The sequence below is a fragment of the Danio rerio genome, chromosome 6, assembly GCF_052040795.2.
Source record: "Danio rerio strain M-AB ecotype USA chromosome 6, GRCz13ab, whole genome shotgun sequence".
Classification (NCBI taxonomy): domain Eukaryota; kingdom Metazoa; phylum Chordata; class Actinopteri; order Cypriniformes; family Danionidae; genus Danio; species Danio rerio.
This window is the reverse complement of record NC_141026.1, coordinates 47,243,715-47,532,072: the sequence shown is the minus strand read 5'-3', so window position 1 is coordinate 47,532,072 and position 288,358 is coordinate 47,243,715. Positions and strand designations below refer to the sequence as shown.

General features: G+C 35.2%; 3 protein-coding genes and 2 long non-coding RNA genes across 22 annotated transcripts in view; 1 reads left to right on the top strand and 4 right to left on the bottom strand.

The window, feature by feature from the left end:
• The window catches only part of cntn4 (contactin 4), a 430,281-nt gene extending 396,627 nt beyond the window's left edge, over nt 1–33,654 (bottom strand). For all 3 annotated transcript variants that reach the window (XM_087256006.1, XM_087256002.1, XM_087256003.1), the window contains exon 1: nt 33,490–33,654. The gene's annotated coding sequence lies outside the window, so the exon portion shown is untranslated. The remainder of the gene's footprint in view (nt 1–33,489) is intronic.
• Nucleotides 33,655–52,126: 18,472 nt separating this feature from the next.
• cntn6 (contactin 6) lies at nt 52,127–247,471 on the bottom strand. Of its 16 annotated transcripts, XR_015494065.1 has the most exons (26): nt 247,363–247,471; nt 151,723–151,835; nt 146,078–146,225; nt 134,518–134,644; nt 131,986–132,056; nt 131,727–131,902; nt 126,718–126,813; nt 115,926–116,129; nt 108,688–108,790; nt 106,211–106,395; nt 103,506–103,648; nt 100,178–100,307; nt 94,642–94,792; nt 86,683–86,810; nt 84,058–84,230; nt 80,004–80,121; nt 79,484–79,642; nt 79,160–79,309; nt 76,151–76,221; nt 73,487–73,721; nt 71,789–71,904; nt 68,093–68,273; nt 61,627–61,739; nt 55,276–55,444; nt 54,916–55,101; nt 52,591–54,627 (listed from the first exon to the last, which is right to left on the bottom strand). XR_015494065.1 is itself a non-coding variant. In XM_087257909.1 (25 exons), exons 6-25 carry the CDS (start codon nt 131,866–131,868, stop codon nt 55,007–55,009), a joined length of 2,862 nt encoding a protein of 953 aa, XP_087114035.1. In that variant the 5' UTR covers nt 131,869–131,902; nt 131,986–132,056; nt 134,518–134,644; nt 146,078–146,225; nt 151,723–151,835; nt 247,363–247,471; the 3' UTR covers nt 52,412–55,006. The 16 variants fall into 16 exon arrangements, 8 of the variants coding, with proteins under 8 accessions (XP_087114031.1, XP_087114035.1, XP_087114032.1 ...); XM_087257909.1 differs by having other exon boundaries at nt 52,412–55,101; XR_015494064.1 differs by lacking the exon at nt 151,723–151,835 and having other exon boundaries at nt 53,037–54,627; nt 54,818–55,101.
• On the top strand, nt 121,187–143,387 carry LOC147843620 (uncharacterized). Its single transcript, XR_015494149.1, has 4 exons — nt 121,187–121,452; nt 121,795–121,885; nt 123,022–123,121; nt 138,530–143,387. It is a non-coding gene; the product is annotated as an uncharacterized LOC147843620 (long non-coding RNA).
• On the bottom strand, nt 213,485–217,887 carry LOC148679695 (uncharacterized). The gene is made up of 2 exons (XM_088651036.1): nt 217,787–217,887; nt 213,485–217,439 (listed from the first exon to the last, which is right to left on the bottom strand). Exon 2 carries the CDS (start codon nt 217,218–217,220, stop codon nt 213,489–213,491), a length of 3,732 nt encoding a protein of 1,243 aa, XP_088507162.1. The 5' UTR covers nt 217,221–217,439; nt 217,787–217,887; the 3' UTR covers nt 213,485–213,488.
• A 32,022-nt stretch (nt 247,472–279,493) lies between the features above and the next one.
• LOC147836459 (uncharacterized) overlaps nt 279,494–288,358 on the bottom strand; it is a 99,652-nt gene continuing 90,787 nt past the window's right edge. Inside the window, exon 3 of the long non-coding RNA XR_015494129.1 lies at nt 279,494–279,905. This is a non-coding gene — a long non-coding RNA (uncharacterized LOC147836459). The remainder of the gene's footprint in view (nt 279,906–288,358) is intronic.

The window sequence follows — 288,358 nt, the reverse complement described above, 5'->3', positions numbered from 1 at the left end:
TTTCAAACAAAAAATTATCTTTTTATACCCTTTTGTTCAAATCTTTTGTTTGATAATTTGTTTATGAAGACTAGAATGTTCGCACAGGTTTATTCTACCTTTTTATACAGACCATTTCAGCTACATAATTCATTTAAATTATTTATTTTAGTAAACAAGCTATATATTAACTCAAATAAGTCTTACAAACTTGTAATAAAATAATTATCATCGAGTTTGAAAAATTTCCTAAAGTAAAAAATTTTTTTTTTTAAATAAAAAAAATGTGATTATTAAATATTTTCTTTCCTGTCAAGCTGTTTTTGCAGAAATGTTAAAAGTGACATTGATTTTCTACTTAAAGTCTAACTTAGCCCATTTATTTTGGTCCTTTTGTTCAATATCTTTGGATTAAAATGCTTTTTTAAAAATGCTTTTATTATCCAAAACAATTCTAGTCGTAAATATTTTATGTGCCCTCTCGTTTTCCCCTTATTTCTTATGAGTTTGTTATGTAGCCTTGTTAAATTTAGTTTATAATTCCCTTATTGTTTAATATTGAACTATAATTTGTAAAGACTGTATTTTGGTTTTATTTGTACTGTACGTCTGCATATGCAATAAATAAATAAATAAGTGATCACGCCATGTGATCGGTCATGACTGCAGCAACTTTGGGCCCCTAAGTGTCCGGCCTGACGGCTCTGTTTTCTACTCCGTCCCCGCCTGCGCACGGCTAATCTCATGTCGCACGGCCATGCTTCATGTCGAATGCACCTAATAACAGATGTCAAAAAAAGATATATACAAGTAAATAACAGGGTGAGAATGTGGTAAAATCTAAAAATGTGGTGAAGATCTGGCTGCCACTAAGGCTTTTCTTTTGCTGAACTGCTTTTAAAACACTGCCGGTTGGGTTTAGGGAAGTGGGTGGGCAGATCAATCCGCGCTTTTGAAAACACTATTGGTTGGGTTTAGGAAAGGAGGAGGGTTGGTCAGTCAGTCGGAATCGGCCTCTGGTGGATTTAAGTGAGATCAGCAGGCACGCATGTCACTCGCAAGAGAAATTTGAGATCTCTTCTGGTGGATTCATGAAATCAAAACCTGCTAAAAAAATGTACCTCCTGAGATGTTGCTCTCTACTTGGTGCTCTCCGCAAATGTATATAGGGGTATATTTTCAGAATGAGCCTGGGTTGCTTACTGTGTCTATAGGCAGTGAAATACAAAGCAAATTATGACATGCATGCACCCATGTGCACCTATAATGAAGGGTCAGTTCACAAAAAAATGTAATTGTAATTCTTTTTTTTTCCACTGCACAATGACTTTATGTTATATACTGTACATTAATTTTGTTAAGTGACAAGACTTTTGTCCAATCAAAGTAAGACCTTACTGTCCTAATTAAATAATTAAAAATTAAGGCATGATCAAATTTTATTTTGGTAAATAAGTGTAATCTAGAGGCTTTTTCTTTCCATATAAGCCACCTCTGATACCAAATGATCAACTAGAAGTCAAGTTATTATTTGTTGCTCTTAAAACTTGGATAGGTGTCTTTGGATAAGATTTATTGTGTCAGGTAGTGTTCAGTACTTGATATAATAGTTTAAGACATGATAAAGGATAAACATTTTTGCGACATTCATCAGCCATTTGATTTCTGCACGATGTGCACATTTACTAGTGTACTAAAACACTGTTTTAGTCACACTAACCTGCCTCTAAGAAAACTAAATAAAAAATCAAAATAAACCTTTTAGCACTGCTCGCTGGACATTTCAAGTTGACACTGCCATGAAATGTGCAAGAATGAACGTAATGTCAATTCTGCAAAAATGTTGCCACGGCATGTATAATTCATGAGCTTGGCTTGAAAATATCCCATCACATACTGATCCATCCAGGATGCATTCAATCACTATTTCACGTTAAGTTGAAAACACAAAAACCCTCATGTTTTACCACAGAACAACAGCACTCTGCTGTCACCTTTTCTACAACATGAATTGAATTTTGAGCAAAATAACATTTATTTAGTAAAGCTGTACAAGTGAACAGCACATAGCAAGTGCCACCCGGCATAACCACAGATTTCAACAAGTACACCGTGTCACATGCTGTTTTCGAATACCTGCAAAAATAGCAATCTCAAATGTATCCACTTCAGAGAGCATCCTGAAAAAAGCTCACTTCTGCAGTTCTCAAACTGAACAGGGGCCAAAATATAGAGGAAAAATAAGCATTTTCAAATGCATCCGGATTAATGTAGGCGTAACCGAAGTCTCCGTCTCTCTCGTTCTAGAGCTGCTGAGCTTTAAACATTCCAGTCATGGTTGGAAAAGGTGCACACTGTCAGTTTTATTTATAAACCTGGCTGCCCCGGTCTTTTATAAGGACAGCAGGCCTCCACACACCCCACACCAAACCAAAAGAAAGCTAGATACCATTCACCTCTGAAAGACAAGCAAATGCCTCTATGGCCATGCATCCCACCTGATGGTAATGAGACAATGTTAGCAGGGTGTTAAGAAAGCCAATACAATGAGGCTGAAAAGCTCAGTTGCGCGCAGTGTGAACCGGATTCATGCGCCAGCTGCCACCAGCCCACCGGCTTTTCTATAAGAACTTTCTCATGGTGAAAGACACTGAAGCGGTGAATGTTTGAAGGCACCTGAGGCAACAAGTCGGAGCACTGTGACAGTGGGCTTTGATAGGCACAAGCCAAATGAAGATTTTCTCGGCAGGTGGGGGTGTGCAAGCCAACCCCAAAAACTATCACCAGAGAACTCAAACTATGCATTAGCGAGACATAATGGGGACAATGGCACGCTGCCACGTACTCCTTTAAGACTTCTATGGCCTAATCAACGCAGGGCGCATGTTAGTGTCACTCATTAAGGCGATATATTCATCGGTCCGGACGTGCTGTGCGCTCGGCTCCCTAAATTGTGTCAACCTTCACTTCGTGCCACCCATTAATGTGAAAGAATAGGTGTAGCTCATTAAGTAATGTTTGTAGCGCTGGAATGCTAATGATATTAGCTTTAATTAGACCTTTTCATTTGCTGGAGGGTTATAACTCAGCCGGCAGGAACATGAATCATAGTTATTCAAATTTAGAGAGCATTGTTGCCTATCGTAATACGCCGCCGCAGCTGTTTGCAAAACAACAATTAAAATACAAACTCACAAGATGGTTTGCTGAATAAATCGGATTGCGGAATTAGACACTCGTTTTCCTTGCTAACAAAGTCATTTAAGTTCAGTGTGACTTTATGAGCGTAAATGACTTGCTTTTCGGTGAAGTCTAGCCTTTCTGTAAATGTATAGAATACAAATAAGATTAACTGTGTTGCCTAGAGCTCTTTATATACATATTTTACTTTTGTTTTTCCTCCAGAGAAGGTGCATCTGTTACTAATTGTCTGTTTTAATTCCTAAAGAGTTGAGGTAATGTTGTATCAACTGTCTCATTACTATAATTGCAATGCTCAGATGACACAAATGTCAAAGTGTCTCGTGATTAAGATTGTATGGAAGCTTGATATAATTAGCGGAATATATTGTAAGAAAAATAATGATGATTAAGGTAAGATGGGTGACTGTTGGATCCTTAAAAAACAAAGTGCAGTTATGTTTAAAGAAGAAATATCTAGCCATTTTTACGCAATTTTATAACCAATGTGGAAAAAATCATTAATAACTTGTCCAACTTCTGGGTCGTCAGTGAGTATTACATGGACACCTACAATCTACGATAAAGACAATACTCTGATTAAGAGTTTACCATGCAAGCAGCATTTTTTGATTACCTTAAGTCATAACCAAACAGAAATCAAATTAAGACAAGTGGAGTATGCCTATTTTAGTCGCATTATTAAAGTGCAGTACAGACATGTCAACACCGCAATCAAACTACTGCCACCATGTAGGATTTTCACCGTATTTTGCAACAAGATACACACAAGTCTACAAGTCTATACACACATGGCTGTTTGACACTATTCTCTGCACCTACCGAGCCACTTAAGGACACAGACCCCTGCATGACTAAACGCTGAGGTTTTTGTTTATATACATTGGGTCTGCGGTATCAAATTCCATAAAAACATTCATCCGCCAGTCCTCAAAACATACTCGTATCCAATATCTAAATTTGTCATGGTGGCATGAATGAAATGTTCCTGAATGAAAGTAAAACTGCTAAACTGCAGTTAAAGTAAAAAAAAAATTAAATCAAACACACAAAATTACATATAATAACAGATGTACTAAAACATGTAAAACAGGGACAAAAAACAACTCATGTAAAAACCTTAATCGTATTACTGTCTTTTTCAGATTAAGGTAAATAATTTGATTACTGGTGTTGATGTAAACGTAATAAATAAAAACCTGCTGTGATTGATTTTGTATGCACAGACACATGAAATATACGTTTAAACAATGTTCAAGAGCTATTGTTTTCTGTGATGTCAATGTGTAATACAAAAAAATAAATCAAAATATGATCCCATATACCCAGATTTACATATACGTCAAACGATACAAACTACTAATTTTGATGATCTCATCTCTAGAAATGATGCAGATGAACTGCAGAGTTTGTGTAAACTTTTTAATTCATTAATAACTGTAATCAGGTACTTCCTTAACTGCTGTTTTCTCACCAATGTCTTTTTATTTATTTATTTATTCATAAATAGAATATAGCAGAGCACATATTTATGCATATAAACATTGCTGTGGCATCAGAATAAATGAAATGACCCTACTTGTTTTTACTTTTAGTCAAATAATAAAAAAAAAAGATAACAGAAGCATGCAGCATCTGGCACTTTTGCCATAATATCCACGGATTTTTTTTTTCTCTATTTAAAAACACCATATATTTGTAAAAACTATATGTATAATGAGATTCTCTGCCATCTAGGGTGAAGAGAAAAGTGTAACCATGTCCCTTGTTTACTTTTGAAAAACTAGTTGCTACACTGCTGAAGTGTTGCCAGGATGTTGCTACACAATTGCAAGGGTGTTCAGAAGGTGATTGATTACCAGCCGAACTCAAAACAAGCTGCATATTCGAAAAGCATTATTCATGTCTGGAGCAAAATAAGTAAAGCAAGAGTGGCACTGCAAAGTTCAGTAATGAATGCAAAAACATAGAGACAATTCCAAAGTAATAAAATAGTTTTCTACATACCAACGTAAGTGTGTTCAAGATTGCCATTTCTATGCAAGTGTGCACCGTGGGCACCATTAAGGATGCGCAATCCGCAGAATAAAATCTAGGAATGCCGACGCATCCTTACCACGCGCCAACTGCCTTAGGCAAAACAGCCTGCCCAGGTTAGCCCATTTTTGACAGTAGGTCTGTTCAAATCAATCTCTGCTCTGATATAACATACAACTTCATTGTAAAGCATGCTAGGTGCTAGTTTTAAAGATCTACCTTTTGTTTTTAATAATTTGAATATGCAATCTCTCAGCACAATGTGCTCAATGAATATTGAGCTGTTGATTGAAACTATGTGGGCTTAAAAATAAATAAATGGAAGCCAAAGTCATTTCCAGGAATCTCTAGATGATTTGCTTCATGTAATAAATCATTTCGCGAGCAACAAAGTGATGTATCTGTCAGTGGACATCAGTTCCACCAAACGAACACGGCTGTATACAAGTACGTGCAGGAATGGCTGCTGTCAGTCACACACACAAAACAATACAGACAAGCAGGCTTGCTTAAATACACCTGAGAGGTAAGAGGCAAACTACTGATCTAAGCTATACATACTATTTAAAATCTTTGAACCATAATAAATCAGCACAACAAACACATTACATTGTATAACCAACACATAAACGGGTTCAGAAGGCCTCTACAGTATTTACAGCTCTATGTATATATATATAATAGTGCTGTCAATCAATTAAAGAAAAAACTAATTAATTGCACTTTTAAAAAAAAATTAATCGCAATTAATCGCATTTAAAAGACTGAAACTTATAATTTTGTCTATTCGAGTGTAAAATTAACGTAAACGCAAGTTATCAATTATCAAAATATAATTAATTATTAGAATTTTTGTTTACTTATAACACAGATTTCTTCATGTAAACAACATACCCACAATAAACCATTAAGATCCTGGCTTGACAGCCATATTTATTAAAGAAATTAAAACACCGGCATGTTAATGACATTTAAATTTCAAAACAATCAACGCCAATAAAGAAAACATTGATTTCCATATTGGATTTTAAGTGGACTGCAAAAAAATGCCAAAATACAGGCATTGCAGATATGGAAAATTAAAATAATAATAATAAAGTATTGAAAATCTGTGCATGCCCTTGGATAGGTTTACCAACTCTCATTCTTTAAAAGCACAAAAGCCATATATAGGAAATAACGAGAGTTGACAAATTAAAAAAACTACTTTTTTTATTTATTATTAAAATAAAATTATAATCCGCACTGGAAATGTGGGTGCCTGTGTGTTTTGAGGGAGCCTAATAAATAATGAACATAACAAAAACTGCCTGCTGACGCACACAGTTAATGTTGATTAATAAAATAAAGATAAATAATAAAAGCAATGAGTAAGAGATCCTAAAAAATATGTTTAATTCAACAATGAAACATCAAACGTAGCTAACAGCTTTTACATTGTCAATCAAATGAGCTTAAACAATTAAAAAATGCAACAAATATTTGTTTGGGCAGAACTACAAAAATAAATGTAAAAAAATAAGTTGCTTAAGTTGCACACTAGTTTGGTCATGTATAAATATCATTATATTAACCATATTGTTGTCACTATAAGCCTACATCATGCTGACGATCAAAAACACAATGTCATGATATCTCATGCGCTTGTCTTCTGACCGAGTGCTTCTTAAAATACATGACTGACACCCCTCATAGAGCGTGAGAAGCGGACATTCTTTATCATTTGTAAAATAAAGACTTGCAGGTTAAGGAAACAGCATTATAGGAGGAAGTTGCCGCGGCCTTGGTGCAGATTAAAAGTTGAAAAAAAGTATATGTATAAGGACAGATAGGTAACTAGATAGAATAGACAGGAATATATTGATATGTGCCCCGCTGCAGAGTGCAGAGTGCAGAGTGTGTGAAAAACGGGCGTGACTCTCGGCTATTTTGATGAATACACACCTACGTTACACAGAGCCCAACATGGAAGATTGTGATTGGGTCAGCCCAATGTCAATAAAGAAATGAACCAATGGGCTGCAGATTATGTCATACAGGCACTCTGTCTGGAAAAGAAACATCTTACTTTCAGAGTGTGACAGCTCGCAGCACAGTCAATCACTGAGGCAGAAAGACATGACAGTCTGCTGAGTGTTTTATGGGCCGATCAGATCATAAGAAGATGATCAGCCCGGCCCAAAAAGTACATCGAAACAGCGGTAATATATATATATATATATATATATATATATATATATATATATATATATATATATATATATATATATATATATATATATATATATATATATATATATATATATATATATATATATATATATATATATATATATATATATTAAGCTATATGTATAAAAAAGATTAAAATCAAATGTATTGAATTTGTCAAATATATTGACACTATTATGTCTTTTTCAAGGATACAGCTGCTTTATAACTTCAAATATTTGTCATAAATATGAGAACATTAAAGGGTATCTAAATCTCCAACACTATTCTTTAAAACATCACAATGTCCTTTTCTGCAATATTTGAATATATGTTGTTGGAGCCTATTTGTTTGGGTTTAATAACTAATGTCATATGATGCATTTCAATTCTGAATATTTTTGTTTTAAATCATTTCCATTTGAGAACTTAGAATAGTCATAGGAATTGTTCTGATGGATATTCAGTGCATTTGGCATTGAGGATTTGTAGCATGTTAAAAATTGTGTGCGGGCTCTTTAAGAACTGCATCTGTCAAATCTGACGGCAGTGCGTTCTTTAGAAGACAGCGGAGTCACACAGTTTTCTTTACTGCATCCGTGATGGTTGAAATTTGAGGTGATATTTTGTTTACTTTATTTTAATGTTTTTATGTATCTCTGAGTAAAGATTAAAAGTAAACATCTAACAAGAAACAGACTTCTTAGATTTCTTTATTGGATCAGGCTGCATTCTGTTTATGGCGCTGTGAGAAAATAAATAAAAATGGTGTAGCTGCAGTAAAATAATGAATAAAAAGATTAAGATAATGGTCAAGTGAATAAATGAATGAATAAATGCGACTGCTCAGAATGCAGGCAACTAGGGACACCGGCCCCCTGGCCAAAAAAAACGGACCGGCCTACCAAAAATACTTCCAGTCCTCTCGATTAGCCAATCTGGACCTGCGGCTGTTTTACACAGCGCAAAAGCCTGTGCTTGTAGGGCCATAACGTGGTTGATGTGGAGCCAATCTGCGAATCACAGCACTTTATGTTAGCTGACCAATCAGAGCTTCGTGAGAGCGGCCTTTCAGAGGAACTAGGAAATATGACAGTTGTTTTCATGTTAGCCGAGTAGCTGTATAAAATAGAAGTTAGATATATTAAAAAAAATAACAACGTGATTTTCTACAAATGAAGCATAAGCACACATTGCTCTGCATCGTATAAACACAACCAAGCCTTAAAAATATACTCTGGACCACCACTTTAGTCAAACTTAAACAAGAAAGTGTTTTTCATGTGGTCAATGCAAACAAACAGAACAAAACAGAATAAGTAACATATTGTGATATATTGTTATCAGGATATGAGATGACGTTTATCGTGATACGAGCCCTAATTTGGAACTTTAAGTGCTTGGTCTTTTTTGTATGTTTTATTGGTCCCACTTTATATTCGGTGGCCTTAACTAATATGTACTTACACAAAAGTTAATAGTTTGTTACAATGTACTTATTGTGTAAATACATGTATTTACTGTGTGCTTATGCAAATACATGTAAGTAATTACATCTGTAATTAACTTTTGTAATTACATTTGTAAATACACTGTTGACCATCCCTGACACCGTAACCCACCCTTAAACCTACCCATGCCACCAAACCTGTCCATAACCCAACCTCTATCCCAACTCAAAAGCACCACAAGTGTTCTCAAATACATTATAAACACAGTAAGTACATTGTATTTATTTTTTGATGTAAGAACATAGTAGTTAAGGACACAATATAAAGTGGGAACGTTTTATTTTTTATCAAGAACTCACAACATTCAGTCAAAATTCCACATTGTGTGACATCTGGAATCTGATTTTTTAAACATTTCATATTTTTTCACTTTTGGAATCTGATTTTTTTAGCAAAGTAATACCAAAGTTAACTATAACTCACTGTCTACTGAGTTGTTATGTTTTCTTATACTTGAATGGCTGCATTACAGAGCACACGCTTGAAGTATTGCCATATACACTTATTACAAGTGACACTTATTAAGTATGTTTGGGCTATTAAGCGATACAGTTTATGGAGTTAATAAAGTAGCCAGGTGGATGACTTGAATGTAATAACTTGAATAAGTGTTTGGGTTAAAGTTCAAGGCTTTTTCTTGTTTGATGTTTTTCTAGCAAGATCTGGCAACACTACTAGGCCAATACACCAGTCACTTCACATACATAGGAGACAGATAACAAAATGCTTCATACCCACTGGATTCATCCATTTAATTGCAGTGTGAACTTTAACTCTTAAAAATTGTAAGTAGTGTCATAATTTACAGTTTTATTACTATTTTTTTATAATTTATGTATTTATTAAATGATTTAATTAAGCTAAGAATCAGTTTGTTTTTGGGACAGCACTATTAATTCCATTATTAAATAATGTTGGGTTTCCAAATTAAGTCATATGAGAGTTTATTTTTTATTATTAGGGTTTATCCTTTTAGTAGTAGTAGTAATAATAATAATAATAATAATACAAAGAAAAAGAAGACAATTATTTGTTGTTGTTGTTGTTGTTGTTGTTGTTGTTTTTATTATTATTATTATTATTATTATTATTATTATTACTATTATTATTGCTGTTGTTGGTTTTTAATATTAATTTGTTCATTAATTCGTTTAGTTAATTGCAAAAAAAATAAATAAATCTTAAGATAGCGTCTGCTTTTAGGTCATCTCCATATAACTTGTTCTTGCAGATGGTTTCAACACTATAAACAACAAAAATGTCTACCCCGAGACGTCTCTGGCATTGCAAAATACAATTCTGGTTATTCTGATTTCCATTCTGTTATTTGCCAGAGGGCTGCGGATTGTATTTCCTTGAACAAAACAGCTATGACTTGGTTGGATATATTTGCTCAGTGATGCTTAAACAGCATTTACTGCCTCACCAGTCCACACGCCATCGTAGCCAGAGGGAGGATTGCCGCTCCGAGAGCCATCTAAACGTAGCCTATCAAGTTAGCACTTGTTAAATTGGTGCCAGCTATACATTATGAGAGAGAAGAAGAAGAAATGGAATAACTAAGAATGTCTTGCTTTTATTGTGGCAAATACACTGAAGTGGAGGGGAAAGAAATAATAAAATAATCACAAAACAGACTAATTCTGTCTTCCGGCATGTACGAGATGAAAATTCCAATATGACACAGTCTTGATTAAGTTGATGAAAAGACACAGAATTGTATATTTTTTTTTCATCAGCGGTATTTCTTTAGACTTTCATCCCAACAATTCCCACTCCATTTGCACAAATTAGGCGGATGCAAATTGCTTTATGAGCAACTGTATGAATGGTAATGCGGCTCTGAGTGGGTGAGATGAGAAAATGAACATGGAACCATTCAATCAAGTGACACATTTCAGTCAGAGCCATTTGTCAGTGTCACATTTCTTTATATTTGATCCACGAGGTAAGAGTGTTATGCAGAGATCATTTGTCTTCATCAAGTATGAGAGGTGACTTCGCTCTTCTGCCCACTGAGCTGTCAGTCTGCTCGAGCCTCCGACTCCAGAAACAAGAAAACCAGTCAGTTTCACAGTGGATGTGCACTCTCCAGTTTATCTGTGTTATTACGTGAATAATCACAAATCACTAACTGGCAATATGACAAATGGAGAGGGGAAACGTCCTCAGCAGAAAGTACTATGGCTGTAGAAAATGCAGGATGCACACTGTATGTGGAATCGGGATGTTTAAACCCAAAATTAAGTAGAATATGGACAGACCCATTCAGTTTAACTTAATATTTATAGTTTGGTTGAGGTAAGTTGAGATGACTAGAAATGGTAATTTGATGCAACAAATAATAATAATAATAATAAAAAAAATTATATATATATATATATATATATATATATATATATATATATATATATATATATATATATATATAATTTACAGTATAAAAAATACATATTGGCTGAAAAAAAAATATTGGTTAACACAAACATAACAAAATAAAAAAAAATAAAAAAAAATAAATAATAATAATAATAATAATAATAATAATAATAATAATAATAATAATAATAATAATAATAATAATAAAATGCTTCTATCGGTATATTTAAAAACTTAAAATCACAGAAATAAGTCACAAATAAATGTAATATTTTTTCACAAAAATAATTTACATTATTAACAAAGACGTTCTTTTGAACTTTAAATTCATAATCCTACTCTGTAAAGAGTTTAATGACAAAATATAAAAAATATCATGACAGAAAATATTTTTTATGTTGCTTTAACTTGTTTGAAAAGTTAATCAGATTTCAATTAATTTAAGTTATATTAAGTTTAATTAATTAATGTATTTACTTTTTGCATTATGGTTCAATTTTTGTATAGTATATAATAATATTATAGCATCTAGTTTGATTGATGCAAGTTGACATGACCCATTCTCAATATCAGAATATTTAAGTTTATTTTTAACACATGCAGTGGATGGGCTTTTGGAGTTAATGTTGCAATACATTGATTTAAAAAATTACAGTAAAGTTTCTATAAATTTAAATAGTTTCAAAAGAACTATTGTCTGTTTTTTTTTTTTTTTTTACTTTAAATTCACAATCATACACTGTAAAAAAAGTTATTCAAAGTTTACATTAATATGTTTGGTCAGTTTAATGCAAATTAAGATGTATGGAAAAGTTAATTAGATTCAACCAAAAATTAATAAAATTACAGCAACGCTTGTTTTACAGTGTAAAAAAAAAAGTATTGCCATTTAAAAATATACTGGTTAAAAAAACAGAATTATTTTCTAAATTTATTAGCCCCCTGAGATATTAGCCTCCCTGTTTATTTTTCCCCCAATTTCTGGTTAATGGAGAGACGATGTGTTCAACATATTTCTAAAAATAATAGTTTTAATAACTAATGTCTAATAACTGATTTATTTTATCTTTGCCATGATGACAGCAAATAATATTTTACTAGATATTTTTCAAGATACTTCTATACAGCTTAAAGTGATATTTAAAGGTTTAATTGGTTAATTAAGTTAACTAGGCAGGATAGGGTAATTAGGCAAGTTATTGTATAATTATGATTTATTCTGTAGTCTATCGAACTAGACAACTATCGGGTTAGACAGACACTCCTAGCCTATTTAGCTGGTTGAAAATCATTTTTAAATTGTAGTTTTTCTTAAAAGCGGGGTTAACACTAAAGCGAGCAAAATAAAGCAGATAAATACCAAATGAAATGAGGATCATGCATGGTGAGACCTAGGTGATCCTTAAGTATCACGCGCACGGGTGGTTTGACGTACGCGAGTGTTTAAAATCGTGCATTATTATCTTTTACAGTAACATTGCTTTATTCATTCATTCATTCATTTTCTTGTCGGATTAGTCCCTTTATTAATCCGGGGTCGCCATAGCGGAATGAACCGCCAACTTATTCAGCAAGTTTTTTACGCAGCGGATGCCCTTCCAGCCGCAACCCATCTCTGGGAAACTTCCACACACACATTCACACACACACTCATACACTACGGACAATTTAGCCTACCCAATTCACCTGTACCGCATGTCTTTGGACTGTGGGGGAAACCGGAGCACCCGGAGGAAACCCACGCGAAGGGAGAACATGCAAACTCCACACAGAAACGCCAACTGAGCCGCGGGTTTGAACCAGCGACTCAGCGACCTCCTTGCTGTGAGGCGACAGCACTACCTACAGCGCCACTGCCTTGCCAACATTGCTTTAATAGGAGATTAACTTCCTTTTTATATAGTTTAACTGGTGATCTGAGACCTTTATCCAAGACAGAGTTTTAGATGCATCACAATATATATATATTTTAAATGTCAATTGTTTTGTTGTTGTTGTTGTTGTTTTGTTTTAAAGAAAATTATTGAATTTGGATAGTTTTTGAAAATATCATTCAAGAAATTTGTGGCTTTTTTTTTTTTTTTTTTTTTTTAGTGTGGCCAGAGGAAAATTTGGTTTAACGCCTTGAAACTCCTACCAATTTGCTCATGCTCATTGAGCAAAGTCATATACAACATACAAAACAGTGAAATGAAGTCATGTGAACAAGACATAAGATCTAAATCAAGTCATTTTAGCCTGCAAACGTCAATTTATGCATACAAAATTTATTTTCCAAGCAACAAAATTGTGGCAAGTGAAAATGGCGAGTGTTGAAAAACTACTAGCCACAGTGGCTGGTGATCAAAAACGATCAAGCACTGCTTGTAATACTTATATCACATGAATAAGTCATATTTAAATATAATATTATAATAATAATTCATTAAATAAATACAACCTTGATGAACTCGATATACTTCTTTCTAAAGTAAAAAAAAAACCCTCCAAATCGCAATGTTTTAAACAGTAAATGCATATATTATATGATATTTTAATTGTGCATTGACGTCTTTTCTGAAGCTTAAAAATAATCCTATTACCTGTCACTTACAGACCAAGCGAAAGTAGAATACAAGATAAAAACCATCGCTACATAGTTTCAGAGTCTGCTGTAGGCAAGCAATGGAAAAATGCTGAATTGTTTTTCTCTTAATAGGAACCGTCTGAAAAACACATTTGCTCTTTGAAATGTTAAGCTGGGATTTGACAATACCACTATACGCTCTTTCTCTATTCTGTACATTTCTCTGAGTCACACTTCTCTCTCACACAAGCAGAAGGCTATTTCTTCTGTGCTAATGTGTTAAAGCTGTTGACAAGTTGGCTGCTGAACACTCTCGCACACATCTCTGCATTTGCCTCTAAAGAGGATTTGAAGAGATGAATGTTTGCCCGAATTCTGGTTAGTCAGTTGGAAAATTTCAAATGGTGGTCATGGCTTCTTACTATGGCACTAATGTCAGACGTGTTGAGAGTTAGTCATGATTCAGGGCACAAAATAAGAGCCGCAGGCTTAGCGCTTTAAACATGCACATAGAACTAAATGTAGCTATATATTTCCTTCTATACTTTTTTTTTCTTGTAATTCTGAGTTTAAATTTGGACTTTTTTGTCAGAAATGAAACTTTATTTATTTATTTGCAGTTATGGTTTTCAATTCTGAATATACTTCTTCATATTTTTCTTCGCCTAAATTATTCTTTGATTTTAATTATTTAATTTATTTGCTTCTGTCTTTTTCCTATAGTTTGTTTTTATGTGTAATAAGCCACCCACACACACACACACACACACACACACACACACACACACACACACACACACACACACACACACACACACACACACACACACACACACACACACACACACACACACACACACACACACACACACACACAGGAGACTGTTTTATTCCGCTTTTGATTCAAATTTTAAAAGATGGAGTTTGAGTCAGATTTATACATTAAATGGCAACTGCGTTGTACGAAAGACTAATTTAAGATGCCGTTCTTTTATCCCACATGGATGCTATGAGGATAAACAAGAGACAAAAAAAGACCAGGGGTTCGTTCTTCGTACGTGGATTACTCAGTTAGCTGGATTTTTTTTATTGACGATTTGACACGATCCAGGATAGTTTCGTTATATATTTTATTTATGGCTAAGGCATAACTCCTGTTATAGTCTGTCATGTATCGAAAGAAAAAAATAACAAAACTTGAATTATAAAAAACAATGTTGATATAGAACTTTTTTTAATATACATTTTTTTTTACTTTCCATACACTTTTGACAACAGTTTATATGAAAGCTTTTTATGCCAAAAGGTTATCTTTCAATCCTCGATCATGAAATCTGGTTGTGTGTGTGTGTGTGTGTGTGTGTGTGTGTGTGTGTGTGTGTGTGTGTGTGTGTATGTGTGTGTATGTATATAGTAAAAAAAAACCCTCCAAATCGCAATGTTTTAAACAGTAAATGCATATATTATATATATATATATAATATATGCATATATAGTAAATGCATATATTATATATATATATATATATATATATATATATATATATATATATATATATATATATATATATATATATATATATATATATATATATATATATATATATATATATATATAATTATTTTTTTTTTGTTCCTTTGGCTGCTCTGTCTTAGCCATTTAACAGCTCCCATTGAAATGACAGATATATAAATTGACAGATGTCCAATTAGAATAAAGTAGGTGGATTCCAAATTCTGGTGTAAAACACGTTTAAGTTTAACAGTGAAAAAGACAAATAGGAGCAAAATATTTAATACACAACCTGACGATAATTACTTTTTTCAACAGTGTTTGCCTTTTAAATTGTAAATATGTCCCGATAAGAATTTCCATGTTCTTTTTCACTAAACATAAAAAAAAATAATTATAACAATAAACACAGTTTTCCCAGAGATGGGTTGCGCCTGGAAGGGCATCCGCTACGTAAAAACTTGCTGGATTCATTCCGCTGTGGTGACCCTGGATTAATAAAGGGACTAAGCCGACAAGAAAACGAATGAATGAATGAATAAACACAGTTACAGCATTGCAACAGAGCACAAGCAATCCGTCACAGAACTTATGAAATCCATACACAAATAATATTCATAGCACACAACATATATATCATCATCATTAACTCATACTCATATCATTGCAAACATTATATCACTTTTTCTCTATGGTAGAAGATACAGTATAAGAATATGGTTAAAAGTTTTGACTGGTCCACACACACAGAAAACTGTGAAGTGTAAACAGGAAGTTCATCTTTTGCATTTAGCAGAAACATAGAAGTTAAAGGCAACAACAGAAAGAACAGAGTGTCTTTAGGGTGAACTCTCCCTTAAAACCCCACTGGGAATATTCTATAACGGAAAGCAATCAACACTACACAGGATATATATCACAGTCTTCCACCATCTTGAAATGCCTACAGAGACTGATCAACACCCTGGACACCCACAGAGATTGATTTCCCATGTTTCAACAGAACTGTGGCTAACGTTGAGCTGTCCACAGAGCTCTTATAAGTACAGCAAGAAGAAACCCCTAATTTTACAAACATTTACAACAATTGTATTACTATTATACATAGAAACTCTATGGGAATAGAGTCCCATAGAATACTAAACCCTCAGGAATACTAAGATAAACAATAAACTCTCTCTATTTTATGAGCAAATTCACACGAATAGCAGAGCAATATGGCTGTATATCGGCACTAGGGGGAGGCATGCATTGCCTTAGTTTCCCACCAGTGATGATATACAGTCATATTACACTGCTCTATGGGGTATTGTATTTATACAACAGTGGATATAAATGTGGAAATAATAATAAAATAAAAAAAAAAATTATTAATTAAATAAAAATATAAATAAATAAAAAAATCACACACAGAGTCTAAAACTCCTTTTGTATGATGAACTATTTTCTTCCACCATTCACATCTGCAGCTGACGTCAGAACAGCAGAAGGTGTTACTAATTCACCAACGTCACTTAGAGTTAGTATTTGAATGATTCACTAGTGTAATGTCTAAGGTAATGACAAAACAGGTGATTTTGCTCAGATTTTAGGATTATAAGGCTGAACGGCATGACATGCCATCAGTCTACAAATATTTCCCACTATTTGTTTCAATCAGAAGATCACAATACACAAAATGTGGACAGAGTAATACACAAGGGTAAGGAGGCTGTGGAACTCTGATATTGCAGAATATCGCATGGCTATCAGCCAATCAGATTCGAGAACCATACAGAACTGACTAAATAAAGACTAAACTGTCATTTTACTGTAACATGCATAATAACATTGTTATCTGCTGTGAAAATTTTATCAAAATAATGTGACAGTGGCCATATTTAAATGAGATTTCTTTTATGAGATGTTTCTTTCTTTTTTTATTATTATTATTATTATTTGAAGGAAATAAACCAGAGTAATTTTAGAACTTTATCAAATACATACATATATACATATATACATATATACATATATACATATATATATATATATATATATATATATATATATATATATATATATATATATATATATATATATATATATATATATATATATATATGTTTTTGCTCAAGGTATCAAGATTTTGCTCAAGGTATCAGGACAACAGATTACATGTCATATTTGGGCCCATAAAAATTCTGGGCCAATTTTGAACCCATCATTTAATCTATATGCTTCAATAGATATTTATTCAGTTTTATATTAGTATTATATTATTAAAGTATTGTAGTATTATTATTGTTATATTATAAAAATATTAAATAATATGCCAACATTCAGGTTATTTATGAACAATAAAGTTTGTAAAATAATATAAATGCATAGAAATCATTATATTATATTATATTATATTATATTATATTATATTATATTGTATTATATTGTATTATATTGTATTATATTATATTATATTATATTATATTATATTATATTATATTATATTATATTATATTATATTATATTATATTATATTTAGCTGTATGACATTTGTCTGGACCTGTCCATATCTTTATTTTAACATATTTCATTAACCTTTAGTTTTGTAGAAAAAAAAAAAAAAAAAAACTTCTCTGCTCAAGTGACAATTTGCACTAGTCATAGCACATAATGAGACCCCTAAATAATGATAATAATAATAATAATAATTACAATAATAGAAAAATGGTGGCTCAGTGGTTAGCACTGTCGCCTCACAGCAAGAAGGTCGTTGGTTCAATTATTGGCTGGGTCAGTTGGCATTTCTGTGTGGAGTTTGCATGTTCCCCCCATGTTTGCGTGACTTTCCTTCGGATGCTCTGCTTTCCCCCACAGTCCAAAGACATGCACTATACAGTAGGTGAATTAAATAACTAAACTGACCATAATGTATGAGTGTTTGTGTGAATGAGTGTGCAGAATAGGGGTTTCCCAGTACTGGGTTGCAGCTGGAAGGGCATCCGCTGTTTAAACATATACCAGAATAGGTGGAAGTTAAGCTGAAGGAAAATGAATGAATGAACATTGGACACACCAGCAGGTATCATTTTAGAGGTTTACAAATGGAAAATCTTCTTCGCTATTGTGAACGGTGAGATTAAATGGGTTAAGTTTTTTTTTTCTTTTGCCGAAGTTATGATTACGATACGATCCGCCAAAGGTAACAAGACGTAGAACAGATTAAATCCTGCTCGTCGACAGCGGAGGTTGTGCTCTTTTCAGACACTGAGGAGAACGGTATTAATTGAGGTCAAAATGCCGGGCCTCACACTCCATTTAACACAATTTCCCCAAGTAAGACCTGCCCTGAACTGGCCGTGCGCCCTCAGGAACTGGCGAAAAAGCCGCTTGAAATGAGCCTGTCATGCCAGAAAGCTTTCCCTGGGATGCGAGAGCAGGGAGATCGCTATATTGGATTAGAGGAGTGTTAGCACATGCTGTGTGTCTTCGGGTGAGTGTGTGTGCTCGCCCATTTGTGTGTGACGCTCCATGCCTGCTGGCAATAATAAAGACTAAATGCCACGTTGCGAATGTGGTGTCATTAATCTTTAGGCGGGTTCCACCCAATCAATGTCTTTTTCTCAGAGGGGCAAAGATTGATATTACGTTTGTAGCTTTAACAGTGTAATCAGAGTGGCTGCACAACACGCCCTCTTTACATCACATCTTAGTAGGAACAGATGCGCGGATGGACATGTTGCAGGGTTGTTCTTGCCACAGGCATTACAAATGCATTATAGTTTCTTTTTTTTTTTTTTTTTTTTTTGCAACATGGCAAGACAACATTAATTAATGTTATTATTCAATTCAATGTTCCACGCTGGTGGAATTATCTTCCCATTCCCACACAGACTACTAGATTCACTGGTATCATTCAAACAACTAAAACCTTATCTTTTTCAAGATCACCTGATTTCCTGTGAATGAAACCAACCATTGCCCCACCACACCACACAGCATCCCCAAATCATTAATAATTGTGAGTGTGCCTCACACAGTTGAGTGGGCTTGAAAAACCACCTGTAGAAAACACACACTTTTATCTCTCGATAATAAATAATTCCTTACATTTATATAGCGCTTTTCTGGACACTCAAAGCGCTTTACACATTGAGGGGAATCTCCTCATCAACACAATCTCACGGCAATTCGTAACTTTTTCATTTAGTGGCTAATTCGTATGAATTTGTACGATCTAATTCGTACAATTTAGTACGATTTGCTTATCCCCCAATGACGGTTGGGGTTAGGGGTGGGGTCAGGTGCCACGCCTCCTTTTAAAAATCGTACCATTTCGTACGACTGAACTCGTACGAATTAGCCACTAAACTGGCAAAACGTAAAATACTTATGTTTTCTCGTGAGATCAGGCTGTCCTCATCCACCACCAGTGTGCAGCATCTACCTGGATAACGCAACAGCAGCCAATTTGCGGCAGACCGCACATCACATACCAGCTGATAGGTAGAGAGGAGACGGAGTGATAGGGCCAATTATGACATGGGGAGGGTTAAGAGGTCATGATGGACAGAGGCCAGTGGGCAAATTTGGCCAGGATGCCAGGGTGAAACCACTACTCTTTTACAAAGAACAACCTGACCACAGAGAGTCAGGACCTCGGTTTAACGTCACATCCAGAAGACGGCACTCATTGAGCAGTATAGAGTTCCGGTCATTATACTGGGGCATTAGGACCCACACAGACCGCAGGTTGGGCGCCCCCTGCTGGCCTCACTAACACCATTTCTGGCAGCAACCTAGCTTTCCCATGTGGTTATCCAGATACTGACCGGGCACAGCCCTGCTTAGCTTCGGTGAGCGACCATGTGAGAGTTGCAGAAAACAAGACAAATTGATAAAAAAGGCTTGCCTTATTTATAATAATATTATATTATAAAATATATAAATATTTTATTTTTGATAAAATGACTTATTATAACATAAATATGATTCAAATTAAATAAAATGTGCACATTTGGACTTTCAAAAATGTATACATTTTTAACAGTTTTTTTTTTTTTATAGATTTTTCTAAACTAACTTCAGCTTTCAATATATTTTTTAACTATTTAGAAATACAGTGTTTGGAAACCCCGCTAAAAACAGCAGGAAAACATCTCTGAAAGACATCTTATTTACTTTGCTTTGATTGTTCATGAAGATTTTAGAAGGTGTGGACATGCTGCTCTTGCCACAGACATAAAGCCATATTAGTTCCCTATTTACTTATTTATGGCAATAGCTTTACTTTAAAGATTTAAAGAGAGCTTGCAGTTTCTCATTTTTGTTACAAACTTAATGTTAAAAAAAGTTAATGTTACTGCACAAGAGAAGACAGTGAGCATGGGTGCGATAATATTAATAAAAATAGCATTCTATTGTTCACCAGAATACAATTTGTGCTAGTAATGCTGTTTTCCTTGAGGCCCGGACTAGTCCACATCTGTGAAAGACCAAGTGGATATTATTTTCTGCTATTACATGAGGTTGCACTATTATCTGCACAATCAGGTTTAAAACTCAATGTCAAAATGATTGAGAAGACCAACCAGATTAATCTTGTGGGTTTAATTAATGTGTGGGTTATGGATTACAGAAATTAAGCACACAGACCAATGTGAAGGAAATTTGATATCCCATTAAAAATAAATAAACATTTCCATATGAGAATGATATTTTATATTATTTATGTTACAATAGTGCAACTGCTACTGATTGTTTGTTAAATTAGTAAAAAAAAATACTAAAAAGATCAATATAATATACTGTCACCAACCATTTTACAAGGTATATCTCCAACTGCTCGTTAACGCAAATTTCTAATCAGCCAATCGCATGGCAGCAACTCAATCATATCTTATATCTTATATCTTATATCTTATATAAATGATATCTTAAGCAGGTCTTTCCCCCCATTTTTTCCTGGCAAACAATATGCAGATTTCTGCATGTTTTTAATCGTTTAAAACAGCTATGTTCTAAAAGATCCCCCAAACCCTCTTTAGAAGGTGGGATGATAGACATGTTGCAAGGCCGCAGGCATAGCAAAGCCACATTAACTCCTTTTTTTTTAGTGATAACTTTTGTTTAAAAGTGGCCAGATTGCAGTTTATCAACTTTTTGAAAGGTAATTTTATTGCAATGTGAGAAGTCGACAGTAAGCACGGGAGAGAAAACATTAATATTCCATCCTATTGTTTACAAGAAAAAAAGACATTTATGCTTGTAATGCAGTTTCCTTTTAGGCCCAGACTAGTGCACATCTGTGAAAGACCAACTCTTTTCAGCACATGATATAATGAGGTTACACTGTTTGTTAGGACACCAGTAGATTATTTTACTTTTTAGCCAATGTTTTACAGGGTTACACATGAGGATATTCCAACCTCTTAAAGCAGTCAGCCAAATGATTTAATATTTGTTCATCAAATATTAATCTGGTGTTCATAATTTAAGGGATTTGTTGGCATGTGCTAAAACTACAGTGTGTCAAAATTAGAAATCATTCAATTTTATACAGGTAACACATTAAATTAATAAGGAAATTTACATTTTTAGGGTAAATATTTAAAAAAAAATACCTTTAAAGGTGGCGTTTCATGCAAATCTGGCTAGAGGAAAACATAAGAACTTACAATAAAGTAACTATCATGATCACCAGTAAGCTAACATTTGCAGATCGCTAGATAACAACAATTCTGCCACTAAACCGAACTACAACTCCCATCAGTCATTACTCCAATCACTCCTGCCACAGCTGACAGTCTTCTGTCATGTAAGGGTCTGGGACAGAGGTGAAGATCCATGTGCAGTTTATTACAAAGAATAGTCAGGCAGGCAACGATCAAAGCAGGGGTAAACAGAAGCATGCAGGAAATTCAAGAGCGTAGTCAAAAGCAGACAAATGGTCAGGTCTACGTCAAGGTCTGATGTGACGCTGTGCACCGAGGCTTCAAAACATGTATCAATAAAAATGATACATCTCGCAGTGTACCAGAGTTTGATTAGTTTTGCTATAATCATGTGATTAGTGACATTCAAAGCTTCATTTTCATATATAGCGCATTTACTGTGTATGGCCACACACCCAAAGCGCTTCACAATCATGAGGGGGGGTCTCCCACACACCACCACTAGTGTGCAGCATCCACTTGAATGATCCAACGGCAGCCACAGGACATACACCAGGTATAGGTGTAGTGGAGAGACAGTGATAGAGCCAATTTGTTTGATGGGGATGATTGGGAGGTTATGATCGTAAGGGCCAATTGAGGGACTTTGGCCAGGACACCCCTACACTTTACGAGAAGTGCCATGGGATTTTAATGACCACAGAAAGTCAGGACCTCAGTTTACCGTCTCATTCGAAAGATCACTAGATGAATGAGTTGGTCAGTTGTGAACATTTGACACTTTTTGCAACAAAGTGCTTTCCCACATTTTAACTAGCAGAGGTCCTCATCGAGCTCTGATTTGGAAACCTTCAAGTAATGTGCCTTAACTTGATAACTTTACTTGAAAACAGATACTTATGCCACCTCAGGTGACTTCTCTCGATGTGGAGGAGCAGCAGCTCTACTCCGAGGTCCTCCTGGGTGACAGAGTTCCTCCATCTATCTGTAAGGGTGCGCCCTGCCTCCTTGTGTAGGAAATTCCTTTCAGCCACTTGTATTAGAGATCTTGTCCTTTCGGTCATGACTCAAAGCTCATGATCATGGGTGAGAGTAGGAACGTAGATTGACTGGAAAATCCAGAGCTTTGCCTTTCAGCTCAGCTCCTTCTTTACCACAACGGACTGGCATTACTGCTACTCCCTTACTTATGAACAAAGCCCCAAGATACTTGAACTCCTCCACCTGGGATAAGGACTTACCTCCAACCTGGAGATGGCAAACCACTTTTTTCCAGTGCAGCACCATGGCCTCGAACTTGGAGGTGCTGATTCTCATCCCAGCTGCATCACACTCTACAGCAAACCGCCCCAGTGCATGCTAAAGGTCCATGCTCGATTAAGCCAACAGAAAAACATTGTTTGCGATTAATAGAGATGAAATCAGTCCCTGAACCAGACCCCCTCCGGCCTAAGCCTGTGCATAGAAAATCTGTCCATAAACATTATGAACAGAATGGGTGACAAAGGGCAGCCCTGCCGGAGCCCAACATGCACTGGAAACAAGTCTGACTTATTGCCGGCAATCCGAACCAAACTCCTACTCTGACAGCCCATAACAAAGCCTATACTCTCTGACCACATACTCCCAGAGCACCTTCTACAGAATGCCATGAGGGACACGGTCAAATGCACGGTCCACAAAACACATGCAGACTGGTTGGGAGTATGCCCATTTATTTATGTTTTTGAATTGCATTATGGAACATTGATCTTTCTTCCAACAACGTTTAACACAGAAAAGTTTTTTAAAAAATTACTTTTATTAACATTTTTAATAGTTTAAAGTGATATTTTGTCTGGGTTGCAGTAGGGCTGTGCAATTTATCGAAAACCCAATTTCGTTTTAGGCTTCTAACAATTATGAAAAACCATTAATCAAGCTAAACGATTATTCCATCATACACCACCCCTTTTCCAGTTGTACACATTTTTTGTTCTGCAAAGCTCAGTCACATGTGGAAACGACTAAAAGCATGTCCTGTAATGCACGGGATGCACATTATTCATTGATGTACGTTTGAAATCATTCATATTTTTAAAAGTGCGAAAGAGCACATGCTGTTGTGGGTATGTGCTGAGCTAAGCCTGGGCAAAGAATCACCAAGAGGCGGCACTCTAGTGCGATTAGAGAAATAGCCACTAGATGGTGCTGCAGCCATTTTGGAATGAAAATTCCAATAGAACAACAGCATTTTATAAGTCTGTAAAATAAACTATTAAAAGTGCTGATGATTGTGATAGTCAGTGTTGTATTGTTGTCTTTTAAATAAAAAACAAAGCAGCTGCTTGCCATCGTGACAGCAATGAGATCCAATGGACAGCCGATCGCTTTTACTCCAAAATGGTGGAATCCGAAGCTGTTGCTGGGCACTGTTGTTGCAATGGAATGTTCTATTGAGTGTCACCTCTTGGTCATTCTAGGCTCTTTGGCCTCGGACAGGCTCAGAGGCAAGCAGATCACACACATGTCTTACGCCATCTTAATGTGAGTGCTTTAATGGTCCAATACATGCACATTTGTGTCAGAGCACTGTGTTTAGTGATCATTTATATTAACTCTCACTTGTGTAATAAACAAGTTGAAAATAAAATGGAATATCAAAAATGGAACCCATCAAAGTTCCATAATGCAACTCACAATCATAAATATATGGAAAACCCTCGTGCGTCACAAAATACGGAAACTTAATTCGTTTTTAAAGTGTGTGCTGTTTTCAATGTAAGTGATGTAAGGTGATCTTGTTAAATATGATCACATATTAATCTGCGCTGCTGCAGATTTAAAAATTTTTGTCTATATACCAAAATTTATCCGTTAACTGTTAAGTTTACATTTTGAAAGGTTTAGTTTTAAAATTTTATAGATTAATGATTTGGGAATACAATGCATTTAGGTACTGTATGCAGCAAATATTCTTAAAAAAAAAACAACACATTTCTGTAAATGTTTTTGACAAATGATAAACTTTGAGAGCATTGAGACGGCTCAGCATTATCACTCCCCGTCCTTGTCCAGAGATCTGCCAAATTGAAACAGAAGGGCCCATAAGGGAGATGGCACCGTTCACTCATAATTTACTCTCGTTCAATCATGTAGTTGGATGAATCTCCCAGGAGTCAGTCAGTTGACATTCTGACTGTTTGTGGGATGTAGACATGCTACGGAAAGACCCAAAACTTAATCAGATAATTCCTCTGAGAGTCTGTTCTGCCAGGTAAGCCACTCTGGGACCTGGCCATTTTTTACAATTTAAGCAGAGGTGGTGATCAGAGAGGTATACTAGAGGCTGGTGTATGACAAATAGCAGTTGCATGAAGTTACTAATATGGCTAGTACAAATACTAGTCACATTAGGTTATTGATATTTAAGTGACAAACCAAACATTTAAAGGTGCACTTGTTACTGTATGTTATTTTAGAATCCTTTTTTTTTTTTTTTGAAATTGTCTAAATGTGTTTAAGGTTTCATTCCTGGGTTGCAGATGCCCTTTCAGCCGCAAAACAGTACACTCATACATTATGGATAATTTACTGTAGATTATTCAATTCACTTAAAGTGCATGTGTTTGGACTGTGGGGGAAATGGTGCACTTGGAGGAAACCCAAACCAACATGGGAAGAAAATGCAAAATCCACACAGAAATGTCAACTAGCCAAGCCAGTATTCCAACCAGCAACCTTTTACAGTGCTAGCCACATTAGCATGACTTTAACTGTATATAATTTTAGTTAGTTGTCAAGGTGACACCATTTCTTAGTTTTTAAATCTTTTTTCTTAGTATTCCATCTTTGTGTATTCACACACTGTTTTACATTACTCTGATTTTACTATAACATATACTCTGCCCATATCTAAAAAAAAATAATTTAATACTTTTTGTAAGGCCATCTCCTCTGAAATGTGTATGCTTTTCAGAAATAATAATAATTTATTGATTTCTGTCTGTTCCCCTAGTCCTGATTCTACTGTTGTTGGATCCATTTGTTTCTCCACTGAAAAAATCCAATCATAAAATCAGGTCTTCATTTTTAGACCTTGTCATCACAAATCCGTCTTCTATTTCCTATTGGAACAATCTATCTGGTGATTTTAAATGGTTGTATGTTTGGTGCAGAATTTTTTTAACAAATAAAATTAAATAAATATATTTAAAAATTATTCACAGAATTTATCCAGTTAAATAATTTTTACAAAAATTCAAAAATGATATTAACATGTCTTGCTCTTTCTGTGAGACTTCTTCTGAATCTGTTGCTCACTTGCTTTGGGAATGTCCCTTTGTTAAATCTTTCTGGTCTGATGTGAATTCTCTAATTGTCCAAAAGGTTTGTGGTGATTTTTCTTTAAGCTATCGACATATTGTTTTGGGGTTTTATATTAAAGAAAAACAATTCCTTAATTCAGCTCTGGCATAAACCTCATTTTATTTATTGGAAAGTAAGTTTTATACACAGATTCAAATTTTCTCAATGTAAGCCATTTTTTTTTTTATACGAAAATTGGAACTGCATTTAAAAACCATCACAGACTCTCACAACAAGCTATTAAACTTATAAAACATGTGCTTTATGTAATATTCTGCATTTAATTGTTTTATTATTGTCATGTGCCCTCATTTATTTTATTTTTTGTTTCTTTTTCTCTCTCTGTCTTTCTTTTGCTTTACCTTTACTATATTTATTTTAAAATTCTTACATTTCTCTTGTTGGAAAAAAAAGTTATATTTCTATGTCTTGTACTATACTTATATCAGTTTTGTCTTTCTATTTGTTGTAATGGCCCATTGTTATTGCAATAATAAAATAATAATAATAATAATAATAATAATAATAATAATAATAATAATAATATATATATATATATATATATATATATATATATATATATATATATATATATATATATATATATATATATATATTTATATATATATATATATATATATATATATATATATATATATATATATACATATATATATATATATACATATACACATATATATATATATATATATATATATATATATATACATACATATATATATATATATATATATATATATATATATACATACATATATATATATATATATATATATATACATATATATATATATATATATATATATATATATATATATATATATATATATACACATATATATATATATATATATATATATATATATATATATATATATACATATATATATATATATATATATATATATATATACATATATATATATATATATACATATATATACATATATATATATATATATACATATATATATATATATATATATATATATATATATAAACAAAAAAAAACATGCATTCCACATGCATAGCATGGCATCGTTAAACATACAAATGATAAATTTAAAACATAATGTGCCACTTGAAAGCAAGCAGATACGATAAAAGTTTAGTAACCAAGCTGAAATCATTACCCGTTTCCTAACTTTACACAACACAAACCAGCACTCCAGGATTTCAGTAGGCTTTAATATCTGCACCAGCGTCTCTCCTGAATGCAGGCGTCTGAGGGGGGGATGTCGAGCTCCGTGTGAGGAGGCTGCTTCACGGTCTGCTGCCAATGATAAGCCTCATGACTATTATTCATCTTCACCGAGCAATAAGGCAGCAATTAAGCGCTTTAATTTACAGAGCAAAGCAGCTTTGAGAAGCCATACATCACCATGTTTCTCTGTACGCAACACTTGTTTGCTACGACGTCCCTGATTGGTTGAATGATTCCGGACTGTGCTGAAATAATAAAGGTAATTCTTGATCTGGATGTTTCGTGGTATTACTGCGTTAACGGTGATAAAGCTGACAGTTAACTTTTTAAGTGTAACAAACAAGCTAGCGCTAACAACAGGAAGCGTACTGTATAACTTAGCCTGAGCTCATACGTTTCAGCATGAGATGTTCCACAACACTGATCCCATCAATGGGGTCAAGTCAAAAAGTCAGTGACACGAACAGTATTATTCAGTGTTAGGAATTAGTATGGCCATGGTTATGCGATATAAAAAAAATCTTTATTTTTGAGTAATTACATTGGGGCAATTTTGTAACAAGCTGAGTGTATCCACGTAATAAATTACAGGCATACTTCTGGACCCGATTCACAAGATGTAGGAACAGTCATCACAGCATTTTATCCTAGAAGATTTTTATTATTTAGATTTTTTTTTTAATTGTCTGAAGAATTAGATTTGTTTGTAAATACACTCACCCACCACTCTATTAGATGCAACTTACAAGTAACGGTTAGACCCCCGTTTGCCTTCAGAGCTGCCTTGATCTTCGTGGCATAGATTCAACAAGGTACTGGAAATATTCCTCAGAGATTTTGGTCCATAGTGACATGATAGCATCACGCAGTTGCTGCAGATTTGTCGGCAGCAAATCCATGATGCGAATCTCCTGTTCCACCACAACCCAAAGGTGATCTACTAAGATCCCTGTTGAGGCCATTTGAATACAGTCAACTCATTGTCATGCTCATGAAACCAGTCTGAAAATTTTCATGCGTTATGACATGGCACATATCCTGCTGGAAATATAGAAGATGCGTACACTGTGGTCATATTTAATCTAAAACTGCATGGTTGAAAGCAATCTAATGTAGGTGTGTGACATTACCTGTAGGGCTGAACTGCTTGAGCTTAAACAAACATCCACATTGCTAAGTTGCTTTCTTATTTGCGAAGAAATAAGTTGTTAAAACTATTATGTTTAGAAATGTGTTGAAAAAATAGGGGCTCTAATAATTCAGACTTCAACTGTAGATATTTATATACACGTACAGTATATACAATATATGCCTTTTTTTAAGATGAGAGGGGTCTCATCTTCTTTCTTTCTTTTGTCCTCTGCTGATCACATGCCTAGGAGGTTTGCTGAAGGTGCAGCTGATGTGCAGCAGGGGGTGGGGGGGGGGTGGCATAATTAATAAACTATGAGAGTTTGCGTTCATTGAAAAATAAGAATGATTAAAAAAACCCTTAAAAGTGACGTTGGCCCACTTCATCCAAACAGGCCAGCCCCGGCCAACTGGACCCAATTCTGAGCACTCACACTTGTTAAACAAACTGGAAAACGTGCCTGCACAGTTCTGTCAGTATAGCGTGAGTGCACCCAAAGAACATAACAGAAATTGACTTTGAGTGTGTCAGCACCTTAAAAAATGAATAGACATAATCACAATTCAGAAATTCAGAATTTTATAGGATCAGCGAGGGAAGAATGTGATTAAGCCAAACGAAGTGATTTATAACATCTCTGGCATGGAAATGAGCTTTATTCAGTTCCCTTATTAATATGAAAGGCGCACAAATTTCATTTCCCTTTACTAGCTAGGTGTTATTTTGTAAACAATCATTTCCAGTCAAGGACCCGCTGTGCCATAGGTGTCACAACGATGACAAAGTGCCTAAACCACGCTTCATTTCAAATAAATTATTCCACGTTATTGACGCTCAGCGCAATCAGTTTCTTCTCAATAGCGTCTGATTCCGACATAAGACGTGGATTTCGCTGAAGAGCCGGCAGCTGCTTAGAGGAGATAGGGCTCAGACCTTTTCTGTTCTTGTTGCACAAACAGGATTACTTTAATCAAGTGTCGTAGCTGGAATATTTGACTATCTCACCCTCGTCACGTCTCTGCTTTTCCGCTGCCACTTTCGAAATTTACAGATTAGGAGCCATTCTTACAACTTCCATACATTAATCTCCATAAAGAACTAATACACATGCATATGAATACAGATGTGTTAAGGGCTGGAATGTCAAAAAGTATTATTGAGATGATTGGAGTCTTTGGAAATGTGTGAGAATACAAATGACAGAAACTTGCTTCTCTATGCGTTTAGGAGAGAGAGGACTAACAATCTTTCATATTTTAATGAAATCTTATAATCTTGAAAAGACTGGCATCATCACAAATATTACTGCTGCATTAAAAATGTCCTCTTTTAATTATTCTGAAGGAAACTATGATCTAATTTTGATATATTTTATCAAATGCTTTAAATGTAATAAAACAAATTGTTTATGCTGCTATGCAATACATTCCACGAGCCATATTTACTCTGACAGATTTTACAAAGTGCAATATGGAAACACATGGATGTTGTGAAATGCAGTGGGCTAATCTAAACTACACTAAGGTGCTTTATATATCTGTAATACTGTGTCTCTGTCAGTTCCAATCAGGGCTTATGACATGTCCTTTGCAACGCAGTGCAAATCTTTAAAGCCGCTTGATGCCTGATGAGAATTGCCACCAACACTGCATACCGCTTTTTGAAAAATAAGTATAAAAGTTATGTCAGTCAGACTTTTTTGTCTTACGCAATACTGCATGCAAACAATAGGGCTCAGGTTCCCCTACATCAGGTATTACGTAAACAGACAAATAAAAGGCACACTTACATAAACACACGTTCTATGCACATTGGCCTGTATAAATTAAATATGTGTGCATTACTGTATAAAAAAATACCTTAAATTCACAGTAAATTACTGACTAATAATTGCATTACTTAAGGAAATTTACAACAAATTACTTTGAGGTAGTTTACAGTAATTTACTGTGATTTTGTTACATTAAATTATTGAGAAATTACAGTCATATATTGTTTCTTCACAGTAGATAGTAAAGTCCATTACTATGATTTAACAGTATTATCTTGTAAAAATAACTATATTTTATTGTGAAGCAGGGTTTCCTCGGCTAGTCATTCTGCATTTAATCTGACTTGTGGAGATCTGAGATCATTTTGGATATTTGATTACATATTTTGTTCCAGTTTATTATGTTTTTTTGGCTAGGAAAATGGTTTATGTTTATTAAAAATGACTTTATGTTTCCATGTTAACTTTATAAAATTAAATAAATATGCAGTGCAATCAAAAATGAAAATTACTATTCACGTCTTTTCAAAACGAGATAAGTTATTTTTTTAAGATGCCACCAAATTGTTTTTGGGGCTGCAATAACATTCTGTTATTTTTTTATTCATTTTTTTTTTTTATATCAAAAAAGTGTCAATACTAGCATTAAAGTTAATTAATATGAATTTTGAATAAAAATTAGTCTTTGAAAAATAAAAAGAGTTTGAATTCCTATAACTAACATTCAAAAGATGTAACCCTTCTAACAATAATTTGCTGTAATCATGCTAATTTGGTTCATTTCACAACAAAATTCTTAATACAACACATTATACTGTGAATATTTACAGTTAAATCCTGTAAAGTCAAACATTACAGTAACATGTTGTAAAAATCTGGATTCCTAGAACAGGGCTATTTCATTGTTAGGCCGTGGGTCGAACTTGGCCCTGAGGCAGATTGTTCTGGTCCTCCAAATAGTGTTACCAAGACATCAAAAATTAAATTTAGTTCAGTCGAAAAACGGCCCCTAAATTTATGAAACGAAATGCATCTTTTAAATACAGCGCGAGCTGCAGTTAAAGGCTGCGCAGAGCGTGAGTCCCCTGACATCAAGCGAGTGGCAAAACTGCTGCAACTAAACAAAGTTATGCCACCTGTGCGCTAGTTTCGAATTTATACATCAAGTCTAATATGCATGCACACTGAATTAACAATAGCAGCGGGCCATTCACATATTGCATTTTTTTCTGTGTGCAAGTTTGTTATTTCCAATGTAAGAATATATACGCACAGATGCACGCATTAGATAACGACTCACACTGTAGCGTTGATAGTTGTGCGTGGCTTTCGGTGCAATGTAAACAAAAGATATGTTAGACAAATTATTACAATTTATTAAAATGATTATGTATGCATGAATGCAGATGATCACAACAGTTCATTTAACTACCTAACAAATTAAAAGCTTAAATTTAAATTAGATGTGATAACCATGAAACCTCAGACTATATAATCGTACAACCCAAAATCTGAATGTAGAAGAACCTACTTAAGCAATACATTGCTTTTGTTGTGCTTTCAAATACAACATTTGGAAAAAAAAAAAAAAGCCACATTGTACAATGCAGTGATGGTATGTAGTTTCAAAATGCAATATGTTAACATTTTCATGTAGAAAAATCCAATGTAGAGGTCTTAGGGAGTAAAAAAAAAAAAAAAAAAAGAAAAAGAAAAAAAAAACCCTACAATATGGGCTCATATGCTGTGTCACTCTTATTGCAAGTCCTGTCTCTCCAGCCCCTAATTTGGGATGCTTTTTATGAACTGGCCCCCATGACAAGACTGGTGTACAAGATGACAATTGACCAGTGAAAAAAAAAAGAAAATCTATCAAACTTCACACCTTAAACTTAAAACGTACATGAATGTAAAATAAAAATAATAAAAAGAAATGAAAACTACGATGTAATACAAATGATAAGCAGCATTTATTAAATGTTCTACTATGAAAAGAAAACATCTGCTGTGTAAAACATATGCTGGATAAGTTGGCGGTTCATACCGCTGTGGTGACCCCTAATGAGTAAAGGGACTAAGCAGAGGGAAAATGAATGATGAATAAATATTTCTTAAATTATATTATTAGGGAGAAAGTCTGAATGTGTGAATATAAAATCAACTTTACCTCAATGAGAGGACTGTACTGGACAAACAGCTTAAGTTTCTTAAGTTTCTTCCCAAACAAACTGATCACTAAAACAACTCAAGCTTCCAAACAAACCAGATCATTAGACTGAAATAAGACAGATGAGAGATCATTTTTTTATGCTTTTTTTCCAGCGCCACACATATGGTCATTCATGAGGTAAGATAATTGTTTATTCTGTCATTCTGCTCGGTAGTAAAAAAATAAAAAAAAATAGAATACTGGCATATTAAAAACGGCTTAGTCATGTTGCAGGTGCTACATTGGAAAAGGAAAATCTATATACTTTATGTTAATTAAAACAAGTTACTCATCAGCCCAGGTGCAGAATCATATTCAATATGAGGATTTCTAAACAGACCACATCCAATATTTCGATGACAGTTTTTAAATATAAACAGTAATTGACAAAAATAAGCCAATTCATTCCATTTTCAAGTGTATTGATCAAACACAGGACATTCAATTATGAAAAACCAGCCTTATCTATTATTTTCTACCTATTATGAACATTTCTGAGGAAATGAAAATGAAAACAAAGCAACATTAGTTAAGAAAACTTGTTTATACCAAGCATGTCCATGACCTGGAAATACGAATTCAGGCAGCAGAAAACAAACATATCCACTAACATCAGGCTCTTTCATTTATCAGAAGAAAGCAGTCAAATTATGAACTCCAGTGTGTTCATATACAGTTTATGAAGTGGACATTAGATTCTCATATTGGGTTCAAATTGATTTTAAGGCTTGAAGTTGATTTGAGGGGTGTGCTTACCTTAGCAAGATGTACCCAGAGAGGAAATAGCATTCTGAGAGATCCTCTTCAATTTTTAAGATTAGGTTTTATCTTCCTCCTCATTTTATGGTGGGTTGCATCCATTTTATTTTTATTTTTAATTAAAACGTTAGAAACCACTTATTGAGTTTACTTTTCTGTTCTGAAACACTTAGTTGAATGTTTTGGGTTGAACAATAAAAAGAGCCCGCCTACTTTTTTTAAAAACAACCAATAGTCTTTGGCTTTCATTCGGTCATGAACTATGATTTGTTGAACCACTGATAGGCAGGATTTGGATTTAGGGTTTAGGATTGGCTGTTAATCTGGCATAATTTGTATAATTTTAACATATGCTAGCTCACACAACACATTTTAAATATCACAATCACAATTTATGAAAGATAGCAAACATCAAATACAATAAACAAACTTTAATCACAGGAATTTAGCAATTTCATTTCAATAAAGGGTTCCAAAAATAAGTACAAGATTGATTAAATTCAACAAACGTAATACTCTAGTACTAGAATGTTTGCCGTACTTTTAATTGTACTCTTACCTTCCGGGAATGAGTGTACAAGCTGATGACAAATGATCAGATCTATTCTGTTCAAATCCTGAAGGACGACATCCTCAAACATCCTGATCTTTGTGTTGTGTTGCAAATCCTGCCTAGGTGTTCAAGAGTGTTAAGGGTGGGTGAAGTACTTATCCACTGAAGGTTTTCACCTTGGGAAATACAATTTACAGACAGTGTATACAATGCAGTGGATGAAGAGAGCAATTGTTTGTATTATACCCTTGTATTTAATTCATGACAGAACTGATAAAGAACAACCCAGTCATACCTTTAAAACATCTCTAAATAAGATTTTTAATAGCATTTTAAAACTTTAAAAGTGAAATTTAAAATGAAAAGTGATTTTTTTGAGCAGTGCAGCACAGTGGCAGTGTGTAGCACAATCGCCCCACAGCAGAAGGTCGCTGGTTTGAGCCCCGCCTGGGTCAGTTGGCATTTCTGTGTGGAGTTTGCATGCTCTCCCAATGTTAGCGTGGGTTTCCTCTGGGTGCTCCGCTTTCCCCCACAGTCCAATGACTGGCCATAGGTGAACTGAATAAACTAAATTGGTTATAGTGTACATGAATGTGTGTGAATGTAAGAGTGTATGAGTGTTTCATGGTGTTAGGTTGCAGCTGGAAGGGCATCCGCTGCGTAGAACATTTGCTGGTTAAGTTAGCGGTTCATTCCACTGTGGCTAACTCTGATTAATAAAGGGACGAAAAGAAAGTTAAGTAAGCGCAAGTTTAGTAAGCGGTACTGTGCATGTTTTGAACTTGAGAAGCTGATCTCATGAGGAAACTTAACTATTTCATGTATTGTCAGGAAAAGAACTCATATTTATGGATTCACTCACCTTCCTTCAGCTTATTCCCTGCTTTATCAGAGGTCGCCACAGCAGAATGAACCACCTATTACTCTGGCACATGACTTATGCAATGGATGCCCTTCCAGCCATAACCCGGGATTAGACCACAGTGATCCAAATGCTGGGAAACACAACACACTCAATCATTCAAACACACTATGGCAAATCTAATTTATCGCAGAAACTACATTGCTAACAAAAAATAAAACAAATGTTGGGTTCTACACAATCAATTTGTGTTGGGACAACATTAAAGGACTGAAGGTACTGTAACTTAGTTTTTACAAATTTAATTGAATTAAACATGAAACTATTTAGTTGTGCCCAAATAAACTCAAAAACTTAATTTCAGCTTTATTTAAAAAAATAGTTTCAACAAACAGCAAACATTTTTTTTGTCTACACAATAAAAAAAAAGTGAGGTTCCACACAGTTCCTTCATGTTTTTCCAACACAAATAAAGTTAACTTAGTTGTTTTTAACCATTTTAAGTGGATTAAACATAAACAATTTGGTTGCACCACCCTCAATGAAAACAAATAAACCAAAACAAACTCAAGAATTGTGTTGATTTAGTTCATTTTACATAAGTAGTTTGAACAACCAGCAAAAATTATTTTTGAGTGTATTCAGAAACAGGAGAACATGCAAACTTGACACAGAAAGGCCTCTTGATCCAGCCAGGACTCAAATCAGCGACCTCCTAGCAGCGAGTCTTAATGCAACAGTCCTATCTACTTATCCACCTAAACCCAACTGTCAATGCTGAAAAAATATTCAAATATCCTTGGATTTACTCTTTTTTATGTTAAGTGGTTGTAAACAATTAATGTGGGCTGAATTTAAACAAACAAATTAAGTTGAACATTATTAAATTTAATTAGTTTGTTTAAATTTAACACACAAAAAAAATTGCAACAGTTTTGCATGCAGCACTTTTTCAGTGAATGGGAGATGAGCAAAACCATACCAAGATTTACAAATGAGATTATATAAATCCATACAAATTAAGCCGTGGTCACACTGCATTTTTCTCCCCATAGACTTTCATATGCACACAAATGGCACAACAAGTTTTGTAGTTTGCTGCGTTGCAAAGTTCAAGCTTGGTGAACTCTGACCCGGGAAATTACACCAATTGACTGTCAAGACCTCTCTGGACAGAAAGTTAAAATATGGACCAATCGCTCGCTTTTTTTAACATCTAATCATGTTGTTTAATACCGACCCTTTTCACCGCGCCATACAACAGAATTGTTGCAAGCACAAACTCTAATGTGACTGCAGCTTTAGCCACTGAAACAAAATGTTTGGGTGAGATTGCATTGTGAGTACACTTAGCATTGTTTACGCCGATTTCTATGTCAGAATTAGATATCAGGATCTGAACCTTTTTAATTGTCAAGAAACTCAGACTCATTCTGAAAACGTACCACTATTTACATTTCTGGAGAGTGCCAAATACATCTCAGGATGTATGTTGTTTTGCAGTTTTTGTTTTCACAAATCCACCAGAGGCCGCTGTGTACACTTTTTGAGATCTCAAATTTCTTTCACCTGCTGTTCTTGTGTAAATCCACCTGAGACCGCTGTCAACTGACTGACTGACTGACTGACTGACTGATCGACTGACTGGCCCACCCTCTTGGTCCCTAAACCCAACCAAAAGTTTTTTTTCATAAGCATGGCCCAGTAGCACTCGTTGTAAAGACGAAATGCAGCCATAATGTACATACTTCTGACTACATAATTCTGGTTCTCCAGGAATATATATAGGGCTACATTTTCAGAATGAACTTATGTTGGAAATGACAATGATGATGGGAAAATAGAGAAAGCAAGCAGACAGATGCCATGTTTTAACAAAACTCGATGAACAGCTTTCAGATATTCGACTTTGGAAATTCACAAAAGTGGTTAGGACAGTTTTAAAGTGCCAAATGGAGGTGTGTGCGTGAGAGAGAGAGAGAAAGTGAGAGAGATAACCCTGTATACTGTCAGTCATCTTCTCTGGTTCTGTGGAGGGAGAGGAGGCTCCCAGTCTTTTTAATTCTCCGTGAATCTTCTGTCCATCACCACACTTTATCCCTGCTTTAGAGCTCGGCTCAGACTCACGCACTGTCACTTTCCTGACAAACTACACCTATGCACGGAGACACATCATAAACTGTCAGAAAAAGGGGGAAAGAATCCACCCAACTCAAGAAAAAGAGGAAACCTGTACAGATAAACTCCATACATATTTCCCTGCACACTGCCATTGAATAACTCTTAAGACATTTACTTTTAAAACTTCAAACTACCATTAAAACTTTTTTTTTTTTTTTTACAAGTTTAAAGGATTTAAATTACACGGCCAAATGAATAGTAGCTCCAACACACAGGCTTTGAAGCTTTTTGTTATGTTTAACCTCATTTTAGTCTTTTAATAAACCCAGCACATTATTATGGATTAGGCTCTTGGCTAGAAGCTGCAGGTAAGCAATTCAAGTAGAGGTTTTAATTTGACCTAAAATTAACCATGCCCATTTTCTAGAGCTTTGACAGCACCCTACTTGGATTAGCCATTTTAATTATCACAAATGTCAAGCGGGGCTAAGAACCTGCTCACAACAGGCTAAAAACACCAAACAAAAATGACTGAACCACTGATAGCATTTTCTTGGGGTGTATATATCCCTACGATTCAATGAAATCCCAGAATCCCAGAGACACGCTCACGGTCATTAGAATTGCTTCAGTTTTTTATTTTTTTTATTTCTTCTTGATGTCCTAGTATAAAACTGATGATAAAAATACATGTCAAATTATATATGCAAGCGTGTCTAAAATCCAACACATAGACATTAAATAAAAATTGCAATAGAATGCAATAAAGATTTAGGCATATATTAATAAAAATAATGTTAGAGTTAGATTTGCATACACTTAAAAAAATATATAATATACAGCTCACAACTTTAATGCATATAATTAAAAGGTGCATGTTTTGAGTATTCTTTTAATATAAAGAATGTGTATAGTGATTATTTTATTCATCATTATTTAAGGTTAATATACTGACTAGTTATTTTGAATAACGGAATGTTATATTGTAATTTATATAGTTTATATAGTGTATATATATTTATTGTTACACATTGTAATGTCCTGCATATAAATATTCCAAAAATTATTATTAAAATATTACAATTTGAAAAACAAATCTGTTGTTTAACAAGAAGATATTGTTAATCTATTTTTAAGAAACAAAGTGCTCACATACTTACAGATATTAAGAAAATGCATTCAGCATTTTTGTGTTTTTAATGTTGTAAGCCACGAGAATGTTTTTTTTTAGTTTCACATTATGTAAATTTGACTGTTGATTTATATATATATATATATATATATATATATATATATATATATATATATTTATATATATATATATATATATATATATATATATATATATATATATATATATATATATATATATATATATATATATATATATATGAAGGGGGTAAACTTGTCATCAATCCCAGTTGTAAGAGCAACACATAGTAACTTGATTTAGTTGATCATTTGGAAAAGTGGCCAAAGACCCACAATTCTCACAGAAATCAGTCAAGTTTGGTGAAGGAAAAATCATGGTTTGGGGTTACATTCAGTATGGGGGTGGCATTAATAACATCAACAGCCTGAGGTATCAAGACATTTGTGTTGCCCATTTCATTACAAACCACAGGAGGAAGCGAATTCTTCAGCAGGATAGCGCTCCTATCCTGAATCCAAATAAATCTTGATGAACTCTAGGAGTCCTGCAAGAACGCTTTCTTTGCCATTCCAGATGACTATATTAATAAGATAGTTGAATCAATGCAGAGATGTATGGATGCAGTCCTCCAAGCTCATGGCAGTCATACATAATATTAATTATTTTTCCACTGCACCATGACTTTATATTTTATACTGTACATTATTTCTGATAACTGACAAGACTTTTCTCTGAGCAAAGTCAGACCTTACTTTCCTAATTAAATAATTAAAAAAATCAAAGCATGATCAAATTCTGATTTGGTAAAATAAGCGTAATGTAGAGGCCTGCCTTTTATTAATGCCACTTCTGATCCTAAATGATCAACTAGAAGTGTAGTTATTATTTTTTGTTTCTAAAACTTGGATAGGCGACAAGACTTTTGACTTTTTTTCAGTGTATGGATCTACAGTAAGGGGGCTTCCCTTATAATACAACTAAAACACAGATTGACGTTAAAAAAAAAATAATAATAATAAATAAAAGATTAAATAAATAAAAACTCGCTAAGGATGCGTTGTCTCTCAATTGATAAGACATCCACTCATGAGATATCCCTATAATCTAAAATGTTCAAAGTCAGAATATAATGGAAGTTATTGTGATAAACATCCAATTGAAACAGTCCTGAAATCACATTGCATAAATGTTTTGCATAAATGATTTACATGATTTACTTTTTTTTTTTTTTTTTTTTGGGGGGGTGGGGGGGGTTGGGGGGGGGGGGGGGGGTTGGGGGATCATTCCCATCTTCCAATTGGATCATTGGAAGATGGGTGTTACTAAAAAAAAAAAAAACTGAGGAATAGACAAAAAGCAGGGCAGAAACCAAACGCCCCAATAGCCCCTCCCAAAAGGCATTCAATATGACCACAAGTCATTTTAAGGTTGAAGGCAAGGTTATACTATTTGATAAAACAATATATGGTCAAAATAATGATTACAAAATAATGAAGTGCACAGATACATTGTTTATAGCAAGAACAGTACATTTTGATTTCATGACGACTTTTAGCATTTTAAAAGTGAATCACTTAGTCAAAAAACAGGTTAACCTCTTGATAAAACGTATCAACTGTTTACTTCTTGAATCTCACTGTTTTGCTTGCAGTACTTGAAAAGCTGTACACATTAAACGGTACATATAAAAAAAAAAAAACACACACAAGTGTACTTTAGGCTTTAAATTTGCCAATTTTGAGCAGAGTTTCAAAAAATAGGTCATCTATTATTCATTTGGGCAACATTTTTTTGAACACTTCAGAGGATCTTGCCGTGGGCTCTCTACTGCTCATCAGAACAGTACACATAAACAGTCTATGTTGTTTGATCAGCTTTTTGTACACCAGTTCTTAATATTCACCATGGTGTCAGAAGTAAGAGACTCTCTGAGTCTTCTGTTGGGCTGACAGGTGAAGTAATGGCCCATCTTTCCTCCAACTTCTAATCCTGTTTACTCTCCTCCTCGGATGCTGCCTTTCCCGTCGTTTGGAGTCTGGGGAGAAGCTCTGTAAACACACAACCTTCTATATTCATGCCAATTTACAGGCCTAGCAGCCCAAGGCTCTACTTTTGCAGATTATGAATGCTTTAACCTGGCTTTCCACACCTCTTGGTAATTTCTTCGGGTTTATCTTCTCCGGACCACATTTTCTAACGTGTGTCACTTTCGTGTGCATTTACATGTATAAACGCCGTGACCGCATTGGCTCCGTGAAACACATATAGAGCTTTTCTTGATATGCCGCCATGGCATCAAATTCTACTGGTGTGCAATTGTCAAATTAAATGATTAGTTTTGCATACCAAATTAGGTCCGTGATCAGTTTGATTGAAGTGGTTGAACAAATGAAGTGATATTCTAAAGCATGGAGCAGTGGAAAGGCTGATTTCTCTTTGGCATGCGTGTACAGTATGTGTGTGTGCAGTTACGTCTGCCGCATGACATGTGAGTAATGCAGCAAATTAGTAAATGATGGCAGCCTCTCTTTAGATCAGGTGCCACTTACATCTGTGTATTTAATTGATAAGGGAGAGTGTGGGAAATACTCTAAGTGAATACATTAGTGGCATTACAGAGCTGACTGCAGGCATACAGATAATGTGATTAATATGAATCTTAAGGTGAATTTTTATTATAAAATAAGTTAATAAAAAAAATTATATATATATATATATATATATATATATATATATATATATATATATATATATATATATATATATATATATATATATATATATACATACATACATACATACATACATACATACATACATACATACATATATATACACACATATATATATATATATATATATATATATATATATATATATATATATATATATATATATATATATACATACATACATACATACATACATACATACATACATACATACATACATACATACATACATACATACATACACACACACACACACATATATATATATATATATATATATATATATATATATATATATATATATATATATATATATATATATATATATATATATATATATATATATACATTTAATAATTTACCTGCATTTTTTTTGCTGCCAAAATTGAAAGGAATATTCCTTGAAGAAAAAAAAATCATCATAATTTACTTCCTTAACTTCATATTTCTTCCTTTAAACACAAAAAATATATATAATATGTCAATAAATCAACAAATAAATCAATCAGCAAATCAATATATTAATAAAATTAAGATATACATAATGCTTTTACTTTACTCATCCTTGTGTCTTTCAAAATACATTGACTATTTCTCTTTAGGAAAATATGCCAAAGATTTATAGCAGAAATTGAGGATGGTATATTGTCTGAACATTAAAAAAGTGAGTAAACGTTGCTTTGAAAGCAACACCCACAAGGAAAGAACCTATGTGCGCGTATATATGCGCATATATTAAATCTACAGTTAAAGTCAGAATTATTAGCCCCTCTGTTTATTTTTCCCAGTTTCTGTTTAACGAAGAGCAGAATTTTTTCAACACATTTCTAAATTTAATAGTTTTATTAACTCATTTCTAATAACTTATTTATTTTATCTTTGTCATAATGGCAGTAAATAATATTTGACTAGATATTTTTCAAGACACTTCTATACAGCTTAAAGTGACATTTAAAGGCTTAACTAGGTTAATTAGGTCAACAAGGCAGGTTAGGGTAATTGGGCTAGTTATTGTATAATGATGTTTTTTTTTCTTTTGTAGACTGTTAAAAACACATATAGCTTAAAGGGGCTAATAATTGTGAACATAAAATGGCTTTTAAAAAATTAAAAACTGCTTTTATTTTAGCCAAAATAAAACAAGTAATACTTTCTCTAGAATAAAAATAAATAAATAAAAATGAGACATGCTGTGAAATCATTTACTAATTATGAGACATGCTGTGAAATGTTCCTGTTAAATATCATTTGGAAAATATTTTAAAAAGAAAAAATAATTTAAAGGGGGATAAATTTTGACTTCAACTGTATGTGTATTAAAACATATCTACGTATATAGGTTTTTTTCCATTTCGGCAAGCTGACTTCACTTAAAAAAAAGTGAAACCTGGAACTGTTAAGTTTTTTTTTATTTTTTTTTTTTAATTAAGCAAATAATACAGATTTTAAGGCAACATGTTTTCTCACTTGAAATCATCAAATTGCTTTAAAATAAACAGGTAATTTTTAAACAGCGATTAGTTCATTCTATGCAGTATATAAACACTGTAAGTAGTATTTTTATACCCATTGACATGCAAAATAATATATTTACAGTTGTTTTCATGAATTAATATGAACTAATCCTAACTAATATTAACTAATATAAACTAATTAATCTTAAAAATATAATTTTAAGTCATCTGGAATGGCAAAGAAAGCGTTCTCGAAGGACTCCCAGAGTTCAACAAGACTCTTTGGAGTCATCTTCATTGCCTCCTCCTTTATCTTTCCCAGACATGCTCAATAATGTTCATCTCTGGTGACTGGGATGGCCAGTCCTGGAGCACCTTGACCTTCTTTGCTTGCAGGAACTTTGATATGGGGGCTGAAGTAGAAGAAGGAGAGCTATCCTACTGAAGAACTTGCCCTCTTCTGTGCTTTGTAATGTAATGTAAGCACAAATGTCTTAATACCTCAGACTGTTGATGTTGCCATCCACTCAGCAGATATCTTGCATTACCCCATTCTGAATCTAACCCCAAGCCATGATTTTTTTATGACCAAACTTGGTTGAACTGCTAGTCCGTATTATGACTAAAGTATAATAGCACTCATCTCAATTAAGTTCAAATGTACTTCTGTCTCCCAGGTGGTGAATTCAGTTTTATGGCCCTCATCTGCCTGTACTTAAGAACATCTAAATAGGTTGGCAGGTCTCTCAAACCCTCTTCAACACTCCGACCGTCTTCTCAACCTCTGCTTTTAACATGCTGAACTTCTAAACCATTCATTATCTTACCAGTTTTTCCTCCCTGTGCTTCTGCACTACTAACAAGTGAACTATGACAGCCCTATTCTATCATTGAAATGATTAATTTGAATAGCCAAAGGTTTCCTCACAATTATTTCTCCATTTATATATCCGAGGGCCTTTATAAACCGCTATGGCTATCTGCGAGAAATCTGGGCCACATTTTCTCCATTCATTTTTGCATAAGATCCATTACATTGCCGCAGGGAAGAATTTTTAATCTGCCCCACTTCAATAAGCACATCTCTGCCTATACCTTGAAAATAATGTAAAAGTAGTGAGAGGGTTATTATTTATCAGTGCCAATATTGATACGAATACACAGAAATGCACTGGTAAAATGTCTAGAGCAGGATCTAAAAAAGACTGTACTAAAAATAAAAGTAAAACAAAGACATAAACTAACCGGAAACTGATAATACCTATTTTTTTAATGATATGTGCTTAACAATGAAAGGTTTTTGTTAAATGAACGGTTTTGCACCTGCCTTATTTAGTTCGGTTGAATCGCACTACAGTTTGTTTTGCCTCTTGATGCAGTTTGTTTAGCAGGTGGGAACAGGGCCGGAGTGGGACTCCTTTTCAGCCCTGGAGTTTCAAGCCTCAGACCGGCCCACCTCAGTTCACGACTGACTATATTAAAATAAGGTCATTTCCAATTCAGTTTCTAATTACACTATCACGTCTTTTTTTGAGAAAACAGCTGCTTTAGAACTTCAAATGTTCGACAACCCAAACAGTATTATATGTCTCAACAGTAAAAATGAAAATAATAATTTACTCAGGCAAGGATCAAACCCGGATTGTCGACGTTATAATCTAACGTGCTAACCACTGGGCCACAACGGTTGTTTAATGAGAGGTGACTTATAACATTATGAACCTGCAGGCTGGTTATACATGAAAATAGCAGAGAGCTGTATTAAATTAATGAATAAGAAGACTGTGGTCAAGTAAATAAATAAATTAATTTAAAAAGTGTGACTGCTTAGAGCAACAGATTCTGGAGCTAGGGACACCGGCCCTCGTGGCCAAAAAACGGACCGGCCCACCGGGAATTCTCCCGGTCCTCCCGATTAGCCAATCCGGGCCTGGGTGGGAATATAGCAATCACACTCAAAAGCAGACCAAAAACGCATACCGAGACCTCCTTGAATATTGATTCAGGATCCTCCTGACGAGGTGGTCTCGGTACGTTTTCAACGGAACCCTGAAGCGAGTCAGTTGTGATGAGAACATGACCTGAACTAAAACAGACCCAACTGCAAAAAGTACTACAACTTTTTAGACTAATCCAGCTGCAGTAGTCCAGTGCGCTGTGCATCATGGGATGTGGAGGAAAAAATTTTGTTGACAACGCTTTAACAACAAGTTTAAACGGAGAGAGAGAGAGAGGGAAGGAAAAATGTTATCTTATAAATGATGATTTCCAGAAGATAACCATGTCGCAGTTTATCCAAATTAATTCCTGCCTTCTCCTGAAGTGACTTGCAATGCGCCTTTGCCGTTTGCAATGCATTAAAACATTGTTTTAAGCCACAGCCAAGGATCATTCTTGAAATGTATAGCTTGTCTAAAGTGATGTATACACACTATATAGTATACTATGACCAGGGAAACAATCAGCCAGTGCAGTCGTCCCTATAGTAAAAAACAACATTTTTGTATATGCCGGTTTGTTTACTTTCAGGAGTTCCATTGGCATTTTCCCACACGTTAATTTTGACCAATCGAAAAGCAGTTTAGGAAATAACCAGCAGGTACACAACATCATAAGGTTAAATTTAGGTCAAGACGTCAGGTGACTAAAATTTAATGTCTGTCCAGCTTCTAAGGACAACATTATTTTGACATCCAATGATGGCGTCAAATTACATTGATATTTGGTTGATTTTAGGTTGTGTTGGAAAGTGACCATAATCCATTGTCTGATAGATGTCTTAATGGTAACGTCCACCCAACGTCCATTTCCAAACAAAATCCAATGTGCTCACAACGTTGGGTACTTTTGGGTACAACGTCAATATGACATCATGTTGACATTCTGTGCCTGCAGGGTATGTTTGATAACTTTTGGCCAATGAGTCATGTGGATTTTGTCACATGACTGCGTTTTGGTTCTTTTTATAACTGGTTCACACCAAAGTAATCAGTTTTGTGTGAAAAGAATCGAAAAAATGGCACAAAAATGCTACATTGTATCATTTGTTGCCCTTGGTCCAGACCAAATAAACTGAACCACAGATGTGAAGGCACCCAAAGACTTCAACATACTATTGACATTGTCAGAAGAATCAATTCTTCATATATATATATATATATATATATATATATATATATATATATATATATATATATATATATATATATACTATTTATTATAGTTATATATTATATAATATATAACTATATTATATATAGTTATATATTATATAACTACAATATATATATATATATATATATATATATATATATATATATATATATATATATATATATATATATATATATAATAGTTGAGAAAAGGTTTATTTTTTTATCTAGATTGATCTCGGAATTAATCTACATTAAAATGGCACAGGGCTACGGTGCAAAAAAAACCCTCAAAAATAACAACTGCCCCAGTAAAAGTTTTGAGAAACGATTCACGTGTATTAATTCAGAGTGGTCATTACTGAATAAAGCTGTTAGGGGCGATTCACATTTGGCTTCTTTTGCAAGTGACAAGTTTGTTATTCATAGCCGAAACAATGCTGGTGAAAGCAAACCCAGAGCTCCCAGAGTGAATCCCGGTTGGTGCACGCTGATAAAATCTGCAACGCTCATGTGCTGTAAAACCAGAGTAACAGCCTTTTATGCAGACATGTTGGCACGCAATAAGTTTTGCAAGTTGACAAAATGACCAGCTAAAACCAGCTTGACCAGCCTGTTTTAAGCTGGACATAGTTGGTTTGGCTGGGCAACCATGGCAGGGCTGGTCAAGCTGGTTTTAGCTCATTTTTCAGCCTGACCAGCTAAAGGCTGATTTATACTTCTGCGTCAAACGCCTAGCATAGCCCTTCGCCGTGGCCGTCGGTGTCGCTGACATGCACCTCTCAAAAAATGTAACTACACGTCGCAACGACGCGTAGCGCAAGCTCTATGATTGGTCGGCTTGGTAGCGCTGAGTCTGGGCAGGACCGAGAGCTGCGTGAATAGTGCGAGCCTGATGGAGCGATTGTTTACAAGTGTGGAGTCCCGTGAAGGAGCTCTGGATGGAAAGTTTTGTTTTGTGTTTGCCTCATAGTTAAAGTTGTTGCATGTCCGCCGGTTCCTGCCTCAAAATGAGCGAGTTTGAGCCACTTGTACATCCCGGAAGTGTTCAGGAAAAGCAAAACAGCAGCGAAGAAATTCGAAACAGAGGAACATTTACACCTCACTGCCAACTAGCGTTTCGGAAGTGTTAATGCAGACCAACAGAGACAGCGCGCAGAAGTATAAATGCACAGCTACGCGCGTTGCATGCGCCGTGGGTTACACCGGTCACTCAGAAGTATAAACCAGGCTTAAGACCAGGCTAGAAAAGGCTGGAAACCAGCCTGAAAATGGCCAAAACCCCTCTAAAACCAGGCTGGTCGAGCTAAAACCAGCTAACCAGAAGGTTTTTTTTTTTTTTTCAGTAGGGCATTGACTTATATAGTAGGAAAAAAATGCTATAGAGGTTATATCTTCTTTTGTGTTCAACAAAAGGAAGAAACTCAAACATGTTTGGAACAAGTAAATAATGACAATTGTCATTTTTGGGTGAACTATCCCTTTAAAATATTGGTGGCATCGTATTGTGTTCAGTATTGCGATACATAGCCTACTGTTACACCCCTGATGAAAGGTCAAACAAGATAAGGTCAAACTCTGCAATGTGAGCGAGGACTTTATTACAGCCATTTTGTGAGATTACGCAGGCACATTGGCTTGGCAAAAGTAGTGATTAGGAAGCAGCCTTCCCGTGTCCCGCTTCCATATGGGTCTTTACAGCTCCACTGAAGCCATTAATTTAGGAGGATCAGTGCGAGAAATATCAGTACCCACCAAAATTTGCTCGGACTCACAGGCGATATCGAAGGGCACCAAACGACATGCAAGGAAGACTTCCAAAAGACTCCATGACCGTTTTACGACTGCTCCCTTTACAGCCGGACTTGTATTTACGGTTAAATCCCCCGGTAGCCCAGCAAGTCGGAGCAGTTCTCCGGAGATTACATCCATGTTCGCACTCTTACCTGTCAGTGTTCCTGACAAGCTTATACCTCTGAGCTCTCGGAATAAACTCCTACACCTTCGCTGTGAAATCTGCTTTAGCAAACTCCATTTCACACCTCAACTGTAGACCGGTTTCATAACTTAATGTCAAACTGTGGTAAATAAACATGTAGGATGCGGCTTATTGAGTTGATGCTTAAGCCCTTCTGAAGAAAAAAAAAAAGATGAAGATTTGGGGCTGTTTTGGTAAACATGACCATGGTCATACTGTTTTGGCAAGAACTGTTCATGCAGGTAATTATAATATTTGCATCTTAAAGGGTTAAAAAAGGACACTGAAAATTTCAATTCAAGATTATTGCTATTTTTATTGATTATATCATCCGGTGTGGATACCAGTCTGGTTATTATACTAGATAGATATTGTTTTTGACCTGGATGCTCCTATTCACACTTTTTCTAGAGATTTTTTATCAGTTTAGGTACATTAAACCTTTTTTGAATTTAAAACAGGATGTGTGCTATCAAAAATTTATATGTTTTAGGAATTTTAGCACTTTAAATGACAACTTTTTTTACATAAAGGCAATGCTGTTTTATGAGAAAAAAAAAACTAAATGATTTTGAACTGTAATTTCCCTACTAATTTACACTAATTGCTAAGCAGGTTTTATTATTACTTTAAAGGTGCAGTATGTGATCTGCCTAAATCCTATTTGTTTGCATAATATCTTTGAAACATAACTCCTGCTGTCCAAAGCCACGCCTCCCGAACATGAAATTAAATATGACAGCAGACAACCCACTAGTTCATGTCATTCGCCAGTTAGAAAACTTTATAGTACTTTATAATACTACAATTTCAAACAAAAACTGTTTAATATCTAGCACGTTTTCAGTTGTGTAGCAAGCAAACTTGTCATAATGTGCAATATTTCATGCATGCAAGGATCACTGGACTCACTCTCTCACGCATTTTGTCCTAAAGCGACTACTGTATGCTTAGTGGTTGGCTGGCGACATGAAAGAATTACACTTATTACTAAGCCATACTGCCATTTCAGACTGAATATTAAAAGTTGCATGGTAAACAATATAGGAAGCGCTTCACAGGTTGTCAGTCAAAAACGAACCTATGTGATGTGAGGCTATGCAGTATAGCGCTATTTACTGATGTTTTGTTTTAAAACTTAATCAAATCTACATTATTGATTTTGTAAAAGGTCCCTTATGAAATTAAAAATAGTCACATCAAGCTTTCGCCAGTCGATTTCAGTGACTTTGAAAGAAGCTTTCTTAAATATTCCAACTGTTCTTTAATAATAATAATTTTGGCCATCACTATACAAAACAGATTATACTAACACAGCCACATTATTATTTCTAAATACAGAATTTTTATTAATTGGACCTGCGGTACTAAAAAAAGCAGAAAAAAATATTTGCAATTAGTTATTTATTTCACTAGCCAAACCTGACTAAAAAGCAAACATATTACAAATGGTACTTTTTTTTTTTAAGTTACAACAGTAAAAATTTGAATTAGTTTTACTTTGAAGCCTTAAAATCAAAGCCAGGTACAAAGACTATTTGCTTAACCCTGTAAAGCCGCACATCTCATATTTGATATACAAGTTTCTAAGACCTATATAATATTAACCTGATTAATTTTTGCCTTGCAAACCAGCTGTATATAATTGGATACTTGTATTTTGCCCTCTTGTGAATTTTCATGACACTGCAGGCACGGGAAGTTTTTACCTTTTAAAAATGGTGGCTCTCATTGAATTACTCACATGCTTTTTGGATGAAAACTATTTGCTAATTTCAAGTTATTTTAGTAAGAATACAATTTTTATTGTTACTAATTTTACTAAATGAAGGTTTTCTTGACTGAAACAATGCATTATTACATCATAATTAAATCTTAATGTTACAAATAAATTGTGTTGAAAAATGCATGTATCAAATGTGATAAAAGGTACTCCATTCCTAAACAATCATGTCACATTTTTGTAATGTAATTTATATCATACCTAATATTTTAGATGATTTAATTAATCTAATTAGAAACCGAAATGCCATCTTAAAATGCATTGTGTGTATTTTACAATAATTGCACCTTATAAAAAGTCAAGCTGCAGTGTGCCTTTTTATGATAGAAGGCATGACACTGATTATTTTCCAACATGGAGAAACCTGACAGGGATAAAATCACTGATCCAGCAATCACTTTAAATTTCTGTGTACTGTGTAAGTGTAAAGTGAATCTTTGCCTAAACATAATGTGAAACTGATATTACGCCTACCACAAAATTAAATATAACAAGTCTATAAAGTTTTTAATATTAAAAAACAAAGAGAAAAACTGCCTGAAATGTTCTCTGTTGTCAAAATTTGATGGGCATTTTTTTGTAATTAAAATTAACATTGTTATGAGCAAAAAACTGCACAAACACTTGATGCATCAAATGTGATACAACATAAATATGAAAAAAATGTATATGGAAAAAGTTTTTTTAATTTTGCTAGATGGTTTAACAAATATCTCAGTTCCAGAAAATTTTTATTTTCTGCCTATTTTTTTTTTTTTTTCGGTCTTAGGGTTAAATTGCAGTGGCATGAAATGTCACCATATTAATGGGAACATTTCTGTCCTGAAGGCTCTTTGATTTAAATAAATCATAACATACACTCACCGGCCACTTTATTAGGTACACCTGTCCAACTGCTCTTTAATGCAAATTAAGCCAATCACATGGCAGCAACTCAATGCATTCAGTCATATAGACATGGTCAAGATGATCTGCTTCAGTCCAAAATGAGCATCATAGCATTAAAAATGCACAACCATTTACAGAGAATAGTGTGAAAAAGAGAAAACATACATGGAGCGCAAATGCCTTGTTAATGTCAGAGGTCAGAGGAGAATGGCAAGACTGGTTTGAGCTGGTAGAAAGGCAACAGTAACTGTAACAGTGACCATCTAATAATGTGGCCGGTGAGTGTATTTATTTTGATCAATTTCTTTGCTGTTGATTTAGCCAAAAATATATAACAAAAGATTCATTTCATTTCATATTAGCCTGATAATATACATTGTACTTAAAAAGAATGGATTTAATTAGACAAATGCAAACTAGAAGCAGACTACATTACTATAATCAGACTTCTGGATCCACTGTATATTCTTGAGCAATTGAAATACTGTCTGAAAAGTGTGCCTGTCGTCTTTACACTCTCATCCAGCAGAGACTAATCTCAGTCTATTGGTAATTACCAATCAGTATGCGAGTCTTTGAAGGAATCGTCTCCAGGCAACCATATAGATCAGGCAGGCTCTCCTCCATTCATCACACAAGAATGAAAGGTACGTCTCCTCCCAGATCAAAAAATATCACTGATACTGTAGCTAATCACATATTTGCTCCACATACATTTCAATATGAAATGGTATTTATTTGATCTCTCGGAGATTGTACAGGATTAATACAAAGGTATTAAATAGCTCAAAAAAATGCTTACATAACAGCAAAAGGAAACACCACAATATGTTACATTTATAAAATGCAAAAATGTAAACTAAGGCAAAAAATGGGGGTACTGTCAGGTGATACATTGTAAAAAAATAAAATGATTATAAAATAAATGTAAATTATGTTTTTTTTTTAATAATTCAGCTGATCAGGTTTCTTGGTCAATACTCTGAAGATAACAAATTATAAATAAATAATAAGTGGTATTAAATAGCAAAAAATGCTTAGAATAAATAAAATATATATATATATATATATATATATATATATATATATATATATATATATATATATATATATATATATATATATAAATGAATGATTTGCATTTTTCTAAACGGTAAATTTCAAAATGAGGCAAAAATGAAAAATTACAAGATGATAAATTATATTAAAAAATAATAATATTAAGACATTAAACTTAAATAAAAGTAATAATTGATTGAAATAATAAATGATTTTAAAATAATCAAATTATTGATAATTCAATAATAATAATACAAAAAAAAATACAGAACATTTCTTTTAAAAATATGATATGTGATCTTGGTCTCAGCATATAAATGCAGATATTCCTAGAAGGATTCATACATGAACAAACATGGTAAAGCATCTCTTTTTTAAGAAAACGAGGAAAAAGAATAAAGGTTTATGCATTGAATTTAAAGAAACAAAATTTAAACCTGAAATCATCAAATGACGTATAATAACTAGCAGCAATAATTATCTACTGTAGAAACTAAGTATTTAACCAAACTGCCGTTATTCATCAAAACAATGCAACCCAGGCTCATTCTGATTACGTACCCCTACATACATTTTTGGAGAGCGCTAAATACGGTCCAGGAGCTACATTTTTTTTGCAGTTTTTGTTTTCACGAATCCACCAGAGGCCGATGTGTACGCTTTTCAGATCTCAAATTTCTCTCGCGAGTGCCATTAGTGCGTGCTATTCACACGTAAATCCACCAGAGGCCACTGTCGACTGGTTGACAGATTGAGCGATTCCCTGACCCACCCTCTTCATTCTTTAAACCCAACCAATAGTGTTTTCAAAAGCACCGATTGACCCATCCACCCACTTCCCTAAAACCAACTGACAGTTTTAAAAAGCAATCCAGAAAAAGAAAAGCCCTTGCCTGATTTTTACTACATTTCCAGATGTTACCAAATTCTTACCTTGATATTTACTTGTTTATTAATTTTTTGGCTTCTGTTTTTGTCTTACCTGCTTTTTGGAACCGTTCTACTGGACTACTGGACAAACTGGTAACAGTAAAAAGCCATCCATATGGAGGTAAGCAGTCAGCTGGTAAACCCCAAAAGGAATGGTGTCATACCAATGCGTAGCGTTTGGTCTAAACAACCATAGGTAGCTCTGGCTACGTAATTCGCAATCTCCAGAGACATATATATGGCTACGTTTTCAGAATGAGCCTATGTTGAAACTATGACATCTCTCAGGGCTTATGCAAAACAACATAATGTACTTCATCTATCTAAAGGCCTTTTTATATATACAAACACAGCATCATTGACTGACGTGTGCAGAAGAAAAAACAGCATGGGGATAATTCTGAATTCAAGGATTTCTCTTCGAGATCCAACATTCCAGGTCACTACTGCATTACAGGACTTTAATACTGTGCTCCATATGAATCTCACTTCTGAACACCTAAGCAAAGTTATCAGCTACAAGAGAAAGCCAGCATTTTTTTTTTTTTTTGCATAAAATCTACATAGAAAAGACAAATAGTTTGACAAAGAGGTAAAAAAACCATCACAATATAAGGCAATGGAGCTGAGTCACCAATACGTGTAAAAAAGGGGAAAAGTGTAGCCATATCCAACCAGATTTTGTTTTTTAAATCTGTAAAATCGGTTGAAGCATTTTAATTCTGTTAACTATTAAAAGTGCCCATATAATGGATGTTATATTTGTTACATAGCTCTAATACAGCTGAGGAAAAACAAATCAGCATATATAAGAAAAGCACAGATTCTGAACTGATTGTGAATTGCCTGAAACAAATTGTCAATAATTCCAGTCTTCAGTCTTCAAACAAACTGTATGCAAATTTAAAATATATTTGAATAATCAGATCTTCACTGGGTGACCACAAACATAGTCTGCTTTGACCCCCAAGTACCGTATTTTTTTGAGGCCTGTTATGGTTTGATTCAAACATTTGCACAGGAAATACTGTTTTTTGTGCAAATTTATACCCAATCAATTAATACTCAAGCTCAGTCTGTTATTTAATTGTCAAACGACCAATTAGAGAAGAGTAGGATCATCTGACCAATTAGAGCAGAGTAGCGCAATCTAACCAATCAGATAAAAGATGAATCAGCCTGGGCATTTGACCAATCAAATGAAACGGGGTAATTTGACCAATTAGAGAAGAGTAGGTTCATTTCACCAATTAGAAAAGAGTAGGGTCATTGAACTGATCAGAGCAGATCTGACCATTTATCTGACCATTCAGTTTAGAGTAGGGTCATGTGGCCAATTAGAGCAGAGTAGTACTCTAACCAATCAGACAAACTAGAATCATCTGACCAATCGTAGGTGGCGTAGGGTGCTTGGACCAATCAATAAGTAGCATAGTCAGGGTGCCTTGACCCATAAAAACTTAAAAAAAAAATAGGGTACTACTTTTCTCTATTTACTAATTAGAGCAGAGTGGGGTCATCTGACCTATTAGAGAAGACTGGGGACATCGGACCAATTATAGAAAAGTAGAGTCATCTATCCCATCAAAACAAATTAGGGTCATCTGACAAATCAGATAAGAGCAGGGTCATTTGACCAATTAGAAAGGAGTAGGGTCATCTAACCTATTAGAGAAGAGTAGGGTCATCTGATCTATTAGAGAGAAGTAGGGTCATCGAACCAATTAAAGAGGAGTAGGATCAACTGACCAATTAGAGCAGAGTAGTGCAATCTAACCAATCAGAGCAAAGCTAGATCATTTGACCAATTAGAGCTGTGTAGGCTCATTAGACCAATCAAAGCATAGTAGGGTCATCTAGCACATCAAAACAGAGTAGGGTCATCTGACCAATCAGATCAGAATAGGGTCATTTGAACAATTAGAGAAAAGTAGGGTCATCTGACCTATTAGAGAAGTAGGGACATCTGACCAATCAAATCAAAGTAGGGTCATCAGACTAATTAAAGTAGAGCTGGATCATCTGGCCAATTAGAGCAGAGTAGCGCAATTTAACTAATCAGAGCAAAGCAATGTCATTTGGCCAAAGTATTGGGTCATTAGAACAATCAAAGCATAGTAGGGTCATCTAACCCATCAAAACAGAGTAGGGTCATCTGACCAATTAGATAATAGTAGGGTCCATCTGACCAATCAGAGTAGAGTTAACTGACCAATTAGAGAAGAGTAGCGTCATCTAAACAATAAGAACATAAAAGGATAATCTGTCCAATCAGAGCAGAGTAGGGTCATCTAACCAATCATAGTAGAGTACAACCAATGACAGCATTGTTTGCTGTCAGAAAGGAGGGTTTTACAGAGACTGGATCCTTGAACAAATTGTTTCAGACATTTTGAGAAAAGAGCTGATGTTGATGTATGAACTTTTCATATGATGTGAAAATGAACCTATAGAGCAGGGGTGGCCAACCCTGTTTCTGGAGAGCTTCCTTCTGGCAGATTTCAGTTGCTACCCATATCAAACACACCTGAACCAATTAATTAGGACCTGAACACCACGTGATAATTACAGGCAGGTGTGTTTGAGTTGGGTTGCAAGTGAAATCTGCAGGAATGTGGCTATCCAGGAACAGGGTTGGCCACCCCTACTATAGAGGAAACAAAAATTAGGAACCTTTAAAATGGCACAGTTGGGCACTTTTAAAACGAAGATACTAATTAAGCAAATTGCAAGTTGATTTTCCTACGCTGTAGCCAACAGACTTTGGGACAACAACAATTTTTGCAGTCCCGCAGGTGACGTCAGTGGCACAGAAACAACACACTTCAGCCTGAAATAAAGGCAGAGTTCTATGACAACAACCATGACAAGATCAGAAACACTACTCCATGAACATGAGCCATCTTGCTTGCGTCTGAGCTGAAGTATCCCCTCGAGTTCAGGCCTGTGATAGAAATGAACAGAAAGACATCACTAACAGGATTATATGAAGCAGGCCATTACAAATGTCAAGCAATTGCCTTGTTAGCAATTCAACTTTATGTGTACATCCCCATCTCCCCCACCCAAAAGAAAAATCAGCAAGCAGCCCCTTTAATGAGCTGACATGAAGCCTTACTTGACATCTTTGGTATTCGTATAGGGCTGCTGCTGCTGCCGTCTCCTCCGTCACTCAGGGCTTTGATCTGAACGAGCAGGTCTTCTTCTGAAGGCAACTGAAGCTCCACAGACGTCCTGTTGGTCTCCACTACACTGCTTCCCCTGTGCCAGTTTTGACGGTATACAACCTGCATCAGAGAAAGTGGGTCAGTGAGATGCTAGTGTGCACAAGTTATAGTCAAAAACACATGCACAAATAAATAAAATGTTAGAACAACAAGGGCATTTAATGATGCACAGATGCCTTTGAAAATATATACTTTAAAACTAAAGGTCTTTTTGTGGTATTGATGGTACCTTTACCATACATGCAACATTTCAATTTTACAGAACATTCTTCATAGGGTAACAATGTTCTTTAGATTAGTAAACTTTTCTAAAATATTATGAAGAAATGGTTCTTTGATTTATTTATTTATTTTTTTGTTACCAGAATCCATTCTTCTGTAAAAGAACAAAACAAAAAAATACCCCCCCCCCCAAAAAAAAAAAAAAAAATAATAATAATAATAATAATAATATTTTCCAATTATTTATTAATATTTTATTTTATTCAGAAAATATTTGTATTATAAAAACATAATTTTTGCTACTTAATATGTTGTATATTATTAGATTAAATAATATTTCTTTAAAAAAACAACAACAATCAAACTCTACATAATCAAACTACACATACTGTAGCCTATATATATTTATTTACCGGAATGAACCGCCAACTTATCCAGCATGTGTTTTACACAGCGGATGCCCTTGCAGCTGCATCCCATCACTGGGAAACATCCATACCCACCCATTCACACACATACACTTTGGACAATTTTAGCTTATCCAATTCACCTATGTCACTTGTTGGGGAAACCGGAGCACCCAGAGGAAACTCACGTGAACATGCAAACTCCACACAGAAATGCCAACTGACCCAGCAGAGGCTTGAACCAGCGACCTTCTTGCTGTGAGGTGATCATGCTACCCACTGTGCCAACGTGACATATAGCATATATCTATAAATAACTTGCTGAAAATTCAGCTTTGTAAATTCATCACAAGAATAATTTACATTTGAAAGTATATCAACATAAGAAACCGTTATTTTATATTCTCTTTCTAGTGAGGTTTTCATCAAATACAGCTTTGGTGATTTGCTGAATATGTGAGAGTTCCAACATGCACAAAAAAAAAAAAAAAAAAAAAGTAATTATACAAACTTTAGACTGAAAGTGTGTGTGTGTGCCTGTGTATTTCCATAGACATTCACTTTCAGAACAGTGAAAAAATCTATAAATAAGGTAATGATCCACTTCAAAAGTTGACTGCAATGTATATATGCACACTACATGACAAAAGTCTTGTCGTTGATCCCAGTTGTAACTGGGATAATAACAAATAAAAGCTTAACTTGACTTGTTGATTATTTGGAAAAGTGGCAGAAGGTAGATTTTTCAATCATCTGTTGAACTGCATCCCAATCATTACAAACACTGCAGAAGTCATATTGGAACCTGCGTGGGCCCAAGATTCTCTAGAAATCAGTCAAGTTTGGTGAAGAAAAAAAACTGGTTTGGGGTTACATTCAATATGGGGCGTGCAAAAGATCTGCAGAGTGATTGCCAACACCAACAGCCTGATGTATCAAGACATTTGTGCTGCCCAATACATTACAAACCACAGGAGAGGCCAAATTCTTCAGAAGGGTAGCGATCCTTCTTATACTTCAGCCTCACATCAAAGTTCCTGAAAGCAAAAAAGGTCAAGGTGCTCCAGGATTGTCCAGCCCAGTCACCAGAGATAAACATTATTGAGCATGTCTGAGGTAAGATGGAGGAGGAGGCATTGAAGATGAATCTAAAGAATCTTGATGAACCCTGGGAGTCCTACAAGATGCCATTCCAGATGACTTTATTAAGTTATTTAGACAGCCTTTAGTTCTACAAGCTCATGGGAGTAATACACAATATTATTTCTTTTTCTAATTAAATAATTTAAAAAAATCAAGGCATGATCATATTTTATTTTAGTAAAATAAGCATAATCTAGAGGCCTTTGCATTTTATATAAGCCACTTCTGATACCAAATGAGCTACTAGAAGTCAAGTTACCCTTTTTTAATTCCTAAAACTTGGATAGGTGACAAGACTTTTGTCGGGTAGTGTATACAAATCATCCATAGCAGCACTGAAAAGTAGATGAAAGTATTTTAATATTTCCGACCATCTCCATGCAATCTCCCTAAAAACAAAAATGGGTAAAAGAAAAGAAAACGAAATGAATTAAAAAAATCACCATCAATTTCAAACTTAAAATCGATTTTCAGTGGGAGGATTATTAGTATGTTTGCAGACAGATCTTCCTCCGAAAAAAATAGGTTTCACAATGCATAAATCCTTTAAATGTATATTTTATTTTTCCAGATTGACAGTGCAAAACAAACAGCCATCAAACTGATATTCTTTCTTGCCAGTGAATTTATGATTATTGATTGCATTATTCTGCAGGCGCCTCGCAGCGGACGGTTAGGATTGCAAATGAATAGCGCTTCTCTCTTCTGAAAGCTCATAGCTCCAGATGGAGGATAACATTAGAGCCGTCCAGCTGTTCGCCAACCCTACAAACCTCTACATTTCAGAGAGGCCGTCGTCAATTAGCTGCCAGCACACTGCAGAAAATTAATTTGCTCAAAAGAAATGAGTCACATCGGACAGTTTTTAATCCTCTTTCCGAACATTCTATGTGAACTTGAGCTAAAGATGACTCTGGGTTTGAACGCCGCAGGAGTTTGGAGCAGCTTGTTTTGAAATGTAAAAAGTCTCAGATGTTTCTGAACTGTATCTGTGACCTTGAGTGAGGAAGCGCTTTCTTGTGCCTCGTGAAAGGGAATTTGAAAGGGGAAATTCAAATCTAGAAACTGGATTTATTTTAATCTACTTTTTATTGTAATGTCTACTCAGATGTTCGCTTTAATTCATTCACATCCACTATTTATTGTTAATAATATTTGCTAAGGCTCATGTTAAAAGCATATACTTAATCTCCTATGTATAATTATTTCACTATATGTTATTTTCCCAGCAAATAGAAAGACTTGCCTCTGTTGGCACTTACTATAGTGTGCAGCAGTTGGTTCCAGAAGTAAATAAAAAATAATAATAAAGGCTAATAATAGAGCTTTATGTATTAATTATCTTTTTGCATTAGTAATATTTTGCATTAATTCAACTTATTTTGAGTATTTTTCTAAATTTTTGTGTTTAGCATCAGTATTTGTACTGAAAAAAACTGCATCAACCATGATGCTATGCAGAAAATTCCACCAATCAGGGACAAAACAAGCACGTATAACGCAAAATATATTTACTGTAGCTCCATCCACTCCCAACTCTCTCCAAATACTTCATAATACAACCATCAACTTTACATACACATTCATACATCTTTTTAATGCTATTGTGCTATTCACATTGCTACATGGGATTGTAGTTTCCTCCTAAATAAATCCATCAACTACAGTGTTTTTGTCTGATTTTGTGATTTAAATCACAGTTGTTAATGTTGACATTCCCCTTGTTGCTAGTTGGTTTAGAACCATGACTTTAAAAATGAAAAAAAATGAGGTGGCATTAATACACTCCATAGGCTACTAGAGGTGCAACAGTTCAATCTACTCATGCCTCAGTATGAATCACGGTTTTAGGGTCATGGTTTCGGTACGGTTTGTGCCATGTTAAGGAAAAGAATTCATAGAACAGTTCATAGAACAATAAACATATTTATTTGGTAACAAACACCTGACAATTCAACAGCTTTACACATTTGACTGTAGATTTGCATGGTCTCACATTAATTTAATAAAAGTAGGGCCTTTTGAAAATTGTACGTTCAAATAAATTGCTTAAGAAATTAAGCTAAAATTTCCCCTTTTTCTATTTTACATCTCGACTCGACATGACAACCAATTATGCAGATAATTATTGTCAACACATCTTAATAACTGAGCACTTTTAAAGTATTGCTTACTTCTGTTTACATTATGCTTGCATTACCAAGGCAACAGCACATCTTTATTCATGATTTCAATGGGATTTTATTATGATTCCAGAGAGCTCTGTTTCATTTAGCATTATCGTAGTGAATAAAACTTAAGCAAAGAGAGAGCGTTCGGCTCTTCTCTTTTAATTTTGCAGGAACAGTCCAACAGAGTGTGTAAACAGTGAATAGCGGGAGTGATCGGGTGCGGAAGAACACCCAAAAGAAGTTGGACTGAAGTAACAGACCTGTTGAATGTCCATGTCCGTACGGAACCCTTCTGGGTCTGGACACAGACCTCGATTCGCCTGTTAGTGACCACTGATATAGGTTATGTTGTCTGTCAGAATTTATAATGAGTGTCTGTTGAAACACTGACAGCATTGCATTGTCATTTGGCCTCACCTGCGCATTTGCGCTTTATCCCCTTCACTTGCTATGCTGAAACACACAGAATCTACACATGTACACACCGACATGTGAGGAAATGGAATGTCATCAACAGACTTACATACTAAGGTGATTGGACAGGTATTTGCACGTGCAATGCATGTGAAAGCTAATCGGAAGCATACAAAGGCGGAACTGCTTTGTTGAAGTTCTTTTTATTAACAAACCAATATTAATAATCCATATTCAGAACCACGGATTACAGGCCGCACCGAACCATAGGAGAACAACAGGACAATACATTTTTTTTACAGAGAACCGTTGCAATCTTATAGGCTACTACTACAGCCTACTACAACAACTACTACTACTACTACTACTACTACTACTACTACAACTACTACTACTACTACTACTACAACTATTACTACTTATAGTAATTCTTAACCTACTCTTAACCTAAGCTGCTAGCTCTCTGCAACTCTCACATGGTTGCCCACTGAAGCTAAGCAGGGATGAGCCTGGTTAGGACCTACAGTAAATGGGAAAGCTAGGTTGCTGCCGGAAGGTGTGTGTGAGACCAGCAGGGGGCACTCAACCTACAGTCTGTGTGGGCCCTAACACCCCAGTATATTGATGAAGACTCTATAGATTAACGTTAAATGGTTTCTTTTGGTGAGGTTTCTCTCTGTGGTCATTAAAAATCCCAGCATGTCCTTTGAAACACCGGAATCCTGGCCAAATTTGCAACTGGCCTCTATTCATCATGGCCACCTAACCATCTCCATATCATAATTGGATTCAGTACTCCTTTCCACCAATCAGCTGGTGTGTGGTGTGCGGTCTGGCCATCGCGTCATTTAGGTGGATGCTGCAAACTGGTGGTGGATGAGGAGAATCCCCCCCAAAAATGTGTAAAGTGCTTTGAGAGTCCAGAAAAGTGCTATATACTGTAAAATGTAAGAAATTATTTATTTATTTATTTTGACCAATCTCATACAAAACAGTCTCGTAATCAACTTTGATTGTACAGCAAAAAGTACAATAAAGCATAGGAAAATCAGAAATTCAGAACATTTCTGGCCTACATTTTGTTTCTGCTTTACAGAATATCTGGTTGCTATTTTGAAGTTTAAAAGCGAAATAATTATGTGAGTGAGTGAACTGTCCAAAATAATCAAATAAGCAGAGCAAACAAATTTAGACCTTTCTGCAAACCCACTTGACCATTATTGTCAGCTGTTTAGACTCAATCTGTGAGTCTAAATAGCTAATTATAAACAGACATGACTTGAATGCTGTAATATGATTAGAGAAAAAGATTCCTAGGCATATGTAAACCCTCCTGACACATAAGGATTTACAAGTAATATATATATATATATATATATATATATATATATATATATATATATATATATATATATATATATATATATATATATATATATATATATATATATATATGTGTATATATATATATATATATATATATATATATATATATATATATATATATATGTAATTGTAATGGCTGTAATAGTTGTGATAAATAAGGTATGCAAAATTAATTTACTAACTAAAAAACTACATATAATCTACTTCTATAATTAAATATAGTGCTATCCAAAAATGGTTTACATTTATACTAAGAAGTTCAAAGGAAGCTGCTTGAGCATATCTGGAAAGGCTTCACTTGCACTTCAAAACAGAAAAAAAAGAAAGAAATTAAATGAAATGAAAAAACTGTACTGTATATAATGCATCGTTCAAAGGTAACGTTCTCAGTCATTTATCTCAGAGTTGTTTTTTTGTGAAACAGCAGCTTATGTGGCACACTGATACAGCATGTTTATCAGCAAAGCAGCAGAAGAGCGAGAGCCAAAAAACAGATTACCTTGTAGCCGGTTACTTCTGATTCATTGTCCATCGCCTTCACATGTTCCCAGTTCAGAAACACCTTTGAGTTCGTCAGGTTCCACTCGATGTTCCCTGGGGGCTGACTTGGAGCTAAAAGACATAAATCATATTCTCGTTTACTTCAAAAATGAGTTCTATGACTGAACATCGAATCCAGGGTATATTTTTTTCATGTCCAATCTTTACAATTAGCTCTACAGTAGTTTAAGTATCACTTACTGTGTATTTGAAGACTTCCACAGTCAGTGGCACAGATTCAATTCAACTTAGCTTTAACTTTTAAGCCTGTTAGTAATGGTATTGTTTGGTACTCAAATAATACAATTAGTCCTGATTCCCTTAGCGTTCACACTGTCATTTTTTTAGAAACAAACCCTAAGGGTCAATACAAAGATAAAATTAAGGTTGGTATAACTAGGGTTGCCAAGTCTACAGTTTTTCCATAGAATTAGACTACTTTTAACAAAGTGGCAACATCCCACTATCCCTCGTGAAGTCAATACGGAAGTAACTTAAAACTGCAATTCAACGTCTCGCCTTAGGGGGCTGGCCCCAGGACTTCCACTGACTCCAATAATAAATTGTCCAATTTTACATCTGATAAAAACATGTTTACAGCCAGGTACAAAAGATGGTTTTGGTGCATAAAGCTAATGTTACCCTTCATAACAACTGTGAGGAGGATAAATTTTTTATAACTCATTTTTTTCCTATTTATTAAGTTATATTAAGTCTGCATAATTAAGGGCATGGCCACTTGAGTGACAGCTAACTCCCGCTGGTCGCCATCATGTCACCTTAGCTGATTTCGGCTGATTAGCCGCTGAACTTGCCATATAAATAGGATTTAAAAATGTATTTTATTTATTTAAAAAATCCCATCTAAGCAAAATGTTAGCAGGCTTGTGCAGCTCCACTGACACTCCACCTCATTTCCCTTGTTTGGTATCCCCCAGTCGGTACGATGATGTGCAAAGAAAATGGCGACGATCAAGGTCAAGGTAAAATTTATTGTCTCCTGTCTCTTCTGCCAGAATTCATCAGCTCATACTCCAAAGACAGCACATGTGAAGAATCAGATAAAATCTTGTTGGCTTGTGCACAACTCAAAGATGTTTTTTAGCGAACCAAGTGTGGATTGGCCACACCTACTTGTGGTTTTATTTGCGCTCTTCAAAAAAAAACATGGGTGACCTCACGGATACTACTTCCATGTCTTTTACAGTCTATGCTTTTAACCACTTGCCGCTTTATTTATTTTTATTTTTGTAGGTTAAAGGTTTGGCATAGTGCATTAATCATGTTTCTGTGGCTGTGTTAAAATATTTTACTATATTTCAGTGTCTTTTTTTTCCACACATTTTCCTTAGAGTAAGCATGCTTGAGAAACTGTGTGTGTATGGCTGCTTCCATTTTTATGGTTACAGATTGGCATGACTCTCCAGGATTGCTGGTAAATAATATATATATTTTTTTTTAAGGTAAATTTTACAAGTTTATTGGACATTTTACAAGTTTAATGGACATTTGGCTAGTTTTGTTGTGAAAACCTGACAAAGCTGGTTATAACATACTACATATTGTGACAGAATCTTCCAAACATTCATTAATTAATTTTCCTTCGGCTTAGTTTCTATTTTAGAGGTTGCCACAGCAGAATGAACCGCCAACTATTCCAGCATTTGTTTTAAAGAGAAGAAGCCCTTCCAGCCACAACCCAGTACTGGGAAACACCTATACAATCTACAGTCAATTTAGTTTATTCAATTCACTTTTAGCCATTGTCTTTTGACTGTGGGGGAAACACACGGCAACAAAGGGAGAACATGCAAACTCCACACAGAAACGTCAACTTGCCCAGCTGGAACTCGAACCAGCAACCTTCTACCTGTGAGGTGACAGTGCTAACCACTAAGCCACCATGTTGCCCCTTTCCAAACAAATAAAACTATAATGTGTGCTTTACTGTTAGCATGTATCGCATGCGTATGGTGATGGATGTTTCAGTTGAGAACTCATGAGGAGCTTATAACATGCCATGAGTTCTTTATTGTATACAAATGAAGATCTGCCACAACAAGATGTGTTTACCATATGTATACTGATCAATTTTGCAAATATGCCAAGAGTATTCTGAACTGTTGAAATTTGAAAACAAACCAACAATTTTTGGTTCGTTCAGAAATGTTTTGGCTCCTTTTTGTATTTATTTACTGGAAAACATGCTTTTCCTACTTGGAGTAGGAAAAAATATTTAATTTAAGAAGCATTTTCTAGACTAGACTTAGTAAACATTTTTTTTGTTTGTTTTAATAAATAATAAGTCAAAATTCCTTAAAACAAGCGAAATATTCTGCCAGTGGTTTCAGTAAAATGTAAAACTATCAAATGTAAAATAAATCTTTGCAATCTTACCTAAAAATAAAATTGCAAAATTGTACTAATTAAACATGATCTTAAAAATCAATGACTACTATTAAATAACTAGTTTGTAAATAATGTGACAACTAATCATTAACAAATAAATACAATAATTAAGCACATTATATGTGTGCTTTTAAGTCAAGAATACAGCATTTGTACACAAGTGTTTTCTGTTTATTTGCGGTTGTGATTTTCATTATGGGAGTTTTATCTCTGCTCTATCCACTTTTCATGTTGAAAATTCAACTCTACAGTTCAACTAAATGACTTTAATTGACATTTTTGAGATTTTCTTTTAAATTTTATCTACATTTCCTATAATAGAAGTCTGTAAAATAACAGAAAATGTACGGGTAGCTTATTAACAGATTTTTGTACTGTAATTTGCAACATCAACCCAGACAATATATCACTTTAAACTATTTAAAATGTCAATAAATTCACTTTTAGATCAAAAGCTTTTGGAGGATAGATCAAGATCCTAAAATGCATTTCAAAAGCATAAATAAGCAAAGAAAAAAAAACATGAATCACAAAATATGAAAAACTGTCAATTTACAGATTTTTTACAGTGTAGCAGTATTTATAAATTGCTAAGTAATGTCTATTAATGTAAATATTTCATCACAAATGATTAACTTCCTATTTGCTAATGCTTAATAAATTATTAAAAGAGTGCAGTTATTATATACTGTTACCATTACTTTTTATGATGTACTCTTATCTCTTCAGAGTTTGACAGGGTCTGGTTTCTATCCATTTTCAAAATACAACAACAAAACAGAGCTGGCAACTTTTAAAACATCTTTTGTGTTGCACAGAAAAAAGACATATAAGCTTGGCATAACACAAGTTTGAGAAAATCATGCCAGAAGTTTCATTTAAGGGCAAATTATACCTAAATAAATAAAGGCCAACATTTCTGTTCATAACATTAAAATTTTGGCAGTAGAGAATAAGCTTAAATCCACTGTGTGCAATTTACAAGAAAAGAAAAGGCAAATGACTAAAGAACTGAAAAACGTCTATCAATTGTATTGTACTCTAAAAAGATTGCTCTAAATTATGCTGGAAAGTATTGAAGATTTTAATATTCTGACATGCCAGATATTTTAATTCTGCTTGAATGTCAGCATGCCCTTCTGTACTATATTTCCACTCACTAACAGTAAAATAGTTGACCCTGATTTAGAGTTGCTTCCGATCAATTTTAGAAACGATGTGCTTGCCACTAAAGTTCCCATACAAACAATTCCGAAAATATCTTTCAATGATCTACTTTTCACTATAATTGAGAAATTTAAACCAAGTTTAACAGCAATTGAGCACCGAATCAGTAAAAAAACTGACCTCTTTTATCATTAAATCCCATGGCTAGGACTTTGTGTGCCGTGTATTCATGCTTTTTTTAAAAAAAGAGCATAATAGCTATCGTAATTTGAAGCAATTTAACTAATGATAGCCAGCCTAGCGAGTCTACAATACATGCTATTATGATAACTATACTTGATCATAACAGTGGTCTGCCGCATCACAGTGTGCTTGGTCTGATAATCCACCGTACAAAGACAAGAACAATCGCCTATCAGCTCCTGCACAAAGAGAGAAATCTGTCAAGCTCTTTATTTTAAAGCGCTCTTTAATTGTACCCTCGGTCTAATAGCTGAAAATAGCTATAAGACTCCCTCCATAGTAATGTCATAGTTTATCTGATCAGTTCTGGCTCAGTTAAACACTGTGTTTTGTTCTTGATTATTGGCATCAGATAATGAGCCTATTTAGCCATGGTAGTTTAACCGAGGCCACCTTAATCTTTTATTGTTGAGAACACCCCACTAAGAGTTTAACAGGGTCCGATTATGATCCTTTCAGGCCCCGATCTCACATCTTTCAAGTTCGACCCTACTTATCTAGTGGCAGATAACTTATTCAACATGATTTAACAACGTTACATGTATACATTTATACTACAGGCAAGGCAGATTCTTATTTCTGATTGGCTTATGAACATTCTAATTATTTGCAGGAGATTTTTCAATATTTCAAAGGGCATTGCAGGAAAACAATAAAAATAACAAACTACTTCTATGTTTTTGCTCTTTATTATGCAAGAAAATCCCACACTCACGGTGCTCTGATGATTTTATTAATAATATAGTTTTGCATTTTAAAGCTATTTGATATTTCTCACTACTGAGGTAATAGTGAAGTGATTTATACATTATTTTCCAATAATTTATTGGTTTGTTGTGTACTATACTTTACATATGTACTTTACAAGCACTTACCGGCCACTTTATTAAATACACCTTAGTACCTGGTTGGACCCCTTTTGCCTACAGAACTGTTTTAATCCTTTGACATGATATCATCACTGTATCATCACTTCAACCCCATCCCAAATGACCATGGAGGTCTTTGAGTACAGTGAACTCATTGTCATGTTCAAGAAACCTGTCTAAAATGATTTGCGCTTTACATAGCACGTTATCCTGCAGGAAGTAGCTATCAAAAGATAGATACACTGGTCATAAAGGGATGGACATGGTCAGCAAAAACTAAGGTAGGCTCTGGCATGGATACAATGCTCAATTGGTACTAAGGGGCCAAAAATGTGCCAAGAAAATATCCCCCAACCATTACACTACCACCACCAGCCTGAACCATTCATACAAGGCAGGATAGAGCCACGCAACCATGTTGTTGACGCCAAATTCTGACTCCGCCATCCGAATGTCGCAACAGAAATCGAGACCAGGTTTTCCATTGTCTAATTTTGGTTAGCTCAGACTAGCCTGTCTGGCACTTACAACCATGCCACGTTCAAAGTCACTTATATCACATTTTTTCCCTTATTAATACGGGGTCGCCACAGCGGAATGAACCGCCAACTTATCCAGCAAGTTGTTATGTAGCGGATGCCCTTCCAGCCGCAACCCATCTCTGGGAAACATCTACACACACATTCACACACACACTCGTACAATACAGACAATTTTGCTTACCCAATTCACCTCTACCATATGCTTTGGACTGTGGGGAAACCTGAGCACCCAGAGGAAACCCACTCGAACGCAGGGAGAACATGCAAACTCCACACAGAAACGCCAACTGAGCCGAGGCCTGAACCAGCGACCTTCTTTCTGTGAGGCGACAGCACTACCTACTGCGCCATTTGTTTGCCAAAAAACAATTAAACTAATAATTAATAAATGTTAGAACTTTATTTACATTAAACTATACATTACTTTAGGAACATTTCTGATTATTATCATCAATGTTGATAACAGCAGTGCTGCTTACTTTTTCTTTCTTTTTGTGCTGCCCATTATGCACTACCAATCAAATCTATAATTTTAGAATATTACCAAAGGCAGGTCTTTTGATTTTTCAACATTGATACATATAAGAACCATAAATAATTGAACACTAATAACTATTTATATTTACTGGGCGCTAAATCAACATATTAGAACGATCTGAGCAGAACTTACTGTTTGCATTAGCGTGTACATGAATGTGTATGTGTAGTATACAGCATATAGCATTGTAAGCTACAGTGTGCTTTAGCAACGCTTTCTGCTTAGGCCTGAGGGGCTGTAGAAGTCAGTTTACACTGTATGTGCAGCCCGAGGCCCGTAACTATTGCTCTATATGTATTGAAGAGCCTGCCGTCCAGCTTCCATTTACAGATTTGGTCAGGCAGCCTCAGGCTTTGGAGGCCCGAGGAAGTCCGAGGCCCCAGGGCACTTACTTTACTTCGTCTAAACATTACAACACATAAGTTTTGTTATTACTAGCCTTTTCATGGTCCATGTACAAATATCCCTCTCTATACTACCAAGAAACAAAAAAACTACAAGCATAATAAATTTTGAACTCCAGAAATGCTGTTAAAAAAGTTTTGGATGGGGTTTGCCATACCGCAGGGCATGTCAGCTTCCCTAGATACATTTCTTGTCAACTACTGTACTTGTGTGCATTGTGCATTGTTAGAGCAGAAAACAGTCCAGACTTACGTGGCTTTTTGGTGGTGATGCTGATGGGGGCGCTGGAGGGTCCAGTGCCTGCGCTGTTGTGGGCTCTGACCGACACCAGATAGACTGTACTTCCCTTCAGACCTGTTATATTGACTGAACTTTCAGTGACTCGAACTCTCTCTGCATCGTTCTCGGGTGACCCGTCCTCTAACCACTGCACCTGGAATGGTGAAGAGGATATTTACAGTACCTATTAAAATGTGCCTACTATAAATATATATAAAGTGTCTATTAAATCAATTATAATGTGTTATTATATCCAACCACCTTCCCCTAAACATAACCCTCACATAAAGCAGACATTTTACAAAATAATAATAATAATAATAATAATAATAATAATAATAACGATAACGATAATAATAATAATAATAATAATAATAATAATAATAATAATAATAATAATAATAATAATAAACAATCTGTTATAAATTAAGCCTTTTGATGTTTAAGTCATGTTTATATTGTACAGTAATACCCATGTCATTAAAAACACTCAGATCTTCAATCTCAGGGCTTCTGGTAGTACTCAGAATAGCAAAGTCTACTAAATGAGGCTGAGCCTTCTCATTTATGGCTCCTTAACACTGGAATAACCTTCTGTCTAAGGCACAGACACACTCTGTCTGTTCAAAACTTATTACTGTAAATACTCATATGCTTCACATGTTTGTTTCTTTGTTTATCTACCTCTATTTTCATTTATAACACTTCATTTTTGCTTCGATTTTTAAAATCTCTTTTAAATACACTATGAACAACGACTACGCTAACTGGGGTATACTAATCCTGAGGCCTCTAGAGATTGTGCAGCGCCATTGATGCAATCCAAGACTTGTGAAGAGATGATCCCAAGGTATCCATAATCCTGGACCAGACCGTATTCTAAGCAGATGCTGTGGCGGTCATGGAGGAGCGGTGAGCATGAGACTTATTCCTGAAAGACCCCAGTGACAGACGAGTCTTCGCATTGATCCCATGGACCAGCCTGAACACCTGCCAGTGACCTACACAGACCTGCAGCTTCTCCACGATGGACATACAGCGTTCTCCAGTCTCTGCACCTAGAATGCAACTCTGCACAATAAGCTTGGCCAGAGGAGAAATGGTCATCCCCAACTGAGTTTGGTTTCTCTTTTTTTCCTACACTTTCGTTAATTGGTGAAGTCTGTTCCTTGCCACTGTTGCCACTGGTTTTGCTTGGTTTGGGACTTGTGAAGCTTATGGAACTTATGGATTTCCTCTTCAGTGTTTGGACTTTCAACAGTGGAATTTAAACCACACTGAAATGACAATTCTGAAAACTGGACTGACACTGTTTCAATTTACCAGAACTTCTATGTTAAGCTGCTTTGACACAATCTACATTGTAAAAGCACTATAGAAATAAAGATGAATTGAATCATGTCCACATGAACCAGTCCAGACATACACTTCTCTAACAATCATTGTGCAGGTTTTGCAAGAATCATGCAATAATGCACATATTCTAGGGATTTGAATTGATTGCAATTTAGATGAATAATAAATTAAATTTTTCCATCTAGATGTTTGGGGGATGATTGGGTAATTTAAAATTGAAGTGCTGTGATTGTTGATAATTAGCTTATTTGCTAATGAAATTTGCAGTCAGAATGGATGATTGTTATTTTTAAATTTCTGCCAATTTCTTTCAAATCCAATCACACTATACCAGAGGTGCCCAAACTCAGTCCTGGAGGGCCGGTGTCCTGCACATTTTAGTTCCAACCCCAAATAAACACACCTGAAACAGCTAATCAAGCTCTAGAAAGTTCCAGGCAGGTGTGTTGAAGAAATTTGGAGCTACAGTATGCTGGACACTGGCCCTCCAGGATCGAGTTTGAACACCCCTGCACTATACACTATAACATGTTAAACTGGCAACTCAAAACAAGCATATTTATACATGCATTAAAAACTGAAATGAATGGAATTAGTGGAATTATTACATGTAATTTGCACACATACAGTGCTCAGCATCTTTAAGTACACCCCTCACAAATCTCTCATTTAAATGTATGTTTTTAATAGGAAGCTTTACAAAGAAGGGCAAACTATTTCTTTTTCTTAATGACATTTACAGATGAATTGTTCACCACAAAACTAGCATTATGAGCTAATAGGGATGTAACGGTATCAAAATTTCACAATACGGTAATACCTCGGTATGAATGGCACGGTATGGTATTTATTGAATCATTTAAAGGAAAAACAAAACTGTTAAAGAGACTCAAAAAAAGGGCTAGAATGTTCAGGTTACCTCAACACTGAACAGATTTTAATAACAAAAAATATTAAACCATGCAAAAAAAAAAAAAAAAAAAAACACCACTCAAAAGGACAAGCCTGAGTGAGATAGAGGTCTCTTGGTGATACAAGTCAATGTCTCCATCAATCTGAGCAGTGTGCTGTGTTCTGCTGTCCCCTTGACTAAAAGAATCCCCACCATGCAAGTCGTATTCCCCGACTTGTATTTCAGCACAGTCTGGCAGTGCCTGCATTTCTTGTTTCTTTTCAGAGACAACCTGAAATGCTTCCACACATCTGATTTAAAACCCGCTTTAGGTTCGACCATTTGTAGCTCTTTTTCTTTGGCGCTACTAGCAGCACCCTCCATTTCTGCATTACTGGATCTGTAGCAACAACAGACCACAAAGGATAATGGCCACACCTGGGCTGATGAAAATGTTAGTTTCCGCTACCTCTCAATCGCTCCATTCGCCTGAGCAAACTTTTCACCAAAAGACCTATGATTTTATTGAGTCACAATCACGGTAATATTGAAAGAAATTGCTATTGCGATATGACAATATTTACAATATTGTTACATCCCTATGAGCTAACAAAATCATTTGGTTAGTTTTGATTTCTTAAGGACTTTAACTTAAAGTTCATTTCATTATAAAAGTCACTGTATTTTTTATTACATAAATGGTATAGAGATATGTTAGATTGGAACGGGCATAATACTTCTGCTTGAATAAATGTGCTTTCAACCAAACCGCAAAGAAATCGACTTGAGAAGAATGTCATTTTGTTCTAGCATTAGGGTTCAATACACTAACTCTGTGGCAAAGTCACTGTGACTCGCTTCTTTTTTTCTCTTTTTGCTGCGTTCAATAAACATCTGCACACAGCAGCAAGGGACTCTGTGAGTATTTGTGGATTTTCATATGTGCTTTTTTTTTTTAACAACCCGAAGCTGTGAACGACTTTGTGGTTTCGCCACGGAACAACCATGTGACCTGGGATTTCTTGCGGAGGCTCGCTCAGGTTGGAAGGAGAGAAATGGGCAGAATCCTGTGGGTTTCTCACGTCGAGAGAAACGACCTAGCAGCTGAAGTGTTTGCAGGAGGGGGAATTGATGTATGATGCCCACACATCTGAAAGGTGATTTATATAAGTGCCCAGAAAGCCTGGGTATTGGCGCTCCCCGGGAGACAGGACCAGCTGTGAGAAGACCTCTTCATTCTGCAGATGAGATTGTGAAAAATGTGGCCGGGGGATCGCCGACTCTTGCTGGCGAACAGGAAATTGCACGCCCTGCCATCAGCGCAGTGCATACATTACGGGATCTGATTGAGGTGATGCAGTGTGAGGTCAGAGCCTCCTTTTTTCCCCCTCTCCCTTCATCCATTTATGGTGTTTACGCACCTCGTAGCCTGTTATCCGTCCTTTGCTGCCGCTTTGGTGGACGGGTTCCCAAAATACCTCGATCTCAGACGCGGACAGAGTGCGGGCCCAGACTCTCGGAGGAGCTGCTGATGGTTCTGTATGTGGAGTCAAATAACAGTGACATTAGAACCATAGACAGTTTATGGCATTCATCCAACATACATTTTTAGTTCCATCCAACATCGATTTTTAATGCAAAATACTCATAGTGAAAAAATGCACCTGTCGATTTTTGGATTTTTTTTCTGTCTTATAAAAAATCCAAAATTATTTAAAATTTTTTTTTTTTTTTTGCAGATTTCAATTACTTTACATATTTTTAAAGGTTGTATTCTCAACATAAAACAAAAACAAATCTTGCACTGAGCTTTAATAACTTCACTTCAGCAGCAAAATTTTACAGTAATTCATATCTGTATTCCGAAAGATTTTATTTTTAATAAAGGGATATTATAGATATTCTAACAGCAATCTAGTTTTCACCATGTCATTGCCCATCCGGTACTGACCAGGCTCAGCCCTGCTTAGCTTCAGTGAGTAACAGGTCTTGTGCTGCTTGGTGATATAGCTGTGGTATCTTAGAGTGATGATACATCAAAGCTTCTTGCCAATATGAATGATATAAATCAACCCAGATGTCTCTATGACACTGCAACATAAAGATATCAATCTGGGACCTTTATAATGGCAGTCTATACTGTATGTTTCCTCACCACTGTAAGTCAATGCAAAAGTTAGGACACTCTTGCACTCCAGGGGAACAACTTGCATCCCAGTTTAATGTGTGGTTTTACACATCTAGACAGTCACTTCAGATCATGTTTCTAAGAATTTGAGTTATTGAGTTATATTGAGCTATTTGAGTTATGATGCAACAGATTTTAGTCCAAACTTAAGTCAAAGGGATTTTTATAAGTTTTCTGGGTCAGTTTTCCGAAAATCAAAGGTTGGATCAGTTGGAAAAGATAAAGCATGAATCGACAGCCTATTTCCCAGCTAACTGCACATTTTTGCAATTGTACTGAAGCATTAAAGCCCTAGGAGGAAATTGATACAGATCAGAAGCTGGATACTTTGTAAAAAAATAAAATAAAATAAAATAAAATAAAATAAAATAAAATAAAATAAAATAAAATAAAAATAATTAAAATGAAAAAACAAAAAAAAAATAAAATAAAATAAAATAAAAAATTAATTAATAATAATAATAATAATAATAATAATAATAATAATAATAATAATAATAATAATAACGTGTAAACATTTAAGATTCTATTGCTAGAAATGTATGCTAAATAGCACATATTTAATGAAATGCTGCCTCATTACTGCAGATTTAAACAGAAAATGTGTAATACATATAATATGACTTTTAAACATGATTGCAACTCTTAATGTAAACCAAACAGCTGTGGAAGTATGGTGATGACTATTAATTATTTTTCATCACCCTATTCACCTGCAGTCTTGCATTAAATCTGCCACCTGTTTGTAAAAAAAACTAATTGCACATACTTGCGGATAAAGAAATTACCATCAAAGTGCACTAACACAGCTGTAGAGGGAGTGTAATTAAAACTTGCACCGCATCCATCAGCTTTTGTCATTCTTAAACGATGTCCAATAATGTCCTTTTCCAATTTGCATACAATCAACACAAAAGACAAGCTTATTAACCTTCATCTGCTGAATATACCAGGGCCGTGGGGCTAAACGGCCCCTCTCCGATGTCGTTGTAGACGCCGACTTTTACTTCAAACTGAGTGAGGGGTGGGAAAGTATCGTTTTTATAAACGTATCGTGATGAATCGGCTGAGGCCAGAACGCTTTGTTTCCAGGTGGTAGTGCCAAGCGGACGAAATGCCACCACATATCCAAACTTTTCTCCATTTTGTAGCTCCTCGGGCACAGGCTGTGAAAAGAGGATGAGAATCGAACACATCACTTACTAATTATAAAAATAAAAATAAATAATTCCTTACATTTATATAGTGCTTTGTCAGGACACTCAAAGCAATTCACACATTTTTTTTTTGTTGTTGTTGTTGGGGACACACCACAAGTGTGCAGCATCCACCTGTCCCTAATCTTTTTTTTTTTTTTTTTTTTTTTAAAGACATCCTGGGATTTTTTACTGGATCTCACTGACACCACTTCCAGCAGCAACCTCTCATGTGGTCTCCCACATAGGTATTGACCGGCCAAAGCCCTGCTTAGCTTCAGTGGGCGAGCATGTGAGAGTTGCAGAGAGCTTTATTTTTTTCTTTCTTTCTTTTTTTGTTCTTAAATTAATCAGCATATTTGCATAAAATGACAGTTGGTCAAAATGGTAAACGATGGCATGTTTATATTAATCTTCAGACAGCACAATACCAATCTTTCAATTTAAAATAACTGCATTCAGGTATATATATAACTTCTGCAATCAAGTGAACGTTTCTAGTCATCTTAACTTACATCAATCAAACTGTTGCATTAGTTACATATTAGTTAAAATGGTTGAAACATGATTAACTTATTAAATAAGTTAAAGCAGCATGTAAATGTTGTTGCAACCCAGGATTATTATTGATACGTACCCCTGCATACATTTTTGGAGAGCATAAAATACATTCCTGGAGTTATGTTTTTTTTTTTTTTTTTTGAAGTTTTTGTTTTTATGAATCCACAAGAGGCCACATTGTATGCTTTCTCAGATCTCAAATTTCACTCGCAAAGTGCCATTCGCTCCTGCTCTTCTCATGTAAATCTACCAGATGCCACCGACCACTGACTGACTGACCCCTCCACCCACCCTCTTTCCTAAACCTAACCAATAGTGTTTCAAAAGCACCGATTGTCAAGCGCCCACTGCCTTTTCTAAATCCAACCGACAGTGTTTTCATAAGCAATCCAGAAAAATAAAATCCCTTGCGGCAGCCTGATTTTTTTTTACCATGTTTTCAGATCTTATCATGTTCTCACCCTGTTATTTATTTGATTATTTATTTATTTTTTACCTTTTGTTTTACCTGCTTTCTGGAATCATTCTTAGCCAGAGTTGAACCCTGTCATCACGGTCAACTCTTCTTTGTGTCTCAAGTCCGCTGTCGTTTGTGGCGAACCACTGGGCAAACTGGTAACAGCTAAAAAGCTGTCCACATGGAGTTAAGTTGTCAGCTAGTTTCACGATCAGAGACAGAAGTCATTGGTGGCATCATAATGCTCTGTAACGTTTTGTTTTTAAGACGAAATGCAGCCATATGTACCTCTGGCTACATAATATACGCTCTCCAGAAATGTATACGGGGGTAAGTTTACATAATGAGTCCGTGTTGCAAATATTTGTTGTCTTGACTTTTTATAAATATTTTTTTTTTACAGTAATGATAGAAATGTATTAGTGGAGTGGGTGAACAATTAAGGGCTTTCTTTTGTGTGTGTTTGTTTTAAATCTTTGATTTATTTTGCTGTTTAATAATTATTTTAAAATAAGGTGAAAATAATGTGGTCTAACAGCTCAAACAAAGACATATATTTATAATCTTGTCTCTGTCTTAAAGCAGACTTCATGTTAGCAGTCATATGAAGCAATTTGCTTTGGACAAAAGCGTCTGATAAGTGACTTCATGTAAAGTAAATTTAATTGAGACAATTAAATTTAAGCAGCAAAGCAAACTATATGACTAATTCTATCATTATACACACAAAAGCCTTGTAAAAAAAAACAAAAAAAACAATAGCATGCATTGTTCTCCTCAACAAGTGTCATGATTTGAGGTGTCACTTAAGCCTATAGTTCAAACTTTATAGGGTAATAGTGTTATTTAAAGTACGAGCAAAACTGCATTAAAGAAAAATCATTCAGCTGACATGGCGTTACATTACAGCAAGCTGACAAGTAATTTTCCATGCTGGATTTACATTGTTGGCTACATAATCTGAAACGCACTGAATGTAAGTAAATAAAGTTGACAGATTTAAGCGCTACCGTGTCAGTCAAGAAACCCCTGGACTTTAGGGGGAAAAAAATGTGCTGTAGTTTGAAAGTAATACTGTATTTAAACACCCCGCTGAATATCTGCTGTGACAGCCGGTGAGATTACGAGGAAGCCATTGATAAACATTGTCTTTTCAGATTTACTGGTTTGAAAGCTGTCTCATATCTGCGTCTTCATTATGATTTACATACCAGAGGGAGCAATCCCACTGAGGCAAAGAGCAAAGACGACAGCGTTGCCTTTTAATTAAACCTTGTCTAATTCCAACCACGTCAGCGTGGAGAATTCCCTCCGAATCCGATTCAGGAGAGCAGACTGATTTGAAAAACGCTCCTGTCACAATAAAGAACGCTGAGCTCACCTCCCAAACAATCACGAGTTCGCCTCTGCTGCCTCCGCCTCCGCTAACGTTAGCTGGAGCCACTTCAGGATCTGAACAGAGAACAGAAGAAACAGCCTTTATACCTGCGGGACTACAGGCAAATCCCAAAACTTCCTATTTCCTAAAGCAGCGGCTCAATGGTCTTTTCAAAACCTTTCAAAGGAATCTGAATGAGCTGGAATGCACTGTAACAAGCAGTGATGGAAGGAGTACTGAAAATTCAGACTTAAGTAAAAGTACCATTGCTTGCCATGTACTAGTACAGTAAAAGCGTCTGTCTAGTCAAAGTAGGAGTAAATAGTCTAAAAGTGCTAGAGTAGTGATTATTATACTGTGATAATTATTCACAAATTAAAAATGTGCTTCAATCCGTGTCATATTCTTTTAAGGGTGCTTTCAAGTGTGAGTTAAATTATTTGCCATTCGTGGAATATAATTGTGAGATTCATTTAATTAATGTGAGAACCCATTACATTAATGTATGCACATATAATAAGCTGACAAAAAGCAGGTGTGTGCATTTACTTGTGGATTGAGATTTGTGTAACGTAAAGCCTGCAAATTACATATTTCCACTGCATACGACAAACGACAATCGACAGACCGAAAGTCATTTATTTCCAATGGGGAGCAGTCTGGGAGCTGCGTGCTGAGTTCCGATCAAATCCGTATGTGGAAAATTCGGATCCGACAGAGCCGCGAATACGTTGAAATATTTGAACTCCTGCAACTAGATTGTATGCAACTGGCTAACCGGATGTGATGTATTCCAGTGTTGTTCAAGCAGGTCTGTGCGCGCAAGATGAGAAATACAGTATAGTTATTTTGTTATTTTTTGAATAAAATAAAAAAAAAACATTTATATTCATAAACGAGTAATAAAAAATATTTATTCCCTCCAAAATCTTTCAGTCTACGAGTTTCTAGTATTCATTCATTTATTCAACCATGGTGAACGAACTATGGCTCTTTCTGCACTTCTTTCAGCTTCTTTCCCATGGTGCACGACAACACTGAAAATTCTGTGCCACAAGGGGGTGTATTCAGACAGTCGTGTCCAAATGTCGTCTGCAGTGGAAAGGCGGCTTAAGGGGCAAACATCTAGCTGTGATGATATGTTAATGCTTATTATGCACTTTGAACTCTTGAAGCTACGAGTGTCCAGCAGTTGGCACTGTTTTTCCAGCACTAATAGAATCCATGCATGTGATTTGTGCATGTGTTTGAAAACGTAACATTCTATAGTACATACGTCTCAAACTCAATTCCTGGAGGGCCGCAGCTTTGCACAGTTTTGCTCCAACCCTAATTAAACACACCTGATCAACTAATCAAGGTGGTCAAGATTACTCTTAAACCCCTTGATTAGTTGGATTAGCTTTGTTAGAATAGGGTTGAAGCAAATCTGTGCAGAGCTGAGGCCCTCCAGGAATTGAGTTTGACACCTATGCTGTAGTGCATTTGGATATTGTTTAAGTTAATTTGATGGTTTCAGTCATGCAGTAGGCACCATTCATTTTCTCCCAACAATTTTGCATCTTCTTGAACAATTTTAATGGTTTCACACTGTTTGCTGCGTTTATAAAGTCTCAGTGCCTTGAGGTCAGTCTGATGCTATTTTGTTTATGCACAAATATATTGTATGGGAGTCACAGGACTGATTTTTCTACTAGGCAATAACAGTAGACGAACAATTTAGCCTACCCAATTCTCCTGTACTGCATGTCTTTGGACTGTGGGGGAAACCCACGGGAACGAGGAGAGAACATGCAAACTCCAGACAGAAATCTCAACTGACCCAGCCGAGGCTCAAACCAGCGACCTTCTTGGTCCTTCCACAGCACTACCTACTGCACCACTGCGTCATCTCATTATTAGTTAATATTCATAATTACTCTAACTAGCATTAACTAATACAATTTCATAGAAAAGTGAGACCAAAACAATTACAGTAGACAATTTACTTACATGTATAATGTCTTCTCTTTATTTAAAACAAATGTGGAAACCAAAATGGGACTTCTGTTTTTTTTTTTTTTTTTTTTTTTTTTTTTTAATAATATACTGTATTTATATATATATATATAGACGTGTAGATAGCCTGATAAATTAAGAGTCATTTACTCTTAGTTTTATTTTTTTCACTCAGTGCAAATAACTGTGTTCTATTATAACACGTTTACACATCCTGGGAGAAAATGTAATAGAAAAAGTAATGCCAACTCCCCAGCCAAGGGAAAAAATTAATAATTATAACTATTAACACTAAATAGCTATTTACACCATAATCCCAGAATGCAATATGGCAACTTTTACTAATTATGACCAAAAATAATAACTGTAGATTTTACAGTATTTCACTTTAAGATACTGCATGTAAATATTATAAAAATCCTAGCAAATGCAGATGGGATCTGAAGGAAGCAGCTGTTTGATGTCATTTTCACTGGGGATTCTGTGTTGAAGCCTGCATCTATTAGTGAATTAGTGATCGAAGCCGTTGCACACGGTATTCAAGCTTAAAATAGACCCTTTTAAGTGTTACAGCCTCATAGAATGCGGCAGAGGTCCACTCAATTTTGTTTATGCCGACGTGAATTATTGATAGCTGCATTTCCTGATCGCTGATGTCCAGCAGCTCACTGCAGCAGTGTCAGCTCTTGCTTTTCAAAAAAACACAGCATTTTAAGTAGCCAAAAACTTCCATGCAACCACATTTTCAAAGTAATTAACTTAAAAAAAATAATGTCATCTCTTTCGCATTGCTAGTTCGATTTCTGCGCACTTAATTTGTGTCCTAATTGTCTGTAAATGATTTGCAATTTGGATGTTCCCAGGAAATCCGGTGTGAATGCGCGAGTGTTTATTTCTCATGCCTGAACTCTATTACCAGGAGTCACTCGCAGTGATTTAAACTAATTATAGAATTAAATTACATTTTCTCCTTCCTGATGTATTAGAGATGACAGATATGGAATGGAGAGGTACCTGCAGCTTTGGTGCGAACGGGTTTGGATGGCACGCTGGGCTCCCCAACCCCCACGCTGTTAATAGCCACGACTCTAAATTCATAATCTACCCACGGATTGAGATTCACCGCCGTCGCATGAATCATCTGTCCAGGCACAGAATCAGGAACTAGGATTAAAGAAATTTGGAATGGAAAAAAAAACACATCATTGAGTAGCCTAGAATAATTATTTTGCAGACATATTTTGGTCTTGAACGTTTCTTTTTTTAATCTACCACAGTAAATCTGCATGAATCATATTTAAATGACTCACGCAAATCTCGAGAAAGACTTGACTATACCGGTTTTGACCGCCTGCCATCCAATAGAGAATGGAGTCCTGGCTTGCACGATGTAGAGGGTAATGGGACTGTGGTTGTTAGATCCATGGCCCCAAGAGAGCTGAGCCGTCCTGTCTGTGACGTCCCCCACCAACACGCCCACTGGAGCACCGGGGGGCCCTGAAAACACAGTCGACACAGAGACAAAAAGGACTCAAACTTGCTGCGTATCCTCATCAGAGAAGGGCACAGCAAGGTGACCAACTACTATGCAATGTGAGACAAGTCTGCCCACAAAAGGCGACATGTTTAATATTCAGAACCAGGGAGAGAGATCCTTCACTTGATGATGGAAACACAAAAGGTTCTGAAGAGCACGGAGCAGGGAATTAATGCATTGATTTCAGATACTCCTGTAATCATTACTTCAAGAGCCGAATAGCAGAATATAACAGAAACAGCGGGGCCTTTTTAATTTATATTTGATAAATGCTCAGAAAAAGTGCAGAATACTGAACAGGCTCCTCGGAGACGCACATACCTCTGACTATTAAATCTGCCGCTGCAGACACGCTGTCCACTGCTGTATGAACCATGCAGACGTACTTCCCAGAGTGCTTCAGCTGCACGTTTCTAATCATCAGATCCCCAGAAGATCCCTATAAACAAGAGAAACATGACAGTCAATCCATCCATTTATACACATATCTGTCCATCAATCAAACTATCTATCTATCTATCTATCTATCTATCTATCTATCTATCTATCTATCTATCTATCTATCTATCTATCTATCTATCTATCTATCTATCTATCTATCTATCTATCTATCTATCTATCCATCCATCCATCCATCATCCATCATCCATCCATCCATCCATCCATCCATCTATCTGCCCGCCCGCCCGCCCGCCCGCCTATCCATCTATCTAGCTCATCTATCCTTCCGTCAGTCCATGCGTCTATCTACCATTCCTCTAGCAATCTATCTCTATTTCAATCTATTTCAATCTATCACTCATTCTTCTAACAGTCCATCAGTCCATCCATCCATTCATCCCTTTATTTATCACTCTCTCAGTTTAACAATCCAACCATAAGCCTATCAACCTGTCCATCAATCAGCTGTCTATCATTCTATCTGTATTTACAGTTTTGCTCAGTCGCTTTGATGCATTTCTCAAAACACTATTTACATTTGCACAACAGTTAATGCATTTCATTTGTGCGCATCCTAGTAGCAGTTTCTTATTCCTTCCAACAAATTGCAGATGCTTTTGGACATGCATCAATTGTTTTTATACAACTCTCTGCTATTTATAACATTATCATTTGCTAATGTCATGTCAGTCAAAATTAACTAAACTTGCGAATGCTGAATAGTCATCCCATATAAAACTAATAGTCCTTATTTCATTACTTGAGTCATTACATACAAAAATGATGAACTAGTTGTCAAAATCTGTCTAGCAAATTTTATAAAAAAATTTTAAATCTTTATTTTTCTGAAAATGTCTTCTAAATTAAACAATTTAATAAATGATTTACAGACCTGTTTGTGTTGTAGTTTCAGTTCCAATATCTTCTGCAATAGAGTTTACAGTTGTGCCAAGCTTTACCCAAAGGAAGTGTATGTTTGTTGTAAATAAGGGTGTATTTATTCTTTTGTGAATTTTGTGAATAAATTAGAATTGCAACAAGCAAATGTAGTAAAAATGTGAAACATACATATTCATTGTCTTGTACTCAGATACCTCACTAAATGCAGTGATGTCTAACTTTGTTGTAGTTTTCAGATGACTGTGCAAACAGTATGCATAGTGCTGTCTTGAGCTTTTTTAGGAAGTATCACCAAAATCTGACTTTTTTTAATTGAAAAAACTGTACAGAGTGAACTATCATACTGAAAACATGACAAAGCCATTTGACTATCTTGTTCATAAACAATGGTGTCGGGACTTATCATTTTTATTATACTGACACTTTGATTGACATGAAAACTTGCTTTTGAGGAATGAACTATCCATTTTGAGCATGTGACGCGCTTTTGCAGGTTATCAGCTAGGTTTTGCAGTTTGTACTAATTGTTTTGAGAAATGCATTACCTGTTGTGCCGAAATGCACTGGTGTTGTGAGAAACACACCACAGCGACTGAGAAAAACTGAATCATCCATCCATCTATCCATCCATCACTTTAAACATATCTCTGTCTGTCTACCCATCCAATCATCAGCCCATCAATCTGTCCATCAATCTGTCTGTCTGTCATTCTACCATTATTCCATCCATCAGTCCATCCATCAGTCCATCCATCCATCCATCCATCCATCCATCCATCCATACATCCATCCATCCATCCATCCATACATCAGTCAAACAACTGCCTATTCATCTCTATTTCAATCTGCCCATCCATCCAGGGATGTAGTGGACATTTTAAAAGTGGGGGGGCAGCTGTATGTCTCTAAAAGTGAGGGGGACGTATCCCCCCTCCATCCCCCGGTTGCTATGCCCCTTCATCCATCCATTTATCCATCCATCCATCCATCCATCATCCTTATGCATCTGTATTTTAATATGCCCATCACTCATCTGAATAACAGTACTTCCATCTATCAATCCATTCGTCCATTAATCACATTTCTATTTGTCTACCCATCAAACTATCAGCCCATCAATCTGTCCATCCAGGGGCAGACTAGCCATAGGGAGCACCAGCATTTCCCGGTGGCCAGACAGTGAATCTGGCCTGCCACCATGACTCTGACCAGCCGTGCACCGATCGCCCCAAGTACTCAAGTATACATATACTACCATACTACCCATCCAACCATTAGCACATCACTCCGTCCATTAATCAGTCTGTTTATAATTTCACCACTACTTCCATCCATCCACTACAATACAATTTCTAAGAGACCACCATGCTATTGTGTCAAATAATCAAATATTTTAATAAACAACCACGGAATGTTGCCTTCCAGGTCAATATATTGTTACCATATACTCGTATAACTGCGATAATTAAAAATGTAATATAAGGTTGAAATCAAAATTGTTTAACCCCCCTTTGTCTTTTTTAAGTATTTCCCAAATGATGTTTAACAGAGCAAGGAAATTTTCAGAATACATCTGAATTTTTTTTTCTTTCAAATAAAGTTTTATTTGTTTTATTTTGACTAGAATGAAATCATTTTTTAATATTAAAAAAAAACATTTTAAGGTCAAATATATTAGCCTCTTTAACCTATTTTTTTTCCAAACCATCCTTATACAATAACTTGCATAAATACCCTAACCTGCTTAGTTCTTTCTAAGCTAGTTAAGTCTTTAAATGTTGCTTTAAGCTGTAAAGAAGTTTCTTGAAAAATATCTAGTCAAATATTGTTTACGGTCATCATGGCAAAGATAAAATAAATCAGTTATTAGAAATGAGTTATTAAACTATTATGTTTAGAAATGTGTTGAACAAATCTCTCTGTTAAACAGAAATTGGGGAAAAAAATCAACAGGGGGCTAATAATTCAGGGCGTTTAATTATTCTGACTTCAACTGTATGAACATACTGTAGTATTATATACAAAGTCTCACAGTAGCTATGTATTTTCATCTATTCCTGTAAATGGTCTTTGAAACAGTATGGGGCATTTTGTTTACTTCATATACTGGGGAATATATATGTTGTTAGTTAATTCAAATGAATTGTGGTATTAGCAGCATTGTATATATTATGGCAATTCTCCAAGTTATGATCATTCAAATACATTATTATTCAAAAGAATAAACAATTGTGATGAACAAGGTTTAAAGCAATCCTTTAGAAATCAAACAATGTCAAATAATTTTTCAGAAACCATTTTCAAGTATATCATTATAATCCTTTTAAATTCTAATAGATTTGTTGCTTCATATTTTTATAATGAACATAAACCATTTCAATGCTTCAGCATTTCTCAGAACTTTATTCATATAATAACTGTCCATTTCTTTCTTTCTCAATAAATAAAAGCATTTCTTTCTTGCTAGATATATATTTAATACCATGGCACTTTTGTAAAGGAAACTTAAAAGTCTCAGAAATTAAACATATTTTGATTTCTGAAACATAAAAAAAAAAAAAAAAACATCAGGAAACTGGTGGCCACTAGTCGCAAAAGGTCACTCTGCTCTTACATTTGATTAGCACTTCAGTTCATATAAGGTTTCTTGAACTCGCTTAGACAAGCAATCCTTCTGCCGAGGCTGCCATTGGTGCATTGGCAACCTGAAAAGCTCTGTGGATGATATACACATTAAGAGAGCAGGTCCTGTGGATAGCTGTTTGAGGTTCACTGTGTGTTAAACAGACTGCCATGTAAATCCTGTAATCAGACAGATTTGTGCCTCTATGTTCACAGAGCAGCCAGGTGCCCTTGTACTCGAGTTCCCCCCATTGCTATCTAGCTGAGCTCCAAAAAAATAGTTATAACACCAAGAAAATCTCAATCTTTCATCACTCGCATTCCTCAACCCCTGTGTGCCTGCAAAGAGGAATTCAAGGCTATAGTAATTCAGAAATACAGCTTTGAATTATAATGACTGACAGAAACGCACCCCTCCAATCATCCCTAAGTGATCGTGTCGACTGAAATCGATGAGCTTCCCGTTAAAGAACCACTTGAAGACGGGGTGTAGAGTGGAGTCTTTGGATACTTCACAAGGCAAGACAATGCTCTCTCCTACTGTGGCATCCATACTCAATGGAGGGACTGTAATCTTGGTCGGTTCTGTCCAAAAGGAAAATACATGTTTTGAGCGAGATAAAAGAGAAGAAAGAGCAGAAGGTCTTTAGTAATGCATTGGTTTTAGAGAGTTTTAGTCACTTTTCAATACCATACAGTTCACATTCTGAGTACACATTTACTTGAAAGATACTTGAAGTAAAAAAAAATAAACTTAATTTTCGTTTTAAACGTTGAGGTCTTTGAAGTGCACAGCTTACTAATGCACATTTTACAGAAGAATTTGCTCAAATTGGTAAACGTTACTATTTTGTTGTGCATAAGACTAAACAAAAATGGCTTGAGTGTTTATACTGGATATGTTATTATGAGTTCACTCCTTAACAATTATGAGTACACGCCAATGAATGTTAGAGAAGAAAACAAATCAAATTTGAGTAAAGAGTAAAAATCAAGAGTCATTCATCCGTTCATTTTCTTTTGGTTTAGTCCCTTTAATCATTAGGAGTCGCCACAGCGGAATGAACTGCCAACTATGACATCATATGTTTTTTACAGCGGATGCACTTCCAGCTGCAACCCAGTACTGTGAAACTTCTATACACACTCGTTCACACACATATTCAAACACTATGGCCAATTTAGTTTATTCAATTCACCTATAGTGCATCTCTTTGGACTTTGGAAACTGGAGCCCCCAGGGGAAACCTATGCCAACATGGAAAGAACATGCAAACTTATAGAAATGTTATGTGGTTCAGTCAGGACTCGAACCAGCGACGTACTTGCTGTGAGGCGACAGAGCTAACCACTAAGCCATCACGCCACCCGCCCAAGAGAGTCATAAAACGTATTCAATTTAGTTCAAATGTTGCAGTTTATAATTTTGCAGTTTATAATAGTTATGACTACTCTGGGTGCACCGGTTTACCCCACAGTCCAAAAATATGCGCTATAGGTGAATTGAGTAAACTTAATTGGCCATAGTGTTTGTTTGTGTGTGTGTGTGTGTGTGTGTGTGTGTGAATGACTATGTATGGATCTTTAACAGTACTGGGTTGCAGCTGGAAGGGCAAAAAACACTTGCTGGATAATTCGACGGTTCATTCCGCGGTGGCGACCCCTGATGAATAAAGGGAATAAGGAAAATGAAAATGAAATGATGACAGTACATACTATGTTATTAGATATTTTTTAACTTGACAATAGTATTTAGCTTTAAGGGCAATTTAAAGGCTTAACTAGGTTAATCAGGTTAACTAGGCAAGTTAGGTTAATTAGGCAAGTCTTTGTATAACAATTGAAGAAAAAAAAAATTCTTAAGGGGGCTAATAATATTGACCTTAAAATGGCTTTTAAAATTTTTTAAAAATCCTAGCTGAAACAAGTGCCGTAAACAAATAAGACTTTCTGCAGAAAAAAAATATATTATCAGAAATACCGTGAAAATTAAACATAATTTGGGAAATATAAAACAAAGTAAAAAAAATTTAAATCAAAGTAGGCTAATAGTTCTGACTTCAACTGTATAAACACAAAAATTGTCTTAAAATATTTCCCATGTAATGTTTAACAGAGTTGACAGGATATTCTCACAGTATTTTTGAGAATATTTTTCCTCCTGAAGAAAGTCTTTTTACTTTAAGTTTGGTTGAATTAAATATATATATATATATATATATATATATATATATATATATATATATATATATATATATATATATATATATATATATATATATATATATATATATTTTTTTTTTTTTTTTTAAATAGCTTTTTTGATTGGCTACAGAGCAAACCACTTTTAATGTGAATAACATAGTTAAGCCTTTAAATTGAACTGAATACTAGTATATTGCATAATATCTAGTGAAATATTATTAACTGTGATCATAGTAGACAAAATAAATGAGTCATTAAAACTATTATGTTTAAAAATGTGTTAAAAATCTTTAAAAGAAATAAAGTTTACAGGAAGGCTAATAACTTTAAATGTATACACATACACCTGTTGATGGACTGACCAAATAGGATGAGTCTGCCTCATTTTAAAATTAATATTCAGTACTGCATTTAAATTACCCTATATGAAGCCATCAAAATGTCCAAAAACATGCATATGTAATATCACAAGTTATTAAAGGAGTAAAGTGAGGAAAAAAATAAATAATCACCAAAACTTGCAACAGCAGCATATTTTTAATTAAACATGCAGAAAGTGATTGGGGAGACAAGGAGAAAATCCGCTCCCGGTTCTGTGGACGGCTGAGGGTTTTTTTTCACACCAACGGCTGGACCAATAACTCACACATGACAAAAGCTTGGATGAGTTATACCTCTGTCAAAACGGCAGGAACATAAAACAACTATATATTTCATTATCAATTTCATGCTTGGGTTGCTCACTGTTTTTCCAGTGCTTCTCATCCGGTTTAAGGCATCCGCTTAGAAGCAAGAGAAATGTGCTGTTTGTGTAATGTGAAAGGTGTTTTACCTTTGACCACTAAAGTCCCAGAACTGCTGGATGTACCAAAGGGGTTTCTGGCGACACAGGTGTACCTTCCTGCATCGGATTTGGTAATGTTGGTGATCCTAAGAGTGCCGTCTTCTAAGATGGTGCGCCTAAAAATGGCAAATACAAAATATCACAACAAGTATTAACAACTAATGACGTTTTGCTATACTAATTCAATTTGCACGGTACACAGTACATACATTTATTTTAGGGTGCTTTCACACCTGTAGATTAATTGTTTTGTTCCGAAACAGTAATTCAAATTTTTACAATTTTACTTTTTGTTCTTATTGTGGTTTGCTGTCACACAGCAAAATTTCTAAATGGACCAATTCATTTATTATTTATTTATGAAGATGAAAAGACATTATGAGGAAAAGCACTTTAATTTTGAATGGTGGCACCCACAGACATAGCAACCAAATATAAATACTGTAAGATTTTCTCATACATAGTCGTTGGCTAGAGTTATGCATTATAAGCTTTACATTATAATGAGAAATTACAGACAAACCAAGACTGCAGTTTGGTCAATTTTCCTAACAGATAAACAACACTCTGTAATGTTTCAGCATGCTTTCACTTTCATATTCGACATGAAATGCAATTTTACCGTAAGAATGACATCCCGCCCTACTCATCATTCTCTCTTTATCTAGCTGTTTATATGGCTATTACATATCAAAACAACACTAGCCTGGTTCGTTTGTGTGTTGCGTTGTATTGCTTTCTCACTACAATCCATATGCTCCAGGGTTCGTTTCAATCAAGCCAATACCAACTCATTCAGATGATCTCAGAATGATTGTTTTGGACACAGATCCAAGCGCAATTGCTGGATTCGCATATGCCAAACAATTCGTGCTTTAGGCAGAAGACTATATATATATATATATATATATATATATATATATATATATATATATATATATATATATATATATATATATATATATATATATATATATATTATTTACATAAAAACTATTAAATGTTAATATATAATTAAATTAAAATATTTTAAAATAAATATAATATAAATAAAATATATATTGAATATTCATTTAATCATTTTCTTTTCAGCTTAGTTCCTTTATTAATCTGGGTCGCCAAAGCAGAATGAACAGCCAACTTATCCAGCACATGTTTTACGGAGTGGATGCTCTTCCAGCCGCAACCCATCTCTGGGAAACATCCACACACACACACTCATACACTACAGACAATTTAGTCTACCCAATTCACCTATACTGCATGTCTTTAAACTGTGGGGGAAAACGGAGCATCTGGAGGAAACCCATGCATAGCATATAAAAAAAAAAAAACATCTTGAGGGTCTTGTGAAATTTTCAAATATTTACAGCAAACATCTATAGTGTTGGCTGTTTTACTTATGCACAATTTGAAATTGTGCAGTATGTTTCAGAAATCAAACAAAACACAATAGTTAATGGCTCAGTGAATCGCTCCTTAAAACAGTTACTTGTTACCACATACAGGAAGTTTTGATGCGATTTATTTATCCTTGAAAAGTCTAATCAAAAACTCGGACACCCAGCACAATCATTCATTCATTTTCCTTCGGCTTAGTCTCTATTTCAGACGTCGCCACAGCACAATGAACCACCTTTCCAGCCGCAACCAAGTATTGAGAAACACCCATACACACTCATTCACACACAGACTCCTGCACTACGAACAATTTAGTTTATTCAATTACCCAATAGTGTGTGTTTATGAACTGTTGGGGAAACCAAAGCACAAAGAGGAAATCCAAGCCAACACTGGACATGGAAACTCCTCACATAAATGCCAACTAGCCTAGCCAGAACTCAAACCAGCGACCTTCTTGCTGTGAGGCGACAGTGCTAACCACTGAGCCACCGTGCCACCCCCACACTAAGCACAATAATATTTAATTAAAATTCCCCAAACTAACAATGTAATATAAAACTGTTAGACTAAAAGCATTTTCTGCTTAATCTTTTACTGGAACAAATAAAAAACAATAAGCAGAGGTCTTTAATTCAAGATGTTCACTGACACACAGTCTGCTCAGATGCTTTACTGTTCAAGGATACAGCAACCTTTTCTTCCTTTTTTTCTTGCTGCCCAAAATGAATTCTTAAAGAAACAGACCCAACTATACACCAGGCAGAAAGAAAAAACCACAACCTTGTATTTTTCTCTCTCTGTATGCTCGTATTTCATTTAAAAAAAAAACATGAAAGCTGTAAGAAATCAGTTAGATTAAATAACCATTGGCAGCATTTTCAACAGGATACAGTCAGTCAGTGGGATCCCAAAAGATGAAACACAGATGAACACCGAGCAAATAAAGTGAGGGAGGAGGACGTAAAAGAGAAGCTGATTCATTCTGGTTTGAATTCCTACCTGCGGCCTTATCATTATCCAACATGTGTAAGATGTTATCGACATAAAAAAAGGCGTTGGCAAAAAGGCAACACGAGCAGATGTGATTATGGCTCTCCTGTAGAAGTTTGTCTGCATCATGTGAGGAGATGTTGATAAGGTCTGACTGAAATCTGACTTTGCAATGGAGCTGCAGCGGCACAAACAAAACATTCTCTGTCGCTCTGCTCAAACTCAATATTATTAGAGGTGGCTGTTCATAGAGGTTATAGATTTTTCATAACCCCTACAACTTATTTGGCAGACATAGATGATGGCTAAAATGATGTGGGGTGTGTGGAGAGTTCTGTAAAGCATAATTTCAAGACTTTTTAGGTGAACACAATTTTTAGGTGAACAATTAATCCATGTAAGTTAATCCACACACACTCACACCAAAACGTTTATTTTCATAATCAAAATCTGACCATTTGCTTACGTGTTTGAAGTGCCAGTACTTCTCTGTTGACATCAGGCTTTAACTACAATACTGTAAACCGCGCCCCTTTTACAGTTAGTTTACTATGATGCAGTAACTAAATGTGCTTACTATCATCTCAAAAACATTGCAAGAATTAGATGCTTTGTTTCCAGTAAGACTTAGAAAAAACTTGTTCATGCTTTTATCACCAACAGGGCGGATTACTGTAATAGACTCCTCACTGTCCTTACTAAAAAGGCAGTTGCAGCTTATCCAAAACGCTGCTGCCAGGATTGTGACCAGAACCAGAAAATCAGAGCACATCACACCTGTCCTCGGGTCTTTACACTGGCTCCCAGTTACATACAAAATAGATTTTTAAGTGTTATTACTTGTCTATAAATCACTAAACGGCCTAGGACCTCAATACACAATGAACCACCAACTATTTCAGCAAATGTTTTATGCAGCAGATGCCCTTCCCCAGCTACAACCAAGTACTGGGAAACACCCATACACACTCCTTCAAACACATTCCTACGCTATAGACTATTTCATTCATTCATTTTCTTTTTGGCTTAGCCACTTTATTAATCTGGGGTTGCCACAGCGGAATGAACTGCCAACTTATCCAGCATATGTTTTTATGCAGCGTATGCCTTTCCAGCTGCAACCCATCTCTGGGAAACATCCGTACACAATCATACACTACGGACAATTTAGCCTACCCAATTAACCTATACTGCAAGTCTTTGGACTGTGAGGGAAACTGGAGCACCCGGATGAAACCCATACGAACGCAGGGAGAACGAGCAAACTCCACACAAAATGCCAACTGACACATCCAAGGCTCGAACCAGCGACCTTCTTGCTGTGAGGCAACAGCACTACCTACAGCGCCACCATGTCACCTATAGACAATTTAGTTTATTCAGTTCGCCTATCCCGAATGTGTTACCTGGCCCAGTCAGGACTCAAACCAGTGACCTTCTTGCTGTGAAGCAACAGTGCTAACCACTGAGCCACCATTCCGCTTTATTATTATTATTATTATTATTGTTGTTGTTATTATTATTATTATTAATGATTTAGACCCCCCAAATCTCTATTTTTGTGTAAATGAACAGCCATGGACATGTACAACATGTAAACAATTTTTCATTTTCAAAACATTTCTTTTTAATGTCCCCCAACTTAAACAGTTCTGATGGATCATTGTGGTTGAGAAAATAACAAATAAGTCTGATTGGCTATTTTGCTCAATGCTACAAAAGTATGTTTTACCTTTAAAGCTCAAACCCAAACATGGACTCAAGTGTTTGCCAAATCTCCAGTATGCTATTATTAGGCTACAATTTTCAACCGGGGCTTTCATATAGAGTGCCGAGCTCTCCCTGTAGAAATGGGCTTGACCTAATCAATGAGGCAGTGACTTTTAAAAGCACCTCATAACAACTCAGCAACAACTGTGACTTCTGTACCTCTCACTTCTTCCTAAGAAAAAAAGTACAATTTTATTCCATTCATGTATATTTCATATAACCAAAGGAAACATACACGGGAAGCAATTCTCAGAAGTGCTTCATCTACCTTGACGTACATCAACAAACAATGCTGCATGCTTTTTTAATAACTAGAAACGGAATGGAAGGCATGATAGATAAACAAATGCAGCAATGTAAATATATAACACCCAGATCCTCTGTGACCTTCTCCCAGAACAAATCAAACACGAGCGCAGCAGACCTGCCAGCTCAGAAATCAAACAATTTCAGCCGCAGCTTTTTAAAATAAATATGTATTTACTGTGGCTCAGCGAACATGCTTTACGGTGGGAGCTTGCTGCTGATTTATTGACAAAAATATCAAACGCTGAGCGATAGAAGCGTAGCGGCTAGACGATCCGTGAGCAATGAGCTGCAAAACCAATAGAAAAAAAGGCAAGAATGATCTGGCTCACGGAACCAAACTTCTGACCACACTGAGCTGCATTTATATTTGCGTCAAGACATGAAGACTTCGTAATCAGTCTCTGATCCTTCCGCTCCTGACCGCCCGGCGGAATACAATGACTAATCGATGCTTCTCTTTCGCAAGTTATGAAGGGAAAGTCTCACAGAAAGTCTTTATATTGTCTTGATGCAAACGCAGGAGTGCGAGATTCTACATTAGATTGACGTGTTCGTGTTTGCACCTCTTCCAGCTTGATCACAGTGTAATTTGCTGTGTAAACATGACAAACTTAACAGTCACACATATTTACCCACAAATCTTCTTTCTGTCTTTTCCTTTACTCATAACTCATGAATTGTAGGCGTCAATTTGCGCAGAAGGGCAAGGGTCAAGCTGTGCTTAAGAGATTTACTGAGGTTTTTATGATTCCACTGAAATCTTTTTTGTTTTGTATGTTTTAAGACAATACACAACCCATATTACATAGGATTGCCATTAAAAAGTAGGTTTGACATACTGGTTTAAACATAAAAGGTTTATTTGCACATTATGCATATTGTTTTTATTAAATCAAGTACAATTTTTAAACAGAAGCATTCAGTATGCATTATGCGCAATTGCTATGCACTTGACTGTGTCAGGGTTCTGCCACTCTGGTCTTGTAAGTTCTTGTTTTAGTGGCAGAGTCCGGACACTAGCTCTGTCTAGTTCTGTCCTGTTGTGCTCGGCTATATATATATATATATATATATATATATATATATATATATATATATATATATATACATACATACATACATACATACATACATACATACATACATACATACATACATACATACATACATACATACATACATACATACATACATACATACATACATACATACATACATACATACATACATACATACATACATACATACATATATATATATATATATATATATATATATATATATATATATATATATATATATATATATATATATATACACATTTCATGTTGCTGCATACACACAACAAAAACAACAGTAAGTTGTACAGTACAGCATGCAGTAAAGAGTGTTACAGTAGCAGTTCAGTTTCAGCCACTGGGAGTCTGACAGACAGTATCAGATACACAGTCTTGCACCTCTAGTCTCAGTTCTGTCTAACTTCCCCCTTTCTCCCTCATCCAATAATCACAGTGTCCAGCGAGACCCTGGGCAGCATCAGTGAGTCATGGCATGTGTGTTCTCTCTCAGGTCCAGATGGAGCTCCCATTGGTTATCACTCCGTCCCCATCCATTACTGGAGATCATACACTCGTCCCTCTGCCACCTGTTCTGACACGGCCATGCTAGAGTGCTCCTGTCCCGCCGGAGCCCCACAGGACAGAGGCAGAAGCAGGGTGTATTAATTAGTGTTCCAGTAGGCACTCAGTCTTGTGTGAAAAGTGCCATCAGGAAGGATGCTGTTGGTTTTGAATATGCAGCATCTGTGCCTTGGTAAACGTGTGCTTGGTAAAGGGGGGAGGGGGCAATTAAGATTGAATGAAAATATGGAAAAACAGAAAAACAAAAATGCAGCTGTAGGGTGATGGTTTGTAAATAGTGACTGCTGAGTTGGCAAATACATTGGAATTATTAAATATTATTATTACAGTTAGTATTATAATTATTATTGTAGTTTTTATTTTTATGTGCAGTAATATATTAATTTTACATATTGCCCTTAAAGGCATGTGTCCAAGTGGAATTAGCTTAAATGAAATTGTAACTTGTCAGTTATAATTTAAGGATATAAACATCACTGAAAATAAAATTTAGAGTTTAGTTTTTTTTTTTTTTAAATCAGCAAAGAAAAATTGTACAGATTTTTAACAATAAAATAATTTAACAAACAAACAAACAAACTAACTAACTAATAAATAATCACATATTTTTTTTAAATATGTATTTATTTAATATATAACATATAATAATTCTGACTTCAACTATATATATATATATATATATATATATATATATATATATATATATATATATATATATATATATATATATATATATACACACACACACACTTTTTTTCTTTTTTTTTTTTTTAATTTTTCTTTTGTTTCCCCCACAGTCCAAAGACATGCAGTACAGGTGAGTTAGGTAAGCTAAATTGTCTGTAGTGTATGAGTGTGAATGAGTGTGTGTGTGGATGTTTTCCAGAGATGGGTTGCGCTCCGCTGTGTAAAACCGTGCAGGATAAGTTGGCGGATCATTCCACTGTGGCGACCCCGTATTAATAAAGGAATTAAGCTGAAAAGAAAATAAATGAATGGATTTATATGATTTTATGTACTGAAAGAAGTTTCACTATTTATATGATCAAAAACACAGTAAAAAAAAACAATATTGTGGAATGTGATTACAATAAAAAGTTGTTTATTTTAACATATTAAAATGTATAATAACTATGACTAAATAGAAATATAGCAATAATAATAATAATAATAATAATAATAATAATAATAATAATAATAATAATAATAATAGTTTTTATTATAATAGTAAATTATTATTATTATTATTATTATTATTATTATTATTGCTATATTTCTATATATATTCATTATTATTATACAATGTAATGTTAAAATAAATTTTTTTTTATTGTAATCACATATTATTATTTTTTACTGTGTTTATGATCATATACATGGTGAAACTTATTTCAGCACATAAAATCATATAAATGCTGAATGAAAGAACGAATGAATGAACGAGCAAATGAATGTGTTGTTAAAATTGATACAAATTAACCTACAGTACAACAAACTTCATTCATTCATTCATTTTCTTTCCGGCTTAGTCCCTTTTTTAATCAGGAATGAACCGCCAACTTATCCAGCATATATTTTACACAGCGGATGCCCTTCCAGCAGCAACCCAACACCGGGAAACAACTATACGTACTGTAAACCATAAAACGATCACAAAATGGCAAGTGACTTCAAAAAACTAATGGACGAAAGAACACCCTCTGTGTGATCGACCCCGTGTTTCCTCAGAATTGTGAACCACAGTCAGTGCAAACAAACCCTGGGCTCTGGGGACCAAAGGAGTGCAAGCGGCTTATTTATCGGCTGACCTGTACTGTACTGTACTGTAATGTACCTCTTGCTGTCTTTCAGGAACTCTGTGCCTCTTCTCCAGGAGTATGAAGCTCTGGGTGACGCATGTGGACGGCATTCAATGATCACTTCACCACCGCGCTGGATCAGAGTCGTCTTCTTTACCGGGTTCTTGGAGAAGTCTGGAGGAGAAGCTGAAACAGAGATACAGTTGAAGTCAGAATTATTAGCCCTCTAGAATTATTAGCCCCCCTCTATATTTTTTTTTCCCAATTTCTGTTTAACGTAAAGAAGTTTTCCTTTCAACACATTTCTAAACATAATAACTGATTTCTATTATTTTTGCCAAGATGACAGTACATCAGGGGTGCTCAGCCCTGTTTCTGGACCCTACCTTCCTACAGAGGCTGTTTCTCAATTTGCGTTCTTCAGCGGTCTTGGGTTCTCGTGTAACGTCATCATCAGCTGCCAAAGTTCAGTTCAATTACTCAAGACCGCAAGTACAGAGGACGCGTGAAACTTCACAGATGCAGACTTGAGCACCGATCTCGCTCTAGAAGTCCCAGAAGTCAATGCGACTGGAGGTGGGAAGCGCAGCATTTTATATAGATCTATTATTAAAATTCAGAGATATAATTTATTTTCCTCAGGATTTTCCCTAAATGAAAGAGAGGGTGCTCGCTGCAGAGCCATTTGAGGAGAGCTGAGCTCCAGCGAGGGGGAGCTTAAGCTTGAGCTCCACCTTTTTTGCACTTCTTCTACGAGTGATGTCACTGGGGGTAGGGTTAGGGGTGGGGTTGGTGTACGCATTAAAACAGCTTACAGGAGGAGGAGCGACAGCTCATGCTCCCCCTCGCTGGAGCTCAGCTCTCCTCAAATGGCTCTGCAGCGAGCACCACTTGAAATGAAAAGGTGAATATAAACAGTAGTAAGGACATTTTAATAAAGGAATAAACATAATAAGGGTGTTTGTTTGCTGAAATTCGTATTAAAATCTGTTTTATTTATATTGTGCAATGTATATTTATAATGTTTTTATGCATAGTAAATATTTTGAAAAGGAAAAAAAAAACAATACATTCTAGTATGAATGCTGCAATGTTTAAATAATTTTCCATTAAAAACGCGCAAAGGTCATGTGACTATCAGAAAGAACGCAGCATCTCATTTCTCACAGTGCACGTTCTCTGTTCTCATGGTCTCCCGAGTTCGTTCTTCCGAGGACACCTGGCAAGACCGGTCCACAAGAACGCAAGTCCATTCTCTGCATTCTTGGAATTTAGAAACAGCCAGAGTTCAACTCCAACCCTGATTAAACACACCTGAACCAATTAATTAGGACCTGAAAAGCACTTGATAATTATAGGCAGGTGTGTTTAATATGGGTTGCAACTGAATTCTATAGGAAGGTAGATCTCCAGGACCAGGGTTAAGCATACATACTATTTAACTAGCAATATTGAAACATAAAATTTGACTAGTTTTTTAATATACTAGTATTCAGCTTAAAGTGACATTTAATGGCTTAACTAAGTTAAATAACTTAGGGTAATTAGGCGAATCATTGTACTACAGTGGTTTGTTCTGTATAAAAAAAAAAAAGAAAAATCTTAAGGGGGTGTTACGGTTCATGGAGAGTTGTTTGGATTTTTGCCACCTGCTCCCTCTCTGTGGCTCTCTCTTTCCCTGTCTGTTATTCGCTCTTGCTCTTGCTCTCGTCCCATCACCATTTGTTCTGCTATTTTTTGTCCTTATCAGGTATCTGCTGATTGGATGCCGAGCCTGTCACTCCTCATTAGTGCATTTCCTCATAGACCAATCAGGCTTTGTTGTACAGATTTTAAATCTGACCGGCACGCCTTCCTTGTTCAGTGCTGTGTGTGTTTGTTTGTTTGTCGCTTCTGTTTTTGTATTATGGTTTGTTCCTTATTGTCTTTATAATAATCTAAATATCTGTAGTCTCAATATGGTTTAAAAGTTTATCATTTCTTTTTGGGAAAAAGAGAATAGACCCTTTTCACATTTGCGGGATTCTCTGTAGCGGAAGTCATCATAGTTAGCAAAACTTAGGCTACGTTTACACTGCAGGCAAATGTGGCCCAAATCTGATTATTATTATTATTTTTTTACCAACATGTGACTCAGTTAATGACAGTGTGAACAGCCCAAACTGCATGGAATATGGTCTTTTCACTTTAGATTTGTGCCACTTTCATATGTACAGGGTGGGCAGTTTATATGGATACACCTTAATAAAATGGTAATGGTTGATGATATTATAGTCCTGTTTGTGGCACATAAGTATAAGTGAGGGGGGGAAGTTTTCAAGATGGGTGGTGACCGTGGGAGTCATTTTAAAGTCAGCCATTTTTGATCCCACTTTTGTATTTTCAATAGGAAGAGGGTCATTTAACTACTTGGCAATGTCACAAGAAAAAAAAATGGTGTGCTTGGTTTTAACGTAACTTTTTTTCTTTCATGAGTTATTCACAAGTTTCTGACCACTTATAAAATGTGTTCAATGTGCTGCCCATTGTGTTGGATTTATAATGCAACCCTCTTCTCCCACTCTTCACACACTGATAGCAACACAGCAGGAGAAATGCCAGAACAGGCTTCCAGTAACAGTAGTTTCAGGTGCTGCACCTCTTGTATCTTCACACCAGAGACAATTGCCTTCAGATAACCCCAAAGATAAAAGTCTAAGGGGGTCAGATCGGGAGACCTTGGGGGCCATTCAACTGGCCCACGATGACCAATCCACTTTTCAGGAAACTGTTCATCTACGAATGCTCGAACCTGACACCCATAATGTGTTGGTGCACCATCTTGCTGGAAAACTCAGGGAATGTGCCAGCTTCAGTGCATAAAGAGGGAAACACATCATCATGTAGCAATTTCAAATATCCAGTGGCCTTGATGTTTCCATTGATGAGGAATGGCCCCACTATCTTTGTTGTATATGATGTGAAGATACAAGATGTGCAGCACCAAGCACACCATTGTTTTTTTTTTTTCTTGTGAAATTCCCAATACGTTTGATGTGTCAAATGACCCTCTTCCTAAAAAAAAAAAAAAACTAAAGTTGGATCCAAGATGGCCGACTTCAAAATGGCCACCATGGTCACCACCCGTCTTGAAAAGTTTCCCCCTCACATATACTAATGTGCCACAAACAGGACGTTAATATGACCAACAAGTCCCATTTTATTAAGGTATTTCCTATAAATGGCCCACCCTGTAATATTAAATCAGACACAGATCTGATGTTTTGCAATGCGACCGCAGTGTGAATGGTTATGTCGGATTTCATGTGATTTTTACATAATCTTCGAGCAACATGAGTCATTGTTCTGTGCTGCATACATCATCTACCCCTCAGCAGCATAGTAGAATGGCACACAGGGCAATTACAGTACCATAGTTGAAAAAGATTTTGAAGGCAAAACTGGTGCTTGTTAACTGATCTGGTTAACGGATTGAGACACGGGTTGATCGCGAAGCAGAAGAGCCTCGTGGGTGATGCAGATAAGGGATCTGTGTCCAAAGGAGGGGGAACTTTCTCTCCGAGAGAAAAAAGGGCAGGTGCTCGAGCACCCAAACACCCCTTCTGCACCTGTCTGCTGTTTATAATGAAGTAAAACGAAATAACTCTGCAAACAGACATAAACCAACTCCGCCTTCACCCTTGATGAGTTCACTATACACCGTTGGTTAGAGCGTCAAGTGGCACCTCGGTTGTCACAAATCACAAATGATCAATGTTTTCAATCACAAGAGACATATTTTAAGTCTCAAATGCTAAAATACACATTAGTAGTACCACAACACTTTACAGTTCATGAAATACACCACTGTTGTCTGTGAAAAGGGTAATAATCATATAAGCATGATCTGACAAAGTGCTTTATGCAGTATACACATTGAGTGCATAATCAGACATTTTGTGCTGTCAGTAAGAGTACTTTTGCACATGCGGGTCAGTTTAGGAACAGGATCTGTTCACAATGCAAATCTGATATTGGCCACATTTATAAGAGACAGCAATGCAAAAAATCTGATCTGAGAAGAAGAAAAAACTTAGATTTGAGCACTAAGCCTTGCAGCCTTAGAGCACAGTGAATGTGAGAATGCAACAAATAGTTTTTTTTTTTACAATCTTGTTTATCTTGTTTGTTCAAACAATAAAAGGAAAACACCACGATGGTGTTATCAAGACTTCCAGATATAAGAAAAAAATTGTGTGAGACTGATGACGGCAGCCAGAGGAGAGAATAACGTCAAATTTACAGTCCTGTACCATAGAGATGGTGCATTAGAAACGTCTCGCACAAGCCATATTTGTTTTTTGTAATTTAAAACAAATATACAAAAAATAATCCACTCATAAATGCATATAAAAATCTAAATATTAAAAAAATCTAAATATTAATACTTTCAAGAATTTAAGATGCTGATGACCATTAAATTCATCATAACAGGCTTGTGAAAAGGGTCCATAGGTCATGCGACAGACATATTGCCCATAGTTATACAAGTGTTCAGAAACGTTAGGTGAGTGGGTGAGCACCACTTTTTGTATTTATGTTTATTATTTTAGGGAGTGTACTTTATTGGTGTCAAATACGCTGCAGATTTCAGTTTTTTTTTTTTACACTTTTTTTTTTCTTTTTTTTATATGGCTGTTGGTTTTGTTTAGTTCTTTGCTTTGACGTCACTTTCCTATACCCCCCTGTAACTTTTGGTTTGGTTATATTTCTGTGAGTGTTTCTATTTATTGTCAAATGCACTGTACAAAGCTCATACTTTGTTGTTGGCTTTATCATATTCTCTTAGAGAGGAATAAACTAATTAAATGTTAAGATTGTTTGTCCTTGTTTATTTCCATCCATTTTCTTCAGTTAAAATATCAATTTCTAAATGTTACGTTTTCTCTCCCTAAACACCTTATTAAATCGTAACAGGGGGCTAATAATATTGACCTTAAATGGTTAAAAAAATGTACAACTGCTTTCATTGTAGCTGAAATAAAAGAAATAAGACTTTCTACAGGAGACATATTATAGGATATCATAGGAAATGCTGTGAAAAAAAAAAATTCCATGATTTGTTAAAGATAATTTGGGAAATGACTGCAACTGTATAGTCAGAAATATTCAGCACAACCTGCAAATTTTCACTTTTATTTTATTAGTGATGCACCAAAAACAGTGTTTCCTTTTACTAAAACTAACCATTTTTCATTTAGCTTAAAAAGTTTATTTCATTTCAAATAATTAAAGCTTAATCAAACCTTCAAATTAAAACAAGTTACATAGAAGGCATATTTTATTTCAAAGTTTTAAGGATTTAATTATGTTTCACATTGTTGCTGAAACATGAAGCTTTTAAACTGTGGCTGACTTGTTTGATGACACAAAATAAATAATGAAACATTATTTTTCTCGACTTGACTAACACATTTATGGCAATTAAAGGGCTGTTTAAAAAGTTATTGTGACATCACCATTGTCAGCTTTTTGAGTAAGGTTAATACAATTGTTATTGAATATTTAAAATGTCAAAATAAAAGTGCTTACCCACAACTTTGAGCTCAGCGCTGGCATAAATCACTCCATTATCATTCTCTGCCAAACACTGATACATCCCCGAATCAACCAGGTTTATGTTGGAGATGGTCAACCTGCCACCATCAACACGAATTCTGTCCTGAGCATAAACAAAACTATCAGAAATGACTGCGAACAGTGATAATAAACTACAATACTATGACAGTCAAATATAATAGGGAGTTTAAAGCAGTACAATTCATCCAAATGCATTAGAATGTGCCTTGTTTTATTTAATTTGACCCTCTGAAATGTTATTTATTGTAACAGTAGTTTGTATATTAAAACCCCATGACCAGGCATTTCCAGAAGATTAATGGTTTGATGAAATATTAAAATACTTTATTTGACAATCACAGTTAAGTTCAGATTAAGTTCAGTAGTATTTAATTGTAGTATTCACAATTTAAATTTATACAAGAATATCTTTGTCACTATTCCTAAAACCACTTGGTTTTTAATAAATCTAAATATAATACAATTTAATTTGATCATGACATATTAGTCTACAATGTTTAATTAGAATAAAAGGTTGACAGCTTTTTAAAATTTTTGAATCTAATTAATTGCATGATTTAGTGATTAATTCATCTTAAATTAAACTAATTTTAAACTCCCTATTTAACTGCATATTAAATTTTGCTGAGAAATTACACCAAACAACATTTATTAAGTCATTTTTATGCAATATGGAAAAAAAAAAAAAAAAAAACAACAAGGGGACATTTACAAAGAGTAAAACAAACACATTTTTATGGCTCCAAAACCATCTGACTAGCTCCAAAATAACCTCTTTTTTCATCAATATAAAACAAAAAATCAATAATAAATAGTACTTTAAATATCAAACTAAAACTACCACTATGTGGCGGTACATTTCTAACAAGTAAAATCGTTGAATCATTTACTAATTTGACTCATTAAATGACTGAATCATTCAGCAATGAATTTAACATTGATTGCCCCCCCTCCCCCCCGTCGCAGCAGTAACCCGCTTGCAAAAATATACACATTTAGGGCCCGTTTACACTAATACATCATAGTTTTAAAATGGCATTTTAGTAAGAAAACAATCCATGTCTGGCGTTTCAACTAGCGTTTCTGTAAAGATCTCCCTCCAAACTATACGGCTGAAAACCCACATCACGTGACCACACACAAACTCTAGCATGCGCTGCAGCATATGTGCACGTCTAAGCTCCAGGCAGTCAACGAGTGCTTTGAGCACAAAACCCCAGGGAGCAGTGCACGTCGGAGAAGGACGTACTGCTGGATTGTGTCTCACTTTAGATGTTAAACGTGATATTTAATCAATCTTGTCTCTATTTAATGACGCTTCTGTCTTTTGAATCTATCAGGTAACGTGTCACAGTGTCATTACACTGCTTCATTCTTTCACTTTCAAGCTTGTAATTTTAACTAAAACCTCAGACACTGTTGCTTGGTCCCTGTTAGTTGTGCACCTTTTTTACCAACCAAGTTTGTCGACGCCATTATAACGACACAGATCACTCTGCCTATTCATGCCAGAGTCCTGCAGAAAAAGTGATTGACAGGTGGTCATTTGTGTGCAACTTATCTTTACTTATTTATGATTTGGTTATGGGTAAAATCAAAGAGCATGCGGGTCAGGTAGTTGAAACGGTGGACTACAAACAATTCATTCATTATGAATGAATTAATTATTTATAAATAATTAATCCACCACCGACAACGATGCAATCGTCCATCGCAATGTTTCACATTAGACATAGTTGATGCCAAATTGGTCAGCATCGCCCTACTCTATACCTGATTCATTCAAAATGCAGATTCATTCTTATCTGAGAACTATTCAGCTCTGGCTCAGTTAATATTTAAGTTGACAAAGTATTGATATCTTTAATAACAGATTATTAACCTCTTATTTACTAAAACGTTTAATAAAATAACTTGTCGCTCATTTGAATTTGCTTTTATGCATCCTGTGAGTGCGCTTTAAAATGTGTAACATATTTTTACACATTTTTACTAACATAGTCTACTAACTAAGTCAACTAAACACAAAAATAACTACACTAAATCAAAATGAAAGTTTTTTCATTAACGCATTACACAGAAAAATTTTTTACACTTTGATTTTCACTAAAAATATTGAATTTAAATGCTTTTTATGCACATAAAAAATACTTTCGAAAGTTTTTTTTTTTTTTATTCAAACACCAAAAACAGAACACACACTCTACACATTTCAACACACATTCAAAATATGTTGTGTTAAATGCAGGATGCAAATTGACGATCGGGGGAGGGGGGTTGGGAGAAGTAGGGGTGAAGTTTTTCGGTTATGTTGGGTAATATGCCTCAGTGAAACAAATTTATATGTTTAAATGTAATTACATCTAATTTATTTATCAAACTTGTTATTATGCTTTCAGTGTTTTGGGGGATATTGAGTGGTTCTCATAGACATTTGTGGTTTTAAATAAACAGTGACAGGTTTGCTTTCCTACACCTATTAATGGATGACCATGACCAAAGACTGCAAGTATTTTCATTTTACTGTTTAACTTCCTGGGGCGAGGCAGTGGCGCAGTAGTTAGTGCTGTCGCCTCACAGCAAGAAGGTCGCTGGGTCGCTGGTTCAGTTGGTGTTTCTGTGTGGAGTTTGCATGTTATCCCTGCCTTCGCGTGGGTTTCCCCCACAGTCCAAAGACATGTGGTACAGGTGAATTGGCTAGGCTAAATTGTCCGTAGTGTATGAGTGTGTGTGTGAATGTGTGTGTGGATGTTTCCCAGACATGGGTTGCGGCTGGAAGGGCATACGCTGCGTAAAAAACTTGCTGGATAAGTTGGCGGTTCATTCTGCTGTGGCAACCCCGGATTAATAAAGGGACTAAGCCAACAAGAAAATGAATGAATGAATGTTTAACTTCTGTGTGTATCTAGTTTTACAGACACCTACAAACAAAATGTTTTGTGAACACGTACGCTGTCTGTCCGTGCTCTAAATTTGCCAGTTTCAAACCAATGAATAATATTTTTGACGCAAACATGCACTCACAATGGTATGAACCATTATAGGGGTGGTCAAATGTATATTGAAGTTATCTATTAATTTAATTATTAATATTATTTAAGATACAGATCAGAGCAAACTATTTCTTAACTATTAAAGATCAGACCCCACCCATACATCTTGTTTTGATGCCTTCAGGGGGGATCAAGCGTTAATTGATCCCCCCCAAACCCTGCTGTAATTTGCACCCTGGTTAAATGTGATGAACAAAGTTATTCTGTCAGTTTATGTATATTATCACCTGAGAGACCAAAGGCTGTCCGTTCTTGATCCATCTGTAAATGGGCTGAGGTTTTCCATTGGCTTTACACTCCCAGTGCAGATCCGACTCAATGGCCATGTTTGCATCATATAGAGTCTGCGACCACTGCAGGTGCTCCACATCTGCACAAACAGCAATGATCTAATATAAAACAAACGCAGAGGTTCGCATCATACCATAATCAAGTTTATCTCTTTCAGCATTCGCCCTCGCAATGCAATGCAACAATGATGAAAGTACTTCGCTTTACAAACCACTGAAAAAAGTGGGGTTACTCTTTGAGCATTAATTCAAGATGATACTTCCCGTCTTGATGATCATCACTGCTGCTGTGCATTTATTGTGGCCTTTCTGGGTAGACCAAACAATGCCTAGCAGAGCCTTTCTAATTAGTCTTGCCTTGACAATTGACAATAAAATCTATTCGTTCATTATTTATTATTTACCACAGGTTGCTGTGTGATCCGTTATCTGACTCATTAAAAATTTAAATTTCTCTTATTGATTGTCCTGCGGTAATCGTGATGGCCGACAGAATGCTGCATGGATAGGAGAGATAAACAGGGGTATTTTAACATTGAGAAAAACAGCCTGCACATTTTTGTGTGTGTGTGTCTAAACATTTCTAAAAATGTGAAAAAAAAAGGAAACATGGGATCAGTAATACTTTTAAATAGCTTTTCCAGTTTCAGAGGCTGCATTTATTTAATAAAAACTTCTGAAATGTTATTACAATTTTAAATAAAAAAACCTAAATTAAATGTTTTTATTATACACTACCTGACAAAAGTCTTGTTATTAATCCCAGTATTAAGAGAAACAAAAAATAACTTGACTTCTCTTTGATCGTTTGGAAAAGTGGCAGAAGGTAGATTTTTCCAGTGATTCATCTGTAAAACTGCATCCCAATCATCACAAAATGCAGAAGACTTATTGGAACCCACATGGATCCAAGATTCATAGAAATTAGTCAAGTTTGGTGAAGAAAAAATCATGGTTTGGTGTTACATTCAGTCTGGGGTATGCAAGAGATCTTCGGAGTGGATGACAACATCAACAGCCTGAGATTTGAAGACATTTGTGCTGCCTATTCAATTACAAACCACAGGAGAGGGCAACATCTTCAGAAGGATAGCTCTCCTTCTCATACTTTAGCCTCCACATCAAAGTTCCTTAAAGCAAAGAAGGTCAAGGTGCTCCAGGATTGGCCAGCCCAGTCACTAGACATAAACATTATTGAGCATGTCTGGGGTATGATAAAGGAGGAGGCATAGAAGATGAATCCAAAGAATCTTGATGAACTCTGGGAGTCCTGCAAGAACACCTTCTTTGTCATCCCAGATGACTTTAATAAGTGATTTGAATCATTGCAGAGATGTATGGATGCAGTCGTCATACACAATATTAATTATTTCCCACTGCACCATGATTTTATATTCTATACTGTACATTAGTTCTGTTAAGTGGCAAGACTTTATCTAAGCACAGTCAGACCTTACTGTCCTAATTAAATAATAATTAAAAAAAAAAAACAAGGCATGATCATATTTTATTTTGGTAAAATAGAGGCCTTTGAGTTTCATATTAGCCACAAGACTTTTGCTAGGTAGTGTAGAATGTAAATAAAAATTTTGTATTCTTGTGATTTTACTTCTGTTTTCGGATGTTCTGCTCAATTATTTATTATCATTATCAGTGTTGAAAAATGTTGGGCAGCTTAATATCATTGTGTACAGCTTAATAACATTAAAAAGTACTTACTTTTATAAATCAAACACTTGTTAAATAGTTCATATATGTATCATGTAAGGAAATATTGCATTTCAAATAACTATTTAAATAAAATTATTATTTTAAAATTTCTTTAAACAAATGAATGTCCAAAATTTAAATGTATTCTGCAAAACATTAAAACTTCCAAGAATCATTATAGACCCATTTCTCATTTCTGGGTTTCTCAGTAGCGGAAGACGACATAGCTGGGTAAACTAAGAGCGCAGTGAATGGGAGAATGGAGATAATAATTTTTTTTATTATCTTCTGAAATAATAAAAGAAAAACTCCACGATGGTGTTATCAAGACTTTTAGAAAAAGGAGAAAAAATAGTGAGACTGATAATCGCAACCAGAAGAGAGAACAACGTTAGATTTACTCTCAGCCCCATAGATGCTGCATTGGAAACACCTCGCATAAGCGGTAATTCCTTTTTTGTATTTTGACGCAAAGATGATATAATACATACATCAATGCATATAAATGTTCACAAGTTGTTTTATTTTTTATTTTTTAAATCAAAATATTAAAAACTTTCAAGGATTTAAGATTAAGATGACTGTTAAATGCATCATAATAGGTTTGTAAAAAGGGTGCTTTAATGATTGAGTACCAACAATATTTGATCATAATAGAACAGCAAATCAGCAGATTATAAATACTTAATTTAATTTTTGATTGTGTGACAGTGGAGTAAATCACTGATATAACTTTGCATAAATTAAATTGTAAATGTAATAATGGAAAACAATAAACAAAAATCTATATAAAAATTGATTGTATTTTTGATCAAATAAATACAGCCTTGGTGAAGAGAACAGAGTTTTTCAAAACAATAAAGCAAGAAAAAATACATTCCTGACCTCAAACTTTGGACCGGTTATGTATTTTAGTGTGTATTTGACCTTACTTTGAAATACAAGCCGTCCTTTCGCAATACTGCGTCCTTTCGAGTTTTCAGCCACACATTCATAAAGTCCAGAATCCTCAGGACGGAAATATGGGATCTCTAGGACCCCATTTGAGTGATTTATCTTCATTTTCCCGGGGAAAGGGTTTCCATCCGCTCTCTTCCACGAAATAGAAGGCACTGGACTGAGGAAAGTCATGAAAAGGGAGCGTATTAACATCAAACTGAGCCCGGATGATGAATTGAGGCTTAACATGATTCACTACAGCAGAACATGTTAGCAGTTACTCAACATCCGTGTATAATATGTTACTCAGCATCCTTTTCTGCACAATTAGAATAAACGTCACTCACAAAGTTTGACATATTGCCAAGTCTTTGCATGATTAACACACATTTCATTTTGCAGCCATCCATGAATGTATTGTTGCTAAATTATTTTAGCAAACAATATAGCAGTTAATTGCAATGTGGAAACATGCAAACTTTGATTTCAATAATATTAGTAAACAAACACACATAAAACAATCAGTTGGTGATGTATATTTATTCATTCATTTTCTTTTCCGCTTTGTCTCTTTATTAATCTGGGGTTGCCACAGCGGAATGAACCACCAACTTATCCAGCATACGTTTTACGCAGCGGATGCCTTTCCAGCTGCAACCCATCACTGGGAAACACACATACACTACGGACAATTTTAGCATACATGATTCACCTATAGTGCATATCTTTGGACTTTGGGGAAAACCGGAGCACCCGAGAGAACATGCAAACTCCACACAGAAAGGTCAAATGACCCAGCAAAGGCTCGAACCAACAAACTTTTTGCTGTAAGGCGATAGCACTACCTACTGCGTCACTGGATCACCATGATGTGAATAATAATACATTTATATTATAGTTATATTATAGTCTCTGTTATCTAGCTATCCCCCAGAACCTCCCCATCCCCCTCTTTTTTTTCATTGTCAAATATTTCCCAAATGATGTTTAACAGAGCAAAAAAAAATTCACAGTATGTCTGATTTTTTTTTTTTTTCCTCTGGAGAAAGTCTTGTTTGTTTTATTTCGGCTAAAATAAAAGCAGTTTTTAAAACTTTTTAAAGCATTTTAAGGTCAAAATTATTAGCCCCTTTAAGCTATATTTTTTCAATAGTCTACAGAACAAACCATCATTATACAATGACAATACAATAATGCTGTATTGAAGTTTCTTGAGAAACATATATATATATATAATTCTGACTTTAATAATTAGAACTTTAACAATAGATCTGAACTTCACCGGTTCTTCTTTACAGCACAATGTTTATCTTATTTTTTTCTGTTTTATTTATTTATTTTATTTATTAAATTTTATTTATTTTCTTGCACTGTTTCTTTTCCACCGGTCATTAAAGACCTTGCATCTTGGATCCTTCCTTGTTGTTATTTCATGAATCATGACAGAATCATTATTAATGTTTAAGTACCAATAATGATGGATCTTAATAGAACAGCAAATGATCATATTATAACTATTTCTAAAGGATCATTTGACTCTGAACAGGGAATAAATTAAGGTTTGAATTACATGAATTAACTACATTTAAAAAAACAAGTGAAAATGGAAAACATTTGCTTAAAATGCAAACAATAATTGTGAAAAACATGAAAAAGACTGTAACATACCTATTTTCATTATTATATTAATATCATATATAATGCAAATCCTCATATTATAATTATTTCTAAATTAGACACTGAAGACTGGATAAAATTAAGCTTCAAATTACTTAAATAAATAACATTATAAACATATGAACATGGAAAACATTGAGTAATCATATTTATATATACATTAGTTTTTTTAATGATGAAATATGACAAATGAAATACAATACTATATTGAATAATATTAAATAATTGTAATAACTATATAATAATGTTAATAATGACTGCTGAAAATTTACCTTCACCATCACAGTTTTTTATTTTTTCAAATATACAGTATTCTCAGAGAAAACACAAACACAAATCACAACAACATTTCCAAATAAAACTCTTTTCTGGGTAAGCAAACTTCTTTCCAAAACAAAAAAACTAAAACTCCCAAAATCTTAGGTCGACTACTTTTTCATTACATGTATAAATAAAAACATCTAAAAATAATTGGCCTGGTAGTATATCAGCTCTGCGCTTGATAGCACTCCGGTCTCCCAGCATCCCTCAGCACATTACCTGTGGACAATCCAAGGCCAGAGCCCCCGTCCCGCTCCAGGATCACAGTCTGCAGCTGCTTCTGAAATAATGCCTGCCCTCCTCCATCTGCCTCGACTACTACACCAAGATTAAAGCACCCTGTACATTTCCCCGACATTTCTCTTAAATAAACTGCTAAGATGTACTACGTGCCAAATGTGGCGATCCCCAGTTAAACACAGTGAGCCTCTGGAGGCCACGAGTCCATCTGTTAGTAAAAAAAGAGACCTACTTTCCTAAAGCGAAACACTCCAGCCGGACCGACGATCCTTTGGCCACATGGAGCATTTTTTCGAACTGGACTTCAATCTTTGGCTCGTATTCTCCCATCACACCTGTAAAAGCAGAAGAATCCAGAACACTTCAGTTTGGATGGAACTTTGTATGGTGAAACAAGGCATGTCAACAATGGTTGATGGCTGGACACTGGAAGACGCTTTTTTCTGTAGGGCTTAAAGGGTCACCAAACACCAAAACAAATTTTCTGAATTGTTTACAGTCATATATGTGTCCCACATTGCCAAAAACACTACTAGGACACAAATATTTTACTAAAAAGTGGAAAATTGGTTGTTTTTGCGTTTTTTCGAGCAAATTCGTTCTTCCGATTTGATGTCTGATTCCGAGGCTAGATGTCTGCACCGAGGGGTAGAATGTGATGTTTTCATCATTAATTCAAGAGAAAGACTTCAAGGTTCTAACCAATAAGTGCACTCTATTGTGTATGAGGTCCAACTTCATTAATATGCATGATAGCTTCGAAGACGTGTTTTTACCTGTTAGTGTTCAGATGGCAGAGAGATGCCATGTTGTGTTGCCAACAATAATTAAAATGAAAGGAAGACGAAAAATTGTTTGGAGACGTGGGTTATCAGTGTTGCATTTATAACCACCCAAGCTCATTCAGAAAACGTAGTCCCATGGACGTTTCTGGAGACCGCGAGATACATCCCGGGAGGAACGTATTTTTGAATTTTTTGTTTTTGCGAATCAACGAGAGGCCGCTGAGTGCACTTTTTCGCATCTCAAATGTCTCTTAGATTGCTGTTCGCACCCGCGCTGTTCTCGCGTAAACCCACCAGAGGTCACTGTCGAACGACTGTCTGTCTGACTGGATGAATGATTTACTGGGCGACCAGCCAATCGTCCAATCGTCTTACTGGGCGACCGGCCAATTCACCCTCCTCCTTCCTTGAACCCAAGCAAATTTACCGATTGACCCGCCCACGCGCTTACTTCCCAAAAACCCAATCAACAATTTACAAAAGCCATTCAGCAAAAGAAAAGCCATCGTCTGATTTTTAGCATGTTTTTAAGTTTTACCACAATCTCACCCTGTTATGAACTTCTTCACTTTATTTTTTGGATTCTGCTTTTGTCTTACTTGATTTATGGAACCACTCTTCCCCGGACTCGAACCCTGTTGTCGTTGTCAGCTCCCTTCTGGGTCTCAAGTCCGCCGACGTACACGACGAGCTAACTGGACAAACTGGTTGCGGCGGGAAAGCCCTCCACACGGAGGTAAGCGGTCAGCCGGTAAGCACAAAAAGGAACAGTGTCATACCGCCCAGTAGAGTCGCTTAAAAATTAATTGCAGCCATACGTACCTCCGGCTACTTAATTCGCAGTCTCCAGAAACTTCCACGGGACAACGTTTTCAGAATGAGCTTGGGTTGGTTTATAAATGTGTCGCCAGAAAGGTTTTATTTTGTTTTAATTTCACCGCTATGAGAGCGCAGCTGGACTCACATGTGGATTATAATGGTCTACTAACATGTGACAAAAATATGTTTTTAAGGAACATTTTTTACCCAAGATTTTTTCGCATCCGGAAATGGTGAAATCCGGATTTGCTACTCGTCTCCTTTTGGTAAGTGTGTGATCAGTAGAGGTGTGAACCTACTGGTTCGGTTACGATTATCATGCCTTCGATTCGGTTCAATTCGATATCTCGGTGCATCACGGTGCATTGACGATGCTTCCCATATACAACGTTATATTTTAGGGGGGAGGCTATAACAAGCTGTCTGTATAAACACACAGACACACAGCACCACACTGTCTCTTATTCAAACACATGCACAAACATAGACAGCACCTAACAAACAAACACACACACACACACACACACACACACACACACACACACACACACACACACACTTAAGCCCTCGCAACAGGGAGAGCTTGCGCTGAGCGGAGCAGAAAAATGAAAAAAAAAAGAAGCACTTTTCCGACGGTCCCTTACTGAGAGCTCCTCTCAGCGCGAGCTCTCCCGACTCCCGGCTAAACACACATTGCGAGGGCTTAAACGTAGCAGCTCGTAATGTCGAGCGAAAAAAAAAGAAAGACAGCTGTGAAACATAACCAGCTTTGTCTTTTCGTAGGAAACACACTTTAGATCTTTAAGAGGTTTTTGAGTTATTGTCGTCTATAACGTTAACTGAATGTGTGTCAGGAATATCGAAAATAAAACCAACTGAACTGTGCTCATTTTTGGCACCTCCCTGGATATACAGCACCCTTAGCATTTGCCTATGGTGCCTATGCCATGGGCCGGCCCTGAGTTAGCTGAGTGTTGTAAATACTCGCGCTCACCTCCCTCGCCAGAGAGAGCATAGGAGATAAATGACGTCAGTACATAATAACCAGTTATGATTATTACTGAACCGATACCGAATTGTCCGCTTCTGCATCGCGGTGCACCGAAGAAACAATTCATTTTGAAACCCCTAGCGATCAGTCTTCTTTTGTTAATTCAAATGGCAAAGTTAGTATCATCAGCAGTACTCTCAGTTTTTAAAGACATACCTTGGTCAAAATGATTTAGTTACTAAGTTAACAGTACGTTAACATCACTACAATATTGTGGGCTGAAAGATCACCTTTAAATGCTCCTCTCCGAATGTAAACATGTAAACACCTTAATCAAACTATTACCGTTGTGTAGGATTTTTGCCACATTTAGTGACAGGATAGTCCACACACACAGCTTTCTGATACTATTATCTGCACCTACCGAATTCATCTAAGTTACAGAGAAATGTGGAGTTTGTTTTTTTTTTTTCTCCCATACGGTGTGCGGTATCCATTAAATCTACACTCCTCCAGCAGTTCCTGGCATCCAATATCTTGTTTGTCACAGGGGCATGCATGAAGTTTTCCTGAATGAAAGTGAAAGTGCCAAACACTTAAACTCAACAAGTTAGGAATTTATTGCAAGTGATTTGATGAATGATGTCCAAGTAAACGTAGTCACTGTCTTTCTCCTCTGCGTTTGTGTTTGTTTTGCCTCTGTGAAAATCAGCAGGTGTTTAAACTGAAACTCCCCTTTTCGTGAAAAGCCTTCCCTCTTTCGCCGATTGATACTCCCACCTAAACAAAGCTGGACTCCCCCACTTTTCTGTTTTTCAAACTAGGTGTGAAAACGCCCTGCTTATAAAGGGAGATTTCATCGCCCTTTAACCTAGGTTAGCAAAACTATATTTTAAAAAATGTTTTTAACTGTCATGAAAAACAAATGTATAATTCGTATTTAGGCATTTCAGTATTCCCACTTTAAGCCAAATATCAACTTCCCTAATTTCCCCTGACAAAAATGCTAAATTTCCATGGCATTTAATGACTGATAAAACCACCCAGGCTCAGTGTAGATATGTTTCCAGGTCTATATTTCTGGGGATGGTGAAATAAACTGGCAACACTGGAAAAGCAGTCTACAAGGAGGTAAGCAGTGAGTGGTAGTGCGAAAAGGAACAGAAAAAGATGGAGATGGAGGCAGACGTACCTCTGGGTACATATTTCACGCTCTTCAGAAATGTAGACAGGGGTATGTATCCACAATGAGCCTGTGTTGATAATATAGACTGCTGTTGTGCTTTATTATTAATAATATAATATTCAAATAATATGCTAATCATAAAATAAAATCATAAATCATAAAATGTAATAAAATCATAAAATTAAAATGGTTTTAGCTCAAAGTATATTCTGCAGAACTTTAAATGACACTATGAGAACAGCAATGAATCATTTTACTATATGCAATAGCCGTCAAAACAATGTGGAAAAATATGGTTCAGAAAAAATAAATTGACAAAAAAAAAAAAAATATATATATATATATATATATATATATATATATATATATATATATATATATATATATATATATATATATATATATATATATATATATATATATATATATATATAAATTTAAGTTTAAAGCAGTAAACAAAAATTTGTGATATTACATGACTTAGAAATATGTAAGAATAATAAGGGTAATAATAATAAGAGAATGATAAATTATCTTATTATAAGAAGAATATAATAATAAATACAGTGCTCAGCATAATAGAGTGTGTCCCATTTGTAAAATAAATATTTTTATCCATTTCTCAGTAAATGCAGGCAACGTATTTTGGTGCATTTAAACAAAACAGATTTATTAAACAGATATATTTATTAAAATAATATTTGTCACCAAACATATTTAGAAATTAAAAGATAATTCAATTAAATTCAAGCAAAATATATATATAAAAAAATCAACCTTTTGAATTATTATTATTTTTATTTTTTTTGCTTCTCTTGATTTGTACTCTTCTTAAATTTGTATTTAATATTTTTCTATAACATAAATTTGGGTGTATTAGTTTTTGAAAAATTAACGTAAGTTATTTTGTTATATAAGCTTCAGGTTTGGCTTTAGTACTGACAAATGGTTGAAAAAAGACTTTTGTTTTATATAAATGCAATTAAAATGTGCATTGCTTGGTAAAAAATTACATTTGGGCAAACCATTAAATAGTGTTCATTCATTCATTCATTCATTCATTCATTCATTCATTCATTCATTCTCCTTCAGTTTAGTCGCTTAAACATTGAATATCATTATATCTTTATTTAATAGTTTTAGTCCAGCTGATTCTTAATTTTACCTCTACAAGTGTAATAGCAAAACAAACAAACAAACAAACAGACAAACAAACAAACAAACAAACCACACAAATGCCTTTATTTCTAACCAGTATGAGTTTCTTTCACCTGCTGAACAAATTATTTTAAATAATGCATGAAACAAATAGTTCACGATAGCCATTGCATACATCAGCTATTTGGTTTCACACATTCTTCAAATTGCCTTCTTGTTGTCCCAACTAATCTAAAACTTTTGATAGTGATTTATTTGTTGTATTATTATTATTATTATTATTAATATTATTATTATTATTATTATTATTATTATTATTATTATTATTATTATTATGGGTGAACTATCTTTTAACGTTACTTGGCCAACATGTATCCTTATTCAACAGGTTTATATATATTTATTTTAAAAAAGTAAAAATCCTGATAGTGGACCAGCTTTGGCTACGCTATTCAACTAGCACAAAACTTAAAAAATTATGCAAATTTATGCTGGCCTAAAATGATCTTTTCAGCAGGGAATGTAGATCAAACACACAAAAAAAAAGCGTAAGAAATAGGAATTAGAGAAGTAGTATGAATTCAGCACTGGTCTCGGGCCCAAAATATTAATAGCCAAACATATTCAATATTCATATTCGTTCAAAATATTCAAAAACTCTCAAGCCTACTTTATACCTTGTCTGGGTGAATATTAAACAGACACTAATGAGTGCCAATGTTGAGCCTTGCAGGGTGTCTATGTGTGTGTGCGTGTGTGTGTGTGTGTGTGTGTGTGTGGACAAATTTTTCTCTCTCTTTCTTCACACTAGAACTATACCAGAATACTATTACTACTCAAAAGGCCATAGCAGTCATTCTGACTGTTCATATTAGACTGTAACAAATGTAATTTTTATCAGGTCACATTTACATTCAAAGCTTCCAATGAGGTTGCATAATTAAGCTTTAGAGCTGTCCTGATAGTTTGTGCCTTAGGTAAAACCACTGTATATATTATAAATTTTTTTTCTGACAACAAAACAAACAAAAAAAAAAAAACAAGTTGGATTGAAACAGAACATTTCTCTGTAAAATAAAATCTTCTATAGTATAGCTATTGTATAGTATGTAGTAATTGATAAAAAATATGAATAAAATGGACTTAAATACATAAAAATGTTATGGGCGTTTACTCTACTTATATTTTGGTATACTTATTTTCTTACAGTATTCAGTATATGCACCCTTTTGTATTACTGTGCCCACATACAGCGACAAGCAGAGGACACTTTACAGTTTGACAAATACTGCAGCTGTTGGACAGCATAATGTACTTTTGACGCTTATTAGGAGAGAATGAAGTTGTTTAGGTTGCAACTATGCAGCTTATTTATAAGTATTGTGCCTATTTTAAATATTTAAAATTTTGGATCATCAGATACAGTGCATCTGCCACCATTAGCCTGTTTGATCAGACCAAAAAAAGTGTTGGTTGACGTTCCGCCACAAGATGACAGCATAATCAGTCCTTAGGGGAGAAAAACAGCATTTTCTCAGCATCCATTTCAAACTACAACTGAACAAATCATTATAAATCAGATAAGTGACATTCTAAGTTAATTTCTCTCTTTTGTGTTTTGTAGTGCTGTATTTATACCACAGAAAGTAGTAGTATTTGCTTTGCTCTGGCTTTTTTGGGGGGTAAATTATTGTGAAATCCTGATTGCAGTAGAGAAATACTGGGAGATCTCTGTGGGTTAAAGGGATTTTGAGCCGTTATAATCTAAAAATGTAAGCAAAAACAAAACAAAACAAAACAAAACAAAACAAAACAAAACAAAACAAAACAAAACAAAACAAAACAAAACAAAACAAAACAAAACAAAACAATAAAGCCTGACTTTACTCTAGATTTGTAGAGTAAAGCTACAAAACAACAGAAAAAAACAAACAAAAAGCAAAGCAAAACGAAATGAAATGAAAACAAAACAAGAATGGCAATAAAGCTTGACTTTACTATAGATAAGTAAAGCTCCAAAACAACAGGAAAAAAAAAAAAAACGAAAAGAAGAATAACAATATAGCTTGACTTTAATCTAGTTTTGATAAGTAAAACAAAACAAAACAAAACAAAAAAGGACAATAAAGCTTGACTTGAGATTTGATAAGTAAAATTACAAAAGAGAAAAAACAAATGACATGGTACAGTGAAATAATACACCATTTATAATGTGTCCACTAAATTGCTATAGGTATTTAAGGCATTAATTCTTCAAGACCTTTTTTTTTGTAAAAATAAAATCAAGGTGGCAATAAAATACCATCAGTCACGTGTAATAAGTCAGTAAACGGTCAAAATGACTGTCGTGGTAGTTCTAACATTAATGCTGCTCTTTTTGTCCTTCAGTCTTTCTCACCGTCTCTCTCCCGCACACAGTTGGCTGAGCACGGTTTGAGACTATGAACACACAAACGCTGTGCCTCTGAGTGTCAGCAAAGCAAACAGTGTGGTGCTGAAATCAGTGTTAGCAATTCCTCCAGGCAACTCACCGTCCCGCCGCAGCACCACTGGAGTGGGCGAGCTGAAGACGCTGGAGTTGGTCATCACGTTTCTCACCACACACGTGTAGTTCCCCACATCTGACGTCTCCACCTTGGCGATGTAGAGGTTTCCAGTCCGCTGGGACACAAAGCGCCGATTGTCCCCAACAGCGACACTCGGACGGCCATTAAATATCCAGGAATATCTGATTTCTGGCAAGAAAAACAAATATGTGTTACAATTGCAAACCGTGTTTTGCCAAAAATTTATTTTAAAACCCAGTTATTTAAAGACAAAGAATGACATTCAGACAGCATTGCTAGAATGTTATGTTTTGCCTATTTATTTGAATTATTTTATATGTAAAGTCAGAGGGAGTGAAACCACTGGCCACTTTATTAGGTACACCTTTCCAACTGCTCGTTAATGCAAGTTTCTAGCCAGCCAATCACATGGCAGCAACTCAATGCATTTAGGCATGTAGACATGGTCAAGACAATCTGCTGCAGTTCAAAACGAGCATCACAATGGGGAAGAAAGGTGACTTAAGTGACTTTGAACGTGATATGGCTGTTGGTGTCAGACGAGCTGGTCTGAGTATTTCATAAACTGCTGATCTGCTTGGATTTTCACGCACAGCCATTACTAGGGTTTACAGAGAATGGTCTGAAAAAGAGAAAATATTCAGTGAGCGACAGTTCTGTGGGCACAAATGCCTTGATGCCAGAGGTCAAAGGAGAATGGCCAGACTGATTCAAGCTGATAGAAAGGCAACAGTAACTCAAATAACCACTAGTTACAAACTAGGTGTGCAGAAGAGCATCTGTGAACACACAACATGTCCAACCTTGAGGCAGATGGTCTACAGCAGCAGTAGACCACACCGGGTGCCACTCCTGTCAGCTAAGAACAGGAAACTGTAGATAAAATTGCCACAGGCTTACCAAAATTGGACAATAGAGGATTGGAAAACATTGCCTGGTCTGATGAGTCTTGATTTCTGCTGCGACATTCAGGGCAGGGGCAGAATTTGGCATCAACAACATGAAAGCATGGATTCATCCTGCCTTGTATAACGTTTCAGGCTGCTGGTGCTGGTGTGGAGGATATTTTCTTGGCACACTTTGAGCCCATTAATATCAATTGAGCATTGTGCCAATACCACATGATTCACATAATGGATGTGTAGCCGACAAATCTGCAGCAACTGCTTGATGCTATCAAGTCAAGATGGACTAAAATCTCGGAGGAATATTTCCTTGTTGAATCTACAGTATGCCACAAAGGATTAAGCCAGTTTTGAAGTCAAAAGGGGGTCCAACCTGGTACTAGTAAGGTGTACCTAATAAAGTGGCTGGTAAGTGTAGTTCAACCAATACTTATTTCAGTACACATACAAATACAGCTGATAAATGGACAAATTATAATTTATGCTGCATAGGCTTTTATGGTGAAGATGCTGAATGCCATATGTAAAAAGTAAATGTTAAAAAGTGTTAGCTTGTTAGAGCTCTGCTGTGGGGGAAACAGTTTTTAACACTTTGTAACAAGGTTAAAGTGATCCAGCTTGAATTTGACAGTGAAGCAACATGGGATGGAAACTAATATTTCTCCAGAAAAAGGCATGTAGTGGCTTTAAACACTCTAAAATCTGCATTTATTTTGTGTTTGTTTTTGTTTTATGCATAAACACCACATAACAAACAAGATGATAGGATGCAGAATTATTAAATAGTAAGGATAAGGTTTGTTTATGTGTAACAGTGTTTGTAGCAATCTTTTTTAAACAAGCCTTTGGGACAAATTACATGTAAATAAGTACTGTATATTATTTATTTTATTGATTTCACCATATTTATTTATTGACAAGCAGAATGCATTTACACATGCTGTTTACCTCTAAAATCAACCAGTCAAAAGAACTAAACGTCATCATCAAAAAACTCATTTTAATTTGCAACCACAAATAAGGACATCTTTGACTTTGCTTCTCATTTTTTTTCCATCTCCATTCATTCATGTCACATCTCACTCTTTGGTAATGGCAGAGAAATACAGGAAGCTATGAAAAAGTATGAAAGTATCAAATTAAGCAGCATTCAGCATTAAGCAGTTCAAACTGCATATCTAAAAGTCTACAGCATCAAGGGAAAAAAAAAACATTTGGCTTCCAGAAAGAAAAAAAAGGTGAATTAAAGCCATCATAAATGGAGTGATGACAAGGTGAGGGACCTTTCGTCATTACAGGGCACTGTGCTTAAGGCTTTTGGTCTCTTAGGAACCGAAGTCATATAATCTTAAACCATGTGCACCAATGAACAGGGCTAATTATGGGGAAAAAAGAGCAGACTTTTACTTCAGGTATACTGTACAGTATTGCAGAGTGCATTCCTAAACAAAGTACTACTTTATATATATATATATATATATATATATATATATATATATATATATATATATATATATATATATATATATATATATATATATATATATATATAGTAAACAATTTACAATTAAGCAAATAAAAATGTTGCTATAATGTTGATGTGAAGAGCTAGAAATTATCAGTATTCTTAACAATCTAATTACTAATTATTTAAAATAACCCTTGTATAAGTATTATTCAATTAAATTATTTGTATTATTTAAAATAACTCCAATGTAAGGAATTCTGATTACGATATAAGGAATCTTCTGTGGAAAGTAATCGATTCTTCAATGAAAAAAAAAAAATAATAATATTAATAACTTATGCCAGTTAATAGTATTTTGCATGTAGTTGGAAATACTTACATGGTTTAGTTCAATGTTCTAGGTAAAAACAACCAAAAATATATTACATTTAAAATTTCACAGACATCACCGTTACAAAATATCATATTTTTTAAATAAGTGCTATTCTTTTTGACTTTTTTCAAAAAATTGTCAAGAAAATGTTTCTCAATTTTACAAAACAATAATTAGAATAATCTTTTTAATACTGGTGATAATAATTCATAATTGAGTATAAAAATGTAATTACAATTATAACATATTTTTAACATAACTGAGCACTGTAAAAAAATGTGTAAAAACAGTTAATTTTGACAGAAATATATTGTTTTCCATTGAAACAGTAATACCCAATAGAAAATGCACTTTGGACAATATATTTGTACCTACAGTATTGCAACTGCTGTTAATTTACAGCAAAACAGTAGCAAAACAGTACTACTGTTTTTATTTAATATCTTTTTTACTGTAACTTTCTATGCATAGCTGGCTGTAAATAACATTAATATGCATTTTTATCAAGTGTTGAGAATGCATTTAAGACTCGAATGACTCTTGATCTGCTTTTTAAAATGTTTATTGCTGTTTTTATTTAACATCTTATTTTACTGTAATTTGTAATGCATTGTGGGCTGTAAATAACGGTAATATGCATTTCTTTTATTGTTGAGAATGTATATGAGACTCTTGATTTGCATCTGCTTTATAAAGTGTTTATTGGTTTTTTATTTGATATACATTTTTTACTGTAACTTATAACGCTTTGTGGGCTGTAAATAACGATAAGCATTTTTATTGAGTGTTAAGAATGTATGCAAGATTCTAAGGACTCTTGATTTACATCAGCTTTTTGACATGTTTATTGCTGTTTTATTTGATATATATGTTTAACTGTAATTTTCAATGCATTTTGGGCTGTAAATAACGGTAATATGTAGTCTTTTTATTAAGTGTTGAGAATGCATATAAGACTCAACTGACTTTTGATTTGCATCTGTTTTTTGAAAAGTTTATTGATGTTTTTATTAACTATATTTTACTGTAATTTTCAATGCATTGTGGGCTGTAAATAACAGCGATGTGCAGTCCTTTTTATTGAGTGTTCAAAATGCATATAAGACTCTTGATTTACACCTACTTTTTGAAGCGTGTACTGCTTAACCTACAAATTACAAATGCACTGCATTTATTTTCTACAGAAAAAGGCTGAAAAACAAATCACATACAATTACAACATGATAATGGCATCTATGCTGCTTATATTTTATACTTTAAAATAAAGAAGTATACCATAATTCAAATTACTTTTACACCATGCAATTTCACAGTAACAATACTGTTACATTAATAGATTGCATTAGATTACAGTAAATTACAGTAAACTGGCACATCTAGGTGGAACACCAAATTTAACAGCCAGTAGTGATTAATATATGCAAAAATGCATTATTAATATACTGTTTATAATAGAAAAAAAATATTTTACGTATTTATTTTTTTTTTTTTTCATTTTATGGTTCTTTTGAAAGTACAATAAAATTATATCAATCAATTTATTCATTATTTGAATATCCTGATTGCATAGTCATCAACTGTAAATTATTATTATTTTCCATCCAACTGTAAATAAATGTGCATTTTCTTATATGTTTTTGGTTTTATAGTTTTATTTAACAAGAATAACCTTGCATATAATAAATTTAAGCATTTAAGTTTAAAGCTATCTATTCATTATGATGAAAAGGAATGCTAGCAGGCAACTAACCCCTAGATATTTTACATATCTGCATGATTTTACCATTAATAATAATAATAATAATAATAATAATAATAATAATAATAACAATAATAATAATAATAATAATAATAATAATAATAATAATAATAATAATAATAATAATAAACAAAATAATCACAAATGACTAATTGTTTTGAGAAATGCATTAACTGTTGTGCAAATGTAAATAGTGTTGTGAAAAATGCACCAAAGTGACTAAGAAAAACTGTAATAATAATAATAATAATAATAATAATAATAATAATACCATTTTCCAGGACTGAGCTATCAAGGCATTGTCTAATTCTCATTCCAATTATCCCAGTGAAAGAGTCTTAGATGATAAGATGCGGCAAACAGTGAAGGATCGTGTGCTGGAAGAAAACGGAAATGAAAACAGGGAGCTGTTTAGAGCAGGGGTGCCTTGTTGCACTTAAGACCATAGATTTGACTGGAAACGTGGTGGAATGACAGAAAGGCGGTGCGGTGGCGTGAAATTGCACCTCTGGCGCATGTGTGCATGGCTCTTTGAGGGGCTGCTAATCAGCTGTATACAGACACAGAAGAGCTGCACAGCTGGACTGGGGGATAAAGAGACGTGTCGCTTTAAACCAGCCACCACATGACTTTATTACCTTTCAACAGAAGGCCAAGGCTTAAGAAAATAACCTTTCCAAATGACCACAAGGGCACAAGTGCCATTAAGGAGGAGGAGGGGAAGCTAAATGCCACGAGGCTGGCGCATGAATACAAGAACGGGAGCTCCAGAGTGGACCATTGTGTGCCAGTCATTTGAAAGCGTGATTTGCTCACAATATGAGATGATTAAGATACAATCAGAACCGACATGTACCGTACATACTAAGTGAGTGCTGCGGAGTGAGGTTTTCTTTGAGGGCACGAGCACTGAATGGCAGCGAGTTTTGAATGTTGGATTTGTTTAGCATTATCCTGCAGTGCTTGTAGGGTTGCGCAGAATACTGGTATGATTATCACTGATTATATTTTTCAAATGGTACAATAATTTAGCTTATTTTCATTTATAAAAGACTGCTGTTTGAGTATGTTACACAAAGTGATGTGAAAATAACAAACTGGACAGTAGAGGAACAAACATCAGTACGCATGGCTTGGTTGTGCTTATAAGATGCAAAGCAGTGTGTGCTTATGCTTCATTTCCTGTTATTTTTTCATATATCTTACTTTAATTTTACACTGCTACTCGGCTAACATGAAAACGACTGTCATATTTCCTAGTTCATCTGAAAGGCCCGCCCTCAAGAGGCTCTGATTGGTCAGCTAACATAATGTGATGCGATTCGCAGATGGGCTCCTTGTCACCAGGAAGTGTCACGCACCTTCAAGCATGAGCTGCGTCCCAAATGGCAAACTATACACTACGAACTCATGCACTAGGTACTTATGCACTTACAACCTCAACAGCATAGTATATGTATGTAGTGTTACCCCAAATGGAACACTAATGGCCATTTTACTAAGCAGAAATTTAACCCGTTTCCCTGATGACATATGCCAAAATAGTGAAATAGTGACATCCTTGTTTACATCCTCGCTACAACATACCATTAAAGCTAGAAATTGTGCATGTAATAGATAAATTTTAACAGATAAAAATACCTACAGGTTGTCGCTCACAATCCACAGCTTCCTCTATTATGGTTGGATCTGCTTCTGCTTGGATCAGCTTTTAGCAGTGAACTGGGAGAGATTCTAGAAACTATCCTTTGTCAAATGCTAGATATATATTTTTTATAATACTCTGGAACATACTTGAAACTAAACTGTAAGCACTTCTCTCTTTGTGTCGTGTCCTTTGGATGCCCAAATACAGAAACAGAAGAAGCTCAGTGGAAATAGCAGCATTTGGACAGCATTTTAGCTTTCTCTGCTATAACATTACAGCACCTGTGGCCACGACCTATTGCTGTGCATGGTTTATGTGCATGGTGAATAAGCATAACCGGAACCCCCTGTGATCTCATTAACCTGGATGTATTTTTTGTAGTCCCCAAACCTTATTCACCATAGGCTTTGCTAAGTTAACTCTAAAAAAGACATTCAGAGATGTCATGTTCGCACATCTACATTACATATGAATAAAGTTTACAATATGATATTGTAGTGGACCACCCCTTGATTTGAATGAATTACAGTTTTTAATAATCACGAAAACAGTCTGCACAAACATTCACTTTTTTTAAACCAGGCTCATTCTGATTATGTACCTCTATATACATTTCTGGAGAGCGCCAAATACGTCTCAGGAGCTACAATTTTTGCAGTTTTTTTGACTGACTGACCAACCAACCTATACCACCACTCTCTCCCTTCCCTAAACCCAACCAATAGTATTTTAAAAAGCACTAGTTGACCCGTCCACCCCTTTCCCTAAACCCAACCGTAGTGTTTCCAAAAGCATTCCAGAAAAAGAAAAGCCCTCGAACTAATTCATAAGTTTAACCTAGTTCTCACCCTGTTATTTACTTATCTATTTTATTTTTTAACTTTTTTTTGTATTACCTACTTTCTAGAACTGTTCTTCACCAGACTCAAACACCGTCTTATGTCCGCCGACTTATGTGTCGAGCTACCGGACAAACTGATTACAGCGAAAAAGCCGTCCATACAAAGGTAAGCGATCAGCTAATGAGCGAGAAAAGGAAAGGCATCATACTGCCCCATAGCATTAATTTTAAAGATGAAATGCAGCCATATGTAGTTCTGGCTACATAATTCGGGATCTCCAGAAATGTATATAGGGCTACATTTTCAGAATGAGCTTATGTTGTATTCAACCATGTGTTATGTTGGACACTTGACGCACTTAACGGAGCGTTCGGGCACTAATGTTAGATTATTTATTTTGGATTGTGAAAGCAAAATTCCCCTACAAGAGTGATCATACCGCCTACCGATGGTGAATGTGGTTATACTCATGGCAGGTATTATTTGGTAGTTTGATCATTTATTTCACCAATTTGCCAATCGTCAAATATCATGAGGGAAACAGTTTGAATTTTCTCTTACTAAAAAAATGTTAGTGTCCCATTTGGGATGACACTACATTCATATAACATGCTGTTGAGTTTGTAAGCATAAGTACAAAGTGCAAAAGTGCAAGTGTATAGTGTGCCATTTAGGACCCAGTTATACTTTTTTTGTAGTTTGCCCTTGCATTCCCTTTGACATACTTTACTCAAATCTCAATGATAACCACCATTAAATTTTAATAATAATTTCTGCCACCAACTGTGCCAATCATTTTCTGACAATATGAGACAACGACGATGCAATCTGTCCCATACATACAAAATGAGCACTACAGATTGAGCTTTTCTCTCACATTACATGTAAATTCCTGACCTTGGATTACCTTAGCTTTGTTTCACAGCACTTGAACTGCTCAAAAACACGCAGTGAAAACAGGTCAACGGGTTTTGCAAAACATCCCCTCCTTGCTTTGTATGAAAGGTGCTATTCATTCAAAGTAAAGTGGGAAAGCAGCGATAACTTCAAAGAGTAGCGCTGGATGAATGCAAACGAATGCGTTCAAGAAAATAACTCTCAGATTCATAAAAATGCATATTCCAGTAAAATGGAATGTGAAAAAAGCCTATATTCAGCAGCTGGAAACACTGTCAAAACATTTCAGAAAAGATGACAAGAACACCAGTTTTAATTATTTCACAGGTTGGTTTGCTCACAATATGAGATGACTAAAACACAATCTGAAACAACACAACCTATACATACTAAATAAGCACTACAGAAGGAGCTTTTCTTTCACATTACTAGTGAATTCCTGACCTTGGATTTGTTTAGCATTTCTTCAAAGTGATAAAACCGATCAAACTCATGCTCTGAAAACCTGTATGGCAAACATTGCTGCTCTTCCTTTGTATGACAGGAGATATAACGACAGACAGACAAAATAGTAAGTAAGTAGGTAGGTAGGTAGGTAGGTAGGTAGGTAGGTAGGTTGGTAGGTAGGTAGATAGATAGACAGACAGACAGACAGACAGACAGACAGACAGACAGACAGACAGATATACAGATAGATAGATAGATATAAAATAACACTGCCGAATAAATACACTTGAGAACAAAAAAAAATAGATTTACATGACCAAAAAACAGTCCGTTAGATATACAAAAGATGTATTAAAAACGATGTTTTAACTACAATGGAGAGATGAGATCCAGCGGTACATCCGAGAAGGCCTGGCCAAAGTAAAGCTGCTTTCGGCGGAAGAGGTGATGACGAAGGTCCCGCTAACAGGCTGGGAGTCAGAGTCAGCATAAGCTGAGGCACATCGTCAAAGACGTGCTATCTCTGTGAATAAACTGACGGTTTGAATTTAAAACAAAAACATTCTCACCTGAAAAGCTCTTAAAACTTTATTTTGTAACACAGCAAAGGAGTATTTTTAAAACCGTGCGAGTTTTCTCCTCCACCATTAGCTTTTTCAGGTTGGGCTGCAATGCCTGAGCTTGGATACCTTCAAAAGTTTGCACAAGTCACCTCTTGATGCATTCTTGGTCATAGGGGCAGAGCAAGTACACATGCGGGAATTTTATCTGTACTTGGCAAGATGTCAACTATTAATTACAACAGTGCTTTAGCGAAGGTTGATGACATTTCACGAGGACACAAGAATGCAAGTACAGACAAGAATGCATTCTGAGAAACAGCCATCGGGCCCTATCATACACCTGGCACAATGCGGCGCACTGAGGCGCAAGGCGAGACGCAATTGTTGTTTGCTAGTTTCAGCTTGCTGCGAGAGTCATTTTGACGTTTTGCACCACGCTGTTTAAATAGCAAATGCATTTGCGCTCATATGTGTGCCCATAGGCGTTCTGGTCTAAAAAATGAGGCGTGCTAAGGAGCATTGCTGGCACGTTGCTATTTTGAGTAACTAAAATAGTTATAGTTATAGACTGTTCAATAGACCGGATCAAAGCAGGTCTATAGTCCAGCGCAGAGCATGATATTTGTGCACCTTGCTTACACATTGCTTAATACATACAGGATGTACAGCAATATGCAAATATCTTTATAAATAAAAAATAATTTAAGTATTAAAATATTACAAAAAATATTATTTTCTAGCCTAAAAAATATAAAAACCACCACCTCCAAGCCTTCTTCATCTCGGTGGGCTTTTTCAGTTTATTCATAATAATTTGCTTTAATGTTATTATTATTATTAGCTGTATTATTTATTATATGCATATTTATATTTGTTTTATTAAAAACAAGCTTAGATTTGCAGCAATAGTTTGCAGAAATAGTTTTGAAACAAGCTTAACAAACAAAATGAATTATGTATAGGCTAATAGATGTCTGTGTGTACAACATATTTCTTATCCATGAGAGTGAAAGTGAAAGTAAAGAATGAGGAGGCTCATTCTCGCGCTGTAGATGCTCTGTTTAACTGTTTTCTTGCTAGTGAAGGGTTCAGTTTTTCCACTTACAAAGTCCGCCATGTAAATAGCAAATCCGCGTGACACAATTGACTCTTAAAGGGAATGGGAGATGAGACTCTGATTGGTTTATTCTCAAAACACACCTATAACTCAATAAGAGAATAAGCTCAACCCTGTTAGACCATGCGCTGAGGCGCAGAGCGGGGTTTTTTCCTCTTTAAAATAGCAAAAGTGGATTCTGGCACGTCCTTAATGCATTTGCGCCATGCACTTTAGACTTTGCGCATGGATCGTCAAAATAAAGTCCACCGTCTTTAGAATGTTGTCACCTGAAATGTTTTCACTTGAAATATTAAGTGCTTGTATACACAGCCTTGTTGAATTACAGAGCCTAAACATGCAAAGCATGAAAATACAATGGTTTTAAAGTACAAGCACTCTTATTGCAATGATTTTTTTTTCGTTTTGTGCAATTCAACATTCTTTTTTTTTTCAAAAACATTTGTCAATTATTAACTTCCATGTACAACACATTACAAGTGAGCATTGCACGATAAGGTTTTCTTTCACATAACTAATAGTGAATTCCTGACCTTGATTTGCTTCACAACGCTTGCACTGATCAAAAACACAATGCGGAAACAGGTCAATAGGTTTTCCAAAAGATTGTCAGTCCTGCTTTGTATGAAAAGTGCTATTCATCAAAGTAAAGTGGAAAAGCAGTGATAACTTCAAAGAATAGCAGACACCTGCAGGGAAATAACATTCAAATGAATTAAGAACAACAATGAAAATACCTCCGAAGTGGGCCGGCGGACCACACAGCAGCACAACAGACTGTCCTTCCCTCACTGACACTGGACTTCTGGCCCTGATGCTGAAATTCTGCAGGTCTGCAGAAAAACAAAATAATAGGATCGCCATTACTTTTCATTAAAGGCGGTGTCATTGCTCTGACATGCAACAGACGACTCACAGAGCAGGGACCTTTAGAAATGCCACTCTATAGCACAGAAAGGGACAGGCAGAAATGACATCCCACACTGGGCTAAAGCTGAGCTGTTTATTCAAATATCAGTCCTCCTGCCTCATAAATGCAGGCCTCTGTGGAACGTCATGTGGTTTGGGCAATCAAATGACAATGGGAAAGCACATATATTGAAAATAAGTGAGGTTTATGGTTAAAGTGAGAAAAAATAATTCTGAAAGAGGTGAGATTTGAGGTAATTTTAGATATACAAAAAGTCAACAACACTGGATTTCTCTAGAGGTGGCTGTCGCTGTAACTTGGTTATGACATGTTTTCTGTTCTATGTTTTATTTGAATCAATTAGACAGAGGCAAAATGAACATTAAAATAAATAGTTAAAAAATTATATATAGAGAGAGTTATATATACAGTTGAAGTCAGAATTATTAGCCTCCCTTTCATTTTTTTTCTTTTTTCTTTTTTAAATATTTCCAAAATGATGTTTAACAGAGCAAGGAAATTTTTACAGTATATGTGATAATATTTTTTCTTCAGGAGAAAGTCTTATTTGTTTTAATTTGGGTAAAATAAAAGCAGCTTTTTAAAACAATTTCAAGGTCAAAATTATTAGCCCATTTAAGCTATTTTTTTTTTCCGATAGTCTACAAAACAAACCATCGTTGTACAATGACTTGCCTAATTACCCTAATCTCGCTAGTTACCCTAATAGGGTATATGCCAAGCTGGTGTTTTCTCTTTACTAATAAACTTCCGGTGACCTGTTATTGTGAACTTTTTTCCGTATTATCCGGTTCCTTTTACATCATCGATGTTGTAATGTCATTAAAATACATTCAGTTAAATAAACTTTGGCATTCATTTACTTGCTCAAGCGTAAAACGAGACAAAAAGCCGTTTACTCGCACACACCCCTTCAGAATTGGCAGGCTAGCGCAGAAGCTCCATTTAATATACTGGGGTAAAATAAATGCTTATATTATAAAGACATGGCGGGGGAAAATGTAATTTAATGCAGTACTCCTTGTACAATCTGATAACCACTTTATATCGATATTACTCAGCTAGTGCAGATCGCTGTTTTTTAAAGAAAACTGACCTTAAATGTACCGGTTTTTGCATTGGCATACAGTTCGCCGGAACCGCTTAACCCAGGTTACTGGCAATTTAAAAGTCCAATTAGCATGCTTCGGCATATACCCTATTAACCTAGGTAAGCCTTTCAATGTCACTTTAGGCTGTATAGAAGTGTCTTGAAAAATATCTAGTCAAATATTATTTACTGTCATCATGGCAAAGATAAAATAAATCAGTTATTAGAAATGAGTTATTAAAATATTATGTTAGAAGTCTTCTCTCCGTAAAACAGAAATTTGGAGAGAAAAATTAAACAGGGGGCTAAAAAGAATTAAACAGGGGGCTAATAATTCTGACAAATTAAATAAGGTTTATGGTAGGACTGCACAGTTCTGGCTAAAATAAAAATCATGTTTTTTTTTTTTGTTTTTTTGCTTGAAATCAAGATTAAAATTTTCTCATGATTCTGTAAATGTAAAATAAAGGTTAATATGAACAGGCTATCATTGTTATTCTCAAACAATTGGTAAAACAACAATAATACTATTAGGCCTATGTGTATGTCCACCGTAGGTTAAAATGCTAAATTGTGTATAGCCATGGAACGGTGGACTTAAACAGACTTTAAATTGTTAATTCACAGTAACATGATTGCATCAGAATATAACATTTCATAATTCTTGTTGAATTATTATGTTTGAGACATATGCTTGTCATTTGTCATTGACAACATTATTAGACCATTTTTACACTGTCAGACATTTGTCATTATCAGATTTCTTCTTGCATTATATTCAGCATTATATACAGTGCTTTGGGTCATTGTTCTGCTGGAAGATGAACCGTCACCCCATTCTGAGGTCAAGAGCATTCTGAAGCAGGTTTTCATTCAGGATTTCTCTGTACATTGCTGCATTCATCTTTCCCTCAATCCTGACTAGTCTTCCAGTTCCTGCTGCTGAAAAAACATCTCCACAGCAGGATTCTGCCACCACCATGCTTCACTGTAGGGATGGTATTAGGCTGGTGATGAGCGAAGCTTGGTTTTCTCCAAACGTAACGCCTGGCATTCACTCCGAAGAGTTTAATTTTAGCCTCATCAGACCAGAGAATTTTGTTTCTTATGGTCTAAGCGTCCTTCAGATGCCTTTTTGCAAATTAAAGTTTTTTTTTTCCACTTTTTAAGTTATGTTTTGTGTTCTATATAATATTTTAATCAATTAGTCAGACTAAGACAAAATAAACATTAAAATTAATGCCTAAAAACAGTATTGAATAAAATAGATTAAAAATATCTATTAAAAATAGATAGGTGAGGTTTATGGTTAAAGTAAGAAAGACATATTGAAGGAGAAAACCACACAAACACTCAGTATCACTTTATTTCTGTTGACGTGGTTATCATTGTAATTAGTCAGACTTAAGACAAAAATGAACATTAAAAAAGCTTAAATATTCTCAAATTTTTTAAAATGTGTTCTTGTGCCTGAAGCAGTACAAATATACTAAACATTCTATGAAAATTGGTTTGATCCTCCATAATTTAAAAAAAAAAATTTTAACCAAAGGGCAGGGTTCAGAAAACTTCCAAGGAGGCCTTAAGAATATTAATATTATTATTAAGAGTAATGTTTAAAATTAAGATTAAAAATATTATTTAAAAATAAGACCAAACAAACATTTAAATGTTCGAAACACTATTAAAATGTGTGTTTTTTACTCTATGCACTTGGGAAACGTGTATTTAATCTAAAGAAACAAAAATAAATTTCATGTCGAAATTTCATGTCGAAAAGTCATGTACATTAATAAAAAACTCAAATATACAAACAAAATGTAAAAAAATTGGTTTGATTTTCTAAACATTTTTAAAACAAGAAAAAAAAAAAAAACAAGAGGCTAGGTTCAGAAAACTTCCAAGGAGGCCTTAAGAAGAATATTATTTTTAAAAAAGACCAAACCAGTCTGCACCATAATCCCACTTGAGGCTTTCTCCACAGCTATAAAGAACAAGCCTTTCCTATTTTATCGGACCTGGAATTCTTTCTTTGATTATCTAGAGACTTCTAAGTCTCTAAGACTAAAAGTTTTTCTGTTAGACTCAGTCTGGACAAAATAAATGCAATCTGCCTTTTTGTAAAATTATTTTGTATTTTATTATTATTATTATTATTATTATTATTATTATTATTATTATTATTATTATTATTATTATTATTATTTATTTATTTATTTATTTATTTATTTATTATTTTACTATTATGTTTGTTTAATGTTTATTTATAAATTACATTTTTATTTATTTTATTTTTTACTATAATATTTTATTTGGGGGTCTGGATTCAAATTACATGAATGATGGTTATTATCTTATTACTCAATGTAAATTTCTGACATGTTTTTGCACTAAAAATTTTCAATTATTTAATTTTTTTTTTAATTATATATATATATAAAGCCAAACAAACATTTAAATAAGGGGAAACTGTTACACATTGTGTTTTTACTCTACCCACTTGGAAAATTATAATGAATATAATTTGATGAAACAAAATAATTTCAGTACTTGCAAAAGTTATGCACATTAATACATTACTCAAACATGTAAGTGCACATCTATCATAAATATGATGTTACAACAAATAAACTTAAACATTTTAATAAAATAAACTTTTAAAAAACAAATTTACACAGAATAAAATAATGTTATTGAAATCATAAAGAAACCTACAAACGAGCTAGAAAATAAGCTAGGACAACTAAGATGTTTATTTCCCTGGCATGCTTAGAAAACCAGAATACATAATGTAGGCTCTTTTAAAGATGTGACTTCAGGACCAGCAAATTATTAACAACTTATAAATCTTTTTTTTGTAATGAACATGCATTTTACTGGTTATGCCAAGCTTTAAAACATTTTATTAGGCAGAAACTGTGAAAAAAGCTACTGTTGTTTATTTATTTGAAAAAGAAAATCATTTTCCTTTTAATGCATCAAGAGGAAAAAAAGACAAGCATATAAAACTAAATAAAAACACACAATGAAAACCTTCCTCATTATAAGTCAAGAATAAAAAAGTATTCCTCGAGACTTCAGAATTGACAGCTATGTGAGAAGGTAAATCATTGGGAAAATGATTTTTCGCACTCTGTAAATGCCAATTTTGCCAGTGAAGCGCCACCAATTAGTCCTACAACAATTTCCTGCATCACTCAAGACCTAAAAAACACATCTACTTGTGAGATTTCAAATGAACAGCGTGTTTTTTCTTTTTAAATAAATATACACAGTATGAACTAGTCTGACTATCTGTGTTATGATTATCTATTTAAGCCCTTTTTTCAATTTTCTATGACAGGCTGCATTTTAGTTAGCATCATTGACATCTCCTGATGGATTCTTGCAGATAGGAAAATGTAGCTGTCAGTTTAAAAGCCTGCCGTCTGCAGTGAAGAAACCATATCTTACACACTAATGGACCAAATGACAACATGAAATGTGCAAAATAACATAGTGGCCGTTTTACATATAATGCTATTAAGCTCACATATATGGACAGCGCAGTCAAAGCATTAGTAATCAAGGGTGGAAGAACCCTTTAAAACATTCATATGTAAAAAAAAAATAATAATAATAATAATAATAAAAAAAAAAAATATATATATATATATATATATATATATATATATATATATATATATATATATATATATATATATATATGTTTAATTTAAACTTACATGCAAACTCGACTTTGGCTTCTCGGCTCAAGATGGTTCCAAATGCATTAGTGGCGATACACTGGTAAACACCGCTGTGTTTAGTTGCCTGAGGGTTATTGATCAAAAGGTTTCCCTCAACCAGACTGTAGTTGAAGTCCATGTCGATGTCAAGGTCTTTCCCGCTGAATTTCCACCTAAATATGAAATCAGGTGGAGAGCATTGAATATTAATGATGATGATGGTGATGATGATGATGAGATGAAAACTGAGTCTTACAGAGATGGTAATATTTTCAGCAGAATTCAGATGAACTGTTTAAATCCAGCTTCTTCAGAGAAAATATGTGACTGCAAAAGATGTAATGTTGTTTAGAAAATATAAAACCAATAAAAATAAAAATAAGTTAAATAGCATAACAATCTAAAGTTAATTTAATTGAATAAAATAACTAAAATACAAAATAATAAAATATAAAAATACAAAAAATAAAAATCTTACAAAATGCACCAATTTATATAAACAGAGTATAACTAAAGTATGGGTTCTCAAACATTTCAGCATGTAACCGCTAAAATAACAATTCCAGCGAAACCCACTATCCTTGGAGTTGGTTACAAACATATCAACAAACATATAAACGTTGCACACAACGGTGCACACACAACAATAGAACAATAGAGCTTATTGACAGCACAAAAAAGTGAAACAGTGCAAAAACCATATAATTTTTAATAGTGATTATACATTTCATCACCTTGAAATTATAAGGTTCTATCTGTGTTCTGAATGATTTTGAGATATTGAGCTTCAAAGTTTTTGCATTCCATAGCAAACAGTATGTGTGTAACATTTTTATTTTTTTAATAAAAAGTCTTAAAATGTAAACAACTTATATAAAAAAATCCCATAATGTAAATAAGTTTACTTAATAAGAATATGTCAATAACTCAATTTTGACAGAAATGTCAGATAGAACCATATAATTCTAAGGTGACGATTTGTTTGATATAAGCCTCACTTAATGATATCAGTGGGCACAATGTGTACAGCACAAGACTATTCTTACTTTAATTTTGGAGAAAATATGGTAATTCTAATATTTTGATATTACAAATATTATTTAATAAGAAATTAGAAATTACAAAGTGACCCCCCACCCCACTTTGTGAACCACTGAACTAGAGCAGTATATAAACAATGTTAAAATACCCACTGCCCGAAGCTTGAAGCTGTATATAAATATAATACAAACATATTTACAATCTAAAAATACAAAATTAAGTAATACTTTACAATAAGGTTGCATTAGTTTAGCATGTAATTTAATTAATTTACAAACAAGATCAGACAATGAGCAATACATTTATTGCCAACCCAGGCTAATTCTGAAATGTACCGAATTATACATTTCTGGAGAGCGCCAAATATGTCCCTGGAGCTATGTTTTTTTTTTTTTTTTTTTTTTTGCAGTTTTTGTTTTTGCGAATCCACCAGAGGTCGTTGTGTATGATTTTCTTAGTTCTCAAATTTCTCTTGCGAATGGAGTTGGCGACTGCTATTCTTGCATAAATCCACCAGAGGCCGCTGTCGACTGACTGACTAAAGCCTGGCTTATACTTCTGCATTGAGTGATCGGCATAACACACGGTGCATGGCTTGAGCGTTGCTGTGCATTTACACACACACACACTTCTGAAACGCTAGTTGGCAATGAGGCATTTTTATTCCTCCGTGTCTAGCTACTTTGCTGGTGTATTGTTTTTTTCTGAACGCTACCTTAATTTATAAGTAGCTTAAACTTGCTCATTCAGAGGCGGGAAATGGCGGATGTGCCACAAATTTAATCGTAAGGTAAACACAAAACAACAGTCTTAATCTAGAGCTCTTTCATGGGACTCCACACTTGTAAGCACTCGCTCCATCAGGCTCACGTGGCTCTTGGTTCCACCCACACTCGTCAGCAATACCAAGCTGAGCAATCATAGAAATTGCGCTGTGCGTCGTTGCTATGTGTAGTTTAATTTTTTTTTAATGGTGAGCTGACGGCCACGGCAAGGGCAGACTAACTAATTGATCGGCTAAACAACTCTTCTTCTTCCCTAAATCCAATCAATAGTGTTTTTAAAAGCATTTTTAAATTGACCCGATTGACCTGACCACCCACTTCTGTAAATTCAACCGACAGTTTTAAAAAACAATCCAGAAAAAGATATGCCCTTGCCTGATTTTTACCACCTTTTCAGATTTTACCACATTCTCACCCTGTTATTTAATTGTTTATTTTTTTTTTTTGGCTTCTTTTTTTTTTCTTACCTGCTTTTTGGAACCTTTCTTCACTGGACTTGAACCCCATTGTCGTGTTCAACTCCTCTCTGCGTCTCAAGTCCGCCAACATACATGGCAAGCTACTAGACAAACTGCCAACAGCTAGAAAGCCGTCTATACAGAGGTAAGCAGTCAGATGGTAAGCGCGACAAGGAATGACATCATACCGCCCTGTAGCTTTCATTTTAAAGATGAAATGTAGCCATACGCACTTCCGGCTACGTAATTTGCGATCTCCAGAAATGTATATAGGGCTGCATTTATTTATATTTGTTAACAATAATTCATAAAAATAAAGTTGCTTATTGTTAGTACATGTTAAAGCGCAGTGCATCAACTAATGTAAGGCATTAGCAAATGTTAAACCTAGATTAATAAATGCTGTACAATTGTTCATTATTAAGCGTAAAGATAATAAGGTGAAAGAAAAGGGGGGGAAATCCTTTCAATAGGATCTCAAACTTTAAAGTGGAATGGTCATACCTGTAATGTGGCTCTGGGCTTCCCTTAGCTTTGCAGTTAATGAATATCTTGTTGTCCTCAGCAGTTAAAGGGAAAACACTGTCGCTGGGCTCTTGAGTGAACACTGGTCCATGACGAACAATCCGCTCTAGGTGGAAAAAAAAACAATAACAAGACGAGTTTCCAACAGCTCATAATCCACAATCTGGAACACAAATCTGCGTCGTAAAACAGGTGTGAACACATCAGCTCTTACATTATCTCTAACGTGCGCTATTCATTTATTTCCAGCAACTTCCCACACCGAGCTCATTAAATCTGCGTGGAAAACACGTGCCAGAGGAACAGCTTTCATTTCCCCTCTTGTAGCAAAAAGCGTATCAACATGACGTCCTCCTTTTGGCAGGCCTGTAACACGCATGGCAGTGTGGCTCGCTCTGTTGTTTCGCTTGACTGCTGCCAAGACACCAATCCACCTCCCTAATTACCCCATGTTGTGGTAATTACTCTGGTGAAATGTATCATTTCTTAAATGAATAAACAAGCTCTCAAAATTGGGGCGCAGGGAAAGCAATTGTGCTTTCAGAGATGCTGGTCAATTGATAATACCTACAAAATAAAAAATCTACTGCGGGGGATAGAGCTTTGTAGTACTATGCGGGAGGCAGACACACACAGACATTTTAAATCTAGATCTACTTGAATAGAATACATGTAATACACAATGTTAAAATAAATTCAAAACCAATACTATAGTGTTTAGCTTAGGCCTGCGAGATATTGCAAATAAAAAATAGCAGGAAATCATGTTTCATATCATTCGATATTGTTAATTATGGAATATTTTTAACAATACATTTAGGAATATTAGGATTGTTTTTATATGACCACTTTATTTTAATTTACCAGCATTACTAATGGAAATAATAAAATTAATAATAATGAATGAAATATTGAATAATACAGTAAACTTCAAACTCTGAAAACAAAATAAATTCTTATAATCAAATCAGAGCTTTCAAGTAAAGGAACTAATCATTATTATTCAAATACATATCAATAAATTACCCCTATGCTTAAAACTCTTTCAGATAGGCTGCTAATGGCTGAGATGCACAAGAAAAGAAACCAAAAAGCCACTCTGGCGACATCCTTAGATTCTTTTTTATTTACAATCTTCTCACTGCTACTAGCCACCGCACTCATTTTCACATGTGTTGTTATTCTGACATGAAGTGACAAACGCAAGCGCGTGATTTCGGTTTCCTTGACCATTTACTATAGGCTTTGTGCTCCCCTGGCGTCTCTCTCTGACCATCAAGCGTTTTCTCAGAGGATGACAAACTGACAAATCATTGCTGCAGCTCTGATGCAAGTTTATAAAGAAAAGTAAAACACACTGTAGTGTTTGGATGCGTTTTCTCATTTAATATTCTATTCACGAAAGCAAAAAAAAAAAAGAAAAAATGGTCGCAGCTTCCAGCTCATACAGACTTTTTTAAAGAATTTATTTGCTAGTGTACTAGGGTTGGGTGATATTGACCAATTTGGCATTGTGCGATATTTAATGCAAAACATCACAATAGACAATGGCATCATGGTTGTATGCAGCGGTCAATTAATTATTCATGACTAATTCACTAATTCATAACAAATTATTTGTAGCCTATCATTTTAACTACCTGACCTGCATGGTCTTTGTTTTACTCACAATTTAACTAGAAAACCAATCAAAAGCATCAGAACAGCACCATGTTAATAAATGGCCATAGGTGAAGGCATCGTGCATATCAAAAACAGGCAAAGCAACAGATTAATATTAGTCAACATATTTAGTTGTTACCCCATTTATTATCTTTAACATTTTCATAAGTAACTGTATTTATTTACACATTTTTCTCAACTGTAACAAATTACTGTTACATTTATTTTGTAAATAAATTGCATAACACCATTACATGTAACTACTTACTCTCAACATTGATTGTTGTTTATTTTTTAGCCATTACACTTAGCACAACCAATTCTCATATATAATGCTGATTTTCAATTAAAAATGGGAAATCTGATAAAATTGCAATAAGTTTAACCTCTTGATAAACAAGTCAATGAATAATGTGACAATGTTCATATATTCACAGTGGAAAAGCTTCTTTAAGAAGAAAGTCTGGTAACACTATAACTATCCGTTATAACTAGTTAATAGTCCATTAATAAACTGTTAATGAATAAGTTATTAATTACTTGTTAACTGTACTATTACTAATAGTACTAATAATTACTAATAGATCATGAACAAGCTGTTAGTCAATTACTTACTAAAAACTTGTTAAGTATCAGTTAATCATTTATATATTTTAATGGGATGTTATTCTATTGCAACTATTCATTTCATTTATTAACATATTCATTCATTTATTAAATGTTAGTAAATAAGGAATAGTTGCAACTAGAATAATGTCCAAATAACATATATAAACTATTAACTAACACTTAACTAATATATTAACTCACACTTTACCAATCAGTTGTTCATACACTGAAAAAAAAAATGTCTGCAGAACTTTTGCAAACCATTTATTTGTGTTGAATTTAAACAAACAAATTAAATTTAATAATGTTTAACTTAATTTGTTGGTTTAAATTCAGCCTAAATAAATAGTTTACAACCACTTAATGTATAAAAAAAAAAAAAAAGAAAAAAAAAGAGTAAATTCAAGGAATCACCTTTGAATAATTTTTTGGTCACACTTTACAATGAGGTTGATTAGTTAATGTTAATTAATGCATTTACTAAGATGATCAAACAATGAACAATACATTTACTACTGTATTTGTTCATGTTTGTCAACGTTAGTTAATGAAAACAGTAGTTCAATATTAGTTCATGTTAACTCATGGTGCATAACTAATCTTAACAAGCATGGAGTTAAATATTAATAATGCATTAGTAAATGTTCAATTATGATTAATAAATGCTGTACAAGTGTTGTTCATGATTAGTTCATGTTAACACATTAACTAATGAACCTTATTTTAAAGTGGTACCAATTTTTTTCAGTGTCGTTTGTTAACCATCTACTAATACCAGTAAAACTTTGTAAAACAGCAAATGGATGAAAGCAAGCAACATAAAATTGATGTGATATTTAAAATATATATTTTTTGTACCCTAACCTTGTTCCACTCATAGGCTTTTCTATGTGCTGTATTTTACCAAAGAAACGCCACCGATGGAATGTTGAACATTGTGTTTAATGTATAGAAACACACATACTGAGCCATCATATGGCAGAACAGCAGTATATAACAGAATACAAACCCATGAGGTGTGGGCACATTTTGTGCTAAACATGAAAACAAAATAAATAAAAATCTATTTTATTAAACAAGTTCTACAAAAGTACAAATTTATTAGGTATAATTATAAATCATTAAAATACAGTTAGCTAACAGCTTGTAAGTTATATATTATATATCTGTAAGGCACAGTTATAAATAATTAACAAACTATTAACTTTTATTTAACAAGTTGTTTATAACTCATTCACAAACAGTTTAATAATGGACTATTAACATGTTATAACGGATAATTATTCTAAAGTCTTACAGAAAGTCTTTCAGAGATTTTTACATTTTTAAGAGGCTTTTTGTCTTATCTTTCAAGTGTCTTACTAATTTTACAGCTTTGTAATTAACTAGGTACATTTTTATTCTTTCAAGGAGAAAATACCTTGAAAAAAAAATAAACAAAAAAAATTTTCACAAAATACACAATTATGTGTTTTATTTTATTTTATTTTTATTATTATTATTTTTTTTACACCAGCTATAATGCCTTATCCTGTTTTTGGGCATATCTGTATTATTTGTTTAAGTCGCAGTATGCCATTTTGTATTCATAAAACATAACATTACAGCTACTGAAATAAATGTGGCTTGGCTTTATACTGTACATACTTTTCCATCCCCAGTAAAACTCACCTGTAATTCTTTCCTGTTCTCTTTGGGTGAATGGAATTCTTTTTTACAGGTCTCTAACCTTGACGAGGATGAAAATAAAAGTACCCTCCCGCATCATCAAGCTAATGGAAGTGTCCGGCCATGTTTGCCTGGGGTGAAGCCCCCGTCTCTTCTCTCTGTGGGAGATGTTACCTTTTTCACTTTCCCTTTTGTACGTCCTTTGAACGACAGGAATTAATGAAGCATTTAGAGCGAGAGGGGTAACACACTTACAGTATTCCACATTTAGCTGTCATTTACGGTTGGGACATGTCCTCGTCACTTTTTTTTTTGTGTGTGGATAATGATGTTCTCTTGGAAATGAATCATTTTCATCAGTGATGAACATAGCTCAGAGTAAATATCTACAGTTCTGGTTCATTCTGAGCGGTTAATTGGAGTAATGGCAGATAATGATGATCTGCTGCTGGAATTAATTTATTTTTAAATGTACTGCAAATATAAAACATAAACGATAAATGTTCAGCAGAACAGTCGGTCACAAATAAATTGAAAGTGACAGTAAAATAAATGCTTTTCTTTCGAAACACAGCATATATTAATTATAACATCAAGACATTTTTTTTTTGAGCACCAAAAGAGCAGTATGTTATAGATTTCTTTAGAATCATCATGTGACACTGATGACTAGTGATGGGAAAGAATCTATTCTGAATTCATTTTTTCAATACAGTTTAACCACAATATGCACATTCATGTTATGGAATGTGCATATTGTATAATTATATCGGAAAATCAGGCTAATAAAATGATTGCTTAAATGGTTTGTACACTATAACTAATAACATTCTGGATCTTATTAATAATTCATTTGCACTCAGTGACTAAAATTAGAGGCAGGGATCTTTTCAAATGAGTACAGTTAACATAGTTCAATAGATTCCTATGCACTGTTTTAATAATAACCACATCCTAATAGGGCTGTTCACATTATCTGAATGTTTAATATTATTACTCCTCCTTTCAATAAGACCTACACTCATTTACTACACTTTATTAGGTACACCTTGCTAGTACCAGGTTGGAACCCCTTTTGCCTTCAGAACTGCCTTAATACTTTGTGGCAGAGATTCAACATGGTACTGGAAATATTCCACGGAGATTTTGGTCTATATTGACATGAAAGCATCATGCAGTTGGTCATGGTCCGCAACAGTACTCATATAGGCTGTGGCGTTTACATGATGCTCAATTGGTCCTAATAGGCCTAAAGTGTGCCAAGAAAATATCCCCCACACCATAACACCACCACCAGCAGCATAAGCTGTTGATACAAGGCAGGTTGGATCCATGCTTGTTATGTTGTTGATGCCAAATTCTGACCCTGGCATCCAAATGTCGCAACATAAATCGTCATCAGATCAGGCAATGTTTTTTCAATCTTCTATTGTCCAATTTTGGTGAGTCTATGTGAATTGTAGCCTTAGTTTCCTGTTCTTAGCTGACATGAGTGGCACTGGTGTGGTCTTCTGCTGCCCATCCTCCTCAAGGTTTATTGTGTTGTGCATTCAGAGATTTGAGTTAGGCCGTACTCACACTATGTACAGTTGCCTCGAACCGGGCCAATGCACGCTTGTCCCCCCTCCCGTCTTCCCCGACGGCCCGCAATCACATTACAATCGGGCACTTATAAACAATCATAAAGTCCTCGTGCTGCAGGAATTAGTAGGTTTGCTGAAGGTTCGCAGCTGTCGTGCAGTGAGGGGTTTGCGTATTTAATAAACTTCAGCAGTTTGGTTCATTGAACAGTAAGAATGATTAATAAATCCACATAAATAGTCCCTTAAAGTCACGTCTCTCAGTTTCGGGCTTTGACACTCATACACAAGCGTACCGCGCCAAAGCCCAAGTGAACCACGCTCAGGCACACCCCTTCCAAACATGCAAGGGCCGTCCAAGTGAACCGTGCCTGAGCCCGATTCAGTGCACTCACACTTCTCAAACGATCCGGGAACCGGGTCGGGCATGGTACGGATAGCATAGAGTAGGTCCTTAGTGTTGCCTTTCTATCAGCTAGAAACAGCCTGGCCATTCTCCTCTGACCTCTGGCATCAACAGGGCATTTGTGCCCACAGAACTGCCGCTCACTGGATATTTTCACTTTTTCGGACCATTCTCTGTAAACCCTAGAGATGATTTGTGGGAATACCCCAGTAGATCAGCAGATTCTGAAATACTCAGACAAGTCTGACACCAACAACCATGCCACGTTCAAAGTCACTTAAATCATCTTTCTTCCCAATTCAGATGCTCTGTTTCAACTGCAGCAGATCGTCTTGACCATGTCTACAAGCCTAAATGCATTGAGTTGCTGCCATGTGATTGGCTAATTAAATATCTGCGTTAACGAGGTGTACCTAATAAAGTGGCCGGTGAGTGTATTCTCTAAACGATAAAAATTTGAATGTGTAGGCTCTATGAAGCATGTTTATTTTGTGACGTTTACAATATAATCAAAAAATTATATATAAAGTGTCAAAGAGTGTAAATGCCCCGCCCTCTTCTGGAAAGCAACAGCTTATTTGCATTTAGAGGGACACATAAAAATATTTTGGCTGTAATAAATGATTTGTGGTGTATTTTGAGCTGAAACTTCACAGACACATTCTGAGGACATTTATTTATTTATTTGACATCTTACGAAAAGGAGCATAACATGCCACCTTAAAATAAAAGTCCGTCTTCAAAGCTACGGCAGTTTGTTAGATATGTGGCTTTGGTCTCTGTGCTGAATAGCTGCTGCCCTTCAATCTGAGGTCTGCCTGGCCTCTGCACTTTCTTCTCTCCAGCTAAGCTTTCTGAATATCAAGCTGTGCAATCAAAAGAGCACCTGTGGCTTGAATGCAAATGCCCATTTGAGTTGGCATAGTTACTGTAGCACAACAACGGCAATAACTGGAGCACTGGCACTAAGTGTGGAACATTGGTTGGTTTAAATAGGGCACCTGCCTCTTCCTTACAGCGGTGCAGTATGTGCTGAGAGTTGCACTAACCATTGGAGAAATAATAAGCACTTTTATGTGTTAATTTTACAATACTTTAGAAACAATTTGAAGCTGGCAGGGTTTGATTATAGGCATGGCAGAGATTTATCACACATCCAAAGTCAGCTAAGTGCTGAAAATAATGGCATTAACTCTTTCAATGTTCTATAAAGCTTGCAGATTGCAGGTTTTTCTGAAGGTGTATTGTAAAAGAAAACAACATGACATAGTTAAATATAGCATAACAAAAAGAACAGACCTAATTATAAAAGTACATATCGTTTATTTCTGACGTTAAATGCTGTATGTGAATGTGAACAAACATAATGCATAAAGAAACTGCCTACATTAAAAGGTAAATACATACATACTTTTGTCTGTATGAAACATTTGTCTGTGTTTCTAGACAGAATATCTAAACATCCTGAAACTAGATCACTTTATGTGAGAGGTAATACTGCATACAATATGCATCTGTAGTAGAAGTGTATTTATTTTTTTTTACTGCACTGGCATTGTTTTCAAATTAAGCGTAAATAACATACACTAAAAAGCACAGATTATTAAGATGCAATCTTTGAAAGTCAAAAAAAGTGCTAACATTTGTGTGGTTTCATTTGGTAAAACTAATTTCAAACTTTAGGAAACCCTTGAGTACTTTTTTGTGATTTTAACAGATTTGTGTGCTGAGCATCAGCTAAGACAACGTTAGCAAGTGTCAGCTTTATTTGTGGGGCAAACTAATTACATCTTCCAGGTTAAAAAATAAATAAATAAAATTCGGGAGGGATCAAAATTGGTGATTTGCCTGTCCATTGATGACGTGTCTGTTTTGCATTAATATTCATAGCTGAGTTTTCTTATCCCATCTTATCCCTTGTTTAATTATTCATGAGAGCATGTGCTTTCCGAAGGCAAGCTGTGAGACCACGCGGCCGCACATGGCATGCAGTAGTTAGCCATTTATGAAGGGTTGTATTTGTTTGCTTCTATGATCCATGGTGTTTGTTGCATGGTTTTCCCCACGATGCTGTCAGGGCCACCGATACAGCAAAGCTGTTGGTTTGCAGCAAGCATTTTTGTCGGAAGAGCTGTTAGAGAATTGGAGAATGGCGGACTTTGCCTTTTATCAGTTGAGTTTGTTACCATTCAGATACATCTATACTATATTCACCCTGCAATGTTCACACATGTTTAAAACCCTCCGGATTACAGGCAGCGCTAATGATTGAAATAGATAGGGCAGACCTCCTGCACTGCTACTCACTGTGTTTGCATTCAGACCCGGGGATTGAGGAGGAGAGAAGTCCTCCTCATTTATAGTGTTTATATAAACGCGATTATCTTTATAATGATATAACATAGTGGTTATGTTTATATGAAATTACGAGTAAAATACAGTTGAAGTCAGAATTATTAGCGCCCCTGTTTATTTTTTTTAGCTTATTTTTGTTTAACAAAGAGAAGATTTCTTCAACACATTTCTAAACATAATAGTTTTAATAACTCTAATCTTATCTTAAATCTAATAACTGATTTATTTTATTGCTGCCATGATGACAGTAAATAATATTTGACTTGATTTTTTCAAGACACTTCTATACAGCTTAAAGTGACATTTAAAGACTTAACTAGGTTAATAAGGTTAACTAGACAGATTAGGGTAATTAGGCAAGTCATTGTATAATGATGGTTTATTCTGTAGACTATCGAAAAAATATATAGCTTAAAGGGGCTAATAATTTTGTCCCTAAAAAGTTTTTTTTTCATATTAAAAAGTGCTTTTACTTCTAGCTGAAATAAAACAATTGAGACTTTCTCCAGACATACTGTATTATCAGACATGCTGTGAAAATTTCCTTGCTCTGTTAAACATAATTTGGGAAATATTTAAAAAAGAAAAAAAAATTATAAGGGGGCTAATAATTTTGACGGCAACTGTATGTAGCAGGACATTAAATTACTTACTGTTTATTTATTTGCATTTTAAATCTGCAAATTATAAAATCATGGTTCTCCTCACGGTTTGCGTCTCATTTTGTGAGCTAACTGACCTCTTTTCCCTCTGCTCTGCCGGCCACACCCTCTCCTCCCTCTGCTCGCAGTGCTCCACCCCATCATGGTGCATTTTTTTAAAAGAACCTAAAAGAGGGGGGTTTCATGAACCTTTAACTACATCAAGAACTAGTTCACATGTATTTATATTGGTCTAATCTTAGTTATTCTAATGTCTGCCTTTTAAGACAGATCTTGGTGTAAACTGACAGAAAGGCCAATATTGTTGCAATTTAGTGCCATCTTGTCATTTTGCAAATGCATGCCATTGGTCAGAACAGACCACTCCATCCAAACATCCACAGTCCATTCTCAATAATCCTGTGTCCATTTATTGCATTGTTGCCAAAAGTGTACAGTAACCATGAGAATGCAGCTTGGTCATCAGCTACACTGGCTGAAGTTCTGTGACACAATGCCTTGGTCACCACTGTTTCAACATCTTGTGATTTGTCATACTGCACCCCTACACTACAGTGAACAATGCACAAAAGTCTCTAATACCCTCTTCTATCATCAATGAGCAATTTACAACACATGGCTGGACAACAGCTTGCCGTTTGACCATCCATGCACTATTTTTTAATACATAAAAAACAAACAATGAAAAGGTCAGCTTTCCAAAATTCTGACACAAAGCATCGTACTAACCAAAGTAGCAAATATAACACTGTCTGAACTGCACCTGCAGTACCATTCAGTTGCTAAACATGCTTATAGCTCTAGGCCAGAGGTGTCAAACTCCTCATGGAGGGCCGCAGCTCAGCACAGTTTAGTCCCAACTCTTATTAAACACACCTGATCTTACTAATCGAGTCCTTCAGGCTTGTTTAAAACCTACAGGCAAGTGTGTTGAAGCAGGGTTGAAACTAAACTGTGTACTGTAAGGCCCTGTTTACACTAGTACGTTTTAGTTTTAAAACAGGGTTTTAGAATGAATACAATTTGCGTTCACACTAGCGTTTCTGAACGACTCTCCATCTACACCACACTGAAAATGCACATCACGTGACCACACACTCTCTGGCATGCGCTGCAGCATTCCTAGCCAGATGATAGTTCGTCTGACTGTTCTTTAAGAAACTACCTCATGATCCAATCTTACTATAATTGTTAAACGTTATATTTAATTTATCTTTTTGTCTATATCTAACAACATATTCCCGAACTTTGAATCTATTACTTGTTCTCAGGTATCGTGTTTTGGCTGGATGCAAAGATAAGTTAATAATTAACTTAACCACGTACATTCTGTATATTGACTGATTGTTTGCCTTTATTTCCTATAATGTATAAACTTATTGTACGTTATACTTTTATGGCCAATATTGATTATTAAAACTGATATTCAGCAAAAGAGAGAGTATGTTTAGTATTTTTTAATGAAACTGAAAGGAGGCAGTAATGTTATAGGCTCTGTTTTGTTTTAAATATAAATTGAAGATGACACTCATATATGCTCGACGCCTCAAGTTTTTAAGATCAATATTAAAATAGCAGTTCCTTAAAACATGTTTTCATTTTATTGTTGAGAAAGTGAAACAATGTACGTATCCAGGATGATGTGAATAAGTTTACACACTGTTTTCTTTGAAGATTTACCCGACATGTCCTCGGGAGTCTGTTTTCTGTATCAAAATTGCAAAGTCTGAACTTACAAGGAGAGGATGAAGTACTGAACTGTGTGTGGGCTACTTAATATTGAGGAAAAGCCCGAATAAAAGAAGCTAATGTCAGCAGCCCCGCCTCCGTTTTCAGATGCCTCCATTTTCCCTCATCCAGACAGAGCAGCAGCGTTTTAGAATGAAAATGGTCTCTTCAGCGTTTCCAAAATGCTCCGTTTTCGGTGCTCGAAAGCGTAGTGTGGACAGATGGCGTAACCATAGCAAAACTTAAAAGTTTTAAAATGAAAACGCATTAGTGTAAACGGGGCCTAAGACTGTGGCCCTTCAGAGTTTGACACCCCTAGGCTAAATGTAGTCATGATGTAATGGCTTATTGGTTTACACACATCATGTTGTTCATATAGCGCATGCAGGTAATGCATTTATAGGTGTTAAAGTAATGAACAATAATGTTTATTTCTATAGCGCTTTTACTATGCAGATTGTGTCAAAGCAGCTTAACATAGATGTTCTAGTAAAATGAAACTGTGTCAGTCTATTTTTCAGAGTTTGTATGTATTGCCAGCACTCAGTGTCCAACGTAAATTCAAAACAAGGAGCTTCAATCTTTAATTTTACATCAAGTTTTCTATGCCAGTCTTTCGTTATAAAAAGAAACAAAAAATGCATAAATAAGTCGGTCAAAGTTTTTGCCTCAGAGCAAAATAAAAATCAGAAACTGTGTCAAGACATATGTCCTGCTGGGGCAACCACGAGAGCATGTTCCCAGCATGCATCTGTCTCCGGAGGAATGTGAAAATGATTAGACAGAGGAATGAAAAGCCACTCTCCCTGCTGAAGTGGGGACTATGCAGAACAGGTGAGCTATCAAAGGCAACTTGGGGGAAATCGTACCTGCTAGGCAGCTCTTGAGTGACAGCAGGATTAAGAGTTCCCATGGCAACAACATCTTCATCTTCCAAGGTCACAGAATCCCTTTTATTTCCATTCAACTGCAAGAGGAGAGAGCTGTGTTTTTCCTATGTAAAGTCAGCTTTGTTGGCTGTGGAATGAGAAAGAGAAAGGAAAAAAAAAAAGATTAGAAAACAAAACAACACAAGCAAGAGGAGCAGTAACTTTAGATAAAGCGGTGAAATATTAATAATTCATTCATCCAAATAAGGACAGACAGGATTCTGTGCCTCACAGCTGATCAACTGCAGCGAGGACACTGAGAATACCCTCAATATATCTCTCAGGAGATGAGGGAATTGGAGAGGGAGAGACAGACAGAAGCGCAGGCCTAAGAGAGATATGAAAAAAATCCACAGTGGCTTACGGCAGCAAAACCTGAACACATATTCAGCTGCCAAAGGCAATGTTTGGATTGTGCTAAAAGTATTGGTTCTGCACACTTACGCTGGGAAAAAAAATACTTGTGATACATTTACAAACCTGCAAACATATTTCATTTTCAGGTCGGCGTATCTCAGAACAGGATTATGATTCGATAGGGGAGGTGATACACTTTGAAAGGGCAGTGAATATGATAGAGGAGTAAGCTATACAGCATCAGCCCTCCCTCTTTTCAAGACACGGCGGCTTGCAATTCATCCAGCTCACAGGAATTCAATACTCTTTAAAGCACATCAGAGTTGTCGAATACCCACTTTAATTTATGAGGGTCAAAGCCGCCGCTTTGGCTTTTACAAATATGGGCCCTGGTGGGACGCGCGGTTTAAGTGTCAAACTGTAACAAATGTCTGGCAAATGAGCGTAATATTTTTGACATTTCTAAGCGCAGGAAGGCTTGTGGTTTATGAGGAACATATAAACACTGGGAACATCGCATTTCAAATAAGTCATCTTAATACGGTATGTTCAGCATTCATCTTTTTTTTTTTTTTTCATTTTCTGCGAATGCAATAACCAGCCTTGCATTGTCAATATTGTTAAGTCAGTACTGCTTCTGAAAAATCTGATTTACTTTGAAGCATCGCTTTTGTTTTGAAGCATCAACAGTTTTGAAACATCTTGTTTTGAAAAATTCAATATTGTTTTAAGCCACCATATTAGCTTCAAAGCATACTCTGAAGTTTTAAAACAGTTTTTCAAACAACGAGGACACGTCAGCATTGTTTTGAAGTGCCAAAAATATTTAGATCTGGTTTTCTTTTTAAATGATCACTTTTTGTAAATACAATTCAGCTTGGCAAACATTTTTGTTTAAAATATCTTTTTTGAAACATCAAATCTGTTTTAAACTAATGCGGTTGCTTTAGTAGTAGTAGTAGTAGTAGTAGTAGTATTAGTAGTATGTCCTCCAGCCTGTAGCTGTAAATTACCCATTACATTGTGTGTTATTAACGTTTGTCGTTGTATTTGCTTTTCACTCATCATAGCACACGTGCTGCTGAAGATGTGACAATAAAAGTGATTTGATTTGTCTACCCCAACCCTAAATCAAGAGCTCACAGTTAAGCCCCTTTAAGGCATTTCACTCAGCTGCCATCTTTGAAATGCCTCTCGGGTAGTATGCTTGTGCATTCTTTCTGAATGGGGAAATATGAAATTCTCCAAAACTGTTTGCCAAGCTTATGATTACAATACATATTTGGAATCACCAATAAAATTAAACAACTGTCTCAGTTTCATTTCTAAAAGTTTGAATGAAAAATAAAAAAAAAATTGGCATATTTTCAGGTTGCCCAAGCTAATGCACATGCGCACTCGAAATGAATGAGATTACGACATCAACCTGATTTCTGGCTGTGTTACACATGATCATCCTCTGGATAATGCTTTGTCAGATTGAGCTGGTCTTCTGAAGTAATTCACAACTTCTTAATGCAGAATCTCCTCCAGAAATGACAGCGACTCTATGTTTACAAGTTTGTGGGTGTTTGAGAAGTTGCTGTCATGTGACGTGCATTTGACAGGACAAACTGTAACTTGCGTTCATTTCACACAGATTACAAAATCAAAAAAACTTTTGTTTTCAAGTGCACTTGGTTCATTTAAAAGTGGAGATTTTTAAGCTTTATGTGAATGTATTTCTTATGTATGTGAAGCAAATTTTTGCTGAGATTCCAGTGTGCTTGTTGACCACCAAACTGTTGTAAAAGCCACCTCTCCCATCTGAGCTTTTCCCTTGGAGAAACGTCAGTAACGATTAATAACGATTGAAGATTGGCTCCTATACTAGTTGGCGTGGCTTTATTTGCCATATTAAAAGTTACCCTTTGTGAAGTTTATTTATAAACTAATTTCGAGAGGATCAAATGCTTATGATTGCTTGCAGCTGGTCCTGCATTATCCAATTTATGACTCAGTAATCAGGCGATTCGTAAGTCATTATAAATACCCTAAGTTCCATACAACAGCCATCTTCATTTTGAAGAATCCCTCCTTCCCCCCCTACTCCTCCTCCTCCTTTCCTAGATAGGGGGCAAGGTGGCCCAGTGGTTAGCACTGTTGCCTTACAGCAAGACTGTCACTGGTTTGAGTCCTTACCAAACCAACCAACGTTTCTGTGCAGAGTTTACATATTCTTTCCATGCTCATGTGGCTTTATCCTGGGTTCCCCAGTTTCCTTCCACTGTCCAAAAACATGCAACTTAAAATAATTGACTAATCCAAGCACCATAGGCATGCACCTAGTAAGTATTTATCTTTTAAGAGCAATTACTATTTGTTCATTAGCTATAGTAGGAGAGTTCTTGAGATCTAGCTCAAACTCCCCTCTCGCCTTGCAAACAGGAGGGAGCCCTGGGCTCAAGGATCTTATGAGCTCAGGGCTCTCTCTAGGGACAGCATGCCAAACAAGCTTTACAATCAATCATCAGATAAGTGTGAACTCTTGAATCCCCATTCAAAGCTATACGAGTGACATGTATTCTATAGTCTTTGACTAAACCCAACCATCACAGTAGCAAGGGCATTACAATATCTAATACTTATTGGACCTGATCCAGTATGTCATTATGCTACAGGCTGCAGAGAGTGCAACTTGGTTGCTTTGAAGAATCAACATTGTAAGTCATGGGAAGATAACTGCTTTTAAGGTATCCCACAGTTTGGAAAAGTCAAGGTTTTAAAACCGCCAAATACCACTCCTTTCTAACCAAGAAACCATAATATTTTTATCCAAGGTTATCATACCTTTTTTTTACTTAGAGAGTTGGTGGGGGGGGGGGGGGTGGGGGGGGATGGGGGGGGGGGGTTGGGGTCGACGTTTTCAGAGAGCACCTTGATGTCACAACAACATCAAATTGACATCTATAGCGATGTAAAAAACATGTAAAAATTAATTGAATTGATTTGATGTCAAAACGTTCATGTCCATTTGACATCCACATATTGATGCCCTTGTGTCAGCTAAAATAACAGCACAAAAAGTAGTAAAAATGTTAATAATCTGAAAGCCTCTATTACCAGTTTACATTTTGTATCCATACAATGCATGTAAACTACCATGATGTCAAAATGAAATCAAATCGTCATATAAGACTGGCTTAAAAAACACATCAGAAATGCAGTCCTGCAATTCAAATGTTAACGTGTTTTTAACGCCAATGTTAGATGTCAATTTGATGTCATTTTTACAACAAGATAGACAGTTAACATCCAATTGATTCAATGTTAATTGTCTAAATTTGTGGTCAAAAAGACATCAAATTAACATCTAACATTGGCGTCAAAAACACAACAACATTTTTACATGTTTTTTTTTTATGTTTATTTATGTTGTTTTGACACCAAGGTGCCCGCTGGGTTTCGTCTGAATTATTATTTTGAACATCAACATGTAAACCACCAATCTCTCTTTTTAAAACATAGTGTTTTTTATGTTTTGAAACAACATTGCTTTGTTGCATCAGAACCATTTCAAAATGTTAGTATAATTTTAGTTTCTAAAGCAATAAAGACAGGAATAAGCCTGAGCAAAATCATTATATTGTTGTCTTTGTCAAAACCATTATACTTCAGCACCAAAACGTTTCAAAACATCTGTATTATCTCAAAGCATCAATATTGTTCTGAATAATCAGCATATGGTGCGCCAGCATGATTTTCATTGTTCTTCAGCCCATTCAGCAAACTTATTTCATCGACCATTGTAATATCAGAATGCAGCCAAGTCGTTGGGCAGAAAATGAAAAGACCCGACCATGGAAAGAAAAAAAATGAGTGTGGATCAGGTATGAGATGGGGGAGAGATTAAATTAGACGAGATTGATTATGTCCCTGTATTATCTACTCTAAGGGACCACGAGCTCTGACCTTCAAGTCCTTCGTCATTTCAGTCATCTCTATCGATTTGGTTTCCATTTTTTTAACCTCCTGCCTCCTTTGTTTGTCATTCTGCTCCTGCAGCCCGCTATGAGTCTCAATCAAGTCTGGGAGGACAGGTCAATAGCCGGATATTTGTTTGATGTCTTTCCTTATGAGATGCATGAGGGTGATCTATAACCGGTGAGTTTGCGAAGCAGAGGATGAAACTATAGCTGCGCGATGGGGAAGAACTTAATTTGACCCGCAAAATCTGATTCCCTGCATGCGACCTGTTTTTGTACTTCTTCAGATCAATTCAAGAGTTCACACTTAGCTGATGATTTACAAAGCTTATTTGGCATGCTGTCCCGGGAGAGAGCCCCGAGCTCAAGGGCTCCTCGAGCCCGGGGCTTCCTCCCGTTGGCAGAGCAAGAAGGGAGCCCGAGCTCGGTGGATCTCAGAACTCCCCTGCTGCTGTAGCTAAGGGAACGTAAGGGATTAGACAAGCTTGATTGTTATGTATGTTGAATGTCTTTGGATGGTGGGAGGAAACCGGAGAACCCGGGGAAAACCCATACGGACACGGGGAGGACATACAAACTCCCCACAGAAACACCCACCGGTCCTATGGAACTAGGGCCGGCAGTATTCTTGCTGTGTGGCTCGCAGTGCTAACCACTGGACCGCCGTGCCATCCAATCACAGGTAAAGGAGGAGAATAGGGGAGGAGGGGGGTTTCTTCCAAACGAAGATAAAGTGAACTGAAAACTGAGGCTATTTATAGTGGCTTAGGGCTCATATGATTGGAAGATTAGTGATTAGCAAATGCGAGACTGGCCGTGATAAATCATAAGCACGTGATCCTCTCGAAATTAGTTTATGAATAAACTTCACTTCATTCAATTGTTCTTTCTTGCACTACCGTCCTTTGAGGTGTTTAACACACTTGCATTAGATAACTGATATGCCGCTCTGATTTACCATCATAAAAAAAAGCATTGAAATGACATTTATGCGCAAATGAAACTTTTTTTTTTTAATCACTTGAACATCCTTATGGATCTCTTTGGGTATTTTTCATTTTGCTTTTTGTGATCATTGTGACTGCACTTTTATTGAAAGCTAATTCAAATGCTATTAAAGCTAATATTCACTATATTAGCTGAAAAATGCTTGAAGATTTAGCTTTCGTGTGAATTACTGGACTAACATGTGGTTGTAAAAACATGGCTTCACATCTGTTTTGCATTGGGTTGACTAAATTCTGTCACCTTTAATATACACACCATAATCCTTCTGCATTTCTTGATTTTTCCTCAGAAACAGCATTTTTGATGTCCGCCCTCATGATTTATATTGGGTTATGGTCTGGAGACTCCATTACTTTTATCTTGATGGTCTGAAACCAAAACATAGCTCACTTACTGGTGTGTTTGGAGTCATTGTCTTGTTGAAACAGTAATTTCAAGGAAATTTCTTCTTCGGTATATTGATCAGTTTTCTGATGTACTCAAATTGATCCATGATGCCTGGAATGTGATGAATAGGCCCAACAATGTACAGAAGTAAGAGAGGCATCCCCACATCATGATGCTTACTGTACCCCAACTATTGCTTACTATTACCCCAATGTACACAGTTCAATACATTGAGATTCAAAGTACATACTAGGGATGCTCACAAAAGGGTGCATTTTAACTGAGTAATAGTATCAGTTAAATTATTAAACATTTTTTTTTTATTTAATTGGCTGCATAAAGGTGCAACACATATGTGTTGACTCGTTTGACAATAACCACAAGTGAGAGAGGAAATAAAAACACACAAGCTCTAAAGTAAAAGCAAACGCCCAAGACATAAAATTTAAACTAATGACTTCTATTAAAAAGTTGACAGAGGTTTAGGATATAAGATTAACAGCGGAGCCCTATTTAAGTGCACATCGATTTGAGGTAGTCTGATATTTTTAAATGACGAAGAAAAAAAAGAAAAAAAAAACATGATTAGGAAAAAAACAGCCCATGCTGTTTCTTAAAAAAAATGATTCAATCAGTGTTTTTGTTTTGTTATCTAAATCGGTCATTTAAGTGAAAAAATTTCTAAGATGGGACTACTTATTTTACTAATTTTATACAGCTTATGGCGACGCTGTGGTGCAGTAGGTAGTTTTGTCGCCTCACAGCAAGAAGGTCACTGTTTCGAGCCTCGGCTGGGTCAGTTTGCATTTCTGTGTGGAGCTTGCACGTTCTCCCTGCGTTTGCTTGGGTTTCCTCCGGGTGCTCCTGTTTCCCCCACAGATCAAAGACATGCTGTACAGGTAAAATGGGTAGGCTAAATTGTCCATAGTGTATGAGTGTGAATGAGTGTGTGTGGATGTTTCCCACAGATGGGTTGCGGCTAGAAAAGGCATCCGCTGTGTAAAAACGTGCTGGATAAGTTGGCGATCATTGCGCTGTGGCAACTCCGAATTAACAAAGTGAATAAGCCGATAGAAATGAAATTATACAGTTTATTCTGTTTTTCTAAGCTGTTGGAAACACTGCAGGTATGTGAATGTTGTTATGTAAATGTATTGGCCTTTTTAATCAGTATTTTAAAATACAATATTTAATGTGTCAGACAGAAAATAGACCAGTTAAAGGTTAATATTCAGTTAACGAGTAGTGGCTGTCAGTTGGCTTTTAACTGGAATGAACATCCCTAGAACATACATGTGTACAAAGTACACAACCATGATTATACACCTATATATTAGTTTGGTTATTTTAAAAAAATTCTAATTTCTTAGAAAAACTGCATACACAGCTATTTTTAACAGCCTAATATGCGTTATTCTTTATTTTCTGCAGGGTAACAATATATTTAACCTTTTGTCTTCATGTTTTGGTTTATAATGAAAGGTTTAGTGCTCCAAATGCAAAGATTCTGAGCTTTTTGCTAACTTGAGCAAAACTGTAAAACATTGCATTTGCGTTAGCCAAAACAAACACTTTAAAGTATTTAAAGAAATAAAATCTTTAAAATAAATGCATTTGTGGCCATTAGGGCGTGGAGAAACCCAACATTAACAACTCTAAAAACGCTGTCCTTGGATGTACCGAGAACCATTTGTAAAACAATGGAGTTGCCGCACTTCTGGGACAGCCAGTAAGACCATTATAATCTATTTCCACAGGATGTCTAACAAGCCCTGTAAGGCTCAAGTCATTAACGTGGCATGTTGAGCAAAAATGATCAATGCTAATTTATGTTTCAGTCTCGTCAGCAGTCCCCATTTCCAGAGAGGTCAGCTCACTTTTTGTCGTCCGTCTGGGCCTCACACACATTTCAAAGCCAGGTAAAAGCTTCCTGTTTCTGTCTATATAATTAAAGTATGCATTAAACCACACATTGTACACAAAACATACAGGTATTTTTTTCAATACCGGAAAATCAGTAACCCATAACCGTATATATGTATGTGTGTGTATATAAATATTCATTTATTCATTTTCTTTTCGGCTTAGTCCCCTTATTAATCTGGGGTCGTCACAACAGAATGAACCGACAACCTATTCAGCATATGTTTTCCACCGCGGATGCCCTTTTAGCTAAAACCCATCACTGGGAAACACCTCTACACACTCATTTACACACATACACTACAGACTATTTAGCCTTCCCAATTCACCTGAACATAATGTGCTTGGACTTGTGGGGGAAACCAGAACACCTGGAGGAAACCCACGCCAACATGGGGAGTACATGCAAACTCCACAGAGAAACGCCAACTGACCCAGCCAAGGCTTGAACCAGTGACCTTGCTGAAATTTCAAAAACGTCCTGTGAACATTTGAGCGCTGTTGAGCACGTTCTTAAACATCGTTGAATTGTCATTGTGTTCATGTGCTCAACAGAAATGACTGTGCTTGGCCGTGAAGGTCATCGGTTCACAGAACTCACCGATGTTTACTGAGTGTAACCAGAGATACAGTAAACACTGGACAGTTTTAAAGCCTCAATTCATTAGCAGATCGCTTGTATGTCAGCTTTAGACAAACCAACTGATCGACGTGACTTTTAAAACGCTTAATTCTAAAAACAGGATTTAAACTGATGCAAATAAAATGTCTGCAACAAAAGCATATACAACTAAATAATCAATACTAATTTAAGTTTCAGCCTCATCAGCAGTTCCCTTCAGTTGTCTTTTTGTCATCCATCCAGGTCTATCACACATTTCAATGTAAGGTAAAAGGCCTCCTGTTTCTGTCTACGGCATTAAAGTATGCATCAAACCAGACTGGGGCAACGGTAAGAGTTATCTCTATGTCAAAAGGCATGCAGGCATTTTAATGATGCATGATGTCTCTGGAACCATTTCTTGGTCACTGTCCAACCGGATTCAGAGTAGTTCCTTACATGATTAATTTATAGAGCAGGGGAAAAAAATACAATGGCAATAATTCTTGTGCCCAGCGGATGACGGTCACAGGTGGTAGAAATATCAAGTGGGCCGAAGCCTGGTTAATGGTGCCTGCGAGGGAAAAGATCTGTCAGGGATAATCTCTTATAATACTCTGCCATAGATAATGTGCTTCCCCCCTTCCACTGGCGGCAGATGAAGAGATTGCATAGCAGACATTATGAAATGGGATGAGAATTATCATGACTATGCTGCCTGTGTCCAGAGCGATAAATGCAGAGCTAGTTCAAATCTCATTGGGGAAAAATGGAGAAATGGTGGGTGAGAGTGCTGAAAAAGATGGAACACCGCTGTGTAATGTGATCTGGAAGGAATACTTCATGACTTTGTAGCTAAATGTACAGCTGTATGAGGGCAGAAAAAGAGCTTCTCCGATGACACTGGCGTCACAATTGTGCTTCTACCTGTAAGAATTTCAAGGTTAGTCTTACAAAGAGTACAGATTAGTTGAATAATATGGATTTCAAAGATATTTCAGTGGCTTTTTTGGTATTTTGTGGTTATATCTGTAGATGCAATGACATGTTTTGTTTTGAGTTGCTACATCCAAAAATCGCATTATGTTTGTACTACTCCATTAAACGGTTAAACAAGAGGAGGCAATACACACAAAAATACAATTTCAAGAGTTCACACTTAGCTCTTGATTGATTATAAAGATTGTTTGGCATGCTATCCTGGGAGAGAGCCTTGAGCTCATTAGATTCTCAAGATCGGGGCTCCCACCAATCTGCAAGGAGAGAGGGGAGTTTGAGCTCAGGTAGATCTCGAGAACTCCCCTGCTGTAGTAGCTAATGAACAGATAGTGAATGCTCTTAAGAGATACCTACTTACTAGGAGCATGTCTATGGTGCTTGGATTAGTCAATTAACATAGGTTGCATGTTTTTGGGCGGTGGAAGGAAACCGGGAAACCCAAGAAAAACCCATGTGAGCATGGGGAGAACGTGCAAACTCCACACAGAAATGTCAACTGGCTTGGTAAGGACTAAAACCAATGACGTTCTTGCTGTGAGGCAACAGTGCTAACCACTGGGCCACCGTGTCACCCATCTAGGAAAGTAGAAGGAGTAGGGGTGGAAGAGGGGATTCTTCAAAACTAAGCTGTTATATGGAATTTTTATATTGTTTGATAAATCATTAATTGGATGATGCGAAACTAGCCGCGAGTAAGCATTAGTATGTGATGCTTTCGAAATTAGTTTATAAATAAACTTAACTTATACAAAGGAAATTTTGGTGCTCCAGGAATTAAGAGCTAAAGTTTAAACAAAGTGTCCAATGCATATGCAGTGAAGAGTGTTTTAACAGGTGGTTTGTCAAGCCCACTCACCTATGTGAAGCACACTTCATAAACTAAAATGCGACAAAACACTCCAATGTAGTTGTAATGCATTTCTCCCATATCAGGGTGCATTTATTTGGAGGAAGAATGACCAAAATGGATGTTTTTTCCCTGATGTAGAGGAACATGTTTGTTGCAATTGCATTCAAAGTCACAAGGGTGAGACAAAAAAGCACTCACTGATTTTCCATTCGTTCAAGATAACTATTCGTAATTGTTAGTTTACACACACCATGCAGAACATTTTAGTTACCAAAGCAAATGTGTTAAACTTTCAATAATAAAAGCAACAAATGCAAGTCACAAATTGCTCAAATGATTTGTTCAAACATGCTGATTAATGTAGAATTTAAAGACTTTAAGACTTTCGTTTATTGTTTGTCACTGAATTATTAGATCAAACTGATTTGTTTAAACCCATTCATTTAGGAATAAAATGCTCATACAGCTGTGTTTGGTATTTTGATGGAAATATCTTTTCATGATAATAATAAAAAAAAATACTTTTATTAAATCAGACTTTATATTTAATTCATTTTTCACACATTAAATCATATATAACTTTTCAGTATAGTCATAAAAAACCCTATCCAAATACCCAGACACGTCAGACCTTAACGTTCCCTAAACCTTAAATATTAGCGCTCCTCATTTATTCATAGCGTTTACTTTCTTAATGCAGTCTAAGCTGATAAAAATCCAGCATCCACCTTCATTTACAGCATTAGATAAATCACAGTGACTCTGACAGCAGATTGAGTCCTCAAAGAGCCTTTTGTGAGCTTCACAGCCGCCTGCAGAAGCCAGAGGCACAAACGCCGGCTGGGTTTAGCCGATGTGAACAGAATCTCAACACGGCCTTCAGTGCATCAGCTTCCATCAAACCAACCAACCAGATATCAGCCTCAACCGTACACAATCTGCCAGCTCATTGCCCCACAACCTGCTCCACTCTGTGTGCCATGCTCAATAGTACAATTTTAGATGCTCTAAAATTATACAAATTACAAAAAAAAAATAAATTAAAAATAAATTTAAAAAAAAGAAGAAGAGGCATGAAACGGTTTTGATTATCTGCTTTTGCAAGAGGCTCTACAGCAGCTAAGTCTGTGCACATTTGCACTACTTTATTGCACTTTATTGTACTGTTGTAAATCTATGATTTGGCTGATATTTAAAGATTAAGAGGTTACCGATATCTGTCAATAATAAGGTCAAACAATGTCTTATTAAACTGTGCAGTCAGCACCCAAGTTTTTATTTTTGAGTGAAATTTTAGGGCCTCTCTTAGAAATTATCATTCTAAATAAAATATTTGTATTTCAGTTCTGTCTGGTTCTCGAGTATGATTGGCTGATAGCTGTGCGATATTCTGCAATAACAGCACTCGTCCAGCCTCCTCACCCTTCTATATTACTCCGTCCACATAGAGTGACAGCAGTTCAATAAACTCACTACAGTTTGACTAATATTGCAGCTGTTGAAAAACATACTTCTGAGGCTTTTTTTAGGTACGAATAATTATTTTGCAACTATGCAGTTTATTTATAAGGACAGTGCATATTTTAATTATTTAAAATTTCGGAGATACAGCATGTCAACATCCATCAGCCTGTTATACTGAGCTGAACAAAGACGGTTGATGTTCGACCACAAGATGGCGACAGAGACCACATAACAATTTATTATAGAGGAGAAATCATTGATAATTTAATCATTATAAATCTGTTAAGTGATATTCTAAGTCGATCTCTCTTTTTTGTATGTTGTATTCAATTCAATTCAATTCAGCTTTATTTGTATAGCGCTTTTACAATGTAGATTGTGTCAAAGCAGCTTCACATAAATGGTCATAGTAACTGGAACAGTGTGTTTCAGTAACTGTAACAGTGTGGTTCAGGTTTTAGTGTTTAAGTTCAGTTCAGTTCAGTTTAGCTCAGTTCAGTGTGATTTAATCATTACTGAGAGTTCAAACACTGAAGAGCAAATTCATCGATGCGTAGCTCTACCAATCCTGAACCATGCGAGGCAGTGGCGACAGCGGAGAGGGAAAAAAAACTTCACCTGATGGGAGTGAAGAAAAAAAACCTTGAGAGAACCAGACTCAGTTGGGCACGACCATTTTAATTTCTCCGCTGGCCAAAAGTCTTGTGCAGAACTTCATTGTGTTGTAGTGCTGCATTTATACCATAAACCTGTAGTGTATTGAGTTTAATATGTTTGACAATGTATGTATTTTGTGTTGGCCAAGAACTCTGAACTACTTTTAATTGGCCATTTGTTTGTTTCTAATGAGTCTCCTGTTTGTGTTGCTGAAAACTATTTCAGTAAAAAGAAAGAAGAAATGCCCGCATGTGTTTAGCGTTTTTTCTTATCACAAACACATTAGTAATCTGGAAGTGTTTGCGCTGCTTCGGCTTTTTTTTTATAGTTGACTATTGTGATTTCCCAGTATTTCTGTTGCAATCTGGATATCTCTGTAGATTGATGGAATTTCATGTCGTTCAACCTTAAAATCTTAAAATGTAAGCAAAATCACCTGTTTTGTCATCACTTTAAACATTACGCTAGAGAATCATTCAAATACTAGCTTTAAAGTGACGTTGGTTAATTAGTAATGGTTTCTGCTGTTCCGACATCAGCTGCAGATGTAAATGAATGGTAGAAGAAAGTAGTTCCTCATACAAAAGGACTTTTATACTCTGTGTTTGATTTTCTTTTTTATATACACGATTATGCTGCCGAACTTGTATAAACTGCAGTATCACGCTTGTAGCAGTGCGATATGGCTATGTATTGTCACTGGTGGGACCATATCACACTGCTACTCGTGTTGGCTAATATATACAGTTGAAAGCAGAATAATTAGCCCCCGTTTGGTTTTGTTTTTTTCTGTTTAACGGAGAGCTGATTTTTTAACACAATTCTAAACATAGTAGTTTTAATAACTCATTTCTAATAACGGATTGATTACATCTTTGCCATGATGACTGTAAATAATATTTTACTAGATATTTTTCAAGACACTTCTATACAGCTTAAAGTGACATTGTGATTAACTAGGTTAATTAGGTTAACTAGGCAGGTTAGGGTAATTAGGCAAGTTATTGTATAACAATGGTTTGTTCTGTAGACTTTCGAAAAAAAATATAGCTTGAAGGGGCTAATATATTTGACCTTAAAATTGTTTTTATAACAAAACAGAACTGCTTTTATTCTAAATTAAACAAATAAGACTTTCTCCAGAAAAAAAAAAAATAGTATTAGACATACTGTGAAAATGTTTAACATCATTTGGTAAATATTTAAAAAAAGGTAAAAAAAAAAAATCAAAGTGGGGCTAATAATTTTAACTTCAACTGTAAACAGTAAAATGCTTTAATAAAAAAAAGTAGAATAATAGAATAACTATATATTATCATTTCATTTCATTTATTTATTTACAAACATAGTAAAGACAACAGTCAAACTGAAATTACAAACTGAAATATCATTTAACAACAACAACAATAACAACAATAACAATAATATTAATAATAATAATAATAATAATAATAATAATAATAATAATAATAATGAACAACTTTGAATAGTATTATTATTATTATTATTATTATTATTATTTTTTTTTATTATTATTATTATTATTATTATCATTATTATTATTATTATTATAAAATATAAAAGTTATAAAATAATATTAAGTTGAAGACCTTTAAAATTACTATAAACAAAAAACAACCAAACTATAATACATGAAATGTAAATAAAATTTCAATAAAAATGCTTAAAAAACAACTAAACTAAACTTAACTAAACTACACTAAATATAAAAAACGAACCACAAATCAAAATTTGAAACCAAAGCTAACTCAAAATATCTCCAGTGGACCAAAGTCCCACCCATCGAGAAGCCATTTTACTCAGATAAACACAACAGGGAAGACAAGATTATCACAATTTCTGCCTCACGCTGACTTTAATAAAAACAGTAATGGTATAAATAATGCTACAGCTACCCATGGATGGCGCACAACCGCTAACCACCAGGGCACTGCTCCGACGGCAGATTACTTGATAAAAATGTCTGGAGGGGTGGATTCAGGAGCGCTATGTTTACACATATACACATGACCTGGATTCCTGAGCTAACACCAACAAGGCCATTTACGCAGAGTAATTTGGTTTCCTGGAGCCGGCAGACTCCAGCAGGGCTATCAAAAAAAGACAGATCATTCCAGCAGGTGGATGGAGAGAAGGCTGCAGTGACCTAATAAAAAAGCACTCTGCATACACACCCTCCTTCAATAATAGAGACCCGCAGAAAACATGCAGTCTGCAGTTTCTCCAGCCTCTCAGAGAACACCATTAAACAAGTAGCTGTTGACTTGTTATGAATAATAAAACAAAGGCATCAACACTGTGGATGTTACGGATGAGCGCTAACATAGGAGCAGAGAAGTCCTGTTCGTTTTCAGGGGTATGACGAAACAGCTTTTGGAGGGAGAATAAATAAATGAATGGAATATACTGCAGAGATTCAAATTAGAGGGCAGTTTACGAACTTTCAATTATTTATTTATTTATTTATTTTTAGAAATAATGTAATCATCATTGAAGGTTACAGCAGTCAAACATAAGTAGGAGGTAGATTCTAACTAGTCATGGGGAAAAAAATAAGTTACGATTAATAGCATTCAAAATAAAAGTTGGTTTTGACAATTTAAAGAGCCCTTATTATGCGTTATTGAAAATGAACTTCCATGCAGAGTGTAACCCAGCTCTAAGTCAATGAAGTTATCCAGCTGATGATTAAATCTGAAAGTGCACAGTGTTTAAAACTATTGAGTCTTTAATGAAATAGTCGACTCAGAGTCAAGTTGGGTTCAGATATTTTGCCTGAATACATTGACGTCGATATGGTACATTACAAAATATGTAGTATCGGATCTGAAAAAACGTGAACACGCCTGTGTGTACTGTGTATTTGTATTATGTATATATAAACACACACAGGTATACATATATTGAGTCTATTTATATTTAGATATGAAATATAGGTGAATATTGGTGACGCAGTGGCCCGTAGGTAGTGCTGTTGCCTCACAGCAGGAAGGTCGCTGGGTCGCTGGTTCAAGCTTTGGCTCAGTTGGCGTTTCTGTGTGGAGTTTGCATGTTCTCCCTGCATTTGGTGCTCTGGTTTCCCCCACAGTCCAAAGACATGCGGTACACGTGAATTGGGTAGGCTAAATTATCTGTAGTGTATGAGTGTGTGAGTGTGAATGAGTGTGTGGATGTTTCCCAGAGATGGGTTGAGGCTGGAAGGGCATCGGCTGTGTAAAAACGAGTTGGATAAGTTGGCGGTTCATTCGGCTGTGGCGACCCCAGATTAGTAAAGGGAATAAACTGACAAGAAAATAAATGAATTAATAAATAATAATAATAATAATAATAATAATAATAATAAACAACATATTCAATTATTTAACAAAAAAATGAAACAGTATATTGAAACTATATAGAAAAAAAAAATCTGAACTAATTCAAAATATCAACCTCTCCATTAAATGATTAATGCATTTAGTTCAGTGGAGCGAGGGCGTTCTGCTTGGATATGCACAACAGGGAAGAAAAGACTCATGCTCATATTTTTCCTACATAGCGCAAGATCGTGACCTCAATTTTCAAATTCATAAGGCAAAAAGTGTTCTGAAAAAGCTTGTCACAGTAAAGTTAACTAGATTTATTGATTAAAAAAACACAAGTATTGATTTTAAGAGTAAAAAAAACAAACATTCATTAAATGGTTACATACATGCCCACTCCATGTCAAGAAACATTTATTTCAATTGTGGTTCTTTGCTGACCTTATAAATGCAGCTGAAATTTACCAAGCCTCACTTTAGCATCTGTATATGTCAGAAGATTGTAGAATCTTTAATGCATATTTTTCAATTCTGTTTAATTGGTCTGTTAGAGTGCAAGACCTTTAGCTGTTTACATTAAGCAACACTCCACTTTTTTATTTATTTATTTATGTTTTATTTATTTATTACTATTTTATTTACCCAGATTTTAATTGAAAACAATGGAAAGCAGACTTCAAGCTTGACTCTTCTGTAGTTACATGGTGAACACCAGTAAATGAAAAGTGGCTCTGTACTCATTCAGTAGCCATTTTACGATAACAACATTCCTTGATTATTCCGCCAAAATGAGAGTGTAGTTCCTAGCCATATTACACTACAATATAGCAGCTTTTTATTTCTATTTTTATGTAACCACAGCAGCATCAAGCTTTAAATAGGAAAATTAATAAACCGTCTTGGTAAATTAAAAAAGCAAGATGCTAATGGTCTAATATGATTCAATGATTTATGCTAAACTAAAAGACCCAGGGATCTGCTGAATGGATTCAAAAAGGGTTAAACTCAATTGTTTAACACTAGGGGACTTGTAAAATCAGCATTGCATTGAAACATCTTGCTCATTAAAAAATGCTAATGGTATAGCAAAATTTCCACTTTTATTTTCTGTTGGTCTAAGTAGGACGAAAGTCAAGCTTTAAATATGTTTTACTCTGTTTTCAATAATAAAAATAAATAAATCTGGGTAAATAAACCCCCCCCCCCCTCACACAAACATGTACGCACGCACGCACGCACGCACACTATACTTTTATTAACATTCAATTACTTTTCTATTACTTTTTTTTATCATTTTTGTTTTGCATCCAGCACCAGAAACAGAGACCTTATCACCTATAAAATGCTAACAGGTCATTATAATACGTTTACCACATTACATCTCCATTTCCCAAGAACAACCAGCATCCTTGGTAAAATCAGGCTAACCCACATCCTTACTGCTTATTATCTCATTTTCCAGGAATAATAGCCTTAAATAGGTTTACATTGACACCAGGGACGAGGTGACAAAATGCTTTATTGACACGATTTCTATGGGCTGCAAACATCTGGCAACTGCGTAAAGCCATTTGTGATCGAAGGACACACGATCCTTTTCCAATCAATGGCCAATGTCTGTCGGTGACAGCGAATGGCTATTTCATAACACTCCCCGCGGGGTCTTATAAACACCATCAATAATATTCCACCACCCTAGTGTGTATCGTTTTCACCCTCATATGTTGACGCTGGACACTAATGGTTGTATATTTTATAGCTTTCCTGAAGGTCACCAATAACTTTGATGTATTGTATTGCATTGCAGTATTATATTATATTATATTATATTATATTATATTATATTATATTATATTATATTATATTATATTATATTATATTATATTTTTTGTAAAAATATTTACTTTTTGTTATTCTTATAATTGATAACCACATTGATGTATCAGTACAAGGTAAGTTGCTCAGTTTTATAATAAAGCACAGTTTTTTAATATTATATTTTAAAAATAATAATTTATTGTGCATTTATTTTTTGGGCTGGTAGTATTTAGTAGGTGTACGGTGTAGCTAATAAAGTGGCCGGTGAATTTATTTATATAGGGCTGTACAATATATAGTTTCAGCATGGATATTGCAGTGTGCATATATAGCGAGTATACACCATGTAGAGCCTGGATTATAATGTATTGTTTTGCATTTTTTGAGGCCTGTGACTTTGCAAGGAATTTTTAAAGCATGTGCCATTTGTAACTTTGAAAAAAAATTATAACGATTAATTTGATTGAATTGTTCATAAAACGAAGACTATGAAGTGTTATTTTTTATTTGATTATTCAATTACCGTATATCTGAATACATTTCAACTCTTCGGAAAACCAAAAAAAAAAAATAAATAAATAAATGCTCCTTATTCGCCTTTTTTTTCTTTATTGAATTTGTCTACACTTGTGGATTGTTTGTTAAATTTTATGCAGAATCATCCCAATCAATCTAACATTATCAATTCTTTTCAAACAGTTTTTCAACTCATCTAGTAAAAATTGTATTCATATTGCAATATATATCGCAAAATAAACAAAATATCACGATGTATAATATTTCCAATATCGTGCAGCCAAAGTAAACTACCTGACAAAAGTTTTGTCATCAATTTCAGTCATTGTTGATCTTTGGAAAAGTGGCAAAAGCTAGATTTTGCAATTTGAACCCCAATGATTTTCACAAAAATCAGTCAAGTTTGGTGAAGGAAAAATCATGGTTTGGAGTTACATTCAGTATGGGGCGTGCAAGAGGTCTGCAGAGTGGAAGGCAACATTGGCAGCCTGCGGTATCAAGACATTTGTGCTGCTCATTACATTACAAACCACAGGAGAGGGCAAATTCTTCAGCAGGTTAGCGTTCCTTCTCTTGCTTCAGCCTCCACATCAAAGAAAGCAAAGAAGGTCAAGGTGCTCCAGGATTGGCCAGCGCAGTCACCAAACATGAAAATTATTGAGCATGTCTGGGGTAAGATGAAGGAGAAGCCATTGAAGATGAATCAAAAGAATCTTGATGAACTCTAGGAGTCCTGCAAGAACACTTTCTTTGCCATTCCAGATGACTTTATTAATAAGTTATTTGAGTCATTGCAGAGATGTATGGATGCAGTCCTCCAAGCTCATGGGAGTCATAAACAATATTAAATATTTTTCCACCACACCATGGCTTTATATTCTATACTGTTCATTATTTCTGTTAAGTGACAAGACTTTTTGTCTAAGCAAAGTCAGACCTTACTGTTCTAATAAAAAAGAAAGGCATGATTATATTTTATTTCGGTAAAATAAGCATAATCTAGAGGGCTTTGCCTTTCATATAAGCCACATCTGACACCAAATGATCAACTAGAAGGCAAATTAGTATTTGTTGTTTCTAAAACTTAGGTAGGCGACAAGACTTTTGTCAGGTAGTGTATGTATGATGTGTATAAATGTGTTTATGTACACATTTACTGGAGAATATTTTGTCTTTTTTTGTTCTATTTGCTTTTAGATTTCTGTTTTCTGTATTAGCTTACACACTTTTATAATTTACCTGACATTGATGTTGTTTTTATTATTTGTTTATGATTGTGAAGCACTTAAGAGTTGCATTTTATATAAGAAAAGTGCTATACAAATAACATTTATCACTATTATTTATTCAGAAAATCCACAATAAAGCAGCCAGGGTCTTTGCATATTAAAAATGAGACAACTACGCGAGTGACACTCACCACCTACAATGTCAAATGTAATAAAAATTACATTTAAGAGCTGACAAAAATAAACCCAGAATGAAAATAAATACTAATGCTTATAATATTTACAGCATTTTCTGATTGAAGGTCACCAGTAACACCAGCGATTTCTCTCCTTTCCTCAAGATTACATATAATAGATGTAGTGTATTGTGACAGCAGACATATAAACACACACACACACACACACACACACACACACACACACACACACACACACACACACACACACACACAACCGCATTTCAGTCAAAGGCTGTCCCAATTTTGTAGCAAAACAAATTAGCGGCTACGTAACATAAACCGGCCTTTAAGAAAACCAGAAACCTCGGCTTTCCCTCTGCGTTCTCTGAAACACTGTCAGTTGGAGTCTCCGTCTCACTTTGAATGTGCATTATCAGTGTCCGAGGTGTTATATTTGGAGCTGTAATCTGCGCACACAAAGGAAAGGGCTCTATCTCTTCCTCTGCCACCCCGCGGCTCAAGTATCACCGGCCCTTTTTACAAACGCCACTAAAAGCCCAGGCCAGCCGCTCATATTTCCCTTTCCCTCCAGATTATGAATGATAGGGCAACTCTTTTTACATTCATTACACAAGCGAGCATGCATAATTGATTTTGCTCAAATGATGGCACCCCGAAATATTCAGCTGAGTTATGGCTGGCTCTTCTAGCCCAAAATGATTCTCCTTGTGCACCAGATTTATCAGCAAGCCTCGATGCATTTCAAAAAAAGCAGCAAGGTCGTGCGAATGCAAAGTGTAAAGAATCAGTTGCTTAAGCTTTATTACACTTATTTCCAACTGCATAACAGACAGAATAACTTTAAAAAAAAGAATATTTAATTATTGATAAAACAACAACATCAACAATAATATATATTTTTTTGTTTTGACTTTTTGTTTTTAAATTCAGTCAGTTTTTATTAGTTTTTAGAGGCAGATTTACTAGTTTTTATTAGTTTCTATATTTTGAAACTATTTAGTTTTAGTTTAGTTTTTACTAGTTTCAGTATTAGTTTTAGTTTTTTATTTATTATTTTTTTATAAGAATTTTTGTTAGGTGCAAGACTCAAAATCAACAGAATAAATATTGTATAATAAAAATTAAACCATATATTTTTTTGAAACATGTAATCAGAGGACATATGAACACTATCATCTACCACTACCATCTACCCATCCACAAACTCAAATACAGCAGCCCACAACAGCAGCCTTAAGTACAATATGTGTGCAAGGCTGCTTCTGAGGTTTGATACACAGCAGTGATGGAAAGTTCAGATATTTAACGCGGATGTTTGTACTCAACATGGCAAAATTATATAGTCAGCAATAGTAATTTCAGTCAGTTAAAACATCACCATGATCTGAAAAATGTCTTACAGTAAAGTTTTGCAACCCAACTGAATCATGATTCACTTATTTAAATTGCGATTTTCTGTTATGAAATAAACTTTTTTTTTTTTTATCCAATAAACATTTTTATAATTTAAATTCTCTCATTAACCACTCGTTTTACCCGCAGTGCAGTTGTTCAAGTTTAGTTCAGTCACAGGTAGGCTGTCATGTACTGTTTGTGTTTGGTTTACTGAATCACGCACCTGCAGTAATATCGGTTCACCGCTTCTCAAATTTGATCTCAGCGTAATGTTACTGTTCTAATAACAGAATAGTAGCATATATTGGATTATTTTGAGTCAGAGGTATTAGGCCTGTTAAAAAGTAACTAGTTTGTGGCTAAGTGCATACAAGACACGCAAATCGTTTCAAATGATTCAGTTTGATTTGGTGAACTAGTTTAAACGGTTCACTTAGAAGATCCGGTTGAAAAAGATTAGTTTGTGATCGCGATACAGAAATAAAATCCATTATTGGACACAAATGTGTTGAAGTAATAGGTTTAAGTCTCTTTATTTAATGCTGTCAACGTGCTGCTGTCATGTCTACTCGTTGTTTTTGTCAAGGGAGCAACAGCAAGGATGACTGGAGGAGAGCCGGCTCAATCCGGCCAATGGCAGTTCTACAGATTCTGAGGTGCGAAAGGGTCAAACAACTCCAGCGCAGAGTAAATAGATTTACTTCTAAATGGCTTACAGAAAGATTATATATTTTATACATTTACAAAGACGAAAACGAAGGAGTTTTTTGCTATAATTTTAGTTAGTTTCAGTTAGTTTTGTATGTACACAATACCTTTTCAGTTAGTTCTAGTTTTTTTTAACTCTCGTTTTTTTTTTTTTTTTTTTAGTTCAGTTCCCGACAATTATTAAAAATTAGTTTTAATTTATTCATTTGTTTCTGTTAACTATAATAACCTTGCAGCATCTCAAACCACTGAAAATACAATAGATGCACTTGCAACAAAGTAGTACTGTAATATATAGAAAATTGGTTTAAAAAAATAAAAATACAATTTTCAATTAAAAAAACTCATTAAATCGCACATTCTGTACATTAAACAAGACATAAACAGTGGACGGCGATCACATTACACATCAAACACAATCACATACAAGAGAAAAAAATGTGAAAAATCAAAGCCAGCAGGCACAGGTTCTGCTAAATGCAAAATTTGAAGCAGAAAATGAACAAATCACATGCTATCAGAGCGCATTATCTTTAAAAAAAGTAATTCAAGGTGAAAAGCCGATGCACAGCAAATAATGAATTGCCTCGGGTCAAATATCAAACCCGGTGCGGATTTGTGCAGATGAAGGGTTGTAAGGAGATCAGAAAAAAAACAACATCAAATCACAAAGTGCTGATGCTGTAACACATGGAGGAATATGGTGAAAGCTCAGGGGAATATGGGCTGTCATTCAGCTGAATAATGGCACAGACAGACGGCGCTGGTATTTCAGACAGTAGAGGAGTCCATCATCCAGGATAGGTCACTCACAGTCTCATCTTGCTAAAGGTTAGATGTGAACTGTGACCGGTCCACACAACAGGGGCCTTTGACAAAGTGCAGGAGTATGGCAGAGGGACAGAAAAAATGAGGGTCAGAGAGTCTGATGATCTTCTGCTCCTCTAGAGAGCGAACTATTCGGAGAGCAGGAATATTGTCTCAAGCATTACTTCAGGGTTAGGAGCAGCAGGAATAGAATAAAATGCAGGTAGACTTAGATCTGATTAACCGTTATGAATCAATAAAGTTTGAAATATTAACTATATATGACATATATGATTTATCATGTATTACTCTATTACTTATGATTTTAAATATTACATTACGTGTCCAGAAAACCTAACAATTACAGTTATTATATTTATTTATTTTCAGGCTCAGAAATTGGGAAACAGACAATCCAGAAAAAACTTTTTTAATGAACAACTAAATTATTAAATGTGTCAATTTTTTTTTCCCCAAATAGAATTCACATTTATTTTTAACATTACAATATTAATTGTCTCAGTTTGGGTTTAATACTTTTATCTCCTTGTATAGTGAGTTTTATAATGTAGATAATGATGATGATAATGATGATGATAACTATTATTATTCATGTTTTTTATTATTATTTTTATTATTATTATTATTATTACATATAAAATGTATCATCTACATAAAAAACACAATATACAATTAGAAAAGTATTAAACTCATATTAAACTAAGAAAAAAATAATAACATTATTATTATTATTTTAATATTAGTATATTATTATTATTATTAGTAGTAGTAGTAGTATGACAACAAAAAATATTAATAATAGCTTAATTAATAAAAAAATATTCTGACATTATTTTATTGAATAATAATAATCATATTATATTATATTATATTATATTATATTATATTATATTATATTATATTATATTATATTATTTTATATTATATTATATTATATTATATTATATTATATTATATTATATTATATTATATTATATTATATTATATTATATTATATCAGGAACGTTAAGAAATAGAACATGTAACATTGGTGGAAAGAGTACTGAAAAATCCTACTAAGTAAAAGTACCAATAATTTCCTAAAGTGTAGTGCACAGAGTAAAAGTATCTGTTGTAAATATTACTTAAAGAATGAGTAAAAAGTAGACATTTTAAAAGGACTCAGGAGTAGTGAGTAGTGAGTATTACGCTGTAAAAAGCTAATGCATTTACATGTAATATGTGGATGTGTGTAAACGTAACATTCTGTAGTGCATTTAGTTAGCGCCCAGCAGGCACACAACGTCATAAGGCGTTAATATTAGGTTAGATTTAGGTTGTGATGTCAGGTGATCAAATCCAATTTCAGCGTCTAAGGGCAATGCTACTTTGATGTCCAATAACGACGTCAAATGACATTGATATTTGGTGGATTTTAGCTTGTGTTAGAAAGTGACCAAAATCCAACGTCATATTGACATCAAATACAGACATTTATTCGTCAGGTATGACAACCAAAATCCAACATTGATAGATATCATAGTGGTAACGTGCACACAGCATCAAACTGTAACATCATTAGATGTTGATATTTGGTTGATTTCAGGTTGTACGTTGAACATCGGCCTGACATTGGGTTCTGATGTAAACTTTTCATTTCCAGACAAAATGCAATGTCCCCACGACATTGGGGTACAACGTCAAACTGGTGTCATGTTGACGTCTTGTGCCTGCTGGGTGTTTAGGGCCATTTTGGTCATCATACAGTAAACATCCGTCATTTTCTCATCAGTGACATTCACCTAAACCAGGGCTGTCCTAACTCGGTCCTAGAGGGACAGTGTCCTGGAGAGTTTAGCTCCAACCCTAATCAAACACACCTGAACCAGCTAATCAAGCTCTAGATATACTAGAAACTTCCTGGCAGGTGTGTTAAAGCGAGTTGGAGATAAACTCTCCAGGACACCGGCCCTCAAGGACTGAGTTTGGACACCCCTGATCTGAAGATCTTACAATCTTTTTGGACACTGTTAATGTTTTTAAACAGTTTGCTGCAATTATAAATCACAATTTTTTTTTTTTTTTTTTTGCGGTTGTTTGTTATGATGTGATTTACCTTCTATGAATGATTTAATTGGACAGGAATCACAGGACTGATTTTTCTTATCCCCATAGACAGGAAAAAATAAAGTAGTGACTGCAAGTTGAAGGAAAGTAATGGAGTAAAAGTATCAATACTGCACTAAAAATGTTCTCTGGGAACGTAAAGTTCACATTTTTAAAACTACTTAATTATAGTAGTTTGAGTATTTATGATTTGTTTCTTTACACCATTGCATGTAACACAAGCAACAGGAGTAACAAACACCATAATAAACAGGCTGCAGGTCAAAATTCACAATCATCAATTCACAAACAATCATTTGTCATAATAATTCCACAAATACATGTAGTGTGACTCCTGTTGAATTAGTCTGAGCTTTAAATCAGGACACTGAATGCACTAAAATGATTCTGACTTTTCCACAAAATCTCACTGTTCACACACAAACACACACCTGCTGCTGAATCTATAATCTATAGCTGGAGTATTGGTGCATCAAAAGGGCAATGTCACAAACACTCGATCATCAAATCCAAAGGCTCTCATTTCAACATGTCGAGGTCGAGAGTGGCATGATCAGACGCTAAAGGGTTTGTAGTGAAAAGCTCAACAATCAGTTAGCTTTGAAGGTCAATAGTACACACAAATGAAACATCCTCCTACGTAGTTCTTATGCATAAAATAGCTATGCAACTCTTTTGACCATCTGTTGCTCGCACAAATAGCTCCCTGCGAGTGTGGGGTGCTTTAAAACTTATTCCATGCATCCATATTTTAATCAACATTATATCCCACATGAAAAAAATACTAAAGTTATGTATAGCAACTATAGCGTTTTAGAACCGTTGCAGTAACACTTTATAATAACTACACATTTTGAAGCATTTATTAAGTATTAACAAAAAGTGAACTCATTATCTTTTAAGCATGAACTCTAATAAAAGTTGGTAAGCAGTTTATAACTGCAGCTACAAATGCTGTGTTCGTGACTTATAACCACATTTATAATGTGTTTAATAACTGTATTTCCATACTATGTTAATGATTTATTTTTCATTACTAAATTAAGTTATTTTAGCATAGTTTTTTTTTAAGATAATTCAGAATGAGTTAGTAAATAATTAATAAACTATTCAAACTAACATTTATAACTCTTATTATTCAGACTTATAGTGTTATTCTGGTTGTTGCCACCTATTGGTTACATAATGTAATTGCTGCCCAATTATGATGCGTGGGTGTTGAGATCCCGATCTTTTAGTGATTAATTGTGCAGCTTACACTGAATACATTAATGCAGGCTAATCAAAAAGTAACAGAAAACACCTCTAATAACCTAAGAAACCCACCACATCCTGAATAACCTACCACAACTTCCTCTGTCATCATTATATTTTACAGGAAAGCCTAAATGCTTTCACACTTGTAAATTAATCCTAAATTTGTAATGATTGCATAGAGATCGCCTTTCACTTCATTAAAATCACAAGTAAAATTAAATAAAAAAAAAAATATATTAATAATAATAATAATAATTATAATAATTATATATATATATATATATATATATATATATATATATATATATATATATATATATATATATATATATATATATATATATATATATATCCCTACAAATCAGCCAACAACCGGGATCCATTACACCCCTAGTGGACACCCAGAGTCGGAAAATTCAACAGCAGTTTACTGTAACAGCCTTTTCAAATGCATTTTTGCGCTCAAATAAAGAACGAAAAATATAATTTTTTGAAGGATACCAGGGCACTAAGACCTTCAAGATCACAGAACTCTATGGGAATGTAACCTTTCCCACGCATTTCTTAACATTAGTTTGTCTAACAGTAGAAACTGTTGAAACATCTCCCACCATCACTTGAGAAAAATCTATGCTAACCAAACTATTCCCACTGAGCAACATTTAAAACAAGTGATTAAATGTCAAATCTGAGTGCTGTTTGATTGAATTTAAGTTAACATAATTAAATACTGTATGGCTCATCCGGAAGTAAATACAGATCACCTGTCAGGCTCAAACCACAGGAGGAGCATTGCTTCAAATCAAAACACAGCAAGGCATTGGGATGAGCACAATTATCTCTCTTCCGAGTCTGTGTGTAACCACAGTATGAAAGCAATAACAAATATCACTATAGAACAACATGAACCATTCATTACAAAAATAGATTTTGCTTTCTCAAATTAACAGCTTTTTCTGTCTGTTGAATGGATGCAGAAAGACAAAATAAACACAACATTTACCATGTGCATGTCTCTTAGCATACAACATTTACTGAACTGCCTCTGAAAATAATTTCCTTTTCTGATTATCTCTCATGAGCCAAATGAGAGAGACAAAAAGCAAAAGAGCAAAAGTAAAAAAAATTAAAATAAATAAATAAAATTCCTGTTTTATCCACTCGGAACCCAAATTATTATAGTTATTTAAACTAAAGCCATTAATTATGCTTTTTTCTTAAAAGGTCACAAAACACCAAAACACATCTTTTAGAGACATTTACAGTCATACATGTGTCCCACGTTGCTAAAAACACTATGTTTTACACAAAAAAAAATTAAAATCGGTTGTTTTCGCATAATTTCCAGCAAACGCATTCTTCTCTTTAAAGCTACGTCACGGCGATTAGATCCTTGAATAAATTCCAGCGTGGAGACTGGATGTCTGTACTGATAGTTACGATATGACGTCTTGGAGTTTTCAGCATTAATTCAAGAGTAAAATTTGTTTTTGGACCAATCAGCGTGCTCGATTGTGAATGAGGTGCAACTTTATTAATATGCAAGATAGCTTCGAAGACAGGTTTTACCTGTTACAGTCTTCAAAAAGTTGCCAACTGTAATTAAAACACGTGTAAGAATTGTTCGGAGACATGTGTCATCAGTGTTGTGTTTATAAAATGTGCCGCAACAAAGGTTTTGTTTCCATTTCCCTGTGATGAAAGCACCGATGTGGACATGTATGGATTACAGTGGTCTGCTAACACGTGTCACAACTATTTTTTACCCGAGAGCTTTCCGCATCTGGAAATGATGAAATCCAGATTTGCCACTTGTCTTCTTTTAAAAAAGACATGATTCCAGTTTGTGTTGATTGTCCTGTCTTTACAGATTTGGTAAGTGTGCAATCAAAGTTCTTTGTTTATGTTTAATTAGATGGCAAAGTTACATGCTGCTCTTCGAATGTAAACATGTAAACACATGAGCATGCATGAAATGTTCCCGAATGAAAGTGAACTCGACTAATTAAGAATGAAACAACCGTAATTACATGAAACTCCGGAGGAAGGGTGGGTAGCACGGTGATGCAGTGACGTTAACCATATTATGTACTATAACATGTAAAACGGGGTCATAAAAGGAATATTCAAAAAGCAACTCATGGCCCTGTAAAATATGTTATCTGGACAAAAATGTATGAAAAATATAAGTAACTATACAATTAAAAAAAACACATAAAAAAAATCAAACAATTATCCATTGTGGTGTATAAGTCATATTCATATAATAATTTCATTCATTTTCTTGTCGGCTTAGTCCCTTTATTAATCCGGGGTCGCCACAGCGGAATGAACCGCCAACTTATCCAGCAAGTTTTTACGCAGCGGATGCCCTTACAGCCACAACCCATCTCTGGAAAACATCCACACACACATTCACACACACTCTCATATACTACGGACAATTTAGCCTACCCAATTCACCTGTACCACATGTCTTTGGACTGTGGGGGAAACCGGAGCACCTGGAGGAAACCCACGCGAAGGCAGGGAGAACATGCAAACTCCACACAGAAACGCCAACTGAGCCGACCTTCTTGCTGTGAGGCGAACATGCAACCCACTGCGCCACTGCCTCGTCAAAATTAAATATTGATTGAGGGAGAAATGTTGAGTAGGAAACATTTGCATCATTACTTCATAGCAAACTGTTCCAACAACATTATGCATATTGAAAGAGCCAGGATAAAATTTAAAACTACTCCAACTGTGCTTGTCTGATAGAAGACAATTTACAGCATAGATCTCAAACTCGAATCCTGGAGGGCCCTCTCTGCACAGCTTTGCCCCAGCCCTAGTCAAACATGGCTGATCCAACTAATCAAGGAGTTCAGGACTACTATGGACTATTAAGCAGATGTGAATTGAAGCTAGTAGGAGCAAAGCTATGCAGAGCTGTGGCCCTCCAGGAACTGAGTTTGAGACTGTTAATATACACCAAGAATGGCTTGAGTGTGAGTAAATTGTGGGGTCGTTTTCATTTTTGGGTGAACTATTTCTTCACAACGATGAAAATGACTTTCTACTATACTAGTCAGTGTGAATCCGAAGTTTGCTAATGTGCTTTCGACTGAAACAGAATATTAAGTAGGAGAAGAGTTTTCTTTTTGCTCATCTTTCCCTCATAGCAAACTAACAGTAAGAATATCGTGGATGAAGCTGTTTAACTGACGTCAGAGAAGTACTTCCTCGGAAGCAAAGGATCAGATTTTAGCAAAACAAACAGGCGGCACAGTGGCTCAGTGGTTAGCACTGTCGCCTCACAGCAAAAAAGTAACTGGTATGAGTCCCAACTGTACCAGTTGGCATTTCTGTGTGAAGTTTGCATTTTCTCCCCGTGTTTGCGTGGGTTTCCTCCAGGTGCTCTGGTTACCCCCTCAATCCAAAGACATGCACTATAGGTAAATTGGTTGAACGAAATTGGCCATAAGCCGAAGAAAAATGAATAAATGAAACATAAAACAAAAGAAAAGAAAAAACATTTGGAAATTGATTTGCATTGATTAATTGTTCAACTAAAGAATAAAAGGTGCGCTAGCAAAATAATCTTAGCAAACTTTGATTTCACACAAGTTTTATGTTGACTTGTGCAGAATTGATGCTATGTGGTGTCTAAACGGTAAAGCTTTACAGCTTTTTGCATTACTTTATCAGGCAGGAAATGAAAGATCCAAAATCTCTGAATTCAATCTAAGCTCTTGCTGTTAGACTGATGAAAATGCAAAACCAAAACTCAAGGTAAACACCATCCTAAAAGACGTAAAGATGTCCTCCAAAGAGCAAATATCATCTTTCTAAGAAAAAAAGGAGGTGAAAGATCTTGTCAAATTTCATCCTGCTAGATGGCCAGACTGCATGCAGATTAAATGCATACATCTTGGTACACCTGCATATTTAAAGCTCTTATGCAAGGGAATTTGCATTTGCATTGATACGGAATTATAACACTTATTCCCCCAGTGTATTTTGGTTTAATTTGTACATATTTGATCGTTTCGCTATCAGTTAAAGTTGAAGTATGTTATTTTATATGTTAAAGCCCTGTTTAATATGTGGACAACTTTTAAGTAAGCCATTTGTAGGCTAATTCTCCAGAAAAGTGTTAACACTGTCACTCTGACACGATCAAAGCATTGCTCTGTTTGTTAATGCATTCAGACTAACACTGCAAAATTGCTCTGCCAACGGTTTTGGGACAAGACTATCTTTATGTGTTTGTCTGACCAACTGAAAATGGCAAATGTCACACTTCAGTCTTAAAGTGGTAATTTTATGCTTTTTACATCTTCCTTTAGTGTGCAATAGTGCTGTTTGTGCATGAAAAATGTCTGCGAAGTAAAAAATAAAATAAATAAAAAATTCACTTCAAAAGGTGTTATTCTCAATGTCAGTAGGCAGCGTTTCTGAATGCCCTCAAATGCATTGTAGCCCAGATTTTTCTTCCCCTGAAATTACATAACTTAATTTAGTTGTGTTTCATTGGCAGGTCCAAATGTTGATTTGTAGGTCTAATAATATACTGATACTCATGCCATTTCTTCCCTAACTACACAACAAGATTCTAGAAACAAGCAATTTGGCTTACAAAGGGGCTAGGGATCCAAATGCAGCGTCTTTAATAAACAAAGAATGGTCAGACAGGCAATGGTCAATCACAGGAGCAAACAGTATCCTATAGGGCAATCCAAATAAGAAGCTTAGTCATTGGCGATTCAGGTGGGAAAAATCAATAAACCAAGCAGGGGTCTGGAAACACAGGACGGAAAAACATGACAAGGTAAATGACAAGGTAAATGCTTTCTAATGTTTACAGGTTAATAAGACTCAGCTGTGTGTGGTGTATAAATAGTTCTGGATATCAGTCCATAATGAGTTACCAGCTGTGTGTGTAATCAGTGGGATTGAGCAACCGGTGTGTGCGAGGTGCATGCTGGTAGCTGTAGTTCCTTAACATGGCAGAATTGTAGTTCTCCAGCAATATGCAGCCACTAGTAACAATGCCATGACAGAAAAATGTAAATACCAAAGCCATTCAGAAGTGCAGAAAAGTGTACTGCATTCCCAATGAACTGCTAAGGTTTATAATCTAATTAATAGATATTAAACTTCTTTAAAATTATTAAAAGCACATGCTGAGTGGGTCACAGTTCTAATGGTAATTTACAAAATATGGTTGCCACTTATTTTATTTTCAAGATATGAGGTAAACTGCTGCTGCTTCCAACTTTAGTATGCCAATAAATGTCACATAAAATTGTATTCAAATCCAATTCGGTAGCATTTAAAGAGCCCATATAATGGGTTTTTGAAAATTCCCCTTCATGTAGTGTGTAACACAGATCTAAGTGAAGTGAAGTATCCAGCTAAGGCTTAAATCTGTAAAAGTACAGTGTTTTAAACGGTTGATTCATCTATAAAAGAGTCGACTCATAGTGCTTCAAACGAGTCGCCTTGATACCGAGTCATTAGGTGTTTCGCCATGACGTACGAACGAAACCAAGTTATTCACGTGCACGCGCAAACCCGGGAGATTTCAAACCTGAGGCCCCGCCCTCTGACGCAGAAACCCAGACACACACACACACACACACACACACCCACACCCACAAACACACGCACACAAACATGCCGGTCGATTGAAGTCACACTGCAGATGGATATTATCGAGCCTCTACCCAAGTAATAACCAAGCAGTTGGAAACTACTGGAAACTTCTGTAAACTACATGCTACAAAGAATACTTCATCGGCGTTTGTTAAAGGAAGGATCAGTAAAGAGTAACTTACTGATGGACGTCAGGATGGGTTTCTTCCTCCATTTCTCAAGTGTAAGTATGTGCGGTTAAAGTTGTTGCCTCGTTGACTCTAGCTTGCAAATGTATTTAGTTGTGATTTATTACTTGTAACCGCGGTTACTGTATCAGGTTAACTGGCTATATTCTCATATCGCGTGCAAAGTCACGCGGCGTGCTGCTTTGTTTACGGAGCTCCGTGGACGAGGGTAGTGTGTGTGCGTGCGCTGTCGTCCGGAGGTATGTGTGTGTGTTTGTGTGTGTGTGTGTGTGTGTTTGTGTGTGTGTGCGCGCGCGCGCGTTGTCGCCCAGTGGTCTGTGTGTGTTTTTGTGTTTGTGTGCACGGACGATGGCAATGTTTGTGTGTGTGTGTGTGTGTTTGTGTCTGTGAAGAGAGCAGAGTGAGACAAGCTTGGATATCTCCTCGACAGTTTTTGGAGTTTTTGCTCAATAAAATAGTTAGTTGTCTGAATTTTCAAGTCCATCGACTGTATTTACATTGACCCACTGGCAGCTAAAATCCACGCCTACACTATCGAGCGTGTATGAACTGTGATTACTTTTTATATTGCTGATTAGCTATTGGGCATTTCACTCTCTGACTGAAGGCAGTCGACCAATCGCGACAGACTGTCATCGGTCCAATCAGCGCAGATTAGCTTCGCGCTAAGGAGGGGTTTGGGAACAAATGAATCACTGGACGATTCATACAGGAGTCGCTGGAATAATTAGGTAAAAATAAATGCAGATTATAAGACCATGAAAGTGTTTTTTGACCTTGCATGCATATTATACTGTTGTTGGAGACCCTTACAACCAAGATATGACCCTATTTCATGTATAATATGGGCTCTTTAACACTAATTACGGCACATAATCAGCACCTAAGATGATAATTGTCATACAAGTTTTTTTTTATGCTGTTGTTGAACAGGGAAATAGAAAACGTTTTTTGTAACATAGAAAAGATACATTTTATCATGTCGCAGCGTCTGATCACATTTATACGATTTATGTATTTAAATTTACTGAAAAAAAAAATTATGTGAATTCCCATACTTATTATAAATCCTTTGCTGATAAATAAGACCTTTGCTGGTAAAGAAAACCTTTATTATTAATGACCTTTTTTCGTTGAACGATTTGAATTTTTTTTATTTATCTGGAGATCAAAGCTCTTTCTCTGAACTGTCACCCCAGAATTGCTTGCTTTTTAACTCCCCTCATATATCTGGTCATTGTGGAGGCCTAATCTCTATTTTTAAAAAGACACTATTTTTGCTGCTCAGTTGTGACAAATTGGTCTTTGAGCTGCAGCTGTTTACTTTGGAGTTGAACTTTTCACTCTTGGTAGCTTTGATATACCACCCTCCAAAGCATAACATAAACTTTTCAAATGAGTTTGCAGATTTTCTGGGGGAAGTCTCACTGAAATATGACAAACTGTTAATTCTTGGTGATGTTAATATTCATGTATGCTGTACAGGTGATACATTAGCAAATAATTTATTACTCTGCTCAATACTTTTGATCTAGAACAACATGTGAACATCATAATTGATCAGTTGGGACATCCACTTGATCTGGTGCTATCATGTGGGTTTTAATTGTATGATTTCGACATGATTAAAGGCTGATTTATACTTCTATGTCGAGTGATTGCTGTGACCCACGGCACCTGCCTTGCACGTAGTCGTGCATTTATACTTCTGTGCACTGTTTGTGTTGCTCTGCAATAACCCTTCTGAAACGTTAGCTGGCAGTAGGTTTTGGTGTTCCTCTGTGTGGAGCTTTTTCTCGGGTATTTAGTTTTTTCTGAATGCTAAAACTCGCTGATTCAGAGGCAGAAACCGACTGATGAGCAACAACTTTAATCATACGGCAAACCGAAAACAAAAGTATCCATCTGGAGCTCCGTCATGAGAATCGACACATGTAAACATTTGCTCCATCGGGCTTGTGGCTCTAAGCACCACCCACGCTCATCACCGGTACCAAGCCGACCAATCACAGAGCTTGCAATACCCGTCGTTGCAATATGTAGTTACAAATGTTGAGAGGTGCGTGTCAGCATCAGCCACAGCTACACGAACACTGCGCCTGACCATACGTGTGCACTTGACACAGAAGTATGAACTGTGTGTATTTGACAATTTTCATGAAAAATACACTTTTAAAACACACAACTGAAAGCACAATGGACAACAGACTTGCATGTGCTTCATATGTTTGTGTGCTTAAAAAAAAAATCAAGAGTTCAAACTGACAAGACATTAAAACTCATACAGATGTTTTGTTTGCTGTTTCTGGAGTAGAGTACCCAATGCACAAGCTTTAAAGACTCTGTTAAGTGGGTGGAGATATCAGCTCATTTGCATTTAAAGAGACACATATGAAAACAGCATATTTTTTGGTTTCTCCCTAAATTGATATGTATACCATAATACATAATCTATGAAGATTTCAAGGTAAATTTACAGGCACATTGTAGTGATGGGTTCCTGAATGATTCGTTCATTTTGAATAAATCTTTTGTATGACTCGAGAACGATGAGTCCTCTTAGGGAATGATTCGTTTGTTTGCGCAGGCGCACATTTTTGGTGCAGGTGGAGTAGAAGATTAGTTTCTTTTATGAATCTCCCATCGGTTTAAAGTCATTTCTTCATCACGTGAAAGACAGAAGCCAATAATACGCAGTCAGAGTCACAATAAGATTTGCTTCGTTCAACTCTTGAGCCCTCGGTTTGAGTCAATCCTTCATCACGTGAAAGACAGAGGCCAAATTTATGCAGTCAGAGCCGGAAAAAGATTTGATTCGTTCATTTCCCAAGTCCTCGGTTTGAGTTGTTCTTTCATCACAAGAAGGACAGAAGCCAATCATATGCAGTTGGAGCTGGAAAAGGATGTGATCCGTTTATTTCTCGAGTTCTTCGTTTGTGTCATCTCTCTTTACATGCTGTCACGTGACGAACAAATGACTCTAAAACCAGAAGACTTGAAAGGTGAACTAATCATCGTTCCCTCCGGCTTAGACTGTGCACATCGATTAAGCTTAGATGGGACTGTCTATGTGATATGAATGAACCACTTAAATTTAAAGACCTGTCAGAAGAGGTCAGCTGACATAATCATAGACAATAGACCAGGTAAACAATAAATTATTTTCTCTTTCTAATAGTATTCTAGTTATGACTTGTTTGTAGCGTGTTCAATGTTTGGTGTAGATGTAGATGAATTTAGAAGAAACTCATAACATTTTTAAAATATTTTGGCAAATTGAATGAAATGACCTGAAAAGAGACTCCAAGAAAAGGTCCAAGTCAGTAAAACGATCCAAACTTCCCATTACTAACACATTCATGGGACAACTGAGAGTTATATTATGTTTTTTTTTTTTTTTTTTAAGTATAACATGACCCCTATAAGGCGAGCTTTACTCCAACTCCAAATGATTTTAGCCCTCGGCTACAGCCAATACCACTGGATGTGGGAGTTCTCAGTCTCTAAAGCAGTCGCACCTCTCGCTGTGATTTCTCAGTGCGAGTCTCCTTTAATAGCGATGACACTATAGGACACGAGTTGAGGTTCTAGTTCAGTTTTAGGTCTCAAACCTCATTTACACGTCGTCTGTGCTGAAGCCGTCCTTAGCCTTGAGGACCTTCATAAGGTGGTTTAATTGATTGCAGTTAGCTAGAGGTGCTCAGTGATCACATGTCTGACTGCTTAAGGGAGAAAAAAAAACAATGAAAAAGAAAAGCAAGTCTATTTATATGCCACACACTTCTCTCGGTTATTCTAATATCATGGTAGATGAGCTTGGCTATCAGGAAAATACATGTAAAATTCAAGAAATTGAGCCTTTTTAACACTTTATTTATGACTTGAAGTGTTTTTAAGTGTGTTTAAGTGTAATTTTTTAAAACTTCAAACTATCCTTTTTATCAAATAACACTATGTTGATGCTTGCAATTCAAAAGTGTCAATCTGCAGTCTTATTTGTTCTAGGTACATCATTTGTAGCTCAAAAGAAGAGGATGCATTTCTACAGGGTTAAGCAATAATGCAACATCTTGGGCAGTAAGACATAATGGATTATGAATTAAATATAGAGCACTCTTAATATGATCATGTTTTTCAAAAGATTAATTTCCTGTCAATGACGGCATACCTTCAGAAAAACCTTGAACAGACAAACCATTTGATACGTCTACTCTGTATCTGACAGAATGTCTAAAATGAGTGTTGTTAATGGTTGCCCAACCTACAATAAAGTAAGTGAGAAATAAGTAATTAAATAAATTACTTATTTTAAGAACACACCACACATTTTCACATGTACAGCAATCATAATGGGGACTTCCCCATAGATTCAATAAGTTTTATACTGCACAGTTCCCAAACTTCAGTCCGCGACACCCAAAATAACAATACCAGTGACTCGTGACCCCCAATATCCTCTGAGGTGGTTATAAATACAGAAGCCTTGCACGCAATGGCACACACACACACACACACACACACACACACACACCAATAGACCCAAGTCTATTCTTCGTTATTTTTTTCAATGTATGCCAGTGCTGTAAATGTGGCAGAAAGTTTAACCTGGTGTTATAAAATCAATCTGCTGCATCTGATCCTATTGCTGTTTCTTTAATATAATGTAATTACAATTGGGTCGCAACCCAATAGAACTAGTAACTATATAATTATATAGTATAAAGTAAATATAAACAACTATTTTTTCTTTTCAGTAGGTTAAGGAAAAAAATATGGTAATTCTTATGGTTTAATATGAATAAATAGATTTTTGGAAATCACCAGGCGACCCCTTTTCATTGTACAGCAACCCCTGGGGGGGGGGTCCCTACCACCCCTTTGAGAATCACTGCTTTACAGTAGAGGTCTGCATTCCAGTCTGAATAAATGTCTGAATAAAACAGCGTAGTGGTTGGTAACTCTGGTGTAATTTGAAAGGGAGCGGACAGTCTAACAATATAGCGCTCCCGAGTCCTGACGTTATTTCGGAACAGCATATCTGAGATTTCCTCATTCTTATTGAGCGCTGGTACAGCAGTGCTCATGACTGTTACACATGCTGAATGCATGGACCGGTGCTTTCTGCATGTGCAACTAATACGCACAGTCTGTGAGCACATCATCTGCATAACGGTCCTCTCAGAGCCGGCTTTACCATGGCAGAGCAAAGTGAAGATACGCTGTCCTTGAAGGACATTCAGCTTGCATTAGACAGTCAGTTTACTGTGAGGAAACCCACATCAGGCAAATCTGTAAGGGTGATAGATGTACATGAAAAAAAATTACCCTTTGTACGATGTGATAATACCTCAAAGTTTTACTCTTTAGCAGTGAAGGGGGTCGCACAGTAGACGCACCGCACAGCGCCATGCATTTTAGAATTCTACTGAACTGAACTTAAAACTCTGACAACTGAACTGGCAACTGGTTTCAATTCTCTTTAATCTTCTATGTGAAGCTGCTTTTGACACAATCTACATTGTAAAAGCGCTATACAAATAAAGAGGAATTGTAAACAGATTTGTATCAGGGTATGCACATGACTCAGGACACTGTTCATAATTATGTCGCACAGACTGCCATCTGAATAGTTTCATTTTAAATACCATGCGAATGTGCGCGCTCGGTGACAGTTATTTTTAAACTGTCATGTGCGCACCACAGCGTGTGCGACCAGGTTGAGAAAACTGGAACCTCAGGTTTAAGGCGACACTCATGTCTCATCACATAGGGGCACATGACATTTAACCTACAATCCTTGCACAAACTGACCATAAAGACAGACGAATAAACAGGGAAGTAGAAAGTTTCCGGAACTACGTCATATCATTAACATCAATTAAGATTTTTAAACAAACAATTTTTTATTATTTTTTACAATATTTTTAATGATTATAAGGATTTTTATGACCATTCAAGGTTTTTTTTTTTTTTTTAAACTTTGAAGTATCACTTTTTTTTGTTCATATCTTGGACAGTTTAACTTATTACAGTTTATTAAAAAATTAATGACAACGGAACATGGGTTGCTCTACAAATATATATTTTATTATGGCACTAATAAAATAAAATAAAAAGTACAATTACTAAAAAAATACACTTTTTTTAAAAAAGATTTATCCCACTCTACATTTTACACATTAATGTCTTTTCTAGTTTCTGTCCTATACTTGTGCTAATAAGGCACTAATGGTCCAACATTCCTGACCATTATCACCAATAAAGCCTAGAAAAACAGGTAGGTTAACCGATAGGTTCAGATATTCCTTTCCAGTTATCAAAGAAATAATTTGCTCCTTATATAGTTTTGTAACTATTATTATTATTATTTTTTTATTATTCAAAACCGTAATATATACATCAGTGTAAAACCTATGAATGGTGGAAAAACATTTTTGTAATGGTGTATATGGGTCTCCACTTTGTCATGTCCTCTATTGTTTTTAACAAACCTATCCCTCATGTTTTTTCCAAACTTTTTAACAAAAACTTTCCTCCTTTCCTACTGCTGTTGCAATTTCAAGTCAAGAATTATTGATCATCTGTTTATCTCTATGATCACGGATCATAAAGCTGTCTGTACAGTAGTACCTGTTTCAGACAAAATCTCTTCAAAATGTTTCATATTTAACACGTGCTCTGTCAACCGAAATCATGCCGTGAAGACACAAAGCGAATCTCTACAAACACATCGATGACGTCACATTCGCCACGCGCACTCAAGTGAACTAGCGGACGCGTCGAGTATAAACCAGGCTTAAGTTGGCAGCAATTGAACGAAGACTAAATATACAGCGGAAGCGGTTGGGTACGGAATACAACCTGGCAGAGCGGGCGGGAGCTGGAATAAAAAAAAAATCTGTCTCACACAGACCTCTTCTGTACAGACAGCATAATCTTTCCCTCACCCCTAAACCAAACCCTGACAGAAGACATTCTGCTTTACATTTTCAAAGTACTTCAAAAATAATTTTGTGTTATTTATGAGTTTTTTTCCCTATAAGAAGCAACAAAAAATGTACTGTGGTGGAATTTGGTCAACACAATATAAGGAACACAAGCACACGCACACACTTGGCTGATTAACAGTACTATGATATAATAACTTTCTTGTTCCCATCCAATATCAAGCCAAGTGAACAGCTTTAACATTCAGCTAAACATATCCTTTTATACCATACTCAATACAAAAAGTAACACAGGTTTGAAATGACATGACAGTGAATTTTCTGAGTGAACCACCATATTTCAGAGCACCTTGACTAATGTTTAGGTGACTATAGTCTCCTATAAGGTAAGTCTATACGATACTAAATAAACTCGGCGAGCGCTTTCCGTCTCAAAGTCGTCTCTGTTGCCTGGAGACTCGCATGGCCAGAGATTTGCATGCAAAGGATTAGAGTGTGGGATGGTGAACATGATGTCTGCTGCCTGTGACAAACTGTAATGAACCTCAGCGCCCCTTATCAACCCCGCACAAACCAGGAATGATCACACCAGAACAGTACAAGGCAGCTAAATTGAACGGAGTGTGGAGAGCAGGAAGAAACGGCGGGCCAATAACAATGAGCCTGCAGCTTTTAATACATAAAAATAAGGTTCAATTACAACTATCTGACTCTTATAAATGAGGAACACTGTTAGTTGCTTTATTTTTTTTCCCTTTCTTTCTCTCTCAGCAGTTCTTTGTAAAAGTCATCGTTCACTGAAAAAAAAAAAAAAATTATGTCATTTTTGGTTGCCCTCATGTCATTTCAAACCTCAGATTTGTTTTTGTTTTTTTGTTTTTTCTTAAATAGTATCACACAATGGAGTAATTGAGCTGAATGTCTAAGTTTATTTTCTTTATCCAACAATTAAAAATCAATAGCAATCTAATATGCTCTGAAAAGGACAACATACTGTAGTACCACAGTGGTTGTCTCCACCAGGTATGTTAAAGTATTTTCAGTGAATCAATAAATATTAAGTGGAAAAACCATCATCCATAGGCAACATAATCATAGACAATTATTACAAATTGAATAAATGTTTTATATAGACAGTTAAATGTTTGTCTATCATGTTGTATTCTCTTAATACCAAACAGAATAAAGTGGTACCTCGCTATATCGCAGATTTCTTTGGTGTAATTTTACACGCTTTTTTTCTACAGCGCATTGTATTCTGCATCCTAATTAGTGCACTGTGTTCTGCATCCTGATTGGCTGTATACCACTGTCAATCAATCTCCTCCATGCCATGTACTGTACAAAATGCGTTTGGCTTGTCAAATTTAGACAAATCTTCCATCGCTAGCAGTGTAACTCTGACGTGCTATACTGTATGTTTGCAAGTTTTCTCCCCACAATGTCGATAAAATGTTCAGCACCGTCAAAGGCACCTGATGTAGCACCCTAAAAGGCAGAGAAAGATGCTAACCATCGCACAAAGTTCAACTTCAGGATATGCTTTATGAAGGTAGAAGTTATGCATATGTAGGTCACCATTACTATATAAACTAAATTCATAATATTAGAAATCATAAACTCAATTCTTAGAGTTTCTTAAAATTGCTAATTGAGATGCTAGAACTTACTATGGTGCGATGAAACTCACAAGAAAAGTAAGATTTACAAAGTGAAAAATCACAATTAACTTTATTATTATTATTATTATTAACAACAACAACAATAATAATAATAACAACATTAATAATGATGATGATGATGAAGATTATGATAATTATTATTATTATTATTATTATTATTATTATTACTATGTGTTGGATAACACTACAGCACAAGTATTGTTTAAATGTTCAATGTCAATGTCAGAATTAAAATGGCAGACGCTGTTTAATGCCCCGCTCTAGTAATATTACTGAATTCTGTTAATCTCTTGAATCCAGTGGTTGGTTGTAAGTTCTCCTATAATACAGCAACTTCAAAAAAGATAACACATAGTATACATAGATTTTCCATGCTAATACTCTAACAGATTCAGGACTGATACGGGTCTCTATAATACATTTGCATCACTCTTGGTTCCATTATCTGTCGCTGAGCAGCAGAGTTTCAATAAAAATCCACAGAAATCCTCAGAATTAAAAAATAGGAGAATCCATTTCTAATGACATATTTGGTGTAACCATGGTAAGATGGTGATGCTCTTTGGTTATACCTTGAGCAGTGAGTACTTAAATAGTTTGTGCAAAATTGTTTGTGATCCAGTTTAATTTTATGATATAAAATAATATTTAGGGCATGATAAAAATATATTATGATAAGTGTTTTTATTTTGTTTTGTTTTCATATTAAATTTAAATTCTAAATTACTTTTTACTTTTATATATTAGTTCCAATGCACATTTTTTTTCCAGTTGTTTTTTTTCTTTTTTTTTTACGTAAAACAAAACTAATATGAGAAACATTTCCTTGAAAAATTGTTAACATAAAAAAGATAATAATAAATAACAAACAAATAAAAAAATTATATAAGCAAACAATGCACACACACACACACACACACACACACACACACACACATACATACATACATACATACATACATACATACATACATATATATATATATATATATATATATATATATATATATATATATATATAAAACATTTAGAAATGTATATAAAGAAATCTTCTTTATTGGAAGACAGTCACACTGCACTTAATCATATTTTATTCATTACAGTACCTCAATGAAACCACCGACTGGACAGGAAATGCAACTCTAACAATTATCATAAGTTTCTCTGGCCTGACAGATTTGCCAGCTCTATCCTGGCTCTCACACAAAGGCCAATTAGCTTTCAGACAGAGATCGCTGGGACGCAGTAGAGCGAAAAGCTGAACCCTCGCTAAACCACCGCTGGTTAAAGAGATGCCAATCATGAGCCTGAAGCACAGAAAACAACAGCCACACACACACACAGCTAATGCTCAATGCAGGCTACATCCACTATGTGCTTCTGCGACACGACTATTATACTGAAAAAAAAAAAAATACAACTGTTTTGATGAGTTTTGATGAGAACACTGCATGGCACTGCTGTAACAAATGCAATGTTTGTTTTCAAGCATAACTAACTAATGGCCCGTTTCCACTAAGTGGTACAGTACGTTACGGTACAGGCCGATACAGGTCACCTTTATCAGGCTTGCGTTTTCACTGCTAAAAGTTACCAAAGGTTACCAATGAAGTGGACAATTCGGTCATTCCGAGTTCATAATAGTCCAAAAGGTTATGATAATAGTTAAACATGGCAGTTTGTTCATGTTTTAGGTTGCTGAAAGAATCATTTGCTTCGTTGTTTTTTGGGCTTCTCGTTTGATTTTTCGCACTTCACTCTGGTCTTTGTACAATTCTGAAAGGATCGGATGTCAGAAGCACTTCAAAAACCACACGCACATTATTATCATCAGCTCAAGTTTGCTATTTCAAATATAGCGTGCAAGCTCTGGAGACGGGTCTGCAGACCTGGTGCAGTGCAATCTGAGCTGCATCCAATGCTTTTTAATGCGCTCACCTAACCCCACCCCTAACCCTACCCGTTACAGTGACGTCACTTACTACATTAAGTGCATTGTATCTGACATTGCATCATTGAGTGATGCAATCTGCTTGCATCATAAAGGTTGCATCCAGATACTATTGGAGCTCTCTGGAAAAAAGTGAAACCACTCATGCTTTAGACAGCCTTGTAAACAACGATGGGGCACAGGGTAGATTCTGCTCTTCTTCTTGGCTTTGAGGCTGTTCATCAAGACGTCGACAAGGTTTGCGCTCAGGTCAACCATGGCTTGTTATTATATGTATATATTATTACAGTGTTATATAGGCTGTGTATTTAAAAATGTCATTTCCTTTGCATTCATTCTCCTGGCTTGTGCACAAGCTAGTGACTAATCTCTGTAAACCAATAGCGTTCAGTTCCGCGTCTAGCTCCACCTTTTGGTACCCTTTTGTTGTGCTAGGTACCCTTTGGAAAGTGTACCCAAAAGTGGTACGGTTCACTTTTTGGGACCTTTTGACAGTTAAAACGACCATAAAAGCATACCGAACCGTACCATACCACTTGGTGAAAATGTGACATAACTAACTAATGGTGTTTTTATAGACTGCAAGGTTTTGAGAAATCTCTGACAAATGCCTGAAATCACAGGCAAATCGGTGCTTGTTCACATGAGCATCAATCACAGAGTGTGAACTATCGAAGACGCAATATAAGAGAATCGCTGACACCCGTGAGATATTTGGCATGCTAAATATCTGGAGCTGTCTGCAATTCAAATCAAGCCATGTGAAATTTGTTCTGACTGAAAATAACATCGACGATAACCTACAGCTAATGAGAGAGCAGCATCCACTAGTATGGGTATCTGCAGGCCAGCGGGAAGATGGGGGAGAAGTTAAAAGAACTTATTTTCGGTCTATTTGGACCCAAGAAATGGAGGATAAACTAGTGTAAATTTGGCAGCAGCACCCTTGTCTGTTTGACGTGTGATCTGAGCAATATCACAACCGGGTCAAAAAAGAAAAAAGTTAAAGAGAAATTGATAATTCCCTTCAAAAGCCAGGTGAGCAACATAAGTATATTAAAGGCTTCTTTCTCATTATGTAGTTAATAACAAAATATATACTAGGCCTACGTGAATTAGCGTTGTTTCCATGTCACTTCTTGCGTGTGTTTGGTTGTGAGACATAGTTTGTGGAACAAGACAGAGAAACCCCCGTCGCTGATCCATCTTTCTGTGTTAACACAGCAATGACAGAATGCAACCCCAGAAAGTCATGCAGTGTGAAAACATGTCACATCACTACTTTGAAAATTGTGCCGTCTGAACTCGACATAACTATCTAAATAAATAAATACTTTGGTAATAAATAAATTCAGCTAAAGTCAAGGTAAAAGTACACGGTCACAGTACACTTACAGAGCAATATTAATGTTGTTTTGTTTCAAACAAACATCAAGGATTCATAAATTGGCTTTTTCTGGCATCGAATTCATGATTTTGGCATCAGTTTGATGTTAGAATATAAGAGAGTACTTGCACTAGACACAGTTGCCTTGAACTAAATTTTTTATCTGAAGTGTTTCATGTGTAATTTTAATATCCAAAGCATTTTGTAATTTGTTAAATAATAATAAAAATGCAAACATGCAGCATTGCTTTAATGCAAATGCATTCAATGGTAAAAACAAAGAGTGCTCATTAGATTAGATCAGATTTTACCAACCCAAGCTCATTCTGACAACGTAGCCCCGCGGACGTTTCTGGAGACCACGATTTACATGGACGGAGGTACGTATGGCTGCATTTCGTTTTTTCAAGCGAAAGCTACGGGGCAGTGTGACACCACTCCTCTTTGTGCTCGCCGGCTGATGGCTCACCTCCGTGTGGAGGGCTTTCCTGTCCCAACCAGTTTGTCCGGTTAGCTCGATGTGTTACATCGGCAGAGCGGAGGCCCGTAGGACGAGCCAGCTGCAGCGACAATCAGGGGAAGACTGGTTCCGGAAATCAGGTAAGACAGAAAAACAGTATCCAAAAGAATAAAGCGAACGAGTTCATAACGGGGCGAGAATGTGGTGAGATCCAAAAACACGGTCAAAATTGGACAAGGGCTTTTTTCTTTTTCTGGAAGGTTTTTGTAAATCGTCACTTGGGTTAAAGGAAAAAGGAGGACGAGGAGGGTGGCTGGGTCGGTCGACTGGCCGGCTGCCCAGTCAATCATTCAGTCATTCAGTTAGTCGGACAGACGGTCGCTCGAATAAATAAGAAATGTTTAGCCCAATTTGTAAATATATTGTTTACAAAATGCCATTTGAATACTTAAGAAAAAAAATATCTTGAAGTAAGAATGCTTCAATTGTACGGAAAAACAGGACTAAAATACCAAGAGAACATGTTTTCTGCAGTGTATTTTCTAAAATCTGAAATAAATAGAAAACAAGTGATAAAAATCACTTTTATTATACGTTTTATGCAGCTTTTCTCTTCATTTGCAAGCTTGACAGCCCCATAACTCATTCACTTTTATTATTTTGAAAAGAATTGGCAGGATTCACCTCAGAAAATTCACCTTATTGTGATTCCACACAAGCCATTGAGACATGAAACAGTCTAAATTCTGAACTAGTCCTTTTAGAGTTGAAATGCAGAGACGTTTAAAGGTTGTTTTTGTAACCGAGATTGAATAAAAGTCATTTTATATATAAATTTACCAACAACTGAAATCAAAATCCTCTCCCAAGTCCTTATCGACTCCATTCATTCTTAAGATCAGCGATTTACGCATTCATTTGAAGTGCTTTTGCGTATTTGAGCCACACACTGACAGATATAAATAAACTGGTCGGCATGACGGAGAGAAGGCGAGGAAGAAAGAAGATAAACAGCCATGCAGAGATCAGGATTTCAGAGGTCATTAAACCACCGCCTGCCTTCACATCACTGATAACTTTGACTGAGCATTAACTCATTTCAAAGCCTGACTAACACAATATGAAGATTTTTTTTAATCTCTTCATATTTATTAAGTCTTCTAGAAATATGTAATTCTGGAATTTATCAACCTGGATGTTTCACATTGTACACTAGAATTGAACAGTTTATAATACAGTTGAGGTGAGAATTTTTAACCCTCCAGTTAAATTTGTATTATTTTATAATTTTTTACCATGCTCTGTTTAACAGAGAGATTTTATTAGTTGCTTTATTAACTCATTTCTAATAACTGATTAGTTTTGTTTCTGCCATGATGACAGTAAAAGATCATTTCCTTGATATTTTTCAAGATACTAGGATTCAGTTTAAAGTGCAATTTAAAGGATAATTAAGTTAATTAGGCAAGTTAGGGTAATTAAAAAAGTCATTCAATAACAATGGTTCTGCAGACGATCAGAAAAAAAAATGTAAACATATATAATAAAAATATATAAACCCTAAAATATATATATTTTTTTATTTATTCTTTTTTAATAAAAAACTGCTTTTGTTCCAGCCGAAATTAAAACAAACAAGACTTTCTCCAGAAGAAAAAAAAAAAATTACCAGGCATACGGTGAAAAATCCCTTGCTCTCTTATTTCCAGGAATTGCTGTGTCCTCTTTGGTTCAATGAATCTGCAATATTCTAGCAAAGAATACCTTTGATGTATTGAAAAATAATGAATTGCCTTTGGTACTTAAACTGTCAACCTAAATTTAATAACATAAAAATCACCTTAAGTTTATTGTTTATAAACAATATTGTTTAATGTCCAGATTTAATGTTAAAAACTACGCTGTTTAAATAACCTTACCAAATTTATTTTTAAGATTATCTATTTGAGGCAACCCAATGGCGCGATAGTGCTGTTGCCTACCAGCAAGAAGGTCACTGGTTCGAGCCTCGGCTGGGTCAGTTGGTGTTTCTGTTTGGAGTTTATCTGATTATCTATTTGTTTGATTGTACACCATTTATTGTGTATTACATGACTTATTGTCTATTATGAGATTGATATGAATCTGTTCTGTGGCTCCACACTGCTCAAACGAATCTACTAATTTGAGCTACATTTAATCATTTTTTACCCAATGCATACTTGTTACATTGAATTAATAATATTGCTTGTAATCTGTTACCTTATTTTTATTGTGTAGATATATAATTTTTGAGCTGATTAACAGGCTCCGAAAATAATGTCCGAAAATCATTAAATAATGTTTAAAATTTGCTAATTTGTTTAAGTATTGTTTGCAGTTACTTATTTTAAAATTTTAAATAATTTTCATTCATTCATTTTCTTTATGGGGGAAACTGGAGCACCTGGAGGAAACCCACGCTAACACAGGGAGAACATGCAACATCAACACAGAAACGCCAACTGACCCAGCTGAGGCTTGAACCAGCGACCTTCTTGCTGTGAGGCAACAACACTACCTACTGCGGCATCGTGTCACCACATGACTAATTTTAAATAAGCTAATTTAATTAATTGTTGCTAAATGCATGTTTGTTGAATTTAATTTAATAAGTTTGCTTGTGATCTGATACTTCAATTTTATTGAGTAGATATAGGATTTTTTTTTTCCAGTGTAGATCATCATTTGGCAAATATTTAAAAAAGGAAAAAAGACTTCAACACGTACTGTATATTACCCATGATATATCAGTAATGCAAATATCCTGATGTCAGACTTGAAAAAAATCCTTTTAAAGATTTCATGTATGTATTTAAAACGTGAGCATACGTTCCCATATCTAAGGTCGGAAACAAGGAATGATTTATATTCTCCTTTTCTGAAAATAAATGCTCTCACTAATAAGTTTATTTGAGTTTGAGAAGACATGCTGTCTGCTGTTCATTAAATAAAGCACAAATTAACATTCAAAACAGAGAACAGATAATAACTTTGAACTGTTTTTATTACACAGATGGATACACACACACACACACACACACACACACACACACACACACACACACACTTTCAAAGTTAATTAAATGAAATTTAATTTAATGAAAAATTGAATTCTTAGTTTCTCATGATTATTCATTTATGTGTCAGAGTTTGTTCTGCAAACTTCTGAAGACATTTCAATTTACAATAACAATGTCGTCATTTAGGGTTTACAATTACAATTGTTCAATAACATAAAATGTATTTATTTTTTTAATTTTAAATGGCACAATACCAATATTTAACTTCAGACGAGTTAGGAAATCCAAATTTGGAGGAATAACCTAGATATCCAATCTTAAATTAAAACATTTCCGACAAATAAAAAAAGTTCTACATAACAATATTTTAATTTAAAATCTAAGAAATGTTATTATTTATGATAAATCAAATATTTACATTTTACTCAGCTAATAAATACAGTAAATCGAGAGAAAGTAATTTTATCCATATGCAGTTAAAGTCGGAATTATTTGCCCTTCTGTGATTTTTTCTTCTTTTTCAAATATTTTTTTTTAAATGATGTTAAATAGAGCAATAAATTGTCACAGTATTTTCTACTAATTTTTATAAAATGAATAGCTTAATTACCCTTACTTGTAATATAATTAACCTAGTTACCGTAAGCTTAATTACTAGAAAAAAAATATAGAAATCAGTTATTAGAGATTACTTTTATATTTTATTTGGCTTGAAGTATTAACAATTTATCACTGTTCAATTCCCAAATTCTCTTTGCAAAAGTGGGCATTTGTCTGTATTGTGTTTGACAAACTAGTACTGAACAGGTTCCAACTGAGACTGCAGTCCTTCAACTGCTTTTCCTCAGAGGAATCAAAAGCGCTCTGTGTGTAAGAGATAGAGGGCCATGAAGTGCACATCAAGGAAAGAAAACACTGAAAGAGATGCTTCATTCAGGCTGTGGTTTGTTAGGAAGCTGAAGCAACCCTGTGTTTTTGAACGGCGAAATTCATCTTAAGATCAAGGATGCGTCTTTTGATTCTATAAGTAGAAGTGTTATGCATATTCTCGCCTAACCTTTATCAGCAAATATTTATTACACGCTGTGACATTTAAGAGTGTGTGAAAACAAACATGAAAAAAGAGCAAACCTCCAATAACAATATGCAAAATAGCTGAGAAATGTTATTTTAATGGTGAACTGTAAACATGTCAATAAAAATTGAGTGACAGTTTCAAAAGTTTAACAGCATACATTAAATAAATAAAATAATAATAATAATAATAATAATAATGTATTTATATACCATTAATACTATCAAATAAAGTATGCATCTTATTATAAATAATTCAGATTTTCGGATTATTCTTTAATACTTATTCTTCTATACTTTAAATATGATATGTTCAAATGAAATTATCTAAAATTAAATAATATAAAATAAAATGAAATGGCCGTGAAGCATGTAAACAGTGGCCTGTGTTTAAAAATTCACTTAACAGAGCTCAAAATGTAAATGAGAAACGCTGTTATCATCACACTTTTTTACATTGCAGTGGTGTTGTCACGATACTGAAATTCAATACTAGATGATAGTGATATTTAAAAAAACCTCCATTTCCAGCTAACATTTGTGCGTTGATATGCACGTTCTTAAACATCGCTGTTTTGCCATGTGTTCACATGCTCAACAGAAAGGACTGTGATTGGCTGTGAAGGTCATCAGTTCAACGAATTCACTGCTGTTTACAGAGTGTGATTTTACATAAAAGGAATCTGGAGTGTTTAAAAGCCGCAAAGATCAGCTTGTCTGTTCATAAGCTGATTTGCTGATGAATCGACTGATCTTCACACCCTTAAAATGCCAATTTAGATGTAATTTGGTCCTCTCCAAGCATTTAATTAACCGCCACAGAAAATTAACGACAGCTTAGAAAACGAAAGCAAAACCAAACCCCGAACATTTTAGTTGATACCCTGGACTAGATCCAAAAAGGTGTGGGTCTCTGTGGGTCAGCAGGGTCTGAGATTACCCGTGGGAGTGCATACAGACCGAGCATGAAACGGCTAAAGGAGAGAAGTTTTTCCACTACTTAATCGCTTGCGGATGTTTTTTTTATATTGGGCGTATACAAAAAAAAAATAAAAAGTGTAAAGGGATGATAATAATGGTAAAAAAAAAATCAAATTGTCACTAAATATACGTGGACAGCCGCTAACTTACCTGGGTGGCCCACCCAAGGAAAGTATATGTGTGGGAAGCACTGGGGTGTATTCATTTATGCTGATCACAGTGTTCATACACAGTACATATATACACGAGTCAACATTAGAATTCTGATTAAAACCTTTAAACAAAGTTGTCAGAAAACTGTTCATTCTTGTCTTTTGAAAATTTTGAAAACTTTTTTGATCCACTTTAAACGTTGACTGATAATAATTAATAATTACTGATTATTTAATAAAGGTAAAATAATAGTTTTTTATTATTATTTATGACTGATAATCATTAATAATTAATCATTATTTAATAACGGTAAAATAATACTTTTTTTATTATTATTTATGGTAATTTACTGTTTAATTTAATCCTGTGATTCAAAGTGGAATTTTCAGGATCATTACTCCAGTCTTCAGTGGCACATACAATAATCACAATATGCTGATATGTTGTTCTATTATGATCAAACATAATTGCTACTCAATCAATAATAATGATTTTCATCAATAACAACACTGAAAATGTGTTCTTCCTGCTTTAAAGTTTTGTGGAAACTGTGAAAGATTTTACTTTTTGGCATTCATAGATGAAAAGAAAGTTCAAAATACCAATGTATTTGAAATAAAAACTTTTAACACCATAAATATATTGCATTCAATTATTTTCTTTTCGGCTTAGTCCCTTTATTAATCCGGGGTCGCCATAGCGGAATGGACCGCCAACTTATCCAGCACATTTTTACGCAGCAGATGCCCTTCCAGCCACAACCCATCTCTGGGAAACTAAATATATTTCACTCTTAAATAAGTTTTTACTCTTAAAAAAACACTTTCAAAACCATTGAGAAAACAAACAAACAAACAAACACAACTCATTGTATGCCACATTATATACCCTGTGGGATGGTCGGTGCTCTTGTTATTGACCGTTTTGAGGGGGGGTGGGGGGGAGCCCTTCTCCCCCCAAGAGAGGCACCGACCTCATTCTCTGCTTTAGTGCATGATCTCTGCTCTTGTTTATGTGCTCGGCATCCAGGAGAGCTTTATTATTTACAGCCTCAGTATATTCAATCATCCTGCAGCACAAGCTACAAATACTATAAATATCAAGAGCAGCCGAAGCTCTCAGTCCAGACGAGCAATCACTACTATTCATCCAGAGATACAGGCCAACCTGAGAGATCAGCCGTGTGCTCGCTGCAATCAGAGCTCCATCACGCTTTGCGTTTTTACTTCGTAACTATTTAAGCACTTGATAAATTCGAGACTTGTTATTCTCCTTGACGTCTCTCTCGTTTTAGTTCTGTTGAGATGATGTTATTAGTAGTTTAAATTAGCGTTTATGTTTCTATTATTTCACGTTTTACAAATCTAAATATAAGATTCATTTTACATTACTTAAATTTTTTTTTATCAGTTTTTATTAGTTTCAATGTAGTTATTAAGATTGTTATATATAATATAAAAGTTTATAATACAAGTTTTAAAGTATAATTTTAATCCATAAGTGAAGTTTCTATATATATATTTTTTTAACTAATTGTTCAGAGGAGCATATTATATGTTCCATAATTTCCCATCTGGAATAATTAGCTACCCAATCATATCATTACAAGCTCAACATAAATATCCTGTCTTTAAACTTTACTCCCTTATCTTCGTTTTTGAAGACCCCATCCACACCTCCTTCCTCCTCTTTTCTAGATTAATACAGGATTAGATGACACGGCGGCTCAGTGGTTAGCACTAAGAATTGGTGGAGTACTCGAGAACTACCGGATCTTGTACCCCCTTTCATGCTCATTGACCAGGTGGGAGCCTTGTGCTCAACAATCTCAGGGACAACATGCCAAACCTGCTAATATCATCAAGCAATATCGAAGTGATATTTCTTGTCTTTATAAATAAGATATCTTGTATCTTATCTAAAAACATTCCACTACGAATCACAAGAATTAAGTTAATGTTAAACTACATTCAATAAAGTAACTTTATTTTACAGTTATTATAATATAAGAGAGAGGGTATTAATTAGTATTCAGACAACCAAGTTTTAAGGTTTGATCCAAATCCAAATGTTGAATACTAATATATATATATATATATATATATATATATATATATATATATATATATATATATATATATATATATATATATATATATATATGAAAAGCATAAAGATATCAATGATTAAAATTATAATAATAATAATAATAATGAAACATCTTGCTATTTTTATTGTGAAAGTATGCAAATGTGAAACAAATGAAGAAAAAAATTGTAAGAAATTACAAATAACACTAAAAATAAAATTGATATACAAATACAAATTTTACCAAAAAATAATGTAATATTTTATTTTATATTTTATAAATCAATTAGAAATAATACTAACTTTAAAATTGATAAACACACAAATGTTAATAAAAAATAAATGCACTACTGTGTTTAGTATTATATTTATTATTATAATACTTAATAATAATATTGAGCAGCGGGCAGTACGGTGGCGCATTGGGGAGCATAATCGCCTCATAGCAATAAGGTTGATGGTTCGAGCCCCAGCTGGGTCAGTTGGCATTTCTGTGTGGAGTTTGCATGTTCTCCCCGTGTTGGCGTGGGTTCCCCATAGTCCAAAGATATGTGCTATAGGTGAATTGAATAAACTAAATAGTGTACGAGTGTGTGTGTGAGTGTATAGGTGTTTCCCAATACTAAGTTGCAGCTGAAGGGGACCCGCTGCGTAAAACAAATGCTGGAATAATTGGCTCATTAAGAATTGTTGATCCATTTCGCTTTATTTCCTAAGCTGAAGAAAAATGAATGAATGAATGAATGAATGAATGAATAATACTGTATTTATACTACATACTGAAAAGTCAGTTTACCTTTAGAACATTAAGCTGAAGCAAATAAAAATTTAATTGCCAATTACCTGAAAACAAGATTTTTATACATTTTATTTTAGTTAAGTAACAATAACTGTCACCTGCATAATGTTTTGTGTATAAAAATATAATTGTAAAGAGTGTTTTCCATATTCTTATCCATTGTGGCTATTTCTGTGAAAAAAAACACACACTTGAATCCCTTTATCCACAGGCCATGGGAACTATATCAACTGTAATTGACAGCACAGTAGGAGAAGATCTGTAGGAAGGCTCTTTAAAATTATTTTGTGTTTCACAGGGAAAAAAACAACAGCATATGGGATTGGTGTAAAATGTGGGTGAGAAACTGACAATTTGTCTCACATTTGGATAAAGTGTTTCATCGTGAGAATTTGTCTCCAAAGACAAATCCCTGGGGTTCCAACATTTGTCATTAAAACTGTAATCCAAAGAAAGCAAAGCATGTGTCTCACTATAATTAAAATGCCTCACTTGTGACTGTGAATATTAATATTCAATTGCATGAAATTCAAATACAAGGCCGAAACACGTTCTTTCACAGCATGAATATTTGGACTTTTGCTTGAATGTCAGGAAAAACATAAAAAAGACCATAATGTGACCTTAACATGTCTGATCAAAGCCGTAAAAAAGAAATGTTTACATTTTTTCAACAAATAATCACATTATTACCCTGTACAAATCAACACTGCACACCAATTATTTCAATTTAAATTCTTACAAATCATTTTAATTGTTTGCATTATTATTATTATTATTATTATTATCATTATTATTATTAGTAGTAGTAGTAGTAGTAGTAGTAGTAGTAGTACCAGTAGAAGTAGTACCAGTAGTAGTTGTAACAGCAAAAATGAAATATTTCCTACAATAAATATAATGTACAAAATAAATATAAGAAATAAATAAACAAATGTAACAAACAAACAAACAAATAAATAATAAATAAAATGTAAGAAATAAATAAGCAAATGTAACAAACAAACAAATAAAAATTAATTAAATGTAAAAAAAGCAAATGTAACAACAATCAAACAATTAATAAATAAATAAAATGTATGAAAGAAATAGTGTAAGAAATAATTAAACAAACATATGTGAGAAAAAAAAACATTTAATAAATAATTCAAATGTAAGAAATAAATATAAGAAATAAATAAACAAATTTAACCAACAAAAAAACAATAAATAAATAAAAAGAAATAAATGTAAGAAATAAACAAATGCAACAATCAAACAACTAATAAATACATAAAATGTAAAAAATAAATATAAGAAATAAATAAACACATGTAAAAAAGCAACAATAACTAAATAAATAAAATGTATGAAATAAACAAATAATGTAAGAAATAAATAAACAAATGTAAGAAATAAATGAGAAATAAAAAAATGTAACAAATAAAAAATAAATAAATTACAAAAAATGTATACAATGTAAGAAATAAATAAACAAAATGTAACAAGCAAACAAATGAATAAAAAGTAATATATAAATAACTGTAACTGTAAAAAAAAAAAACATACATACATAATTATTGCAAACACTGTCTAATAGCACAAATTGAAGAGGATTTTGAAAAATATTTGCAAATCTTAGTTTATATAAATCCAGAATCAAACAAAAGAAGTGTTTTAGGGGTAACTAAAGTGTAGGTGCTCCTCATAAAGATTTATGAGATTCATTAAGACAGACACACATAAAAAAAAAAAATAAAAAAAAAAACTTCATGTGCAAGGCACTCAAAACATAAGAGGAAAAAAAGCCTTTATAAACATGACTATTGTTAAAAAAAAGCAGCACTAAGTATATTATCTTAGTTTATATATTAATTGTATTTTTCCTCATCTTAAGTTGACCTGAAAGTAATAATTTATTACATATATGCAAACATATGTGACATGAAAACCGATCGTGTAAGCCACCATGCTTTCTCTCTCTTAAAGCCTCCTATATTTAAAGATATTAACAATAAAAAAGTACAAAATAAACCACCATCTGTGTGATTTTTGTACCTCTTTCATTGTACAAAAAATAAATAAATAATGACTGAGTGATGGAAAGATCTATCCCTTTAAATCATTGCCCCCAAAAGCTTGTTAGTACAAGGTAGCCATCAAACAATCCACTACACATACAAAGTAGACCAAAAAAAAAAAGAAAGAAAAAAAGAAAGAAACTGGAATTCAATCAGCTTCATTTTACTGACACGGTTTAGAAATTCCTCTGACAAGTCTGCTAAGTCTGGCCAAGTCAAAGAAAAGGGATCCAAAATTCTTCCAACGCTTCATGTGCAGCAACTAGCAGACAAGAATATTAAAGAGTTCCCTCCAATAAACCATATACTGTAGACTACCACAGCAATCATTATCATACAAAGAGACAGACGGTGCTAGAGGATGACATGAGAATATACACAAAATAATAGCACTGGCATATTATCAAATGAATGAATTTATTACCTCTGTAAGCCAGCCAAAAAGTGTTTACGGCAAAAGACAATTTTCTTTCTTTTTTTTTTCAGAAAAGTCTCTCATTGCGGCTATATTTTTTTAGCACGTTATTTCATAATGACTCCTGAGAAATGCTTTTGGCAATTTCAAGAAATTCATCTTTAATATTGCTTTTACTTGTTTTTTTGTCTTATCCGGCAAAATGAAACGTACCAATTTCTTACCGCTGAAAGCATCCTAATGTCAACAAGAATAATTAGGTTCAAAGGAATATTAACAACTTTGTCTCAGTTTGAGGCGAGCTGTGTAACCATGTCTGGACTAAAACTGCAGATTGAGTGACCAATTTCACCTTGATTTTATAAGTACTTTTAATGTACGAGTGAGTGGGCGGCTCTTCAGTGAGTGTTGAGGATGTGGACTGTGTTTAAGAGAAAATGCTGAGACCGTCTTTTATATGTATGCTACCAATTCATTCACCCTAATGAAAGCAATTGGGTATGATTAGTCAGAGTTATCTGCTCTAATAGGGAGGACTGATCACCTTGATGATACACGCTACACACAGAGGCTAATAGTAATCTATCCAACCTCTCTGGCACATTAGAGAGCCTGCCGATGAACCAGAGATATTTTGGTCTTTAATTGATAGTCTAAAAACACATTTTAAAGCATTTATTTTTTGCGAAATAATTAATTCCTTAAATGTAGATAACATTTGCATTTCTAATTTGGCTTCTTTGTGAGAAGACAAACCATCTTTTATTTATTCAGTAATATATTTTGGATTGGGATGGATGGTTTGGGATGAATGAGATAGATGGGGGTGGATGGATGGGGATAGATGAACTGGAATGAGTGGATGGATTGGGGTAAATGGATGGATTTGGGTGGATCGATTAGATGGTTTGGAGTAGACGGATTAGATGGATTGGGATGGATTAGGACGAGTGAATGGATTGGGATGAATAGATGGATGGATGGAAATGAATGGATGGATTGAGGTAAATGGATGGATTTGGGTGGATGGTTTAGATGGTTTGGAGCAGACGGATTGGATGGATTGGGAAGGATTAGGATGAATGGATGGATGGATGGATGTGTCAATTGGGATGAATGGATGGATTGGGGTAAATGGATGTATTCAACCCAAGCTCATTCTGGAAACGTAGTCCCGCGGACGTTTCTGGAGACCGCGATTTACGTGGCTGGAGGTACGTACGGCTGCGTTTAGTTTTTTTCGAGTGAACGCTGTGTGGCGGTGTGGCGCCGCTCTGCTCCTCCTCGGAACAGCGGTTTCAGAAATCAGGTAAGACGAAAAACAGAATCCGAAAAATAAGGGCTAGAATGCGGCGGGATCTGAAAACGCGGTCGAAACCGAAGACGAGGGCTTTTGCTTTTTTTTTTTTTTTCTGGACAGCTTTTTCTGGACAGCTCCCGAGAGGCGCCCGAGAAGCGAAAAAGCGCGCACATCGGCCTCTTGCGGATCCACAAAAAACAAAAAACGCTCGAATACGTACCTCCCGGGACGTATCTCGCGGTCCGCAGAAACGTCCGCGGGGCTACGTTTCCACAATGATCCAGGGTTGGATGTATTGGGGTAGGATTGGGGTGAATGGGTGGATTTGGGGTGGATGGATTGAATGGTTTGGAGTAGACAGATTGGATAGATTGGGATGGATGGATGGATAGATTGGGATGAATGGATGGATGGAGATGAATGGATGGATTGAGGTAAATGGATGGATTGGATGTTTTGGAGTGGACGGATCAGATGGATTGGGATAGAAGGATGGATTGGGATGGATGAATTGAGATTGATGAATAGATGGATTGGGATGAATGAATGGATCGAGATGGATGGATAGATGGACGGAATGATAGATGGATGGATGGATGGATTGGGATGAACGGATGGATGGAGATGAATGGAGTGATTGAGGTAAATGTATGGATTGGGGTGAATGGGTGGATGGACTGGATGATTTGGAGTAGACGGATTGGATGGATGAATAGATGGATTGGGATGAATGAATGGATCGAGATAGATGGATGGATGAAATGATGGATGGATGGATGGATGGATGAATAGATTGGGATGGATGGATTGGGATGGATGGATGGATGGATTGAGCTGGATAGATGGATTGGGATGAATAGATGGACAGATGGATAAATGGATTGATTGAGCTAGATCATCATTTTCATCATTTGATAACATGTCAGTGCTAATATTTTGTGAATATGCTCATCATCCACTAGCACCATCTGTTTATTTGTATGATAATGTTAGTTGTGGAGTGGATGGATGGATAGACGGATAATAATTTAACTTAAACCTAAATGCATTTATTCAAACACATCTAACATGAAAATGTCTGTGTGAAATCAAAGTTTCCACGTATTTTGCTAGCACACATTGATAGCTGAATAGGTAAATTGTGCATCTTAATGTACTTAATGTAAGATTCCCCTTATCAAGAAAGAAATAGACGTTGGGGTTCGAGTGAAGTGTCTAGTCTACCCCCAGAATGCACCCCCAGGTAGATAATGTTTAAGAGCTGAGGTGTCGGGGTGGTGAAGGGATGCTAAAGTTTTGAGAAAATGCAGGTAGGACAAAGTTCTGTATTTAAAGGGGTTTGATCTAATGCTGATTGGATAATAGAAAGATTGTCAATGATGTAGCATTATTGCTGAAACATCTGTACATACTCCTCTCGAAATTTGTTCATAAAACAAACATATTCGTTAGATGAATATATAAACAGACATATAGATAGGCTGAAGGAGTTGATGCAACTAGCTGGATAAAGTAGAACTAGAAAGAAATGAGTGTAAGAAATACTGAGATATAAGCTACCCTCAGATTATCAGGCAAAAATGAGAGGTGGAGATAAAAATCCACATTTTAAATGACAGCCCTTAATAATGGCATAACGCATAAGTGGTCCAAAAACTGAGCCCTGAGGCACTCATACACCTTTTGCACAATAACTTCATAAACTCACTATTATAATATCTATGACTATGAGTTGCACGGCATGCACAGTGAAACCTGCAAATTCGAGATCCTCACCATATTAATAAGGCTTCAGTGCGAAAAAAAAAAAAAAGTAATCTCGAGTGTGGTTTCATCTGCCTATAGGAAGATAAGCCTGGGCGAGGATAGCAGAGATTTAGCTGGTCTGGGGATGTCATGCTCATTTGAATATATCAAATGTAAAGCCAGGTCTTATAATATATTCCAGAACACACAGCAAGACTGGGGGAGATAAAGGCTGAAGGACAGACGCTTCTGCCATGGCTGGAGGTTTTCCCCCAGCTTTTATGAAAAAAAGGCGCCTTGGCTTCCTGTTAAAGCTAACGTCACTCAAGCGTTATCTCTAGGTGAACGAGACACTGTCCTTACGGGACCCGCTAAGACCTGTCCAACAGGAGATGGTGATTATTTCAGAGGATGCCATTTCTAGATCCATGCTCTGTCAACTCCAGTTTATGAAGAGCGTGGCATCTTTCCACTCAAGGTCGTGTCGGTGGGAGAGCAGGACGACATCTCTGTTAGACACGAGCCACTGAGAGCGCAGAAGGATCACTCGGAAAGCTGGAGCAGATGGCAATCATCTGACAAAAGCCATACTTGGGAAGAGACTCAAAACACAATGCAGATCCATAACTTGATAGTGATGCAAACTAAAGAAGGTCTATCCCTACCAGCTGTTATGCTGGCAATGTGTTCACAATTCATCATAACCATAAGGGGGGTGTTTACATTTTGGAATCCAATTTTATACATTGCTTTCCTACTCAGTATGCATATTCCATTTACATTTGCCAGTAGTAATGCATCTGTGCAAAACAGACACAATCTACTCAACATACACTTATTAAAGCAACTGAAAACATCTGATTAGCATGTCATAGAGAGAATTGCTGACACTGATTGGAGATTTGTAAAAATACACTTGCCTAAAACAAGTGCAAAATAGTGTCTAGATACCAATACTATTGACTGAGTACAGTATATGCAACAGCAATTGATTGATTGATTGATTGCCTTTGTTTATACGAAACAAAAGATTAATATCTTTATCATGTACTATAGCACTGTTGCCATTTCGCACACTATTGATATATTGATTGTTTCCCAGGGATGTGGATTAAATTGTAATATTGTTGTATTAAAAGAAAATATATTTATAAAAAAAAATAAAATAAATAATAATAATAATAATAATAATAATAATAATAATAATTATATATACATATACATATATATATATATATATATATATATATATATATATATATATATATATATATATATATATATATATATATATATACATATATATACATATACATATACACATATATATATATACATATACACATATATATATATACATATATATATATATACATATACACATATATATATATATATATATATATATATATATATATATATATATATATATATATATATATATATATATATATATATATATATATATATATATATATATACACACACACACACTAACACTGACCGACCACTTTATTAGGTACAACTTAATAGTACTGGACTGGACCCCCGTTTGCCTACAGAACTGCTTTAATCCTTCGTGACATAGATTTGTCGGCTTCACATCCATGATACGAATCTCCTGTTCCATCACATCCCAAAGTAGCTCTATTGGATTGCGATCTGGAGACAGTGGAAGCCAATTGAGTACAGTGAACTCATTGTCATGTTCAAGAAACCAGTCTGAGATGATTTGCGCTTTATGACATGGCACATTGTCCTGCTGGAAATAGCCTTCAGAAGATGGGTACACTGTGATCATAAAGGGATGGTCATCAACAAAATAATATAGGTAGGCTGTGGCATTGACACAAAGCTCAAGTGGTACTAATAGGCCCAAAGTGGGCCAAGAAAATATCCCCCACACCATTACACCACAACCAGTCTGTGCTAATTGTGGCCTCGGTTTCCTGTTCCTAGCTGATAGGAATGGCACCCAGTGTAGTCTTCTGCTGTTGTAGAATATCTGCCTCAAGGTTGGACATGTTGTGCATTCATGATGCTCTTCTTCATCCCTCGGTTGTAACGAGTGGCTTTTTGAGCTACTGTTGCCTTTCTATCAGCTCGAACCAGTCTGACCATTCTCCTCTGATCTCTGGCATCAACAAGGCATTTGTGCCCACAGAACTGCCACTTACTGGATATTTTCTCTTTTTTTGACCATTCTTTGTAAACCTTAGAGATGGTTGGACATGAAAATCCCAGTACATCAGCAGTTTCTGAAATACCCAGACCAGCAACCAACAACCATGCCACGTTCAAAGTCACTTGAATCAACTTTTTTTCCCATTCTGTTGCTAGATTTGAAACTGCAGAAGATCATCTTAACAATCCTGCCATGTAAATTTTGCGTTAATGAGCAATTGGACAGGTGTACCTAATAAAGTGGTTGGTAAGTGTGTGTGTGTGTGTGTGTGTGTGTGTGTGTGTATATTATTATTATTAGATATATACTCTTCATAAGATCTGTGTATCAGCAGGAGACATGGTATTGCATAGTTTTATTATTATCTTTTTTTATTCACCAAGGACCACTGGTTCAGCTAAAAAAATAAATATGTAACACCCTGTTGAAGAAAAAAAAAAGGTACCTATATCTTGGATGGCCTGAGGGCGAGTAAATTAACTGCAAATTGACATTTTAGCGTGAACTATCCCTTTAATACCTACAGGCAAATTCATGACAAAAGACATCAAATAACCCTGCAAAACACAATTCATTTCACAACGGGGCCCAAACAGGCTCAGAACAATTTTTACCTCTTGCTGTGTGACATCTTGGGACCTTTGGATGTGCAAGAGCTTTGCTTCACACATTTTTGCTTTATGGCACATGAAAAAAACTCTTTTTGTCAGGTGGCATGAGAATCACACATCATATGCTGCACTGAATGCACTGAACGATGTTTCCAGCAGACCGATGGGACAGTCCAGGTGTCAAAGGTACTAAAATAAATGCTACAATCGACACTCTAAACATGCACTTCCTCTGAAATCAATTTGCATTTGGGCAAGAACACAAACTATTAAAAAGCTGAAAGTTTGAAAGAAAAGTCTGCTGCCATTTTTCTCTGAACAAGCTTCAAAAAGACTGAATTAAGCGGATTCACTGAATCCAGCGGGTTTTCACTCAAGTCAAAAACTATTTTTAAAAAAAGTCATCGAAAGTAAGTGTTTTTTAGCGTTTGTTAATTTGGTCTATCTTTTATTGACCCTTGTTTTATTTGTAGGTGTGTTTTATACTGTTATTTACGTCAAAGTGATTAATACTAAAAAGCTAGTCTAATGAGCAACTACTTTAATGCAAACGTGATTAAATAAAAAAAGAACTAAATAAATATGTTGATTTAAAAAGTCATAATATTACAATAAATTATATATTTAATGTATTATATTATTATATAATTGACTACAGATTTAATATAATGCAAACTACTTAAAAATGACAATGTTTGTATTATGCAAATATTATTCAACATTTCTGTATAAATTAGTATGGTTAAACAATTAATCACATTAGCTAAATAAACATTTGCATTTACATAAAAAAATGTGTGTACTGTGCATATTTATCAATTCACACATCTGTGTATACATGTATTCACATATTTTGTGTAAATAAAACACTTATTTAGTATATGATTAGTCACTGTTAATCATTGAACATCATTCAATAATTCATTTTCCTTCGGCTTAGTCCCTTTATTTATCAGGTGTAGAATGAACCGCCAACTTATCCAGCATATGCTTTAACCCAGTGGATGCCCTTCCAGCTGCAAATCAGTACTAGGAAATATCCATACACACTCATTCACACTCATACACTATGGCCAATTTAGTTAATTCAATTCGCCTATAGCACATGTCTTTAAACTGTAGGGGAAAAAGAGCACCTGGAGGAAACTTATACAACAGAAATGAAAACTGATCCAGCTGGGACTCAAACCAGTAACCTTCTTGCTGTAAGGTGACAGTGCTAACCACTGAGCCACCGTGCCACCCACAGCACTACTATAAATGTATGACCTCCTGTCAGTGTTAACCACTGAACTTTAAAGATAGTATAAATCTATTAATTAGCTTATATTATATATATTCAGTTCCCGTTTTAATTTTGAAGTTTTGGTAATTGTATTTTTATTATTTGTATTTGTAAATGTATTTTGATAATATTCTTATTAGCTCTTTATATGTATACACTTTTAATTAGTTTAAATTTAATCTTTCTGTTAATAATAATAATAATAATAATAATAATAATAATAATACATTTTATTTGTATAGCACCTTTCCTACATACATGCAACTCAAAGCACTTAGATAAATTAAGAAGCATGCATGTAAATACATATATGCATATATCTACACAATTACACACACACACACACACAATAGTCCTTACATATGCATTCACAAATGTACACTACGGACAATTTAGTTCATCCAATTCACCTATAGTGCAAGTCTTTAGACTGTGGGGGAAACCGGAGCACCCGGAGGAAACTCATGCGAACACGGGGAGAACATGCAAACTCTACACAGAAATGCCGGTCACACTTTACAATAAGGTTCATTAGTTAATGTTACTTAATGCATTTACTTACATGAACAAACAATGAACAATTCATTTACTACTGTTTTTGTTCATTTTAGTTAACATTAGTTAATAGAAATACAGTAGTATTTCCAGCAATCTTCTTGTTGTGAGGCGATTATGCTACCGACTGTGCCACCGTGAGACCTTATTTAATATATGCAATAAATTATTAGATTTAGCTCAAAATAGGTGAGGTAAAATCTAAAATAACACCCAGGTTCTATAAGTCTTTTTTAGATTGTAAACCTAAAGAACACAATTCTGCTTCAATCCACTCTTGCTCAGGATTTTTGACCACAATAAGATTTTCAGTTTTATCTTTATTCAACTTAAAAAAAAATTGCATTCATCCATTGGACATGCAGTTGGACAAATTTTGTATTGCAGCAGTGTCTCTGGGCTCAACAGAAATGAATAACTGTTTGTCATCAGCATAAAGATGATAATTCATGCCACATTTCTGAATTATAATCCCCAAGGGAAGCATATATAATGAAATAAACTTTAACCTAGGACAAATCCTTGAGGAACACTATGTAATGTAAACTATGTCAATACACGTTAAAAAAGACTCAGCTACTTCTGTGCGTTTGTGTGCTGACTTTATGGTCCATGTAATCCATTCATGAGTAGCTTCAGCTGTGTCTGTCTTCAATCATGGTGATCTAGGGCAGGTGTGTGAGTGATGCACGACAGGAGCTTGTAGTCCATTTAATGGCGATTTGTAGTTCTATGCAATATGAATGTTCTCCAGCAATCTATGATGGTTAGATCGCTGGTGATCGTGACAAAAATTCTAGTAGAAATAAAAACTGATGCATTAGCTTTATCTATATGTAATCGCATGCCATTTACTACTTTTAGTAGAGATGTTTCAGTGTTATGACCTTTTCTAAAACTTGACCGATATTTTTCTTGCACTCAATGCTCATTTAAAATTAATTAAGTTGTAGCAATACAACTAAAATCTTACCAAAAAAAAAAAAAATGGAACATTAGAAATTGGTCTTTAATTGTTTAAAACTGTGGAATCCAGATTTGTTTTTGTTTTTTTTAAGTGGCTTTACCACAGCTTTTTTTAAAAGCATTAGGAAACAGTCCTGTCACTAATGAATTATTAAAATAATTCTCAATTAAATCTGATTTTGGTAAAAAGATTTATTTTAAAGCTAAAATTAAAAACCATAAAACTCAATTACTTTCTTTAAGTTCATTAAGTATATGGGAAGTCCACACTAAAAATTGAAATGCATCATTAAATGACACTTAAAATTAATTTCATTTGAACTAACTGCATTCCAGAGTGGCGTAGTGAGGCAATGGGTAGCACTGTCGCCTCACAGCAAGAAGGTCTGAAGTCAAGTAGCTAGAATTATGGATACGTTGGTGGTTCATTCCACTGTGGCAACCTCGGATGAATAAAGGGACCAAGACAAAAATTAATGGATGAATAAATAACTGCATTCCAGTTCCAAAAATCCAAATTTCATTCTATGCTTGCTTCAAATCAAATGAAAGATTGTCTTTATAAATCAGTTCCGAACTACGTGTACTGCAAATGTTTGCTGATCTTCAGCACCTGTCAAAGTTGGTCAGATCAGAGTGTATTTAACTTTAACTCTGATGTGGATTTCCATCTGCATTAGAGCTCGGCGCGTGCCTTGATCCGTGCCGTCCCGCTGTGTTGACTGCAGCATGTGGCAGAGGTCTCTGTGTGCTCTGACCCTCCCTGTGTTTACTGCACTTAACCATCTGGCTGAATCTAAGCAGCAAGGTCAATTCTCACACTCATTCACACTTACATTCCCACTGCAAGTTCACTGTGTGGAGATTTACATGGTGGAAAAACAGAGAGATTACTTCTCTGACACTACAACAGAGTGCTTTTATAAGTACATGTTGTGTTATTTCACGTAAAGGAAAAACATCTGATTTAAATGGTTTTCACTCATTTGATTTTCACACATTTCCCAGAGATGGGTTGCGACTGGAAGGGCATTCGCTACGTAAAGCAGTTGCTGGATAAGTTGGCGGTTCATTCCGCTGTGAATAAGAAAATTAATAAATGAATGAATGATTTTCACACAAAAATCATTTGATTTTGGCATTTCTTTATTTTGCCATAATAGAAAAAAAAATTATGACAAGTTATTGCAATTTAAAATATATATTTTGTTTAATTATTCATTAAATGTGTCAAATGCTCATACAGAAATCATTTTAACAAGCTACTTTGCAGCTCGAAAACATTTATTACTTCTTGTTTAAGTGACGTTGAAAAATATAATTTTGTTTTCTTTTTGTTCCCCATTAAGCACTGCAAATTTAAAATAGAAATTTGAAAGCAGCGGCATTTAAAATATGAAAATATTTAAAATATTATTCAATTTTTTTATATTATTGTAGTTATTGCAACCGTTTTTACAATTACTAGAGTAATGTTGATGTTGACAAATCAAAATATATCATAATACCAAAGTTATCAATTAGGGCTGGCTGAACAATATATTGCTTCAGAATTGATAATGTTGGGCTGCCCTATAATGGAAAAAAAATGAAATTGCAATATTTTCATTCACTGTGCTGTCCTCGCTATATGTGCTGAATATAACTTTACAGCCAGATAAACTCTTCCTTGACATCAAAACTCTGAAGACGATAACTCCTTGTCCACAGGTTTATTGATATTCCAAAGAAAGGTAAAACTGAAATGCACAAAAGGCATAATCAACACTAAGCATGTTGTTGTTAAGATGTATACATTCGCAAAGAAGTACATAAATGAATGTCTTCAAGGCTTTATGTGTTTTCTCTTAAACACACATTCTCTTAAATGTAATATAATCATGTTAAACACACACACAATTCTTAAATCACTTTTTAGCTATACTGAATTGCATGAACTTTCAATGAACTAGACAGAGATTACACTCACTATGTCCCTTAACCATAGTGAAGCAGACAGAAAATAATAGACTTCTAATAATAACTATATAAAAATGACCTAAAGCATCTGAAATAATAGACATTGATTAAAACAGTCAATACATACCCACGATGCTAAAACAAACACAAGATGAATGCAAACGTCACAGAATTAACTCAGGATTGTCTGACTGTGCTGCTCTGTGCAACATGCCTGCTCACTTCCTCATCAGTGCTCACATGGTATGACTCTGTTCTGAAACCTAAGATTCTTAAAGGGGCCACGTCGTAATAATGAAAAACATACATATTCACTCCAGAATAGAAAATAAGTCTACCAAACATTGTGATAACAACACACTCCCCGTCTGATGTTAATAAACATCACTAGATAATTCGAAGTTATTCATCTACTTTAGACTCTGAGGAAAGAAGAAGCACTACCTCTGTAACAGGCCTAAGAAAAAGAGTGGAACCTCCTGGTTTAATGACCTTAACCTCAACCTGACGCACTTTACCATCTTTGCTAGGGAATGATTGTGTTACCAGTCCAAGAGGCCATTCATTCCGTGGTACTTGGCTGTTCTTAAGGAGGACAACACTTCCTGTATTGACATTTGGATGAACGGACTGCCATTTCTTGCGTGGTTGTAGGGTTGGAAGGAATTGCTTACGCCATCTGTCCCAGAATGTGTTGGAAAGGTGTTGAACTTGCCGCCACTGGCACTTGTACAAGTCGGTAACTCCAAACTTGCCTGTAGGTGCAGCAACAGGGTTCACCTTTTGTGTTAAGAGAGCTGCTGGTGTGAGTATGAATGACTCATGGGGGTCTGTTGTCACAGGAACAAGAGGCCTGGCATTGATAATAGCTGTTACCTCTGCCATGAAGGTCACCAGCACCTCATGGGTAAGTTTGTCTTTCAACTGGAGAAACATGGAATCAAGAATTCTCCTTGCCAGACCAATCATTCTTTCCCATGATCCACCACAATGGGAAGCATGCGGAGGATTAAAGGTCCATGTACAACCTTGATCTGACAGATACGTCTTTACAACTTTGCTGTCAATGTTTGAAGGTATCTGTAGCTCTTTACATGCACCTACAAAGTTTGTCCCACGATCGGAGCGAATATGCTTGACAGGTCCACGCACAGCAAGAAAACGTCTAAGAGCATTGATGAAACTGGATGTGTCGAGAGATTCAATAACCTCTATATGAACAGCTCTTATGCTCATGCATGTAAAAATTACGGCCCACCTCTTGCTGTATAGGAGACCACCTCTTGTCCGACGGGAGGAGACATTCCAAGGGCCAAACACATCCAGTCCAACGTTGGTAAAAGGAGGGTCTGCTGAGAGCCGTTCTGCTGGAAGGTTAGCCATTTTTTGGATGCTGAGTGGAGCTCTGAGCCGTCTGCAAGTTACGCATTGGTGTATGATGCTGCTCACCCTTCGTTTTCCACCAATTATCCAAAAACCAGCAGCACGGACCGCTCCTTCCGTAAAGTGACGACCTTGATGCTGAACACGCTCATGGTGATGTCTAATGATCAAAGTGGCAATGTGACTCTTGCCGGGAATTAACAAAGGAGTCTTCTCTCTCTGATTAAGACTTGAAAGGTGGAGACGTCCTCCGACCCTCAGAAGACCTTGCTGATCAATGAATGGATCCAAAGTATGGAGTGGACTGCTCTTTGGTATCCTCTCTTGCCGTTTAATGCATTCAATCTCATGACTGTAAGCCTCTTCTTGTACTGCTCGGAGGATGATGTTTATAGCTCTATCAGATTCTTCCATTGTGAATTCTTTGCAGTAGTGCCAGCCTTTGCAAGAACTGTTTTCCTTCTCTGTTGTTTTAAAATGATGAGCTATGTGGATAAGGCGAGTAATGGCACCAGTTAGTGAATTCCAAGAGGAGAATTTGGCAAACCGTTCAGAACCAAGCTGCTTGGTTAATGCTGTGGTGGTTAGTGTGGACACTAGAGGACGCACATCAGGATCTGAACTTGGATTAACCAGATTGAAAGTGTTCTGAATATCTGGTCCTTGCGTGAGCAGAAAGTTGGGTCCACTTAACCAGTTGGTTTTTTGTAAGTGGGCTGCAGAAACAAAACGTGTTGCGTGGTCTGCTGGGTTTTGTTCAGTAGGAACATATCTCCACTGCTCTGGACTAGAAGACCTTCGGATACGCTGAATGCGGTTACTCACATAAACATAAAAGCGCCTGGTCTCATTACAAATGTACCCAAGAACTACCTTACTGTCCGTGTAGTAGGTTACAGCGTCAAATTGCAAAAACACATAGTTCTCTTCTCATAGCTGTCGATGTCGAAATCTCAGTATAAACCCTGGGAATAGAAAAATTAGCCAGCTCTGACAAGGAAACTCTCCACAAGGTCCAAGCGTCCTCCATCTTTTGTGGCAATGGAGCATCCCAGTCACCGCTCACAGCAGTAAGTTCTCTCAGAATAGCTTTGCCTTGAATTGTGACCGGCGCTACAAACCCAAGGGGATCATAGAGTCTGTTAATAGTGGATAAGACACCTCGACGGGTGTAGGGTTTTACCTCATCACTGACACTAAATCGGAAGCAATCAGAATGGAGGTCCCAATTTAGACCAAGACTACGCTGCATTGGCAGCGTGTCTTCCTCAAAGTCTAGATCTTTCAGATCACATGCATGGTCTGTCGATGGAAAGGCTTCCATGACTTTTTTGCTGTTTGCTGCTATCTTATGTAGTCTCAGATTGGATTTAGACAAAACCTCTTGTGTCTTTTTTAACAAACTGATCGTAGCTTCTACTGTAGGCAAAGACTTGAGACCATCATCCACGTAGAAGTCACGCATCACAAATTGCTTGACCTCAGAGTCGACATGGAAATTGTCAATCTGAACAGACTTATGCAGACAATGTATAGCCACTGCAGGTGAGGGTTTGTTTCCAAAGACATGCACTCTCATGCGGTAATCTACAATGTCTTTGGAAGTGTCATTGTCTTGAAACCAAAGAAAACAAAGAAAATCTCTATCTTCCTCTCTTACCAAAAAACAATAGAACATCTGTTCTATGTCTGCAGTAAAGGCAATTGCTTCTTTTCTGAAGCGCATCATTACCCCTACCAGGGTGTTGTTTAAGTCAGGCCCGGTCAACAGCACATCATTCAGAGATATTGCATTGTGTTGTGCACTCGAATCAAAAACTACTCTGATCTGATTCACTTTCTTTGGATGGTACACTCCAAATATTGGCAGGTACCATTGTTCTTCTTTCTCATCAAGAGGAGGCGCTAACTCGGCATGTCCATTTTTGAATATCTTTTCCATGAACTTGAGAAAGTGTTCTTTCATCATCGGCTTCCTTTCAAAGTTGTGCTTGAGTGATATAAGTCGTTTTAGGGCTTGTATTCTGTTGTTGGGAAGACGAGGACGAGGACTCTTAAAAGGTAATGGAGCTACCCAACTGTTATTTGAATCCTTCCGTAAACCTTCATCCATGATTTTCATGAAAGTTGCATCCTGAATTGAAGGAGCCACTTGATTGTCCTCTTTGGTTCTCTGAAACACATTGTCTCCTAGACAGTCAACATCACAGGTGAATTTAGCTTCCGGGTATGTTGGGCAGTGGTTAGCAATTTGAAAGTCTTTGCATGTTTCCTTAACATGGAAAACATTTGGACATGGTTTAAAGAGAGTTGGACGTTCTGGTTCTACAGTGTTTGTGTGGAATGTGCTGATTGTCAGAGGTTTGTGGACATTCCCTAAACATACATTACCTACTATAACCCATCCCAGATCCAACTTCTGTGCATAAGGCAAATTGTGTGGGCCATTCACTTGTTTACGGACTTTGTGGACCCGTATAACATCTCGACCTAAGAGAAGCATGATTGGGGCTTTTGGGTCTAGTTCTGGAATGAAGTGCGCCATAGACTTTAGGTGTGTGTGACTGCGAGCAACATCAGGGGTTGGGATCTCATCTCTATTATTAGGAATATCATTGCATTCTATCAAGCTTGGCAGTGAAATGCAAACAGTTCCATCTAGAGACTCTACTTCATAGCCACTGGCCCGTCTTCCTGCTGACTCCTTCACTCCTGCGCATGTTCTCAATATGTAAGGAGCACAAGGACTTTGGTCACTGAAAACTTCAAAAAACTGTGAACGAACCAGAGACCTGTTACTCTGTTCATCCAAGATTGCATATACTTTTACTGCTTTGTCTTTTTGGCCAGCTGGAAATACCTTTACAAGGCATACTTTTGAGCACGATCGGTCTGTTTGATTTTCCCCACAGACTTCTGTGCATTTGCTGTCGACTTGAGATTGAGATGAGGGTTGCTCTCCCTCCCCGCCATGCTTTGTGGCAGGGTTTGACTCTTTCCAGGATGCATGTCCAGGGTGGAGTACCGTGTTGTGTCCTTCACTTTTGCATTCAGAGCATTGAACTTTAGTTTTACAGTTCTTTGCGATATGCGTTGTTGAAGAGCAGCATTTAAAGCATACATTATGCTCCCTCAAAAATGCCTTCCGAGCATCAGTAGACTTCTCTAAAAAGACACGGCATTTGTTAAGAGGGTGTGGTCTTTTGTGGATGAGACACAGTTTCTCACAGTCATCAGATTGCTTATAAAGCCCGCCAGTATCAGCACAGTCTCCGTAAGATACTGCTGTCTTGTGTACAAAGATTTCGTGTTGTTTACTGCTCTTCCAAGCTGCCTTCTCTACTTTAGGAGCTGTGTCTATGTAAGAGACAAAGCTGAAGCTCGGATCATTTCCAATATCTGCCTCCTGGCTAACAAAGTCTACAAAGTAAGCAAATGGAGGATATGGAACTTGATTGTGTCGCTTATAGGCTGCACCAACTGATGCCCACTTTTCTTGCAGACGAAATGGTAACTTCTGTATTATTGGATAGATGCCTCTTGCAGTGTCTAAGAGAACAAGACCAGGTAAGTCTCCTTCAGCCTTAGCAGACTGCAACTCCATTAGCAGATCACTCAATTTTGACAATTTTGAATAATCTCGATTGGCTATTTTAGGAAAAGCATCGATTCGTTTGAATAGAGCATGTTCTATTATTTCTGCTGAGCCATATGTTTGATCAAGTCTGTCCCATGCCATCGCCAGCCCAGCTTGTGGGTGATTAATATGTATTGCTCTTATCTGTTCCACTTGCTCGGCTGACTCTTTGCCTAACCACTTCAACAGGAGATCCATTTCTTCACTTGGAGTCAGATTTAAATCAAAAGTTGCATTTTGAAAAGATCGTTTCCAGGCTCTGTAATTCTGGGGTTTGTCGTTAAACTGTAGTAAGCCTGTTGAAACAAGCTCTCGACGAGCCAGATATCTTACAAAGTCGTTCATGTTTGAACTGCAATCATTTGAATTTTGAAACATGGGGTATTCAGAGTTCAGAGGATTAGACGTATTGATGTTATTTTGTGATCCGAATTGCTGCGAAGGAGTCGGATATGTGTTTGCAGGTGATGTTACAGAGTGTTTTAAGGTGGTATCAGGTAGTTGAAAAGAGACACTGTTGTGTCGTAAAAGGAAAGGCTTGGCTTCAGGTTTTAGCTGTGAACCTGAAATACTGTAACTTGTACTTGGTTCTATTTTCGCAGGAACATCACACAGTTGTAGATCCTTGTCTAGATTTTTGGTTTGGTCGATAACATATTGTTCTGTTCGCTGTGTGGTTTCCAAGGGAACAGAGTTCAAACTTAGCTTGCAACTGTGTTTTTCAGAATGCTCATCAATGGCAGCTTCAAGAGCCTCTGCTTCTGCAACAGCTGCAGCTACCTCTTTTTTCTGCTGCAGCATTTCCATAGATGCCTCAACTTTGGCTTTTTGTAGCTTTAAATTAACCTCTTCTTCAGCGAAAGTAAGTCGAGCTTTTGCTGCCTCTGCTCTTGCTCTTGCCTTAGCAGCTGCTGATCCAGTTGACGATGTATTGGATCGTGCTGAAGAACATGAAGCGCATGAGCGCGTCTTTAATGACGATGTTTCTGTTGTCATGGCTCCAGCAACACATCTGTTAATTGATTACTAGCTGGGTGTGACGATTATTTGCCTTTGTTGCCACTTGCAGTTGTAAGGCCGTGGTTTTACTGTGCTGTCCTCGCTATATGTGCTGAATATAACTTTACAGCCAGATAAACTCTTCCTTGACATCAAAACTCTGAAGACGATAACTCCTTGTCCACAGGTTTATTGATATTCCAAAGAAAGGTAAAACTGAAATGCACAAAAGGCATAATCAACACTAAGCATGTTGTTGTTAAGATGTATACATTCGCAAAGAAGTACATAAATGAATGTCTTCAAGGCTTTATGTGTTTTCTCTTAAACACACATTCTCTTAAATGTAATATAATCATGTTAAACACACACACAATTCTTAAATCACTTTTTAACTATACTGAATTGCATGAACTTTCAATGAACTAGACAGAGATTACACTCACTATGTCCCTTAACCATAGTGAAGCAGACAGAAAATAATAGACTTCTAATAATAACTATATAAAAATGACCTAAAGCATCTGAAATAATAGACATTGATTAAAACAGTCAATACATACCCACGATGCTAAAACAAACACAAGATGAATGCAAACGTCACAGAATTAACTCAGGATTGTCTGACTGTGCTGCTCTGTGCAACATGCCTGCTCACTTCCTCATCAGTGCTCACATGGTATGACTCTGTTCTGAAACCTAAGATTCTTAAAGGGGCCACGTCGTAATAATGAAAAACATACATATTCACTCCAGAATAGAAAATAAGTCTACCAAACATTGTGATAACAACACATTCACTACGATATATTATGCGTAATTTAAAACATATTTTTTTGGATTTGGATAATTCTGAAGGGGAGCATCTCTGCATAAAACATATTTAAAAAATGACAAGCATAGTTAAATACAACAGACAAAAGATGCAAATAAACAATAATTTATGATTATTGAGGAGTTAATTTAAAAGCAGAAATTAAATAATCACTGTATAATAACAATAATAACACATTAATAATAATAATAATATAAAAATAATGATGATAATGATGATGATGATGATAATAACACTATCGCTGTATTTGAGTAAACAATTATATAATGTTCAATTAGTCTTTACGTCACAAACGTTTCATTTATTGAGCACAAATGGCTCAAGTTTGCCCTTACAGTCTGGCCTTAAAAAATATGCAAATAATAAACTTCCTTTCTAAGGGTAACATGTTTCATTACTCCACTTGTCTGGAGTAGCTATAACTACTAATCTATTATCAACTATAATCCCAACTGTATTGCATATCCCTGCGATGTGACTATTGCAGACTCACACGTTGATGCTGAAACTATATTTTGTGCGGCCCTATCCCAATGTGATCGATAGTCACATTTCAAGAAATGCAATGTTGAGTTTCTACTATTATTTATCATTTGCATGTGTTTTTGAGGCCAGTGACTGTTTAATCATTTTATTTTAAAAGCATTCATTCATAAACATCTTGACACACCTATGGGATCATTTGCCGAGACTGTGTTTTAAAAGTAACACTGTAATGCTGTAAATAATGTTCAATTTCTTGCACAATTATTTTGCTTCATAAGAGCTTAAAGTATCATCAGGAGCAACCATGTATACATTTAGCTTTGCCTGAATTAGTTCTCTTAAGACTTTTACTAAGACTGTTAAAGACGACTTTTAAAGTGCCAGCAGTCACTATAAGTCACCAACATCTCAGAGAGGATTAGGGTTAGGAATATAACAGCAAATTTAAATTTTTGGGTGATCCAGCCCTTTAAAAAGTAAAGACAACACACTTAAAAACACACAGCCAGCAAAGCATTAAGTGCGAACCACAGATACCTTCAATCCAAAAGTTTAAAATTAGCCCTTGAAATCCAGTGGTTCAGGACAATAACCCGAAATCAAATCAACCCAGCTATTCCCAAATGACGAGATCGAGTTTCCACCATTGGATTTGGCACCGCTAGCAGGAGGGAGCTCAGGTAACCTTCCTCATTACATTAACAGACACGACCAGTCTGCCCTGTAACTTATACATTATGCAAAGTGACAAGCATATTTGTTTGGGCCACATGGGATTGATATGCGTGTAGACAAAATTGCTCTCGCTCAAGCCGAGACAGTATTTATAATTCATATCCTCTTGCTGTTTTACACCAACAAAAGCAGAATGAGATTTTTAGTGCTCGGAATTAGATGAGGTCTAAAATCAACATTATGCGAGACCCATTCAGTATACAAGAGAGGAAGGATTATTGGTGGAAGACGATTATAGAATTGAAGCAACGTTTTTGTTTCCGCTCCATTAAAGGCGTTGCGGTTTAGTCCACGCTAAAAACCTCAATTATCTTGTTGTCAGCGCCAGCCCACGAGGAAGCAATACGCTCTTTACAGATGAAGGGTCGACATAAGCTCATAAGCATTTTATTCTTGTTGTGAATCCCATAATGCATATTTAATATCAAAAAATGCTGCAAAATGTACATTCACACTAATAAATCCATATAACTGCTCTTAGAAAAGCAGCAGGGTGTGTATTACTGTTGGACTCGCTGAATCTACGCTCACAGCTAAAGCCCCTCAAGCTATCATTAGCTTTTCATTGTTATATTAAAACTGGTAAAAAGCGTGAAATGGTGAAAATGAAGAATGCATAATTCTTAAATATTGTAATATTTAATTGCTGTATCTAAAAGGCTGATATTCCTATCTTGGTTCGCTCACAGCTTGGTTTTCAAGCTGAGATCTTAATCCTGAACAAGCAGTTCAAGAAGACTGTCTATACAGCTCAATACATTTCTTTCCCATATTGGCATTTTTCCAATTGGAACTGGAAGCTGGATCAGGCCGTATTGATTTGACCTTTTTCTAATAGGCAGTTTCCTTTAGTTTGCAACAGTTTTACAAAAACAATAGTTCAGAAAGTCATTCCTGGACAAACTACACACACTCACTGCATATGCCTGTGTATTTTGACCAAAGCCCAACCCCAATTCTATTTCTTTTTTACCCCTATACCTTCCCCTTGGCCCTTGAAACTTTTATATTTTACCCGTAAAAAATGGGACAACACCTGTACACGTCATATAATGTAGCAACAAGCTCGTAACTGTACTGTGTATTTACACCATGGCGATTTTAATCCATACGAAAAGTATATTAAGAATATCAGAGTAAATTAAGAGTTTCTGAGTGTCATTGAGTTACAGATGTGAACGTATGTTGCAGGACTACTATACAAGAGTTATTATTATGGATTATAGATAGCATAATTTCATAATAAAAGTTTTTATCTTTTTTTATGGTAAAACACAAATGGCATTATGATTAAAACAGCGGTTCTCAATTTTTTTTTACCAAGTACCACCTCAGAAAATGTCTCTCCAAGTACCACCATAATGACCAGTATTGAAATACAGTAATGAAGTAGGCCTAATAAAGCATTTAAGCTAATTCCGTGATTTGGTGCGAATGAGATCACAAGTGAACAGTGAAGTTAGTGGTAACCACGTACCGATCACAGATTTTCAAGCAGACTCGGGTACAGTTCAGGGTTCCTCTATCTATGCTTACGGATACTAACTTTAATAATGTTCTATTTTAAGCTTCGAGCGTGGCAATGTTGCTTGGGTCTACATTCTGTCTCGCGCCATTTGAATCCCATCCAAATTAATTAGTCTAAATCTGAGGTAAACCAAAAGCCACAAGCATTATTTTACATAACTACGAGCACACATTTTAACACATTTGTAATAATTATTTTACCAATGATGCAGCATGGGGAAATTCCTGAGTTTGCAGTAACTGAAATGCCAACACATCAGCACTGGTCTGCAGAAGGACTTCTTTTGCGTGTGTTTTCTTCGCAGGTGCCGCACGCCTCTGACTCTGCGCCAAGCAGATTGATTTTTAACATCTGATGACGCGATGCACTAAAGTAAACATTCTGAGCACGCTGGTGTGAACCCAAGCTTCAGAGAACAGCCAATGCTGTCTGATCACATCAATGTTATCATACTCGTCAAAGAGTTAAAAGAGTGTTCATTTTATTATTTTACTATTCAGCGATTCTTCCATGTAGCACTGTAAGGAAGCATGTGTAGCACAGTTTGAGAACCATTGTATCAAAAAAATATGCTTGTTTGTTGTAAAACTTCCAAAAAATGACAAAAAAATACTAATTTGTGCATCTCCTGACTTTTGTGTGCTGCCGTTGTAGAAGGTGTACTCTGGGAAATTTTTGTAAATATCGATTTTGAGTGTGGTCCATAAAATTATCAATTTCAAGGGCTATCTAACCCTTCCCTTTAACCCTATGCCTTCCAGCTAAAGATTATTGGGGCACCCTTACCCCTTCACGGGAATGCACAAAACGAGGTGTAAGAGGAAGGGCTAAGAGGTAGAATTGGGATTGGGCCAAAATATTTCACTATAAAAAACAAAGCAAACCTGATGTTTTACCAATGAATTATTCATTCGAGTGCTCTTCAAAGCATAACATTTGACTTTTGTTTTCCCAGTGTTTGACATCAGAGACACTAATGAAATTTTAATATCCTTCTTTATTTAAGGATTTAGATAATTTAACCTTTAAATCAATTGTGGACATTTTTTAAAAGTGTCTCTTTTTTGTGTTTTTATCTTCCCCATAAATTTGAATATCAAATCCGAGAGCAGCGATGGCTCTTGATTAAGTGGTCAGTTAAACACATTCAAGTGACACTCTGCCAGACAAACAATTCACTGTACATCAGTGACTGATTGAAGCCTTTGGAGTAATTGCATGTCTGCAAATGGAAATGTGATGAGTAGAAATTAAGACACTAACATTACGTTTTTGTTATGGCTCAAATTACGGTTCTTTCAAATTTACCAGCACCGTTTTCAATCCTGAAAACCTTTTTATGGCCATGTGAGAACTGGAATGATTGCACAGTAATTACCGATTTGAAATATGGTCAAGAACAAAACGACGGTAGAGTTGTTTCGGTGAATGGCTTATCAATGAAGAAAACCCACGCATTATTAGAGACAGACTGACTCTAGTGTCTAGTGGTGTTGTCATCCTCAGTTGTTAACTTTTAAGCCCTCAGTTCATACATTGGCCCTTTGCCACTCTAATGTCTGCTTTAATAATTTTCTCCCCTTCACATGGGTAGATTACGGTCTAATTGGCACACACTGGGCCGCATTCCATATAATAGTAGATTGTAGCCTGTTCTCAAAAACTCCCACTCACCCATGAAAATTCTCTCGTGGGAATCTCACACAGGACTTGTCCTTTCAGTACATCCACATTAAACCTGAGAACGAGTCTCCATCTGTGAGATTCTTTCAAGCACAAAGTAATGAGCTTCTACTCTGTGTAGCCATGCCGAAAATGAGCCATCATCTCTATGCCCCAGTGGAACGTGAGCAGCTCCCATTGTCTCCAAGACCTTGTGCTCAAAGACCATCCATCCTGTATCCAGCAACTCTCCCAGATTTCATCAATGGAAAATACAGTGGTTCTTAGCAGTGATCTAGAAAGTCTTAACCTAAGCTAGTTATTAAGTTTGGTGAGAGTTCTAGTGGCAGGACATAACACTTTTCTTTCATATTGCAATAAGAAGTTGATACATGCAATATATAGAGTCACACATACTGAATTCAAGCTACACTCCAAGCAGTTGCAAGACCAAGTTAGTGCAAAATAACCGGTATATCCAATAAAGGGACATATAAAGAGCCAAAGACAGACAGTCCATCCATCTTCAATCCAGAAACTCAGATTTCATCATTGGACCTAGTGCCCTCAGCAGGGCTGTAGAAGGTATCAATTCAGTAGCCAGTTATTAAGTTCCTTCAGAACAATTCTTAGTGATCTCCAAAAGTTGGAAGGATAAAATAGTTTCTCCTCTGAAGTTATACAGTATGTTAATGTATGTGATGCAAATATGAAGCATGCACTCTATTTGACAAAAGTCTTTCTGTCAATCCCAGTTGTAAGAACAACCAATAATGACTTCTAGTTAAATATTTTGAAAAGTGGTAGATGGTAGATTTTTCAGATGAATCATCTGTTGAATGGCATCCTAACTAAGGGCGTAACAACTGTCACTTTTAGCGAAAGATCAATTAGGAACAGGTGATTAGTAATTTTATGAACGTAAACTTTAGGATCTCATACAGACCCCACCCCCCACCCCTTGACTTTTAAAAGGTCCACTACGCCCCTGATCCCAACCATCACAAATAGAAGACCAATTGGAACCTGCATGGACCCAAGATTCACAGAAATTGATCAAGTTTAGTGATGGAAAAATCACGGTTTGGGTTTACATTCAGTATGGCATGCAAGATCTGCAGAGAGGATGGCAACATCAACAGTCTGATGTATCAAAACATACGTGTTGCTCATTACATCACAAACCACAGGAGAGGGCCTTTTTTTTCAGCAAGATAGCGCTCCTTCTCATACCTCAGCCTCCACATCGAAATTCCTGAAAGCAAAGAAGGTCAAGGGGCTCAAGGATTGGCCAGCGCAGTCATCAGACTTGAACATTATTGGGCATGGCTGGGGTAAGATGAAGGAGGAGGTATTGAGGATGAAGCCAAACAATCTTGATGAACTCTGACAGTCCTGCAAGAATGCTTTCTTTGCCATTCCAGATGACTCATCAATAAAGTTATTAATAAAGTAATTGCTGAGATGTATGGATGCAGTCGTGCAAGCTCATGGGAGTCATACACAATATTCATTATTTTCTTACTGCATCATGACTTTATATTCTATACTGTACATTATTTTTTTTAAGTGACAAGACTTTTGTAAAAGCAAAGTCAGACCTTCCCGTCCTAATTAAATAATTTAAAATCAAGACATGATCCTTGCAATCAGCAGTTGCAAAGTCTTGTAAGGGCACAATGACAAAGCTGGTGCACAATAAACCAATAGGTCCGATAAACAGCCAAGGGAACTAGAGCTGTCAATGACTCCAAGACATGCAGACTATCCATCTTTACATCTAACAACTAGGATTTCATCACTGCACTAGATCCTTGTCCTCACCAGGGAAGTAGAAGGTATCAATTCAAAAGCTGGTTATAAAGATTTTTCTGAACAAAAATAAATGAGCTCTAAAAGTTGGATGGAAATAACTTTTGATTTTCTCTGCATTACCATGTGTATTAAATGCCAATGCATGCATTGCAAATATGGATTGTGTACTACCATATTCAGAGAGCTGTAACATTGCAAAGTATGTTAAGGATACCCTTAAGCAGTTGCAAATGTGCTCAGGGACAATACCAATGACAAAGCTGGTGCACAATAACTGATATGTCCAAGAAAAGCATGAGATACTTCCAACTAGTGCTATCACTATCTCCAAGAGACACAGTCAATCCATCTTCGATCCGGCAACTCACATTTCATCACTGGAGATTGTTATGCTCACCAGGGACCAAGAAGGCCTCAACCCAGAAACCAGTTATAAATTTCAGAATGAGTTTCAGAAGTTGGCTGAAAATAACGTTCTTCCTTTCCTCCTTAGCATTAAAGCAATGGGTCAATATGTGCAATGACAGGACAAATTGTTTACCACCAGATTCGAGGAACTGTAATACAGTCAAGCATATTCAGGCAATGTCATTAGAAGCTGCAACTTTTCTCTGGGACAATATTAATGACCAATTGGTCCAGAGAGAGGTAGGTGCACTCATTGTCTCCAAGATCCCATTTATTCTGGATCAAGCAACTCTTCCTTACTGCATCATTGGATTGGACCAGGTCTTCCCTATGGACTTTAAAAGTTTAAACACAAAAGACAGTCCTTGAGAGACTATTTAAAAAGAAGTTGGCCAGTCATAATTGTTTTTTTTTTCTCTGCCAATTACAATATACAGTTTATTAGTCAATGCATTGACGCGGCAGACAAATTGCATACTATCAGATTCAGAGACCTGTAATATAAATCAACACCACAAGCAGTTTCAACTTCTAGAATAAACAATATCATTGACAAAGATGGTGCACAATAATAAAACGTGCCCAATAAATAGACTTTAAAACATTCCAATCCATCCTGAATTCAGCAACCTTGATTGTATCTCTGCACTAGTTTGCTGACACTCCCAGGTATCCAGAAGGTCTCAACCCAGAAGCAAATTAGTTCCATGAGAACCAATCTAACTGTTGTGCAGTATACAAACTTGCAATGCAAAGACTAATAGCATACTACCAGTTTCAGAGAGCTATAATATAGTTGAGCATATTTAGGCAATGCCACAAGCAGTTGCATCTTCTCTCAGGGACAATCCCTGTGACAAAGTTGGAGCACAATAACCAATGTGTCCAATAAAAGGAGAAGGCACTTCCAACTAGGCGCTCCAAATGATTTATGGACTGCAATCGTAGGTCCATGTTGGGAAATCAGGATTCCCTTGCCAAGAACATTGTGTTCTGGTTCAATACCAGCTGGAGACTGCATTATGGCCGCTATCTCTTAAACAAAAAAAAAAAAAAAAAAAAAAAAAAAGATCCGATTGTGATTTATATACGTGAAGGTGCAGATGGCAGGACTGTAGATCCTCAAAATTACCTGTGTTTACAGGACATACTTTCAGCTAACCCAGAGCATTGCTTACAGTAGATATGCCTGTTTCTATCAGAGAATGTTTTTTGTTAGCATTCAAAGCCTTTGTGTTGATCTTTTTTTTTTTTCCCCATTACATCTCAATGAAACCACAATGCATAAATCAGATGAATGAAGGCTACTACAAAGGTCCTGAACCAGAAGTGCTGGCAGCAACAAAAAGAGAAAGAAAAGCCTTTTCTTTTTGCAAAGCCAAGCTTGTCATGCTTTTGGGTCACATTATGAATCCATTCCGTTGAAGAAAGAGAGAAAAAGGCTTTCCCAATTCGCTACAAACATAAACAAGCCAACTCCGGAGAAAACGAAGGCACGTTGTGGCCCTGAAGATAAAGTTAAATCAATCTCGCCAATGCAAGTGTAATGGAAAAAGACAGTTTAAAGGTTTGGAATAATCACAGATGTCATGAGTTATTTTTCACTTCGGTGGAACATTGTGTTGCCTTGGAAAATAAAGAGTGGAGACGTCTTGATGATAGAACAAGCGGCTGCTGATGAATGGACCAGGCAGACTACAGCTCGAGATAGGAGGCCAGAGAAAATGTCAGAGACCATATGGAATACAAGATGTAGCAATACTTCAATAAAAAAAGTTGCAAGAATGTAGTGCTCTGTATATCTCAGTCTAAATGAGACAATGCTTTAAAGTGGAAATTTAAAAGGACAGTTTGTACAAAAACAACAATTATTCTGTTTACTCACAAACCTTTGTTTTTTTTTGTTTTTTGTTTTTTCTAGAGAACACAAAACAAGATTTTTTGACTAATATATTTATTTTTTCTTTTGAATAAAAGTAAATGTGGTCTATAAAAATACCACTGTATGGACAACATTTTTCAGAGTATCTTTTTGTGCGTTTCACAAATGAAAAGGGTAGGGTATTGAAACCCAGTGCCATTATGGCACCGGTACCTATGTGACCAGTACCTATGTGTTTTCTGGAAAGAGAAGTTATAACATTACTGGTAATTTCTCAGAACGCTACTCTGTGAGAACGAAGAAGGAACATTTCTGGACAGAGTGCGTTCACGTTTAGAGTGCTCTGACGTGAGACGTCTACTGCAATCAGAACATTCAGGCACATTCAAGTTTGTGCTGATTATAAAAATAAAACCCTTTGCATACTTTTCCTGCTAGACAGGCCCGTGCAGAGACTGTCCAAAGGGCATGTACAGGTTAATTTTTTTGAAAAGTGGGGGGGGGGGGTTGTTGTTGTTGTTGCGCACATACTGTAAAGCGGGGGGGTGGGGAGCGTGCGTACTCAAGAGCGGTGTTGTCGCGTACCTACTGAAGGGCGGTAGGGGGAGGGGTGTGTGTCGCGGGGGCACTTTTGATCATTTTGGAAGGGCACTTTCTATCCAAGACTAAAAAGGGCATGTGCACTGCACAGGTTGAGCCCTATGTGTGCACGTGCCTGCTGCTAGAAGTTAGTCAAATAATGTTTCGATGTTTCTTATTAATACCAACTGTGGAAAATATTATCACAAAAATGCTTATGATAAATCGCCGTGAGCTTACCTGAAAGCCCTGCACTCAGCTGCGTGAAAGTGTTCCCCCTTAAGTTTACATCGAAGTTGTTCACAATACTTGTCCATCCACAGAATTTGTAGTCAAATGTGTAAACATTTAGCTGTGGTTGGCGCTTCTGCCTTTAGATGTCTCTGGGACAAAACAGCTGAATGAATGCTAAAGCGTTAAATAAAAGTGAAATCATCAACAGTAGCCCGACCCCTATTATGTTTACAAATACAGGCACAGCCATTTAGAGGCCATTTCTGGTTATTGATGTCAGAATTTATTTGCATTTTGGCATGGATGTATTCCGTAATGTACTTGTCTATGTGAACATCGCTTTTTTGAAATTACCGGTAAAGTCTTTCCGGACATTTTTCAGGTATTTACCATTATCACTGTGTGAAAGACGCTAATGAATCAATATATTTCACAATGTTTATATGGAATACTCCTGGCATACTTGATTTTGATCAGTCAATCATAGTTTCCAGCAGTCAAAAATTTCTAAAAAAAAATTTTCCAACCCAAATGTTTCATGCCTATACGTTTATGTATAGTGAAGGGACCATGTAAACAGTGTAATGATGTACAATCAGCCCTTCATTACAGCAAAATCCCCCCTTTAAAACCTCAAAGCTCTAAATAACAGCACCATCATCCTTTCAATTTCATTTCCTTTAAACCTATTCCTTTAGTGAATCTGTAACTAAAACAACACAAGCGGCGTGTGCCAACAACATTATCAGCAATTCATTCTTAAAGAATTTGTCCGCTATATCCTTTTCATGTGTCAAGTGAAATGGCACCATAAGACCATTGCTGCGGCACTAATAGTCATGGATAATCAACACTCCTCCTCACTCTCACACACACACCTCCATCCCCTCTTACCGCATTCAGTGTGCAAATCCTCTGATTGAATGATTAGCACTAAGAGGGACAGGCTTCGCTTTATTGCAGATGTAAGCAGTCCATCAGAGAAACAGCTCATTAGAAATCTATTTAGTGTGTATGGCTTTAATCACAAGGTCGACTTTTTTAAATCTCTCCAACATGCATTTCAGGACCTTTTCCTAAGCTATTGATGTGATGTCATATGCTAACCAAATCTGAGTAGATCAAATCATGTCTTTTTTTTAACTCATTGTTGAACAAACAGGACTGATCAGAGTCCAACATAATGAAATACATAATCATGCAAAAATCCAATCTGATAATCTCTGGTTAAATTTGAGTACACAGGGATGTGTGTGATTTCTTTCTTGTGGGCTTTTTAATGTCTGTGTATATTGATCCAAAAGTGGAGTCCACTGTTGAAGTGATAATTTGCTTTGTCCTTTAATAAGCAGAGGGTGGATACAAAAAAAAAAAAAATCACCCAATCATTTAATAAACTGGCCAAACTCATTGTATTTTTTCCGGTTGTCAAATGGTAACCTTAGACTGCAAACTACCAAGGGACTATTGAGATCATCTATTGTAATAGTGGGTTGATAGTAGGGCTTCACAATATGTCGCAAATGTATTGTCATGATAATACTATATGCAATAGTAGATGTGTAATAAATGACAATGATTGTTTATCTAAATGTCAGATAAAAAAGAGAGGAAAAAAAGACAGAATAATATATTCAATATCAGAATGTCAGAGTCAGAATATCTGCAGAGGTTTTTACTCTGTCATAGTGTTTCAAAGACTAAATGTTTGCACCTTGCTCTTAGTCTCAATTAGATTTAATTAAATGTGACAATTATATTTGACCTGTTTATTATAATATATCCCAGAAATGATCAGATGTGCTCCAACGTTAGGCATATTCAAACCAAGACTTAAAAACACATTTGTTTAGCAGAGCCTTTACTGAATGAGCACTGTGCTACTGTACATCCGACAGATCGCACTATAACATCTTTCTTTTCATTTTTTTATTCCTTTAAAATCTGTTTTTAACATATTTGAATCTGTTTTAATATTTTTTGCTTTTTATATCTTACACTTGTTTCTTTTATTCGTGTTAATGTAAAGCACTGTGAATTATCATTGTGTATGAAATGTGCTACACTGTTAAAAAAAATAAATTAAAACAATTTTTTTTTCTCTTCAACAAGTGATTGAAAAAAGTGAAATAATGGCCAATTAAATTACAGAAATTTTAACGTGAAAAATTGGACGTTAAATTACAGAAATATAACATAAAATAATAACCATTAAATTACAGAAAATTAATGTAAAATAATGGACAAAAAATACAGAAATTTAACATAAAATAATGTAAGGTAAATTACAGAAATTTTACGTGAAATAATGGACATTAAATTACAGAAATTTTACGTAAAATAATGGACATAAAATTACAGAAATTTTCATAAACATAATGGATGGTAAGTTACAGAAATTTATCGTAAAATACTGACCATTAAATTACAGAAATTAAGCAAAATAACAGACATTAAATTACAGAAATATATCGTAATATACTGACCACTAAATTACAGAAATTAAACAAAATAATAAACGTTAAATTACAGAAATTTATTGTAAAAAATGGACGTTAAAATACAAAAATTGTATGTAAAATAATGGACGTTAAATTACAGAACTTTAAGGTAAAATAATCCATGTTAAATGACAGAAATTTTACGTAAAAATGGATGTAAAATTACAGAAATTTAATGTAAACTAATGGAAGTTAAATTACAGAAATTTAATGTAAAATAATGGATGTTAAATTACAGAAATTTTATTTAAAATAATGGACATTAAATTACAGAAATTTAGGGTAAAATAATCCATGTTAAATGACAGAAATTTAACGTAACAATGGACGTTAAATTACAGAAATTTAATGTAAAATAATGGCCATTAAATTACAGAATTTTAACATAAAATAAAGGACATAAAATTACAGAAATTTAATGTAAAATAAGAAGCATTAAATTACAGAAATTTACTGTCAAATAATGGACGTTAAATTTCAGAAATTTAATACAAAATAATGAGCATTAAATTAGAGAAATTTAATGTCGAACAATGGATGGTAAATTACAGAAATTTCTTTAAATTGAAATTTCTGGTAGATTTCTGTCATTTAAAGTCTGCTATTTTATGGTTAATTTCTGTAAATTAATGGCCGTTATTTTACTTTGTTTTTTTTTCAAGCCCCCCTAACCGCTGGAAAAAAAAAAAAAAAAAAAAAACATAAGATAATGGATTTTTTTACGGTGTATATAAATAAACTTGGCTCACCTCACCTTGCCAAACATCATTAAATATATAAATGATAAAAAAAAAAACAGCATTTTTGAGAAATGGGAAATGTTATTGTATAATATATATTGCTATCGCAATCCAATGCAACGATATCACATATTATTTATTCCATATGTAAATGAGAATTAATTTCCATATTAGATATATAAACTTAATAATAAATATAAATATGATAAAATATGTAGCATTTGTTGTACCTTTTTTGACTTTTTGTTTCTCATTTTTCAAAATAGCAAAACTTGATGCAGGTGCAACAGACATTTATGTTATACACCTAGCTACATATTATTCACGCTCAAATATTAATTTAAGGTTTGACATTGAGACCATATTACTCTATTATAGCTATGAGCTGCATGCTAAAACAGGGAACTGCAAACCAAAAGCAAAAAATACTTGTGGGGCGGGAAGGTAGCTCCGTGGCTATGACTGTCACCTCAGCAAGAAGGTCACTGGTTCGGGTCCTGGCTGGGCAGTTAACTTTTCTATGTGGAGTTTGCATGTTCTCTTCGTGTTGTTGTACGTTTCCTTCACATGCTCTGCTTTCCCCCACATTCCAAAGACATGCTCTATTGGTGAATTGAATAAACTAAATTGGCTGTAGTGTGTGAATGCGAGAGTGTATGGGTTTTCCCCAGTACTGGGTTGTGGCTGGAAGGGCATCCACTGCATAAAGCATTTGCTGGAATAGTTGGTGGTTCATTTCACTGTGGCGACCCCTTATAAATAAGGGACTAAGCTGAAGAAAAATAAATGAATCAAAATACAGGAGATTAATAGGCGAATGCATTACGGTTGATTGATACTGCCATGTTTTATAGGCAACACTTTGTTCCAGGCCCCTGTGCAATGTTTCATTCATTTGCAATTTAGAAGAGAAAAAAAGTAAGAAGCCCTATGATTAGAATGAAAACACTAACAGTTTTTCTCACCATATGGAGTCTATGTCATTCCATTCACTCACATTATTTACACCTAAATGACTAAAGCATGAACACACATTAACTGGGTTCACAGATTTTTTGCTGAGAACAGAAACACAAAACAAAGCAAAAGTAAGAACATTCACAGATGATGGAATGTAATGCATCACCTTTTAATATGTAACAATACTGGAACAGGTGCATCTCTAAATTCAGCAAACACTTATCAAACTAAAAGCATGTCGTTAACCAAGTTCTGGCAAAATGCAAATTTTTGCCTTTTTAATTTATATTAATTTATTTAGATTTAAATACAATTTCAGTTTAATTCTTGTTTAATTAATCCGATCTATTTTAATTAACTGGAAAATGATTCTGAGACTTTGGTGACTGATTCAAACAATTCATAAGACTTTATAAGCATTTTTAATGAAACTCATGAAAAATGATTCTATGAAAAATACATTTAAAAAAAAAAACTGCCTGTCACCACCTAATGATGTTATGCTTTAATTCAGTGTTTCGCAACCACATTGCTAGAGGACCACCAGCTCAGCACATTTTCTTGTCTTGTCTTGATACAATCTTCTGGTTATTTACACTATTATTTACACATATTATTTACATTATTTATTTTATTTACAAACAATAAACTGTTATTTCAGCCCTTCTGCAATACTCTGACATTTGAAACATAATTATTGAGTGATTCCTGATTTAAATGCACATAAAGATTTATAACATAATAAATGTAAGATTTTTAAAAAAATTTTTGGCCTTTTATGGGCAAGTTTAACTTGTAAGTAACAAGTTGTTAATTTGTATACTGTATTATACTGCTAATATAATTTCAAGTTCTAAATTTGTCAAAAATGAATGAATGAATGTTGGTATTTAAAAATGTTTAGATTTCTTTATTAAAAAACATATAACAGTGATTAATTTATGGCAACTAATAAAACAGTTATGGTAACTAAAAACTGAATTAGACTGAAATGCAATAATTTGTACCTTTTGTAAAGCTGCTTTGAAACTTTGAAGCATCAGCTGTGTGAGTCTAATCAATGGAGACTTGGAGCAGGTGTGTTTGTGTGTGTTGCATGACTGGATCTTGTGGTTTATATACTGGCAGAATTGTAGTTCAATGCAATCTGTGAGTTTACCAGCGATCTGCACAGGCTGGATCAATCGGATTATTAGTGTCAATGTAAACGCATTCAATGAATTTTGAGGAAAGAACTATACAAATAACTTGAACTGAATTGAAATGATTAATGGCAGCTTTAAATAAATTGTTAATCTGATTACATTGAAAAAAGTAAAAATGCTTGGAAATTTGTTTTCCTTGCTGAAAAGTCACATGAATTTTACATGTGATCGCATGGAAATATACATGTGTTTCAGATGCGATCCCATGAGATTCACACAAAAATTATCCAAAACCATATATTCAATGTGGTTCTCATATCTTCAATTGTGAAATTTTTATGTGCAAATGTGCTCATGTGATCAAGTGCAAACTTACATGTGTCAACTGGTGTGACATTTCTGCTGTTTTTAAATTTTTTTTTTAACAACACATCCAAAGAAAAACACATCTAATTGGTATCCGTTTAAATCTATATCACTTCCTTCAGTTGACTAGTCAAACACTGCAACCCGCTGGCTAATCGATTTTGAAAATACATCGTTTGCTCACCCCTAACGGCTCCTACATCAAAGAACAGAGAAAAAAAGTAGCATCAGTCCACTTTGCAAAATGGATTCAGTAATTCAACCCATGATGATGCTGGAATTTACCTCCACAGACATCTATCTCGATAAAATATGTCAAATAGAGGCTCACCGTCTTCATCACACACCACGCTGATTGATTTGGACATTTGGAGCCGAGTAGCGACATGGGGAATCACTGAAATGAATGAAGCCTCCCTTTTGCAATGGTACATTAAGCTATTTGCGGCGAGAGATGAAGAAAAAAAAAAGTTAATACGAGACTAGCAGTTTTCCAACCGTTTCCTGTGGGATTTTTCTCAATTACATCCTCGTCGCTCCGCAGTGGAGTGAAGCTCAAGAAATTTCATTCGGAGTTAATGTGATGTTAATACTTGTGCTGAAGATGGCTGCATTACAAAAAGGTTGGACGAATTAACCTACACATAAAAATAGCATGCAGGTCCACACATATCCATTGCAATCCCCTGAAACGTGGCTATAAGCTCTCAGACATTTTGCCTGGTGCATGCTCACATTGGAGTGGGACATTGGGATTGTGCCTTGTGTGAACGAGTTAGATAAAACCGTCAGAAGTCAACATTAACAGAACAATAAAAATCAGTGTCGTGCTGTTTGCAGTAAGCAAGATCCGATGGGACTGCATTATGAACGGCCTTTGTTTGTTATACATCTGAAACATGCATAAAGTTTAAGAAAGGGTCAGACGCGCTGCGAGAAAAGTCCAGCCACAGAGGACATTTCAAGTAACAGTTTTCATGTTCCAGTAACTTCACTAGAAATGGTGCAATGAAACATTTATGAGTCTATGTTGTTGCACTTGCATGTTTAATAAAGATGCAGAGTGATTCATACTGCTGTTATGGCAAACCCTGCATGGGAGTCAACTATATCAGCCAAGAGCCTTTCTCTTACACACACACACACACACACACACAAAGACACAAATACTCCTGTATCTACATCCAGTTGTTTAGTCCTAACCAAATCCTCCTTGAAACCTATAAAACATTCATTCATTCATTCATTCATTCATTCATTGGGCTTAGTCCCTTATTTATGTAGGGCTTGCACAGCGGAATGAACCAACAACTATTCCAGCATATGTTTTATGCAGCAGGTGCCTTTCCAGTTGCAACCCCAACCCAGGATCATTCTGAAAACGTACCCCCATATACAAATTCTGGCAATAATTTCCAGGGGCTACGTTTTTTTTTTTTTTTTTTTTTTTTAGTTTTTGTAAATGCACCAAAGGCCGCTGTGTACTTCTCTCGCGAGTGTCATTCGCGCCTGCTGTTCTACCATAAATCCACCAAAGGTTGCTGTCAACTGATTGACTATCTGAGTGATAGGCTGACCCACCCTTCTCTTTCCCTAAACCAAACCAATTGTGTTTTCAAAAGCATAGATTGACTCACCCACCCACTTCCCTAAACCCAACTGACAATTTTAAAAAGTAATCCAGAAAAAAAAAAGTCCTCACCTGATTTTTACCTTGTTTCGAGACTATACCATATTGTCAACATTATTTATTTTTACATTATTTTTGGCTTCCGTTTTTGTCTTACCCAAGCAAACCCAACCAATTATGTTTTCAAAAGCACAGATTGACTTGCCCACCCACTACCCTAAACCCAACTGACAATTTTAAAAAGCAAAAAAAACCTCTGATATTTACCACGTTTTGAGATTTTACCACATTCTCTCTATTATTTACTTTTATGTTTTTGGTTTCTATTTTTGTCTTACTGGCTTTCTAGTACCTTTCTTTGCCAGACTCGAACCACGTTGTCGAGGTCAACTCCTCTCTGCGTCTAAAGTCTGCCGATGTACACCGCGAGCTACTGGCAAACTGATAACAGTGGGAAAGCTGTCCATATGGAGGTAAGCAGTAGAGATCTGTGCGGGACTAAATTTTTAGTCCAATCCCACCCGACTCTGCCAGGTTTTATTTCGCACCCAACCGCTCCTGCTGTATTTTCAGCCTTTGTTCACTCGCTGCCCAACCCGCCCCATTTTCTACCTGACGATCATTCCCGCTAAGTTTAGATCTTGTTTCCAAAACCTCACATTTAAATTATGTGCTACCAAAAGAGAGAGAGAGCAAATAAAAGTGTAGGTTGTGCAAGAATTGTAGGCTAAATGTTAGTTTTGTTTGCCTCTGTGATGAGGCATGAGTGCCGCGTGATGTGCGCTGAGGTTTCTGGCTGATGAGACTTTTTCATTCAGATTTACAAACATATTCACCCATTATATTTGCCAACTACCAACTGTGTTTTATACATCATATCAGCATGATTACTATACACATAGCAGGTACATATTGGACCAAGGAAGAATGTAAAATGGATAGCGATTAAATATGCCTCCCAAAAAACACCCAGTTGGATGCTACAGTTCAGACAGCCTAAAACAACCGATGCACAGCTCTCTTTCTCTTATTCACACACACACACACACACACATACACACACACACACACAGCACTTTATCTATCTATCTATCTATCTATCTATCTATCTATCTATCTATCTCCTGTTCAAACTACACCTAAGTTACCGACCGCCACCACGTTTTATTCAGAAATGTACTAAGTCAGGTCAATGTATACTTCTAGTAAGTGGTCAGCTGGTGAGCGCTTAAAAGGAATGACATCATACCTCCCCGTGTCATTCATTTTAAAGACAAAATGCAGCCAAACGTACCTCTGGCTGCATAATTCATGATCTATATATCAATTCACAGAAATGTATACAGGGGTACGTTTTCAGAATGAGTGTTGTGCAAACCAGCACTGAAAAACACCCATACACATTCATACACTAAGGCCAATTTAGTTAATTAAATTCACAATTCACGCATGTTTTTGGACTGTGGGGAAAACCAGAGGACTCGGAGGAAACCCATGTGAACACAGGGAGAACATGCAAACTCCACACAGATATCCCAACTGATCCAGCCTGGACTAAAACCAGTGACCTCCTTGCTGTGAGGCGACAGTGCCAACAACTAAACCAAAAAAACATCCATATTATATTTCTAAACACATTTCCAGAATATTCACATGCAATATGACTTATTTCTATTTTCAAAGTTTAAGCAACTTTTAAGTGTTTTTTTTTTTTTTTCATAATGCATCAATAATGTGATGCAAATTAAACAGGAAACTTTATAATCCTCTTAACATACATTATTTGCACCACAAATAATTAAGAAAGTCTTTCTAAAAAAAAAAATCCAAAGGCATTTTTTTTTCTGGCTGTCACTGCCGGCTATGCATTCCAAAGATGAGGCTGTAAACTCTTTAAAGGTTGAAATGAGCCTCTGAATAGTTGTTAGAGCAAAATCATTAGGCTGGAGGGAGAAATTTGCATGCAAATCTTAGAAACACTCGGTGGGTATATTCTTCAATTTTGAACTTTACTCATGAACCCCTGAAGCAAGATAGGCCATTGTGTGTGAGGATTTTACAAGTTTAGCCGACTTTAATGGCCATACAAGGCCAAAAATGATGGCAAATATGGTTATCAATTTAAAGCCGAATCTGTTACAAGACCCTAACTGCAGTTAAAACAGTAAATCCACTCAAGCCTGCAGCTGTAAACTTGATTACGGTGCCATGGTTCTTTACCCATACTTCATTGGTGCAATGCTAATTTACTAGACCATTTTTACACACAATAATTATAAACTCTTGTTACACTTTGAGCTAGGCTTTGAGTGTGTGTTGAGGCTGGATGGTAGGGTTAACACAATTTTGTGATTATTGTTTACCCATTTATACAGTTCTGTTGTGCAGCAAGCAGCTAAAATTAATAATTAATAATTACTGTAGATACATACATACATACATACATACATACATACATAAATACGTACATACATACATACGTACATACATACATACAAACAATGTTTTATTGGAACCAATGGTGTAGTCTTAAAAAAAGTTTGTGTACTATTACGCACCCAACACAAATTTTAAATAAAAGTAGGCAGAAAAACAACAAAAGTCATTGTTTCTTTTATTCATTTGCTACTGTAAATTTATGTCAGTTCCCATCCTGTTCCTTTGTGCCACCTGGTGGCAAAGTCGCAAACTGCAGTCATACCTAAAAACATGTTCTTACTCCTTCAGAGCGGCGGTTGTACAAGGCACAGCCGTAATGGTTATTTAAAAGTGTCACCCACTGTATGTATGTATGTATGTATGTATGTATGTATGTATGTATGTATGTATGTATGCATATATATATATACACACACACACACAAACATTTATACACACACACATTTTATAGTGCAAGTTAAACAAAAATTGCGAAAAATATGCGAGTTTTGCGAGAATTTGATAAACAGTTAAAGGGGATGCCAATACATGTAAATTAAGAACGTCTAATTAGCAGTCTAATCAAAAGTGAGTATATGCAATTTTTTTATCCTCAGAAGTCATAACTTGACGCAGTGGGGCAGTAGATAGTGCTGTTGCCTCACAGCAAAAAGGTTGTGGGTTCAAGCCTCCGCTGGGTCAGTTGGTAGGCTAAATCGTCGGTAGTGTATGAGTGTGTTTGAATGTTTCCCAGAGATGGGTTGCAGATGGAAGGGCATCCACTGTGTAAAACATGTGTTGGATAGTTAATGGTTCATTCCGCTGTGGCGACCCCAGATTAATAAAGGAAATAAGCTGACAATAAAATGAGTAAGTCGTAATACCCAAACAGCTCAGGGAAAAAAAGGTATATGGAGTATACATGCCAATGGCCCCGACAACACCACTGATTGGAACCTAATAGTTATATTTTATTTCAATTTAAAAGATTGATTACATTGTTAATGTTTTGTTCATTCATTTAAATAAACAATTTATTATTGATTCAGATTTTAAATGAACCATAAGACACTGAATAAAAACAATAGCAGATATGAATGCATATAAAATATAATGAATTTACAGGACTTTGAGAATGAAGAATGAAGTTACTATTCATTCAAGTCTATTCAAGTCCAACAAACATATGGAAAATATTTTGTCCCCCTCTATAGTAATAGTAAATTTATAGTAAATGAATATCAAGATAATTTGTATCTTATGAAAAAATTCAAAGACATTCTGTGAACTATATTCTGCCCATATCTCCCAGCCCAAGTTACACAGATCTTGCTACCATTTAAAAATGTGAACATGGAAATGCAATGTAAAACATGTCCAACCCTACGACTATTGTTCTAAAAAGAACAATGCCATGGCTTTCCCTATAGTTCCTTTGCTTCCTCAGGACCATAAATCAAACCTTCCTTTTCAGAAAGGATGATACCACAGTAATCTCAAAGGATATGCTGTTGAAAATAGACCACTGGCAGAGGGCAATACGGGAAGCTTTCTCACAAGAAAAAGAAATTGTGCGACATCTCAAAAAGTTGCTCTCTGGGTTCACCGGAAGCTCTGGATTATTAATGGCTAACCAATACTATTATTTGTATGAATAGAAATGTTGCGGGTTAATATTTATAAAGCTTCCAATAAGCCCCGTTTTTCGAACGTACTTTGCTATTAACTACTCGCCGTATTTTTAGCATGAGGGGGGAAAAGGAGAATGATGAAAGTACTTTTCGGATGAAAACTGTACGGAACATGATAATTCCATTCCCTCTTGCTCTAAGCATTGACAGTGAGGGCTCTGATTTATTCATGAACCTTGCGCATACTGCCAAGAAGCATTAAATCGGAGCAAGTGACTGAAAGAGTGGGGGCCACCCAAAAAAAAAAAAGTTGCTGAGAAAAGCAAATTACAATTTCAAAACAAATCAAACCAAGGTGTGGACACCGCATGTCTGGCACCCTCTCCATAACTCTACTGGAAAAACTATTTGTCTCAACATGAACCAATTAAAGCATCTCCCTCTTCAAAACTCACCTTGGGAAACACTTTAGTGAGTACCAATCTTTGCAGAAATAGAAGCACACATCTTTGAAGAGAGAGTGCTTCTTCTTATGGTATTTCATCATCTTGTTGAGGTTGTTTACCACAAAATTACCTTGTATTTTTTGGACGTGTACTATTTTGTCTTTTGGGGCAGCGGAAGCACATCATCTGCAAAACTAGCTACTTGTCCTCGCCAAGTACCTTCAAACGTCCTCCTTAAGCATATCATATCGGCACCCAAGGGAAATGCTTTGCTAAATGTCACATAACATGCATATCTGGGTCCACATCTACAGATATCCTGGATCTAAAGCGTAATTTTCTCTTTTAACCATGTAGAGCCTGGATTATGATATGCAGTCAGAAATATGACATTTAATTAAACCTTTAAGCAACAACAACAAAAAAAACTTTGTGTATCATACTTAATATACTAGCTCAATTAGTGAGCTACAGTAAAAATTCTAAGGTTGTATAATAGGGCTGCACAATATATCGTTTCAGCATCGATATCGCAGTGTGATCATTCGCAAAGGTCACATCACGAATCTACAATGTCAAGTTCAGCTTTAGTTTATGCATCCTCGGGTAATTTGAGTGGAATTTAGCTAACCAAGAACCATATTGTTGAGTAACTGTGAAGTTTAACCATAATAGAGTGAAAGAGTGCTTGTTTGTTATTTAATTAAGTCCTATGGCTGTAAGATTTCAAGTACTAGGGTTGTTAGATTTGGGGAAAACATCTAATTGTGATTATTTTTGATATTGCGATTTCGATTTGATTAGCAATTTAATATTTCAGTTAAGCTTCAGCTCAATCACACTGCTTATATAGCTGTCTGTGGTGCTTTTTTTAGGTTCTAGTTGTTGTATTTCCTTGTGCTGGCAACAATTCTGCGACAGCTCTTACAAATTACCAGTGTCTGTAACTTTGACACCAAAATATTCCCATATTACCGACGTGCTGTTTTTCTTTGATATTAATTCGTCTAATAAAGTTTTTGAAGCAGCTGACGCCATCATCCCACTTGTCTGCGCTTTCCTGTTTTGTGTTGTTTTTTGTGGGTGTTCTGCATAGTTCTTTTTTTTTTTGCAATTCTGATTGGGCAGAACAAAAGTGTGCTTACTCAATTGGCTAGTAAGACCGTCACACACAGACAGCAGTCATGCATTTGCTCTGGGTGGGGAAAATTAAATAATATTTATGCATATCACAGCCTCTTGCGATTAGCCAATTGCAACGTTTCAAATCGTGATTTGATTAATTGCACTGCCAAGTACATTTTCATAATTTCTGGACAAGAAAATATAACATCAATAAAAAAAAAATATTCCATTTAACTTTTATACAATGAAAACTACACAGTTTTTATTTGCTTACATTTGAAGAATTCAGATGCAAAATCCATCAGATCTCATTTCTTGAAAATAAGCATTTTCTATCAGGCTCCTTTGATTAGGTTCAGAGGTTTCATTTTATTGGTAATGATACGGTTATTAGCTGGTAAATAGACAATTCCTTGGTTTTTAACGAGATAGACTTTCTTTTGCATCAAAACCAGCTAAATCCACTTGTCTTTTTTTGCAAAAACCTCTAAATCCACCTATTGAGACAAGGTAGTGTAATAGTTGAAAATCACTAAAGATGCAATTAGAAATTATTTTAACAAACATAAAACACACCTAACATTAAATATACATATATCTGTCAAGTAAGTGGTGGTTCATTCCACTGTGGCAACCCGTTATAAATCAGGGACTTAGCCGAAGGAAAATAAATGAATGAAATCTGTCAAGTAAATGCATTAAGTCAATAACATTAAAACTGACATTCATTTAATCTTAACAATCTGTTGTCATTTCTGATATGTGGGATTTACATTTAGTGTAAGTAGAGCAATGTAAACATAGTAAAGTAAGCTTGTTAGATTCAAATACTGTAGTAGTGCAAAACATTCTGATAAAAAAAAACCTTTTTGAAGTTTGTAACGTTTAAATAATGAATTGTTACACTTTCGGCTGTACAATATATTTTTTTATGATGCACACAGTTTTGAGGTAAGGGATGTTTTCGTTTGCCATTTAGTGACAGTCGGACAGGCTTGTGCAATTCATCAAACAACATCTTTTAAATTTAAATCTGAACAAAACCATCTCCTCATGAAAACCGGCATATCAGCAAACTCTTTTTTCTGAATGGGCTGACACTGCAATTTGGATTAAATGAAGCAAAATTATTTGTTGAACATACGCTACATGCCTAAAGCATTCACTCAATGTCATTAGCTCATTTTTGGCGGAAGTGGTGTTTAGCAGCTTTTGCATCTGAACTCTTCATTTGATTATTCAACTTATACTCGAATACAGTTAGTAAAATATCATTTATGCAGATAATCTGATCAACGAAATCATCCCAATCAATATAAAATTATCAGTTCTTTGCAAATTGAACTATTCAAGTCATCTGGTGAAATACTGTAATTATGTTCATATCGCAAAAAAAAGTTAGATTTTTCCTGTATCATGCAGCCCATTTGTATACATAAAAAAACCTCACATTTAGTCAAAGAACCATTTATTAATTTATACCACGACCAATTTTTACATGCCATCTTTAATGACATGCGCAAAGTCATCACAAAGGCAAAACAAATGACAAGGAACATGATAGTCGAGGAACTTGATAGTAAACAAATAATGGTTACCAAAGCAGTGTTGTTGTTTGGCTGGCTGACTTACTATAAAACTAATATAGTTGCCATTGCTCAAAATACATTTCTTCCATTGAATATTACCTCCAAGTGTATCAACAGTGTTCCTTTTATTGCACCACATTCGAAACCAGTGTACAAAAACATCTGTGCATAGCATCCCAAACATGACCAAACCTGTCATATAACTGAAACCAATTAAACATGCTAGTCTTTCATAAGGCATAACAGATTGTTTAGATTACCCTGATAATTAAGAAACCTTAGAAACAATATTCTTCATAGGGTTAATATGTTCAGGACATCTGCTACATCTGGCTGACAGCAAACAGTGTGCATTATACATAATCACCAACTGAATCTCTAAATATGTAAGGATCCTGTTAAAAAATAAATTGTTTACAAAGAGAAATGTTGGACTGTTCAAAGAGGCAGCTGCTTATGATCTGTGAGTTGTGACAGGAGCAGACAGCGGTTTGCTGGAGGTGCTCAACCACGGCACGTGCACCATCTATCACTAAGATCACTATCACCTTGCAGGAGATGAAGCTTGTAGACCTCAATCCCACAGCTGGAGTGCTGTGTAATCTAAACTCAAAACCAAGACGGGCAGACAATTCCACAGCTAAAACCGCTCCCTAATTCCCAGAAACTTCACCTGCTATTTCAGTCGTTCTGCGATAAAGAGCTGTTCGCATTAAGAATGTTGGCTATAATGATAACATGGATGTTAACATCCACAGTACAATAGGGTTGGTTATTAAAAGTGTTTATAGTTATAAGTAAGTGTCTATTATAGTGTGGTTTTTGCCATTTTACAACACCCTAAAATTTTATGTACGCATCATATACTCTAACATATATATATATATATATATATATATATATATATATATATATATATATATATATATATATATATATATATATATATATATATATATTCTTTTTTTTCTGTTGAACATAAAACAAGATATTACAAAAACTGTTAAAAGTCATCTGTCATTGATATCCATAGTAGGAACAAACATTATATAGAAGTCAATAGATGTTCCAAACATTCTTTAATGTCTCCTACAGCTATTCCAAGCGGGTACTGGCAGGACGTTCACAGGCATTAGAGGATTACGATGTACCGTCTTGATTTTACCTGTACCAGGATTTCTTATTTTATATGTGTTTAAGGTTTTACTTTTGCCCACAACAACATAAACCACCCTCTCAATATTAAAAAAAAAAATTATGTTTCAAAAAATGTTTGGAATAAGTGTAGGATGAGTAAATGGTGACAAAATGCATATATTTGGGTGAACTGCCCCTTTAAATGCTTTAAAGTGTTTATAGTCATAGTAAATGTCTACTATAGTATACTTCTTTTGCCATTTTAATTGGATGCTACACAACAAATTATTAATTTACTCAATCACTCTAAGTTTTATGATTTAGTTTTTTTCTTCTTCTGTTGAACACAAAACAAGATATCCTACAGATTGCCAGCAGTCATTGACATCCATATTAGGAACAAAAATATATATAAGTCAATAGCTGCTGTTTTACAATATCATTTAATATATCCTACTTTATGTTAAAGAGAAAAGGTTTGAAGCTCGAACAGGTTTGTAATAAGTAGGATCAGTAAATGACGACACATAGACCATTTTAGGGATTTAAACAAAAACAGTGGTACCAACGTATTTCATGTCGTCAATTATTAATTTCTATAGCTTGCGAGAATCCAAAATGAATCACATATTGATAAATAATGTTGCAATAGCTGTTTTACCATTAAGTTATGGTTGAATTGCCCCTTGTGATAGTTATGAAATAGTTTGATAACAAGCAGGAAATGTGCATTGGCCAATGACATGACCACATTGAAATGGTCTATATTTAGGTGGACCGCCCCTTTAAATACTTGAAAGTGTTTATAGTTATAGTTAGTGTATATGTAACGGAGGCCAGCTAGTAGGTGCTGTGCAGGTAAACCTCACTCCTCTGACCTTTAAAGGTGCTCTAACGACAGACGCTATAGGCCAAGAATTTTAGCCTCCTTTTTAAAGCAACCGACAACCTTTCGCATGGGATACCAGCTTGGAATGGGTTGGGTGGCGTAGGACTGGCGGGGTTACATTGGTGACGTGACCCGGATGGGAGTGAGGTTTGGGGGGTAAGTGTAATGGAGGCCAGCTAGTAAGTGCTGTGCAAGTAAACCTCACTCCTTTGACCTCTAAAGGTGCTCTAGTGAGAAGACCTCTAAAGGTGCTCTAGAGGCCATGGTCTTTAGCCTCCTTGGTAGAGCAACCGACTGCCTTGTGGACGATCGCTGGTTCCATACCAGCTGGTAGCGGGTTGGGTGGTGTAGGACCGGTGGGGTTACATATAGTTATTGTTATAGTAAGTCTTTGAAACTCAAACATATACATTTGTGTGAACTGTCTCTTTTTTAAATCCTGAAGTTCTGATAGGAAATGCAAATGTTTATCGCTCACAAAAAAAAAAAAACTAAAAAAATAAATCCTTATTGTTATAATTGAAGAGTGGATTTGGTATTCTCATAGACATATAGGGTACATTCACACAATGCCATTTTCAACTTAAAAACAGAAAACTTTTTTGTATTTTAGCCATTTATGTAAAAAAAAAGAGCAGGCAAAAAGTACAGGTTTTAAACTGATACCTTTATTGCCTTGTAGTATATAAACTACCAAGATGAGATGAAAATGGTGACGTCATGCGCATATATTATGTGCTCCGTCTATCGGTATGCAGAAGTACATGACAACCAAAACAATAATGGTAGTCAAGCATTATTTCACCAAACTCTCATTCAGATCAGACTTTATTCAGTAATTTCCTCTAAAACAGTTTGTCTTTTCCACTCATGTCATTTAGGCGACTCAGGCTATCCGACAATTATCACCAATAACCATAGAGGTATTTCATCCGACTAACATTCAGTTCTGACTCTATTCTGCTATAAGCAGTCCTATTCAAAATTATAGATGAAACAATTCACTGCAGTTCCCAGGAATTAAATATTTGCAGCTGATCATTAATAGCATAGAAAACAAAAAGTCTTGTTCAAGACTATGTTTTAACATTAATTCCCTTTTCTCTTCATATACTAATCTCATATTTTCCATGTTTTAAGTGCTATAAAAGCCATTAACGTTTAATCAAACAGACCACAATTATTGTACTACGAATAAAGCATAAGCGGGAGTTCAATTCTCAGGGCATCGATGAAGACAATGTCACAATAAATCTTCCGCATGACTATATTCATAACATTTCAACAGCATATGGGGATCAATGCACCATTCTTATTAATAACTGTCAACAGAAGGGAGCCAGTGTAGTGCATACTCGGTTCAGAATCATAGCATTGCTAAGTGTGTGCGTTAGCTAACACGTTAAGAGTTATTTTTCTAGAAAGTTGCTTTATTAGCAGATGTTAGCAGAAGGTTATACACCCAACACCATCTGGAGACAAGGCAAGGGAAGCTGCTGTACTTCAATAATCAGCCATACGAAATGACATCAGATGCACAGAAAAACCAAGTGCGCATACTCGCTTGTCCTAATCATTATTTGATCAGCTTTTGATATTTATACGCAGGGGAATTTCAAGCATTTTCCCAGAAGCATTCAAAGTTGATAGAGACTAAAGAGCGCTCTGAAGAGCAGCAAGTTTTATCAGAATATATAGATGTTTTACAAACGCGAGAAAAAAACAAGTGCTGATATTATTGTTAGGAGGCACAATAACTGATTACATGTATCTAGACTACATAATCAAAACATACTGTATGTGTGTTATTCATTCATTCATTCGGTTTACTCCCTGATTTATCAAGGGTCACCACAGCGGAATGAACCCCTAACTACTCTGGCATATGTTTTATGCAGTGGATGCCCTGCTGGCCACAACTCAGCACCGTGCTGAGAACTATGTGTATTATATTTCAGGATATTACAGAGTATAATCAATTTCCACACAATGACAGCAAATTACTAATCATTTATTTCTTTTCCCTAATCACTAAAATGGTTAGTGCGTTTTTTTCTGTTTAATAAAATAAAAAAAATAAAATAGGCAAGCTAATTAAAAAGTCATGTAAACATAAATGGTAGTAATAATTAATTTCTACAATAAATACATTGCTGACAACACTTTGTGCTCTGTATTTTGTTATCAATAACAGATGACAATTTGTAAGTAATCTGGCAAGCACATACTGCTATATCATCTTGCTCACAGCAAGAAGGTTGCTGGTTTAAGCCTCAGCTGGGTCAGTTGGCGTTTCTGTGTGGAGTTTGCATGTTCTCCCTGCGTTCGCGTGGGTTTCCTCCGGATGCTGAGGTTTCCCCCACAGTCCAAAGACATGCGGTACAGGTGAATTGGGTAGGCTATATTGTCCATAGTGTATGAGTGTGAATGAGTGTGCATAGATGTTTCCCACAGATGAGTTGCAGCTGGAAGGGCATCCGCTGTGTAAAACATATGCTGGACAAGTTGGCAGTTCATTCCGCTGTGGCAACCCTAGATTATTATAAAGGGACTAAGCCGAAAAGAAAATTAATAAATTGTATATATATATATATATATATATATATATATATATATATATATATATATATATATATATATGATTCTGCGTTGGTCTGATCTCGACTACTTTATTCAGTCTCAAATCAAATGAGATTTTAACAGACCTTCGAGAAGTAACCAAGATAATCATAACCTCTTCATTAAACAGCAAGGTGTATAACCCCACCTGATTTCAAAAAGCAGACTGTTATATTATACACAGGATGCGTTTTTGCCCTTGTCTGCTCTACTTTTTAATCATGTACACATGCGTCAGACAGACGTTTCTGACCTGTGCGTTGCGCCTTGCGGCTTGCGCCATTCTTTCCAATACAATGAGTAGCGACTGTGGAGTCATTCAGCGCGCGCTTTAAAAATATTATATAGTTTAAAATATTGTTAAATTGGTGAAACGACTAAAATTTAACATTTTGATTTTGTTTATTTAAGAACAGTTAGAAACTTTAAAAACGCGTTGCGATAATGCTTCAATAGCGCGCCCTACGTTTCTGTCACGTAACGTTAGATTTTTTGACAAAGAACATCTAAGCGGACAGGAACTTATTGTAAAACTCGGACGTGACAGGTTCACAAGGTACCCAAATGAACGATATTGTAATGATATAGGGTAACGCGTGGAGCACAAGTGTCCTTCAGGTAAGTGAGTCTCAGGAGAACTCAAACAAAACGCACCAAACGCGTGCCGTGAATGTGCGCGTCTCCGTAGTCCCTCATCATAACTCAACGTGCGTGTAGGTACACATCATGTCATTCATCCCCGGTTAAACACACTGCGCAGATGGAAGCGATCGTCTTACCTTTAAAATGAAGCTGGTTCCAGTAAACGCTCTGGACGGAGACAGTGGGGAGCGATGTGGTCTGCTGGAGACACAGTGAGGTCTGCTGTCCGAACTGTTGCCTGTCTCCTCTCAAAGCGCATGTAGGCTATTCTTAACTGAACCAAACCCCTCCCCTGCTTCACACAGGAAATTTTAAGCCACGTTGTATTTTGTCCAGATCTATACAGCTACTTGAATGAACTGCCTGCATGCTCGAGTCGATGTGATAGTCTCGCGCGACATACTGTACTAAAATATACATTTTGAGATCAATTTGTCAGTAATGTGGTGTCAAAATATGACAAGAAGTCAGTGTTTTGCATGACGATTTTAGTAAAACGTATTTTGTTTCTGGCATAGAGTAGCCTACATGTCAACAAGCAGGTTAGTAATCTGTGTAAACATCTGTAACAGTGTGAAATTTAAACATTGTCCCAAAAAACAACACCCGAAACTCTTATTGAACAGTGATTAAAAGTTTGATCATTTTTAGACATGTGAACAGTATAAGATAATTATTATTGAATGAATTAAACTCATAATTAAAATGAAATCTATAGGCTTCAGTAAATGTGTGAAATTGGGTTAAATTAAGGCATAGCTCACCAAAAACTTAAACAATTGTACCATAATATACTCACCCCTTACTTGATTGACTCTTTTTTTAAATAATCTGTTTTGAAGAAAGCTAGACATATGTAACCATTAACTTTAATAGTAGCCTAAGAAGAACAAATACTATAGAAGTCAATGGTTACATTAGTAACATTTACCCTCAACTGCAGATGTAACTTGGTTTGAAATTTGCATCTGATGCAATGGCATTCAGTGATTAAGTCAGACTTTAGTTTCTAGAAGTGTACAAATACCAACAAACATGAGCCACTGCACATTTATTTGTTATGTAATGTGCATAACTCACTAGCCACTTTATTAGGTACCAGTACTGGGTTGGACCCTTTTGCCTTCAAATCTGCCTTATTCCTTCATGGCACTGGAAATATTCCTCAGAGATTTTGGTCCATATTGACATGATAGCATCACGCAGTTGCTGCAGATTTGCCGGCTGCACATCCATGATGCGAATCTCTCATTCCACCGAAAGTTTACAAAAAAAAAAAAAAACAGTCTAAGATGATTTGTGCTTTATGACATGATGTGTTATCCTGCTGGAAGTAGCCATCAGCAGATGGGGACACTATGGTCATAAAGGGATGGACATGGTCAGCAACAATACTCTGGTAGGCTGTGGCGTTAACATGATGCTCAATTGGTACTAATGGGGCCAAAGTGTGGCAAGAAAATATCCCTTACACCATTACACCGCCACCAGCCTGTACCATTGATACAAGGCAGGATGGATCCATGCTTTCATGTTGTTGACGCCAAATTCTGACTCTACCATCTAAAAGTCATGGCAAAAATTAAGACTCATCAGAGCAGCAACATTTTTCCAATCTTCTATTGGTCAATTTTGGTGAGCCTGTGCAAATTATAGTCTCAGTTTCCTGTTCTTAGCAGACAGGAGTGACACCCGGTGTGGTCTTCTGCTGCTGTAGCCCATCTGCCTCAAGGTTGGAGGTGTTGTGTTTTCAGAGACACTCTTATGCATACTCAGTTGTAACAAGTGGTTATTTGAGTTACTGTTGCCTTTCTATCAGCTCGAATAAGTTTGGCCATTCTCCCCTGACTTCTGGCATCAACAAGGCATTTGCACCCACAGAACTGCCATTCACAGGAAATTTTCTCTTTTTTATGGACCATTCTTTGTAAACCCTAGAGATAATTGTGTATGAAAATCCCAGTATATTTCAGCTTCTGAAATATTCAGACCACCCAGTCTGGCACCAACAACCATGCCACATTCAAAGTCATTTAAATCACCTTTCTACCCCATTTTGTTGCTGAGTTGAACTTCAGCAGATTGTCTTGATTGATTTTATGCCATGTGATTGGCTAATTGAAATTTGTATTAACAATGACAGGTGTACCTAATATACCAGTGAGAGTAGATCAGCTTTCTTCAAAATATCTACTTTATGAGTTTTTTTTTTTTTCTGTTAAACACAAAAGATTTTGAACAACTTGAGGGCGAGTAGCCTATTATTGTTAATAAATTATAATATTTGGGTGAACTATATAAGTGCAACTACATGGTTGAGTTTGTCCATATGCATACTACATAACAGGGTGTGTGTACGGGTCCAGGCTACATGTTGTGATTGTCAATGCGTTGCAAGTAATTAGATCATTACATTATTTAATTTATATTTAAAATCTATTTTATTTATAGTTAAAATTCCTACATAAAGCATTTTCTTTTCAACAAAGAGTGCTGGAAATAGTATTAGTTTCACACAACCACACAAAAAAAAAAAAAAAAATTCATCAGTCAGTTGTTTTGAGCATTCAGGATAATAATAGAGTATATTTATATTTGCGCAAATTAGTTGTCCAAAAAAACATTCACCATCAACTGCTGATGTAACTTAATTTGAATTTTGCATCTGATGCAACTGCATTCAGACATTAAGTCAGACTTTAGTATCTAAAAGTGTACAAATACCAACAAACAAGAGCCACTGCATATTTATGTGTGATGTGTTGTGCATATACATCAGCTTACTTCAAAATATATTCCTTATGAGTTAATTTTTTTTCTGTTGAACATAAAAGATTTGGAACAACTTGAGGGTGAGTATAATTTTGAGAAAATATAATAGAACTATCCCATTAATAAATATAACCACATGGTTGAGTTTGTCCATATTTATACTGTAACAGTGTGTGTACGGTTCCATGCTACACATTTTGATTGATCTGACTTACAATGCATTACCACTAAAACATTTAATTTATATTTTAAATCTATTTCATTTAGAATTTCAATTCCTAAAAAAACGTTTCTTTTCAACAGAGAATGCTGAAAAAAATAGCTCATCAGCTCAGTTGTTTTGAGCATTCATATTAATAAAGTATATTTATATTTGCTCAAATTAGTTGTCCAGAAAACATTCACCCTCAATTAACTAGGTCTGAACTGTGCATCTGATGCAATGGCATTCAGACATTAAGTCAGCCGTTAGTATCTAAGATATCAACAAACACAGGCCACTGCATATTATTTTGTGATGTATTGTGCATATAATTCTGTATTTGAAAGAAGCCTTTTAACTTGGATGCTATTTACATCCCACAAGGCCAACTGCAGAAACTATCCTTTCATGGTTTACACCTTAAATAGAGACTCTTAGAAAAAAGAGGTGACTAACTGTCTGGTCTCTTTGTCTTTCCATCCCAACCATCATTAGCAACAAACTCTCAGAGTCAGAGACAGATTTCTCTTCAGTGCTTTTCTCTCCTCCTAGCAGGAAAAGACCTGGCATGGGGGAATTTGTCTCTTTGTACTTTCTTCTGTCGTAATTGTGACCTTTTCTGATGGGTTCTGTACCCTTTCCTGCAGACAGATGAGGACCCTTGCTATCTCCCAAACGTGTGGAAGCAAGCAGATGGCTGGCTTGTCCTCTTTTTTTTTTGGTTAGAAACAAAAGGCACCCAAGGTATAAAAGCATATAAAAGTAGTATTAACATAACAGATTATAACCTGAAGGGACATGTATGCAAAGAACTGTCCTCGGGAGAGTATCACTTGAGCCCTGACTGTTCGCATATCAATACCTCAAGTTCCCTAGCGAAAAACCGCCAACGGAAATAGAAAGGATATGGCAAGGATACCGCAAAGCTCGATTTCATTATCTACAGGGAAAGACGGAGGGAAAGGGAGAGAGTGTCAAGAGTTCCAGGAATATAAACTACACCCAGGACAAATATACAGCTATCAGACACGTTCATACAATTAAGATATTCGTTTCATGTAATTACCGCAAAATCCGGTGGGACACTGAGCGTTACACAATGAACTTCCTGATACTGCTGAATCTTGCAGATGAATGACTGGCTCAGGAGTGTTATATGATTCTGAAGGTTGACAGTGAAAGTGACTTTTGCACAGACTGTGATGGCAGGGTGTTGATTCGCTGGGTTCTTTCTTTTCGCTTTGATGTTTATGCCTATCTGTCCTCTTTTTAATTTACTTTTAATGCGCTGTGGATGGGGGAAGATGAACAGCTTCTGTTAGTGGGTGATGTAGCTTTTTTGACCATTTAAAGTGGTAATACCCAGATTCGTTTTTTTTTTTACGGTTTTCAACTTTTACAGAAATGTGCAAAGAGCTTTATAGGAGACAAGTGAATGTCTTTTATTTTAAACTGTCAACTCATAAATGTCTACATTGTGCAGAGAAATGAGATTTATCAGCAAGATAATGAGAAACAGTAAAACAAATCACTTTTAAGGAATGCTATTTAATTCAGCCAGAATGGATCTATGGTGACAGAGAAGATGCTTTTAGTTTTCTTTGACTGTAGAAAATCATATTTTAAATAAATGCTATTCTTTGAACTTTCATGTTCAAAGAGTTTTATGTCAATGTTCTCAAAAAATAAAAAGTAGCACAAATGTTTTCAGCTTTGATCAAAAGAATGCAGCAAATCTGCATATTAAAATGATTTATGAGAGATCAGTTTAGTATACTTTTAAACTGGGACAGTATACCTTTATTCATTTCAACTGGGGATGCACCGATATGTATTTTTAGCCGATATTGAGAACCGATAACTCTTAAGATTTGGAGGCAGATAACCTGACTACAGCCGATAAATATCTTAAAATGTTGTATTTTTATACAGTAAAAAATTATTTTATTTTAAAAAGTTCGAACTTATCTGATGAACTGATTGTTTGAAATGATCTTATATAGCCTACTCAAAGCAAAAAAATCTATAAATTCAAAATTGCAAGGTGATTACTGATTTTACATAAATCAGCATGCCAAAAAATAAATTATTTTCTTTTCTTTGCATAGCAAATTAACATGCAACTGGACTGTTATATAAAAGATAATAAGTTAAATAATAAAATGGGATTTTATAAAGAAGTTAAATATATTTTAAATAAAATGAAAGAACTGAAACCAGCTCAAATGTTCTTGAATTAAATATTTTACAGTACATACACTGTAAAAAAATATCCAGAATTTTACGGTCTATTTCCGACAGCTGGGGTGCCAGAAAAAAAGTTAAATAACGGCCGTTAAATTACAGAAATTTGCCGTAAAAAAAAAAAAAAAACACCAGACATTAAATGACAGAAATTGCCTTAAATTTAAATTTCTGGTAAATTTCTGTAATTCAACCTCTGTTACTTTACAGTAAAGTACTTTAGTTTAAAGGCACCCCAGATGCCAGAAATAAACCGTAAAATTCTGGATTTTTTTTACAGTGCTGTCTGCTTAATTTGTGTTGCTGTAAAAAAAAAAAAAAGTAATTTTTCAGTTAATTTCCGGCAGCTGGGGTACTGGAAAAAATGTAAAATAACAACCATTAAATAGAGGTTGAATTACAAAAAATTACCAGAAATTAAAATTTTAGTAAATTTCTGTAGTTTAATGTCCATTGTTTTACGGTAAATTTCTGTAATTTAACAGACTTTTTTTACTCTTTTTTTTTCCAGCACCCCAGCTGCTGCAAATAAACCGTAAAATTACAGATTTTTTTTTTACAGTGCATGTACAAATATTTAATGTCTGAGAAAGTGTTTTGAGAAGTGTTTTGACAGTTCAAAGCCACCGTACAAGTGGAAAAACTAAATAAAGATAGTATTACTTTAGAAAATGCATGCAATAAATTGGTCCCATTAGGCATTTTAGATTCTTTTGAACATATATGCTCTGCTTGTCAATCAGACAAAGCTTCTATGTTCATTCTTGCTGTCAATTGTGGGGAAAAAAAAAAAAAAAAATCGATGAAAGGTTTATGATAAACCGCTGTGAGTTTAAAACTTTAACAGCAGGTGTGGTGGGATACACATGAAGCGCAGTCAGATTTGTCCTCGGAGTCAGATTTTTAAAACACCTAAGCATTGAGCACTTATGACTTTATGGCCAATAACGATATGGCCACTGATATATTGTGCATCTCTAATTTCAACGTTTTGTGAGTTCTCCTCCAGAGTATACCTAATATACACAATAGTAAACTAAAAGTTCACTTAAAGAAAAAATCAGAAGCATACTACATTAGTAGCTTCTAAGGACTATTCTTCAAAATGTAACTTAAAGGGGGACCTATTATGCAAAAATCACTTTTATAAGGGATTTAAACATAGTTGTATGGTAACAGTCTCTATATAATCAGCTTTTAATTGTAAAAAAATAGACAATTCCGCCATAAAAACATCTGCAGAAACACTTTGATTGAAATTCTCCATTTGTACATGACACCAGAGGTCGAAAGCTCCACCTATAGGTGAAAATCTCTCCCTTATTAGCATAGAACGTTAGTCTTGCTTTTGAATCTGCCACTATGCTGGCACATATGTATTTGTAGCTCCGCCCTCTTTTGGCAAGAGGGCTGGGGCACAATCTTATTTGAATTTAAAGCAATAGTCATCAAAATGGCACAATTGTCAACGCCTAGGGGCATTTTTAAAGAATCATGAAACATTATTTGTGAGTTACTTTGAGCTGAAACTTTAAATACATCAGAGACAGTTTACATCTTGTAAAAGGGTACATAATAGGTTCCCTTTAAAAGAATGTATTGTATATAAATAAATATTTATTCATTCATTTTCTTTTCGGCTTAATCCTTTTGTTAATCTGGGGTCGCCACAGTGGAAAAACAGCCAAGTTTTCCAGCATATGTTTAACGCAGCGGATGCCCTTTCACCCGCTAGCCAGCGCTGGGAAACACTTACACACTCTTGCATTTACACCCATACAAACACTACAGCTAATTTCGCTTATTTAATTCATCTATAGCGCATGTAGTACTGTAGGGGAAACTGGAGCACCCGGAGAAAACCCACACGAGTATGAGGAGAACACGCAAACTCCACACAGAAATGCCAACTGTCTCAGCCAGGGCTCAAACCAGCGATCTTCTTGCTGTGAGGTGACAGCGCTACCCGCTGCAACACCACGTCACCTAAATAAATGTTATGTAGTAAATTAAACAAAGTAAACTGAAATTACTACTGTTACTCAAAGCATGCTTATACAGTATAAACTTAACAGGAGAAATTTAGCCCCAATTAGTATTGAAACAATACACTTACAAGTACACCACTTGTACTGATATTAGTACACCTACATTACTGCTTGAAATTACTTAAAACCGGTATACTAAAAGTGTGCTTGAATAAAAAATATACGTAGAATAATGTTTTTTTTTTTCATAAAAGGCAAGTGGCATCAAATAATGGAGTAATGACTTCTAAAGAAATATATTTTATATATTAATAATGTAGTACAGCAGTTTAATGAGAAAGTAGTTATTCACTGACTGTAGCTGCTGCTGATTCATACTGTATATCTCAAATTGAATTATTATAAGAAAATCCTTACTGTATGTGCACACGGAGAAGCATATTTGCTTACTGTAACATTTCCTTCATTCTCTGGCCCACTCGAATGCAGATAGATTAAAATTAAAACCTATAAGTATCATCATTCCTCAGTACAAAGTGCAGCATTACCATTGCCTGCAGCTCATTTGCAGCTCAGACACATATGCTGTAGAGCCCTGTGTCCCGTCATCAAACTCCCCAACGTTTTGCTTGGCAAACACTCTCTGACAAACTCATTCTCTACTGAGAACAGGGGCCTCTTTAAAAAGTTTTAAAAAGCCTGGCCTTTTCTTTGTCTAATATGACAAGATACATTCTTGTATAAATGTCAGAGTAAATCAAACACCTTACACATATAACTTTAAAGGTAGTATCTATATAAAGCTGATTCAAAGGGCTAACAATTAAACCAGAGTTTCTAACTTCCAGATGTACTGCATCCCAAATTTTTATTATTCTGTCTTGAAAATAAAGTCTTTTCTTGGAAAAAGGTCAGCACTATGCTTGTGTTGTTAATAGTTGTTCTCACTATTAACAAGCAATTAAGACTTTTATCCAATATCTTAATTGTAGGCAAGTAATAAAGCAATATATAATAGTGGACAACGATAAATAAACTGCAGTGATACAGTTATTTAGCAATTAGATAAATGAAGCAAAACATGCATTAGTATTGACTTTTTTAAACATATTACAAACTTTAAATTTAAAGTATAACCTATAAACCCACTTATTATCATTGGCTGAGCAGAAAAATCAGTCTTGCAATTTCTAGCCAATCAAATAGCACATAGAAAGTAAATCGCATCATATTGACCTTAAAACACGGGCACATTAAAAATGCACCAAATCACTTGGAAGCATTAAAAGTGTCTAGAAGATGTCCAAAAACTGTACATGTAATAATAAAGAGACTACATGTAATGAGAAGATGAAGGATGTTTATTGTATAATGACTGAAATTGAAAACTGGACAATATTAAATGCACTACAGAACTTTACATTTTCACACACACTCACAAATTATATATAAACACAGCAGCCATTTATAGCATACTACTCTTGAGCACTTTTAAAAAGGTTACTTTTTACTCATACTTTGAGTAATATTTACAACAGATACTTTAACTCTACTTGCACTACATTTTTTGGATAAGTTATGGTACTTTAACTTGAGTATGATTTTTCAGTACCCTTTCCACCTCTACTCATATTAAACACACACTCTGATGACCTGAAGAGGAATAGGAAGATGCAACAAATGTAATGGAACCACATCAGGGTGAGGAATTAATTACAATATTTTCATTTTGGGTGAACTAACCCAAATGATATAAGCATTGTGATATTTTAAATGCAAGTTACATTTCTTTCTTTAGAATAAATGTGAAAGACACTAATTCATCACATCTGGCCAAACAGAAATGATTACTATGTATTTGCTTTATTCAAACCCATAACTATATATCAGAATTTGGGGCTGTGTGGTCTATTGAAATTCTCCCATCGTCTTAGAAGCAATTGAAACTCTGTCATGCTGGGTAATTTATCAATACGATGCTCAAACCACAAGTTTGAACTTGGAGTCAATAGCAGGCGACTCTAAAAGTTTGAAATTAAATTGAGCATATACAGTTCAGTAAATGCTTACTTTGAGAGAATGTTATCTAAACTTTTTTTTTTTTTTCATCTTGGGGAATCTATAGAAATCTTGCATTGCAAATGAAAGAATGCAATACACTGGAGTTCAAACAATAAATACCAACAATTTTGAAATGCTTGGATCCTACAGTATAAGATTTTTTCATTATTATTAAATTTTATGTTCATTGAGGCTGCATTTAATTGGTCAAATAAACTATCATAGTGAAATAATTACTCAGTTATTTGATATAATTCCTGTTTTATTTGATATATAAAAATATAATACACTGAAAAAAAATCAAATATGATTTTTTGGATTTACTAATTTTGTTTAGTAAGTGGTTGCAAACAATTTATTTGGGCTGAATTTAAACAAATACATTAAGTTGAACACTATTAAATTTAATTTGTTTAAATTCAGAAAGTCCATAAGTTCAGTATTCATTCATTTATTTTCTTATTGGCTTATTCCTTTTATTAATCAGGGGTCACCACAGCGGAATGATCCAGAAGAATATCCAGCATATGCGGATGCCCATCCAGCTGCAGCCCATCACTGAGAAACATACATACACACTCATCCACATACACCACAGACAATTTAGTTTATTCAGTTCACCTGTACTGTATGTCTTCGGACTGTGGGGGAAACCGGAGCACCCGGAGGAAACCCACGCGAACACGGGGAGAACATGCAAACTCCACACAGAAATGCCAAGTGACCCAGCTGAGGCTTGACCCAGCGACCTTACTGTGAGGCAATCATGCAACTCACTGCACCACTGTGATGCCCATAAGAAGTTGAAAATTATTAAATGATTAAATCTCTAAAATAATGTCTTTATTCTGTAGTCACTTTTGATTAATTTAATGAATTTTTGCTGAATAAAAAATATGAACTTGAAAAAAACTCTTTGACCTAGCATTTCTGAACTGAAGTACACTTAATAATGAAAGTCTTTGAAGGCAACAAAGGCATAGTGGTTAGTGCAATGACACATTGCACTTTGGTGTTCAAGTTATGAAAGGGCTAGCCAGATTCACGGTGGCAGGCCAGATAGACCATCAGGCCACTGGGAAATGTGCCGGTGCTCCCTATGGCTCCCGCCTCTGCTCTCAACTGTCCAATCAATTAAAGATGAATAAATAAAAAATAAAAGTCTTTTGTTAAGATTCTGTAAAACCAATTTCAGTAAGCAAATAACACTCTTTAAAAACATGTTGATCAGATCAGTTTGTTTGATTTTTTTTTAACAATTCAGATTGTTCTTCTTAAACCTGCAAGTAAATCATTTGTATATACTTTAGATTTACAAATAATAATAAAACGAATTGTACTGCAATTAAAGCAAAAAGCATTCTAAGTTTATATCTTGCATTTCTGAGAATATCTTGCAATATTTTCTTTTTCTCAGAACGCCAGAACTGAGAGATAAAAAGAGCATAAATAAAGGTCATTTTTATTATTAGTTTTAATCTAATGGTAGATACCATATACATAAATAGATGTACTTTGAATTTGCTTTTCAGTGTTTGGACTCTCAGTGATTATTAACTGCACTGAACTGACCTAAACTGAACTTAAACACTGAAAACTGAACTACACTGTTTCAATTTACTATCATCTTCTATGTGAAGCCGCTTTGACACAACTTACATTGTAAAAGCGCTATAGAAATAAAGGTGAATTGAGTTGAATTGAATGTGCAGTGCAGGGCGTTAAACTGTCTTGCCACCTTATAGATGCCGAATTAGTCCTAACATAACGTGCCAAACCAGTCAAATTCTGTTTGCATACATGCAAAAGCATCTTGTCTGCATCTACAACTATTATAAAGTATGCATGAAGATCTACTGTATTTCTGCAATGAACATCAGCAGATGCTTTGGCAAGGCAATTCAAAGTGCTTTACATAAACAGGAATAAAAGAAACAATTACAAAACAACAACAATTAAAAATGAAATACAGATAAAAATGTGTCAAAACATGTTTTAAAGTAATGAAAAAGAACAGAAAGACATAATAGTGTGATCTGTCAGATGCAGTGTATATTCAGATAAGGCACAGCTTAACAGGTTAAATAAAATGTATGTTAAACTAACACTAACAATATATAATTGCGCTAGTAATATCCAGGTCAAGAATCAGTGGCCATTACAGTAGTAGCCTGCCATCACTTATAAAGTCTGAACATGGTTAAGATTCATTGCTAGAGACAGGCTTTCATCTTACCTGCTGTCAGGCAGATATTGTAGGAGATGCAGTGGACTGTGTTGAGACCACACACAGCAATTCACATTCTGAGTTCCTGTCTGTCTCCTGCTCGAGTGCATGAGAGCATGTGTCTTCCCAGATAAAACAGACCAAAAGCCTTCTGTCTCTGGCCATTTCTTTGATGTTATTTGGAAAGGTGAATGCATAGTGAAAGCAAGCTTCACTTGTTCTAGTCAAAAGTGTACTGAACATGTTGGAGGAGCTATGTTCTCACTCATGCATTTTAGAGTATTGCATAAAAATTGCTGGATGAAATAGGCAAGATGCAAATCAAGATGCTTCATTCTGTGAAAACAACTGTCTGGATTTACTTTATCTTCCTAATTGCATGGTGACAAAATGTAAAATATTTCACACTAAACATTGTTCTGTGCTGGAATAGTTTATTAATTCCCTAATTAAATGCAAAACTAGTAAACAGAATTGGCTGAATGGAGCATACACTAACCTATGTATTATTCAGTCATAAGAGGGCACCAAACAGTTAAAAACACAATGTATCCACTAATGAGCCTGTCAAGATGAGTTTGTGTTGTTTTTTCAGCGGTTGTTATCTGGGAATAACCAACACGACTTCATGGCAATTTGTAACTTTTTGATTTAGTGGTTTTTAATTATTTTAGTACGATTTGCCCATCCCCCAATGAGGGGTTGGTATAGGGGTGAGCTGTAGGGGGCACAACTCCTTTTAAAAAATGTAGTTTTACATGAATTCATTCTTCTGAATTAGCGGATGCCCTTCCAGCCACAACCCAGTATTGGGAAACACCAGCCTGATCTCATGAGGAAACGTAAGTACCCCTAACCCCAACCATCATTGGGTGATAAGCAAATTGTACTGAATTGTACGAATTAGATCATACAAACTCATACGAATTAGCCGCTAAATCAAAAAGTTACGAATTGCCATGAGATTGCGTTGGAAACACCCATACATACTCATTCACACATGCTCATTCACTATATGGACTATTTAGTTTATTTAATTGGTCTATAAAGCATGTCTTTGGAGTGCAAGAACATGCAAACTTCATACATGAATGCCTACTGGCCTAGCTGAGACTCGAATCAGTGACCTTAGTGCTGTAAGGTGGATGTGGCAACCACTGAGCCACTGTGCCACCATTTAAATAAATTAATTAATAAATAAAAACACTACACTATCTTGAAATCGCTGTCATTATTTAGTTAAATGGCCTTACATGACTATATTCAAAACATTTGATATCATATTGAATGACACTGAATGAGTCACAACTTGTATATGAAATAGGAAAATAAAGCTACAGTGGTTCCCCTAGTTGCAAAAACTTTTAGCTTTGATATTGATAATTTAAAAACAGTTTATTGGAGATGACAATTTTGTTGACTTAAATATTTGGAATAGAAACATTTACAATTACTTAATTAAACGTTCATCCAAGTGAAATCTGACTTCATATGAGTTACACCTAATCAAATTTGCCATTTAAGAATTTTGCCATTTTAAATGAGAAAAGCTATTGTCCTGCCATGTAGAGTATAAACAGAATCTCATGTTCTGTAACATGTCAAAAGGAGTTCGGATAAACTTGGAGAAATAATGGCTAAAGCTTATCAAAATGTTACATTATACATTAAATAATATAATATCGATTCAATTCAATTCAACTGTTTATTGTCATGTGCACAGTAAGGAAACACGTCTCCCTGTACAATGAGATTCTTACTTTGCCGTCCACAGTGAAGTCATACACACAACATACACATCATACATAACATACACATAAATACACATATATACACAGAAGTGACTGAAGATTGATTGTAAAATGTAAGTATATAAATATCTATGAAAGTAAACAATATGTAAACCTGATTTGAGTAATGGGACAGATGTAAACAGTGTACAGTGTTTTTTGTTTTTTTTGTTTTTTATTGTGCTTATTATGCAAAAAGTGCCTAGTGCAATTGGATTATGTGCAAAAAAAAGAATAAAAAATAAAATAGTGCAAAATGGGATGGAGTATGTAGTGTTGTACTGAGTATGTAGTGTTGTAGTGTAGTCGTGTATGTAGTGTTGTAATGTAGTGTTGTAATATATATAAACCTTTCCTTTCCCCATACCATACCTTGCAACATTGTAATGTAAAAATAAGGGATCTACAAAAGAAAGAAAAAAAAAAACTAAATATGTTCATCTGGCTGTTTTATTGTAAATAAACAGTTGAAACGGTCAGTAATATAAAAAAAATTTTATAATTATTATTTACAAAGGATAGAATAAATGGCATACATTAGAAAAAAGCTGCTAATAAATAAGCAAACAGTTTAGCCTATTAAAAATAATAGCTAATATAAAGAAATTGAATCAAGTCAGCAAATCTCATTAAACTTTTCTTCATTCTATAAATTAACCATTCTGATTAAAGAGCAGCAAATGAATCTCTCATTTAGAATTTTCGCTCGATTTCGTTAAATAATAGGTGTCACTTTAAAATACACACATTTATAATGAAAGCATTTGACTGCTTTTCTAAAGTTTTATGCTCATTTAAGACAAAATATGTTGTTTAAAAGAAAACCTATCAATTATTACTATTATTATTATTATTATTATCATTATCATTATTATTATTATTATTATTATTGTTATTATGTTTATATGTCTGTTCAAACACGCACCCAAAACCCCAGAGTGTCCACTTTCACTCCGCTTTAAATTGCGTGTACAGAATTGTTTTGGGAATCAGCGTCTATTTATCACTATGGAGTGCGTCTGACATTCACACACAGCTACTTGAACTGACTGTTTTGAGGTTTGTGTAGGAGGGGCAACAGTGGCTGCAATGGAAAAGAAGTGTTTTCATGCCTAAATAAAATGAAAGCACTGCAAGGGGTGTCCCCTGGTGGTTCGTCTTTAGAAAGATTCATAGAAAAATTCCCAAAAAACTTGAGAAATACAAGAAAATACCTTTACAGGATCATAGCGGGACAGAACTGTAAAACATGGGAAAATCCCGGGAAAAATGAGAGGTTTGAAAGGGATGAATATCATACATATATATTAACTCTTTGTTAATATCAATTAATATAATTATGTAATAATAAGGTTTCCAAATGCTGGGTTGTGGCATCTGCTGCGTAAAATATATGGTAGTTGGCTGGTCAATTTGCTGTGGCCACCCCTGCTGAAGGAAAATGAATAAACGAATAATAGGTTTTTGAGGCCTTATAAGAAAACAACATTGAAATTTGAATATAGCTTGATATGCAGTTTGACCAATTCAGTTATTCTCACAATTCACAAATGTTTCCTGATATTCTCCAGAAAGACAGATCCCTCCAGGAAATGTTCTTCTGTCAGGACAATACAGAGTAATTGCACTGTGAAAAAGTGAATATCTCTTAAATAGCACCGCAGGATCCCTTGTTAGACATGTTGGAAAAGGACAGATGGGAATTGTTGCATTCAGAGCGGTGTCTCTGAACATTGGGAAAAAATAAGACAAACCAACCTTTTGCGCATCACATCTGGACTTTTCAATCAGAGACTGACCCATCGCTAATAAGTGACATCCCTGCCACGCTCAGTAATTTATGAGCTACCACTGCAAATTGCTTCACAGGGGAACACAGAAGTGGCGTTTGGAGAAAGTAAATGCCTGCAAGATGCACCCCTGACATGTCAAAGCAGCTCTATATATGCCACCTCACACGGTTGAGAAAAGCAGATCCTACCTTCGCCTAAACAGCTGAAGAAAGCTCCCATTACCAGCCTTTTTGGAAAAAGGACTTTTAATAATAAGACACTATATGTGTATGGTGGTAACATTTTTCACCTTTCCCCTGCTAAACTGTAGGGTATAGGCTTACGCTATACCGTTTTGATCTAATTTGATCTAATTAGACAATTAATGTACATTTTGGCTGTAGATGTACATTACATTTTGTAATGTAGATGACGAACGTTTCTTGACTTAGTTCATAAGAATAGTGGAAGGAAAAATGTACTTGCGTTTTAAACCATGTTCTTAAATCACATTTTGTGTATTTAACCATCACATCTGGTCTGTAGTTTTTATGATATTTAGGGCTACCAATTCATTTAGTTAATAATGTGTATTTATGTTTTATTAAATTTTGTCTGAAGATTTTGATTGCAATTAGGGCTGTCCATTCTTTTGTTAATTTATTAATTATTTGTGCAATCTTTTTTTTATTAATGTTTCATTCAATTGACATTTTCATCTTGATGTACAGTTGAAGTCAGAATTAATAAGACTTAACTAGGTAATTAGGCAAGTTAGGGCAAATCATTGTATAATGATGGTTTGTTCTGTAGACAATGGGAAAAAAATATTGCTTAAGATGGCTTATAATATTAATCTTAAAGTTATTTACAAAATAAAAACTGCTTTTATAGTCGAAATAAAACCAATAAGACTTTCTTCAGTAGAAAAAATATTCTCGGAAATACTGTGAAAACATCCTTCCTCCTTTTTTAAGCATCATTTGGATAAAAAAAAAAATAAAAAAAAAAAAAAAAAAAAAAAATATATATATATATATATATATATATATATATATATATATATATATATATATATATATATATATATATATATAAATCACAAGAGGGCTAATAATTTTGACTACTGTATGTAATTAGTATTTTAAAGATATTTTATTGCATTGTAACTTTTCAATTTTGAGTGAATCATTCATTTCTTCATTTTAATTAAAAAAAAAAAAAAAAAAAACGTAATAATCATATTAAATTGACAACCCTTACAATCAAAATCTACATACAAAATGTGACCAAACACAATAAAGTATACAAAAAAATCTAAAATCAAAAAAATCAAACAAGAAGTGTTCAGGGATGGCTTAATTGATGTCTTGGTGCTCTTTGGGTAAGGGATTCAACAGAATAAACAACAAAAATAAGTCCAAGGCACACGGAAAAATAATAAAGAGCCTTTATTGACATGGCAATTTTTGGCAACTTGCTTTCAGGATTATCTGCAGTTTTAAGGAATAGCCATGTCAATAAACGCTTTTAAAAATTGTTTTCCACATTTTGCGAGTGCCTTGGACTTATTTTTGCTGTTTATCATAAAATACACACTTAAATGTGTAGTTTTCCCTCCACTAGTCTTTATAGAATCAAAATAACTCAAAACTCTCAAAACTTTTTTTTTGAGAGTTTTGAAAAGAGCCAGAAAAAAAAAAGGTTTTGCCAGTAACATGTCTTAAAGTATTAAGTTATATGAAATGAGGGCAAATTTTTGATTATTATCTTGGTTTTTCTAGTCTCAATCTCTACAATCTAAAATGGATGTCACAAAAATGTACTTGAAGGAAAGTATACAGTATTAAGCAGTTAGTTCCAACTCTGAAATCTGAATGTATGAGCCCCATAAACAGAAAGTGCATCATTTCACATTAAATCTAAGAGCACTTCTGAACTGTGCTGCATTTTTATGATGGCCAGAGGGCAGGGTCTAAAATCTTCAACCGAACAACTCACTAGTTCAGTCTTTTTACACCGGTTTTCGCCTAATTGCTTCTACAGGGAGCAGATACTCAAGTGAGAAGAAAATAAACCATGACCTAGTTTCAGACTTGACCAGAGAGAACCCTTCTGTGACCCAACCTAACCTTTTTCACCACAGTTCCCAGCCTTGGGGAAGAGTTGGTGTCCGCAATCCGGTTAAAGCATTACTGTGATTTGTTGGACCAATTGCATTGCTTTTCTAACAACTGCATTTCGGAGATTTGGGAATACAGTTTTCACTTACTTTAATACAAAAATTTTTTACCCATAAAAAAATATTTAATGCCTATGGAAATCTGTGAGCATTTTACCCCTGTAAGTGGCTTTGCTCAGCATCAAGAGGACATCATTTTGAGCTTTGGCTAAGACTAAACACCATGTGACTAACAATTCCCTGAACTAACAGCTACACTGAGCTCTGATAAAACAGATGAAGATTGCTCTGACAAAGAGAAGATTAGTGGAAGTTATTATATAGTTACAAAATTAAAATCCTCGTATGAAAATAGGGTATATGCAGAAGGACTTTCAGTAACCCAGTTCAATCGCTTCTGGTAAACTGTATATCATTGTATTGATATGTTAATGAAACACACCTTTTACTCACGGCACATGGTTGCCATGCATCAAAAAAGTGATTTTAAACAATATATTTTATTAATTATGACACTATTATATAAATAAATAAAACATATTCTTGTATGCAAAAAATAATATATAGTTGAAGTCAAAATTATTAACCCCCCCTGAATTATTAGTTCCCCTGTTTATTTTTTCCCCCAATTTCTGTTTAACAAAAAGAAGATTTTTTCCAACACATTTCTAAACATAATAGTTTTAATAATTCATTTCAAATAACTGATTTATTTTATCTTTGTTATGATGGCAGTAAATAATATTTTACTAGATAATTTCAAGACACTTCTATACAGCTTAAAGGAACATTTAATGGTTTAACTAGGTTAATTAGGTTAACTAGGCAGGTTGGGGTAATTAGGCAAGTTATTGAATAACGATGGTTTGTTCTGTAGACTGTCGAAAAAATATATAGCTTAAAGGGGCAAATAATTTTGACCTTAAATTTTATTTTATTTTATTTTTTTAAATTGCTTTAATTGTAGACAAAATAAAACAAATAAGACTTTCTCCGTCTGAAAAAAATATTTTCAGACATACTGTGAAAATTTGAATTGGTCCAGTATTAACATACCACTTAACATCTAGTAGCCTAAAGATTGATGTTTAAACTCATAGAAATTGTGCTTATTGCTTTGTGTTTAATAGGACTATTTATTGATATTTATTTCCTCTTCATGTGCCTTCTTGTTTTCCTCTTATTTCTCTCATTATACTTTTTTATAGGTTGCTTGAGTAATATTTCCCTTATTGTTGAAAATGAACTATTTTGTAGAGAATATTCTGTTTTAGTTGTACTGTAACTATTTTGTTGTTTTTGCAATAATAAATAAATGAATGAATGAATGAATGAATGAATGAATGAATGAATGAATGAATGATTGATCATGCCATGTGATCTGTCATCATGCATCAAAGTACGAGCCCCGAAGTGTCCGACCTGACCACCTCGCTTTCAACCAATTTTGCAGGTTTTAGCTCCAACTTGCCTCAACACACCTGCCTGGCTGTTTCAAGTAAACCTAGTAAGACCTTGATTAGGTTGTTCAGGTCTGTTTGCTTGGAGTTGGAGCTAAAATCTGTAGCACACCGGCCCTCCAGAAACAAGTTTGTTGACCCCCGGTTGTAGGGCAAAAGAAGATTTTTCACTGGTTAATTGATCACAGATATTTGGCTATTAAGCAGATACAAAAAAAAAAAAAAAAAAAAAAAGAATTAAAGGATGATAGAAGGAAAAAATGCACGTCACCAACTAAATATAGGCTACTTGGGTGGCCGTTAATGTACCTGGGCGGCCAGCACAAGTAAAGTCTATGTGTGGGAAGCACTAGATCGTAACTGCCTGATTGACATGCTCAGATTAGATTCCATTGTTCCGAGTCATTTTTTAAAAATATGAAAATAAATTTTACCACAGTATTGTCAATAGTTTATGCGCTTACCTGCTGTGTTGTGCTTTCATTTAAATCAAGCCATTTTTTATTTTTTTAAGATTTATTTTTAGCCCTTTTTGCCTTTTATTAGATAGGACAGAGACAGGAAGCGAAGTTGGAGAGTAGTTGAAAGTTGGATTATATTTTATTTACATTACAACATTAATGCTGGAAAAGGAACAGTATAAAACTGAAAACAGTCACATCAGCCTTTACCAGAGGTTTATCAGTAGAGAGAGAAAGAGAGAAAAAAAATGCTAGCTGTGTGTTATTTATCCAAAATGTCTGGTTAACAGAGATATTTTCAACACTTTTTGTTTTAATAACTGATTTATTTTATCTTTGCCATGATGACAGTACATAAGATTCTACTAGTTCTTTTTCAACACTAGTGTGAGCCTAATGTGTAATGTAAAGGCTTTATTTGGTTATCTAGCCAAGTTAGGTTAATTATGCAGTCATTGGACAACAGTGGTTTGTTCTGTAGCCAATTGAAAAAAAAAAAAAAATCTTATGTGGGCTAAAAATATTGATGATAAATTAAAAAATAAATAAATTCAAAACTGCATTTATTTCAGCCAAACTGAATGAAAATGAATGCTTTCTCCAAATACAGAAAAAAATGTCACTGCTCTGTTAAAAGGCTCTCAGGAAATATTAAACAAAAATTCAGAATCATTAATCATTATTAATAATTTTGCCTATTGCAGTGCATAAAGTATGTTATATAAAGAAGTCTCTTAAACTTGAGCACATCCATTTATTTTGTCTTTCAATGTTGCTCTGTATCTGCTGTCTGTTCAATCAAAACAATTCAAGAGAGGTGAGAAATGTTCCTGTTGACTCAGGAGTGCAAACACCAAGGTGCAAAGTTTCTAAAACAGCCATTTATTTATTTATTTCCTTAGTTTCGTGATAAATAAAAAAAAAAGGAATAAAAGAGTGACCACATTTGTTGAAGACTAATGGGTAGGTTTTTTACTCTAAATCTGCAAAAACACAAATGAAAAAGCATTAAGAAAACATACAGTGCTTTGATTCATCATTGTATGGAGCCTGCCAAAAATTGCTTATGCAATTGCAAAGTTGCATTACCTGGATTCGAGCAATGATTTATAAAGCACAAGCTTTAAATCAGAAGTCTGTCTGACTTTTAACAAACAAAACTAAATCAATAATTTCAAGGTGCACTAAGTAATTACATATTCATGCTTCGCTGAAGGAGGTCTGGAATACCTAGAGAAAGCTATTAGTTAGCATTCCTTTTCATCACAACAGTATTGAACATTTTGTGTAAGCAATAAGGTACAAGAGGCTGTTCTGTATTGTGAATTACACTGCAAAGCTGAGTGTGTGTGCAACCCCTTCAGAAGTGATTGCATGCACAATACAGTTTGCTTTGAGTACCTTGCTTTTATGAAAAGGTTGCCATGCAATACAGATATTAACGGTACAGTTCAATCAAAATAAATAAAACAAATGCTGTTAATTCACCCACACTCAAGCTATCCAAAAATGTAGAAAATGCTGAAACATTGGTCCTTGGTAATTCATTAAATGCAAGTCAATGGCTATCGGCACTTTGACAGTTTTAAAAACAAGCAAAACAAATAAGCAAATCAACATCAATACCCATGGCTCCTGGCGATGCATTGAGGTGTTATGAAATTAAACAGTTGGTCTGAAAGCCTACAAGCAATTGTAACATGTTTTTTCATCTTCAAAAGCATTATGAATGTGAAAGACCTTATGGATCTATTGCACCCTAATATAGCAGGAGAAAATGTGGAGGATGAAAATAAGATGATTGACAAGGCAGTTTAAATGACAGGATGCATGTAACTAAGCAACGGGTAATTTTAGATGCAATTGTGAAAGTCCCAAAGCTTGCCTAGTGTTCTGATACAAACTCAGAAGTGTACGGTTTCAAAAAGAGTATACAGTGATGCAGCAAGAGACTAAAACTTTTTTAATGCACATACATTATGTTTTAACCAAATACATGTTTTTTTTTTTTATATACATGCATTAGCTGATATTTCACTGTTCATTCTCCATCTTTCATTTTAAACAAGATATGTTTAACAGCACAAGTTCTCACCATTAGTCTTACTCATTGAACATACAGTAACACAGCTGGAGGAAAGAAAAATAATTAAACTTTTATTTCTTTTTCTCAGAGTGTCAAGGACAGACCAGTGAAAAAATAAATAAACACGGGAGAGAAGCTGCTTCTATCCGAAAGTGAAATTGACACTTTTTCTTTTTTTCAAAATTCTGTGAAACTGTTTTCATTAAAGAAACATGACATAAAGAAACTTTGCTGCACTGTTGAACTGCAAAACGTAAGTGAAAATCCACATCACAAGCTTCTTAACCCTTGTTTTATTACAGCTGCCTTTATCTATACCTGAACTTAGAGGTGAGGAACCGAGGTAAACATGCGCACAAACATATACTATATCATTTTTACTGAAAAAAAAAAAAAGAAGTGTTCTCCTAGTTACTGAAAACGTGACTATATGTAAACATTGACTAAACATTTTCAGTGACTATATGTATTTAGGCTCCATTTCACTTCCTAATCTGCAATTGCCTCTCTGGATATCACACTAACTTACCCCAAAAAAAAAAAAAAAAAGTACTAATACTTTCCTTCTTAGACTTTACAGACCTGAAACTTGCCTATAGCACTTATTCATTGTTGCTCTTATAGTTGTGTAAGTTGCTTCCTTGTCCTCATTTGTCGCTTTGGATAAAAGCATCTGCTAAATGACTAAATGTAAATGTAAATGTGTGTGTGTGTGTATATATATATATATATATATATATATATATATATATATATATATATATATATATATATATTTGGGTGTGGCTTAGCCATATATAAACTTGTTGTTTATAACCACTGATTACAAACCGAGACAAACTTTACAATTTGCACTTTTAAAAGGTAAGCATTTGTTTCTTTAAAAAGGGAAATACATATTGGTACAAACAGACCAAATATCAAAGCAAAAGAAAGCCAAAAAGCATGCAGAAAATCCTCCTAACAACAAAAAGAAAAAAGCATGAGCATCGCTCTGCAGTGGCTAGTGGCAGCTCAAATGAGTCTCATTATTTTCGTTCCACTCTGCATACATGAAATAGAAAGAAATTGCCCCGAGTGTCACTAGGACAACTACAGGATCTCTCCTTAATATATGGAACGTGTCAAGGTTGCCCTACTTTCTTAAAACCAAATGAATGATGCACCACATTCACGCTAAAAACTTTTGTCTTTTTCTTTTTGCTTATGCAACACGCCTGTGCAACCAACCCTGGCAAAGATGGATGTGTGCGCTTTATACGCAATGTAGAGGTCTGCCCTACGAGTGTCATATCTATCTGTGTATCTCACTTACTCAAGGTTGCGGTGAGATGATAAACTCTACTTCCAGGCACATTATGATTTTTGTTCCCCTGCCGGTAATGGGGCTTGAAAAGAGAATCTGGCTGTAAGTAATTAAGAGGGCTGTGCAGTGCCCCTTATCTGAATATGAATAGAATCTTACTGAGTTTTAAACGTGAACATTATTTGATCAACTTTCCTTCATCGTGTAATGATTTTCTAAAATGTTTTGTGCTTTGTGGTTGTTTTTTGTCACTCTGGGCTGAAATAAATGTTATTAAGTGTACCTTCTGTTTTTATCGACATGCTCTGTCAGCGAATACAGCTCAGGCGCTTTCTGAGAGGAGTGAGAAGATAACTTTGAAAATATTGACTGAAAATATTATAAAATATGACAAACATGCATTTGCTGTAATGTTTGCTCTATCATTATGAAATGCCAGTAAAGTGGGCCACTCAGCACCCTGGGACCACCCCACTTTTCATCCTGCTGCCCACTGCGCAAATGTGGGCAATGATAAATGCTCAAAATCTTACAGAATATCATAGACTTTTCTCAAGAGAAATGCTATTTATTAAATCATCCGCTGTGGTTGGCTAAAATTTTCAAAGCTTTTAAAGCTAAGGGCCTCCATATCTATAATAAGCCCACTTGCAACAACCCCCTCTGTAAATATGCATGTAGATACTTTATACTGTATGATTTCATGCATAAATTCATGTGCAATTTAACTTTTAAATTGTAAATATAAAATCCTGCATGGCTATCACACACATACACACACAAATATATAACACACACATAAACAATCTGTTACCAGCAATGTGTAAAATCTGGCATTCTATAGAATGACTAGGAAATGTATAGAATGCCTAAAATCTAACGTAAAAGTTTGCAATGATTGCTACTTTATATATTGCCTAGGCATTCTAAAGAATGCCAAGTTGCAGTACGGCAAAGTATGTAACTGTCCTACCCCTGCCATTTTTCCCACCACTGAAGTTGTCTGTGGTGCTTGGGTCAATCTTTGATAATGGTGATTAAAGCATGTGAGTGTTGAACGTTATTTTAAAACAGTGTGTTGCCTGTACAAGGTACTGCCACATCACAGACAGTAGTGTAACAAATACTTCACTCTCAGTTCTGCTGTCTTTGTTTTTCTGGTGAGAACATCATATGCTTTTTTTCAGATTTCTTCAACTTTAAAATATGTAGTGATACATAAAGTTCTGACACTTTGCCAAAATAATACTTGTTATTTCATATAATGCCTATGAATTGTACAGAATGCCTAGAAAAAGTGTGCAAAAACTTTACACAAACTTTATACTTTGCCTAAAACCATCAGGCATTCTATACATTTCCTGGGCGTTCTACTGTATCTACTGTAATCTCTCTCTCTCTCTCTTTCTATATATATATATATATATATATATATATATATATATATATATATATATATATATATATATATATATATATATATATACATATATATATATATATATATATATATATATATATATATATATATATATATACATACATACATATATATCCATCCATCCATCTATCCATCTATCATATACATATACATATAAATAGATTGCAAAGCTGCAAATCATCTCATCTGCTCATTTTGATCTGAAATACCAACAAAGAAAAAATCTCCCAAAAAACACATTGTACAAAGTTAACACATTGTATATGTATTAGCTACATTGTCCTTACTATCATAAAAGCATACTACTAAATAAGTCTAAAAAGAATTATATATATATATATATATATATATATATATATATATATATATATATATATATATATATATATATATATATATAATTCTTCTGCAATTTATTGTGACCTCGTATCAACAATAAAGCATTGCTTATTTTTTTTCATTAACCATTAACTTATATTTAGTTGAGGATATTCAGTTAATTAACTTGTTTCCCAGTTAATTGTCAGTTTATTTAGGCTAATAATGTGCAAAAGACTGAGGAATTGTTTAATCAAAATGTTAAAACAAACAAAAAACAAAACAAAAACTCCTACATCTTCACTGATCAAATCTCAAATAAGCAAATCGCAAGTCTGTCACCTTTTTTTAGTTCTTCTCCCTTGAAGTATTTTTGTTGTGGTCATTCCTATTAATTCAATTCCTGTACTTTCTAAGGGCGTACTCACACTATGCTATCCGAACCGTGCCCAGGCCCGTTTCATTTGAGAAAAGTGTGTGCTCTAAATCGGGCTCAGGCACGGTTCACTTGGCCGTCCCTGGCCCGGTTAGAAGAGGTGTGCCTGAGTGCGGTTCATTTGGGCTTTGGTGCGGTACGCTTGTATGTGAGTGCAAAACGTGCCTGAGCCCGAAACTGAAGACGAGACATGACTTTTAAGGTACTGTTTGATATGAATTTATTATCATTCTTACTGTTTAATGAACCTAAATGGTCGTAAATTATTAAAGACGCAAATCCCTCACTGCACGACGGCTGCACCTTCAGCAAACCTCCAAATTCCTGCAGCACGAGGACTTTATGATTGTTTATGAGCGTCAAAAGTGGCTGATCTGTTTGGCGAAATATTTGACTGCGTGTCACTGCATATCAAATGACTTTAATGATATAACAAAATAAATATTCACTGTGCTGAGTGAGATCTCTTATGGAACAGCGCATCATTGATGATGTAAGCATGCCCAGGCTCGAATTTAATGTGAGTGCGGGCCGTCGGGGGAGACGGGACAAGCATGCTTTGGCCCTGTTCAAGGCAACTGTACATAGTGTGAGTACACCCTAACTATAATTCATATGAAATTGTACGATCTCATTAGTAATTTAGTACGATTTAGTAGAACTAAAACAATTTAGTTTGCTCATCCCCCAGTGATGGATTAGAAGTGGAGTTTGGTGCCACCCCTCCTTGTCCAAATATGTCCATTTTTTGAACAAAAGAGCTCTGAATAAGCCGCTGAACTTACAAAACGTAACTTACTTTCCTCCTGAGATAAGGCTGAAAATTGCAAAGCTGCATTACTCAATCTAAAGCAATCATTTTAAGATTTTATTTTTAATTTCAATGTTAAAAACAGTTTGTACAGTTGTAACAGGTTGTTCATCATTTTAATGCTGTTAAGTCATAATACTTTCCTTTCGATCCTTTAATGAATACATATCTCAGAAGAACACACTCATAAAGGTACACATATAAGGTTTCATAATTTAAATGTTGCGGATTTATAAGCTTTTTATATTTCATTTCATCTTTGATCTATATTTACTGCCAGGTTTTCTTGTTGAACAGACACGGCAGTAAATCCACAATCTCAGACACGTTTCTAGGAACCAATCTCAAGAGAAAACTTGGCTAAATATCTTCTTACAACTTACGTTCTCTTGTCAGATGATTCAAGTGAGCTGACAAGAGTGATAACTTGCTAATGGAAGTTAAAAGTGGTCGCAGCGCAATCAGGGAAATCTTCCTTGTGCGAGTAATGTGACATGATAGTCTTGAGGTGAGGATCATACATTATCCTCTCAGAGAAGCTGATATATTTGACTCCAGTGTTTGTGCTGTGTCTCATACAGTATGTTAGATCTGCAGCGTTGCAGAACAAGGTTAAAATACAGAGATGAGATGTTTGGCAAGGGGCATGGTTGCTGCTGGAGCGAAATATTATCAAATTAAAAACTGGTATTCGCCTACATTTAAAGGGGATATATTGTGCACAATTCAATTTTATAATATGTTTAAGAACAGACAAAGTGTGTGTAAACAACCAGCATATATTGCTAAAATCCAGTGACTACTTTTTTATAATCCCCATAAATCTCAAACAGTCTCTAAATACATTATATAAATATCCTTATGGATTATGGATATGGATGGCAACATCCATCAGCCTGAGGTATCAAGACGTTTGTGCTGTCCATAACAGTGCAAATCATAGAAGAGGGCACATTCTTCAGCAGGATAGCACTCCTGCTCATACTTCAGTCTCCACATCAAAGTTACTGAACGCAAAAAAGGTCAAGTTGCTCCAGGATTGTCCAGCCCAGTCACCGGAATCAACATTATTGAGCATGTCTGGGGTAAGATGGAGGCATTGAAGATTAATTAGAAGAATCTTGATGAACTCTGGGAGTCCTGCAAAAACGCTTTCTTTGCCATTCCAGATGACTTTATTAATACGTGATTTGAGTCATTTGATCAGATTGGATTCAGTCCAACTCATGGGAGTCATACACAATATTAATTCTTTTTCCACTGCACCATGACTTTATATTCTATACTGTACAATATTTCTGTTAAGTGACAAGACTTTTGTCCAAAGTCAGACCTTACTGTAAATCATTAAAAATCAAGGCATGATTATATTTTATTTTGGTAAAATAAGCGTAATCTAGAGCCCTTTGCCTTTCATATAAGCCATCTCTGATACCAAATGATCAACTAGAAGTCAAATTATTTGTTGTTGCTAACACTTGTAGGCGACAAGACTTTTGCCAGGGAGAGTATTGTTTGATGCACTAATTAATATAAGAATCTCCATAGACTTCCGACATCCAGCATCTAAGGACATTGTGGCTGAATTTCATTTTTGAATAAAGTAAGCTGAGAATGTCAGTAAAGTGTTCATATTTGTGTAAAATATGTTGGACTGCAGCGACGCAGTGGCGCAGTAGGTAGTGCTATCACCTTACGGCAAGAGGGTCACTGATTCGAGCCTCGGCTGGGTCAGTTGGCGTTTCTGTGTAGAGTTTGCAGTGGAGTTTGTATGGATGTTTCCCAGTGATGGGTTGCGGCTGGAAGGGCATACACTTGCAGCAAAAGCTGGATAATTTGCTGGTTCATTCCGCTGTGGTGACCCCAGATTAATAAAGGGACTAAGCTGAAAGGAAAATTAATCAATGAATGTCTACGATACCAATATGTCTACGTTACCATTCAGAAATGTCCTGTTTCATGCTATATATTGTAATCACTTCCTCTCCATTATTGGACTGCAGTTTAAATGTAAAGCTTTAAACAACTGTTAGTCATTTCTGACATTTAAGCAGCAATATATTAACTAGTTTTGCTATTTTTGGACTCTCAGTATTGTGTGTAAAGTCTCCGTCGTCTTCTGAACAGGAGCAGCTAATTTGCATTTAAAGGGACAGTCACAGTCACATTGAATTTTGGCAAGCTATCATAAAACAATGTTTAGATGTAATCGTACTATATATATATATATATATATATATATATATATATATATATATATATATATATATATATATATATATATATATATATATATATATATATATATATATATTAAAATCAAACTTAAATATGTATGTGTGTATTATTTATGACCAGTGCTAATTTCTTCCAAAAAGCATAGAATCATCAAGGTGACACTATCTGTTACCTGGTTTCATGAATTGAAGCCTAGGAGGACACTCTTAAAGAGATTGTGATGTTGTTTGATGCCTGATATGCTTTTATATGTTTAAATTAAATTGAACTGAATAATATTAAAATGATGTTTAGACCATATCTGCATTTTGAACTCGGTTCGTAGTTCACAGCATGTTGTTGCAATATTTACAGTGCTGATCCTATACTTCTGGGTTTTTTCCCACTGCAGCCTCATTTACATGTTTTAAAATGGCAGCCACGTGCTTGAACTAAGCCTATAGCATACCTCAGGAAAAAGGTGAAAAAGGCTGCTCAAACAATAGCACAACAGGTATGGCTGCTTGGACAATACCACCTTGATGTTAACCCCAAGGTGGGAAGAGGTAAAACCACTGCTGTTTTACAGACTCTTTTTACTTCTATATATGTGAACACAAAACACCTTTAAATCGACTAACTAAATAAGAGGAAATCAGGGTAAAATCAATATACTTGGAATGATCCTGAAACTTTAGTCAAACTCTGTGGATTTGTATTAGATTTTGTGAAAAGGGGAATAAGTCCCCTTTAAAATCAAGTGTAAGCATAATAGAGTTCAACATTACCTGTTGCAGCCATGTGGCAAAGTAATTATCTCCAAGACAGTTTTCCATCTGCCTTGCCTTTAATGTCTCTTTTAAAAGTATAGACCTCCCTCAAAGCGTTTCACTACATTATGGCATGGTCCAATACGGCCGCCTTGATGATGGGCCACATCGACCAGAAAGAAATTGCTCTGGGTAACAGGCATGTCAGGTGGCCATATAATCAATCTTTCAGCACCACGGACAGCGGCGATGTGTAAAAAATTTAGCTCTGGCATTGTGGAAAACCATTGACTACATGCTGCCAGGATCAAGCCGCTCACACATGGATGGTTGAACATGTGGAGAAACACACCTGAAGACTCGTATGCGTCCAATTGATGCTAAAAAGACACGTCCCAAATCCCACAGGCAAGTCAGTGGGAAACCCTTTTCACAGCCTTTGATCTTCTTATCTGCTAAACACCAGCACTTCAGACTTATTCACATGCACAAGACCAACACCCTTGTCAGAGTAACTTTTCATTTCACCAAACAGTTTTTGGCTTTTCTCTAGTTATGCATACCAGTATACCAATTAAAGAAAAAAAAAAAAAGTAAAAGTAAAAAAAGTAAACAAATAAATAAATAATATAAATAATAATGATAAGAATAAGAATACTAATTAGAATAATACAATAATAATAATAATAATAATAATAATAATAATGATAATATATAAAATGTGCAATAATAATAATAATAATAATAATAATAATAATAATAATATATAAAATGTGCAATAATAATAATAATAATAATAATAATAATAATAAATATAAAATAAACTATAATAATAATAATAATAATAATAATAATAATAATAATAATAATATTATTTTATTTTTTAATTAATTTGTTAATTTTTTTTTTTTTTACAAAAGGTCACACAATTGTGGAATTTAAACTTTTTTTAAGTGTGCGCTGCATTTTATACAAGAAAACTTTCATTTTCTTTAGCTTTCAACAATTTCTTGTGTTAGCCACAACCTAAAAAAAGGAACTGTCGCACATGTCGGCACTTTGAAATGTCATTGCTAAATCTAGCTGTGTTTATAACTAATTATCAAGAGTGCCACCAGAGACAAGCAGACAGATGGCGATACATCAAACAAAGTTGATGAACTGCGGATTATTGTCATATAGGTGCTGAAACTGACATAGGACTGTCAGAGCCTTATGATTATGCAACTGATTGTAAGATGTGCTAAAGTTAACAATTGTTTTGATGAATACTGTATGTGCAGCATTGTCAAGACATTGACATAATACTTGTGGATAACAACTTTTGAAAAGTCTTAATAAGAACAGTACAGACATCACTTAACTCTACATATTACTATTTCAAATAAATACTGTCAAATCACCAAAGAGAATCTTAAAAAATAAAATAAAATCTACACTCACTAAAACATACTGTGAAAATTTTCTTGCTCTGTTAAACATAATTTGAGAAATATTTAAAAAGAAAAAAGTCAAGGGGGGCTAATAATTCTGACTTCAACTGTAGATAAATAAGACTGCATTGGTTTAAATGGAAGGGTAGAAACGCATAGAATAGAAATGTGTGAGAAGAAAGCCAAGCAATGGGATTAAAATTCGCAATTTCAGTTAGAGCTTTCATTTTATAAGAGCAGAGCACACATGACTGCTATTAAAATATTTTAAAAGTCTGTTTAGATGGGAAAAACCTATTTGCATTGCATTGCTGCCAGCTTTTATTCCTTATCCTGGAGGCACAATTGGGTTAGAATGTGAAGCACACCACAAAAACATATCCAAGAAAATGAGGCTCTTCACTCCTGGGTGCATGATTCCCACTTTATAAATATTTTAATTTTACCATGCATTAAAAATAAATAGGAACAACAACAAACTCAAATAATCAAATCAATATTTACAGTAACTGAGTAACTGGTGTTTAATGCACATTGGGAGATGTATAATAATAATAATAATAAATAATAATAATAATAATAATAATAATAATAATAATAATAATAATAATAATAATAATAATAATAATAATTCATTCAATCATTCATTCATTCATTCATTTTCTTGTCGGCTTAGTCCCTTTATTAATCCAGGGTCGTCACAGCGGAATAAACCGCCAACTTAACCAGCACGTTTTTACACAGCCGCAACCCATCTCTGAGGAAAAAAAATAAAATAAAATAAAAAATAATAATAATAATAAATAAATAAATAAATAAATAAATAATAAAAAATAATAAATAAATAAATCGCCAATTTCAACCAGTCCTTGCCATTTTTAAGAGCAATCCAAATATTTACAGCCACTGAAAAATGGGCTTAAAGCACGGAAATGTTTACCGAAATGTTTACTTGCAACATGTCTCTTGCTCATGTATTAACATTATGGTGTTTTTACTTCTACAATTAATGTTCAACTCTACCACAGCTAAACAAGATCGTAGATGGTTCATGTTTGATGTCCCTGCAAATCTAATTTGGTGTACTGAACGATTGTTTACATTTTATGTGTGCAACATATAAACATTAGGAAACGTTAAACAATCTTGCATAAGCTTACACCCAAAATGCATATGCAAATCACCACGCTTCAGAACAAAAGACTTGCCTTGTGGGACTTCTCATTGGTCAACTCAACTCCAGAGAGTGAATACAAAACCACCCTTATAAGCGCTGGTGACTAAGGCCGCACCCTAGGAGAACCCCAGAGAACACCAAAACAAATACAGGAGAAAGAAGACACCCTGAAAGAGAGAGTGAGTTGATCCGTTCCAGCTCAGGACAGCTTCTCTTTTGGTCCAGTAAAGAGACTTGGACCCTGGCAAAAATTGGGTTAACCGCACAGCTCAGACATTCCCATCTCCGATTCCTTCCTTGAACTTGAAATCACTCCACTCCACTCCAAGCCTCACAGGACAAAGAGCCTAACCACGTGGGAGCCCCTACTCAACAAAGAGAGTACTTCACATCACAAAAGGAACGCAAGTAACACCTCCAGATTACCATTGAACTGGTGTAAATTAAACATAACCCTAAAGAGACCCTAGAAGGGACAAATTAATTATTTTGGTTTGCTTGGTTTGGTCTTGCAAAATCTGAGGTTTTTACATCCTTACACTCTCTCAAACTCTTATATTTCTTTCTTTATTCTTTTTACAACCTGTAAGAATGTGTGTTTTTTGTTGTGTTTGTGAGACTTTAGTTTCTGTTAAATTAGTCAATATTTTGTTTAAAGAAAGGTGCCTGTGCATATTTAATTCTTAAACTTTGATCTTGTAACCCTGCCTAAACATTAATGGGTTTTTATATTTGATAGCAATAGCCGTAGTTGAAGTCAACTGTTCGGTCAAACAATTGTAGGACAATTCAATTGTTAGGATTTATAGAGTCTATTTCTTTTGAAGCCCCTTTCAAATTAATCTTAAATTCACTTCACAGCTAATTTGCCACATCACCATATATTTTTGGGCATCTTTTCCTCATAGAAAACTAATGGCAGGAGGGGTGTGGTTAAGAATATTGTGGCAGAAGCCAATAAACTGACATCATCAGAGTAGTTATAAATAAACGTAGTTCTTTCAGTGGATAAACTTGAACATGTTAGTTAACCTAAATACAAACAGTGTGCGCTAGCAAAACAAACATTGCAAATTTTGATTTCACACAGACTTTAAATGAGAAACGCCTATGTGCATTGCATTGGCAGGTTTTATTCCCTATCCTGGAGGCACAATTGGGTTAGCATGTCAAGCGCACAGCAAAAGCGCATCCAAGACACTGAGGCTCTTCACTTCAGGGGACTCGACTCCTGCTTTCTCCCTCTGATCCTGTGCTAAAACACGGAGAGGTGCACATATTACGCACACATGCTGCCAGCATCTCTGCACGAGCGCAGGGGAAAGATGTGAGCTCATTAGCAATGTTATCCTGGAATGAGCTCAGCAGTGAGGCATGGGATTATTGCAGCGAGCTCTGCAACCCCAAGCTCAATTCGACATAATGAGGAATCCTCGACGGGCCACCGGCGCTTCTGCTGTCTCATATCTGAAGCTGTGTGAGTGGATCTGATTATTGCGGCTGCATATGCAAGACTGCTGTTTAACCTGTTGAAATAAAGATGACGCTTGTAATTAGTACAGGGCTAATTCAGGATACAGTGTGCGCTGCAGGAGCTTGAGCTTGGAGTGTGATGTGCTGCTTCATACTTCTCAAGTATCTGACTGCGCGCTATGTAGGTGCAAGGCTGACTTTTTCTGAGGAAGACCTGGCGCTTTATAGATGCTGTGGGTTAATTCAATGTAAATAGCATTAAAAACGTGCCCCCAGATACATTTCCAGAGAGCGCGAGTTATGTAACCAGAGCTTCTTTTTAAGACTATTCTGAGGGCCCACGCCGTTTTGGGGCCCCAGAGATACTATTAGGGGCCCACCAGAACCCAATACCCTATACTTAATTCCCTAATTCCCAGTACTTTTACTTAAGTACAAAAGTGTAGTCAGTACTTTTACCACAGTCGTTTTAAACATGAGTATCTGTACTTCTACTTAAGTAAAGAATGTGTATACTTTCGACATCTCTCTCTCTCTCTCTCTCTCTCTCTCTCTCTCTCTCTCTCTCTCTCTATATATATATATATATATATATATATATATATATATATATATATATATATATCTATACATACATACATACATACATACACACACACACATATATATACATATATATATATATATATATATATATATATATATATATATATACATATATACATATATATATATATATATATATATATATATATATATATACATATATACATATATATATATATATATATACATATATATATATATATATATATATATATATATATATATATATATATATATATAAAATATATATATATATATATATATATATAAAAAAAAAAAAAAATATATATATATATATATATATATATATATATATATATATATATATATATATATATATATATATATATATATATATATATATAAACGAACTGCACACACACAAACTCTTATACAGCTATCTTTATGGGGACTTTCCATAGACGTAATGATTTTATACTGTACACACTTTATATTGTATCATCCTACCCAAACTCTACCCCTAAACTCAATGCTCACAGGAAAATTCAGCATTTTTACACTTTTAAAATACTTCATTCTGTGTATTTTAGAATATTTTTTCCTCATGGGGATCCAATAAAATGTCTCTTCAAGGTAGACTTAGTAAGCCAGTATAGCAATATTGCAATAATAATTGCTAATACATGTGTGGACATATCATCACCTTAGAATTATAAGGTTCTATCTGACATTTTTGTAAAAATTGAGTTATTGACATTCTTATTAAATGCCAACTTATTTACACTATGGGATGTTTTTTTTTTATAACTTGGTTACATTTTAGACGTTTTATTAAAAAAAAAAAAAAAACATTATTTCAAAATCATTCAGAATGCAGATAGAACCTTATAATTCTAATGTGACGATATGGTTAAAACACAAGGAATACAACACACATGCACGAATGCACAATGTTTTAAAAATACAATATCCTACAACTTAATTAAATAGTGAACATGACACAGTACCATTATAATAAAACCGTTTCAAGAAATAATTATAACTTCCTCATTTGTAAGTGATGTTTCATCTTCTAAATGGATTTATGTACTGTAAATATAAACCTACACATAAGTCTGAAAAAGAAAAGTAAATATGAGTAACAGGAGAAATGAAAGATAATCAAAAGCAGGTCCAGTCCTTTCCTGAGATGACAATCCTCTCTAAGAAAAAAAAAAAAAAGAAAAAAAGAAAAGGCTTAGAATGAAATATTGATGTGCTGCAGAAAATAGACCATGCCAGGCCATGGTGAGAGACGAGAAACTGACTGTGAGACAAGTGCGAACACAAGTTAGGCCAACCTAATATACCCCAATCAATTACTCTCATGCTATCAGTGCTGGGCCATGCAATTAAACAGACGAGCTGCTGTGCTTGTTTAGGGATACATCCGTCCGAAAACTACACTGGAGTGACACTGTGATTGATGGCCCAGGTTTTTCACTCTCGGTTTAATCCTCCCAGTCCCAAAAGAGATTCCTCTATGCCAGCAGAGTCTCAGATTGGGGGAAAATAAAGCGGAGACCATTGATTACAGATCAGTGGATGAGAACGCTTGTCTTCTGAGATTACCTGGCAAGATAAACCCGATCAAATGTACATGCGATAAACAGAAAGAGTCCAATGTAGGGGTCACAGGAGGTAAAAACAAAAAGCTGAATGTATTTGATGAGTTTTCATGAATAGTCTACTCAAACCTTAGCTAAATGTTTACACTAGGAGGACATTTTCGAATAACTCTTTATAGTAACTGTGCACTGAATCATTTATTAAGCATTAGCGAATAGTTAATGAATCATTAACTATAAATGAATAGACATTGGTAAGCATTTTATAAATACAGCTACACATGCTGTATTCTTGACATATGAGCACTTACTGTATTTAATGTGCATGATGATGAAGATAATGTATGTGCATACTGATAATTATTTTATTACTAAATTAAGTAATACATTATTTATTGTAAATAAATTAGTAAATTTTAATTAACCTTTGTGCACTGTTCAAATGTACTATCCTTTTGCAACTTTTCAGACCCCCCAGCAACAATTTTTCGCGACTTTTTTGATGTTACTATAGATTTTTATACTCTCATGTGTCCATACTCTATCGTTCCTACTCTTCTCAATGCCGTCAGCCCCTCCCCCGCCTCAGAGCACTGACAAGTCCTTGTACAGCAGAGCCTGATCTCACAAGGAAACTAAGTATTTTACGTTTTGTCAGTTTAGTAGCTAATCCGTAAGAATTCATATAAGTTCAGTCGTACAAAAATGTACGATTTTAAAAAGGAGGCGTGGCACCCAACCCCACCCCTAACCACAACTGTAGTTGGGTAATGAGCAAATCGTACTAAATTGTACGAATTGGATTGTACAAATTCATTCGATTTAGCCACTAAATTAAAAAGTTACTAAATTAAAAAGTTCTCAGCGTATTGACAGCAAATTATTTAGGTAATTCCATTGCACAGTCAAACCGATCTGCTTCTCCTTTATTTAAACAATTTAATTTGACAGTTATTTTTTTTTTCTTGTTCACAATCATAGACATGTTAGTGACAGTTTCGAAACATGCTCAAGTTTATTGCATCTGAGAGATTACTACATCAATACTGATAGTATTTAAACAGCAATAAATTTAGTTAAATTGACATGCATACATAAAGTGTAGTGCAAATATAAATAGTCCTTTCTTAACCATAGGCTATTAAACAAACAGAAATGGTAGAACTCGATGACGTCAGTAATTTGCAAATTGACATATGACGTAGTCTAGGAACTTTTAGCGACATTTCGGGCAGAGCTTAGGTCCTTTTAATTGAAAATAGTTGGCAACAGTGGTTTTGTTATGCTTTGTCATTTTTTTTCCCCTAATTTACTGTTGGTGGCTGTTTTTGGTCCCCATTAACTTCCATTATAACCACATTTGATGGTGCATAAAAACACAGTCATTGTTTCTGTTTCCATGTAGTTCTGAGAGCTGAGATGCATATTTTGATTTTTTAGGAACATCAAGGTAAGTGCACAAAGCTTACACTCACACTTTGATACACATTTTAATTTGCTGTTATACTCCACATAAAATCCAGAAACTAAGCTTTATTTATTTTTTTTTTTTTTGCACAGGCTAGAAGGTTAATGGTGCAAATTCATGATCAACAGTAAAAATGACAAAATTGACCTCTTCCCAACAGGGAAAACCACCAACAATCAAAAATGCATCATCATATGGTGTCATGGTTTTGCAATTAAAAAATGTGGTTATAATGGAAGTCAATGGGGCAAAAACAGCCACCAGTAGTGAATTAGGGAGAAAAAAAAAAAAATCAATCAAAAACAATATCAAAGGCAAAGCCCAAGACTTTGATAAAAGGTAAAAAAAAATGAATCCAGTCCACAATTACTTGTTATATTGAAAATACATAATTTCCATTTTTTTTTTTTTTTAAACCAGATCAGTGACATCATTTATGAATTTGGCAATTAAAGAGTTAAAATCCTGTAATATTCTAAGCAGATTAAAAGATTTATGCAAAAAATTGAAAAAAAAAATGTTTACCTGATGCATTTTTACAGCAGTTTATTTTAGTGGAAGTTTTCATCCTAAAGATAACAAAAGGATAGTCTATTTGCCCAGAGTGTATTGTTGATTTTTAGAAAAAAAAATAAAATAAAAAAAATCATGAACGAATGTGTAACCCGAAATCATTCTGCTAGCTGAAAAACACAGAAATACACAGAAATTTGGTTATGGCCAAATCAAGAAACAAAATCACCCCAGAGTGTATGAAAACATCCAAAACAGTACATAAGGGCTAAGCATTTTTATTTATTTTTTTGCATTGACAAAATATGCGATTATGCCTGAGTATCTTTTAGTCAAACAGTATATTTTAGTATTGCTAACATGACATTGTAGTTTGCAATAAAGCTTACTTATATATTTATGTCAGTTCAGTGGTCAAACAGTCAGTTGCACAGTCTGTATTGGGACATGACTAAAAAAGTTCACCTTGCTACCATATTGATATTTGCAATGTTATTTGGCTACTAAACTATCGTTAAAACAATTGTATTCATTCTGAGAAAGAATGTGACTTAAATGTCAATTACTGTTTGCAAAAAGTGCCATTATAGCGCGTATTTGTATTTTATGTTTAATTATATATATATATATATATATATATATATATATATATATATATATATATATATATATATATATATATATATATATATATATATATATATATATACACACATACATATATACACACACACACACATATACACACACACACACACACACACATATATATATATATATATATATATATATATATATATATATATATATATATATATATATATATATATATATATATATATATATATATAAAGATTAAAGGATATATTTTTATCTTAATGCTTCACTTTCAGCTTGTTCTATAATTTTACAGCTACTTCTGACTTGCGTTTTCAGTCATGTCTAGTGTGGATGAAGGTCTTTTTAGGAAAGCAAAGATAGACAAGGACTGTTTTCATTTTAAAATGCTCTGTTAAATCTAAAATGCTGTAGTGTAAATGTGGTCTACTAGGTGTAATAAACCCAAGCTGTGCATGCCGCAATCTAATTTGTGATCATTATCACTGAAAAACACAAGCAGTCACCATACAATACAGAACAGGACAACAGCAAAGCAGCTCTGCATGGCATCAGCTAATGATGCAGATGTTCTGATAGCTAAATCAGATGAAGGGGTTATCAACACTGCAACAATTTTCTCGGAACAAAGATCAGGTGCAATTGATGTCTGTCAATGCAGAAACAAAGATAGCATTTTAGGCTTGATGAAATGGAGAAACTTATCTCGGAAAACATTAGCTTTCTAGTACAACTGTTTGACTGATAAGTCTGAACAGCAAGAGTCTTGATTATATTCAGAAATTGAGTTTGTGTTTAAGCTTAAAAATCTGTGGTGCTTTGTACGTGTGGTTCACTTTAGTAAGACTAAACACTTATATCCAAACATTGATGTGGAATAAACTAGCAGGGTCTCTTTCAAACAACAAACAAACAAACAAACAAACAAACAAACAAACAAACACATACATAAATAAATAAATAAATAAATAAATAAATAAATAAATAAATAAATAAATAAATAAATAAATAAATAAATAAATAAATCAAAACATAATATGACATGTTATATGCCTAAGCTCCTTACGATTTAATTGTATCACACATAAGATATTGCAAGTAACACGCAAGTAAAAGCATATTACACATCGTTTTGGTTGTTTGGTTAGTTGAGAAGAGACATGACTCAATGTGTTATGTTCAGGGCTTGAGATAAACTTTTTTTATAATTTTTTTTTTTTAAATCACCAGCCACTGTGGCTAGTAGTTTTCCAACATTACTAGCCACTTGCAATTTTCACTTGCTACAATTTTGTTGTTGGGAAAATATATTTTATATGCATAAAATTTGACTTCTTGGGCATACTAAAATTACTTGATTTAGATTTTGTGTTGGGGCTGACCAGTAGCGCAGTGGGTAGCAGGTTTGCCTCACAGCAAGAAGGTTGCTGGTTCGAGCCTCGGCTGGATCAGTTGGCATTTCTGTGTGGAGTTTGTATGTTCTTCCCATGCTGGCGTGGGTTTGCTCAGAGTGCTTCGGTTTCCCCCACAGTCTAAAGACATGGGGTACAGGTGAATTGGGTAGGCTAAATTGTCCGTAGTGTATGAGTGTGTGTATGTGTGTGTGTGGATGTTTCCCAGAGATGGGTTGTGGCTGGAAGGGCATCCGCTGCGTAAAAACGTGCTTGATAAGTTGGCGGTTCATTCCGCTGTGGCGACCCCGGATTAATAAAGGGACTAAGCCGACAAGAAAATGAATGAATGAATGATGCTTCGGTTTCCCCCAAAGTCCAAAGACATGGGGTACAGGTGAACTAGGCAGGCTAAATTGTGCATATAAGTGTGTATGGATTCATTTTGCTGTGGCGACCTCAAATTAATAAAAGGACTAAGCTGAAATAAGCTGCTTACAAAAATACCTTTAAAAAAAGCTCGAGCCTTTGATTGCAGCAGGGTTGCGTCCAGTCTATTTAAAAGAGAACCAGTTGCACCAGTTATGTTTCCAGGGATGTTTCACACAAGGAGCTGTTTGTTTCTGAAACTTTTAAACACTCGCGCGCATCATATCACCTGAAATCAGCCTTGACACTGAAGCCCTCGTCAGTGCATCAGGATTGCCTTGTCCCACCGTGCGTATGATCATCCTCTCATTCTGTATTTGCCTACTTTCTTTTGCTCATGTGAACACAGTTATTATTGGCATCTCTCACGCTGGCCCCTCATTGAGAAATCCTCATTGTTGAACTCTACTTTTAAGAAAACTCCAATTTAAAAATGATCCTTAACCATCCAAAGTAGCTTGTGGGAGTGACCGTCTAACCCACCACAGCTGAAATCTCCCTGCATTTAGCAGTTGGCGAGTGTTAAACCCTGGTTATGTTTGGGAGAAAACTGGACTTTTTTTTAAATAACCTCATTTCACAAATCACCTATAGTGTTAAACAGTTGAGTTTTACCATTATTAAATTCATTCAGCTTATCTCTTGATGTATGGTGGTAGCACTTTTGGCGTAGCTTAGCAAAAATCATTAAAGACTTTTGATTTTTTTGTAATTATTAATGCTTGACTCTTCTGTAGTTAAATCATATACTAAGACAGAAAATGTCAAAAAGTTACTATTTTCTAGGTCAATATGGCTAGGAACTATACTCTTATGGCATAATGATAGTAATACTTTGCTCCCTACTGGAGAAATAATATTTCTCAGGGCTTAAAAATCTACCCAGCTAAGAACACTGGACAATACTGTTGTGCCTACTGCAGCCATGGTATGGCAGCAAAGTTCCTTGACCATTGTGCCAGAATAAGAATATAGTTCCTAGGCATGTTTTAGGATAAGCTAAGCTAAAAGCGCTCCTACCAATCCTGGCGACCGGCTGAATAGATTAAAATATGATCAAACTCAACTGTTTAACTAACTTGTAAAACAAACTGTCAGTATTAACCTGATGAATATGAAAACATGATGCTAACAAAGTTGGTAACACTTCATTTTTGTTGGTCCATTTGAGTATTAGTAGACTATCTGTTTAATATCTGTTGATACTGCTCCTTCAACAGACATTTAACTGACTATTAGAAACTTTAAAGTACATGTCAACTTACATTAACCCTAACCCCAACCTAACAATCTATTTATAATCTAATGAGGATTAGTTGACATATAGATCCAATGTAACAAATGGACACAAATCCAAATAAAGTGTGACCACAAATTTTGTTAACTTTGTCCAAGATGATTTGTTATCTTTGTCCTCAATGACCGTCAGGTCTTCCCACTTTATAGCTTAGAGATGACTTAAACATTACCGCCCAAACAAATGCATTGGCATCTGTTCATCTCTATATGATCGGGCTGATGGAGAAGCAGTTACTATAATAAAATCAGACCAAGTGGAACACATATTCTGCAGCAAGTCCTAACATCCAAAGGATTATTAACCTTCTCAAAATACATAGAGGCTGGGAAACCAATGATTGTGAGACCTGGCTGCCTTCTTTTCTAAACTAGAATATGGGAGGAAAAAACAACAACAACACTAACACAATTTGTTTATTTTTTTTTTGCCTATCCCTTTTAGTCAAAGTCCAGCCTCACATAAACCACAGCACAGAATCAGTCCGATAAACTAAAGGAGCACGTCTGCATGTGCATTTTGCATTTGTTAAGCGGGCACCCTGCCCAGCTCGGTGATCGGAAGCAATCCGCCGCACAGATACAACCAATCAAAGCATAACAGCAGGTGTTTGCTT

Bases quoted from the DNA above. Each gene is read 5' to 3' on its own strand.
- cntn6 (XM_087257905.1), bottom strand. From the start codon at position 146,138: ATGAAGATGTTGTTGCCATGGGAACTCTTAATCCTGCTGTCACTCAAG. The intron at 116,130-126,717 runs GTATTTTCATTG...TTTTCTTGCCAG, and splicing joins TCCGCCGGCCCACTTCGGAG to AAATCAGATATTCCTGGATA. The intron at 73,722-76,150 runs GTGAGCTCAGCG...CTCTTTTCACAG, and splicing joins AACTCGTGATTGTTTGGGAG to CCTGTGCCCGAGGAGCTACA.
- LOC148679695 (XM_088651036.1), bottom strand. From the start codon at position 217,220: ATGACAACAGAAACATCGTCATTAAAGACGCGCTCATGCGCTTCATGT.